This window comes from Chanodichthys erythropterus, chromosome 10 (assembly GCF_024489055.1).
Source record: "Chanodichthys erythropterus isolate Z2021 chromosome 10, ASM2448905v1, whole genome shotgun sequence".
Taxonomy (NCBI): domain Eukaryota; kingdom Metazoa; phylum Chordata; class Actinopteri; order Cypriniformes; family Xenocyprididae; genus Chanodichthys; species Chanodichthys erythropterus.
Genome location: NC_090230.1, coordinates 39964164 through 40221273, shown reverse-complemented (window position 1 = coordinate 40221273; position 257110 = coordinate 39964164). Strand labels below are relative to the sequence as shown.

At 37.4% G+C, this 257110-nt stretch overlaps 5 protein-coding genes and 1 long non-coding RNA gene across 8 annotated transcripts; 2 read left to right on the top strand and 4 right to left on the bottom strand.

The window, feature by feature from the left end:
- The first annotated feature begins 4660 nt into the window (after positions 1 to 4660).
- On the top strand, positions 4661 to 24598 carry zdhhc20a (zinc finger DHHC-type palmitoyltransferase 20a). The gene is made up of 13 exons (XM_067397700.1): positions 4661 to 4794; positions 6557 to 6583; positions 6807 to 6901; positions 15506 to 15626; positions 16304 to 16373; positions 16452 to 16484; positions 16576 to 16696; positions 18266 to 18398; positions 20267 to 20393; positions 20536 to 20619; positions 20918 to 21027; positions 21247 to 21294; positions 22442 to 24598. The coding sequence occupies exons 1-12, from the start codon at positions 4677 to 4679 to the stop codon at positions 21288 to 21290; spliced, it is 1083 nt and encodes a 360-aa protein (XP_067253801.1). The 5' UTR covers positions 4661 to 4676; the 3' UTR covers positions 21291 to 21294; positions 22442 to 24598.
- On the bottom strand, positions 18412 to 20251 carry LOC137028649 (uncharacterized). Its single transcript, XM_067397701.1, has one exon. The coding sequence runs from the start codon at positions 19166 to 19168 to the stop codon at positions 18725 to 18727; it is 444 nt and encodes a 147-aa protein (XP_067253802.1). The 5' UTR covers positions 19169 to 20251; the 3' UTR covers positions 18412 to 18724.
- Positions 24599 to 24767: 169 nt separating the features above from the next.
- smg6 (SMG6 nonsense mediated mRNA decay factor) lies at positions 24768 to 58541 on the bottom strand. 3 transcript variants are annotated; one of them, XM_067397698.1, is made up of 20 exons: positions 52019 to 58541; positions 49810 to 49924; positions 40301 to 42470; positions 39955 to 40147; positions 39100 to 39210; positions 38824 to 38930; positions 37767 to 37845; positions 37366 to 37476; positions 37074 to 37286; positions 36279 to 36340; positions 34976 to 35121; positions 34748 to 34864; positions 34473 to 34647; positions 34175 to 34391; positions 33053 to 33220; positions 32725 to 32892; positions 32452 to 32596; positions 32150 to 32367; positions 30971 to 31052; positions 24769 to 26322 (listed from the first exon to the last, which is right to left on the bottom strand). In XM_067397698.1, the coding sequence occupies exons 3-20, from the start codon at positions 42298 to 42300 to the stop codon at positions 26192 to 26194; spliced, it is 4443 nt and encodes a 1480-aa protein (XP_067253799.1). In that variant the 5' UTR covers positions 42301 to 42470; positions 49810 to 49924; positions 52019 to 58541; the 3' UTR covers positions 24769 to 26191. The 3 variants fall into 3 exon arrangements, with proteins under 3 accessions (XP_067253796.1, XP_067253799.1, XP_067253800.1); XM_067397695.1 differs by lacking the exons at positions 49810 to 49924; positions 52019 to 58541 and adding an exon at positions 44340 to 44520 and having other exon boundaries at positions 24768 to 26322; XM_067397699.1 differs by lacking the exon at positions 52019 to 58541 and having other exon boundaries at positions 49810 to 51124.
- Positions 58542 to 58949: 408 nt separating this feature from the next.
- Positions 58950 to 61165, bottom strand: LOC137028650 (uncharacterized). The gene is made up of 2 exons (XR_010896185.1): positions 60782 to 61165; positions 58950 to 60692 (listed from the first exon to the last, which is right to left on the bottom strand). It is a non-coding gene; the product is annotated as an uncharacterized lncRNA (long non-coding RNA).
- A 7122-nt stretch (positions 61166 to 68287) lies between these two features.
- Positions 68288 to 69859, bottom strand: ovca2 (OVCA2 serine hydrolase domain containing). Its single transcript, XM_067399193.1, has 2 exons — positions 69503 to 69859; positions 68288 to 68961 (listed from the first exon to the last, which is right to left on the bottom strand). The coding sequence occupies exons 1-2, from the start codon at positions 69666 to 69668 to the stop codon at positions 68444 to 68446; spliced, it is 684 nt and encodes a 227-aa protein (XP_067255294.1). The 5' UTR covers positions 69669 to 69859; the 3' UTR covers positions 68288 to 68443.
- Positions 69860 to 96396: 26537 nt separating this feature from the next.
- Positions 96397 to 255997, top strand: LOC137028343 (reticulon-4 receptor-like 1). Its single transcript, XM_067397104.1, has 4 exons — positions 96397 to 96481; positions 247199 to 247650; positions 252833 to 253321; positions 253397 to 255997. The coding sequence occupies exons 1-4, from the start codon at positions 96397 to 96399 to the stop codon at positions 253715 to 253717; spliced, it is 1347 nt and encodes a 448-aa protein (XP_067253205.1). The 3' UTR covers positions 253718 to 255997.
- The last annotated feature ends 1113 nt before the right edge of the window (positions 255998 to 257110 follow it).

The following is a 257110-nucleotide window of genomic DNA, read 5'->3' as shown; positions in this document are numbered from 1 at the left end:
GTATGAGATTACATGCCACACCCATCTCTCTTATTCTTCACATCCATTTTTTTTGTTTATGAGCAAAGTCGATTTTGAATGCACTCCCCTAAAAAAAAAAGTATGATTAGGTTGCATGATTCTAGGCAAAAAAAAAAAAAAAACGAGTAAAATTATGCAGCAGAATATTAGATTTTGCAATTTGATTATGTTTACTGCAGTTTGTAACACTGGACCTAAGATTTATAACTTAAATTATTTCAAATATGAAACTGCATAATCCTAAACTTGGGAAAACATAAACTTCTACAGATTTTAAAATTCATGCATTTGCACTTTTATTTATTTATTTTTGTTTTTAAACTGCAATTCAATTATGTATTTTGATTCTTTTTACAATTAGTTTTAATATATACAGATTTTCACCCCTTGTACTGTCACTAGACTGTTGTGTAATGTGCTTATTTTGTTCATTTCTTTTTACTACACTTTACTGATAAAAAGTTTGGGAAAAATTAACATTTTGTTTTGTGTACGTCGCCAAGTGAGCCAGGACCGCCACTGGCATCCCCTCAGAAGAAGGTGCATGACACCCTGTTCATCCATTCATGTATACATCTACTTTTCTGTCCTTATCTGCCCAGTATTCTCTCTTTTAAAACAGTCCTCTTTTTTCCTTCCTTCACCCCATCGCAACAAAACAATGAATTCATTCATCCCTTAAGTGGTGCTTTCATTGGGGCTCACAAAACAGGGGCGACTCGCCAGACAGAACAACACATTACTCTGTGCTGAGACACAAACACACACATAGTTATGAAAACACATTGACAGGAACAAATGCTGGAGGAGATACACGACCCACGGATGTCATCTAATTGAATATTCTTCTTAAAACAGTTGTAATTTTTCTTCTACCTATTAGAGGAGGCTCAAAAATAAATTAAAGATCTTTTCTTCTGTATTGTGACACAGATTATCAAAAAAAAAAAAAAGAAAGAAAGAAAGAAAGAAAAAAAGTAGGGTGGGGATTTGGTTCAATCCATGGGATGTTGACTGGTTGGAGGCAGATCTGAATGCCAATGTTTAAGCAGACTAAATGATTTGTCTGGCATATATCACAAGAGATCAGTCTGTGAATTTACCACAAGACCGAATTATGGTATTATTTATTAAAAAATATATGAAATTATAGAAAATGTTTTTAAAGTGAAACATGCATGGATGAATAATTCACAATAAGATAAATAACATCCATTTAGAAAATAGGGTGAATTTTCATTTAAAGGTGCTAAAGAGGATGTTTTGTTTTTTTACTTTTACATATTACTTGAAACTGTCTTTACTAACTGATAAAAGACTATTTATTAGGTGCACTGAAAGTAATAATATTAATATACATCATCTGTGCACGAGGTAGGGCCTTAAAGGAACACTCCACTTTTTTTGAAAATAGGCTCATTTTCCAACTCCCCTAGAGTTAAACAGTTGAGTTTTACCATTTTCGAATCCATTCAGCCAATCTCCGGTTCTGGCGGTACCACTTTTAGCATAGCTTAGCATAGTTCATTGAATCTGATTAGACCGTTAGCATCGCACTTAAAAATCACCATAGAGTTTCGATATTTTTCCTATTTAAAACTTGACTCTTCTGTAGTTAAATCGTGTACCGACGGAAAATGAAAAGTTGTGATTTTCTAGGCTGATATGGCTAGGAACTATACTCTCATTCAGGCGTAATAATCAAGGAACTTTGCTGCCGTATCATGGCTGCAGCAGGCGCAATGATATTACGCAGCGTCTCTCACAAACGTCTCCATGGTTACAAGGCACGTTCCCTGTGCAAGCCGGGGCTCACGGGCGCTGCGTAATATCATTGCGCCTGCTGCAGCCATGGAACGGCAGCAAAGTTCCTTGATTATTACGCCTGAATGAGAGTATAGTTCCTAGCCATATCAGCCTAGAAAATCACAACTTTTTATTTTCCGTCGGTCTTAGTACATGATTTAACTACAGAAGAGTCAAGTTTTAAATAGGAAAAATATCTAAACTCTTTGTTCACTTTTAAGCGCGATGCTAACGGTCTAATCAGATTCAATGAATTATGCTAAGCTATGCTAAACGTGGTACTGCCAGACCCAGAGATCGTCTGAATGGATTCGAAAACGGTAAAACTCAACTGTTTAACTCTAGGGGAGCTGGAAAATGAGCCTATTTTCAAAAAAGTGGAGTGTTCCTTTAAAAACATCAGCTAATTGGCCCTCTGGCTTGTCAATCACTGCCGTGACGTTCCTTGTGAGAGACGTGCGCAGCTGCGCGCTCCAGTAACTTTCCACACTCTACAGGCGCCATATGCAGTGTTTTTGTCCAGAGACAGGAATAACAACTGCAGATTATGAGTTACCTGCGGTGAGTCTGACATAATGAATCCAAAAAACACAACACAGCGAATGCCGGTGGTAAACACTCGTGTTCCAATACTCCTGCACGAGTTTTGGGAGGCGTTCCTTTGAAATGAGCTCTGAAGGAGGGGGATGTTCTTATGCATGCGCTCATTTCAAAAACTCACTAACAGTCTTTGGATTCTCAGTCGACGAAAAAATCCTCTCTATCAACTTTAATGCCGACTTTAAAGTAAAGCAAGTTTCTACTGTGCTTTAAATTGTCTTTACAAAATTTACAAAAACAGATCAGTAGGCCACCCAGAGCAAGAGCGCTAATTTAGCGATATATTACCAAATTTACACTGCAAATGTGGCACAAAAGCGCTTCTAAAGTGGCATTTAGGTGTCTTTACACAGACTTTTTAATGCTGCTCAGAGGTGGGATAAATGCTTTACACAGCAATTTCAACTGTATACTGTGACACTAGGAACTGAGGTTGGTCTGATCAGGCATAGTTTGGTCTGGCTTTTATGCAGCATGTCTTTACACAGAATTTGTGAGCAGGCACAGAGCAGCCTCAAGTCTGCTGTGTAAAGAGGCTTTATGAGGGTAAGAAATTGCGGATTTTTCAGTTTAGATTCAAGTATTGTATATTTTAATAGTGCAAGCTAATTTAGTATAATTCATCACTAAAACTACTAATAAACTTGTATCATCCAGGTGTGTAGATATACAAACCACTCAATCACATCAGAGTCATTAGAGTCTCACGGCTGCTTTTAATTTTATCATCTGAAATTAATCTGTACTGAATACGTCACTGTAAGTTAATAGACTTCTAAAGGGGACTCATTTATCCACACTTACAGCACAGAGAGTGTGTGTGTGTGTGTTTGAGTGTGAGAGTATTTGATCAAGAGCAAGAGTTCTAAATCAGGCTCAGCACAAGATCTCTTTATCACACGTAAGTGCAGGAACAGACAATTTGTTCTTTGTATTGTTGGTCCTCTGACGTACTCACTTCTGAAACCTCCTGAAGACAAGAGGAGAGATGGAGAGAGAGGACCAGAGTAGCCTGTTCTCTACAGTGCAGGGAAATGAAACACATCTGGTAACAATATTGCAATTCCCCTGCAGGACAGGGCACAGGGTGGAAAACGAATCTAATAAAATTCACAAATAAACATCCAGCCCACCTAGCCAGCAAGCTGACAATGAATTGAATTATACACAAATGAAAAGTACCACACTGATGAAGGTGACACTTGGGACATCCAGTCTAACTCAGTAACTAGATTAAATTTAGCTGGATGATTCAAATCCTTCCAGACTGTAATATTGATTTTTGCGTCCCACGTTCAAGTCCTCTCACCTCTTCCCTGTCTCAACAACAGTGATGCTTAAACTACTGCTTCCCTCTGCTGACGTGATGGCGAGTTGCAGGTCAATTCTGAAATTAAAGTCCCCATGATATCAAAAATGGATAACTCCTGTTTTTATGGAATATTTCAGTATTTATTATAAATGATTTATACGTTCACATATAATTTTTTTAAAATTCATGTGCCATTCGTCGTGACAATTTTTTATAAAATATTAATTTAAATAGCCTAGTAAGCCTAGCATAGTAGACTAATAGATCATAGATGAATGAAATAACACCAAAGACATGTAAATTAAACAAGTGAAGTGGAAAAAAATAAAGGCATATTAATACATTTTAAATATGGCGTGCACATTAAACAACCATAAGCACGTTGACTTCGGAAGTTTTTTTAATTATTAAAAGTACACATTTAAACATTTATTAAAATATTTCATAAACTAAAAATACATTTATTAAATAAAATAAATATTTAATAAAAAAACATGGCTAAAAAGAGTATTAGTTTTCTGAAAACACCATTGTACATGCATTTTATTGGTATATAATAAGTTATACACACAGCAAAACACGTAAATAGTCTTTTAAGCCCTCACGTCACTGAAACAACAAAATAAATAAATTTTTTAAAAAATTTAAAATTAAATGTGATTAAATGGAAGGCAGAATGGAAGAAAGGTGAAGTGAATCCTGATTTCATTTGGGTTCCTTTAAGGCTCGTCACACCGCTAATAAAACAAAACTATATATGGGAGGAAAATTGAATGTTATTAATTTTAAAATTAATTACTCATCGCATAATTGGACGATAATGGGGAATTAATGTGCTGCTGGTGTGAACAGCTCTTTTGTTTTTCTCCGAGCTCATCGATCGGACGAGCCTCGTGCCGTGACGTCACTGACACCCTTTCCGAGGGTCGGATTAAAGATGGCGCCCTCTCAGGCGGTAAGATGCTGTCAACGGGGCTTATCCTGGATACCTGTGATTTTTATCAACCTGGTCGTGTGCTGGTCCTACTACGCTTACGTGGTGGAGCTCTGTATATGTAAGTGTCGACCTAAGTAGACTTGGTTGAATGTAGCACAGTAGATAAAAGTTGCTGGTTAGTTGTTGCAGTGGTGGTCAGGGCAGGAAGTGACAGTAACTGACTGGTACCAGATATGTATCGAAATTCAGCTCGGTTGCTCTGTATAGTATTCATATATCTGTATAATTCATGTCGAAAGCCATGAATGTGTTTGTAAAGTTTCTGGTTTGATTTCAGTTATTGTATGCAGTGTTAATTCAAGCTCTAGACGCCTTAAGCCCAACTGTTAAACTGATTGAGAGGCTTGGTTCTTGAGGAATAGATTGGACAAACAGACGTACGTTACTGAAAAGAACGCAAATATATTATTAATTTCCAGTAACTTAAAGTTCACTTCAGTCTGACCGCAGATTAGACATCGATGTATGTCTGTCAGGAAGATTTATGACTTGTACAGTTTAGTTTGTCAAACAGTGACCGCAGTATCATTTGCTATAATTAATAATTCATGTCTTGTTCATTATCTTACATTTCTTAAAATCCATTTCTCACACTGCAGGGCTATTTAAATGGATAATTAACCCCCAAAATAAAAATTTTGTCATCATTAACTCGCCCTCAAGTTGTTCCAAACCTGTATGTATTTCTTTCTTTGGCTGAACACAAAATAAGATATTTGGAAATATGGGTAACCAAACAGTTGATAAGCACCAATGACTTCCATAGTATAGAAAAAAATACTATGGAAGTCAATGGGGTCGGTTTGGTTACCGACATTCTTCAAAATATCATCTTTAGTATTCAGCAGAAGAAAGAAATTCATACAGGTTTGGAACAACTTAAGGGTGAGTAAATGATGACAGAATTTTTATTTTTTTGGGTTATTAACCCTTTAAGTGAATACAAATGTGTTTATTTTTTAGATAAAGTAAAGTGTGAAACATGAATGACTGTAAACATATGTGCTGTTAAAGTCTTTAACTACAGCTGTTGTTAACCACTTCACAGTGATCTCTGCACTCACTGTAGTTCCACCCAGTTATTACTTGCCCATCAGCTTCTAAAAATACTCACTTCATTGTGTGTTCCAGTCCATTTATTACCATAATAAAGTGCAGTGATATATTGTTAGCCCTTCCTTATTGATTCCCCTCTCGTTTTTTGCTGTAAAGATTTTAGAAATGTGACAGAATGACTCTATGATGGAGAGTTGAAAGTAATATCTCAAATAAATGTTGCTCTTTTGGTTGCGTTTCTTAATTTATTTCACAAATGAAGGAAGGTTTGTGACATCGGTGACAAATTCACATTAAAGATTAATTGAAGTCGTCATAGATTAATAAAGTAACACCAGTGAGACGTCCTACATACATTCACCTTAGAAAACTGTATTTTTTTACTTATTAAAAATAAATATTTAAATGAAATGTACTTTAAATTAATACATTAAATGTATTTAATGAAAATAAATATTTAATTAATAAAAAATTGACTCTGGCAGTCAGAGATTTCATCACGACATGCATCTGTCAATCACTCGCTGAGTCGTCATGACAACCGGGGTATTCCATCCGTGATGGACACAAGGCTCTCTCTGACAGCATTCTGCCAGATGGCAGTACCAGTCGCCCGACGCTCTGGCCTTACTGGGCTGATCTTGAGGGAACTGGACGATCGGGAGCTGAGAGAGCACTCCCAGCACTCAGCAGATGGCTTTATGAATCAGGCCGGTTGTTCTTGATGGGATTGCTGATTGACCTTTGCTTCTTTCTCTCTGCAGACACAATCACTAACACTGAGGAGCAAGGTAAGAGGAACGCCAGTGAAACCAAGTGCACGATATTGCAAAAGCAGTTAACAAATCCTTCTGTTGGCTAATCTGGCCTCCTACTGTTCATAGTCACATGTTTTGTCACACCAGAATGAACAAAACATCCCATTTTTTGTTATGAAGCTCTTTTTGTGGGTTATAAAGTAAGTATGAATTATAATGCTTTTCTAAAATTCCCCTCATTCTGTTTCTCTCGCAGTTTTTTATCTGATAGTGTTTCACCTCTGTTTCTTCATGTTCGTATGGTCCTACTGGAAGACCATCATATCCAAGCCTGCCACCCCCTCAAAAGAGGTACTCTTTCTGGTTTTTTTCTTTCTCTCTCTCTCTCTCTCTCTCTCTCTGAGCGGATGCTGTGAGTGAGTGGGCGGAGTCAGCGTGTGAGTGAGACTGCTGCGGTACGAGTGAGTGTGCTTTCTTTTTTTCTTCTTTTTTACTGTCGCTGCTGTAAAGTTTTGTTTACACGTTTGTTTGAAAATAAGGCTAGGAAAGTTTAAGGAGGGGGCTTTGGGTTTGTGGAGCGCTGTCAACCAGCGTTTTGCTGGTCGGCAATGGCGGGTCCACGCCAAACAAAGTTTGAGCAGCTTTCTCGAAGGCATGGGATAAAACTCGCGCCTGTGATGAACTGCTCTGTGGAAGACTGTAGCCTGGCTGTTGGTGAAGCTGTTGGTTTTGACAGTATTATGTCGGCTTCACGAATGAACAGTGCTGTTGTCATTTTCCTTGATACTATTGAGAAGGTAAACAGTGTAGTTCAGAGCGGGGTAGTAATTCAGGACACTTTTACTCCAGTAATGCCGCTGGTTCAGCCGGCAAAAAAGATAACGCTGTCGAATGTGCCACCTTTTATTAAAGATGAGCTCTTGGTGAATGAATTGTCTAGACATGGAAAAATTGTGTCCCAAATGAAAAGGATTCCACTGGGGTGTAAGTCGCCCTTGCTTAAACATGTTGTATGTTTCAGACGGCAGTTATATATGATCCCAAAGAGCGATACGGATGAACTGAACGTGACTTTTAAATTCAGGGTTGATGGCTTTGATTATGTCGTATTTGCATCGTCTGATACTATGAAATGTTTTGGCTGTGGGCAAGAGGGGCATGTTAGGCGTGCATGTCCTGAGAGAGAGTATGAATTACTAGACTCTGAGCCGGGCCGAGTAGGGAAACTGTGCGTTATAGTACTAGTGTAATAGCGACTGATGATGATGATGGTAATGTTGTGGGGCGAAACACAGAAAGTGTGAGGAAAGAAGCCGATACAGTGTTTACTGTTGGTGCAGGGGAGAATACAGAGAAAGGAACTAATGTAGTGTTTACTGATGTTGCGGGGGAAAGTTCGGGGAGTGGGGAGAAAGAAACTGTTGTCATTGAGTCTATTATGGAGGAGGAGATGGTGACTGACATTGTTCGGGATGAAACACTGTTCAAAATACCCAATACTAAGAGGAAAAGGGCTAGAAAGAGTACGGAAGTGGCTAAAATGAGCAGATTAACAAAAATACAGTCTGAAAAACACTCTGATATTGAATGCAGTACAGTTGATGATTCTGACAGTGATGTAGTGGATAGTAACACAGTACGAAGTAGACGCAGTGATTACAATTTTGACAAAATAAAGTCTTTTCTGCAAAGGACTAAAAATGTGAAAAATGTCCAGGTTGAAGATTTTTTTGCTGACCGCAGAATGTTTATCAACTCAGTGACAGTGCTAATGAGAGGTGAAGGAGGGGAACAGTTTACAGTGCAGGAGATCTATAGATTGAAGAAACTTGTTTCCAAACTGAAATTAGAATTACAAACTGAGGATGGCTTTGAAACCACATAATCTGTGTTTTTCTATGATGTTGTTTGGTTTGTGTCCTCTCATACTACTTTTTATAATGAGTGTGATGAGGGTGAGCTCTCTCAACTTGAATGGGGCCCGAGACATGCATAAAAGAGCATTGCTGTTTGAACTTATCAAACAAAAGAATATTGATGTGATGTTTGTTCAAGAAACGCACAGTGACTGTATTAATGAAGTAGACTGGAAAAAAGAATGGGAGGGTGATGTGTTGTTTGCTCACTTGAGCTCTACTAGAGGAGGGGTGGCTGTTCTCTTTGCAAAGAATTTTTGCCTATTTCATGTGATGTTAAACATGTGGTTTCTGGCAGATTATTATGCATAAGGGCTCAGTTTGAAAAATTCAAGGCTGTTTTTATTAATGTTTATGCTCCTACAAATGGAAGTGAAAGAGTACTTTTTCTTAAGGATGTTAATACCATCCTGCAGAATTGTAGTTCTGATGATTTTTTGTTTTTGGGTGGTGATTTTAATTGTACCGAGAATTATAGAATAGACAGGAATCACATTGAACCTCATGCTGCTTCAAGCCGAGTTTTAAATGAATTAATTGAGACTCACAGCTTGTGTGATGTATGGAGAGAGCTAAATAATAATGTAAGACAATACACATGGGTACATAACAGAGAAAACTTTATTTCCTTGGCCAGGTTGGACAGGATTTATTGTTTTAGACATCATTTTAATGTTGTGAAAAGTTGTTTTATTACACCAACTGGTTTTTCTGATCATTGTTTAGTATCATGTAATGTTTATATAGCAAATGTGAAGTCAAAGAGTGCATATTGGCATTTTAACACCTCCTGTTAAGTGATGTGAATTTTAGAGATGTGTTTATTTCCTTCTGGAATAATTTTAAATTGAGAAAGTGTTGTTTTAAAAATTTGCGTGAGTGGTGGGATTATGGGAAGATTGAGGTGAAAGTATTTTGTCAACAGTATACTTTCAGTGTTTCTCGGGACATCACTAGATCAATGAAAAAACTTGAATCTGAAATAATAGAAGCGCAGGGGTTAGCAGAGGTTAATGGGGAGGGAAGACATATTGAGACACTTAAAACTAAGACATCTCTTCTTGCAGATTTGCTCGGCATTAAAGCGCAGGGGGCTCTGGTCCGTTCTCGTTTTCAGAATTTAACACAAATGGATGCCCCATCTAAGTTTTTCTTTAGTCTTGAAAAAAAGAATGGTCAGAGTCGTTATATTCACTGTTTACGCTCTGAGAATGGGCAAGAGCTAACACAGACATCTGATATCAGAAAAAGAGCTGTACAGTTCTATGGCAAATTGTACAGTAGTGAATACAGAGAGGACAAGGTGTTATCCGCTAGCTTCTATGAAGGTCTGCCAAGTGTCCTGGAGGACTCAAAAGCAGAGCTGGAGAGGCCTCTTTCTGCGGAGGAACTTCTGAATGCTCTGAAGGGCATGGAGAGCGGAAAAGCTCCTGGGATGGATGGACTCCCTGCTGATTTTTATAAGGAGTTTTGGGCTGTGCTGGGCGAGGACCTGTTGGCAGTCCTAAATGAAAGTTTGTCTGTTGGCTCTTTGCCCTTGAGCTGTAGGAGAGCAGTGATCACATTGATACCAAAAAAAGGTGACTTGCAGGAGATCAAGAACTGGAGACCTGTGAGTCTGCTTTGCTCTGATCTTAAAATTCTTTCTAAGACCTTAGCAAATAGACTGAGAAAGGTGATGGGGCAGGTCATTCATTTTGATCAGACGTACTGCGTGCCGGGCAGATCAATTATTGATAATGTTAGTCTCATACGAGATGTTTTAAGTGTTTCAAGTCTTTTAGGGGTTAATTTGGGTTTTATCTCTATTGACCAACAGAAAGCATTTGATAGAGTGGAGCACCAGTATTTATGGGACACCTTAGAAGCATTTGGTTTTAGTTCTGATTTTATTGGTATGATAAAAGTGTTGTACCAGGACACTGAAAGTTTGCTGAAGATCAATGGTGGTTTGAGTGCCCCTTTTAGAGTTAGTAGGGGGATCAGACAGGGTTGTGCACTGTCCGGTATGCTTTACTCATTAGCTATTGAACCAATGCTGAATAGACTAAGAACTGTGATTAATGGTTTAACATTGCATCATGATATTCAGCATCAAATTTCTGCTTATGCTGATGATGTTATGGTCATGGTAAACGGACAAGAAGACATTAATAAGCTGGTTTCTGTTATTAATGATTTTGGAATAATTTCAGCTGCCAAAGTTAATTGGGAGAAGAGTGAAGCATTGGCTGTTGGGAAATGGGAGGGAGGTCTTCCAAAATTACCTAGTGGGATGATTTGGAAGAGAGAAGGTTTTAAATATCTTGGTGTGTATCTTGGGGATTCAAATACCCAACAAAAGAATTGGGAAGGGGTTTTTGAAAGGATAGAAGGAAAATTGAAAAAGTGGAAATGGCTTCATTCACAATTGTCTTTTAGAGGGAGGGTTTTAATTGTCAATAACTTGATTGCTTCAACATTATGGCATAAATTATCTTGTGTGGATCCACCTGTTGGTTTGTTGTCCCGATTGCAGACAATTTTAGTGAATTTTTCTGGGACAGTTTGCACTGGGTTCCTCAGAGTGTGCTCTTTCTTCCTAAAGAAGAGGGAGGACAAGGGCTAGTCCATTTACCAAGCAGGCTTGCTACCTTTCGTCTGCAGTTCATCCAGAAATTTCTGACTGGGCCTGTGGATCTGGTGTGGCGGAAGGTGGCAAAAATAATCTTACACACAGTGGATGGACTCAGACTGGATGCTGCTCTGTTTTTAATGGATGTGAAACAGTTACGACTGGCTGGACTGTCTCAATTCTACTGTGGACTTTTTAAAGTGTGGGGACTGTTCCGTGTGTGCAGGATGGAAGAGACCAAATCTTTGTACTGGCTATTACAAGAGCCTCTTATTAAAGGAGCTCGTATGGACATTGCGGGTGGGAATGTTCCAGGACTTGTACAGAGACTGTGTGCTACCAAAGCTGTGACATTGAAGTACATAATTGATGTGGCTGGACCCGAGCTGAATGATATAAATGCGGTGGCCTGCTTGTTGGGTCAGAAATCAACTCGTCACACGTCACTAATAATGGAGATGTGGAAAGCAAGGCTAACAAATGAGGAATTGTCTTTGATTAAGGATTTTAAAAATGGAAGAGCAACTTTCGATATAAAAGACCCTTTTCCAAAGCTTGGGTTGACACCAGACCTAAAAGAATTATCTGGTCCTTTATTGGATCTTAATGGGCTACAAAATTTAGTATTGAGTGAAGTTGGAGGGAAAGTGATGTATAAATGCTTTGTTAAGGTTTTAAATAAAGTAACATTAAATGGAAGGACTGATACAGTGTGGAGAGACAAACTTGGGTTGAAGGAAGAAATTAAGCCAGTGTGGAGGGTGCTGTACAAGCCACCATTGATTAAACGATCTGGTGATTTACAATGGAGGATTTTACATGGGGCTGTGGCCGTTAACGCTTTTATTTCAGTTATTAATCCCAATGTTGATGATAAATGTGTGTTTTGTGGATTAAGGGAAACCATTTTTCATTGTTTCTTAGAGTGTAAAAGACTCCATGCACTTTTTAACTTGTTGGATTTATTGTGTGGTAAATGTGGGAAAATTTTACATCAGGGGTTTTTATTTTAGGGGCTGGATATAATCAGAAGCAAAAGATCAAATGGCAATTGATTAATTTTCTGTTTGGACAGGCAAAGATGGCAATTTATAAAACAAGGAAGAACAGAATCGAAAATAGGTGTGGTCAAGAGATTACGTCTTTATTTAAGGCTTTTGTCAAGTCAAGAATTGTTGTAGAGTTTAAGTATTATAAAGCAATGAATGATATAGAAACTTTTAAACTACAGTGGTGTTACAATTCGATCTTTTGTACGGTGACGGAGGAAGACTTAATTTTTGATCTGGTTTGGAGTTGATGTGTGTTTAATATTTATGCTGTTATGATTGAATAAAGTTTGTCATTAAAATCTAAAAATCTCTCTCTCTCTCTCTCTCTCTGTCTCTGTCTCTGTCTCTGTCTCTGTCTCTGTCTCTGTCTCTCTCTCTCTCTCTCTCTCTCTCTCTCTCTCTCTCTCTCTCTCTCTCTCTCTCTCTCTCTCTCTCTCTCTCTCTCTCTCTCTCTCTCTCTCTCTCTCTCTCTCTCTCTCTCTCTCTCTTTGTCTCTCTCTCTCTCTCTCTCTCTTTGTCTCTCTGTTCTTGTTCCTTTATTTACTCTCTAAGTTTTGCCTCATGGCCTAGATCTTGCTTTAGAGATCAAGTGGTAGTCCAACAGGATATCATATTTAATGTTTAGTGTAGTCTGGCCTGTTTTTTTATTTCACTTTGTTTAGTTCTGTTGCTGGGTTTTGAGAGTGAGGGCAAGTCGTACAACCTGTCCATGTTGCCATCTGTCTACTCGTTCATTCTACCAAGCGACAGATTAATTTGTACCAAAGTACTGTATAAATTGGTACTTGGTATTTTAATACTATTTATTTTTCCTTTTTAATGTGGTTAGTTTTATTACTTAGGCATTTTATTATCCCCCCAATGTTTCCAACAATGTTTAAATCTAGAGAAATCAGTCATTTTAACCAGTATAACTGCCCGTGTCATTGTGTCACCTGTTAATGACGTCATATTACCCGCAATTTTACCCCCGGTTTTACTTCTAGAGAATCCATGGAAACACCACAGACGCTTTAATATATTGTTTTATTAGAAACTGTTTGGATACATTCATCTACACAAAACTAATTGTTATATATTAAATATTATTGTTATATATTATGTAATGTTATAACAGATTTAAACATACTCAAATGTATTTTTATTATCGTTGTTTTGACCAATTGGAATGGCACTTGCGTTACCCCACAATTATATTTTGTCAAATAAAGTGACCTGTATGAGTAGTAATTCAGCACTTGGTGCATTAGAATGAAATAAAGTAATGTGAATTTAAGTGATCAAACGCAACTGTAACTAAGTTCAAGTTAAGGGAATATGTAGGCGGGAACCGGCAAATGTTAAAGGCACAATATGTAATTTTTGCCAGTTGAGGTCACTTATTCAAAACAAAGGCGTAGCTTGATGATGCCGTGAATGAGCGTGGAATCATGGGCGTTGTCGTCTTCACCTCCACAGCTGATCGAAAGCAACCTGACGGACTTGGGCAGAAATCGTTTTCATGGATGAGTTAATATATTAAAGTTTTATTAACATTACTGTGGTAAGCAGGGCGGGCTGAAAGCTGCAGGAGTCCAGCGGAGCTTTTATTATGCAGATGCTCCAGTCGGCCGGTCTTTTTGTTGTGTATGTGGGGTAAAACAGCACTGTTTACATGGTTAAACAGTGTATAATACATTTGAGTGTGTTGAAAGTTATGTTATAACATTACTCTGTGCGTTCGCTCGGTGGCTGGTATAAGAGACTTGTTGCACTTTGCAGTAATCTAGAGTGATATTAGAATGTCATATTAATAAAAACTTGTGTTGCTAAATTACATGATGGAAAAAGCTCTCTATGATTATGCTGTTAGCCACTTGACAAAATAGTGTTATCTCTGAGGCATGGTAAAAACATGGTACTCGTGGTAAATCAAGAAAACAAGCAATTCAAAACAATTCAAACAATAAGACTGTGTTGAGCTATATGACAATGATTAGTTTTGTGTTGAGGAACGTATCCAAACAGTTGCTCACCTGTCGAATAAGACCCAATATATTAAAGTGTCTTTGGTGCTTCCATGGTTTCTACGAAAGTAAAACTGGAAATCAAGGGTAACTAGGATATAGCATTTATTGACAGGTGATGAAATGACTCTGCCCATGTCCTGGTTAAAATAGCTGACTTCTCTGGATTTAAACATGGTTGGAAATGTTTGGGATAATTTAAGTACACAAGTTAACAAAATGTATAATATTGTTCTAGTGGTTTTTGGATATTTTAATCTAAAAATATAACATATTGTGCCTTTTAAACGTAACTTTAATCATAAAATAACAAAACAAAAGGAGTGGCAGCGGCCGACTGCGGCATATAAGCATAATGTAAATGTCCTCTCTTGCCCTTCAATGTTGTAATTCCTTCTTGTATCCTTCCGGAGCTCCTCATTCTGCTCCCACGGCTCTCTGCCCCGTCTTGCGCCTTTGTTATTGTTTTGAAAAAGGGACCTCTAATGGTGAAACTGTGCCTTTTTAAAAGAGATGTATGTGTTCCCAAATTTACCCACGGGATACATGAAAAGGGTTATTTTCTGATCTTGGCCAGTACTTTGGATTCCCAAATGATCCAATTTTTATTAGTTGTGTGTGCTATAACATCTATAATGCAAGATCAGGTGAAGTACTTTACTGAGAAGGGAATATCAGCGGCACATGCTGGTAAACAAGACTTAGTCTGGTATAACACAATGGTCTGTTATTGTAGCGACATGTATACGTGCCCCTAAACATGACATTGAACAAAACAAAACTGTGATTGGTCAATTTACATGTCAGCCAGGCGGCCTCTTCCTGGCTAAGTGGGTGGTCCTTGGTCAATTGCAGTAGCTGAGTCTGGAAAAGTCAGCAAAAGTCTGGCTATGTGAGACTGAAATCATGTTGATGCTTCTTCCTTATTGCCAGGCTCTCAGGTTCTCATTTCACCTGGGTCATGGGGGATATTTATCATACTGTACTTTGTATGCGGTTATGTTCCTCACATCTGGAGGAGGCGCAACAGCAACGGGAGCCTTTCAACTCTGGCTGCTCAGTAGTTTTATTACCACAGAATATAATGACAGAGAAGAGAAGAGGAAGAAAGGCAAAAAATTGATGTCTTTGCATTTTTAACTGCCTGTGGGTTGTGAGGCGTGGTTAGCACACATGCTCTAACCAAGTTCATTTGGACACTGCAAGTCAAATCATTTCTTGTCATGTGTCTATCTTGTCAATAAACGTGGCAAAAAGAATATTAAAAATGTAGTAATATTATTAGTAAGTTATTTTAGTGTCTGGTTGATTTTGGTTGCATATGCACACACACACATCTCCATCTTACATCCTGTTGTCTCTTTTAGTTCTGTCTCCCTAAGGCTGAAAAAGAGCTGTATGAGAAAGAGGAGAGACCAGAGGCCCAGCAGGAAATCCTGAAAAGGGTGGCCAGAGATTTGCCCGTATATACACGCACAGGATCTGGGGGTGAGCTTAAAAAATGCAACGCCATTGAAATCCCATAAAATGTTGTGCAGTTAATTCAACTCCAAACACTAATACTTTGTTACTTTTTGTTTTTATAAATGTTTAAAAGTTTGCTTCAACTTTTTACTGAAACTGTTATTCTGATAATACGTGTTAATTAATAAATGCTGGCGATCTCAGACTTTTGTACTCCACTGCATCTATTTGCACACTGAATTGTGATTGGTTGTCTTATACACTTGTTCAAAAGTTTGGGGTCGTGAATTTATTTATTTTTAAGTTTTTGAATGAAGACTCTTATGCTCACATGCGGCATTTATTTCATAAAAAAATGCGCTAAAAGTGTAATATTGTGAAATATTATTACAATTGAAAGTTGTTATCAGCTGAATTATCAGCATTTTGGTGCTCAAGAAACATTTCTTATTATCAATGTTGGAACTGGTTGATGCATTTCCCAGGATTCTTTCATGAATTTACTTAAAATATATATTTTTTGTAACAATGTATATGTTTTTACTGTCACTTTTGTTTAATGCATCATTACTAAATAAAAGCATTTAATAAAAAAAAATCTTACTGACCCCAAACTTTTGAATGGTTGGGTATCTATCCTTCTATAAATTAGTGACATACTGTTCAGAAATATGAATTGATTCAGAATTATGAATCCTCAGCTATCCGTTATTGTGATCGCTGTCAGCTGATCAAACCAGACAGATGTCATCACTGCTCTACCTGCGACAAGTGAGTCCATTCAGAAAACAGTTATCTTGCATGTTTTGGATTTGCACATTTTATTTGAATCCTTTTTGTTTTTCCCAGATGTGTGCTGAAAATGGATCACCACTGTCCATGGTATGTAAAATGGCTGCATAAGTTATGTTTCACACAAGCGGTCACTTTTGTGCTTGAGCTACTGTGTACTACTTTTTGCCATCTTTTTCAGGGTTAATAACTGTGTTGGATTCTCCAACTACAAGTTCTTTGTGCTGTTCCTGGCGTACTCGATGCTGTACTGCGTCTACATCGCCGCCACAGTTTTGCAGTACTTTATCAAGTTCTGGACAGTAAGTCCACACATTCACACGAAGACATCTGATTCCTCTCATTTCTCACACTTCTCGCTTCTCACCTTGTGCTATTTGGAAGCACCAACTTCAGCGTGTCTCTCCATCTGTCTGTTTTTCTGTGTTCATGAAAATGAATTGCAGATAATCTATACAGTTATGTGAAGGATAATGTACAGTCAGGTGGTAATATCACAGAATAAACCCCAACATTAGTTTATTTATTATATTTATTGATTTATTTAGTTCATTATATCCTGCTTAATTACTAGTGGTGTGACAAGATTTCGTGCCATGAGATCTTGCGAGATTAAAATGTGACAAGATTTCTCGTCGAGTTGAAAAGCTGTCTCGCCAAAAATGGCCATGACAGAGTGTGAGTGTGAAATTAGGATAGAATATGCCCCCACTACATTTACATTATGCCTCCACTGTCATGTTGCTTTTTATAGAAATAAAAACCATTTAATTCAGTTGGTCGCTTAAATCTCCATGGTGGAGATTCGTTGCACAACAGAGCCTAAGCATCTGACAAATGCCTTATCTTGTAGAACGTGCACTCAGCACAGTATTAAAAATATTGTAAAAATGACAATATTGTAATTATATTTCAGAATATTGTTGTTTTTACAGTGTTTTTAATCAAATAAATACAGCCTTCTGAGCATGAGACTTCTTTTAAAAACAAAAAATCTTACACACTCCAAGCTTTTGATGTATTTATATTTTTACTTAAACATTTTTAATATTCATAATTCCACGCAAGGGCTTTTGTGTGTGTGCACGTCAGTTTTTGAAACAGAAAGATGGAAGAAAATGTGTCTGCTTCTAATGTTCTGTCTGTGTTTTTAACACTTTGCCTGAAGCTTTGCAGACGGAGGGCTATAGAGCATTGCCCGGAGGTAAACCACTCACGCTTGCTTTGCACTGTTGTGATTGTTGGCGTTCGTTTGGTGTTGCGCTGTTGAATCATTTTGCTTTGCCATTTATTTTCATCAGTGAAAGAATGCAGTCTTGCAATACAGAGAGTGCAGTTTAGCATATTAAATTATACAGACGCTTTAGTTAGTGTTGACGCAGTTAGATGAACAAGTTTTCTTGAGCTCTGAAACTACATGTAATGCCAGTAACAATTTTAGACCTATCAAGATATTAAAGGTGATGTGTTCATTTTTTGTTTTTTTAATGGTAAAATATTTTTTTCCCCTATCCTAGCTTTATATTCAGAGACAGCTATACATTTGATAGCAACATTGGCTCAACCAATGGTGTGAGTTTGGAGCGGGACTATATTTTTCTGCGTCTGTTATTTTGTTTTCTTCGGTTACTGATTCTAGTGGTGCAAAAAATGTCACACTTCACCTTTTAAAAATTAGCTGCCAATTCACTTTATTTGTAAAGCACTTTTTAGAGCAGCTTTACAAAGAATTGCACCTTACAGATGAGCCGTGAGGGAGGGTCTTGCTTGAAAATGCCTTTTGTAGTCTAATGAAAATGTTGATCTACATTGGGATACTTGATGAATGTATTTTTTGTCATTGTCTCACGTTCTGCTTTCTTACTCTACAGAATCATCTGCCAGACACTCATGCAAAGTTCCACGTGTTGTTCCTGTTCTTTGTGGCGGCCATGTTCTTCATCAGTATCCTGTCACTCTTCACCTACCATCTCTGGCTGGTGGGAAAAAACAGAACCACTATAGGTAAGATGTTAGTATTGCCTGCTCCTTTCTCCTCCTCCTTCTTCTTCTTGTTCCACCCCTTCTCTTTTTCCTCCTCCTCCTTGTTGTTCTTCTCTTCCACCTTGTTGTTCTCCTCCTCCTCCCCTCCTCCTCCTTTTTCTTCTTCCTCTTCTTCTACTTCTCTTCTTTCTCCGTCTCCTCTGCGATGCCTCCTTTTTCTCCCTCTCCTTCTTCTCTTCTTTCTCTTCCTCCTTCTTCTCCTTCTTCTCCTGCTTCTCCTCCTCCTTGTTGTTTTTCTCTACCACCTTGTTCTCTTCCTCCTTTTCTTCTTCCTCTTCTTATCCTTCTTATCTTTCTCCTCCTCCTCTGCCACTGCCTCCTTTTTCTCCCTCTCCCTCTCCTTCTCCTCCTGCTCCTTCTTTTTCTCGTTCTCCTCCTTTTGCTGCTTCTTTTCTATCTTCATCTTTCTTCTCATCCTCCTCCTCCTTTTTCTTCATCTCCTCCTCTTTCTTCTTCCTCTCCTTCTCTTCTTTCTCCTCCTCCTTTTTCTTCCTCTCCTCCTTCACCCCCAACACTTTCTCCTTTTTCTCCCCTCTCCTTCTCCTCCTCTTTCTCCTCCTCCTGCTGCTGCTTCTTTTTTCTCCTCTTGCTTCTCCTCCTCCTCCTTGTTGTTCTTCTCTTCTACCTTGTTGTTCTTCTCTTCCCCTCCTCCTTTTTCTTCTTCCTCTTCTTCTCCTTCTCTTCTTTCTCCTACTCCTCTGCGACGCCTCCTTTTTCTCCCTTTCCTTCATCTCTTCTTTCTCCTCCTCCTTCCCTTTCTCCTTCTCCTCCTGCTTCTCCTCATCCTTCTCCTCTTCTTTTCCTTCTTATCTTTCTCCTCCTCCTCTGCCACCGCCTCCTTTTTCTCCCCTTCTTTTTCTCTTTCTCCTTCTCCTGTTTCTCCTCCTTCTCCCACTTCTCCTCTTGCTGCTGCTGCTTCTTCTCCTTCTTTTTCTTTCTTCTCCTCCTGCTTCTCCTCCTTTTGCTGCTGCTTCTCTTTCTTCATCTTTCTTCTCATCCTCCTCCTCTTCCTCCTCTTTCTTCCTCTCCTCCTCCTTTTTAATCCTTTCTTCTTCCTCTCCTTCTCTTCTTTCTCCTCCTCCTTTTTCTTCCTCTCCTCCTTCTCCTCCACCACTTCCTCCTTTTTCTCCCTCTCCTTCTCCTCCTTTTTCTCCTCCTACTGCTGCTGCTTTTCTTCATCTTTCAACTCCTCCTTCTTCTTTCTTTCTCTCCTACTTCTCCTTTTTCTTCTTCCTCTCCTTCTCTTTTCTCCTCCTCCTTCCTGCTCCTTTTTCTCCCTGTCCTCCCCTTCCACTACCGCCTCCTTTTTATCATCTTTAAGTTTAATTCATCTCTAGCCACTGAAATGATCATTATTATTATTATTACTTGCTGCTTCTTTTCATGAGCTGTTTAATATTTGTATATTACAATGTGATTGTTTTTTTTTCTTTTGCTTCACTGCAAACACTAAATACAGTAAATAGTTTTTTTTTTTCAGTTTATATACAGTTGATTACTTCCTCAAAGAATTCCAGTCCAGGTTCATATTTCCCTTTCCCTGTCACTGTTTGATCTGCTAGACCTCCTATCTCTGCAGTCACATGTTCAGACAACAAATAAAACTTTGCTAATAAAAGTCAAACATAAATGAATGTGGGTGATTGGATTGTGGGCATGCTGATGAAGAATTTTTAGGTCAAACTTCAAGACGAAAGAAACAAACAAAACTTTTGTGTGCCCTACAATGAAGTTTCATAGTCCTCCTTAAGTTTGTTGAAAAGCCGAGGATGCCATTTTTGTTGAGAGCAGGAACAGACCTCATTCTAATCTCTCGTCCTTTGGTTTAGAGGCGTTCAGGGCACCGGTGTTCAGAAATGGCCCAGATAAAAATGGCTTCACTCTGGGCTTCCGCAAGAATGTCACCCAGGTGTTCGGGGACCAGAAGCTGTCTTGGTGCTTACCCATTTACAGCAGGTAAAAACTAACAATAATATGCACCAGTGAATCATTCATAATTACATACACAAATGTGTATTAAGAAAGTGAATAAAATGAATGTTAATTTCATGTTAACAACAAGTTATGGTATCAAAGTAGCTGTTTACTTCCTCTCTAGTTTGGGCGACGGCTACACATTCCCTACCCGCCTAGTCAGCGTTGACTCAGAACAAGGAAATGTTGAACACCAGGCCATTAAATGGTAATTACAATCTCATTCGTTTACAATACCACTAGTCACTTGAATGGCAGTATAATTCTGCAGTTCATCATGAGAACAAATTGACAAACAAACCATGATTATTTTCCCTTCAGCTGTTTTAGATCATTTAGTTATGTGCATTCTCTTTTAATCTCAGACATTCTAGAAGTCTGTTTTCCCAGAAATGTCCTCAGAGCATCACTGTTAATAGTAAAATATAATCCAGGGTGAGGTTTATTTTGGGGCAGTGAAAATCTCTGTGTTTGTGACTGACACATAATGGTTGTTATGGTAACAGCACTGTTGATGGACAGACAAACCCCAGACCTCTGAGTGAGTCACAGAATCATCTCCTAGGCAACGATATGCACTCTGAGGAGCAGAAAGACGGCGGTCCTGCAAACATAGGTACGTCACGCTTTTAAACCCATTGTGAATTATGGTGTTTTTTGGGGGGAAGGCATCACTAGATACTGTTAAAAGTCTAATTATTTTCCTGAAGCTTTATGGAGATACACTGCTCCTTAATATACTCCAGCCTGCTCCCTATTATAGTCGACTGATTACATCAAAATGTGAGGAAAATGTATGCATTTATGAAACTGATCATCTGGATTTGTCTTCCAGAGGTATGTCAGCCTGCTTCTGTCACCATGGAGAATGAGTCCTAATCAGGTGAGACTTTACCTTTAATTTTAATGGGGATTTTCTTTGGGGTGGTGTGGTGTAGAGGTTAAGGGTGTGGTTACATGACAACAATGTACTTAAAACGCAAACGTTTTTCCTTTTGATCCCGGTCCACATGGATCCACATTATGTAGTATTCATGCCAGGCCAGTAGATAGTGATGTCACTTTTTTTAAAGAAACACTACGCACTTATATACTGAACCCATAATGCGCATGACTTCACCATTTTCACAAATTTGCATTTGTTGTAGTTTCCATAGAAACAATAATGGTGTTGTTTTCAAAAACTTGCACTTTGAAACCTGTTTTCAAAAGTTTGTGTCCCCAAAACGTGTGAATTGTCGTGTGAATGAATGGCCAAAACAAAAAGTTTTCTGTTTTTAGTTGAAAGCAGTGTCGTGTAAACAGCCCCTAAGATCCGGCCAAAAGTTTATAACTTTGAATCAGTATTTTCTACAGAGGTGTGTTTTGTTTCAACTGGGATGTTTTCTAAATATTTTGTTAATGTTGTTTGTTTCATAAATTATTATATTTTTAGTAATTATAGTTTATATTTAACCAAACATTGTAAATTAGCTGTAGTGATGTAGTGATTTGAGTCTCACAAAACTTGCATATTTAGACGAATCACTGAAAGTCCAGTTCAGTGAGTCAAATGTTGATTCAGTAACCGCTCTGACTGATTCAGTGAGTTCATTCAGTGGAGGATCCATCAGACTGATTCAAAGCAGTAAAGGTCCGTTCGCATACCAAAAATGCTAAATACAAAGTTCTGTCATGAAACTCTAGATGGCGCAGGCTCATAAGTCCAATCTGCTTGCACTGACATAATTCTCTATAGGGCACAGCTGATTGGTTCCTTCCGTATTGGTAGCCAATGAGTTTGCTGCTCAACATTTAAATTCTTGCCTATTGTTTGTTGTAGCGGTTGCAGCATGCTTTCAGAGACCCTCCACCTTCCCCAGCTCCACCTGTATAGAGCACATCTAATCACAGGGTGATTCATGTACGCTTGTACAGCAGCAGCATGTCTTACTTGCTCTTAGCAGCATACTGTTGTGGCAGTGACAAGTTTATGGATCTTTCCAGTGTTTGTTTATTCTTATACAAGTTTGTTTTCTCTCTCCTTGCAGGACTTTGGATTATTTTTCCTCTCTTAAGGATACTCTTGTTCTAAGACCTCATGTGAAAGACCGCATAGCCCTCAGATATAAAGCCTTAAGGTTAGCAGCATTATCTCCTCTCTCTGAAAAAGACCCGCAGTGCGTCGCTGTGGAGGATTTATTTAACCTGCATTCATATCCGCACAGACAGCTCTTCGCACCAAACATCGACTGAACTCAACGACTCTTTCACCAGGTTTTAAGGCATGGTGACTTATACATTTTCTTTCACGCTTTTTTTTTTTTTTCCTCCAAATTTGACCAAAATACCCTATGACGACCTTCAGGTTTTTGTCTGTCCAATATATAATGTATTTATACTGGTTAATCTCTGGGACTACATTTTTGTAGGCCAAAAAAGTTCAGCAGGTGTTTCTACCCAAGATGCACTTTTGTCAACAAGGATTTGTGTGGAGTGGTTTTGCAGATGTTAACGGATCTGAATTAACATGCAAGTGCAATGCAGTATTTGATTAAAATGCGTTCATCCGTTGAGTATAATTCACTACACGGAGGCAGCAACCTCAACTAATGTATCTGGATGACTTTAGGAGTTTTAGTCAAGTATTTTGTGAGATAATTCAGAAGTGCAATACTTTCCTTCTAGAGCTTCACATTAATGTACTCTATTTGTGGAAAACTTTGTAGTATTCAGTGGTATCCAACAAATTTTAAGTCCTCTACCCATTCATTAACACTATTTCTTTCTTTTTTTCCCCCCCTCTGCATAAAATTTAAAGGGATAGTTCACCTAAAAATGAACATTTGTTCCAAGAGTCGTCTGTCTTCTGCTGAACACACAAAAAAAGATATAGTAGTAAAAAAATACAATGGAAGTCAATTTGTGCCGTCAACTGTCATTTGTGTTCAACTAAAGAAACTCATACAGGGTGAGTAAATGATGACAGAATTTTCATTTTTGGGTGAACCATCTCTTTAATTTTTCACTCTTTTTGTTCCTTTAAATTCCTCAAGCCCATCAGCATTATACTATCAGCTTTGTGCCTTTGTTTGAGGGTTAGATTTTGTAGCAGATGGTGTGAATCGTGTCATTAAAGCACACTTAACATTTCTAGGTTGTGTAGCACACACGGCTCAGTCGTTTATTACAGAAGGAGCTCAGGCCAAGACATTAAACTTTTGCCAGCTGCAGCAAATACGGCAAAATGGATTCTAGTAAATTTCGTTCATTTAAGTTTGATGACAGCTGAAGTTTTTACTCCATGTGAATGTGTAATCTTGGTGTACAGTTTTTTGTTTGTATAGTTTTGTTTCTGTTGTTCCGTAAGTGGAAGGAGTTCAGCGAGATCTGTTTACAGATGCACTGTCTCCGTTTATTCCTGGAGAAACGTGACCTCATAAGGAAGCTCTTATGTGACTGAAATACATGCATATCTCTGCTTGAGTGTTAATACTTTGTCCATAAAACTCATTTCAGAGTTGATGTTCATGGAAGTCATTGAATTGGTTTTGTGCTGAACAGGTTGCATATTGTTTTTTTATTATAGTTTTTCAGAATTTTCTATTTATGTTATTGCATGTTAATATGAAAATGACCTGGATAAAGGGGCAATGATTTACCACTATAATTATGACCTCTAGATTGCATTTCTGCAGAACTTGAGCTGACGTAACCATAGCAACATGAAAAATAATTAGGCTGCTACATCTGCTGGAGCTGGAGGTCATGTGGTATTTGTATGAGGACATGGTTGTCTTTATAAACATTTTTATAGGACAGTGATTATGCCAAAAATAATAATTTTAATATCAAAGAACTCACTAATCAATCACTTACTCGCTCATGAACGTAATAGTACTGGAATTTGAAAACCAAACTAGGACCATTTTCATTTTCTGATTTGTATTCTTTCCACAAAAAAACAAAAACAAAAAATACTTGTACAGAATTTTCAGCTTTTTTTTTTGTACTTACCCTGCAGGCCAGTTTGGTTCATGATGTTATATTTGAAGATGTTTCTGAAGTCTGAACAGTTTGCACAGATTTTCCATGTCTAATTCAATTTAATGTTTGTACTTTGCAGATTTACCAAGTATTCAATGTATGCATTATAAAATTAAGAGTTAATAAAAAACATTTTGGCACTCTGTTGGCATGTGATTGATTTTGACAGCAAAAAAAAAAAAAAAAAAAGTATCTACAGGAAAGATATTCTGCTCTAAATCCATAATTGACAACTGTTACATGAATGCTCAACTCCTGTGCTGAAAAAGAAAATATTCCTTAGTGAATTGCTCTTGAAAAATCCTCGTAGAAATTAAGACATTATACCTGTAATGAGTTTGAAATAGTGACAACATAAATGCTCAATTTTTATTATTTTTAATGAAATCCACAACATTAAAATCAAATTAAGAAGACTTGTAATCAGAGGTGAATAATTCAGATGCTGCTTAAAGCCAAACACGGCTTTTTGTTACCACAGAACAGAAAGGTGAGGATGTTATTTGATCGTTAAAACTAACAAGATGACATACCAGATCCCAATAGAACTATAATACGTGAGCTTTGGAAATGAAAAAAAAACAACACTAAAACACAAGCACAGACAAACCACTCAACTTAATACAGGCTTAAATAATTTGCACAGAACATTTTCAAAGGAAAAAATAAAACATTTCTAAAACCCTGAAGAGTGAACAAGATACTTGGTGTTTTTCTTGATGGTTGTGACAGCAATATCTAGATAACCCACTTTTACAGCTCATCCAAGTTGTCCATGCATTTTCAATTTTTGTTTATAAAAAAGGAAACTAAAGTTCTATTTTGCACTACCTCAAAATTGCAGATTTTAATTTCCATTCATTCAGAGACCGATAAACTTTGTTGAATTTTCAGCAATGGGGTGAAAGCCTAATTTCTCAAAAAAGTAGAGTGGGTTAGTTTGTATTAAAACTACGGTGACGACAGATTCATTACATCAGTTTTTACTTGACACAGGAATACAATTTCTGATTTGAATTCACACACTTGATGCACAAAGATGCTTCCATACAGCTACTACAGAAGATCAGACCGTTACAAATGTATTACAACACAACCAGGTGACCTAAATGAAAACAAGAATCTGACACTGTCAAAACTGAAGTCAAAAAGCAATGCAAACTTAAATACGCAAGTAAAAATAAGAGCTTTAAAACAATCATGCACCAAGGCAATGAAAATGCAATCAGGGCCTCTCGGGCCGCGGGAACGTGAGACCTCCTCACGCCGCCCCCTACTGGAGCGCTCACCTCATCACAGGCCCTTTGAGAGCGGCGGAAGCGCTGGAATGAGCTCATCCGCCTGCGTGTGACTCCACACAAACACTACAAGCTGACACTCTAAACAGCAGAACAGCTGACGCTGGTTTCTCTCGCTCACACACGTACACCCCGCCTGCTTCCTCTTCATACGGCATTTCTGCGCTTTAATCAACCCCCCTGAATCAGCTAAGCTGGTTTCAACCCCCTCCAATCGTGTCTATCTCCCCTCCGAAGTAAGCGGTTGTCTATGCACGCTGCGTTTTAAGGGGAAAATCCTCATTTCTTTCTTGTTAAAGTGGCTTTCTGTGTCACTCCGCTCTTTTTTGTCGGTTCGACAAAAACGTGTGGTATCGTTCCCCTTTATATTCATCCTCTCTCTGTGACAATTTCCTCATCTCCAACTGTTGTAGTGGAGGATGATTGGTTTGTACAGCAGTAGGTCAGGTCTGCGGTTCAGCCTACTTTAGCCCAGATCAGGAACGCGGGGATGTCTCGGACCGGAACGTTGCGTGTGAGAGCTTTGACTCGCAGGTTGCGGTCGTCCGTGAGCAAGACCACCTCCCTGCGCAACCGCACCGGCCCATCTGGTGGAGGACACAAAACCGGTCAGTCAGGATAGAGAAGCACAAAGGAAGAAACAGAAGATGACTTAAATTTGAAAGAGCATTTGCACAGGAAGTATTCTTGCTTTTAAAAACAGGATGCTGGAAGTATTTAAAGGATTAGTTCACTCCAGAATTACAATTTCCTGACCCCCATGTCATCCAAGATGTTTATGTCTTTCTTTCTTCAGTCGAAAAAGAAATTAAGGTTTTTGAGGTAGAAATTCCAAGATTTTTCTCAATATAGTGGACTTCAATAGGGACCAACGGGTTGCAGCTTCAAAGGGCTCTACACAATCCCAGCTGAGGAATATCTAGTGAAACGATCTGTCGTTTACTAAAAATAATTTAAAAAATGTATATTTTTTAGTCACAAAGTGCTTGTCTTGCACTGACTCTGCGATGTGCATTCATGACTTCACACATTATGTAGTCACGTTGGAAAGGTCACGCATGATATTAGTACCGACCCACTGTTTAAAAGTAGGGCACAAAACATCATCTCATTTTCTCAAACTTCAAAATATTCCAACATCATTGTTTTATCTTTTTTTTTTGTAAAGGGCGTTTGATTTGCACGTTCATTTTGTTAACACTGGGTTGGTACTTCCGCCCGTGTGACCTTTCCAACGTAATTACATAATGTGTGAAGTCGCAGAGCTAGTGCAAGATGAGCATTTGTGGGTTTTTTTTTTAGAAAATGGCCTATTGTTTCTTTAGATAAGACCCTTATTCCTCGGCTGGGATCATGTATAGCCCTTTGAAGCGGCATTGAAACTGCAATTTGGACCTTCAACCTGTTGGTAACTGTTGAAGTCCCCTATATGGAGAAAAATCCTGGAATGTTTTCCTTAAAAACAAAATTTCTTCAACTGAAGAAAGAAAGATCAACATCTTGGATGACATGGGGGTGAGTAAATCATCAGGACATTTTAATTCTGGAGTGAAGTTATCTTGTTTATTACACGCTCTCTAAAAAGCTTGATTCTGATTGGTTAGTCGTGACGTTCTGAAGACAGTTATTACCAAATTCCTCAAATCTAAGGGTGTTTCCCAAATGAAAGGCTGCATCCTAGTGTCCTGTAAATGCTAGAATGAGACTGTCTAAGTGTGAAACAATCTGTGGTCTCCCGGTGGTTTACATTACGCAGTTCAGCATTAAGTGATTAATTAACAAAACAAAGCCTTTATCTCCAAATCATTTTTTTGTCTTGCATAATGTAGTGAAATTGGACAAGCTCAGTGCAAATTCATTTTCTGCTATTTCTTTTTTTTTGTGTGTACTGGAATATGAGCAAACGATTGTGGGTGTTTGGAGGATGCGAAATGAAGAAGCTTTCAAAGGAATATCCTTTAAATAGAGACGTCCTTTGACGGAGCTTGATGATGTGGCAACCTAGATATGCAGCCTTACTAAGAAGCAGCCTTCCGATTGAGAAGTAGGGTTGGGTATTGTTTGAATTTTAAAGATTCCAATTCTGCTTATCGATTCAGATTTTTTTACTGATTCCCAATTTCGATTCCAATAATGTAAAAAAAACCTTCACATTTATTTGAAGTATTATTGACAAAAATCAACCGGCTAAAGAACATTTACACAAGGAACTTTTGTCTATGGTTTAAAAATATCATAACTAGCCTAACTAATACAAATTTCAAACATTATTAAAGACAAGTAAACACTCAGTGATTAAAAAGAGCAAAATAAACGAATTAGCAATTGCACAAATAAATACAACTGAACAAAGATAAGATTGAAATAGTGTTATAAGATTTTCAGGTATTCAGGTACAGAAACTGTAAATCAAGTGTAAAATAACTGCACTTTATAAATAAAATATACAAATATAGTTACAAAAGTTATTCAGTCAAGAACAGAGAGTGAATTTTCTCTCTTTTGTTGTTTGATTGTCATTATTATAGAGGCGGCAGCAGGAATATTAGGCTGCTGTCATTTTAGGAGTTGCACAGATCAAATATACTGTTACACATGTGCTCTCTTTGTTTGAGTTTACCGAGACATTTTGACTTTTTTGTTAGGGCTGCAACTAACGATTATTTTGATAATTGATTAGTTGGCCGATTATGTTTTCGATTAATCGAATAAAAATCCTAATTTTATTTATTTTTATTTTATTGACAAAAAACACACTATTGCACTGCACATCCTGCCCAATTAACTTCAAACAAATGTGCCAACTGAATGCTATGAAAACATACAGTAATTTATTACACTACCTGTCATCATAAAGAGAGAACACAAATATTTTAGGAATCTATCAAAAACTAAAAATGGTATTGCCATTTATTAGGAAAATAAACTGAAACAACTAAATAGTTTATAAATAATATTTACACATAACATCCCCAAAAAAACTTGGTCTCTGTTCTTATTGACTGTAATTGGGCATCTGAAAAAAACAACTATGAAGTGTTTTACTTTTTCCTGCCTTTCTTGTAAAACGGTAAAATCAAAAATTCATGGATAACAATATAACAATATATTGTAGCTTTAGAAATACTGCTGTAACTAAAGAGCTTACACATACTGGTAGATTAACCATTACAGAAACATGAAAATGATGATTTTAGCACTAATATAGTTTAGGCTGCCCTGACCTGTGGCACAAACCATACATTGGGTGTCAGGGGCCGTATTCACAAAACATCTTAAGGCTAAAAGTAGCTCCTAACTTGCCGATTTAAAAGAAACTCTTAAAAATAATGGGCGTGTCAGTCCTAATTTTAGGAGTCCTAAATTTCTGCTCTAAGAGTATTTCAGAAAGCATTTTAGTGCTAAAACTAGCTCCTAAATCTGTAAACGTTAGTAGTCAAGAGGACTCCTAAATCACGAAGACCAAATCACAAACAGTCCTAATCTACCCAAAGACACTGTACACCATTGAGGCAATAGCGATAGAGCCTTAGTTGCTGATCTTTTTCTTCATAAATGCAATACATTTTGATTTATAGATCTGAATCTACGATGAGACGCCAAAAAAAAAAAAAAAACTTTAACAAATAAATATTGTCTGATTACCTGTGGCAATGTTTTTCATGAGTTCACACTTACAAATGATTGAATAGAGTAATAAAATATATAATAAGCGTATTTGGTGTACTGTCCAAGGGGATCGAGGGCTCCGAGATTGGAATTTAGCCCAAACCCAAAGTTCTCCTCGTATCCCCAGCCGAGAGCGAGGAGCAGGTTGGCGGAGGGATACAGAAACCTGTCGAAGTAACTATAGGCGAGTCGGCTCTCGTCTGTGTATATATTCCTCCTCTCGAGCTGATTAGAAAAACTGTTTGAATGTGTTTCTCCCAAACTTTGTTTATAAAACATAATTTGTCACTTGAAAACACAAACTCAGTGTTAACCAACAGGCAAGATATATGTTCTGCAGGAACAGACTTTCACTCTGGACACCTCTTACTGTCATTTTTTATCCTGTAAATAGGCTATAAGAAACGTCTTACATTTATTTTCAATTAGTTCTCCCTCTATAGTTACTACTACCATAAAATACTTGAATGACATGTTGACTTTTAAATCTATATTTAACTTTTTATTACATGAATATTTTTGCACTGAATATTAATTGTCTCCCTCTCTCCCGCATTCCGTCTGTCTGACGCGGGTGCGCGCGCCGGCGCTCATTCAGTAAAGTTTGAAGTTTAACGCAGACTGTCAGGACGAGCCTTTATGCAAAATGTAAATGCTCGCGTAAATTTGTAACATATACAGATAAGGATCATTTGATGCGACTGGCGGAAGTCTTCCGTGCATGGTGGGTGGAGCCAACTAATAGATAATGAGAATCGTTGTCAAAGATTTTCATTATCGATTTTATAGAACAGTTTTGCAGCCCTAATTTTTGTGTGTATTTGTCCATTCAAATGCAAAAAGACATGGAAGAGCACTATTCATGTAAGGATGAAACTATCATATTAAACATGAGGTCTATGTCAATAAATTTGTAAATATTCAGTATGAGGTGGCTTTCTTTGCACATGCCAGTTTGGAAACGGCATGCAAGTCTTCTTGAGCTTGGATGGTTTAAAATCACATTAAAATCACTTTTTTTGTGCGCGCACTTTGGATGCGTCATGTGTGCGGCACAGAAAACAGTATGCGGGTCTTCTTGAGCTTGAACGGTTTAAAGTCATATTAAAATGTACACAAAGGAATCAATAAGAATGTGCACGTCTTTTCAAAACAGTTCTAAAATGGAACCAGTTCACGATACCATCCCTATTAAGAAGCACCCAATATCTCATGCCCCGGTCATTATTTGTGTGGTGAAAAGCTGTGATACATTATCCCTTAAATATCCATCTTGTAGGATTGACATTTAAGGGATAGGAACTTACTAGGAACTGTTTTTCTTTGCAAAAGCTTTGTGTTTGATGAGCTAATAAAATATTTCAAATCAAATCAATATTTTGTGTCAAATTATTTACTTTTGTGGTAATTAGTCGTGATAATGTACATTCAGCTAATCGTAAAATGAATATGAAGTATGATGCTGTAAATGTCTAAATGGACAATCAATTTAAAGTAAATGCAGATGGACTGCAAAAGCGCATCCTGTGTGAATGGCCCCTAACAAGTTAAAGTAAGTGAACTCACTTTTCTCAGCAGGCATGAAGTCCTTGGCTTTGTCCTGACAGTAGTGTAGACAGCAGGACAGGATGACATCATCGTTGTTGCCCTGGGGAAAGAGAAACACAATGAGCAGGTGGATTTAAAATAGACTTTATAGTCCCATGTGCATTTATGAACTTTAAAATGAACCTCTAAAGGGTTCACACTAGAGTTGCAGGTTGACGTGAAAACATTTTACGAACTTGGCCACGCACCACGGAACCGTGTCTGAGTGTTATGTTCCCTGAAGACCACCGTTAGACTAATTCTGCAGTCTCTCCTTGTCTTGTGACTTATAATAGAGTGTTATAAAGACAGATATTTTTAAGACCATCTCTTAATCAAAATGAAACTTTCTCTAACTGGAAAAATAAAATAAAAAAGAGCTGATTTGAACTTAAAAGTAGCTATAGAGTTCAGTTCCGTGTTTGAATCAGTTTAAACTGTTTGCTTAAATTGATTCAAAACTCTAATTCAATGATTCACTTATGTCACTGCAGGACTAAACAAAAATTTAAAGTAAACATTACTATGTATTGTTATAGTGGTGCATATATACTAAAGTTCAAAAGTTTGGGATCGGTAGAATTTTTTAAATGCTTTTGAAACAAGTCTCTTCTGCTCAACCAGGCTGCATTTATTTCCTTGCTGAATAAAAATATTAATTTCTTTATATAAAAAAAAAACCTTACTGACCCCAAACTTTTGAAAGGTAGCATAAACTAAAAATAATTTAAAAATATTAATTTAGTGAGAAATAATGTGGAAATCAGCACTGAACATTTTGTAAATAGTTAATTTAAATAGCTATTAGTCAAAATGATACATTCCCTGACTATTATAAAATAATATAAATTAAATGCTATTTCAGAGCAAATACATAATCATATCGATTATCATCAAAGGACTAAAAATTGTTGATGTCCAGACCTATTTGCAATTGTTTGAAGGCGGTCTGGCCTAAGTTTGCAGAAGTGAACCACTACTGATGACACCTCACTTCAGCACTCAACTTGATGGCAAACTTACAGTGGTTCAGATGAAAATAAAACAATTGGAAAAGAGAGGAACTGAATGGAACTGAGGTTTGAACCTAGTGTGAAACAGCATAATCCTCTGTAGATTAGTCACCATCCTTTCACAAAGGGGAAGAAACACACAGACCTTTTGTCCAGAAGTGTCCTCACTGCGGAAGGCGATGGACTCCAGTGTGTTTCCTCTGCTGGTGAGCGCTCTGATGCAGGGATCTCTAGACTCGAAGGCTTTCTCCAGAAACATGACCGCTGCTTTGGCTCTCTCCTGCACCTGTCGGGCATGGGCGCCATTACTGATCCCCTCACGACTGTCCTGCCCTTTAGCCAGACCGTCCAACTCTGTGATCACTGTCACAAAGACACAGAGAAACATTAGAGAGAAAGGAAGAGTGAAACATTTGTGTGCATTTTACTTATCAAAGAGGATCTTACCGATGAGAGGCACAACAAGAATGTATGTCCCACAGGCCAGAAGCTTCCTCAGGCCCTCCAGATGATCTATAAAGCCGTTTGTGTCAGGGACCAGATAGAATGGCCTGACCTCAATCTCCAGCTGCCCACCCGTCTGCAGGACAGCCTGGAGGACAAAAACAGACACTTTGTCAACTCTAATTCATTAGTTGTATCTATTCTGGTGCAAGAAACACAGACTAACATTAGAAGAAGACAATGTGTATAGACAAAGATGGCGGCATCTTGAGATACCTGTATCTTGTCTCTGCGTTTCTGCTGCTGTGCTAGCTTGTGTGTAAGAGCGTGGCGCCGTGCCCTTAGCTCTCTGATATCATCCTCACTTCCGGTTCCTTCCATCTCTCCATCGATCTCCCCTTCAGATGCAGAGAGAGAGGATTCCTCTACAATGACATCATCCTCCTGAGAAAACAGTGTAATTAGCAGTGCTCTGCCCAGATAGTTAACCGCACACTCTGTTGGGTGGGTTACTGGAAAAAGACTGTCAACGTTTCGGGGAAAAGCGAATCAAAACAGATGAAAATCTCTTTCATACGTCCAGGAAATGAGAGGTTTGCTGTACCTGTTCTTGTGTTTTCATCTTGTTCTCGGCGCTTGCGCTGGGTGAAAGAGGTGATGCCATGGAAATGTACTTTCCTCCCTTAAAAGCCAGCAGCGGCTCTTCTTGTCCGCACAGAGCTTCCAGGAAGTACTTCAGAACCGTCACTCTCTTACAGTCAGCTGCTATAGCCTACGATACAGAAACAATCATTCAGATGGGAGATAACTACAGCTGCTAAAGTTAATTTATTCAATTAATTACGTTTAATATCATAAAACTAACAATGAATTTGACTAAAGTAATTAATTGAGTTCTGTGTGATTTCTTTGACTGATCAGAATAAGAACGGCAGAACAGGTGTGTCCACTCACATTTTTTAGTAAATTATGAAAAAAACAGTCTTAACAGCTTATTGATTTAATAAAACAAATCTTTTTATAAAAATCTTTGTATAGAATTAAATTACCATTGACCTTTTTTTCTCAAAACAAGAAAGAATACATTAACATGGAAAGGACTAAATAAAAAAATATTATATAAAAAAAGGCTCATTTTAGCAACTTGGAATTTAAAAAGTAAAATAATAATAATAACAGGCAAATTATAAATTAATAAAAATAAATTGCAATTATTTGAATCTACTGAGAGCACTGACTTTGATATTTTATCAACCCAGGAGGCAGTCAATTTTAGTAAATTGGAATTTAAAATAAATAAGTAGATAATTTATGTATTAAAATAATCTAGATTAGATTTTTAACTAAAATATAATAAATGTAATAAAAGTGTGATTCAAAAAAAGTGTGATAAAAATAAACAAAAAATGTAAAAAATAATACAATTAAATGGCAAATTATTGTATTCTTTTGACAGCCCTAAATTTGCTATATTGTACACCCAGCAGGAGATAATGGACTGAATAAATTACATAAAACTATAAAAAAATATAAATAATGAAAAAATGAAAAAGATAATTGTGTTTCAAATAGATAATTAATTTAATAAAGTAAATAAAAAACAAAAACAAAGAAAAAAAATTATTATTGTAATCTACTGAGTCCTAATGTTGATAAAAAATTAGGCATGCTTGGGTATCCAATGTGATGTAACATGTTAGTATGCATACACGTGTACATTACTGACCGCATCTGTTGCTTGGTCTATGTAGCATGCTTCCTGTGGGGCAGCGAGTAGCGGGACAAAACCAGAGAGCATTTTGTCCTCCTCCAACTGCAGGACTCTGAGCTCCTCGTCTCCTTCTCCATCTGCATCAGCTTTATACAGCAGAACCTCACCGTGATACACGCGTGAGAAAGAGTTGCACAGATCTGCAAGACACTGCCACACATCTGGACTCCCCCTATAAAAACACACAACCATATTACTCTAGCTCAGCTTCTAATCAACACAGTCCTGTGAACATAATGAGAGCAAGACTCACTGCATACTGCAGGGAGGAGGGTTCCACTTGTCTGGGTGTCCGAGCATCCAGTCGGACCAGACCTTCATGCTGGGCAGCAGCTCTCTGAGGTCGGGAGGGAAGGCGGACACCCGTACCATCCCCTCCTCATCATCCATCTCATCAAACTCCCCCAGTTCTTCTGCTGGGATAGGTTCTGGGGGAGGCAAATAACCTTTTTAAGCCCCACCAATAATGCCTAATGATGCTGTCTAAGTAGATAGCACACTAGCTTTTGAAAAACATCATCTACTCACCAGCAGGCGTCTCCTTCAGGAGTTCAGTGCAACGTTGGACAAGGAGACCAAACATGGCTAAACCTAGGGATATGGTCTGCTCCTCCAATACGGACCGAGTTTCACCCTGCCGTTCAGCTATGAGAAAGAAAGAGAGCAATTGAGCGGCATAGCAAAGTGAGAAGAAGGAAAGATTATTTTCAATGGACTGGAGAGGCTCTAAGGCCACTGCTAGTGTTGTATTTTTACCTCTTATCTGTGCGTTATGGATGGTGAACATGTTAATTGTGATGATCTGCAGCATGCGTGTGCTGCCAAGGGGGGAGGGGCTGTGCTGGAGGAGAGCCCGGAACTCCTGCAACACTCGACTGGCTACAGCAGGAAAACTCTCCATCCTGAGGACCAATCACAACACATTATGCAAATGAATACACCAGAATATTCAGATTTTACAGAAACAAAAATCAAAATGACTTTCTGTCGTAATTACCAGCATGTCAAACGTTCTATAGATATTTTATTTATTTATTATTTAACACCATATCAGCAGCAAAGGAAAAATGGAATATGGAAATATGGAAAAAATAATGAATAATTATGAAATAAAAATACTGACAATTTTCTTCCTTAAAAGTCTTCTTAAAAATGTCCATTAAAAAAAATTCTGAATAAATCGCCTAATATAATCGCTTAATATAATTTAAAGGGTTAGTTCACCCAAAAATTTAATTTCTGTCATTAATTACTCACCCTCATGCCGTTCCAAAACCGTAAGACCTTTATTCATCTTTGGAACAAAAAATTAAGATATTATTGATGAAATCTAAGAGTTTCTTTTATCTCCTATAGAAAGCAAAGAAATTACCACATTCAACATCCAGAAAGGTAGTAAAAATATAGTTAAAATAGTCAATGTGACTACAGTGTTTCAACATTAATGTTATGAAGCGATGAGAATACTTTTTTGTGCGCAAAAAAACAACAACTTTTCTCAACAATTTCCTCTCTACCCTGTCATTTTCAGTTTACGCTGAAGACACACTGCAGAGCTTCCATGTTCTATGTCAGAACGGCGACTCAGTTTCTTGTTGCTTCATAACATTACATATAACACTACTTCCCTTGAATATGGTCATTTCTATGCTTTCTATGGGAGATAAAAAACCTCTTGGATTTCATCAAAAATATCTCTATTTGTGTTCCGAAGATGAACAAATGTCTTGACTCTTGTGGGTTTGGAAGGACATGATGGTGAGTAATTAGTGACAGAAATTTCATTTTTGGGTGAACTAACCCCTTTAAGGCTGGACATTCTAATCAAATATGCTTTATAGTCAATGCTGTAGATACTGATGAACTTGTTCTGATCTCAAAAAGTTCTCTCAGAAACCGTTATTTATGATACATAATGTAGGTTCTCTTCTAAAATCAGCCCTCTGAACTCTTAATATGACTGGATTGAGATGACCTTCAGTGTCAAAGGTCAATTTAATAGCAAAACAACACTGTAAAAACTGCCATTTAGAATCAATCTGTCGATATTAAGACTTACCCAACTTTAGTGAAGAGCTTTCCATGAGTGTGTAGGAAACTCAAAATAAACCTCTTGTTGAGCTGTAAAGAAAAGGACAGAAATATGAGGAAATAGGTATTTTACCTTCAGCTAAAATGGTTGTAATTATAACAATTGTTCCCCCCCATAGCTCCATAAACCTAAAACGCTCTCATTTAATTAAATAAGTGTACTGGCAAAAGTAAACGGCTCAAAACAACCTGCTAACCCTTACAAAAGACCAATATTGGGGTGGAAAGAGATCAACTTTCTTTGAAAGTAAGTGTGCATTTAATAATGACGTGGGCAAATATCCAAGGTTACCGAAATGATGGCTGCCTCACGGCACAATGACGCCTTTTTCTGCCACTGATGGGTGAGTCAGCTTCTTCCTGTGCAACTCATAAACAACATGACATGACCTCTTTGGCTCTCCTAATGCACAATGGTGTTTGTACGCGTGTGTCTGCCTCTGTTTGTGCCTATTTTTTGAAACATTTGTGTGCCTAAGAGGAGTATTTCTTGCCTAAAGTGCAACAGGCTGCTAGTCTGAATCTTTCTTGATGGACCTTGTTTTCAAATAATATAAAAATTTTAACTATTTGTCAGCACATGTATTAGCAACGGTGGCATTTTATTTGGTCATTTCTCTGAAACGGACAGAGTGAAAGATCTGGGCAAGGACAGCAATCTAAACACTGTGACCCTATTTTAGAGTAAAATAACCTCAGACAGATTTTATTGTGATCAGAGCAACCCAGCACATATAACACTTATGTTTTCATAAGCACTTACATCACTGGCACTCAAAGTTCCCAGTTCTCCATCCTGCTCAGAGTCCTTTCCCGATTCACTGCCTTTTGGACGAGAAGTACCCGGATTCCCACTCTGACGTATCCAGATCTCCACACGGGAGGCGTCCTCGCCACGACGTCCACCTGCATGACTTCTGGAACCATGAGCACCTCCATCTGAATCCTGCTTTCGTCTATGTTCAATCTGGTCCGCCTAGGTTGGGAGAGATAAATATGACACTCAGAAACAAAAAAGTTTGATTCTATTGGAGCAGCGGTGTTAACATGCATACCTTGCGCTTGGCTTCCTCAAACAAACTCATCAGGCTCTCTTTGGCTGTGAGGATCGGGTTACTGGCGGCTAGACTACGCATGTAATAGTATACAGCATCCAGCTTTCGCTTCTAAAAGAGAGAAGGGAGGAGAAAGCACTAGTTTAACTTTCATGTTAACAATACTCATCATTTAAGCCAGTAACATACTACAAGCAAAATTGTTTAAAACTGACAAGCTTACAGCATTGATGTTTTGTCAGTCTGGGACTGATTAAACATGCAAATATTTTTATTTTATTTTTTTTAAATAAAAGTGCGAATACTTTTATATTCATTTATAAATTATATATCTTAATATTTTATATTAAAATGTTAGCATTTTTGTCTAAAAAAAAAAAGTGTTATGCTGGTGGTCTCACCGTGTACACTGCTAGAAGAGCCAGCTGGTTGTAGGGTCGTCCGTTTTTCGGAGCAATCTGCTGAGCTTTTAGATACCAACTGCACATGAGAAAACACAAAATGTCAACATTGAAATGTGAAAACGCAACAACACAACTTAACCGATGACTTCTAATGGGTAAATGAAGGGAAAAAAGAAAGAAATGAATGTCCATTTCTTCTCGTCCCAAACGTCTTCCATTAAAGGATTATGGAGGCCACTGTGCTCTTAGGAACCTTAAGTGCAGCAGAATTATTTTGTAACCTTGGCCAGATCTGTGCCTTGCCACAATTCTGTCTCTGAGCTCTTCAGGCAGTTCCTTTGACCTCATGATTCTCATTTGCTCTGACATGCACTGTGAGCTGTAAGGTCTTATATAGACAGGTGTGTGGCTTTCTTAATCAAGTCCAATCAGTATAATCAAACACAGCTGGACTCAAATGAAGGTGTAGAACCATCTCAAGGATGATCAGAAGAAATGGACAGCACCTGAGTTAAATATATGAGTGTCACAGCAAAGGGTCTGAATACTTAGGACCATGTGATATTTCAGTTTTTCTTTTTTAATAAATCTGCAAAAATGTCAACAATTCTGTGTTTCTCTGTCAATATGGGGTGCTGTGTGTACATTAATGAGGGGAAAAAATTAACTTAAATGATTTTAGCAAATGGCTGCAATATAACAAAGAGTGAAAAATTTAAGGGGGTCTGAATACTTTCCATACCCACTGTATATCAAAATACTAGGGATGCACCGATATGATTTTTTTGGGGGGCCGATACCGATTTTAACAAACAATTATTGGCCGATAACGATATTTGTCACTTCCTCTCTTATTTGAAATTTTGTCATCAAAATCGGTTTGTTATATCGGATTTTTTCCTCCTACAGCCGATAGTTGTAAATTGAGCAAAAATCGGCCGATAAATATCGGCGGCCGATACATCAGTGCATCCCTACAAAATACTGTACTATGAAATAAATACAGCTTTTGTTGTGGGTAACTTCATGTTTAATGTGGCCATGACAGACTTACCTGCGGGCCTTTCCATAGTTAGCAGAGTCACTAGCCTGTTCACGATATCGTGCAATATCACCCTGACAGATCATGCAGCGCTGGGCACTGATCAGAGCATACTTGACCTGCAACAAGGTAAAATAGATTCACAACTGTTGAATGTGTCTATTCAACAATAGTACAACAAACTATAAAGGGCATATAGCCTGTTATAGAAAACCCCTTAAGACAAGGAAACAACTGGGCCTATATTCCTAATTAATTCATAGTATTTGAGAAACACAAGGCGTGTACCGTCTTGCGAAGAGGTCTTGCTCGTATAGCCATGCAGTCCATATAGTCTTCCAGCTTGAACTGAAACACTGTCTGCAACTTCTGTAGAAGTGAATCAAAGAATACTGCCCCCTAGAGCAAAAAAAATAAAATAAACATTGCATCTTCACTTTCTATTACATATGGATTAGTGAATGAGATATAAAACAAAATAAAACTTTTTTCCCCCAACAAAGTAATTCACAATTTTACTACAAAAAGACCAGTGAAGATTTAATCACCCTCATATGTGAAGCTAAAGCACTTTTGTAAGTCGCTCTGGATAAGAACTTCTGCTAAATGCTTTGATATGGTTGATATGATTTTTTTCCAAAAAGTCTCTCATGCTCACCAAGGCTGCATTTATTGTATTTGATCAAAACAGCAATACTGAAATATTATTACAATTTAAAATAACCATTTTCTATTTTAAAATGTAATTTATTTCTGTGATGCAAAGCTGAATTTACAGCATTATTACTCCAGTCTTCAGTGTCACATGATTCTTCAGAAATCATTCTAATATGTTGATTTGCTGCTCAACAAACATTTCTTATTATCATTAATGTGGAAAACATTTGTGCTGCTTAATATTAACAGTGAATTCTTTTTTCAGAATTATTTGATGAATAGAAAGTTTTTAGTAGAAAACATTTAGTTGAACTAGAATTATAATTTTTTAAACATTATAAATGTCTTTACTGTCACTTTCGATCAATTTAATGCATCCTTGCTAAATAAAAGAAAAAAAATTCAAACTTTTCAATGGTAGTGATATCAGGGGGAAAAAATAACAAATTAGACAATGACAAGGACTTTGACTTTGTGCATATCTACCTCTTCCAGAATGTTCATCAGCATGGTTTTGATCTGTGGGGCTGTGTCTGAGGTTTGGTCTTTCAGTAGCTGCCTAAACCTCTCTATCACCTGGTAAAACACATTTTTCCACAGGGCCTGATCTAGGTTTTGAGAGTCGGAGAACTCGATGTCTGTCAAAATCACCCGCTCGTATAACGTCAGGAGTTCAGCCCTGGATAAACATCAGAAAAAATTGAAACTAGTTAAAGGAAAAATTCAACCGGTTGTAATAATGTCCATTATGAGACAATGACATAAAACTTGTAATTGTAGAACAACAAATCCTGTGTTTTTCAATTTAAAATGTACAACTTTCAATACACACCTGAGCTGGGCCATTCTCTCCAGTCCTTCTGGGCTCAGTCGTTCCCGGGACAGCAGGTTACTGAGTTGGAGTTCCTGACTGTCAGCCAGCCGAAGCAACTTTCCCAGCTCTCCTCTGGTCTGCACCTCTGCCTCTTCTGGAGTGAGACTAGATCCTGCTGGAGAGGGATAACCTGGCCCACCTTGCCCATAGGGTCCATAATAAGGTGGCATAGCAGAGGTGGGATAGATCCCATTAGAGCCAGGAATTTGGTAGGGAATGTGATATGGGAAAGGATAGCGTGGCGGGGTGTTCGGTGAATTGGCCGGTAACGGATAACAGTAGGGGTTGTCAGAATTCTGGAATTTGTAGTAAGCCATCGCAGCAGCTTGCTGGTTTGGAGAATACTCCCCCTGGCGGACAGGAGGACTTCCTGCAGTCTCGTCATCAGTATCCAGGAAGTGCAGCGGCCCGCATCCACCCTGCTGCAAGTACAAAGCCTGCTGGAGAGATGCATGCTGGGATTGCTGGCTTGAGACCAGCGCTGGTTTCTTATCCGGGTTATTCGGGTCCCAAAGTCGTCTTGTCCCTCCTCCACGGCCACCTCTTCCTCGGCCCAGACCCATTCCTCCTCTCATTCCTCCATGCTGAGGCCCAGGCTCAGGGGTTAAAGTTAGATCCGTGTGGGCAGGAAGCACTAGGATGCCCCTCCCACGACCTCTAGGATTTTTTCGGCTCGCTTGTTCTTCACTTGAATGCTTGTCCAAAGAAACTCTCAAAATTCCTCCTCGACCACAAGGAGCAGGCGCTCTTTGGCCTCTTCCGCCGACTTCGGGACCCCTGTGGGTGCTCTTGGCTTCATCAGCAACACGGCCTCTTCTATCTTCTCGCTCCCATGCCTCATTTTCCTCCAACGAATCTGTGGAGGACAAGGTCCGGGCTGTCCGTCTCCTCGGGCGGGACTGGCTCCCTCGAACAAACTCCCTCTGTCCGATGGTCCTCTCCGCAGTGCGTGCCGACAACTGCGGACCCTCTCCTCTAAGTCTCTCCGCTTCAGCCAGACCGTCCATACTAGTCCCGCTACTGGCCGAACTCGTGCTGTATGTGCGGTTTCGAGGTCGTCGGATGTCTGATTGAGAGTACCGCTTTGAGGATGAGTTGACTCGGTTTGAATCGGTTCTCTCAAATGGTTTCCCTCTCTCTTTCGGCCTGTTCCCGGGTTGTTTTTCATGGTTCATGTTCTGGTTATGGCTCACTTCCTTTGCGCCAACATTTCTCTGCCTTTTTCCTTCAGGTTGGGCTGCCTCTGAACCTTTCATTCCTCCCTCCCCTTCCTCTTTCTTGACGAAGACCTGGTTGTTACCTTTCTCCCTTCCTGCTTTGGATTTTCCATTACCCCTCTCCTTTTTTTTGTCTTCTCCGATCCCTCCATTCCCTTCGCCTGCTTGGGTTCTTCGTCCTTCCCCACTAGATTTTCTCCGGTTTGTACCGTCCTGCCCACCTCCATCTCTACCTTCCTCAGGCTCTAGTTGGAGTTTACTGATGTTACCAATGATATTCTCGACATTATTCTCATTTTTGTTTGCAGAGGGCGAGTCTGCACTTCCTTTGGACTCTTGCTTTTTCCTGCCATCTTTCCCTCGCCTGTTTCTACGTTTTTCCTCTTTCTCACTCTTATTAAGTGATTCAGCAGATTTACCACCCACTTCTTCCTCTCTTCTGCGATCCCCATCTAATTCTTTGCTCGCCCCAGTCTCTTTGTTTCCTTGAGTCCTTCGCCCCCCTGGCTGATATATCTCACGGTCTGGCTTTCGCATCTTTCGTGACTGCTTCGGGGACCTTGGTGTACCAGTACCTTCAATGTTTTTAACAGCGTTTCCATCCACATGTTGGTGGTTCTTGCTGCCAACATGTCCTTTAGTGTTGTGATTCGTTTCAGGCTGACCGTCATTTGGAAAGTCTCCACTATCTATACCAGGGATGTGAGAGCATCCAGGACTGTTAGGTGAGCCGTCAGGCATTTTGCCGTCATTACCAAAACCACAATCTTCCGGTGGGTGCACAGGGTCTGAGCCGACTTCTTCTGCGCTGTCCTTATGTCTGCGTGGATGGCCAGAACCAGGTTTGTACCACTGCAGGTCTGGACGTTTACTGTCTCGTTGCCGTTGCTTTTTACCCTCTTCTCTCAATTCTGAGAAAAAGATGACAAAAACAGAAATAAAAATATTTTATTGGCTAAAAAGTACATTATAGTTCACCCAAAAATAAAAATTTTGTCAGTAACTACTCACCCTCATGTCGCTCCAAACCTGTAAGACTTACATTCATCTTCAAAACACAAATAAAGTTCTTTTTGATGAAATCTGAGAGATTTCTGTCCTTCCATAGACAGCAACACAACTCACACTTTGACGCTTCAAAAAGTTCATAAAGAGATTGTTAAACTAATCTATATGAATTGAGCGGCTTAGTCCAAATTTTATGAAAAGACTCGATTGCTTTATATGATGAACAGAATTTAGGCTTTTATTCACATCAACTTTGATCAGCGAACATAAACAGAACCTCAACTAAAACTGCTAGGTATGTGAGAACAAACCTCTTGCAGAAGCTGAAACGTGTTGCGTAACACGTCAAGTAAACATGCTTGAGCTTCGGTATACCACAACTGATGTGTGAGCTGATAAATGTTTATATGTGAATAAAAGCCTAAACTGAATGCGTTCACCATATAAAGTGATCGTGTCTCTTCAGAAAATTCAGACTAAACTGCTCAATTCAAACGGATTAGTTTTACGGTCTCTTTATGAAGTGTCAAAGTTTCAGTTGTGTAGCTGTCTATGGAGGGACAGAAATCTCTCAGATTTCGTCAAAAAGACCTTCATTTGTGTTCCAAAGATGAACGAAAGTCTTATGAGTTTGGAACGAGATGAGGGAGAGTAATTAATTTTTTTTGGCAAACTAATACTTCAAAGCAGTGGTTCTCAGCCCTTTTGATTCCAAAGCCACCCATTGTTTATAACAATTTCCGAAGGCCCCGTGACTTTCCAGTTTTTCATGATTTACTGGATAAGAATTAAGGTTACCGTTTTTTAAAATTAAAAATATATATTTTTTCTCAATTTCTAAATTGAGATAAAATATTTTAGAGCTTGGATTAACTAAAAAAAAATAAAAAATCATTAAAAAAACGCTGAAGGTGAAATGAGATTTTATTAATTTGCATTACTTTTCCAGGACTATAAATTCATTCTATAAATTCAACTCATATGGTAGAGATCTTAGTCCTTCAAATAAAAAACAAAACATTAAAAATTATCTTGATACTTAGTTGTTTTGACTCATTTTAAATCATTTTAAGTCATCTCAAGCCCCCTAGTGGGTCGCCTGGTTGAGAACCACTGCATTAGGGATATGTTGTCACAAATTTTAATTATTTAGCCACTATTTAGGAAATGTGTGATTGCTTATACTAATTCATAGGAGATAAAAATAGATAACAACATATAATGCTATTGATGATCAACAAAATCAAGTCCAAATTTCTGTTGCTATGGCATCTGAGGAAAATAACCTGTTGCACATGCACTGTAAAATGCTTACCAATACGTTCACTATACGTTTACTACACATAGCTAGACAGCAATAATCAGATTATAAAGTTAAAGAGTTGGGGTTGGATAGCAGCTTAGTTACGAACTCTCCACTTTAAATAAATATCTAATTTAAGAAGTTGCCGCCTTCAGTAGCCAGTATAATAGTTAGCACAACACTTTATACAAACGAACATGCTTATTACTTATTTGGGTGGTTTATGCTAAGCGACACAGCAGGGTCTGATCTTTATTATTTTGCAGGAAAAACCGGCAAAATATGTTGATTTGTTTTCTTTTTCAAAACAAGCGCCGTTCAACCCACATGAGCGGCGAATGTTGTTGACTGTTATGCTAGCTTGCTATTAGCAAACTGAGCCCTAAGTTTGACGTGCAATGTCAAAATAGGGTTTGTCTTCCACTACTCCCTTTCTTACAGTGTTATAAACATTTAAAGAGCCCCTGACCTTTTATACTGTCGCTGTGTGTTGTGAAATTCGACGCTTCTGCTCGTAGCTCCGCGGCTGAAATGCGTACTCTATCCAGCTCGTCCGCCATTTTCGTCAGAACCAAACACAAACACAAACACACGGCGACTCGGTAAGACCAAAAAGCCATGAAACCAAAACGCGTTTAAAAAAGACCATCCAGTCATAATGCGGACTGGTTTGCTTTGACTACACAAGAATAATAAAAAGACGAATATTAACATAAAATAACGAATGAAAAAAAAAAGCAGCTTATATATCAGGTTTTTCTGATAAATTGAAATCCTCAAATAAACTAAACAATCTCCTTCCACTTTTAATTTTTGTAAAATTTAAAGATTTACAGTAATTGTAGAATTATTTTTTGAAAAACAGAAAACAATAGCTTTCTTTTAAGAAATTTACATTTATGAATATAAAATCTCCCTAAAATAAAACCGTAGTGTGTTCATCAGCTATTATTATGTAATTATAGCTATTATATAATAATATAATAATGAGTAACACTTATCAAATGTTACTTTTAATAATAATTAATATTAATAATCTGTGTTAGGGAAAGTTACTTTTAAAAGTAATGCATTAGGCCTACACTGTTGCGTTCCTCCATAAAAAAGTAATTGCACTACTTACTTTTAATGGAAAGTGCATTAACATTACTTTCACATTAATTTTTCTCATCTGGGCTAGCCTGGGCTTGCTTGTTTGTATTTTTAATAACAAAAAAGTTATTATATTTTTGACAAATGTAAAGGCCCTTTCACACCATAAATGAAATGAATAAGCCTCAGGCTGAAGGAAATGCAAATTCACACCTGTACAGTAGAGGGCGCAACTCGGATAAGAAAGTTCAGCACTCTTCAACAAAAAACAAAACAAAACATAAAAACAAAAATTGACAGGAGAGCTGTCAGTCAATACATGGAAAAAAAATCTAAAAATTTGCGTTACTTATTTGAAAAAGTAACTCATATATTTTGTTGTAAATTTACAAGTAATGCATTACTTTACTAGTTACTTTGAAAAGGTAATCTGATTATGAAACTTGCATTACTTGTAATGCGTTACCCCCAACACTGTTAATAATCAATAACAAACATAACTTGACAAATCGAATAGGCTTACTTAATTATGTGCTATTAATTAATATAGGCCTACATTAAATGAAAATGATAGTAATATTTTCACATTAGAAAAAATATTGTGTATTTATGTGTCTGTGTATATGCATATTAACATTTGGGTCTCAATATCTGAGAGCACTAGTAAAAATTAATAATTTTTTTCTTACAAATTCTAAGATGCATTAACAGCTAAAAATTGCTCTCCACTTGACTTTAATTAGCCTGCTATCTCTCTCTCTCTCTCTCTCTCTCTCTCTCTCTCTCTCTCTCTCTCTCTCTCTCTCTCTCTCTCACACTGAGAGACCTTACAGTATAAGCATTACTTTTGCTCAAGTTAATTACATGATCTGCCAGGATATGGCACATTATTTTGAGTATCTGAGGAAAAATCCAAGTTCAAACTAACGTCACACTCCTCTTTGGATTTTAATTTTTAAGATTTTTTTCCACTTGAAAGAGACTTAAAACAATTATAGCTACATCATAAATCATTTTACAAAAAGTGAGTTTGACACCCATCACAAACAGCAATAATTTGGTTATTACAGCTATCAAGTCCTGATGGCAAATTATTGAAATTAATGAAATCTCTCCCTGTCAGCCATCACCCACTACATCTCTCTCTCTTTCTCTCTCTCAAGGGATGACAGGGTTCAGTGAGAACAGAGAGGTGGGTACTATGAGTCATCCTTGTGAGTCATGTGCTTTGTGGTTGTGTGTTCATATGTGTGTATGTGTGTGCAAATGGAGAAAAGTAAGGAGATTTCATGGCAATTAAAGAGCGAAAGAGAAAAAAAATATCACAGAACAAGAAAAATTCTAAATTAATAGGACATACAGCTCTGTTGCATACGAAATAAGCTGTTTTGTGTGCATCAACGTATGGTATTTTTGGGAAATGTTAAGCGCAGTTCCTCGGAATGGCCACAGGTGTCAGTGTTGTTGCATTTTCAAGAGCAACCTCAAGGACGTTCATTAGAAATTTCTCTGCATAGTTTTTTTTTTTTATTTTATTTCTCTTCGGCTTGACTAGAATCTGCAGATGTTTTATTGCAGATATGAAACCTCTAAATGTTTTTTTTTTTTTTTTTTTTTTTTTTAAGTAAAAAACCTTGCATGGGAGAGGTTCGAAAGTAAAAAAAAAAAAACTTGTTGAGACAGAGAGAGAGAGAGCGAAAGTGGCTGAACAACTTGTTCATGAGGTCAGTTTTTAATCACTTTGGTCATCCTACTCCTTTGTGACAATCACATGACAATTCTGCATTGCCTGCATGCATCACTAATACAAGCATTAATTAGTTTATTGAAAATTAAATTGGACTTTTCTGTGAGTCAAGTTGGAGGGAAAAACAGCATCAAGAGAATGAAAAATGCACAAAGAGAATGGAAGAGAGAGAGAGAGAGAGAGAGAGAGAGAGAGAGAGAGAGAGAGAGAGAGAGAGAGAGAGAGAGAAAGTGAGAAAACGTGGAAGGACACAGGAGAGTCAGCCAGCTCACACTGATGTTGGAGTAAACATCTCCATTTCCCTAGCAACATGGATTCAGCCAGGCATTTAAAGGGACAGGAGCCTATTCACCTTTTGTCTGAATTCCTTATTTATGGAAGCGCTTCCTGTCAACTCCACAGGGTGTATCACACGTACATCACCCAGATTTCAATTAAAGGTGTGTATTTTCATCTGGAAGAAAGGTTTACTCGTGTGCAATATGCCTCTAAAACATTCCAAGTTGGGCATGTGGATTTTTTTTTTTAAATTTTCTAATTAAAGTCAGTAACATTAAAGCTATTGCATAGAATGCTATATTGCACTCAGAATCACATTTGTGTGTGTGTGTAAGTACTGTGATGGTACTTTGTTATATACTTTGGTGCAGAACGATTGCCATATTCATCTACCATTTGCAGATTACTGGAACGAATACCAATTCATTAACATGTGGTTAAAAATTTTTTATTACCATGCTAAAGAAATATTATATTACAATGGTACCATGCCCACTTTTAATATTTTTATTCAATTTATTTTATATAAAAAATATGAATATATCTCAATATATTTTAATTTTATACCATCTTATGCACTAATATAGTGCATATGAACTGAGATGAATTGAAAAGGAACATTGGCAACTGCCACTGATGTTTCATTGCTGCACTATGCTGCAGGTAAAGTAATACTGAGGGACAGAGGCGAGGGAGGAGGGGGGAGACGAGGAGATATCGAGGCGGGAGGAGGGAGAGAGAGCAGAGAAAAGACTCGGAATACAGATGAGCAGAGCGGAGGTGGGAAAGGCAGGGAGTTTTCTGCAGGTGAATTCACAACACCAGGGGGTTTTTCCTGCCCCCACATTTATCCATCCCTCTCTCTCTTTCTCTCTCTCTCTCACACACACTCCTGTTTTCTCCCCCGCTCTCCCTTGGGATGTAAACGGGAGGTGGGTGATCGGCTGAACTTTTTAAAAGTAATGAGAGAAGAGGTGGATGATGGTGAAAGGAGGGATGAAGTGGTCCAGGTGACACATGGAGAAAGAGACAGTGATTAATATGAGAGAATTAAATGAAGAGGTGGAGAAGGTGCAGAAAGAACAATGAGCAATGCAGAGATAATGCAGTGAGAAGAACCAGGAGGGAAGAACAAAATGAGGCATAGGGGTTGGAAAAACACATCGTTTGAGACCGAGAGGGTATAGAACCTGTGACGTGTGTATCCCAATAACCTCAAGCCTCTGAAAGCTTTTTAATGTTTAATTCACATTAACAGCTCTAGGGAGGAAGAAGAACATACGAGGAGAGAGATAGAGAGAGAGAGAGAGAGAGAGAGAGAGAGAAATGCTGGACTTCCCATGAAGCAAAGGACTGAGGAAGTGTGTTTAATTTACAAAGTCCTCAAATATGTACCAAATGAGGAGGAAACATGACGTAAATATGACATAAATGAATTCAGTTCTAGGTTAAGACATCAATTATTCAAATGATATATATAGTGGGGAGATCTAATTTTCACTAATTTAAAATATAATTATATTATTTTACACACACACACACTCTCTTGCGCGCACACACACAGGTTAATTTCCAGGTTTAGATTTTTAAGGTAAACACTGAGTTTTGAAACCCATGCACAGTACTGTTAATATAGCATACTGCCACAATGTTTCACAAAGATATTGTGAAAATAATGTACATAGTGATTATATTATGTGCACTAAAAATCAGGCATACAGAAAACTTTAAAATAGTAGCCTAATAGAGTACCTCAGAGGTTACATGTTTTTCTATGCAAAACCCAGAAGCGAGTGAGCATTTTAGGACTTCCGGTTCCATCGCCCTAAAGTCTATGGGTTTTTTGAATGGGTTTTTGCTAAATTGCTTGAAATAAGGTCTGTGGTTAACAAAGTCTCTAAATATTTTCACGTTTTGATCTATGACATAAAACACACCAGTCATAATCCACTTGTGATTTCTGTATACCTTTATTCTGTCTTAAAATCGGCGGTTGCTAACAAGTTGCTAACAAGCAGGGACTTTAGATGTCATCATGACAAACGGGACATTTGGACAGCATTTCTCATAAAAAAGTGGATAAGTATTCATATGCAGCGCAGATCATAATCAGCGAGCATGTTTTTAAATAAAGTTTGAGGAAGCTTGGTGGTGGTGACGTTGATCCATGACCACAGTGTGCTGTAGTCCATTTACAGCCTATGTTAGCTTTTTATATCTTACGACTTTATTTAGGCTTCAAAATTTATTAATGTTGTGTAAAGATAATCTTGATAGACAAAACGTGTGTCATAACTCTTTGTTAAACAGAGAGCTTATTTTTTGTCTATGGGGAAAATGCAAAGGCTTTCAATCGAGGGAACCCGTGCGCTGCTAACTTTTGCCTCTTTGTCGCCATCTCTGTTTAAATCCTGCAATTGCAGTTATATGCGGAATTATTATCGCTACGTGGGTTGTGCATCAGCCCGACTCCGTGCGGATGAATCTAATGTTTGGTGTCAGTCACCACATTGGTGTGGATACTGTACTTCAGAATCACAGATTCTACGCTTTGAAAGTATGACCACAATAAAACCTTTCAGCGTAAAATATCATATGAACAAGTAACATGTCTGCCACTTTTGTTCTGACCAACTGAGGAGAAAAGCATTAGGCCTACAATAAATCGCGCTGCCAATGATGATTAAATCTAACGATTGCTTAGCTCGGATCACGCCATGCAAACCATGCAAAATTTTATTACTGTTATACTTTGTTATAAATGGTTAATGTTAACAACATCAGCACTGCGTGATGTGTATTTAGTGTGTATATGCATTACCTGTAGATTTAAATTTCTGTATCCACTCCACAGCCCAAAGTCTTTCGCTTTTTGACTACGGCTGAATCTCCAGTTGTCACTGATGATTGTCATTTAGAACTTTCTGGATTACAATCTGCCATCAAAATGATAAGTTTAATTATTTCAGCTGCTGTGAGAAAAGGCTTTAAATGATCCACTACCAGCAACATCCTCACATGATATAGCTACTAGCTGGGACTCCTTCCTTTCTGTTTACAGACGTGACGTAATGATGTAAAGACAAACGGTTGCATGCTCGAATTTCCCGTGGAAACCCATCAGTATAATCTTATTATAAAACATTATTACAAGCTTACTGTTATGAATCGAACTAAAGTAAGAAGATAGTTTTGAACACTAGCTGGTTTTGTACTTGCTCAAAAATTAATTTTGGATCATTTTCAACCAAAAAAAAGTTACGGATTGCAGCTTTAACAAATTATGAAGTAAAATATCTAGCTTCCGTCAGACTGGTTTCCGTATTCAGTTTACGGAAAAAACGGAACCGGTGTCATGCCAGTTAAGCTTTTTCCGTAAGTTTAATAGGGAAGGCGTAGGGCGTAGCGTAAGCGTTTTGAACTCCAAGGGGCAGTTTTCCAGACAGAGATTAAGCTAGTCCTAGAATAAAATGGCCCTTTAAACCAGATTAACAGAAATCTGCTTTCTCTGTCATGGTTTAAAATAGTCCTAGACTTAGTCTAGTCCAGAGTTTAATAAGATGATTTCCTGAAGGAAGACTAGAGCTACTTCAGGACTAAATTGAAGCTTAAATTAAACCTACCAGGAGGCAGGTTTAACTTCAGATTAACGTTGTGTTTCAAAGAAGACTCATGTATTACTTGGAAATATATCGATATACACTATGTATGTATGTATGTATGTATATATATATTATTATTATTATTTTTTTGGTGCTGTTCAATTTATTTTGATTTAACACCATTGTTTCTGGTTCAAATGTGATTGCTTCAAGTTAAATGGACTGATTGATGTTTACTAGAACTCACTTGATGTTTTCATTTTGAAAAAAACATGTTTCAGTCATGTGACCCAATCAAACAGGACTTTCACTTCCCATCATGCTTTACACCAGGCTGAAGTGGGAGACTAAATGTTGAAAAAGTGTTATTATATGCACTTTTTAGAAAGATGAGAATATGGAGAGACTTCTTAATGTTTAATTTTCTATTATGTAAAAGTTTTTGTTATGTTAATGTTTTTTGGAGATTACCATTGTGGTGAATTGTAGAGCTTGTGCTTGGGTTGAGGACCTGCTAACAAAAATCGCCATTTTTTATATAAAGAAGCAATCATGTTGATTGTGCTTTGGATCAAACCAGTATCATTTCTAGACTGCCAACACTGATCATCACATGTGTAAATAGTTATATTTAGTTTGTTGTTATGTAAAGACAAAACAAAAGCATTAATCATATTATTATTTATAAAGAATTAATCTATTTAAAAGAAATTCATTACAAACAGATTTCCAGGCATTTCTCTTTTTTTTCTGGATTGAGGCCTATCCTGGCTTAATTTAAACCCTGTCTGGGAAACCGCCACCAAGAGTTTTACACTTTCTTCGTAACTTGAATGCGGTCTGGCGAAAGCTAGATATTTTACTTCATAACTTGTTAAATATGGATTTTTTTTAAAAACAAATTCATCACTTCGCTTCAGAAGGCCTTTATTAAGCCCCCTGGAGCCATGTAAAATATGTTTATGATGGATGGATGTGGATGGAGACTTTCTTCAGCTCATTGTTGATTCTGCTCACTGCCATTATAAAGCTTGGATGCGTCAGGGTATTTGCTAATATTTCTCAGATTATGTTCATCAGAAATGTGTTTTTACAGAAATCTCTTTTTAAGGACTACAAAAAATGGCTGGTAGGGACTACAATGAGCTTCTTTCCAGGTTGGTGACATCACAAACCCCAACATTTACATAAACCCTGCCCCCAGGAACACGCAACAAAGGGGGTGAGGCCATTTTGGGCTGGTTTATGAGAAGAGGAAGAGTTGTTGTAGAAGAGTGTTGTTACCATGCCGTCATTTTACGCCGGACTGCTTCACAAACAAGTAAATTCAACACTGGATTTGGACAAAAGATTAACATGACAGCACATGCCAATCAATGAGTTGAATCAACTCCACACCACACCAACTAAATAAATTTATCCACTAACCATTCAGAAACGTCCAGATGCATTCCAAAAGTTGTAACTTCTTCCTGAGTCTCTCCATCTGTGTCTGACTCCGAGGCTGAACATTATTACTGACATTCGTCATTTTGGCTGCGTGAGATTCTCCAGCTTTGTTGTTGTTTACCAAACGAAGCACAAGCTGTTAAAGCTCTTCTGAAAAGGGGGCTGGGAACAGCAGCTCATTTGCATTTAAAGGGACACACACATAAATTGCATGTTTTTGCTCACACCCAAATAGGGGCAAATTTGACAAGCTATAATAAATTATCTGTGGGATATTTTGAGCTGACACATTTAACTTCACAGACACATCCTGGGGACACCAGAGACTTATATTACATCTTGTAAAAGGGGCATTATAGGTCCACTTTAAGGTTCAGATCAGAAAGCTAAAGCTAATCAACTGTACATTTTCACTTGAAAACTGAGCAGTGAACAGTTTTTCCTTCACATTTTATACTGTATTGTATTCTGTCACTGACTGCAACGTGGATGACGCACCCAAGATTTCACTCTTGCATATAGTGCAGTGATTTAATGTGTATCTTGTTAAAGAAATATGACTCTGTCGACAGTTATTGGCCACACTGAGGTTTCACAGCGGTCCAGATTGTTCTTTTGATGTATAATGAATGAACTTGTATCAGAGAGAGTGTGTGGATGGGTGTGGTAGGAGGAAAGAAATGTGTGCATTTGGGGGTCTGAAGGTGTGCATGTGTAAATGAAAGTGGGGGTGGAGGGGGTTTTACCAATCAGAACCCTCTTGCTTGTCCTTCTTTTTTCACTCGTTCTCTCCTGCAAACCTCATTATATGCAAGTCAGCCTTGCAATCAGAGAGAGAAAACACAAACTGGGCTCAGGCATGCAGGGATTTCTGCATGAGTCAGAGAAAGAGAGAGAGAGACGTGGTGGGTGGGAGGGGGTGAAAAAAGAAGGGAGGCAGAGGATAAGGGAGGGGGTGGGCTTTTTTTGTATTGATCCGAGTGCATTCTGTGTGGCGAATACAGAGCGAGACACAAAAAAGAAAAGTGAGAGGGGAGACAGAGATAGAGGGAGCAGTTACAGTCTCCAGACATCAAGTCTCGCCTTTTGAATCAATCTTCAGAAAATTCTGATATCATTATCGGCGTCACTAGCAAATTGAGGAACATCTGCAAACGCGGGGAGAGAAACAATACAGTGACAACGTGGAGAGATGCGAGAAGCAGGGAGAAAGAAAAGGGAGAGAGGGAGGGAGGTGACAGTTTCTGTGGGGGCGATTACATTGGAGAGGGAGGAAGAGAGCAGGATGAGAAGGGTGGGCGGAAGTGACAACGAAATAGAGAGCAAGAGAGAGAGAGGAGATAACAAAATTCAGTATCTCTTCTTGTTATTTTTAACGAAAGCTTTAACAAACAGTGCATTGCAAAATATGCCCACACATGTGACCAAAAATCTGTTACATTTCTCTTTGAAATTGAGCATGCATACATTTTCATCCACGTTAATGATCTACGACAATCCTACATCTGTGTTTTAAAAACGAGGACATTTGAAGGTCAGGATGTTCTAGAAACAAATCACATGCTATCGGAGGGAGTCTACGGTGTACAGTCCAAAAAAACTTCTCACAGCTGGAGGAAAGTCATAAACAAATACGAATAAACTAAGCAAAAGACGGAGGGATGCAAAGAGTAGGCAGAGATGACAAAAAAAAAAAGGAGCTCTGATGAGGAGATGGGCCTCTGAAAATAGAAGCGGAAGTAAACGCAGCCTCCCAAAGACTCTTCCCACTCAGCGTCTAAGAGAGTTATTTTCTGTCCTATGCTCTGAAATAAGAGAAATTGAATCCGGCAGTGAGCTTCCTGCAATCGGTGAAGTGTGCGTTTCGCTCTGAATTCAAAAAGGAAGGCATGTGTTCACCCCAAATGCCCTGTTGAATATCAGAAAGGGTTCTGTAAAATAACTAGATTCTTGTTTTATTAAACAGACGGGATCTCCAAAACCACAGAGCTAACAAATGTTTGAGTATTGCACTGCTTAAGTCAAAAGTCCAGTTGAATAAATTTGTCTTTTTGTTTTAGTTGTGGTTTTGCCTGGTTTCTCCTAAGGTTTTTTTTCTCCATTTTAACACCTATTTGCCACTTGTTTGCCACCTGATGTCACCTGTTGGAGTTTGGGTTCCTTGCCTCTGTCGCCTTTGGCTTGCTTAGTTGGGGACACTTGACTTGACATTTGATATTCAGCAGTGCTTTGGTCTGCCTGCATTGACACTATTCTTTAAGAGCTGCTGTGCAGCCAAAATAATATACCAGTTGTCAATGTAAAGCTGCTTTGACACAATCTACATTGTAAAAAGCACTATATAAATAAAGGTGACTTGATTGACTTGACTTTTTTATATTTGTTTATTAAAAAATAGTTCAAATAATTCCTATAATATTTTTGTGAATTATGTCCTCCAAACTAACATTACAATATCATATTTATGATAATTTTGGATAAACAAGTGAACACAATAAAATGGTATTATACATTCAGGCAAGAGTCAACAATATAATGATGGTATACACTCTAAATAATGCTGGGTTAAAAACAACCCGAGTTGGGTTGAAAATGGACAAACCCAGCAATTGCGTTGTTTTAACCCAGTGGTTGGGTTAAATGTTAGTCCAACATGCTGGGCAGTTTTATTTAACTCAACTATTGAATTACTATATGGCTGGTTTAAAATGAACCCAAAATAAAAATCAGGCACACAATTAGAGGTAACAATAATAATCAAAAGGTGAACATTCATTAATAAGCAATTTAATTTCCAATATATTTTTGGGTTAGATTTAAGCAAGCAATACAGTCATTTTAAAACAATAGTTGAGTTAAATAAACTCAGCAGGCTGTGCAAACATTTATCGCTGGGTTTGTCCATTTTCAACCTAACTTGGGTCGTTTTTTACCTTCAAACCGAAAGGTTGAACTGTGTTCTCAAGACAAAGGAATTTTAAGTGAATGTCAGATTTGGGCAAGTTGTCACATTTATGTCAGTGGAGTTTTATACAGTTGATTAATTAAAATATGTGTTGGTTTGTTTGTATGGTTTTCATTGCGACTACTTACCCCATATACTGTACCTGTACTGTACTTACCCCATATACTGTGCCAATATTAAAAGATATATCTTGGTAGCTTCTTGCTAGGAAAAAAATATTTATAAATGGGCCAAATAATGTCTTTATTAAAATCTATCAATGCAAAAAAGGGTCGTTTTAGGGTCGGTGAGTCGCTGTGGCAAGCATAGCAAACGGTCTTATGTGTGAGTTGGCAGTAAGTTGTTAAAACAAGTCATTCTTGTTTAAATCATATCTTCTCAGCTATAATATTCTAAACAAGTTAATATGAGCACAGCGAAAGTTAGAAAAACTGCAAACTTCCTCAGGGACGTACCCTTTGCGGGGGCACGCGGTGTATTCCGCTGTCTTGATCATCCCACGTTCAAGAGGGAGAATACGAGCTACCCGTCTGACACGTGCGTTACGTCTCAGGGTTCCCCAAGTCACTATCCACAATTGGTCATGAGGACGTAGACTACCGGTTGTACGCATTTGCGTGCTCTCGGCGCACTTAGAGACTTCGAATCGAGTTACTCTTGTATTGATTTCAAAAGGCTGATCATTCCACTGCAGCTATGAGTGCTTTCCATTGACGTCTGTCTGAATATCTAAACGCGAAACGCACTCGAGAATGAATCAGCGACGCGATCCGTTGAGGGCTTGTCGACATTCTGCGCGCTATGTGATTGAAATCGGTTTATTACTACAGCCGAATGGCTTTCGACATCTATGCCGCATCAAACATAAGAAATTAGACAGCAAGAATGTTCCGTTCTTGCAGGAAAAAAGGGCGTCTGCACTGAAACGCTATGCTGTGGGGTGAATGGCGCGCGAGGAATCACGACTCACGCGCTTACGCGGGATAATAAATATAAAAATGTACATTTTATTTTCATTAAACTATATTAAATATACAGTATGTATAAATGTAATGAAAATAAAAAGAAAGCTTAACTAACATTACATATATGCTTTTGTTCAATCTGCTCCAAGCGTGGAGGAGACTGAGGGTGGCACTTATATCTGTAACTTATGTATTTTTGTGTCTCAAACTTTAATATTAGGCTATATTTCCATATATATCAAATAAAGTAGTTTACAAACCCACAACTTGTCCCTTTAACCGTGTAAATTCATATCTAATACAAAAAGGGCTTAACAACTAAAACTGTGGGATCAAATGTAGGTGTTCAATATTATTATCATTACATCCCTCCATTCATTTTAAACAATTTAATCCAAAAGAGCAAATAAACATGGACACAAGTACAAATATATAAAACAAAGACTAACAAATCTTAAACAACAGACTTACAATAGTTTTGGTAAATGTGGCCAATACAATGTCACATTTTGTGCAATCTTGGGTCAAGTAGAAGTACATCCGAAAGTGTTACAATATGATATTTCAAGCCACTTTACACATAAGGCTGAAAAGATTGTGTGGATGTTTTATATTGGTTTAAACGAGAACCTGATGATTCAGGTGACAGTTGTCATCTAACATCATTTAATATCTCAAATTATAGTAAAATGTTGTTTGGATGTTATATATTGGTTTAAACGAGAACCTGATGATTCAGGTGATAGTTGTCATCTAACATCATTTAATATCTCAAATTATAGTAAAATGTTGTTTGGATGTTATATATTGGTTTAAACGAGAACCTGATGATTCAGATGATAGTTCTGTCATTTAACAATCATTAACACCTAAATCAGACGGATTTGAAATTATACTTTCTTTACATAATGCACACATCTGTACACAAGTCTTCTGGTTGAGATAAATATTATTATTTCATTATTATTATTATTTTCTTAATCTTACTAAATGTTCTTCTTGTGTTATATATGTATGTATGTATGGATGGATGGATGAATGTAGCTCCTGGACACCACAACAAATTCCTTGTCTGTTTGCACACTTGGCGCATAAAGCTCACTCTATTTTCTATACTTTTTAAACTAATGGTGCAAGCTTTCCTGGCCTCCCTTACATCAAAACTAGCATTGAATAATCATTTGTTGGCCCTGATCGTATTAGCCATATTTTCAGTCTTGAGAGTTTAACAGGCAGGTTAAGAAAAAGGAACAAGCTATATATAATCGTTCTTTGCTCGTTTGACTGAGCATTGTGAGACTCCCAACTCTCCTTGGTCTTTATAAATAGCAGCCCCGTTGACAAAATTCCGTCAATGACGTAGTGCACGCGCGTAGTTGAGTAGGTGATGCTTTTTAGTGAATGAGTCCCCCTCCCTCTCCAGCTTACTAGTACTATCAGATCTCTATAAAAAGCGCACGGTAGATGGAAAAGCGCTTGAGAGCTGCTTGTTTCTACCAGGAAAAAGAAGACGAGTCAGACAGTGGTCCATATGGAGACACTCAGGCGAGAAAGAACTTCTCATTACGCAGTACACCGTGCCATCCTACTGGAGCGCCAACATCTAATAGACGAGGTACTAGAAAACGGACAGCCGCCATAAATTCGACTGCATTTTTGACGAGGACTCCAATATTTCAAGGTAAGTGTGATTTGACACTGTTTGGTTGAAAATGGCACAGTGACAGCCTGGAAGCTCATTTAGAAATGACTTAAAGGTTGCCAAATACAAGTCTTAGAAGTTTTTTCCCCCCCACAGATAATATTTTTATGCGTGTTTATTAAAAGATTTACGGCATATTGCAGACGACCTGAAACTTACTGCAGTGTGACTCACTTTTTTCGCACGTGGGCAGCATGAAGACCCTTTAAAAAGAAAAGTCCAATTGACAATGCTGTTGGTGCTGAAAAAGCATGCTTTCGCAAGTTAAATTAAACAATGTTTGTTTTTGTTAAAGAAACTTCCTATCGTGAAATGAATTTATGAATTTATCATTGAAAAGCCAGTTGCTTCATTGTGTACTGACTATTCGGGAATTACAAACATAGGCTACATATATTTGGAATTAATATGTGTTTGTATTTAGTAGCTGAATGTAGCTGGAAACTCTCTGGTGAATGTGAGACGCCGGGAGATTTCCGGTAGAGATGAATGTCGTCGTCGATTTTGGTAGAAGAAAACAACAACAACATTCAAATATCATGGCAATTATTCCATATAATAGGCTTCGAAATAATAATAATAATAAAAAAACGCACGTTTGTAGTCATATAAACTATTTCTCCCGCCGTTTATCTGAACAGGAGCAGAAACGCTCCCTCAGTGTCCTCGTTTAAAGAGACGGAGACTCACCTCACACTAAGTAACGACGAAGCAGTCAACCTAAAAACGCATATTTGTAAGTGAAAAAACAAGCACAAAGTCGCTTATAATAACTAGACGTGGCAACACTCCCCCTACCCTATCTTTCCGGTTGATGCCCTCGTACCTCCACTAACCATCGTTTTATTTTTGCCCTTCTATTCAACAAAGTCGTTTTTTTTTTTGTTTACACCCACCCCTCCTTCCTCCCCTCTTGACTGTATGCTATGAATTTCCTTCCTACCTAACGTTTCCGTTCACCTTTTTTTTTCCACACTAATTCTGTGACGTGTATTCAGGCGTTGAAGTCAGGTCTGCGTCACTCTTGCGCACTTTGCAGATGATTCGTAGTCACCTACTGTAACCCTTTAAAGAGACAGCGCGCGCTCAGCTACAAACACACACACACACACACACACACACACACACACACACACACACACACACACACACACACACACACACACACACACACACACAAATGACTGCAGCACAAACCTTTTATTTTTCGCGGGGGTGTTAAAGAAGGGAGTGGGCGTTCATTGACGACGACACCTTTATTCATTCTTTGTAAATGAATGACTGTAGCCTAAAAATCAAACGACACTAACGACCAATATTTTGAGTAGATGAAACAAAATGTATTTTAACTCTTAAAGGAACAGTGCACACAAAAATGATTATGATAATTATTTACTTACCCTTATTTGATTTATTTTCATGTGAAACTCAAAAGGAGATGTTTGGCACAATATCAGTCAGCATTCACTGTAATTGTATGTACAAATATGCTATGGAAGTGAATGGTGACTGAGGTTGTCAGTTCTTTATGTTCATTTTAGAGCAAACTATATTATTGTCTTTAATAACTTAATCAGTCATAACCATAATGCTGTGAAAAATACCTAGGACTGCTATATTAAATGGGCTGTTAAAAATGTAAATTAAAGCAGAGTAAAACTGTTTCAGCACCATGGACAGCGGTTGGTGTTTTGTCAAGGCCACTTCCTCCTTTCTTAAAAATTCAACACAGTTAAGCAGTCAAACTTTGGTCTCCCAGTAAGAGCCACTAAAATAAATGAGGGTTAGGTGTAATAAAATATAACTGAAAAAAACGTCTAGTAATGGAACGACTTTCAAAAGCATTCAGCCCAGCATCTACGTCACTGACCCAGCAGCGGTGCTCATGGGAATCAATGTTCCTGAGAACATTCTGCTTGGGCAAACCGTGACCCTTCTAATGAAATATACCGTGTTCTGCATCATTTTTTTTTTTTTAAATCTATACAGTACACCTTATACCTATTCTAGGTGTTTAATAAATCCTGTTTTTGTAACACTTCTCTTCAATTGCAGTAGCTGTTCTATCTCTCCATCAGTGAGCTCAACACTTCCAGGTCTTGCCCAGCATGGCTGAGTCTTTGCCAGTATGCCAGCACTTCATGACCTTGGCTCTAGACTGCTTACTGCTTATGGAGTCCAACAGTACAGTAACAGTCTACAGTCATGGCTACTGAAGTCTGGCTCCAGCATCGCAAATACACATTTAAACACCAGATTTAGCCTATAATCTGAATAACTTGGGTTGGATTTCATAGGAGACGCTGTGAAAATGTGCACGCACACATACATCAGAAATTCTCGGCTGTGACGGCAAACAGTTGTGTCTATCTGAGCCTGTATTGGGGGAGTCCTGTGCTATGGAGGCTTGGCGTTTCATCTAACAAGCCAATAGGATCGCACTATTTCCAGTTACCATGCCAACACCCCCTCATCCCTACCTCTGCTGTCTCCATGGTGACCGTGGCTTTAGATTGTTACTGTAGCGATGGCACGTGGTAACAGTCTACAGCCATGGTCGCCAAGGGGCAGGTGTTATAGCGACAACTGGAAGTGTAATTGTGACTAGCAGGCTTAATTATGTTTCATGTGCGTGACCAAAACTGTAACATGCTGAGGATTTGCTAGGAAGAACTTGCAGAATGATTTGGTTTCGGAAAGTAGGTCAAAGTCTCACTTTATTTATTTATATCTTTCCCTCCTTTTGAAACTCTATTGAAAGAGCAGATGTGAATGTAAACATGTTTTTCTCCATATTTGCCTGTACATGTTTTTGATTTGTGACTAAAAACTTTATTATTAACACAACATACATTAAACACTTCAATACAGATTCTTTTTTCTGCTGTAATTGATTCATGTACTGTACCAGAATATACAATTATTTCACTCTAATGTTTTCCTGATGATTCACCCTGATGGCCAAGTGATTCATTCTAATGCGGAGTGCCAATGATTGCTCCTTTTTTTCCAGACAATTTCCTGTGGAACAGGGAGAAGCAGTTTCAATTAGGATAGAGTGACAGAATATGTTTAATGTGTAATTGATGAAAGCCATGCTTTTTTTTTACCGGTTCCAGTGCCATCTGGGACAGCAGGACAGGTGTTTTTGGTAAATTCAGTGAGTAATTAACATTAAATTAACAGGGATGTCTTGTCTAAATGAGTTTTGATCTGCAGAAATGTTTAGTGGTGTGCAATAGAATATGGACCGAATGCTAAAGGAATAGCAGTCACATGTCGCCCTCTGGAGGAGAGAGATTGTAGTTGCACAAAACAATCTGTGGGCCATTGTTGTGCAAGTATGAGAAAGCAATTCAAAAATTAAATTACATAAGATCTCAGCATTCAAAGACAATGTACCATGTTCTGATTATAATATTTTAAATGATGCCAGATTTATTAATTAAATTGGGCTGGATGCAGATCTTTTTAAGCATTATTGAATAATGTTTGCCCAGGTAAAATAAAAATAAAAATTATATATTATATATATTTATTATATATATATATATATATATATATATATATATATATATATATATATATATATATATATATATATATATATATATATATATGGTCCAAATCTTGTTGATCATTACATTTTCAGAATTTGCCAGATGGCAATAAATAAGATTATTAATAAATAAATTATTTTCTAGCTTCTGTATTATTCAAGCTTTCTTTTTCTAACTTTCTGAATATTGTTGCCTCTTGTATGCTAATCTTGTGACATTCCTCATTTGTTTCTAGATGATTAAATGTAAATGATCTTCCAAAACAAAGTGAATACTTTGAAACAATGTGATGAGATGTCGAAAGAGACTCTTTTCCCTACAAGTAAGAGACCATGTGCTGATATTGGAACCTCAGCACATAAACTCTTACTGTTCAGGGCCAAGGGCATCATACAGGGACGGACACACACACACACACACTGATTCACAGCCTCTCTAAGAATTATTATTTACACATTCAGCCTCTAAAGAAGACAAACCTGGCACTGTCAGACATTTAAGCAGAAAAACAGAGAAAATAATGTAAGAGATCATCAGCAAATTGCACATGCATTGTCCTAATAAAGTGTTATTTACTTTTATTGTATTTTTTTAGATCAATAAATTCTATCCATTTTAAAAAGACAAACACCAATTGACCAGATGCATTAAAGGGTTAGTTCACCCAAAAATGAAAATTCTGTCATTAATTACTCACCCTCATATCGTTCCACACCCGTAAGACCTTCGTTCATCTTCAGAACACAAATGAAGATATTTTTGATAAAATCTGAGAAGTGTCTGACTTGTCCATAGACAGCAATTAAATCAACACTTTCAAGGTCCAGAAAGATACTAAAGACAGTTGTTGAACCTTAATTTTATGAAGCAACAAGAATGTCATTCTCTTAAATTTCTAGGACGAGTCATATACCTCTCGGATTTCATCAAAAATATCTTAATTTGTGTTCCGAAGATGAATGAAGGTCTTACGGGTGTTGAACGATATGAGGGTGAGTAATTAATGACAGAAATTTTCATTTTTGGGTGAACTAACCCTATAAAAGCAATGACTAGAAATGGAAAGTATAGTCGTTAATTCATCTCCACCTCCACTTGACCCAAATGTGCCCCTGTAACAACTAGATTCACAAGAAGGAACAGCCAAACCACAAGAATTTGAAGGTTTGTGTCCAGATCTAAGTATTTCCTCTTTACCAAAACCTTGTACTTCTTACCAACCATAGCCTAGAGAATTCCTGCAGCTCAGAAAGAAAGAAAGAAAGAAAGAAAGAAAGAAAGAAAAAGTCCATAAGAGAACTTTGGCTTATGGTGTGCACTGTCCACAAAAACAGGAAAACCAAGCAGCAGCAGCAGGACTGTGTTTGGATCAGACTGGAAATAAATAATAAGTAACTCAAGCCACACTCTGCTGGATGAATTCCTGGTTATAAGACACTGCCTGACCCTCTCAAAGTAAAAAACTTCAACATAGTCTCAAAACAAACCCACAACAATCCATAAACTCAGAATATTAAGCATTTTCAGCGAAAAAGTCCTTCATTTTACATACCGTCTCACTCTTTGTTTGTAAATATGCACCATGTGCTTCATGGCAGTGACATCATAGTTCTTTAGGTTAAATAATCTACTCCTGGGGAAACTCCCTCCACCCTCTCTGTCACTGCTGAGATCTGATTGGTCAGTCCGGCCACACCAGCAAAGCAGCTTCTTCGCACTGACCTCTTCACCAAAACAAATTTCCTGGAATTAACCTTCATCTGCTCTTCTGGGAAACCTCAGAAGTATTTTTCAGTCTTCTTCAAATATTATACAAGATTACATATAAATCTTTTGATTCATTTCACCTACAGTATGAATAAATAGGCCAACATATACATAGGCATAAACATATACAAATACATATTTATATATATAAAGACATCATATATGTATGTATTCATACTGTAGGCTACATAAACCTAATGATCACATTCATCACCTTCATTTTACCACAAAACATCTTTCAAATAAGACCTCGCGTGACTGTACAGCACAATACATACATGACTCCAACATCTGTGACTACTAGACACCCAAAACCATCACTTTTCCAAACGCACCACTCCTCAAAATCTCCCATAAAGATGTAGATTTCCAGAAAGATAAAAGTAAAAGTCCAGAAACAGTGTGATATAGTCCATATAGTCAGCTTTCAAAATGAGAGAACGCAAAAGATAGTTTAACGGCGCAGGATGAAACTACCGAGTCCTTCTACTCATATAAAAACACTCTGTAGCTCCGCCCACATTCTCAAAACCACGCCCTCCTCATTCCTCAGAGGAAAAAAAATACCTCCTGTTACTTTTAACACAGGTTGCTGGCATCATCCTGCCTTCTGCTATAGTATAGCCCACCAGAGGCAAAATATAGCCTGGTGCACCTCTCACACCCTTCTTTTCCAGACATTTCTTACACAACTCTCCCTCTCACCCCTAGCCACTACCGTTGCGTAAGTCCACGGATTCCTGAGGCCGGGAGTCACGGAGCTGTTGTAAAACTTACTGGCAAGAGGGAGTTTCTGTGTTTCTCCTCTTCTCTTGTCTTCCATTTATCAAAACCATGTGTCTGAGAGGAGAAAGAGACACGTGGCACCGAGAAGGAGAGAACGGGGAAAAAAAGACGAATGATGTGGGAGGGACTGACAGAAAGAGGGGAAAAACAAATGAAGGGGAAAATAAACAAGGCTGTAAAATTTGATCATTGACTTGGTAGTGGTAGTAATACAATAATATTTAAAAATGTATATCTATAGGCTATAATATAACAATTATAAAATAATTATATAAAAATAAATGGAATGAATGTAATTTAAGGGGACAAATGGGACTAAGTGGATCAGATACAGTTTTAGAAGAGCTGTATATAGCTACTGTATATTTCCTTCATAGAAAATAGTTGTCTTGGAGCACTTGTCAAGAACTTTGCTAATGTGCGTCGAAGACACAATGAAACCACAAATGTGTTTACCAGCAGTATGTTGACTTTCATAATTTACATAGGCAATAGTAGATGCAGTGTGAACTTAATAAAACAATAAATCACAACCCAATAGCTGTTTTTTGCCGTTTACAAGAATAAGAGAGGGATGGAGCCAGGGAGAGTGAGAAAAAAATAAAGGAACAGAGAGAGATCAGGTCATTAAAAGGAAAGGGAGGGTGTGGGGGCGATCTGGATACATTGGAAAGAGTGAGTGAGAAAAGAGGAGTGCTTTCCACAAACATCTGGAAATCATCATGAATGCAATCCTGGGCCGCCAAACTTTCTTTAAGCTACATGAGAACACAGAGTTCCCAATCTGACTGTGAACGCGCACAAACACACAGACACTGACAGAGAAATCAAAATGATAAACAGCTGCAGGGGGAAAACACGCTCACTAACGCCCCTACTGGAAACTGGAGGTACTGCATCTGTCAGCACTGTCCCACCCACTCACATGAATTACTTGACCAGGAGAGTTATTCCCACCACCAACAGGACTTTACAGCTCCAATAACACGTTTATTTCTATAGAAAAAATTATATAAGTTTAACAAATAATAAAATAAAATAATGATGAACATATCTGCTTTAACCGTAAAGTCAATAGTGTATCATATTCGGCATGCAAATGTCTAAAGCCTCTAAATTATCAATATGATAAAAACTTTGCTGAAAAACCTGTTGTAAACAAACTACTATTCTTTTTTAGAAAGTTTTATTTATTTATGATGAACCCAAACTGGACTGAAGCAACTTATGACTAGTTAATTATCTATACATCACTTTTTTTCTTTTAAAAAAAAAAGAGAATCAAATATGATACATCAGGATTTTGAGGAATGTTTATTTGTTCATCTCTCAATCATCTTTGTATTGTATTGTATTGCATTATATGTTTTGCCCCCACAATATAATCCACAGAGAATTGATCATAAAATTAAGCATTTAAATATCTTCTTACTAAGAGATATTATTGGGACATATAGAGTGACAACTAATATTTATATGCATTTTATGTAAGTAGTCTGCTATACTATAAAGATCTCATTGATTTACATTACATTGATTAAAAAAATGTTATGTTTAGGCCATATAAATATCAGCAACTGCACAATTGCACATTTTTTTCTAGATAAAATTAAGGTGTTTTTTCCTCTTTAAGTATGAGTTACAAATTTTCCTATATCATACTATATGAGCCATAAAGCCTGATGTATCAATTACGATACTCAACAAATATATATGTATATACATATTGGGAAAAATATCATGTTGGATATCTATATTGATATGGACTGGGTAATGTGTTAGGAACTAAAGGATGCCACATCGTTTGATGGAAATGAAAATTATCAACCTACAGAGGACTGAATTCAAAGACACCTTGAAAATCTAAGTGAAAAAATGATACAACAGGCTAGTCCATTTTGCTGAAATTTCTTTGCAGCAACTCAAAATGGTACTCAGTAGTTTGTATGGCCCCCACGTGCTTGTATCCATGTATCAATGTCCCAGAGGTGTTCTATTGGATTTAGGTCAGGTGAGCGTGGGGGCCAATTCCTTCATCCTCCAGGAACTGCCTGCATACTCTTGCCACATGAGGCCGGGCACTGTCGTGCACTAGGAGGAACCCAGGGCCCACTGCACCAGCGTAGGGTCTGACAATGGGTCCAAGGATTTCATCCCGATACCTAATGGCAGTCAGGGTGCCATTGTCTAACCTGTAGAGGTCTACAGGTTAGACAGGTCTACAGGTCTGTGCATTGCTCCATGGATATGCCTCCCCAGACCATCACTAACCCACCACCAAACTGATCATGCTGAATGATGTTACGGGTAGCATAACGTTCTCCATGGCTTCTCCAGACCCCTTCCCGTCTGTCACATATGCTCAGGGTGAACCTGCTCTCATCTGAAAAGCACAGTGGCTGACCTGCCAATACTGGTGTTCAATGGCAAAAGCCAATCGATCGCCACTGTGCCGGGCAGTGAGCACAGGGCCCACTAGAGGACGTCGGGCCCTCAGGCCACCCTCATGAAGTCTGTTTTACCCCTTTTCCACCAAGGCAGTTTGAGTGCTGGTTCGGAGCCAGAGCCTAGTTTCAAATCAGTTCTTTGTCTTTCGACACACAAAGCACCATCTCCGAACCAGGAAAAGTGGTTCGTAAGTAGCACTGAAACATTGCTGGGCTAGAAGTAAGAACCGGTTGTGTCAGGGCCTGGGGTTACCGTGACCAACAAGAAATTTGTGACCGCCATTTTTTGAAATAGCAGCTAATCGAGCTAATAGCAACTCAATTGTAATTACCGTCTATATACAAATTACGGCAAGCCGTGTTTGGATGCCTATGTAGGTTCGCAAAGCCATGCGCATCAATAGTAGCGAAACGTCCGCCATTGTTGATGGAAGGCTTGTTCGAGATGCATCAGAGCTGAGTGGATTGAGTGCTGCGGGTCCGTGGGAGCGTTTGTAGAGCATACGACTCCTTGAGCTTTTGGATCGTTCTGGGTGTGGCGATCGATCTGCGAGAAGCTGATGCATCTCGACCAAGCTTGGTGTGTTTGTGTTTGGCGCTGCCACATTAGCTTTGTTGTGAAATATGAGACATATACAGTGACATAAGACCTGGCTCTGTGCTTCTCTCTAGCCCGCGGAAAGGCAAACCTGTTCTTAGAAGGCTTGTCAGTTGAACCAACTCCGAACTGGCACTAGCACTAACTTTGAACTAGCACCTGGTTCGTGCTGGTGGAAAAGGGGTATTTCTGATTGTTTGGTCAGAGACATTCACACCAGTAGTCATTTTGTAGGGCTTTGGCAGTGCTCGTCATTTTCCTCCTTGCACAAAGCAGCAGATACCGGTCCTGCTGATGGGTTAAGGACCTTCTACAGCCCTGTCCAGCTCTCCTAGAGTAACTGCCTGTCTCCTGGAATCTCATCCATGTTCTTGAGACTGGGCTGGGAGACAGCAAACCTTCTGGCAATGGCACGTATTGATGTGCCATCCTTTGGGGATTTGGAGTGCCTGTGCAACCTTTGTAGGGTCCAGGTATCACCTCATGCTACCAGTAGTGACAATGCCCCTAGCCAAATGCAAAACTAGCAAAAAAACAGTCAGAAAAGATGATTAGGGAAAAATATGTCCTTGAAAAAAAAAGTGGCCTCCACCTGTAAAACCATTCCTATTTAGGGGTCGTCTCATTAGCCGTGTTTCCACTGCTGGGCCAAAGGCGGGCGTGCTAGTGCGTGCCAGGGCCGGTCGCGTTTCCACTGTCATTTCCGGGGCTTGATCGTGCCTCTTTGGTGCTTCCTCGGTGCCAAAGGCATGGGTTTTTCGGCCCACCGAAAACCTTGGTCCAAAGCGGGCCAGCTGAGGCTTGAGGCGCGGTCGAGGTGAAAGGCGAAGCTAATCGCAGTCAGGTGATGGTCTACATGCTGAAATGGGTTGGGTTGTGTTTGATCAAGGGAGGTGTGTTTAAGGGCGTTTTTTAGATCAGTGCTGCGGACCGACAGTGGAAACGCAACTTGATTTTGGCCTCGGTGCCTAAGGTCTGTGGCCATAGGCCCAGCCCGGCACGCTGTTAGCCCTGACTCGCACTGGCCCGACAGTGGAAAAGCGGCTATTGTTGCCCATCTAGTGCACCTGTTGTTAATTTCATTAACACCAAAGCAGCTGAAACTGATTAACAACCCCCTCTGCTACTTAACTGACCAGATCAATATCCCAGGAGTTTAACTGACTTGATGCTATTCTCTGATTAAAAAGTGTTCCTTTAATTTTTTGAGCAGTGTATATATTTTCTGAATATTACTTCATATGTCAGGCTTTACAGAGTTGCAACATAGACATCCATTATGTGTGCATTTCTGTAAATATTTTATATTTTACAAATTCAAGATAAAAATATTATATTAAATATTATATTTTATTTGTTTAATTTAGCCTAACTTGTTTTGAACCCACAAATATCCTTTAAACAGACACTGTCAACGATCTGGACAACAAATGAAACAGCACTGCATTCTTGTGAAAGTCTTTATTCAAGTAACCATTTCCCTGAGAACAGTGTAAAACATCCTTTTATTGACTTTTCAGTTTCCAAGACTTTTATAATGTAGCTATAATTCACTCAGTACATTTTATGTACACCTGATTTATTACAGAAACCCTCAGATATTATTTTATCCTCTTACTGAAACTTCTTGAGGAAGTCTTGGTATGTCTGCCTATGCGAGGATGCCGCCGGAACAAAGTGTCCACCAGGATGAAAGAGGATTTGAGCTCCATCAAATGCTGGCAGCAGATCTCGGCTCATCTCCTCTGGAATTACACGGTCATCCTGTCCAAACACATGCAGAGAGGGGATTGTTATTGCCGGTCCTTTGTAGAACCGCTGATGCTGGGAACAAGCACTGCGAAATCCGGCGACCAGGATGGCAAAGCGGAAATTGAAATCAGGCTGTAGTTTTTGTTCTTGCAGGGCACACAACATGGCCACAAGCGCAGCACCTTGACTAAAGCCCAGGATGCCATCGAAAGGGCCAAGATCCTTCACTGCAGTTTTCACAGCCTCTATACTCTCTTCCAGACCCAGGCTGCTCTCACACTCCTGTTTAGCATTAAAACTTCGTGCCTGGACATCAGAGAACCACCAGCCCCTCTGATCTTCTTCACCACTTCTGGCTGACTTCTCTGGTTCCTGATTGGCTGATTGCAGTTGTAAGATAAGATAGGAAGATTCAACAATGACACTTATGTTAGGAAATAGATCTAAATATTTATAAGCTTGAATGTATAATACCAGTCAAAGGTTTGGAATAATTAAGACTTTTTAATGTTTTTGAAAGAAGATTATTATGTTCATAAATATTAAGCAGTACAAATGTTTTCAGCATTGATAATAATAAAAAATGTTTCTTGAGCACCAAACCAGCCTATTAGAATGATTTCTGAAGATCATGTGACACTGAAAACTGGAGTAATGATGCTAAAAATTCTGCTTTGCCATCACATGAATAAATTGCATTTTAAAATATATTATAATAGAAAACAATTCTTTTAACTTGCAATAATATTGCACAATATAACTGTTTTTTAATCAAATAAATGTAGCCTTGGTGAGCAAATGACTTCTTTCAAAAGCATAAAAAACTTAATTATTCCAAACTTTTGACCGGTAGTGGACATATGATGCTAGGCAACCAATTAGGTTTTGAGGTACAGCAAATATAATCAGTTTTATACTCACTTTCGTTTTGAATCGCAGGAACTTGGTGTGGTGCACTAATATACACAAGCTCCACTTGTTTCTTTAATAGTTTGCGTAAAGCCCCTGTCTTCTCTCTAAAAGAGTTTCCATTCTGTCGATAACCATGAATACAGAGAATTCGAAGAGGAACCGCAGCTGTAGACATTATTAATAATCAAAGTTTTTGTAATTTTCTAGCTAGGCTACTCTCCAAACTTGAACAAGGCACGAGGCACCCAAACGAAAACGGACAAGCTGACTTAACACTAGCCTACAGAGTTTATTGAGTTATATTGTTTTAATAAATAAAATAACACCCATTTAAAAAGAAACTAAACTTGACATGTTTCCCTATTCTGCGACTGATTCATAACCGTGTGGAAACATAACCAATCAAGAGTTCCGCTTAGGGAAATATTATCCGCAACTTGTTTACCACTCAAGCTAGTACAAGCTAGCGCTAAAGCTATTTTATAAAATGTGTTTTTATGTTTTTGTTCAAGTGCGATTTCCATAAATTGTACATTATTGTTTTCCACAAATAGAAACAGAACTGTAGTTTCGAATTGAAACGCCAGGGGGCAAGCGTTCCCTAAAGAAATGTAAGAGTGTTCTCTCTAAGTTCTTGTCTTATTTTGATTGATTAAATGACTGCAACGAATCTAAATGTTTAACTCATTTAATTTAATTCTCAATAAATACAATATTTTAAGGCTTAAAGGCAATACAGTTCTGAAAGTGCACTGAAAGAGAACACTGAAATGTCTAACAGAAGCCCACTGACAGTACATATACACTCAATATAATAGTGACAAGATAAGTTAATGTTTTTAAATCTAAATGTTTGTCCACAGAGGAAAGTATCACTGTTAAATAGAGAGGAAAGCAAAGAAAAAAAAATCCAATGCTGTAACGAAAGAGACAATACATAATTTCTGTGCATTTTTGCATAATGATTTAGGGATTCTGTGTCTCCCATTCCAAATGTTTGTATAAGAAGAAAGATGAAAACATGCCTCCAAGCTTTCAAAGAATGTAAATAACTGCACAAAAAAAGTTTAACATAAATCTGTATGCATTCAATATTTCATGCAATCCTGGAGGGGAAAGTTCTTAATTTGGGTAGATGATTATTTCTCTCTGTTGATCTTGGTGAGTTTTCTGGATGATTGTGCCTCCTGAGCACTTGACAATTAATCTAAAATGAGCAGGAACCCTGGAGGTCTGATGCCTCTAATACTTACACTCTTACACAACTTAGAGTTTATCTGTATAATAATGCTGATCCGAGACCAGTTCTACCGAGACACACAGACACACACACACACACACACACACACACAGACACACACACACACACACACACACACAGACAGACGATAGATAGATAGACAGACAGAATGAAAGACAGACAGACAGAATGACAGACAGTCACATACAGATGATAGATAGATAGATAGATAGATAGATAGATAGATAGATAGATAGATAGATAGATAGATAGATAGATAGATAGAATGACAGACAGAGAGAATGACAGACAGAGAGAACGACAGACATGTCGGGAAAAAAACCATCAAATGGACGTCAATTTTTTTTACGTCAATTTGACGTCCACACACGGATGTTGAAAAAAACCCATCAAATTCGATCTTGAAAAATGTTTTTTGAACCGTGAATCGTTAATTTCGGTCGATAATCGATGTAAAATGCTAAGAATCGGATTAATCGCGATTCTATAGCGATTCAGTGCTTTCAAATATATACATTAAATTACTACATGCGCGAACTGATGGGAGACGTGCGCCGTAATCCAGGCCATGTCCACACTCAGGGCCGGATTAACATAAGGGCTAGGTGGGGCTGAAGCCCCAGGGCCCGCGGGTAGAGGGGGCCCCTGATTGGCTGTAGGAAATGAGATTGACAAGTCATAGGTGGTTGATTTGTGTCTAATAAAATAACAAGAAAAAATGATTGGAAAATGTGCCTGACTGATAAATCATCGTCCAATCAAAATCACTTTACAATTCGTGCCATGACATCGGGAAACGCCTCTTTGCGTTATGCTATCGCATGTAGACTAGAAAATTGGCCTTTATTGCTTTTTCAGCCTCGCTGGTGTTCAAATGATTAAAAAAGTGGTGCGCAAAAAAGGAAAAATAAGCTTGAAAGGGAGAAAAAGGGATGCAAATCTTACAGCAAAAATACCAAAACTAACTTCTTCGGTTCACATAAAACATCCGAGCCAGTGGAAGACCCCGCGCGCAGCGGCAGCTCACAATTATCTTCACCCACCGACACCGTCGCCGATCTGTGTGCTTTACACGCTGAAGAAGGTGAGATAGCAGCTGCAGCAAGTTATTATTCTTATAACGAGTTAAGCCCTATTCGGATAGTAATTGTTTCTCATGAAAACGTAAGGTGTTTTCAACATTTACAGTTTACGAGTCGATTGATTTTATTGCCGTTTGAATTCACAATGTCAGTGTTTTTCTCTCATCATCATCACCCGTGTAAAAATCCCGAATTAACTTTCCTACTGTTTTTTGACGAACACCAATGTCGAGTGACTTGTCTCCACTATCTGCCCTTGAAGCACATTCTATCAGTTGCAGTTCTGGTGCCGCATCCGTACAACTCGACCTCGACACATTCACATCACATGTTAACACAGCGGTAGAGTTACTCACGGGACACTGCACTTATTCGCAATCACAAAAGTTCTTTATTTGCATGTGCTTTAAAGCCCTGCCAGTTAAACATGTCATTCGTGTGCTGTTCTGAGATGCGCTTTTTCTGACCCCATACACCCGAAGCGTGCACACACACTTAAGCCTGTCAAACAGCACCTGACTACTGGACTTCATGTTTCACGTCTGATTGCGCTATAATACTGTCAAATACACAAAAGGTTTACATAAACAAAGTTGGTTATGTCTGAAGAGAGTTGAGAAAATGGGACGCGTGCACGTCTTAAAGTGACAGCATCCTAATAGTTAGCATGCGGACCCTTGTCCTTAAAGGGATAGTTCACCCCAAAAATTAAAATCCTGTCATCATACTCACTTTCAAGTTGTTTTCAACCTGAATGAGTTTCTTTCTTCTGTTGAACACAAAATAAACTATTTTGAAGAATGTGGGTAACCAAACAGTTGCTGGTCCCCATTCATTTCCATAGTAGGAAAAAAATATATATAAAATGTGGAAATCACTGGGGACCATCAACTGTTTGGTTACCCACGTTCTTCAAAATAGTTTATTTTGTGTTAATAAGAGGAAAGAATTATTGTTTCAGCAATATATGCAATACAATTTCAAAATATGTTAAATATTTTATATGTTAAATATATTTTAAAATATGTAAAATAGCATGGAATATTTAGTGTGCTTGTGCTTATATAAAATGATTTGATAAAATGAAATTTGTAAAAATATAAAAATAATAACAATAAAAAAAAAAATTCTTGTGGTACAAGACACTGTGGCTTGGCAATCATATGAAAGGGGGCCCTTGGTGTTGCTATAGCCTCAGGGCCCAATGTGTTCTTAATCCGGGCCTGTCCACACTAATACGTTTTCGTTTGAAAACGTATATTTTTCTCTCCGTTTCCACACTGAGACTGCGTTTTAAGTCAACGAAAACATAGCTTTTAGAAAACGCACTCCAAAGCAGATAAATTTGAAAACGTCTTCGCGTCATAGTGTAGACTATGAAAACGCAGGCTTTTGAATACGATGATGCAGTTTTAGTCATGATGACCAATTCAGCCAAGACACGTCTCCCAGTCTACAGTCTCGCTTGCTTTGGCCACTTTATACTACTGTGTTACTCGCAGCAACAACTCCACCTCACTGTCGGTCAATTTAAAAAACTCAAAGTTTCAAAGAGCCGGAAAGTAAATAAACGCCTAGCAGGAATGACGCAGGTCGAAGCTTTACTCATGCGCAGTAGGGGGATGTAGGCCTAAGCGTTTTCATACGTTTCAGTGTGGATGAGCAACTTTTGGAAAACGTTTGAAAATGATAGTGTGGACGCGGAGCGTTTTTTCAAATATATCCGGATTAGTGTAGACGTAGCCCCAGTAGCCCCTCACTGCAGAACACTCGAGATCCAAGGGGCGGAGTTGGGTAGGTTTAGGGCTATGGAAAGTGGGAGGAGTTGGATCTAGAAGAACCAGGGGGTGGAGATGGGTAGGTTTAGAGCCAGGGGGCGGAGTCGGGCAGGTTTAGGGCTATGGAAAGTGGGAGGAGTTGGATCTAACCCCAGACCCCGCCCCTTGGATCTTGTGTTCTGCAGTGAGGACCATCTCGTAGCTCACATTGAGAAGCCCACGTTTGAGCTCTCCTCAGGACGTCCACTACTGCTATTCACATGAGCAGATGACAGCTCTCTTTTATAATAGCAATAGTCCTGAGTCACACTGCTCAAGCCATTGATAAAGCTGCCAAGTCATTGCGTGGTCAATACTGTTGAAATGAAACACATTCATTGCGTCACTGTTCTAAACGTCACTGTTATTTTCTATAAGATAAAATAGCCTTCTAAAGTTTTACGGTAGTGGGTCATACATACCATTGACATTACCTGAGCAGTTGAAGTACAACCCCGCTTAATCAAGGGCGCACATTTGTAAATTTCTACAAATGCCAATTTTTAGTTATGTAGCATCATTAAGAGCTAACATGAACTAACATTAACAATGGACAAAAGGTAGTTTTTTTGCCCTTACTCTCTGACCTCCTGAAGGCCGCTGTGTAATTTGCACCCAGACTAAGACACATTGGGGAAAGCATTTTTAATAACCCTATGAATGCATATAAAAATGCAGAATCAAATCGAATTAATCAAATCGCATTGAATTTTAATGTGAATTGTTTCGAATCGAATTGTTCTGAATTTTCAAAAATCATTCTTGAATCGCATCAAACACCTATGAATCATCGAATCGATTCGCTGTCTACCCAGATTCACAGTCCTAGAAAAAAAAAATTTGACGTCCATTTGACATCCTGACACTGATATTCTTTCAACCACCAAAATAATGACACAAAAGCAATGCAATGAAAGAAAAATACAGAGTTCTGTCATGAAACTCTAATGGGCAGGCTAATAGGTCCTTAACTCAAATGCTTGTAATCACATGATTATCTATAGGACACAGATGATTGGTTCCTGCTGTATTAGTAACCAATGAGCTTGCATATTCAGTCTTCAAATGCATGAGTAGCATTTGCCTTAGCAGTGCAGCATGCTTTTAGAAACCCTCCACCTGTAAAGATCTGCTACGGGTAATTCATGTACGCTATATTGTACAGCAGCAGCATGTCTGCTCACAGCAGCGTGTCGTGTATGTATTGGCAGTAGCAAATCCCACTTGCTCTGCAGCAGCAGCAGCAATAAAAGCAGCAGCAGCAGCGTAGCAGATGTATTCCGCCATGACCAAACATATCAACATTGTCATACCCATTACCATGCCAAACTCTCAGAGAGTTGTCATGACAGAACTTTTATTCAGCAAACTTCAAATCAATAATACAAATGTAAATAAAAACAAAAATGCATCTATTTTGATTGAGAACAAAGATCAATGGCTGTCTGTCCTTTCTGGTGTCCCATACCCCCATATCTGTCGGGTGCTGATTGGAGATAGTTCGTATTAGTATGTATTTTATGATGTCAGCCTCAAATTCTGGATTTGATGGCTGTACAGCACCTGTATGAAGATGGAACAACTTTTATCACTCATTTTAAGACATCATAAATTACAGCATTAATTACATGATTTTCAGTCACAATCACTCATACTAACATATTTATACTTCACATTTCCACACACTGATGTCTAATTGATGTAGAAAAAAACCCCATCAAATTGACATCAATTTTTTTTGTCAATTTGATGTCCACACACTGATGTCCAATTGATGTCGAAAAAAAACCCATCAAATTGATGTAAATTTTAAGTCCACACACTGATGTCCAATTGACGTAGAACCCCCCCCCCCATCAAATTGACGTTAATTTTTTATGTCAATTTGAAGTCCACACACTGATGTCCAATTGACGTAAAAAAAAAAAACATCATATTGACATCAATTTTTTGACATCAATTTTGACATCCACACACTGATGTCAAATTGATGTAGAAAAAAACCCCATCAAATTGACGTCAATTTTATGTCAATTTGACATCCACACACTGATGTCCAATTGATGTTGAAAAAAAAAACATGAAAATGACGTCCATTTTTATGTCAATTTGATGTCCACACACTGATGTCAAATTGATGTAGAAAAAAACCCCATCAAATTGACGTCAATTTTTTATGTCAATTTGAAGTCCACACACTGATGTCCAATTGATGTAAAAAAAAAACATCATATTGACATCAATTTTTTTAAATCAATTTCGACATCCACACACTGATGTCCAATCGATGTAGAAAAAATAACATGAAATTGACGTCAATTTTTTTTATGTCAATTTGACATCCACACACTGATGTCAAATTGATGTAGAAAAAAACCCCAATCAAATTGACGTCAATTTTATGTCAATTTGACGTCTACACACTGATGTCCAATTGATGTTGAAAAAAAACATGAAATTGACGTCAATTTTTATGTCAATTTGATGTCCACACACTTATGTCAAATTGATGTCGAAAAAAACCCATCAAATTGATGTCAATTTTTTGACATCAATGTGACGAGCAGGGTGGGCGAGAGCCGTGAGGGAACGGAGGAGCTCCGGAGGCATAAAAGGAGGAGCGACTACAATGAAGGACGAGAGAGGACCAGGCCTGGACTTTATTTTATGTTTTATTATGTTTGTGTGGCCGGCAGACGTCCGCGAGGGTCTGCCGGCATTACTTTCGTTTTGTTCTTTGTTTATTTTTGAATTAAAAGTTACGTTGAATGTTCGCCGGTTCCCGCCTCCTTCTTCCCACAACTACTATCCGTGTTACATTGGTGCCGAAACCCGGGAGGAAGGAGGGACATGCTGTCGGAGAGCCCTCGCTGCTGAGGGGGATCGCGGTGCTGCGGAGTTCGGGCAGCGCAGGAGTAAAGACCGCGAGAGGCTGCCCGAGGCAGTGGTACTGGAGCCTAGTGAAAGGTGGGACGGAGACCCGGATGCCGTGCTCCTGGGACGAGGTGGGGTGGCTGCGTCCTGGAGGGAGCGGAGGAGTTGCCGCCGTCCACCGTGGGCCGGAGCCTGCTGCCGTCCGCCATGAAGGGGAGGAGCAGGGGACGGGGGACTCGCTGCCGGCTGCCCTCAGCCGGAGGAGCCATCGCCGGCCGCCAGGAGGCGGTCGAGGATCGGGCCGTCCACCACGCGTCCAGTGCCATCGCATGTGGCACAGCGAGGAAGAGCCTCTTGGCAGGCTGAGGACCGAGCGGCAGTGTGTTGGGGAACCGGACCAAGAATTTTTTTTTCTCTTTCTTTTTCCTCTCTCCCCTCTCTCGTCCTGTCGCTCCTCTTGCTTCCGTCTCCTTTCTCTCGTCTCATGTGTCCTTACCCCCAGGTGCTGCGCGGACGCCGAGACAGGCCCTGGGGGGGAGTAAGCGCAGTCGCGGGAGTACCCCCCGGCCTGCGAGGGGCATTGGGGGTATGTGACGAGCAGGGCGGGCGAGAGCCGTGAGGGAATGGCGCGAGACCGGTGACGCGAGTGATAATGAGCGTCACCTGCGAGGCGTGCCGGCCTCGAGTCTCTCACGGAGGAGCTCCGGAGGCATAAAAGGAGGAGCGACTACAGTGAAGGACGAGAGAGGACCAGGCCTGGACTTTATTTTATGTTTTATTATGTTTGTGTGGCCGGCAGACGTCCGCGAAGGTCTGCCGGCATTACTTTCGTTTTGTTCTTTGTTTATTTTACATTAAAAGTTACGTTGAATGTTCGCCGGTTCCCGCCTCCTTCTTCCCACAACTACTAACCGTGTTACAATCAATTTTGACATCCACACACTGATGTCCAATCGATGTAGAAAAAAAACATGAAATTGACGTCAATTTTTTATGTCAATTTGAAGTCCACACACTGATGTCCAATCGATGTAGAAAAAAAACATGAAATTGACGTCAATTTTTTATGTCAATTTGACGTCTACAAACTGATGTCCAATTGATGTTGAAAAAAAACATGAAATTGACGTCAATTTTTATGTCAATTTGAAGTCCACACACTGATGTCAAATTGATGTAAAAACCCCCCCATCAAATTGATGTAATTTTTTTTGCTAATTTGACGTCAACACACTGATGTCCAATTGATGTTGAAAAAAAAAACATGAAATTGACGTCAATTTTTTTTGTCAATTTGAAGTCCACACACTGATGTCAAATTGATGTCAATTTTTTTGTCAATTTGACGTCCACACACTGATGTCCAATTGGTGTCGAAAAAACCCCCCATCAAATTGACGTAAATTTTTTGACGTCAATTTGATGTCCACACACAGATGTCCAATTGATGTCGAAAAAAAACATCAAATTGTTTTTGATGTCCACACACAGATGTCCAAACACAGACAGACAGATAGAGAGAATGACAGACACACAGACAGATTGATAGTCAGACAGAGAGAATGACAGACAGATTGATGGATAGAATGACAGACAGATAGAACGACATACTCTTACACAAGAGTTTATCTGTATAATAATGCTGATCTGAGACCAGTTCTACTGAGACAGACAGATAGATAGAACGACAGACAGACAGACAGATGGTTGTATTCACTGTTGCCAAGTACATAAACATAATTTTGCCTATAAATGTTTATTACTTGTTTGTGTGCTTGTGTGTACATCTCATCCTTGATATGAATGAATATTTCTGCCATGTGATGTGCAGAGCGCAGGCAGTAGAAACCGGCACTAAGCATATGCTTAAAGCTATAATTAAGGGAGGTTTTGTGGCAATCCACCATGTTAACTTAAATGAATATCTTTAAAAGAAAAAAGGTTTAATTAATGAGAGTCTCTCTCTCTCTAATTTAATGACTTGTCTGTGCATATTGAGTATATGCTAGCCAAATTCCCAGCATTCCCAACGGACACCCTATACTTCACTTCCTGCATCAACAGATTTACTTAAACACATCCAAAGCTATTTTGCCAGTATGAAGCATTTTATCACACATTAAATGCTTCGGTGTGCCCCTTCAAGGGTCTTTCTACATCAACCAATGTCTCATTTGTACCCGTTCATTACCTCTTCGTTTTCCCTGTCCTCTGTCTGAACTGCTGCTCTCTTTAATATTCACCGTGATCAACCAGAGAGATGAGTCACAAATGAGACCAAATAAATAAAACAGGCCCTAAGGCCAACCTTCCTTTCAGCACTGTTTAAGTGATTTATTCTCAAATGCGGCTTGTTAGCGGCAGGTGAGGGTGCTCCATTCTCACCCTTTGCAGCAGGAAGTAACCCCTGCAGGAACGTCAGCACAGAATACAGATGAGATGAAGGATATATCCACAGAAACACAAATGAAACAGGAGTAGATTCGCGCTCACAATCACCCACAAACAAGCACACACACGGTCATTTAACAAGTGGACCGCTGGTTCAGAATGACATGGATTGCATCAGTATTGGGATGAGTAACCATGTCAGCGGCACATATAAAATCTGGTAAACAAACAACAACAGGCGCTTTACAGAAATAGTGTGCAAAATTGTGGGTGAAATGAGTGTCAGGGAAAAGGTGCCTAATTTTTACAATATATTGTTTGTGCACATCAGGACAAAACTATATGTGCTGTCTTTTATAAGAAGTTTGCAATTTTTGTTAAAAGGTTGGTATATTTTTGTTATTTAATTATTTTCTAAATAAACAAACTCATGAAGTCATAGGTTCTATTTAAAAATAAGTCAGAAAGGGTAAAGCAGAGCTCACACTAGAGGAGTTTTTAAATCCTAACCGAATATGAAATCTGGTTGCAGCACACATATAAGGAGAATCTTCACAGATTTTATTCTCACAAATCTCAAACATGCATTTCAAATTTGTAGCGCAGCACACACTACAGGATATTGTTAAGATTATCATATCCAGAAGAGCCTCACGTGATTTCATTGGGAAACGGATGTAAACATATTCGTCACTGAGATAAAAAGGTATGTTTACATTTGCTAGCAGCTTTCTACACTCACCCAGCATGTTCAAAACCATAGTGATTTCTCCTCAGCTTTTCTCTTTGTCTGTACGGTTGTTTCATGTTTTTTGAAGACGCGTTATTCAAGAAGTTGTGTTGTTGTACTTCAATGAGCCAGGCATTCACACTACAGGAATTTTAGGCCGATTTATGCCCGATTTTCCCCTCCCGAGAATCGGAGAAAAAATCTTGTCGAGGATATTGATCGGCTCCGATGTTCGCCGCAGATTATCTGGTAATGTGAGGCGTTCACAGATCGAATCTTGCACCTCCCGATCTGCTCTCACACAAATCGGGGCCGCCCCGATCATATCAAACATGTTTGATATTTAGGATTTTAAATCGGGAAGATTACGTCAGTTCTTTAACAACAGCCAATGAGAGAAGTGAATGAGAGCACATTTAAAATTGCGACCGCGAAACCAGCTGCTGTATGAATCCGTTGGACAGCGGAGATAGCAGAACGGTGCATTGAAGTACAACAACACAACTTCTTGAATAACGCGTCTTCAAAAAACATGAAACAACCGTACAGACAAAGAGAAAAGCTGAGGAGAAATCACTATGGTTTTGAACATGCTGGGTGAGTGTAGAAAGCTGCTAGCAAATGTAAACATACCTTTTTATCTCAGTGACGAATATGTTTACATCCGTTTCCCAATGAAATCACGTGAGGCTCTTCTGGATATGATAATCTTAACAATATCCTGTAGTGTGTGCTGCGCTACAAATTTGAAATGCATGTTTGAGATTTGTGAGAATAAAATCTGTGAAGATGCTCCTTATATGTGTGCTGCAACCAGATTTCATATTCGGTTAGGATTTAAAAACTCCTCTAGTGTGAGCTCTGCTTAACAGGAAATGTTCTCAGAATGTTCTTTCAAAGTTATGAACAAACATTAGATAGTTACTTTCAGTAACATTAATAGAAGGAATAGTCTTAAAAGAATATCGGTTATCAACATATTGAATTAAAATATGACACTGTATGATTTTAATTGTTGGATAAAATGGAGAAGGACCAGAGTGAGGTGGGCCAAATTGACCAAATTCATATTTAAAACAACAGTTACAAACTAGTGCTGTCAAAATTAGCATGTTAACGTGTGCGATTATTTTTTTTCAGTTTAACTTAACAATGCATCCATTTTTTATGTCATAATTTGGCTAGCGTTACATTATGATCATATATTTATGCAATGCTTTCAAACCATTCAAGAGCCACAAGACAAAAGAGAACTTATGGAAGCTGTTTCCGCCACTAAATGAAAAAAATAAAAACAGTTATTGCGACTTTTTATCTCAAAATTCTGACTTTTTATCTCGCAATTGCGTGTCACAATTCTGAGATATAAACTCACAATTGCTAGTTATAAAGTCAGAATTCTGATATAAGCTCGCAATTGTGAGAAAAAAAGTCAGAGTTGCGAGAAAAAGTCAGAATTGTGACATCACGCAATTGCTAGTTTATGTCTCAGAATTCTGACTTTTTTCTCACAATTGCGAGTTATGAAGTCAGAATTGTGAGAAAAAAGTCAGAATTGTGACTTTAAATCATGCAATTGCAAGTTTATATATCAGAATTCTGACTTTATAACTCGCAATTGTGAGAAAAAAGTCAGAATTGTGACTATATATCGCAATTCTGACTTTTTTCTCACAATTGCGAGTTATAAAGTCAGAATTGTGAAAAAAAAAATCAGAATTGTGACTTTAGATCACGCAATTGCATATTTTATATCTCAGAATTCTGATTTTTTTTCACAATTGTGAGTTATAAAGTCAGAATCGTGAGAAAAAAGTCAGAATTGTGACTAAATCACGCAATTGCAAATTTTATATCTCAGAATTCTGACTTTTTTCTCACAATTGCGAGTTATAAAGTCAGAATTGTGAGAAAAAAGTCAGAATTGTGACTTTAAATCACACAATTGTAAATTTTATATTTCAGAATTCAGACTTTATAACTCTCAATAGTGAGAAAAAAGTCAGAATTGTGACTATATATTGCAATTGCGAGTTTATATCTCAAAATTCTTTTTTTTCTCACAATTGGAGTTATAAAGTCAGAATTGTGAGAAAAAAGTCAGAATTGTGACTCTATATATCGCAATTGCGAGTAAGAATTCTCTGAATTCTGTGCTCTGTGGTCGGGTCTGTGACACATTCACAACTCGAGTACATGTGCTTCAGTATCGAGTTCTCTTTCATGCTTGAACAAACAATAACACAGAATTATGCCAAAATGGCCGTTTTGTTGAGTATCCTCAGCAGTCTTAAATTAGTTAAACAATGTCTTAAATGGACTTAAAGAGTTGTGAGAAAATGAGATGCGCATTAGATCCGCGTCGTTCGGCAGCGGCTGGTCTTAAAGTGACAGCAGCCTAATAAACCAGTTACTGAGATGTCTGTCATTAATGTTAATCAAAGAACAAATGATAACAGAGAAAATAGCTTTAATAAGGATATGTAACTTATAATTTATGCAGTGAAGACTGTAAAGTGTTTGATAGAGGTCTGGCCAGAGGTAAATATGACATTTATTATAATGGGTTTATGTGAAGATTGTTTTAAGTTCACTTTAATTCAGTTATGTTTTTTTTTTTTTTTTTTTTTTTTTTTTAAATGTTATGTTTTTTTTTTTTTTAATGTTAAGATTGATAGCTTTCAGTTATACTGTATGTCTATAATTAATGTTTAATTTTTTTTTTACATAGAGACATCAGTACTAGTATTAGTATCAGCGACACTGGTCTTCATTCATAAAAAGATACCATTAAACAAATATACTGTCTTTAAGTGGTTACATTGATCTGCAGAGTAACTGTGAAATTATTACAATATAAAAATATTAAAAACTCCAATGTTTAAATGTGCAATTAATTAGTTTTTTTTTTTTTTTTTTTTTAAATAGATTGACAGCACTAATACAAATTATTTATTTGTAACAATTAAAATTATGCTATGGTAATTTTTATGTTAGTTAATAGTTATATAACAAAGCCAACTCTCTACAGAACAGGTTATTTGGACCTTTATGGCTTCAAAGTAAAAAAAAAAAAAAAAAAAAAGTAATGACAAATGTATCCCCTATTCACAGAAAAAAACAACAATACATAGAAAATTCTTGGGCAAAAAAATCCAATAGCACACACTGACTGACACACTAGCTTTGAATATCAGGTATCATGACACTCCACACATATCAAGTTAGAACCTCTCCATTCCCTTACAATATTGACACATTAATGCAGTTAAAGTGCATTATAAGGAATGTAGGAGTATCATATATCAGGTAATCTGTCAATAGAGATAAAGGCACTATAGAGAAGGACATTATGGAATTGAATGCAATAAAAGAAAGTATAAAAATAGATTGTATAATGATAATAATATCCCAGTTCCCGTTGAATATAGGCTGTGGAATTGTTATTTTACCATAGCGATATATCATAGATCATAACCAGCGAATTTGTCATTTGTATATTGATGTAACTTCATGAGCGCACTGCAATCACAAAGCTTCTTTATCATAAACCAAAGTCATATCATCTCTGAGCTTTAAACCATGGATGCAATCTCTTTCACACACACACACACACACACACACAGCAGCTACAGTGGAGGTTTAACAGTGTAAGAGAGATATCGCAGCATGCTACCTGTAATACTCTGCTCACAAAAAGCTGGGATTTGCTTCTGCTTCTTGCTTGTTTTCATTGTACCATGTAGCCATCATTGTGGGTGGGATGTGCCTATTCCCATTCCCTGCAGCTATTCTGACAAAATATTTATGCCTCTGCTGAGTGACCTCTGTGTTTGCTTCATACTGGCTCAGTTCAGAAAGCTTTAGTACAGTTTATCAGCAGTTTCACATAATAAAATTCAGACATTTTGTGCCACAGACCATCAATAAACATAATAAAAGCAGTCCGACCACATCAGTGTGGTTTTCTGTCATGTAAGTGCATTACCGTAAATGTGTTTCCAGTTTTATTGTCTGTGATAATCAACAGCATGCCACAAATGCCCATAGACCTTAAAGGAATAATTCACCCCAAAATGAACTAGTTATATTTCTTAATTAGCTAAAAGATTATTGTGGATTATTTTAAACTTAAAGGAACAGTTCACACAAAAATAAAAATTGCACCATCATTTACTCACCCTTGTGTCCTTCCAAACCTGACTTTCTTACTTCTGTGAAAAACACAAAAGGAAAAATACATTATGTAATTGTACTTGTAATTCTTGTAATTGTACTTGTCTTGATTCATTGATTCACAGAACTTTTGGTGCGTCCAAAATCATACTGTCATAGGTACAACATTTGAATTTACTTTGTGACCGTTAAAAAAGTATGTTCTATATCGTATAAAAATGGGTAGTATGAATGAACTTCAGATGTACTATAGACCCCTTTTCAGTTATTAAACAGTGACTTTTTTGAGTGCGGAGCTTTGGTGAAAGCAGAATGATTCCCCTGACCACTTCACTAAAGCTAGCTAGCAAGTTTTGTTAGCTTGTTTTTTTAACAATGACTGGAGAAAATCAGATTTTAGCTGAATATATAAGGTAACTCACTGTCTGGGACCGTGATTGTCATTTGAGAAAGTTAATTTTAATGCAGGGTTGCCAAGTAGGCTACACAGTTTCCCGCAGAATTGGGCTAACGTTACTTTAACTGTTTTCGCGGGTTGTTTTTCATGTCTGCGGGTTGAAGCAACCCCAAATAACATGATGTTTAGCCCTTGGAATGTGAATTTTACCATTAAAAACACTTATTTTACCCCCCCCCCCCCCCCCCCCCGAACGCGATTTTTATCGAGGGACTCCCCCCTGAAACGCGATTGGACTAGTTTTGGGCTAGTTTTGAGTATCAATTAGGCAGGTTTTGTTGTGAAAACTTGGCAACCCTGCTTTAACGGACGGAACCAGATTGGCCGACCTGTAATCGCTCATTCAGTGGATATGACAGGATTACCCAGGTTTCCTTTACTTTTTGTTAGCTAGCAGTTACCCAACTGCTAGTTGTACGACTATCTGGACCTGTCGGCGATTCAAAATCCTGCTGTGTGAAAAGTGTTCTGACTGAAAACTACATCGGCGATGACCGACAGCCAATGAGAGAGCAAGATACAGAGCAGCGGGGAGTTCGGGGAGGAGTTATAGACCACAATATCAGCAAGCATGGCTTCATTCACAAAAACATTACAATTCTATCAAACAGAACCACAGCACAAACATTTGCTTGACCATCCGCAACTGCAGCACATTGAAAAGTTATGTATTTAGCTCTAACTGTCGTTGCAGAACACACAATCCACAGTCTCCCCATCCATTTCCTCCTCCATATTTTTCTTTTTCTTATATTCGCTGCAAATCAGCGCACAGGCAACTCGTATTGTAAGCTTCTGGCTGGCCACCATTTTTAATAATAATAATAATAATAACTCCGGTCTTGCACGCGTGATATCGCGTTGTTTCCTCGCGTGTGTTTGGTTGTGAAAAGTAGTTTGCGTGCCAGACAGAGCTGTCAGCGATTCTTCCAATTGTAAAGTCATGCAGTGTGAAACCTGTCGCCGATCCATCGTGCATTTTGAACACAGCAGCGACTGAATGCTGGCCAAGATAGTCATGCAGTGTGAAAAGAACAGTGACCCGACTACTTTGAAAATCGTGCAGTCTGAACTCGGCTTTAGCATGCCAAATATCTCACGGGTGTCGGCGACTCGTCGGCGATTCTCTCAGATTGCGTCTTTGCTCATTCACACTGCGTGATTGTCACTCGCGTGAACGAGCTCCGATTTGCTTGTGATTTCGGGCATTTGTCGGCGATTTCTCAAAACCTGTTGGCGAGCCAAAATCGGGGCTAAAATCGTGCAGTCTGAACTCGGCTTTATGTGCTAAAAAAATTAGCGTTAGGCGATGTGAGAAATCACTTAACTTGTTTATTAGGTGGGCATACATGGGCAAGTCGGCGAAGCTCAACTTGCAAGTGCTGTTTTTTGGCGTAGACGTGCCAGAGGAGGTTACTGATCGCCTCAAACACACCACTACAAGTCAATTAACCATCGTAAGGACTTAGAAAACTGGGTAACACTTTACAATAACAGTACATGAATAACCATGAACTAATACCTAAATTAATAGTTACTTCAACATGAACTCATGATTAGTTAAGATATGAACTAATGAAGAGTGATCCTTAACTACGACAGGAGTCATAGGGATTCATGCATGAAAACAGCAGCCTTAACTATGCGTTAATACATGTTTGATAATTAATGCATTAATTAACATTTAGGGGTAAACTAAATAAATCAGCCTCCATAAGAGTAAACAAGAAGTACTCTGAATTTGAATTAAACGTGATATACTGTCATAATTTACACTGTAATATCATAATCTGCCATCTGCAGCTTTGTGACAAATAATTGCTAATGATTATTTAGCCATTAATTACATCGGTCTAATCAAATGTGGAAAATAGACTAACTACAACTAATAAATTTAATTTGATCTAAACTGTTATCTGATTTTTATAGTTCATTTACATTTAGTCATAGCTAAATAGTCATAGTTTATTCCCGGAACTAAAGTATGTAAGGTTTGTTTCTGGCGGGACACTCATTAGTGGCGCACGCTAGGTGTTCTCTTGGTGCGTTTGTTGTGTTGCTGGCATTTTAAACTAATAAATGTTGACTGCTTTGGTAAGCCGAATTAATAATTAAAGACATATTCACATGTATGTTTTATTGGGGTTTTCAGGAGGTTATGTGCAGTTATTAACTGTATTCGTATTTTTGTCGTTTAAATGTATATGCTTTGATTAGCATTAGCTTGTGGACACGCGCTATTTTACATGTAAATGTGCCTTATGTGTGTCTTTACAGGTATGTTTATGGCTTGCTTTCAAGTCCATATATGTTTAATTATATAAATAAAAAAAAAAAACAAATACTTTTTATTTTAGTTTTTTTTGTACCGGGGTGTAAAGGAATAAGTATGGCACTCTATAGTGTTTATTCATATATTAGTTAATGATGTGTGATATGTGCATCATGTCATGACTTTACTTGAGGGGGCACAATCATAATTAACTCATTATTAACTAAGCATATACTAACATCAACTAATGGTTTGTTAATGTATACTTATGTCATGACTTTACTTGAGGGGGCACAATCATAATTAATTCACTGTTAACTACTTACCAAATTCAGCTCATGATTATCATTAACTTACTATCAAATACACATGTACTAACACAACTATATAAGTACTCAGCCCAGTTAAGTGATGTTGTGTGACTTTTCATAAAGTCAGAGAATGGAGGTACAGTATGATCACGGCCTGCGTCTGGATGGAGAGTGAACTTCTGAATCTGATCCCAGCAAACGCTCCCTGACCTTAGTTCATGTTTCCTGTTTGGTTATTTTTTTTGGGAACCGATTCCTCGGGAACTGATGTAAGTCACAGTAGTTTAGTTTGATAGGAAAGAATATCACAAAACAGATTAAGACCTTTAACGATAAATAGTGTATTTAGTATTTTATATGTTTGATAAGGAGGATAAGTGAAAATAATTACAAACTAATCCTGTGCCTTTCAGTGATGTTTATAATGAAGCTGCTGATGTCAGTAGTTTAAATTCTGACAATAATAAATTGTTTAAATTTATTTCAAAGTCCAAATATGTATTATTCCTTCTTATAGAGACTGTTTGATTTAGTTTACCCTAAATGTTAATTAATGCATTAATTATCAAACATGTATTAACGTGTAGTTAAGGTTGCTGTTTTCATGCATGAATCCCTATGACTCCTGTCGTAGTTAAGGATCACTCTTCATTAATTCATATCTTAACTAATCATGAGTTCATGTTGAAGTAACTATTAACTCAGGTATTAGTTCATGGTTATTCATGTACTGTTATTGTAAAGTGTTACCGAAAACTGTTTATGAAGGTAAAAAAAGTTACTTAGTTCTGCTTTAATAGACTAAATAGCTAGTTTGAATTTGCCGCCTCCAGTTTATTTTATTTATTTTTTTATTAAGAACTTGTAAACAATACAAAAAAACAAACAAAAAAACACAGGCACTATAACAAAACTCGAAAGATAAATGGAAGAGGGAAAAAAGGACATTCACAAGACGGCAAATACAGACTCATAATATGTAACAGTAGAATTACCTTTTACATTTTTCACAAGTTTAAGAGACTTCATTAAGAGAATGAGTTCGTTACAGGAAACCTTATATAAAGGAAGAGATTTGGACAATCGAGATTTGTGAATAAAGAATTTACCATTCAGGATAATGAAGTTTACCAAATTGTCAATATTTTTGTCTTCATGTTCATAATAACAAATAATATCTCTCAGGTTTAAAGTTATCGTTGATCTAACTTTGGCAGAGAAAGTGAGAAAACAGTCTTTCCAAAATGTCTGTACACTGTGACATTTAAAAAACAAATGGCATAGAGACTCCTCAGTACAATTAACATCCATAAACTTAGAGAGTAAGATATTAGTTGGATATATTTTATGTAGTATCTTAAGGTGAATTTCTCTTACTTTATTTGAGATACAAAATTTGTAAGTTAACAGCCATGCCTTTCTCCAATTAACATCTGGGAATTCCAGTAAAATTGTCCTCTTGGAGTAACTTTCTTTTTTCATGAAAGACTTGTCTAATATCTTTGTTAGTGCATTTTTTATCAAATACATTTTTGCCATTTATAACAAAAAATACAGTCTTTATTATCTACAGTATAATAAGACAGATGGCTGGTCATCAAATTAATAAGTCCAGAAGGCATAGCTTTAACTACTGTGACAAATTCTACTTAAACATAAAAGGTATCCAGGTTTCCCTTTGTTTTGCCTCCAGCTAACGCTGTGACGTAGTTGTGACGTCAGCACTAAAAGGGTCTATATACTATATCTATATACGCAATGTTGTTACTGTCATGTGACCTTCCAGTTGCTTTGCTTCACTGCCATTCATAAATCCCCTCCTACTAGTACATGGAATAGTAAGTTTCCATCAAATGCACACTTCAGAATCTCGATGAAAGCAGGTCATTTAGGTACTTTTCTCCTACAGTTTTTCAAATACTACTCTTTTGGCAAACTGTTCTTTACATGCTATATAGGTAAGTATTTGATATTGGATGCAGCGACTGTTTTTTTAAAATGGATCAACTGATTCATTGAAAAGTTTGATTTAATAGAACATAAAATAACCTATAAGATTGCTGCAGAACTGATGCAGAAATATAATTCATTGCTTGAGCATCTGAATGGTGTGACTGTGCTGTAAAGAATCTTGTCTGAATACATGGTAAGTGTGTTAGAGTGATAATTAGGACCATTTTTAACATCTTCCCGGAGGACACGGCAATTAACGCTAACCATTACATGGCTATTTATAGTGTAATATTGTGTCTGTGTTTAAAGAAGAATGGCAGCAAAACTGGAGGTAAAGAAGAAAGGTGAAAAGGTTAAATGAATGCAATATTTTTTGCTTTTATGATGGTGCAATCCAGAGAGGGCAAAGAAGGGTCAGAATGGATAAATGATCAATTTCACAAGTAATTTTATCTGAGGTTTCTCTTTGTGAGCTTCGGTTATGTTCCAGAATGTTATGCGGCTGTGAAATTGTGATGTGAGAGACAGTAAAGAACAGAATCATTGAGCTGATTGAATGTTCAGACATGTGTGAACAGAAGAACAGAAATGAGTTTGGCTTCATCCAAGATCAATTTGGTCAATTAGGTCGACTAACTAGAAATTGATTCCATGGCTTAAATTTAGTCTTTCATCTCGGCTCGGGTCCCTACCTGAATTTAGTACATGAAAGAACTTGCCAATATGATATTCAGCCAAGACCAATCTTGGAGCATCCTAGAGAATTTGAGGTCAAGCTGATAATTATTTTCATATTCTGGCCGGTAACCAATAAATTAAATTTTGTCTAAATTAGTAAAAAAATAAAACACTAAAGAATAAAAGCAGCTATTTCAAATGCTAGAAGTGAATTTGGGCATCATAGAGAGTACAGTATGAAATATGGACATTCAATTAAGATTTAATAAAGATTACATTTAAGATTATATTGATTTAAAGAGCCTCATATGACAGATAGTTAAAAAAATATATATGTGTCGAAAAGCCAAAACTATATTATGGATAAATTTGCCTATTTTACTCCAACTAGATACAACAAAGTGACCAGTATACACACAGAAATGTATTTGCACAGGAAACAAATTATCACATGCTCTCACATTGATTATTGATTCACATGCACAGGGGACCGAAAACAAGACATGCTGAGATTAGAGCCAATAAAACAGGACAAAAATCACAAATGAGTCAAATCGGACTCGTATCTTCTGAGACATGTGAAGTGCCGCCCATGTCGTTTGGTTGTTTATGGAGGAAGTGAGATCAGCTGCCCACTGCTGAGATGTTTAGTCTGCAGAGAGTGAGCAGGTGTCAGATATCAGGAGGTCAATAGATGTGAAATATTCTGCGATGAGGAGACGTTGAACTCACAGTCCAATTCCGGTTCTTTCCTACTGCTGCCGCGTGAGCATGTGCCCACTTATGCACAGATTTCGCACACATTTTCTCCCTCTCATCAACTTCATCTGCATACATGTATACAGACTATGTGTCACTTCCCATTAGGATCAGTCTCTCTCCCTCTCTGGCCTCTATTTTCATTCACACCTGGCCATAATAAGCACCTCTGGCTAAAACCTCATAACCTTAGTTTCTTTTTTTCTTTTTTTTTTTTTTCCGAAACAGCCTCTTTGACTAGAATTAAGCTATTTCGTTTTTTTTTTTTTTTTTTTTTTTTTTTTTTTATCATTTATGGACACACACAGGACATGTAAGCAATTTCAGTAATTTTTGCTAACTTCTGCTAGACTTGGTTATCGGACAATATTAAATTGTATTTATCTATAATTCAAATAATTAAACAACTAATAATAATTTATTATATATAAACGAATATAAATGATCATACTTTTACATAGTAATACTAAATAATCTCTTAATACTAAATAATTAAATGTAATTTTGGATATACACTACTGTTTAAAAGTTTAGGGACAGTAAGATATATTTTTAAAATAAATTAATTGTTTTATTCAACAATAAATCATTGAATTAATCAAAAGTGAAAGTAAAGACATTTATAATATTACAAAATATTTTGATCTGAAAACCGTGAATCCCGAATTTATGGTTTTCGCAAAAATATTAAGCAGCACAACTGTTTTCAACATTGATAATAATAATAATAAATGTTTCCCGAGCACCAAATTAGCAGATTAGAATGATTTCTGAAGGATCATGTGACGCTGAAGACTGGAGTAATGGCTGCTGAAAATACGGCTTTGTCACCTTTCCAGAAGAGGGCGGAGCTTTAACAGCTTGTGCTTTGGATACTCAACAACAACAAAATTGGAGAATCTCAAGCAGCCAAAATATCAGCCTTACATTGTTCAAAACTAAAGTCAGACACTGATGGAGGGACTCAGGAAGAAGTTACAACTTTTAGAATGCATCTAAACGTTTCTGAGTGGTTATTTATGTAGTTGTTGTGGAGTGTGAACTGACCCTCGTTTGTGAAGCAGTCCGGTGTAAAATGATTTGCACAAATTTACAACACTTTACCGACTTTCTTCAGCACATTTCCTTCATAAATGAAATTCAACCATGGCGTCCTTAGTGGCTCAGATGTCGAGAGTCTATGGAGACTCTTATGTTCGTTGGTACATCCAATAACAAAACATTTGAAATGTTTTTTTGGCACAGACATTGTATATCTCCAGCTGCTACAGCAAGGAAACAGAAATGGCGGTCTGCTGCAGCTCACCAAAAACCCTTTCAAGGAAAGTCTGTTCACTCGGCGGCCATATTTGCAATGCCTCCAGGCAGCTATTTCGGGCATCCAAGACCAAGTCCTATCTATTTGAATGGGGGAATCCTGAAATCTCAAAAACTGCTTGGTGAACTCACATTTAAATAGCATATTGCAAATCAGCAACAAAATCTGGCATGAACTGTTGCATACATGTTGTTTCTTATGCTCAAATAGCGTTAAAAAGGCTTTTCTTTCAGGCTAGACAAGCCAATGCGCATTTGCAGTCCTAAGCGCGAGTCTCAGGTTTCTATGGGAACCTGAGCTTTTAACAGCAGCTGCAGTGATGCAATGACTTTATCAATCAGCGATTGGCTCTTTTACTTAGAAGGCGGGACATATTCCACAATATTGCAGTTTGTCCTATTCATAACTAATAGAAGTGAACTGTCGTTCTATATCTATAGTCTTTGAGCTCACTCAGGGCGGTATCTATGCTAATAGGGCAGATCGTCACCAGTCATGGGCGAGGCTGGAGAGACTGTTTATCATTTATAAGGGGTTATATAAAAAGAAGAGGGTGGATTTTTTCCATTATATGCTGGTTGTTTAAACACACTGTGGATAAATATCTGTTCAAATACCTTTTAAAAGTGAATTTTGTATAATAGGTCCTCTTTAAATTTATTTAAACTAATATAGAACTAATAAATAATATAGAACATTAAATATTCATTAAAATGATATGACAGACCGAAAGAATACATGGATAGATTTATATTTCCAAAGCGCAGCTAAGATCACACATAAGCTCCAATGCATGAGCCTTAAATGAACAGAAATATGCCTAACATATGTCAGAGAGTTTCTAAAATCCCAGACTTCTGAAATATGGACGTTTAAGTGGATGACTAGGGGTGCATAACTAATTCACACGCACTTAGCTGGGCAAAAAAAAAAGTTTGAATCAAGAGAAGGATTACAGCTGGTACTCACTGATCCAAATACTTGAATTATTTAAGGAAGTGGAATCTTCATTAATATATTATTGTATATGCCTTAGTGCGGCAAGCTAAGAGAAGTAAAAGGGAAAGGAAGGAGCAAGAGAGGTTTGATTATTGACAGTGCAGTTGTTAATATACAGAAAAAGAAAGAATGTGAGAAAGCGATTAAAAGAGCAAAGAATACTTTTATCTCGGTTTATTTTCCCTCACAAGACAGAGTCAAATATAAACCTATCCTTACTTGACTCTCTTCCTCTGCAGTGACTGCATTCATCTCATGCCGGACAACACAAAGCTTTTCCAGCAAAAACAGAGAGACGGATTGGAAAAGGGGGAATAATCAGAGGCATGTGAGAATGGCAGAAAGAAAATAAGAGTGAGAGAGAAACAAGCAACTGGGATGTAACAAATGAGAAATTGGCTTACATGTACATAGACAGGGTAACAGACAGACTATGAATAGGCAAAAAATGTGCTGTTCATGTATACCTTGACCTGACCAGCTGTGACCATGACTAGAGTCAAACAAATGATGATCGATAAGCTTCCATATCTTCTACATTTTGCTTGGTAGCCCCACCCACAGTGAAATTCTTATTGGTCAATGATATCTGCATCATCACCTATAAGCACAAGATACAATATTAGCAGACATAGTTAATAATCTCCACTGGCCTGTAATCAATATGCTTGTATGATCGAACTCTCAGTCAATGGTGAGGACATGCTCTTCATTTCACTCTTTTATTTTCTTTGTAGGAAGAAGGAAAGATAAAATTAACAGATTGATCAGTTGTTAAATCCTATTATAGTTTTTCTAAAAAGTATTTTGGTAACACTTTATTTTGATGGTCCCTTTTACATATTCTGTTGACTATAAGTAACTAACTCCCATAAGAGTATTAGTGGACCGACTGTCTGCCTAATATCTGCTAACACTTTATTATGATGGTCCTCCAACAGACATTCTGTACTGACTATAAGTAGTAACTTTGTACATACATTCTACTAACCCTACCCCTAACAGTCTGCTAATACTCAACTAATACTCTAATGAGAGTTAGTTGACATGTAGATTCAGTGTTATTCATAGTCATCAGAATGTCTAAAGGGGACCATCAAAATAAAGTCTAACTACTATGGTAACATGGAACAAAAATTACCCAGTTTTAATTATACAAGAGGCAGATCATGAGATTCCCCAATGACTCTTGTCGATATGTTAAAATCAATATGTACAAGTTCATATTTTATTTAAGAAATTTATTTGCATTTGCATAATCAATCACGCCAACCTCTACAATCTCCATATTGAGTCTCAAAGCAGAATTTTAAAATCTCTTTTTAGAACATGCAAAATTCATCCAGAAGTTTCATTTTGCACACTGAGCTTAAGAACAGAGGAAGTAGAGAATGTAATTTGCTGTACCATCTGCTCTGCTGTATGTTTATGTGGAGTGTAGCTGGAGTGTTAACAAGAACTAAAGGTGTGATAAGACAGATGCTACACTTAGGAATAAACAAGAATAGTAATAAAATCAGCATTAAAAATAGTTGTGTCAAAGTTAACACTTTATCACACAATTCATTAAAAATGTTTAATGCTGTTTTTTACTGTTAATTTGACATCATTTAATTTTGTGTGAACAGCACAAGATATTCAGCACAGGTGCCTCACATGCACACAAGTTGCCCTAGTGAAGCAACAGTTTATCAGTACATGATAGAAAAAGACTCTCGTTATGGATAATTAATTTTAAAATTAAACTCAGACAGGATGTTTAACAAATGTTAAGTATTTTGTTGTAGAGTGATTCTATACAAAGCGATAGTCACCTTCAAAGTGTAACAAGTATGAAATATCTACAATATGAAATCGGATGATGAGATAATTTAATTAAATTTTTTTAAATGAAAATTTATTAAAAAAGGTGCAAAAGCTGGGTTTACACAGATTCTTTATTGACCTTTGTTTTCCTTCTTTTCTTTTCAGGGTGATGACTGCAAAATGCGGAGTCTGAGGGACGAATGAGCCCGATGGAGTTTGAGGGATAATGGGTCACGGTGTAGCTAAGGGAGCATGGAGCCAAAAGGTGGAGTCGGAGGGACGAGGGAGCCCAGCGGAGTTTGAGGGATGATGGGTCACAGTAGAGCTGAGGGAGCATGGGGCCAAAAGGTGGAATCGGAGGGACGAGGGAGCCCAGCGGAGTTTGAGGGATGATGGGTCATGGTGGAGCTGAGGGAGCGTGGAGCCAAAAGATGGAGTCGGAGGGATGAGGGAGCCCAACGGAGTTTGAAGGATAATGGGTCACGGTATATATGAGGGAGCGTGGAGCCAAAAGGTGGAGTCGGAGGGACGAGGGAGCCCAGCAGAGTTTGAGGGATGATGGGTCACGGTGGAGTAGTGTTAATTTCGTCACCTATTTTTAATTTAGTCTTAGTCTTGTGCCAAATGTCCTTGTTAGTTTTAGTCATATTTAGTCATTCACATATCTTTTTTTGTTAGTCAAGTTTTAGTCGAATAAATGTCTCTTCATTTTAGTCTAGTTTTAGTCAAAAGAAAACTCATGGTATCTTAGTCAAGTTTTAGTCGACTAAAAGTCTTTTAATTTTAGTCTAGTTTTAGTCAAAAAATTGTAGTCTTTTTTTTTTTAAAATAACACATTACTGAGATTATTAAACATTTCAGTAAAAAAAGTGTTTCACATATCTCAAACATTGGTTAAATGTCAATTACCTGACAAAATACACTTGTTGAAAGATTTTTGTTGAATGCAAATGTTAAACGTGTCTGGTTTTCAATTTCTGATTTAGGAGACACATTCACAAATGATTAACCTGTTCTGAAGAGTATTTTATTTTAACCAACACAATTCAAAAGCTAGCATGTCGTCGTCGCTCGTCACTCGTGTTTGCTTTGGGTGTTGTGTGTTAAGCAGTTTCGTGTTGCAGCCACAGGCGTATAAAACCTGTAAAGCCTCGTTTACACTGTACGCGTGTGCGGCTTGTTACGGCTGCAACGCGGATACCGGAGCTGATACACGGCCACTCTAGTCAATGCTTGTGTTTACACCAGCCGCGCCGCGGTGCGTTTGAGAAGCGGCTCGACGCGCCGCTTTGCTAAAGATAGGCACCTCACCTCCAAGACGCGCAGCTCAAATACAAAACAAAGTCAAAATAATCAACCTGTGTAAACTCCCGCTCATATTTTACATCACTAGAAACTGACGACAAGAGATTCGAAGTTGAAAAACTTGAAATTTCTTTGAGTTGACATCGCACAGAGGACGGAACAACAACTTGCCGGGAGCCGTGACGAGCCGCACACGCATGCAGTGTAAACAAGGCTTCAACGAGGCTTAACTTGAGCAACAGCGCAAAGCCGCGAACTCGTTCTGAATATTTTGAAGGCGTAACAGCTGTTGAAAAAGCAGAGACGATTGTAGACGAAAATGAAGAGAGATTTTATCTTAGTTTTTATTTTATACAAAATATTTTCGTCTCGTCTTTTTTCGTCAACAATAATGCATGTTAATTTAGTCTTAGTCAGCGTTTTTGGACAGTGGTGCAGTCTTGTCATCGTCTCGTCTGACGAAATTAACACTACGGTGGAGCTGAGGGAGTGTGGAGCCAAAAGGTGGAGTTGGAGGGATGAGGGAGCCCAGCAGAGTTTGAGGGATGATGGGTCACGGTAGAGCTGAGGGAGCGGGGAGCCAAAAGGTGGAGTCGGAGGGACGAGGGAGCCCAGCAGAGTTTGAGGGATGATGGGTCACGTTGGAGCTGAGGGAGCGTGGAGCCAAAAGGTGGAGTTGGAGGGATGAGGGAGCCCAGTGGAGTTTGAAGGATGATGGGTCATGGTGGAGCTGAGGGAGCGGGTCGACAGGCTGAGGTGGAGCCAGGGGATCGACACACCAGGGTAGAGCCAGAGAACTGTAAGCCCAAGGCGGATCCAAGCTGCTAGGTGGAGCCAGCAAAGGAGGAGCCAACGGGCTGTAGGGGGCCAACAGAGATGGGGCTGAAAAACTGGATGCTATTTGGCAGAGAAGGTGGGAGTGGGAGGCTGGGTGGGAGCATCAGCAACAACACAGACTTGGTGAAAAACAGATTTGGTGATGGGCGACGAAACAGACTTATATATATTAGTATATATTATATTATATCACTGTGAAGCTGCTTTGAAATAATATGTATTGAATAAATAAATAAAGATGACTTTATGGTGCCAATAAAACTTTATAAGATGATGTGCTGGGAAAATTGGCAATGAGTGTATTTCAAGTCAATATAAATACATTTTCAAGAACATATAGAATCTGCTGTTTTATTGTGTGGGTGAGATAATAAGGTTTTAGGCGACATGTGAAGGCAGAGTATGGTAACTCATACTCAGGATTTGTCCTCTGCATTTAACCCATCCAAGTTAGTGCACACACATTAGGAGTAGTGAGTAGTGAACACACACACACACACACACTGCAAACTGTGGACACACACAGCTGGAGAATTCGGCTATGACTGCCCACATATTACACACATGCCTATTTAGTCTATTTAGTTTAAAAAAAGCTGAATGTGTTAACGTGTTAAAGAAATTTGATTGTTTTAATCAACTGCAGCCCTAATTATAATAAATGTATTCCAGAGGTGTTGATCACTTTTGTGTGAAGCTAAGCTCAGAGTTGAGTTCTGGAAGATTCACAATGCATAAACAGCTCAAAACATCACCTCTGTCACAAGAACTGAGTTTGCTTGTGTCTCTTGGCATGTGAAAGAACTCTATTTCAGATGACTAATTCAAGCTGAACTTCTTAGCAGAGAATAGACTGGATATGAAAAATCAACAGGACACAGAAGAATACCGAATTCTTTTTAGATCAGACGTCTGAGGAAGTGATGCAAAGAGCTGAACAGAGAAGTTAAGATGGAATCGAAAAGAAACACAGAAGAAGTGAAAAGTGAACATGTATCTGGGCCGCTGCATTCAGGTGTGATGGGAACACTGCTGTCAGTATGATTTATGAAAATGGAAAATGTATATAATATAATGATCTTTCTGTGTGCGTACGAGAGAGAAAGAGAGAGTGCATTTTAAAGAGGATAGAGAGAAAGTTTCACATAACACAGCCTACATAAGTAGACAACAAGTTTGCATCAATATTTAAGACAGTTTCTGACCTCATCCTACATTTTTCCATGACAGATTCCCTTCAGACAAAAATCCTGGAGTTTCGTTTGGTTTCAATCATTATGAAACAGTAAAAACTCTGCAGCACTCTATAGCACTGATCAAAAATAATGTTTTGTGAGTTTCATACTGTATAAAACACTTCATTGTTGAGATTTCATTATCATGTCAAGGCCAAGAGCACATCTGCTCAGTGACTAGCAGTGGCACTTCAGAGTAGTTTAAAAGCTCTAAAAGTAAAGCACTAAAGCAAAGTAAAATAAGAAGGGGATACAAAAATGAAAGTGATAACCTTGACAAGAGACGTGTGATTGTGCTATTTATATCTAGTCTATTTATACTGTTTTATTACTGTTGCAACACCCAAACAAACATAGTGTCACAGTCTGAGACAGCAAGTATAATTACAGTGAATTCAAAAGAGCTCATTGATCTGAAGGCATTTAAAGTCAAGACTTTGTACGGCTACTGCACAAACTGTAATATCTTGTCTTTTTAGCATACTGGAGTGTAAACACCCATCTGAACAGACTCCTGCCAACTCTTTGATTTCATGAAACTGCACAGCTTGTTGATAAGCTATTTCCATTACTTCACTAAATGATTGGACTGACGATTTTTGCCTGGCAGACAATAAAACAGAATACAAAATATAGATTTGCATTGAAAGAGGAATCCATATAGGCCAAAATATCGGAATTATATTTTGGGCTAGTAAGAAACCACCTACAGTAGAACACTATAGCAACTGCATAATAACGTGCTAACAATCACTCATGGTAACATGTTAACAACTGCATAGCAATTCCCTGGTAACTAACATCCTAGGAACATTCAATCAGAACATGTCACAACACAACCATCCAGAACACCCTTGCAACCACACAGCAATGTAACAATCACTCATAACATGTTAGAAACTGTATAGAAATGCCTTGGTAACCACCAAGAACACCCTAGCAAACACAAAGCAATGCACTAACAATCACTCAGAACATTTAACAACTGCATAAAGGAACATCTAGACAACCACCCGAAGCATCTAAGCAACTGCATAGCAATGCCCTGTTAACCAAACAGAACACTCTAGTAATGCTGACAGCTGGACTGCTGCTTTTAAGAACTAGTCTAAAAAAAAAAAAAAGGAGAATGGCATAAAAAAAAAAAAAAAAAAAATACAGAACATAAAGTTACAGCAATAATGGTTGGGGACTTCCATGAGTGCACATTCATTAAAAGTGCTTAAACTTGAGTTTGGAGATTTGGAAAACTTTGGAGGAAAAACAAGCTGCTATATACTTGTCATTTCTCCAAAATACAGATCACCAATGTCACTATTAACAATCCAAACACAGTTACCATTGTGGCAGACAAATGAAATATTAAATTAAAGCACACCAGCACTCTTCTGTAAAAATGCTTGTTAAACTTGGTCTAATTATGCTTATCATTCCATACCTTAAAAAAGCAGTACCTTATTTCATAAATGGATGCTTATACAGATGTGAATACCAACCAACCAAATCAACCAACCAAACCACTCCAAGGAACTCCAATAACTCCAAGGGAATTTACAATTAATACTCATTTATTTAGTTCCAAGATCTAAAATATTTTATTAGGTAGAAATTGTGAACAAAAAATATTTTTTAAATCCTTAACTAGTAAATCATGAACAACTGGAAAGATCATAGGGCCTTTGAATACTGTTAATTGTTTTTACAATGAGGAAGTCTTGGAGTCAAAAAGATTGAGAACTGCAGCTATAACAAAAACTGTTTGAAATGAACATTCTTTGCAGAAGCAAAAGTGCAGCAAAAAAATCAAACTTTCTCTTTAAAAGTGCATATGATCAACATAGCAAGCAGCTGACCTTCTCAGTCAGTCTGTAGTGATTCAAATCTGACTTCAGATACTGAAGTTCCACACTTGTGCTCTGCATCGACGCAGTCCATATGGCGATAAGTGTGTCAACTGGGCTCGTGCCGGTGGAAGGCGACAGAGAAATGGGACATGCGATCCTTCTCAGTCCAGCCCTCAGTGCCTGCTGTTGGGTTTTAGGTCGTGAGCTGGCCGCTGTCCCTGCACACACATGGTGGGCTGTGGGGTGAATCAGAAATTCACACGGTCACAGAGCTTCTAGCAAACAACCCAGCTGACTAAACACTCACACAAGGTCACGGTATCAGTGCAACCGCCTGAGGGCCAGAAATGCCACGGATGGAAAGGCATGACAGGGTCACAGACCAAGAGAGACTTTCTGGCATCTTAAAGGAGATTGACTGAGGGTATGTGAGAGTTTCTGAGAGTTTGTTTGGAATGGCATACTATCATACCACTACTAGTACTAGTCTTCCTATTGCAACACGAATTATAACCTCCACAGCACGTTGATGACTATTGCTAAAATGTATAGTATCAGAACCATCTGCAAGGCATATTGTATACCATAATGCAATGCACCTTCCATTTTATCTGTTCAGAAAAGAAGGAAGCCTCACTATTTACACTATTAAGAAAGGTTCTATATAATTGAAGCTTAAAGGGCTTTGTCAGGTGCTTCAGAACCTTTTAGGGGTTCCCATCATATAGGATCATTTTATGGATTTAGTTTTAATTCATTATTTATTTTGAATAAATAAACTAAATTAACCCATTAAACATTAAAGTATTATGCAATCATGTAAGACATTTAGAACTTTTTTGGCATGAAGCGTTCTTTAAAAGTGAGTTAGGAACCCTAGGATTCTAAATAGAACCCCCTTGAAGTATTTTTGTTTGAAACACATATGGAACTAGCTTTTAAGACACCTGCCTCATATGAATAATTCTTTAAGGTTTCGGACATGTTTTGTTGTGATGGATGAATCAGAAGCAATGTCCATTTGCTTCTTGACTCATAATTTGATTGGATTGCCAAAAAGCTGCAACATTTTTACACAAGACTGAACTAAAACTGCAAAACAACAATTATTTAAGAAAAGATAACTGGATTAGAATTAAACATGAAGTTATCTGACAAAAATGTAGCATACTACTGTTTAAAGGGGACCTATTATGCAAAATTCAATTTTGGACTGTGTTTGGCTATAAATGTGTGTTGGCATTGTGTGCACACAACCACTCTATAATGATAAAAATCCAACCACTCCTTTTTTTAATCCCCATAAATCATAAGCAGTGTCTCAGAACAAGCAGTTTCCAGATCCCTGGCAGTGTGACGTCACATTAGCTACAGGCCCCGCCCACAAATGCTGAAAGATACTGCCGTTTGAACATAGAACTGCCCTGAGCGAGTTCACAGCGAGTTTACACAGTCCGCCATTGCTGCACTGACGAGAATGTCTCCCAAGCATTTTAGGTGTTCTGTAGCTGGATGGATTAATCCACATAGCTCTCTCCATTCACTCCCTAAATCTGAGCCACTGAAGACAAGGTGGATTCATTTTGTTTTAGAAGAAAATGCTCCCTCAACTCTACCGAAATTTGTTTATGTGTGCGCGAATCATTTCACACCGGACTGCTTTGTGAACAAATGTCAATACAAAAGGGACAATACAAAACAGAGGTTGTGCTAAAAATTTGTTACTCAAGGATAGAACAGGAAACTGTTCGTGATCCAGCTTACAGTCTCCAGAGTGATACTGGATACGGAAGTAATGAAGTTACAGTTCATCGGAGTTGATTTATGGATATAAAGTTTACCAGTTTATTAAGCTTCACCCGAAAAGGCATAATGTCTTTATATATTTGTTAATGTTAGTTGAGAGTGTTTCTGTGTACTTCACTGTGTATGTTGATGATAATACAAGGGAGAGAAAGAGAGTTTATGGGTAATATTTTAATGCACACTTGCACTGTGTTTTATTAAGCTCTTACATTGATTTTCTAGAATAAAACAGATGCTTCATCTTTTGTGTGAAGTACAATAAATGTCATAAAACTCATCGGTAAAGTCCATCAGGTCCGGTACAACAGTATAATAATATAGTGCTAATAACAGTACTAATATAGTGCATAAAAACAAGACAATATAAGTTATAACTGTAATTGAACTAAACTATACCTGTTCTATCTCCATGCAGCATATATTGCACAGTGCACAGTTTCTGACATTATAGTGCGTCCTGTCTGACTCCTGACAACAGAGAATGAGCTCTTGAAGCTCTCCTCTTAGGCCAAGTGCAGCATATCATTTGCATTTAAAGGGCTCAACCCCAAAAAGTGGCAATTTTAACACGTTATAAAGAAATATCTGTGTGGTATTTTGAGCTAAAACTTTACATACACACTCTGGGGACATCAGAGACTTATTTTATATCTTGTAAAATGGGGCATAATAGGTCCTCTTTAAGTATAATTGTTGCACACTGTGTTATTTTAGTATTCTTTATGTGGGCCTAAATTTCAGTATTTATTAGTATTTTGAATAAGCTTTTAATTTTTATATTTCATTTTAAATTTAGTTTAAGTTTTTTATCTTTACGAGCATGATTTTATAATTTTTATGTTATTTTAGTACTTCAATTTAGTTAGTTGCCAAGGCAACATTTCTAATTTAAGTATTTAAATTTATCTTGGCATAGTCAAATAACAAGAGTTCAGTACATGGAAATGACATACAGTGGACACCATTGTTTCCTCCTTCTTATATAAATCTCATTTGTTTAAAAGACCTCCGAAGAACAGGCGAATCTCAACATAACACCGACTGTTACATAACAGTCGGGGTGTACGCCCCAGTATTTACATATGCCAGCCCATGTTCAAGGCATTAGACGAGGGCAGAACGTCTGGATCTATGCACAGCTGAATCATCAGACTAGGTAAGCAAGCAAGAACAATAGTGAAAAATGGCAGATGGAGCAATAATAACTGACATGATCCATGATATCATGATATTTTTAGTGATATTTGTAAATTGTCTTTCTAAATGTTTCATTAGCATGTTGCTAATGTACTGTTAAATGTGGTTAAAGTTACCATCGTTTCTTACTGTATTCACAGAGACAAGAGCCGTCACTATTTTCATTATTAAACACTTGCAGTCTGTATAATGCATAAACACAACTTCATTCTTTATAAATCGCTCCAACAGTGTAGCATTAGCCATTAGCCACGGAGCACAGCCTCAAATTCATTCAGAATCAAATGTAAACAATATAACAGTATACAATACTCACATAATCCGACGCCTGCATGCCGCATGCACGACGAACACTTTGTAAAGATCCATTTGAGGGTTATATTAGCTGTGTGAACTTTGTTTATGCACTGTTCAAGGCAAGCGCGATCTCTGTGGGCGTGGAGCATGAGAATTAAAGGGCCACACACCCTGAATCGGCTCATTTATAATGATGCCCCAAAATAGGCAGTTAAAATAATGAATAAAAAAAAATCTATGGGGTATTTTGAGCTGAACCTTCACAGACACATTCAGGGGACACCTTAGACTTATATTACATCTTTTTTTTAAAAGTTCACCTTTAAGTTTTTTCATCTAATGTTTAAATTAAAAAAGTGATTTTCAATAGTTTTAGTTTGAAATAGTTTTAGTACTTTTTAAAAAAAAACAATAGTAGGAAGTATGCAGTATATACTGCAAAGTATGTACTAAGAAGTAGGCCTACCATTGTAAACATAATTAAATGTTAAATATAATTAACATTAAATGTACAGAACACCAAAGCAATAAAATCTCAGATATATAATTAGGCCTATTATTATGACCATGGCTATCTTTCCTAGAGCGAGATTGACACAGCCTAAGTGTGTGTGTGTGTGTGTGTACTTGTATTATGGTGACAGTGTGTCAAGCTGAATGCATAATTCAGGTGGACCATCTTCAGTGCTGATGGGGAAGAAACAGTAAGGTCAACACAGACTGAAACATATGAGGAATGTAATACAGCAGCAAAGCATATTATTCCAGTCTGACAGGCCAAAGTTTGTTTGCGTGTGCTGTGTTACATGTCATGAGATTTTGATGTGCCTGACATGGACTGTTTAAGGTGAAGGTGGACTGGATGACTGGAAGTGGGAGAGGAAATTGGACATTTTGAGTACTTTGGAGGAAAAACAAACTATTAAAATCATGGAATTTTCCGAGATGCAGATCGCAAATGTCACCGTTAGCAATCCAAACACCATGGCAGATGTTGGTTTGATTGTTGTTGTTAGAAACGAAGAAAATTTCACTAATGAGTGAGTAGCATACATCAAACATCCATCTTTCAAACTGTGTTTTTTTGCCTTTCCCTGATACTTTAGAGTTCTCTGGTAGAATTTCTCTGGAAATTACATACTTCCATTGTCTTTGCGTCACCCAACCACTAGAGGGTTACATTGTAGCTTTAACAAAAATAAATTTAATCTAGGTTAATGTTCAATTAAAATATACAGAATATAATTTATGAAAAATAATTAATGTTCATTCATTCATAATACATTATATAAAATAAATATATTCATACAACTTGAAATGTTGATTAATACATTCTATAAAAATAGCAGTAGCTGTTGCTAGTTCATGATACCAAATGCTTTAACTAATGTTTTGAACTCATTTGAACCTTATTGTAAGGAGACTGTTTGTATACAGTGCATGCACTGAAGTGAATCTGTTGTTTATTTGAATATGTAAACAGTCTCGACTGCAGTTGGGTGACACCTTAAAAACAGACCTTTAGTAAATAATTGTATAAAGGAGCCTGGTACAGCACACTTTCTGTATTGTGAAATGACAAACATTTCCCCCTCTCTTTCTCCTGTTCTGATAAGAACTTTAAATTATGACACGAAAGGTTCTACACTGCCAAGCCTTTCATGACAGACAAACATAAACATATATGGCAAGCACTGACTGTAATTTTACCATTCTAGTTGATCTCCAGACTCCCAAATCCTGTTCCCAAACCCCTATAATAACATTCTGCAATCCACCAGGAATACATGCTGTATGACAGAAGAAATACATTTAAATGCATTTGCTAAGCTGCACATCACGCTGACCTTTATTTCAAAACGAGACGCCAAAACAAAAAGCTGGTTAGTGGTTTAGTTATGCAGCGAGATGTGCTTATGACTCAAGTGTTTTCTGTTTTTTTTTCATTCTTAATGATGTGGCATTCCCCTCTGGTAGCATTCAAAGTTCAGTGTAGAGAGAAACTCCACGTCCCGAGAGTCACAAAAACCAGTGTTGTCAGCATTCTGCTCCATCTCTCTGTATATTCATTATCCCTCTTTTCCTGGCAATTAGGCCTGATCTCTCACCTCTTCCTGCTTCACACCATCCTTTCCTCTGAGTGGTGGTGGGAGAGCCCTCACGCTTTCCTCATGTGTCAGGGCTTTTTGCACGGCTGCAGTATGATAGAAAAGAGCTGATGTGATTTTTACAAAGGTGGCCATATGACTGACCCTCTATCTATCTATCTATCTATCTATCTATCTATCTATCTATCTATCTATCTATCTATCTATCTATCTATCTATCTATCTATCTATCTATCTATCTATCTATCTATCTATCTATCTATCTATCTATCTATCTATCTATCCGTCCATCCGTCTGTCTGTCCGTTGTTCAGTCTATCCATTTATGAGTCAGTTAGTCAGTCAATTCTTCTATCTATCAATCATTCTCTCACAGGGATAATCTGTTTATATGGCACATGCATATTGATTGACGTATCGGTTGGGCGGTGTGTCACGGAAGCCTGTAACCTTGGCACAGCTGAGCGAGACTCCCACAGACCGCACAACACATGTACTGTAGCTAAAAGTGCAGCAGTCGTTGAAGTTCACGGAGTGACTCATATTTTTCCTCTGAAAGGAGGGATTGTATAATTTGGCAAGGAGAGTGAAAGCAAGAGCCCATCTGTTGAAAAGGTCGAGATCTGAGCTTCAGACTTGGATGTTAGGAAGTCAGAGTACAAAGCGTTCATTACAAGGCAGAAGTTTGTGGAATGGTCAATGAAAGGTCACCAAAAGGTCAAAAGCCCATCAAGCTGACCATTTCTCAGCCAAAACTGGAAGTCATATACAGAGCACAGAGTGTGATATTAAAAACTGATTTAATGTTCAAAACAACCTTATTATATATTTTCTTGTGTAATTATTTGTAGTAGTTAAAGGGGACATATCATGAAAATCTGACTTTTTCTGTGTTTTAAGTGCTATAATCCCGGTGCATCTATCAACACAAAAAATGTGAAAAAGTACAGCTCAATAACTTTGTTTTTGGTAAGCCTTTCTCTGCAATGTGAATAAACGAGCAGATCAGATTTCGTTCCCCTAGTGACTTATCTTATTATAATATTACCGCCCATTAATCTGCATGTTTCCCCCACCCACGGTGCTGCCATTTTGTTTTCACAAGTGAGGCAAAGCTGCAGATGAAGAAAATTTATTTTTTAAGTAATGCACTGTGTTTCTTCAGTTCAGGCAGCTCCACTATCCTTGTGCTTTCCCTTAGCCTCCTAAATGCTAGCACAAACAGAAGTTGTTCATTTACATTTAAAGGGACACACACAAAAACACAGTGTTTTCGCTCACACCCAAATAGGGGCAAATTTGTCAAGTTATAATAAATGATCTGTGGGGTATTTTGAGCTGAAACTTCACAGACACATTCTGGGGACACTAGAGACTTATATTACATCTTGTGAAAAGGGGCATAATAGGTTCCCTTTAAGCTAGTAATTAATGCTGCCCTCACGTGCAATCAGAAATTTCCCACTTCCCAGCATTTGAACATTGATTAGTGCTCTATTATATGAATGAATGAGCCATTTATATAGCACTTTCTTATGTATTACTGTAAACCCAAAGTGCTTTAAAATCATATCGGGGGTCTATCCTCAACCACCACCAGTGTGCAGCATCCACTTGGATGATGTGATGGCAGCCACCGTACAATGGCGCCAGTGCGCTCACCACACACCAGCTGTAGGTGGAGAGGAGAGAAAGTGATAGAGCCAATTCAATGGATGAGGATTATTAGGAGGCCATGATTGGTAAGGGCCAACAGAGGGAATCTGACCAGGACACTGGGGTTAAACCCCAACTCTTTTTATGAGAAGTGCCATGGGATTTTTAATGACCACAGAGAGTCAGGACCTCGGTTTAACGGTGCTTGTTATAGTGTAGTGTCCCCGTCACCATACTGGGGCATTAAGGACCCACTCAGACCACAGAGTGAGAACCCCCTGCTGGCCTCACTAACACCTCTTCCAGCAGCAACCTAGTCTTCTCAGGAGGTCTCGCATCCAGGTACTAACCAGGCTCAACCCTGCTTAGCTTCAGTGGGCAAACCGTCTTGGGCTGCAGGATGATATGGCTGTGGCTTAATATGTTAATGACATTAATTAGGGGACGTTTACAAGGCAGAGATCTGAAACCATTTAGCTGCGTACAATTTCACATCTGGAAGAGAGGCATATGCATGTTTTTTGTCCATATGTTTGTTCATAACATTTCATAAATGAGGCCCAGGGTTTATTCCTGCTTTCTGGGAAAATCTTATTAAGCCAAAATAACAACCATATAAACATTCTGTAAAACCGAACCGTGAAATTAAATAAATGAGTTTGTTTCACACATATAATATTGAAAGTTCATTGTACTTAATAGAAAAAAGTTGTGTGAACTCAAAATTTAAATTGTAGTAAGCTGAACTTAATATGATTGAGTTGCAGCAGATTTCTAATTCCCAGAATGCTTTGATTAAGACTGTATAAGGAAAAAAAATGTTGACATTATGTGTTATTTTGTGTGTTTTTGCACAAGATTAACATAGGGAGACATAAGTCAGTGTTTAATGTTGTGTTCTGACACACCTGTGCACCACACTGGCCTTGCTCCGCTCCCACGGCTCTCAGCCCCGCCCCACTTGTCACAAAAATGTTCAGTTCTTCTAACTTGAAAAAATTAGTTAGTTTACTTAAATGTTTTGAGGTAATAAGTTTCCTCAAATGTTTCGAGTATTCTGAACTTATTGAGTTTTACAGTGTATCTATCTAGTCAGCTTACTGACAATTCTGGAATTTCAGTCAAATACAAGCTATTTTTGCTATAAAACATACAATACGCTTCAAATGGTTATTCATACATGTAAATATGCACTACTTTAACAACAAGACAAGGCGACTGTTGTGGAAAAAAACTAATAAAGACTACCGGTCACAGAAGCAGTCGTTCTCCCCTCCACCATTTTTAAAGTTTATGGCACACCCAACTCAGGAAATCAAAATTATCCCGAGCTTCTCAGTGGTAAATATGACTTGAGAGGGCGTTCATGTCCAATTTTCAACTAGGAAACTCTAATTAATTACGATAGCATGTAAAGGCAGCATTAGTAACAGTAACAGCCACCGTTTGTGGAGTGCTTCTCCCAAAGCCAACTATGGTCGCAAGTTCCGTCGTTACCAACACAATTCAATGGAACTTGTGACCATAGTTGGCTGTAGTTGGGAAACGCACCCCAGAACACCTAGCACCACTCCCATCTTCTTCAGAAGATATAAAAAGTTTACAAGTAGGCTATAAATCTGTGTTATCAAACATGCACACAAGCCAATGCTTCTTCCAATAATGTTCATGCTGTGCCAAAATCGGTAATGATTCCTCAAAAACTTCAAACATGAAAGTGAGCACATTCCTGGAGTCTGAATCCAAACCTTGCACCTCTAGAGTCCAAATTCTTCTTTATGTATAATGAGGACCAATGAGACTAACTTTTAAGAGTAAATAACATTAGTGGTTTTGTTCCCAATACATTTAGCATGACATGATAAACACAGACTCGAGACTGCGCTCCTCTCAGTGCTCACAAGACACAAATCTTTGAAATGTAATTTGTGGGAAATGGTTCGGTCTGTGCTTCCTTTAAACTGACAGTAAAGAATGAGAGGTTGTGTGAGATTTCATTGAGTTTAAAACCAGCTAGTGGAAGAATGGGAGAAATACTCTACTTTACTTGACATGTTTATTGCCTTATAAAGATATACAACCCTTTTTTTGTCTTTTATATTCTACAGATATAATTTGTTGATTGACAGGAGTGATATTATGTTTTTTTAGCTCGGGTGTTGCTATGTAGTTAATTGTTTGGGCTTTCTGGGTGGTTGCTAGGTGGTTGCAAAGTTCAAACTCTAAACTCCAAGTCTCTTATGATATTCTGGTGACCTAAAAAGTAATTCTTAGGGTTAGGGATTTATTGAAATCCTTAACCCTAAGCATTAGCAATAATAATAGGTCAACCAAGCTAAACAACCAAAGAAATAACAAGTGAAGTGCTTTTAAATTCAGAAGATAAACTCAACAAGGCTCCAAGGTTTTCAAAACAAGCCAAGGTACAGACTGGACTCGGAAAGAAAATCAACATCTGACATCCCTACTGAGTTCACAGTTCTTAGTGCCCTGGTGTGTGACCAGTTTCTAAATGGCTTCATCAGCACTTTAAAACACTAATGGGTGTGTTGCTGCACCTCCCAGAGACAAACAATATTGTATGTCAGTTGACCATGTTCCTCTGGGAGGACAAGCACAGGCTGCATGACTCCTCCTCTCACGCAATGTTGTTTTGTCTTTCTTTTCATGCATGTCTCATGTTTGCTTGCAATTCAGGTGTCTTGTTTCCAAGTAAGTATGATAAATTACCTTGAACAAATGTTCTAAAACAATATTTAACCATCATCATCATTTACTCATGCACATGTTATTCCAAACCACAGTTTCATTGAACACAAAAGGTGAAATTCTCAAAAAAATCCTGCCTGCTTTTTCAGTATTATGAAAGTAAATGGAGACAGGTAATGTCAAGCTCCAAAATGATTAAAAAACTCCATAAAGGCACCCTAAAAATGTTCCATACGACTCATACTCTCAAAGTTTGCACGACAAACACCTTGAAATGTAGCCTCAAGACTCAGTGTAGACTAGTTTAGTGCAATCTTTACCACGTTATAAGTGATCTGCAAATACACATGCACTATATATACTGTAATATATATATTAAATGTATTTCGATTAATTTCAATTAAATGTATTTCGATGTACAATGTGACTAAACTACAGCCTCACTTTTCTGTCCACTGGAGATAAACTCAAACAGAGAAAGGAAGACACCACTGGGGAGGTAGAATAATTTATATTTATCAGTGTCCATCCTATAACGGGTTCCCCGAGGGAGAGGGAGGGTGGAAAGGGGGAACATTATCCTCTTTACTCCGGATTAAAGCGGCCTTGTGATTGACCTTACTACTTTCTGGATTGTGTGATCCTGATGTGACAGGTGCTTGTGTCAGATGATGCTGAATAGGGACATTAACCCCTTTTGCCCTACACAGAGACATACAGGACACAGGGACATTAACACTCTCACCTTACACAGACACAGAGATTTACAGCTTTTTACTGTGACCGCTTGGCTCCGCAAAGAAGTCATGACAGATTTATTGGGCACAGTCAGACAAATATATCCTAAACAAAACATTAAAGTATAGGCTATTAATTATGGTATTAAAGATAATAATTATTGTTTTAAAAAAATAAATATATCTTTCAGCCTGTCTAATAAAAAGCAATGGTTGCCAACAATCTGACTGAACAATCTGACATTATCACGACCAAACACTCAAATATTTTTCATAAATTGCAAGGCTCTTCTAAAGATGAGCCTATCTTATTTTTTAAGCTTATATCCCTCAACACTCTTGATAGTTATTAAATCTTATAAATGGATTCCAAGACTTCATCTTGGAAAACAAGATCCCTAAAATAGGGAAAGATTGCTCCTCCTATCTTTCCGTCGACAGAGGGAAAGTGAGAGCAGACAGGTAGCCTATAGTTTCATCCACAAAACATGAGACAGGCTTTGAGACGAACGGACACACATTAGATTTCCTCATAGCTGCAGATCTGTCTGGGGAAAAGAAAGCAGCATATTTAGAATTAAAGTGAGACGACAGAGGGTCTCACTCCGTCTTTCTTTTGCTCCTCTAGTGATGAGTCAATTCCGCGAATCGGTTCTTTCGAACAGTCCGTTTTGAAGAACGGTTCAAAAGAGAGAATTCCGCGATTCTTTTCATAACGTGGTCCCTCCGTATGTCATATAACAGGCTTTAAAACGTTTTAAAAAATGATATGTGGGCACACACATGCTTTCCGTTTACATTTTATCAATTACAGTGTTTATTGTAATACAGCGTCTCACAGTTCAGTTTCTTCCAGCCGTGATTCAGCTCATAATTAGCTACTAACATCCATATACCTATCAACTCATATGATACAACTGTAAGGAAATTAATTCGCAAACTAATTTTCTAGTAGCCTAGACCTGCGTTTTATTTTAGCCCAATATGCGGCCATTAAAGTCGGCTACTTTTCGCTCTATGCTGTCACTCATCAGTTCTCGACTCATTACGAACCGAGTCAGTTTAATTTGTGAGCCGTTCAGCTGATTCATTGAAAAGATTCGATTCAAAAGAATGATTCTTTCACGAATCGGGCATCGCAAATACCCTCCCCGACACCTCCCTCCAGTAGTGCTCCAGCTTTCAGACTCCTGAAGAGACACGCACCGGCTCCTGACATCCGTTAAGCACCCGAGCATCTCTGGCATCCAAACGCAGTCACTTAAACAGAACAGTAATTTGACTCATCGTTAAAGTGGTATACATTACCGCAACGCTGTTTTCCCGTCACATCGACTGATATTCTAAAACTTTAAATGCTGTTGTTATGGCTAACTGAAAGGTTCTTGAGGCAATTATAAGTGCTAAACTGAAACAATTTTGGCTACGATCTCTCGGAGTCATAAAAAAAAAAAATTCTCGGGGATTGTGAGACTTCCATGTCGGCGATGTTGTTTTCCATCTTAATCGATACCTGAGACCAGGGGTCAAGAGTTAAGAATTTGTATTTGGTGCGGATCGCCTCACGTTTGAAGAGCATTAAAACAGATCAAACTTTTATCACATATGACACGGATTATTAAAGATGAGACGCTTATTTTGACTATCACAGTGGGATAAAGTACAGCGCATCATCACCGCACCTTCAGGATGTTCCGGCGAGGTAAGATCAACATTTAAGATTATATAATTGCGTTTTTGGTGCAGTTCAAGCAAATGCGTGATGCTGAAAGTAGGTTACATTTCTATTCATTGCGCGCGTGACTCTTCCACGCGCATCCGAGTTTATATATCAGAAACTCTTTATGAGGTTTTAACCAGGTTGGTTTCAGGTTTGTCTGGCTCTTTAAGCTTTGGACTGTGCGCTGATGAAATATTAATACACAGCACGTAATATTATTCTTAAAAATAGGCAAGCGATGCCGCACTGCAGCTGACAACTACTAGAGGTTATACTTATTGCACGCGCTTAACTAGTACTATTAAAACACACAGTTAATGATATTTTTAAGACTAGAGAGGCGGTGCATGGCAACAGTCGCCCATGGGACCAGTGTTTGTGAACTCTTATGCTGTCTCAGACACACACCAACAAATTATAGAAGCGTGTATTTGTTGCTGTCTATATCTGTATTCAATATGTGGCATATGAGGATGTGATTTAAAGGGCGGATACAAAACCTACATGTTTACATTGTATTTGAGATAGGCTTGGAACTCTACTGTCTAGATATCAAAACAAATCTTGCACAGAATAATTCAAGAAACATCCAGGTCATGAAAATAAATGGATAAACCCAAGTGTGTCCACAGAGAGGTGCTGTTTTACCTTTAGTACGAAGCCGTGCATGTCACAATACATTTTTTGCTGTGCTTTTAACTTTAAAATCGTTATTGTTGTAATTAGTTGTAGCTAATTACTTTGGAGGATCAAGTTTGAATAATTTAGAGTGTTTTTGGAGTGCTCACACACGAACGCACACAGACTTCTGAAGCTATATTTGAAAGAACCACTCACAAACAAGTGTTTTTTCATAGTAAGTCAATGATATTTACTTTACATTACACCTAAACCCAACCCTTACATGAACCTGCTGCATTATTAGATCTAAAGCACAAACAATTGAGCTGATTTATGGTGTGACGACCACTTAAAATGCCTTCACTATATTTCTGACATGTTACTTTACATACATAGACCTTTGAAGCTACATAAGTGAAGACCTGTGCAATGATTTTCATATTAAGAAAATTATATTAAAGGGATAGTTCACCCAAAAATGAAGATTATCCCATGATTTACTCACCCTCAAGCCATCCTAGGTGTCCTATCTTCTTTCAGACGGACACAATTGGAGATATATGTAAAAATATCCTTAGTCCTCCAAGGTTTATAATGGCAGTGAATGGGGGGACAGTGTTTTGAAGTCAATAATAATGCATCCATCCATAAAAAAAGTAGTCCATACGACCCCACAGAGGCCTTCTGAAGTGAAGCAATGCGTTTTTGAAGGAAAAATATCCATATTTAAAACTTTTTAAATTCAAATAACTAGCTTCCGGCAGACGACCGTACGCAGAATGCACAAGTCGACTTGCGCCAAATGTGTAATCCTCTGAAGCCATGTATGACACAGGATCAGTGTTGCCAAGTCTGCAGTTTTCCCGCTGAATTGGGATACTTTTACACCGTTGCAGCGGGTCATTTTTCATGTCTGCGGGTTGAAGCGACCCCACATAACATGATATTTAGCCTCTGGAATGCAAATTTTACTTAGGGAACCCAGCCAAAAACCTGGATTTTTCCCCCCGGAATGTGATATTTATCAGGGGAGCCCTCCTGAAACGCGATTAGGCTAGTTTTGAGTAGCAATTGGGCGGGTTTTATTGTGAAAACCTGGCAACCCTGCGCAGGATGTAGGAATATTGTAAACTTTGACGCTTCTCACGGTGAAAATAAATAGGGCTGTGCAACAAATTTGTTTGATTTGTTTTCTCTATCCTCTGCGCCTCCACTTTCGTCATTACGTTGAGCGTCAGGTCAAAGGATACTCTTGCGCCGCAAATCGACTTGGTCGAAACGGTCGTTCACCAGAAGCTAGTTATTTGAATTTATGGATATTTTTCTTACAAACACGGATCGCTTTGCTTCAGAAGACCTTTATTAACCCACTGGAGTCATATGGATTACTTTTTTTATGGATGGATGCATTATTATTGACTTCAAAATGCAGTCCCCCATTCACAACCATTATAAACCTTGGAGGAGCAAGGATATTTTTTAAATATATCTCTGATATGTCATACACCTAGTATAGCTTGAGGGTAAGTAAATCATGGGATAATGTTAATTTTTGTGTGAACTACAGTATCCCTTTAACAATGGCATACTTAACCCTCACAGAAACCAGTTGATACACATAAATGGAAATCAAAACATAATTTGGCTTATTTATAAGCCTTTCAAATAAAGAGAACCACTTCAAATGTCCTTGCAAGTCAGTGTTTGACATATTTGTGAACACATTATTTAAAAACTCAAATCCTTGCCAACACACACAAATCAATTTTAATTAAAATATCTTTCAATATCAGCCACTTTCATTTGCATATTTTATTTTTGTCAGCAGCTTTAAAGTTTGCTATTCTGTTATTATGTACCTGCCTAAAAAAAACTGTTATTTTTTTCCTCTGAGGAGTGACAGCAGAGTCATAACACTTTTACTAATGCTCAGCCTGCAGCTTCATACCAGCCTGCTCTGGGAACTGCTTCCTCATTTTCTCCTCATTACAAAAGAATGTGTGGGTTTGAGTTGAGGCAAGAGATGGGATGGAGAAAGAGAGAGGGGGGATTTGTTTGTGTGCTTAAATCATTCTGCATCATCTGTGGCACTGAGCCCCTCCTCAATGCAAACGTACAATAACAGACAATAAAATGATAAGGAGTTATGACTGTTTATTGTTGCCATTCCTAGCAGTAGGGGTCTATGCTTACAGCCCCGGGGTACAGAAAAGGGTGCATAATAATATTGAGCAGCACAGATGTGTTGACATGAAAGCTGTATGTCTTCGTCAAATAGCGTGCGGTTTTACTGCTCCAAGGGTTTCTACTAGACTCTCAGCTGGTGACACACTATAGGACAACAAAATTTAGTCTCAGATGCCATATGTGAATTTAACATATTATATTTTGATATTTATGCATTTGGAAGACACTGTCATCCAAAGAGACTTAATTCGAGGTATACTTGTTACAGGTTTGTGCTTTCCCTGCATGAACCCATGACCTTGTGCTGTGCCAGTTGAGTGAAATACTATGCTTTACTTTTTTGCAGTGAGACTGATAGACAGACAGTAGTACAAGTAGGTAGATAGGGGATTATAAATGTAGTTAGATCGATTGATAGACATAAGGGGCTTTCACACCGGAGGAACCTTTTCATAGTTCTTAAAACTATTGGCTGAAGTAACTGGATTTTGCCACGTTCTCACCACAGGAACTAGGAATGATTTTAGTTCTAGGAACTCCTTTTGGGGGAACTAAATTAGCTACTTTCGTCCACTTCACAGTTCCTGTTCCTGGTGTGAATGCAACCAGGAACATGGCCTGGGGGAGAAATTAGTTCTCTGGGAACTATCCTAGTGGCTAGTTCCTATAACTGAGTTCTTAGAACTATTCAGTGCCAAAGCCCCTATACAGAGACAGACAGACAGACAGACAGACAGACAGATAGATAGATAGATAGATAGATAGATAGATAGATAGATAGATAGACGGACAGGTAGTCAGTGTGCCATATATGGACATTCGGACAGACAGACTGACAGATATCATATATGTACATGTATGGATGGATGAAAAGCCATGAATGTGTAATAATAAAGTAGGTTTAAATTTAATATCATGCTTACTATAAAGGTCAGGAATAGCTCCTTTAGGTAACAAGTGCACATTTTTTTGCTTTTTACAGTGCTGTGCTCAAGTGGCACCATGTACGAAAAGCACAGCTTTTTATAAGTGACAAGAGTCTAAATTCACGCTTTCTTTCCCTAATGCTGCTTGCAGCTTTCATCTCATCCCCACTGAACCATAAGATGGAGATGTTAAGTGTAGACGAGATGATTCTGCGGGCCAAAAGACTCCTGTTTTTTTTTTTTTTGGCAGGTGAGATTGTGGATTTGAAGCAGCAGGAGCCCACTGGCTGCTTGCTGTAATGAGCCTGTTTCTTTTTCTGCCCACTTCTGCGATACCCTCTCTTAACCCCCGATTGCTCCAGGTTCTCTACAATATGGCACCTCTATTTCCATTATCCCTCCACCTGCGTGAGAGCCTCAGCCTCGGAGTAGAAGCAGCGCAGATTAAATAAAGGTTTGAAACACAAAAAAATCTATTGGCTGATGCACAGGCAGGAAACAGGAGGCTACTTACCATACAAAGTGCTACTGGCTGGGCAGTGAGCCGGTGCGGCTCGTTGGCCCATTTTAATAGCTTGTTCAGTTGAAAGCTCGTTTAGTCAGAGATCTCACATGAAGCCAGAAAGAAATGGAGCCACGTCCACCCCCCACCTGTGGCAGAGAAAATCTCTCGTACCCGCCAGATTGCAAACCTACTCTTAATGATGATTCAGTGAAAGTGTGTGAATACTGCCCTCCTCGCTCTATAATTTACAAGCATTTCTATGTTTGTAGGTGTCTGTGGCCAGAGGCATGCATGCTGCATGTGGCCAACCATCAGCATGTGGAAAGCACACTGTGTTCACTAAAATAGCGCTGGAAGTGACTGTTCAATTTGTGCGTGATTAAGAGACTCGAAATGATAGTTCAACAAGTCTTAAAAAAAAGAATATATATATATATATATATATATATATATATATATATATATATATATACAGCCGATGACTGGATCATAGTGTCAGAGACTTGCAGAAATTCCATGTTCCGTTAACTACAGACAGTATACTGGTATAAATTGATATGTTAGCAGCGTTATGAAGCATAAATAAATAATGCTTCGAACATCTCATATGCAGCACATTGAATAATTAACGTGAGAAATCATTATGCTTAAAGGGATATTTCACTCGCCCTCAAGTTGGTCCAAACCCGTATGAGAAAATAAACAAATAAAAAAAACACACTTTTCAAAATTTCTCTTTTTGTCATCCATGGAAGAAAAAATGTATGTATGATACCATTGTTGTCAGATTTGAAATATGCTACAATACCTACATAACAATTATAGTGTTTTTTTGTGATATATATATATGACTATAAAATAATATTAATATTATAACAAATATTAAACAAAATAAGAAATCAAAAAAGGAGTATTTAAGAAAAATAATATAATAATAATTTAATAATTTTACAGTACAACTGTATAATATTTAATAATATTGCTGCTCTTCACTCTAAAACATATAGCACATATATTTATTTAATTAAATCACAGCCTTTAGAATCGTACTAAGCCATATGTCGATTTTATATTTTAATTTACTGTGCAATATATAAAGTGCAGACTTTAGCCAATTATGGGCTAAATACACTGTTTTTCTAACATTATACACATATACTACAAATGTTGTTCAGAAAATGGAACAGCCATGCACTCATTTGTATATATGTCACATCTTCTTAAAAATGTTTTTATTCACTGCCGCTCACTTGGTTGCTGGGTAATCACCATAGTATGCTCATATTTAGCATTTGTAGAATCATAAAAATAAATCCCCGCCAAGTCTGACCCCTTTACTGTGTCATACAGATGATTAACCCAAACTCTCAGCAAACATTTGGCCCTCTTTTTCTTTGGAGTGTTAATTAAATCTGAAGGGTAGGAAGGCGCGGTCATTAGCTGATGATAATTAGGAGTCAACGAAAGAAAAAGCAAACAATAATCTTTCGACAGAGGTCTGCCATGTCACCGCCTATTGAGAGATTAATGATGTATTAACGGGAGAAGAGAGGAACCGTACGGCGAAAGGTCATCAGTGACGCGAGTTCCCTTTGGAAATGGGGAGGCATGATGCCGGGTTCTGTTTGTGCTTGTCAGCTAGCTGTCTCCCTGACCGGTGAATGGTGTTTGTATAGTGGAGTAGAGTACTTCCTGCATATGATTTCCATTTTATTTACTTGGAGTCAAGTGAGCTGGGGGTGAAAGTAGAAAATGATGCACCTCTTTGCCAAATGCTTACATCTTCTGGGACCTTGCTTGACATAAAAGACATAAAGGTCAAAACGAGAAGCTCTATAAGACCTCGAGAAAGCTATCTGTCATCATTCCCATTCACCTCAAGCAGTTGCTCAGCTGGCGCAGGACCCCTGAAATTGATCCCTAAAAACAGATCAGTCACAGGCAAAAAATATACTATAATATAATGACACATTTGTGATTTTATACATCCAGGACTCAACAGTAAGGAAGTTTAATTCATATTATAAAAAAGGGCTGCCAATGGAGAAAGATGATTTCGGCCTCAGGTCAGTTACGACATCTAGCAGCGGGGGTTAATTGGGCCATGTTAACCAGCCAAACTCTTAACTTCTTGGTTGGCATAGTGGTATGATTTATTTCCACTAAGGGATGACAAAGTTCTCGAGTTCATCTCTCTAAGGAATATACTTGTTTTTATCAGACCAAGTGCAATTGCAGCGGTAAATGCTGAATTTTATGTCAGTAGATACCTAATAACACGTTTTATTTTGACCATTTTGGACTGTACATACAAATTTCAGGGTTAAAGTTAATTTAGCCTACTTTCTTTACCTTTGTGCCTTTAAAGGGATAGTTCACCCAAAAATGAAAATGATTCCATAATTTACTCACCTTCAAGCCATCCTAGGTGTATATGTCTTTCTTCTTTCAAATGAACACAATCGGAGTTATATTAAATAATATCCTGGCTCTTCCCAGCTTTGGAATGGCTATGAATAGAGCCCGAGTTTTTTCCATCCATCGTAAAAGTAATCCATAAGACTCCAGTGTGATAATAATGCCATCTGAAGTGAAGCGATGGGTTTTTGTAAGAAAGGGAAGGGTGACCTCGGACCCCACGTATGACGTAGCTCGTCTTCTCTTATATCGAAATCCTACAACATTTTTTAATAAAATTTGTCTTTTTAGACTTCTAATTCATGATCACCATCTTGTTTTGCTCTATTCTCTGTGCTTTTGCATTATTCAATTCTCACCTAAGCTTACACATCTCTTACTTTATACGTTGTACGTCATACATGGGTTGCAGAGGTCACCCTTCTTCCGGAACTTGAATGTTCATACTGCTGTTGCCAGAAGCCTGTGATTATAGTTTATTAAGTTTTAAATATGAATATTTTCTTACAAAAACCCATCGCTTCGCTTCAGAAGGCCTTTATTAACTCACTGGAGCCGTATGGATTACTTTTATGATGGATGGATGCACTTTTTTGGGCTTCAAAATCTAGGGTACCGTTCACTCCCATTACAAGGCTTGGAAGAGCCAGGATATTTTTTAATATAACTCAGATTGTGTTCGGCTGAAAGAACAAAGTCATATACAATATAAATGGATGAGTGAATTATGGGATAATTTACAATTTTGGGTGAAATATTCCTTTAACATTCAGGGTGTTCAGAACAGTGTGCTTATTTTTAACTAAAACTAAAGCTAAAATGATTTTAAAAAAATGTTTCTGTTATTTAAAATGAATCTGAAACAGAATATAAATATTAAATTAAAAGTAATTAAATAACTTTTTGAAATTAAAATGTTGCCTTAGCAGCTAATTGAAATAAAGTATTTTCTGGAATGTAAGTCAAGCTGTTTTATTAACTGAAACAAGGTGTGATTTATAGTCCAAAAGCGTCTTATATAATGCTATTAATGTCAAGCACGCTAAACGTGCAAGACGCACTTGAAACAAAACCTGCTGAATGAGGGAGGTATGTGAGCCCAGGTTTACTTGTATACACTGTAAAAAAGAATTGTTGGTTTAACTTAAAAAATAAGCTTCCTGATTGCCTTAAAATTTTGAGTTCATTGAAATTAAAAATTTGAGTTAATACAATGAAGGCGATTCATTTATTCAACAGAAACTCAAAATATTATGTTACTGAACCGTATTAATTATCTAAGTTGATTTGACAAATGAAAAAATGTTATATAATGTGATAACAAATCATGAAAATAATTTGTTTTACAGTGTAGCACATTTGCCCACATGTCGACAGTTTCAGTTTGGATTTAAATAAATTTGTTTAGGCTTGGCTTTTATAATTTATGTTGAATGCCACTTTAATTTATATTTGATTTATACATATATATATATATATATATATATATATATATATATATATATATATATATATATATATATATATATATATATTATTCCTGTTCTGTTGTGAATACTGTTAATTTGAAAAAAATTTTGTTCAGTGAGGGGTACTAAAATACATGTTTATAAGGGTTCCTGTTTTTGTTTTTTTTAACCAGTATTTTACTTTAATTCTGAATGTAACAGTAAAATGTGACTTATTCAAAGATTCTCTCACCAATGCAATTTTGACCCTGTGCAACTTACAGTCAAGTGTGACTTATTTTCCAGAAAGTACTGTACTAAAATTGCTAAAATTAACATGAAAATAAATGAACGCTAAATAGAAATGTTAAAAAAAAGAAGCACTTAACAAAATTATTAAAACTTAAACTAAAATGAAAATGAAAACTCAAAATATATTAACAAATACTATACAAGGAAAAAAATACTAAAATAACCCTGAAAGTATTTCGGGCGACAGTCCTCTTCAGTTCTGCTCTAGAGATGCCTCTGCATATCTCGCATGATAATAGCCAAAGACTTACATAATGAAAATCGCTGGACCGTTTTGGTCGCTCTGAAGTCTTTCCAGTTGCTTTAATGAAGGTGAGTTAAAATAGAGAATGTGCTCATTTGAACTGCACCATCTAAAGTGAATACTTTGTCCATAAGGCTCTTAAATGATTTACTGCATTCAGAAAAGATGAGAGCTTTGCCTTGATCCCGACAGTTTAAAAATTGAGCGCTCATTATCACAGTCTGTTAAAAGACAGAACAAGGACGTCAGGTCTGGCGCGTGTATTTTCCCCCCTTTTCCTTCTAGACGTTCGTATCTCAACTGAAAGCAGGAGAAAATACACACCTTGAACATCAAGAGCGTTTGACAGGAGCCATCCAGATCTGTGATTCGACATGGCAGCCTTCACTTTCCTTGAGACATGACGTAAAGACGTGTTCAAACACATCTCGGACATCACATAAAATTAGCTTGTGGAAATAATGTGAGAGGACGTTCTTCGCTGCTATATTGGCGGCTAGCATGTCAGCGGTCGCTCTGAGTGTTGGCCATGTTTTATTTTGGGAGACAAGACGAAGAAAGGACTGTCCCTTCCATGGCATGTTTTCCTGTCTCACTTTGCTGATGCGGCCTGACACCGAGCCAACAGAGGTGGCTAACCACGGAAAAGCACACAGAGTTTATAGAACTGCTTCCTTATTTTCAACCTGTATTTGAGGGCATGCGTTACCTTCCCTGCCTTAGGCTGGGCAGCCTGTCAGGTAGTGTTCTGGGCACTTTTCCCCAGTGGAGCCTTAGGCAGGCGCTAGTGCTGGTGCCGGAGCTGGTGCTCAGCCGGAGGATCTGACTTGACAGCAGAATTATGTATCTGACTATGATACTTCTTAACCTGCTAACAAAATAATATAGCGCATTAAGTTTGTTTACCTAGATGTTGGTGTAGGATTTATTTAGAGAGTGCTAGTGATTTTCACAAATAATTTCAAAGAAATGGCAAGTACGTGAAATTTTGAAGTAGAAAGTCTGAAATAGTATTTTCCTGTAAAACATACTCCAATAATCTCCAATGTTTTATTTACAGTCTATCTGAGAATATTGCCTTTTTGCCACCACAGGTGCTTTTAATGCAAAAATTACGAAATATTTGTTTTTCTTATACTTTCTTATACTTATACTGTATATTCACCCTCATGTCATTCCACACCTGTAAGACCTTTGTTCATCTTCAGAACACAATATATAAGATATTTTTAATAAAATACGATGGCTCAATTAACACTTTCAGATGCCCAGAAAGCTACTAAAAACATATTTAAAACAGTTCATATGAGTACAGTGGTTCAAACTTAATATTATAAAGTGACGAGAATAATTTTTGTGCACCAAAAAAAACTAAATAATGACTTTTCAACAATATCTAGTGATGGGCGATTTCAAAACACTGCTTCATGAAGCTTTGAAGCTTTACGAATCTTTTGTTTCAAATCAGTGGTTCGGAGCTTGTATCAAACTGCCAGAGTCACAGAGAACTAATTAAATTTCAAAAACACTTACGTCATGAAGCCTCGTTTACTGAAATCACGTGACTTTGGCGCTCCGAACCACTGATTGTAAACAAAAGAGTCATAAAGCTTAAGGGTGTGGAACGACATGAGGGTGAGTAATTAAGGACAGAATTTTCATTTTTGGGTGAACTAACCCTTTAATGCAATAGTTGAATATATACTGTTCAGTTTTTTGGCGTCAGTATGATTTTTTTTAAAAGAAATGAATATTTATATTCAGCAAGGAAGACTTTTATAATGTTACAAAAGATTTCTAATAAAATTAAATGCTGTTTTCTTTCTATTTATCAAAGAATCCTGAAAAAATGTCACAAATCCCACAAAAATGTTAATCAGCACAGCAGTTTTCAACATTGATAATGTTTCTTGATAAATGATTCTTTCTTGCTTCTGAAAGACACTGTGACACTGCAGACTGGAGAAATGATGCTGAAAATTCAGCTTTCCATCACAGGAATAAATTACATTTTTTATTTACACTTTTGATTTGTAATATTTTACAAATATTACTGTATTTTTATGAAAAGAAAAATGCAGCCTTGGCATTGGAGACTTTTTCAAAAACATTAAAAAATTGTAATGTTTCAAACATTTCAGAACACATTGAATGAGCAACACACAGATAAGTTGCTCATTCAGTGCTCTCTGTACCTATACCTTTTATTGTATGTCTTACGTGCATTTTATGTCTTTAAGCATTGGTAGGACTTGATGTGCAGGATGCATATGTGTGCACCATTTTAAAACTTCCTGCCTCTAATCCTCAAAATGATTTGCTGTTATATCATAGTTTTGAAAAACAGGTCTTACTTTCCAGATAAAAACAGTGAAAAATATTTGGAGTTTTCATTTTGTGTGAAATTTCATGCTGTTTTATGTTTTCTTCCCTGTTGAGGTAGTCTGTCAGAGAGAAGCTCACAGACTAAAGCCGCTGCAGAAAAGGAAGGCTAGAGGAATGTAAGTGTTAGGTAAACAGGTATCAGCCATTTCAGGCTTTGCTCTGTTGAGCTTGGAGAGCATCCTTGTAGAGGGATATAGCAGCCAGGACAGAGAGAGAGAAGGTGAAAGAGAAAGAAAGAAAGCAATAGAATATTCCACACCAATAAACTGCACCTTTTAGACCAATACATAGACATAGAACATTTACTCAGGTAATGAAACCTGAGAATGGCCTTTTCTTCTGGTATATTATTATTTGTTTGGTGTCACTGACTTCAAACGTTATGCAATGTGTCTTGATAAACAAACTTTTAGTTTGCACTGGTGTCATAGTTTTACATAATAAATAGAATATACCGTAGCACATGAGTCATATGGACTTCTTTTATGCAGCATTATTTTTGTATTATTTACTCTTATGGTTTTTATTACTATTGAGCTAATAATTACCTTTTATTTTCATATTTTCATTAATCATTAAGTTTTAGTAATTTTGTTTTGTGCTTTTGTCATTTTTTTCAATTTAATTAAAAAAAAATACTATTTAAGTTTATTTTTTAATTTCAGTTTTAGTTATACACTCTAAAAAAATCTGTAAAAATAGGGCACAATGTACTGTATCAATTTGAGGTAATTTTTTATATTTATTTTTACAGGTGTTTTATACAGAAGAGGATTAGGGCCAAGCAATAATAATAATAAAAAAAACATCTTGAGATTAAAGTTGTTAAATTTCAAGAAAAAAGTCGAGATAAAATGTTGAAAATAAACTCGTTAAATTGCGAGAAAAAAACTCGTAAAATTTCGAGAAAAAAGTCGAGATAAAATGTTGAGAATAAAGTCATTAAATTACGAGAAAAAAGTCATTAAATTACGAGAACAAATTCGTTAAATTATGAGAAAAATGTTAAATTTCGAGAAAAAAGTCGAGATAAAATGTTGAAAATAAACTTATTAAATTATGAGAAAAAAGTTAAATTACAAGAACAAATTTGTTAAATTATGAGAAAAATGTCATAATTTAATTTCTCATAATTTAACGACTTTTTTCTTGTAATTTAATGACTTTCTTCCCAACATTTTATCTCGACTTTTTTTTCTCATAATTTAACAAATTTGTTCTCATAATCTAACAAATTTTTTCTCGCAATTTAATGACTTTATTCTCAACATTTTATCTCGACTTTTTTCTCGAAATGTAATGAGTTTTTTCTCGTAATTTAACAAGTTTATTCTCAACATTTTATTTCGACTTTTTTCTCGAAATTTAATGAGTTTTTTTTTTGAAATTTCTCAATGGTTTTATTTTTTTATTATTGCTTGGCCCTAATCCTCTTCCGTAGTCGTACCTGTATTTTGAATTTTGAACTTTATTGCGTTGTGTTTTAGGGTTAGTGGAAATGTCCGTAAAATTGCTGGATAATGTCATAGTTTCAGTTTTAATTATTTACAGTTAGTAAGTTTAGTGCTTCAACTTAAATTTCAGTTTTTCTAATTTTCATTTATTTCATTTCAATTTCTAATTTTCATTTATAGTTTCTTTTTTTCATCTATTTATATTGTATTTTAATCCAGATTCACTTCATGTAACGAAATATATATATTTTAATAGTTTTAGTTAATGATAATAACCCTATTTTTATGGTGCTTTTTGTCTTCCAAAACAGAAAGTAATGAAACCTGTTAACCCCTCAGAGTAAAAAAATAAAGAAATTATGAGACAAAGCATACTGAGAGATATATAGTTGAAATTGTGAGATTTAACATAAAGTCACAATTGGGAGATATAACATCCTAAATTACGCTTTTTTTTTACTCCAAGGTAGAAACAGGCTTCCATACAATTTTTTATATATATTTATATATATATATATATATATATATATATATATATATATAATTTTTAAGAAACTCATAAAGTCTGAACCTGGTGGCCTTGAGCACAGCTAAAGCTTTTGACACTGCTGGGTTGCACACTATCTCTTAAGAAATTCAAATACCAGTAACAAAACATCTTAAGGTTTGACAAGCTTCCATTGAATATTCATAGACTTGAGCAGGTTACTGTGTTTGCAGCAAACTGATATGATCATTGTACTAGTGAGCACATGATGTGAGCACTGCTGTGTTGCCAGAGAGGCTGGTGGAGATTGATACTGCAGCCCCTAGATTAATCCATCTGAAGGAGTTTTCACTAACAGATAGGATCTACCAAGAGCTGATGTTTATAAATGGGATACAGAGATAGAGCGAGAGTGGAGAGCAGTGCCTTCCCTGTAGATAAAGATGTGAGGCTTTGTCTTAGATAGTAAGAACAATGAGGTGGTGGATGTGTACATTTACACAAGTGTGTGTATGACTTATTGCATGTCACTGTTACTGCACTCCTTAGGGGAAAGTGAGGTAGAGGCTACTGGGAAGGCCTTGGGGATGGCTGGTGCAAATGTCAAACCAGAAACATGCAATTCTGAACTAGATGGATGTAACATAAATAACAGCAATGATGAGAAATGTTGTCGATGTGCAACAATTCTTAGTATGGTAGACACTAGTGGTGGGGGTTTTGAATCTTTTGAATCAGTTCACCAAATTGAGTCATTTATTGATCCATTTAGTGAATCATTTTGCTTTTGTTACGAATGAATCACTCAATTGATTCAGTTGATCCAATCAATAAAAAGCAGCTTCACATCCCACACTAAAACATTACTTTCTTGGTGTGGTCACACTTACTATTGATCAGCAAAATTTTGCGGGTGATATCTAGTAATTTATATCAAAGTCTGTGTGTTTGTGAGGGCAAAAAATTCCTGACACAGTTTTCAAGTGGTCATGTAAATTTGCCAAATGGAAAACCGGTTGGTTTGAAAGTGACTTCTTTGTGTAGGCCTACTGCCTGTGGTTCAAGCATTGGTACACTATTCAGACAACTTTTTGCCATTAAAATTTCACTGAAATGTCTCTAATGTGTGCACCTAACAAAAATGATTCACTGTCAGTGTCCTGATAGCACACTTGGTGCACTTTTTTTGTCATTTTCCCCATTACATATTTAATTCATCATAAATTCGGTATTTGCCTCATTCTTTAATGTTAGCACCTATTAGAGCTGTTAGCATAGCATGGTTCTGTTTTACATTTTGTTTCTTAATAAATGGCATTAGCCATAGGCTATTAATCATCAGAAATTAGGTTTCATTCGAATGCTTAAAAGTAGGGCTTCATAACAATTAATCACGATTAATCGTTTGCAAAATAAAAGTCTGTGTTTACGTATTATATGTGTGTGTTCTGTGTATAATAATTATGTATATATAAATACATGCATATATACATATTTATATATATTTTAGATTACATATAAATATAAATATTTTATATATAAATATAATTTTTTTCTTAAATATATACATGTATGTGCATGTATTTATATATACATAATTAATATACACAGAACACACACATATATTACGTAACACAGACTTTTATTTTGCAAACGATTAAGCCCTACTTAAAAGCTAAAAAAATCCTGTGAAAATCATTTTGAAAGTACAGTATATTAAAATACAGTGCACTACCATGGAAATGGTACTTTGAAACCTTTTAGCTGGCTCCTCCTCCTAGTGGGAGGTCTCATGTTTCATATTTTACAAAATTTACTGCTCTATTTTATAATCAGTTTTTTTCCTAATCTTGAAACAACATATCATTGGAAAGGTCTGAGACTCAAGTTTCCATATTTGGCCACTGTTTTGTGATACTATGACAGAAGTGTATTAATTTCTGACAGGAGAATGTGTCAACTGATTTGTTCATGTACAATCCATCACTAAGGAACACAGAAATAGCAACCTGACCTCATGAGAAAACATTACAACTTTACATGGTGGAGATTTTGTAAGAATTTCTATGAAGTAATTCAAACAGAAATGTACGATTTTTAGGAACAAAAGCAGATTGTACAAAAATGTATGAATGAGATTGTAAATGTATTTATATAAATCAGCCACAAATTTGCCAAGACGTAAAATATTTATAAATTGCATTGAGAGTGTGTTGAAAATAGAGAGGAAAAACAGAGACAGGGTCATACCCCGAACAGAGACATATGGAAAAAAGAGGAGGGAGAGGGATTGTTCAGTAGATCTCTGCTTTTCCCTTACTCCCTCTGAGACCTGGGGATTCAGTGGAGCCTGGACCCTGAAGATGCTAGAAAGAGAAAAACAACTGTTAACTAAACTCATGGATCCAGGCTGTACTGTAGGAACATATACACTGTGTGTCTGGAGGAAAGAGAAAACACAACTTTAAGCTTATAAAACTTAGCCATGTTAAAGCCTATAGTAGTTAGTTCAACTGGTGTGGTTTAGCTTGTCAGGAACACCTCTAAAACCATAAACCAAACTGGCTAAGCTTGTCATACTGGCCTGTATGCTGGTTTTAGATATTTTTCAGCTGCGGCAGAGGAGAACACCTGGTAAACTAGCTAAAGACTAGGCTAGGAGTCTAGCTAGCTAGATGATTTTAAAGCAGCTAAGGCCATCAAACCACAACAGGCTAGTTTAAACTGTTTCTAGCAGCAGGCTTCCTCCCTTTTACCATCTTTTCCTCTCTCTACTCTTCTTTAAAGCTTTGAAACTGCCAGAAACAAAATGTAAAACAGAACCATGCTATGCTAACAGCGCTAATAGGTGCTAACATTACAAAATGAGGCAACAAAACCACAGTTAGTGTACAGAAAAAAGTGAGATTTTGAGACTTAATTCCCAATGTAATAAAAGAATTGCGAATTTTCACTAGCTATAGTGAAAAAAGCATTACAGAAGCAAATAAAAGGTTCCTCAGGCTATGTATGAGTGCTAACACTCTTTCAAAACATGGCTGTTACTTTGTTTTTATATAGAGGTAACTGATGGGCACAGCAGCACAATATGACCTTGTTAAGCTCTCTACGGATAAAATAAACCTTTAATTTTTTAGTAATAAAATTTATGAGAAAGAAAAAACAATACAAAAAAAAAATAATACCAGCTGAGTACAGGCTTGTGTTGCCTGTGCTGCTGTGGAAATGAAAGATGGTAAAGGGACCCAGGAGACCATGTGTCCTCTCGAACACTCTCTGACCTTGGCTATCGATTCCTGTGGCTTTGCCTGCCCTTCCTTAGCTGTCAGCGTAACTTTATAGCCCTTTAATGACCACCCCACCATCATCACTATGGTTAGCCGACATACCAAACACAAAAAATATGGGATTGAGTATGCTTCAGACAATATTCATGCACCAGGTGCGACACTGGTGTTTGCAGTGGCACTAATACACAGTGCAGTATTTCATTGCTCGGGGTAGGACAAGAACAAGCATTGGAAAACACAGAACTTAATTGATTTTATGCTTTTGTAGTATCTAAATGCGATTATTGACATTATTGTGCTGCTTTGTTATTAATGCATTGGGTGCGTTTTATTCAGTGTTTTTTTAATGAGGACTTGTTTATTGATTGAGACGTTTGTGCTATTGATCAGGTTTGACTTGTTTGTAGTGCTTTACTCTGCGAGCTTCAGCTTTCTCCACTTTCCTGAGGTTTTGTCTTAGTCTTGTCTGCAGCCTCTGCATGTCTCTCACCCTCTTTCTCTCACTTTCTCTCACACTCTCTGTTCCTGTTGAATTATTAAAGCATGTTTTGATTGCCAAAATGATTGGAAATCTAAAGCTGAAACATTCAACAGTGAGATCTTCATGCTTGCCTCTTCCTTCTTCTCCACGTTCTCCCTTATTTTTTCGACTGTTTAAAAATGAAACATGAAATTAGCATCAACCATATTTGGTTTCTTAATAAATTTCCCTCATCTTACATGGTCAATATGATGATATATTAAACTCATCATATGTCCAGGTCATATTTCACCCTAAAATCAAAATAAAGAAATATATATATATATATATATATATATATATATATATATATATATATATATATATATATATAAAAAATCTCCAAACTGAACTGAAGCTTTTAGTAAGTCTGTTATTCCATAGATTCAGTTTTACAAGACTAAAGATAGATCTTCCATGGAAATACTCCCCCGTGTCTGGAACTCAAGCGCTGTGTGTATTTTAACAACATAAAGCAATACACGGTTGGCATCAGAGCCATTGCTTACATAATGGACTGCATTAACTCTACATCTGCTTCTTCAGCTGTGCTTGAAGCTTATTGTTCAGCTGAAAATGAGTTCAAAACTTTTATTTCTGTAAAGGTGTTTGTGTGTTTTCTTGAACTCATGCTAACATTGGTTATGTTTGGAATAACACTACTAAACACTCTATATATGGTTCTGCAATATGCATAGTGTGCACGGTAAGCTATATGGATTTTTTTTTTCTGTATGAATGGAATACAGACAATCACCTACATTTGCTAAAATGTGCAGTTTACAGCAGATACTCTTTCCCATGTGTGGGATGTAATTCACTTGACTTGACCTTCAGTGTGACAAATAAACTATAAGCATTTTAACAATAATTTTGAACATGCCAAACAACAGATAATAAACTTTTTTTTTTTTCATTTCAAAGATAATAACATTTATGAATTTAGCATGCAAGGTAGTGAGGTCATGTGACAATGTAGCATAACTAAATAAATACATTTCTTTATCTAAAAAGTATTTCATGAAACTCTAGATAGCACAGGCTGATTTGTTTGTGCTGTATCAATAGTTAATGAGCTCGCTGCTCAACTTTCAAATGCAACCCGAATTTCGGAAATGTTGGGAGGTTTTTTTTTTTTTTTTTAATTTGAATAAAATGAAAACTAAAAGACTTTCAAATCACATGAGCCAATATTTTATTTACAATAGAACATAGATAACATAACAAATGTTTAAAGGTGCTGCAGAACCCTGAATGTGTCTGTGAAGTTTCAGCTCAAAATACCCCATAGATTTTTTTTTTTTATTCATTTTTTTAACTGCCTATTTTGGGGCATCATTAAATATGAGCCGATTTAGGCTGCGGCCCCTTTAATTCTCGTGCTCCCCAACCCCCGGAGCTCGCGCTTGCCTTAAACAGCATAAACAAAGTTCACACAGCTAATATAACCCTCAAAATGGATCTTTACAAAGTGTTCATCATTCAGCATGTCTAATCTCGCAATTATGGTATTTATTTGGATGTTTACATTTGATTCTGAATGAGTTTGATGGTGCTCCGTGGCTAAAGCTAACATTACACACTGTTGGAGAGATTTATAAAGAATGAAGTTGTGTTTATGAATTATACAGACTTGTCTTAAACACTTGACAAGTGTTTAAAAAATGAAAATACAGTAAGAAACGATGGTAACCACATTTAACAGTACATTAGCAGCATGCTAATGAAACATTTAGAAAGACAATTTACAAATATCACTAAAAATATCATGATATCATGGATCATGTCAGTTATTATTGCTTATTATCTGCCATTTTTCACTATTGTCCTTGCTTGCTTACCTAGTCTGATGATTCAGCTGTGCACAGATCCAGACGTTAATACTGGCTGCCCTTGTGTAATGCCTTGAACATGGGCTGGCATATGCAAATATTGGGGGCGTACATATTAATGATCCCGACTGTTATGTACCAGCTGGTATTATGTTGAGATTCGCCTGTTCTTCTGAGGTCTTTTAAACAAATCAAATTTACACAAGAAGGAGGAAACAACAGTGTTTGAGACTCACTGTATGTCATTTCCATGTACTGAACTCTTGTTATCCAACTATGCCAGGGTAAATTCAATTTTTTATTCTAGGGCACCTTTAAACTGAGAAATACAGAATTTGCTGTAGCAGTTGCAGTGTGCTTTCAGAAACCCTCCACTTTCCCCAGCTCCACCTGTATAGATCTGTTTCGGGTAATTCAGCTATGCAATATTGTACAGCAGCAGCATGTCTTACTAGCTCACAGCAGTATGTATGTTTTGGCAGTAGCAAGTCCCCTACTTGCTTTGCAGCAGTATTAGCAATATCCAAAAGCACCAGTAGCAATAACAGCAGCAGCAGCGTAACAGATCTATTCCGCCACGACCAACATATCGACATTGTCATATCCATATATATTAGGGATGAAATATGGTCTTGGACATTTCTTTGTGAGACCCAGTGTTCTGCTACTCACAGCCATTGTGTTCATTAATGAAGTAAGTTAGAGCTAATGACTGATGACCTCTGTTAATGTTGATTCAAGGTCAACAAGCAAGAGGGAGTGAAAGAGAAAGAAAGAGGAAGACTGCAAGAAAGAAAGAAGACAGAAAAATCAGCAGAGAGAGCACATCGCCTATTCTTTTTCAAGTGAAGGCATTTGTTTTCTATAGCATGTGTTTGTGAGAGATATAAAAAGAGAGAGAGAAAATAGGTCAGGAAAATAGTTTGAATAGGTCAGTAAGAGTAAAGCACAAGATGCTTCTAGAAACAGATCAAACAGCCCGCATTAGACTGTGACAGTGCAGGGACATCTGTGTGCTGACAGTAGATTTACATGCTATATACTTACTCTCTACTTACTGACCACAGGGATTTCTTCCAGTAATCTGTGATGTGTTTGTGTGTGTGATACTGCATTTCAATGCGTTCACAGAGGTCAATCAACTTACAAATGCATCATGACTAAGCTGCTGCTATTAAAGTCTTGAACTCACTAAACGAACGAATAAAGAAAAAAAAAAACGGAAAGCACTAGTCATTCCTTTAAAATGACCATGACTTCTGCTCAGATCATGACTGATATGATTATATCATTTCCTTGATGGAGTCAGTAGGCAGATCTTTCCTTTACAAGTTCCTCCTCCGAATCTAATTCTGGCTTTGCAAAACATTCTGTAGTGTCTTGGCAGTAGTCGTTACTATTAAAAACGATCGATCAGCCAATGACGCATATCTTTCTGCCAGTGGGAGGAATGAATATGGCTAGCAAACAGATATTGGCTTACAGTGCTAAATGGAGGTATAACAGTCAGTCTTTGAGAATGTTTTTTAATAAATGAAAGGAGGTTTTCTATTTTTTAATCCTTTTATGCTTTTTAAAGTCCTTTGAAAATGGCCCAGTCTTCTGAATAGTACTTATGATGTAAATTTATTTCAAGATTTCAGAAGCGTGCGCTTCCTCCGTGTTTGTTTACTCTGTGTTCCCTTATAATTGGTTTATCTCAGGATTGGGAGCGACTATAAAACGTTATTGTTTCAAGGAGACCATTTTGAGAGATTAGTGCAGGCAGCCCTCATTTAACCCCCCACTCCATCCTTCTCATTGTTTTGTCTAAGATTGAGACATTTCTATACAGTTTTAATCCTACACTGAAAACCAGCCAAATAAGATGAAACACAAATGCTTCATATTACTGTCGACTGAATTATTGACTAAAAGAGGTAAAAAAAAACAATGTGCATAATGTTTAGGACATGTTAAAATTTCAGATATAGAGAACCTTTTTAAGTTCTGTTTCTAGTGATATATGAACTTAGATTTGGCCATTCAGAAAAAAAAAAAAAAGGCTAATAATGCTTGGTCAATTAACAGATTCCAAATCTGCAAACAATTTCCAATTTTTGTTGTGAGTTTTTAGTAAGTACTGAAATATTGTGTCTCTTTTGCCTTTATAATGTGCAAATTAAAAATCCATACTGGTTGACAACTAATTAGTCTGTTAGATCAGTGGTTATCAGCTGGTGATGAAAAGTGAAAAAATAATGAAATAAAAAATAAAAATAATTATTAGTAAAAAAATAACATGCCACTTACCATATCTTTGCTGTCGGGCAGAAACCTTGTATTTCCATATTTTGTCAGTTTTATTTTTTCCTCCTAAATCATTACTATTGGTCACACTTAGGGCCCTATTTTAACGATCTAAACGCAAAGTGTAAAGCGCACGGCGCAGGTGCACTCAGGGCGTGCCGTGTCCAAATCCACTTTTGCTATTTTATTGACAGAAAAACGGTCGGGGGCGCATTTTTTAAATGGGTTGTCCCTATTCTCTTAAAGAGTAATGAGCGTAACGTTCAATAAACCAATCAGAGTGTCATCTCCCATTCCCTTTAAGAGCGATATGCGCTTGCGCCATGGCGGATTGCTATTTACATGGCGGAATTTGTTGGCGGAAAAGCTGAACGCTTTTCAATCGAAGAAACCGATCTGCTCGTGCGAGTAGTTAAAGCGGGCTTGCAAATGCAGGCTTTCAAATAGCTCCGCATGATAAATCAGTTAATATATATGTGTGTGTATTGGCACGATTGTTCAATTAATTAGCCAATTTCGTTCATCATTATAAGTAGTAATAGGCTGAACTGAAAATAGGTAGCCTAATTCTAATACACGCAATCACTATTCATCATTACATTTTTATATTTATGTAGCCTACACAATAATATTCTTTTACACTGTAATCCTTTTGTTTTTAATATTTGGCATGTTTGTGTGATGCGCATCCCTGTGTGTAATAAGCGAAGTCAGTGCGCACTGTGGACCCGCCCAGAGGCGCAGTTTCTACCAACGCGCTCTAACAAAAAAATATTGCGCCACTGACTTTAGACTTTAGACCAGGTTTGAGTTGGTCTATGGCGCAGTCTACTTTCAGCTCCTTAAAATAGCAATGTGCCGGCAATGCGCCTGAACACACCTCTTTTTTAGACCAGCACGCCCATGGGCGCACTAACTGGCGCAAATGCATTTACTAATTTAAGGATGTGGGCTGAACGGGAAAACGTGAACGGCGCCGGACACAAACTAGCAAACACACTTGCGCTGTGCCTTGCGTCGCATTGCTCTGGGTGTATTATAGGGCCCTCAATGTCTGTCTGTGAGTTTTGACTAGATTTAATATGAGATAAACATGGTTTAGGTTAACAGTTTGCTGAATTACTGGATGCAGAGAGCTGGATGCAGTTTTGCTACACTTAACATTTTGAAGAGATTGTAGAGTTCTGAACAAAAACCGCTGAGAACCACTGATTTTGAAAACCACTGTGGTTTGAAGAACCTTAAAAACCAATAAAGTGATCTGAAGATGTCTATAATGAAATCTCTTTTCTTCAAAAACCATATTGCCAACTCAACTGATGATTCTACAGTGCTGCAAAGAACCTTTATTTTTAGCAGTCATACATTTGAAAGCAGAGTAATTCATGCTTCAGTAATAAATCGATGTTCATGTGAATTCGTCGTGGCACTTTGCTTAAAAGAGCATTTATATTGAGCTGATGAGCTGACTGAGCGTCTGATAATGTCTGCTGTATGTGGCCTTTCCATCTAGGAAGCATAGACGCTATATATGACATTTTGGTGTGATCTTAAGCAAGATATATAGCATAATTTATTTCCAGATACGGACAGGTGATTTGGCAGTTGTCAGGGCCAGTTGTGTGCCAGCCAGGACACCTTTCTCACAGACAGATGGTCATGTGAGCTGCCAAATCATCAGGTTAATGCATATTTATTTACAGTACGTGCTGGTCCAGTATCTTCTTGGCAACGTTCTGAGGTGTTCTTACCCAATTTGAAGTGATTTAGTATACTAATTTTGTCTTATGTCAGACCTCTCTTCTTAGGGGCTTTCGCAGCGGGTAGTTAAAGGTGCCATCGAACGTTTTTTTACAAGATGTAATATAAGTCTAAGGTTTCCCCTGAATGTGTTGGTGAAGGTTCAGCTCAAAATACCCCATAGATTTTTTTAAATTAATTTTTTTAACTGCCTATTTTGGGGCATCATTAACTATGCACCGATTCAGGGCTGCTGGCCCTTTAAATGCTCACGCTCCCCGCCCACAGAGCTTGCGCTTGCCTTGAACAGCATAAACAAAGTTCACACAGCTAATATAACCCTCAAAATGAATCTTTACAAAGTGTTTGTCATGCAGCATGTCTAATCGCATAAGTACAGTGTTTATTTGTATGTTTACATTTGGTTCTGAATAGGGCTGGACGATATGGCCAAAATTTATATCACGATATAATTCTTAATTTCGGTCGATACGATATAATTCCGATATCGATATGAACTATATAATGGCCTCAGAAAAACTGCCAAGAACGGCCACAACGTCTGAAAAATGAATTTGCCAAATCTATGAAATCTCTTCCTATAAAACTATATAATATTTAAGAAATAAAAACAGTACAAATAAATTTATGTTCAGCTTTTATTTGTATTTAGCCTTCATACAAACAAAAAATAAACATAAGACTCATTCACTTTTGTAATATTAATATCTTTAACATTAAACAATAACGTAGGCTGATTTTATTATCCTTAATATAGATTAAAACAAAAGTGCTTCAGCCAAGATAAAAATTGTGAACAGTAAAAACAGAAAAAAACAGTGAGAAACAACAAAAACACATTGCTGGGGCAGGAACATTGTTGAGTGTTGATGACACTAGGGGTGCAATGGTTCAAATTGCTCATGGTTCGGTTCGTATCACGGTTTTAGGGTCACAGTTTTGGTACAGTTCGGTATGTGCTATTAGCACGTACCGAAACCGTGACCCTAAAAATAAGACAACTGTCAAATAAAAATAAAGAAAATAAGAACAAACGATCAAACTACAAGCAAATAAGTACATCACAAATAAGTACAATAAAGCAAATATTCAAATAAAATAAACAGTGCTTTTCAGGTTTTCAGGTATCTAACAGCAGTTTTCAGGTACAGAATGGATAAAGTAATCAAATATAAAATAACACTGCATATTATCTTTACTGTATAAAATAAATAATATTTATCATTATTGAAGTTACAAAAACTATTCAGTCAAGAGCAGTGAGTGATTTCTTTGTTATTTGTTGTTTGATTTAACATTAAAAACAGGCAGCAGGAATATTTTTTTCCATTTAAGACATGCACGATCCAGTAGCTACATAATATACTGTTACACATGCGATGTCTTTCTCGACTGTTATACGTTCACTTAAGACATAACCGACTATATTTGCTAGGATACTCGCCAAGACGGGCATGTTGACTTATTTTTTGTATGAATTTGTCCGCCGAAGCACAAGACTTGAAAGAGAAGTCAGTATTTGCGCGCTGACTGAAATAAGCGTGTGCGCGCGTCGCATGAGCGCACACAAATCTTCTCACAGCGCGTGCGAGTTCTCTTTCGCGTCTTGTTCTTGAAGGTTTAAATCAGCAAAGCTTAAATGAGTTTAGTTTAAACAGATAGCATCGTGTGCTGTTCAGGTCTCACCTGCGCTCGTGCGCTATCAACACCCGTATGATAACGGCGTAAATGACTGGACATTAGAGCATACGGCACTAGCTGTTAACAGTTTACAAAGAGTGACTGTTTTGTCCACGCTTTTTGATTATCGTTGTTGTGACGTTTTGCGCATCCATCGACTGAAACATACATTATCTGAACTCTGTCTGTTTTCCATGTTGCTATTTTAAACAAACCATATTAACCACTTACAGTCTATAATTCTGTGCCGTTAGCCACAGAGCACAGCCCCAAACTCATTCAGAACTAGGGCTGGACATTAATTCATATCGCGATATAATTTTTCTCGATAACGGTGATATGATTTTTAATCATCACATTTCCGGTATTTCGATATATACATTACAACATTTCTCACTTACTTGAGGCGCAGCCGTTAGAAAGAGCAGAACGCGATTGGCCATTGGCGTGATGACGTACACCACAGAGACACGCAGCCATCAGCCAGTGCTCAGCATTAAAAAATGAAAATAACGACGGCTCTTGTCTCAGTGAATACAGTAAGAAACGATAGTTACTTTAACCACATTTAACAGTACATTAGCAACATGCTAACAAAACATTTAGAAAGACAATTTACAAATATCACTAAAAATATCATGATATCATGGATCATGTCAGTTATTATTGCTCCATCTGCCATTTTTCGCTATTGCCCTTGCTTGCTTACCTAGTCTGATGATTCAGCTGTGCACATCCAGACGTTAATACTGGCTGCCCTTGTGTAATGCCTTGAACATGAGCTGGCATATGCAAATATTGGGGCGTACACCCCGACTGTTGCGTAACAGTCGGTGTTATGTTGAGATTTGCCTGTTCTTCGGAGGTCTTTTAAACAAATGAGATTTATATAAGAAGGAGGAAACAATGGAGTTTGAGACTCACTGTATGTCATTTCCATGTACTGAACTCTTGGTATTTAACTATGCCGAGGAAAATTCAATTTTTAATTCTAGGGCACCTTTAACTAGCCACCAGGGTGGTTCCCTGAAATAGTTCCCCTAGGGTTGTTTTCCTGGTTGCATTCGCATCACAAGTAGGAACTCTGAAGTGACATAAGCCGTGCTTGTTGTTGTTGTGACTTTTATTTTGACGGCGCTGAAAACGCCAGAGCCTGAACACACAGCGTTCCTATTCTCCATTAGTTTATGATCTGTTTAACAGTCCTGTCTAATAAGTTATTAGATATAACTGTTATACAAAGAACGTAGACAGTATATGAAAAATTATTAGCGTTTGCAGTGTGGTTGATGCCCAATGTCACTTGCTGAGCAAAAGTACATAATTATGTTTTGTTTGGCCCAAAGTTGTGTTGGATTTTCTCCTTAGCGTAAAGCATTGCATTTGCATTTTTGCATTTTTTGGTCACCTTTAAGCTAATATAAGCTATATACATTATATATGCAATTGTAAGCTTAGTAAGTCAGTTCACTTATTAAATTTTAAAACAGGCAAGAAACCTTCACAAGGCAAGCATGCCTTCAAACCCAATCTTAGAGTTAAAACACTTTCTTGAAGGATAGTCAAAGGTGTGTGTCAAGAGAGACCACACGTGTGTGTGTGTGTGTGTGTGTTTGCTATGTGTATCAGTGACTATGAGAGGCCATCATTTCCCATAGTGCCGCAGCTTGGCTCTCGCGTTTACTCTGGTGCGGTGAGAGTGAGAGGTGAGTCTCATATCAACAGCTGTTCTCAACCTTGATAACAACACATTTAAAGCACTGAAATGTCAACATAAATTCATCAGAGAGACTACACTATTATACTATACAAATATTCAAAATCACACATACATATACATAAGTGTATATATATATATATATGTGTATATATATATATATATATATATATATATATATATATATATATATATATATATATATATAAATTAAGTTTTATATGTTTTAGAGCAAGATTAATGTTATGTGGGCGGTTTAGTAGTGTTTAATGTTTTGCTATGCTAATTTTGAAGAGTGTCTGTCATGTTGGTTTTTTTGGTGGGTTACCATCATGGTGATGAGTGGAGCATGAGCTTAGTTTGAGAACAGGTTTGTTAAATGTTCTATATTGGCGTACTCATTCATCAATTACTATGATGCTATCAAAGTATTCTGTTACCAATTAGTGAGTTAGCATTTATTAAAGTAACTAAACACAAATTAAGATATTTTTGATGAAATCCGAGGGTATCTGGATTGATGTATCATGGATGCCTGTGCTGAGTTCACAAGGTATGACAACAGTTCAAAAAGTATTCGCATCACTTCATAACATTAAGGTTGAACCACTGAAGTCACGTTGTTTACTATTTTAACCATGTTTTTAACTACCTTTCTGGACATCAAAAGGTGCAATGATGTTTCTGTCTATGTGTGGATCAGAAACCCTTGATTTTTATCAAAAATATCTTTATTTGTGTTCAGAAGATGAACAAAGGTCTTACGGGTGTGGAACGACATGAGGGTGAGTAATAAATGACAGAATTTTCATTTTTGGGTGAACTAACCCTTTAAAGATAGCCAAGTTTCCACTGTTAAAAATATTTAAGTTGAGATTACATGATAATTTTAAGTTAAATGTATGAATTAGCGTACTAAAATATTTCAAGTTAAGAGCAATTCAAATGTATGTGTACAAAATAAAAATCTGAATTTTCTGCTTACTTAAACTTTGCATTTTTTAACTAAAAAATTTTGATGTAACTGATTGCCTCAATTTTTTGGAGTTTTGCCAACTTATTCAGGTTTACGTTGAAGTGGTCTTTGACTTCTGAAACCCACAAGAGCTGCAAGATAAATGGAGAAAACATGCATAGTGCCAGACCTTTGCTCATCCTTCTGTTCTTCTGTTTCAGGCTCTTTTCTTGTTTGCGCGAGTAAACATTTCTGGCAATGGCTGCTCCAGATTACTGAGTCCCTCTAAAGATTAAGTGAAAATCACCAGAGAGGATCTCAGTGCCACTGAAACACACACACACACACACACACACACTGAGGATACAGTGGAGTTAATTACTTGCCATGGATAAAGGCAAAAGCAAGATAAAACGAATGAGAAAGTGATGGAGAGTTGGTGAGGGAGGGAGAGAAGAAGTGATGATGCTCCCAGACAATCGTTCCATCATTTTGCTAACAGCCTGATCGATAGCATGTCAATGTGTCTTGTAACAGCATAACCTTAGACGTGTCCTTATTCATTTACGTGGCAGAGCAATCAGCTACAACATGGTACCGGGCACACAAACACACACGTTTGTACATGTTCAGTATCTGATATAATAAACGTTGAAATAATCAGGTTCTGTTATCCACCAAGGTAATACCACTGTTTTCACTACAACCTAACAAAAAACACAGCATGTCTCTGCAATGCTGCTTGGTCTCCTTGCTGGAAAAACCAGGTCAGAGCTGTCTAACTGTGTCCTAACCAGACACTAAAGTCGTGCAGTATAACAGTACTAAAAAAGTACTGCAGTACCATTGTCATTTTGCAAATTTCAGTATCTGACCCAGGCAATGTGCTGTTCTTCAGCATGGTTTGTTTTTGGGGTGTACTGGAATACTTGAACAATCAAAAAACATTGTTCAAATTTTTGCAGCACCTCTCTTTCCAGTCTGTCATTGACACTGTTTAGTTCCTGTCTCTATGAAGCCCCTCCTTCTGAAGAGCAATGTGCTCTGATTGGTTGGCTGGATTAGTGCGTTGTCATTGGTCAGCCGCATTTGCATGTTTCGGAAATGTCTCGCCCAGTACCATAACTGTGAGTTTCACTACTAAAGCAACTCAACCAGGCCTTGCCGCCTATATTTTGCAAATGCTTTGAGCGGGAATTATTTAAATGAGTAAATATTGTGACGTGTACGTTCCCGGAAGAAAACTCACAATTACAGTTAAGGCGTTTCAGGAGAGTTCAGAAACAGTGAAGTGGACTTTGTACTTTGTAATTTTGCAGAAATTTTTCAAGCTCAAACAACATTAAAGAAAGAACAAACAAACACAAAAACAGCTTGCATGTGCTGAAATGCATTTAACTCCATTCTGGTTTTCAGTGAAGTGCTCAGCTGTGAGCTAAGAGCCATCGGTGGTTTAGTACCGTTGACTGAAAACACAGCACATGTTCCCCTTAGAGAGCCATGAAACCATCAACCCACGAGAGAGAGTCTTCCTCAGATCCTCAATGGACAGCCCATAAACGTATTGATTGGAAGTTAGCTGTTAACATTGATATGTTTGTAATGATGTCCTCTGTGACTCCATCACCTCTTCAGCTCATTGGCTTAGATGCTAATGCTTACCCATGCAGAACTGCTAGTGGATAAGTGGTGGCTAACACACTTATTTATACATGTAGATAAAACTAGCGAAGCAGTTAAAGAATCAAAATAGTTAAGCAACTAATTTTTTCTGGCACAGGTCGTTATCATGGAGGCTTGTTTTTGCAATGGTAATTGGGCTGATTTTTTTTTTTTCTCAGAACTACGAGTTTATATCTCACAATTCAGACTTTTTTCTCACAATAATTTATGTCTTGCAATTTTAATCTTTTCTTCCCAGAATTCAAGTTTACATCTCACATATTTGACTTTTTTTTATGTCACAGTTCTGTTTATTTGTTTCTGCCACAAACTATTCTTTTCCTCAGAATTCTGAGTTTACGTCTCATAATTTTAACCTTTTTTCCCTCAGAATTCTGAATTTACATCTCATAATTTTGACTTTTTCCCCCCTTAGAATTATGAGTTTATATCTTGCCATTTTTAACCCTTTTTCTCGGAATGACGAGTTTACTTTTTGCAATTTTTAACCTTTTTTCTCGGAATGATGAGTTTACATCTCACAATTTTGACTTTTTTTTCCCTCAGAATTCTGTTTACATCTCACAATTTTAACCTTTTTTCTCAGAATGATGAGTTTACATCTCACAATTTTGACTTTTTTTCTCAGAATTTTAAGTTTACATCTCACAATTTTAACCTTTTTTCTTGGAATTCTAAGTTTACATCTCACAATTTTATCCTTTTTTCTTGGAATTCAAAGTTTACATCTCACAATTTTAACCTTTTTTCTCAGAATTCTGAGTTTACATCTCACAGTTCTGTTTAATTGTTTCTGCCACAAAGTAAAAAATAAAAAAAATAAAAAAAAAATCCTTAGAATTGCTAGAAAAAAATCTGAATTTTAAGGAAAAAATAAGTCAGAATTGTGAATAAAAAGTTCCAATTCCAATTTTAATTTTTCATTTAATGGCAGAAACAAGCTTCCATATGAAGAGTTCAGATGCAAATTATTTGTTTCTGCTACAAAGTAAGAAATTTAAAAGGCAATTGCTAATTTTATCTCACAATTATGATTTTTCTTCTCAGATTGTGAGTTTATATCTTACAATTCTGAGTTTTTTTCCTCAGAATTGCTAGAAAAAAAAATTGAATTGTGAGATATAAACTCATAATTGTGAGAATTGTGAATAAAAAGTTCCAATTACCATTTTAATTTTTCATTCAGTGGCGGAAACAAGTGTCCATATGAAGAGTTTAGATGCAAAAGCCGCTATATAAATGCCACCTCCTTCAGAAATGAGATAATGATATTGAGCGACTGCTCTCCGCACATTTATTCATCAAATACTTTTGCTTCAAACCCGCTAAATCCCAGCGTCAGCCCATTCAGAAATACTGGTTCACTGGAAGAACCCACTAAACGCCACTTCCCTTTGTCAGCAAAACCTTCCCAAAGTCCACAAAAGAACCAATCAGAAGATGCTAATCGAATCATATGATTTCAAGATGAATGACAGTGTGCATATGAGCCGGCATTCAATTGCTGAGCTGCAAGTTTTTATCATGTTGTATCCATCGTTACAGTGGAAATGACAAATGAAATTTTGCGAGTAGCATCTTACAACAAGACATTTTACTATATGTCTTGTTGTCCAAATAGATAGTCGAGGTTTTTGCAAAAAAAAGTACCCAAGACAGTCAAATTTGTTAAAGGTCCCGTTCTTCGTTATCCCATGTTTCAAACTTTAGTTAGTGTGTAATGTTGTTGTTAGAGTATAAATAAAATCTGTAAAATTTTAAAGCTCAAAGTTCAATGCCAAGCGAGATATTTTATTTAACAGAAGTCGCCTACTTCGAACGGCCAGTTTGGACTACATCCCTCTACTTCCTTCTTTAATGACGTCACTAAAACAGTTTTTTGACTAACCTCCGCCCACAGGAATACACAAGAGTTGCGTTTGTAGAGTGTGTTTGTCGCCATGTCGTCGAAACGCTGTTATTTTCATCCCGCAGTCCAATCACCGGGTCTGATTCCGGCTCAAATTGATAGGGTAAAATTTAAGACATGTTTACAATAACACTGAGCTCATGCATCTCCACGTTATGATAAGAGGCGTGACTTTTCCGGGCAAGATGCGCTCTCTCTATGGCTCTGGGTGCGCTCAGAGCTGTCGAATCACAACACAGGAACGAACCGCTGGCACAATCAGAACTCGTTACGTATTTCTGAAGGAGGGACTTCATAGAACAAGGAAGTCATCAGCCCGTTTTTATGACAGTGGAAACAGCGGTATACAGATAAGTAAATTATGTGAAACATACAGTGTTTTTTTACACGCGAAACATGAACACATGTTATATTGCACACTATAAACACAATCAAAGCTTCAAAAAAACACGAAAAACGGGACCTTTAAATAACAATTAACTGACTAAAGTGACATTTTTGAAAATAAGGCATTTCAATAACTGACTAATAACCTTTTCATTGCCATTAAAGTGAAACTACTGAACCTAAACATAGGAGCCTGATAAAAAAATGCTCATTTAAAAGAAAAGATGTCAGATGGACTTTTGCAGTGGAACTCTTCATACTGTCAGTTATCAATGAAAAATCTGATTAGTATAATCGCTCATAGTTTTATAACAGCAAATATAGCTTGAATAGCTGATCCCAGCTTAGCATTTTTCCACAGAATATAGCCCAATCACTCTTTCCTCTAGATGAATAAATGCAGTTCACGTTCAGCACACAGGCTCCATATACGCAGGTGTCTGAATATGTCCCTCAGTTCCAGAAAAAGAGTCCAGAGGTGAGACAGAGAGGGGACGTTTTATGTAAAGCTGCTTTGTTTTATGCAGGATGAGGGTAGTGCTCTGTGGGTCCTTCTGAATAATGCAGAGACAGGCTGAGCCCTCTGGTCTGTCATGGAAAGGCATGGGGGGATGTGATTAAAGATTTATACACTCTGGGCCACTGGAGAAAGTCCACCCTGAGGTCTAACTCGGCTGAGGTCCTTTGTACCCCTGTCAGTAGGGTCATATATGTCCTATGAAGAAGACAAAGAGGACAGGGGCCCTGAATAATACAGATGTGAGGCACTGAAGTGACCAATCGCATCAGAGCTTTCCCCCAAGAGTCTGGGTCAAGAATGGTTCTAGTGTGGGTTTAGTTTAAAAGTGCACCAAGTCATTTTTTCTTCTAGTGTTTCCCATAAATATATGAGAAGTTTTTCGACGAATTTGGTAAATATGATAGAAGACGTTTGTTTTAGCGTAATGAGGCATCCACATCCATTGGTGTCAATAAAAGTGTAAGACTTTTATATTTAGGGCAATCGCTATAGTGAGCAAAAGGTGGTGACGATTCTAGCGGGCCCCACGATTTCAAGGGGGCCCAAAGCAACGACCTGCACTGTGGCCCTGGATACCACAGCTACGACCCTGTGTGTGTGTGTGTGTGTGTGTGTGTATATATATATATATATATATATATATATATATATATATATATATATATATATATATATATATATATATATATATATGAGAGAGATTTCAGGAGGGGATTGGTCTGGGGATTTGTTTTTAATGATCCTACAAGTTCGATTAAACCATCAAAATATGAGGAAAATATTTTATATTTTTAAATATTTTAAATATGAGGGAAGAACGAAAAAAACAGCTTGGTTAAGGTATTTATCTTACAAAATCATTTGGCAAAAAATACAAGAAAAATACAAGAAATCATTAATAGAAATGTATAGAAAAACAAAAAGCTCTCAGGAAAAAGCATGTATTGACTACAACATAATCAGTTATTAATATTTTGTTTGTTCTCTGTTGTTTTTGCATGTGTTCATAACTTCTATGTATGACAGCCTGGCCAAAAGTTATATCCCCATAATTTGGCATGTTTCAATGTGGTTGTTTTCAAAATGGTTAGTTAAACAACTGATATATATATATATATATATATATATATATATATATATATATATATATATATATATATTGTGTATTTGTGCTTGGATCCATTTTTTTTTAAATTTGTGAAAAAAAGAAAAGAAAAAAAAGCACAAATACACAATATATATATCAGTTGTTTAACTAACCATTTTTTGTAGCTTTCCTTTTCTATCTGTCATATATTTCTTTATCTCTTCCTTTTCTTGCTGTTTTTCTTAGGGATGTACCAAAGATTTTGGGCTGAAAATGGCATTTTATGACATTTATATTTAAAAAACTAAATGCTTAAAATCATGGCTGAAAATGTGCCCAGAAACTAACAAAAATGACAAAAGCACATAGCAAAATGACTAATGACTAAAACTTTTTTTTTTTTTTACAGTGCAGTGGATGGGGCAACAAAGAGTAAAGCTTAACTAGAACGCTATAGGATGAGTAAAGAAGTATTTTTGACTGAAGCTGGTGTACCAAGCAAGTATTGCTAATAAAACAGTAGCAAATGAAGCAAAACTCAACAGTGGGAGCCTCATCCTCTCAATCTCCAGCCATCCTCCAACTCCTCAGCCTCTAGCCCTTACGCAGCATATGCTGATGGATCTCTTAAAGTAACAATTTTTCACCTGTCGGTTGTGATTCTGGTCCAAGGCCGAGGACGCGTGACAGCCCTGCACTCTGTTCCTCTCCTTCAGCCTCACATCCATCCAACGGACAGATTTAGGGCTGGGAACCAGCCTGCACATCCTCTCAAAATAACACTCTGCCCTTTTCACACAAAGTCCTCTCCTCCCTGACCATTACTGAAGGCCCACCTTTGAAAACACACACACTTGTAATGGAAACAATGGCTACAAGCTACCTCTAGCCGAGAGAGATAACGAGAGAGAGCGTGGTTTGGGAAGGTTAGATGTGGTATCGATCAGTTCTCTTGGTCTGAGACTTTTTACCACGCTCGAGTAATTGAGGATGAAGCAGGCAGAGCATGGTGCTTTCACCGTCCACATCACCAGCTGTAGTGCGCTAATGGAAAGGCAGCTGCTCTTGTCAGGGCTTTCCTCCAAGTGTCCTTAGCACAGAATACTGAACAGTAGAGAACGTTTCACACACACATTGTATTTTCCCTTGAACCAAATCCAATTTTTCATCAAGCTAGGATTAGTTTCCCCTTAAAAATGAAAATTCATCTTTTACTCGTCCTTATGTTATTTCAAACCTCTACGAATTTCTTCCTTCAGTTGAACACAAAAAGAGATGTTCGGTAGGGCTGTGATGGTATGCATGACAACTGCGCCACGCGGCCCTGGAGTGTCACAGGCGTTAGTGTGACGTGTGTGTGTATGTATATGTATGTATATTTATAAACAAAGTTTGGGAGAAACACATTCAAACAGTTTTTCTAATCAGCTCGAGAGGAGGAATATATACACAGATGAGAGCCGACTCGCCTATAGTTACTTCGACAGGTTTCTGTATCCCTCCGCCAACCCGCTCCTCGCTCTCAAACTTTGAGTTTGGGCTAAATCCAATCTCTGAGCCCTCGATCCCCTTGGACAGTACACCAAATACACTTATTATATATATTTATTACTCTATTCAATCATTTGTAAGTGTGAACTCATGATTGCCACAGGTAATCAGACAATATTTATTTATTTAAGTTTTTTTTTTTTGGCGTCTTATCGTAGATTCAGATCTATAAATCCAAATGTATTGCATTTATGAAGAAAAAGATCAGCAACTAAGGCTCTATCGCTATTGCCTCAATGGTGTACAGTGTCTTTGGGTAGATTAGGACTGTTTGTGATTTGGTCTTCGTGATTTAGGAGTCCTCTTGACTACTCCTAACGTTTCTCAGATTTAGGAGCTAGTTTTAGCACTAAAATGCTTTCTGAAATAGCAAAAATTTAGGACTCCTAAAATTAGGACTGACACACCCATTATTTTTAAGAGTTTCTTTTAAGAGTGTCGTGACAAGAGTAAATAATGACAAATTTTCTTTTTCGGCCGAACTGTTCCCTCAGGACCAGATATGCAGAGCAACATGCCTATTTGATCAAAGAAAATGGTTCTTTTCAGATTCACCATGAGCAATTAATGGCCATGTGTGAGCACAAGATTGAACTGACACCGAATTAACGAGGGATGTGAAACAGACATAGAGGAGGCGACTGTGTCAAATCATCAAAGTAGGAAAAAGACATACAGTATCTAGTGACATTCTGCAGTTTGTATACAATCTCGTCTCTGTGATTGAATATTTGATTGTGAAAGGTTAGGAAAAATGCATCCATCATTCAGTAATTTAGACTGCTCTTATCAATAGTCAGATACAAATAATCCAAGCCCTCGCCATGACTGTCCCGTCTGGCATCTTCAACACTCAAAACTGGCATACTTAATCACAGACACGACAGACAATCCATTGTGGATGGCGATGGTGTTGTGTGTCCTTGCAGTCTCGATAGGTTCAGATAATACTGCCATATAATAGCTGTGCTCTTTTCACAGGGCCATTCAATTAGCCAGTTAAATGCTCTGGCAGCTCTCATTGCCACCCAACATGCACACACACAGAAATGAGAACAAACTTTTTTTTTATTCAATGCATCAAATATTGCCCAAGGGCCTTATGAGCTTGTGAACAATTTCAGAGTGGGTCTGCTGTTATAGCTGAAAGGAATAGTTTACTGACTGTCATCTGTTATTATTGCCTTGGTGGAGCACAAATAGATAGATAGATAGACAGACAGACAGACAGACAGACAGACAGACAGACAGACAGACAGACAGACAGACAGACAGACAGACAGACAATTAACTTTTTTAGGCCAGTACAGTTAATTTACCAAAATGCATTACCTGTGTTAAATTTCTTTGAATTGCAATCCATCCAGATGTAATAAGCACTGAATTCACACTGTTCCAAAGTTGCTGAAGGTGCAGAGAAGGCAATAAAGTGCTGGTTTCTATCTGATGAGTCACACAGAGGTAAAGGATCATGGGAAAAGGGCAGAGGACACTTGGCAGGAGATAGGAGAGCACGGAGGTAGATTTCTACTGCAATTTTACTCAAATGAGAAGAGAAGTAAGGAAATTGTGAACTGAAGAGGGGGTATTGCTGCACAGAAACTGCAGCTGGTGTATGAATGATATATACCAAACCCGCTCATTCATAGGCACCAACCCTGCCGCCCGCTGTGAGATATGAAACATCCTGATCACGGATGCAGAGCTCCTATAGGTCCTTTGTTCTTGAGAGCGAGCTCCCTCACAATGAGAAAGAGGGAGAAACCCGCAAGTTTTCCTCTATTACCCCCTACTCCCGCAGCAATCATCCTAGCATTCAGCCGTGAGCTGGGGCAGAGAGGTCGTCTGCTCCAGCAGCGCGGGTCAGGAGGGTAAAAACTGTGGAGCAGAGGTGCACAAAATGAGCCTCACAGAAAATGCACTTGTGTGTACAGTTACATGCCCAAACCCTCCCGGAAGAGGCACAATAAGCCAAGAGCATTTCTCATGTGATGTCACAGAATGGTGAATGCAGAGCTCATGTATATTACTCAGATATGCACACATAATTTAACATGGTCTTTCACTGTTTTTTGATAAATAGTTTGGTCTGTAGTAGTGCTTGCTTTTTTGCATGAAACAAAATGGAGATTAAAACAAAAACAATAGCAATAGTATATAATATTATAAAAAAGTAAAGTGGAAAATTACAGAGCCCCTAAGAGGACATAATGATAAAAAAAAAAAATAGATGGGAGGAAACTTTGTTCTCTCGCAAAAGTATTTTGTTCTTTTGCAAAACATTTGAGATTTCTCACAAAAGTATTGCGTTCCCCCAAGAACCTTTGCATTTTCTTGCATAATATTTGCGATCTCTTGCAAAATATTTGCGATCTCTTGCAAAAGTATTGCGGTCCCCTGAGAAACTTTGTGTTCTCTCGCAAAACATTTGCGTTCCCCTGAGAAACCATTGCATTCTCTCGCAGAAGATTTGCGATCTCTTACAAAAGTATTGCGTTCCCCTGAGAAACATTTGCGTGCTCTCGCAAAACATTTGCGTTCCCGCAAAACATTTGCGATCTCTCGCAAAAGCATTGTGTTCCCCTGAGAAACATTTGCTCAGGACTCTCGCAGAACATTTGTGATCTCTCGCAAAACATTTGCGTTCCCTCGCAAAACATTTGTGTTCCCCTCAGAAACATTTGCATTCTCTTGCAGAACATTTGTGATCGCTCGCAGAAATATTGCGTTCTCTCGCAGAACATTTGCGTTCCCCTCAGAAACATTTGCGTTCTCTCGCAGAACATTTGCGTTCTCTCGCAAAACATTTGCGTTCCCCTCAGAAACATTTGTGTTCTCTCGCAGAACATTTGCGTTCTCTCGCAAAACATTTGCGTTCCCCTCAGAAACATTTGCGTTCTCTCGCAGAACATTTGCGTTCTCTCGCAAAACATTTGCGTTCCCCTCAGAAACATTTGTGTTCTCTCGCAAAACATTTGCGTTCCCCTCAGAAACATTTGCGTTCTCTCGCAGAACATTTGTGATCGCTCGCAAAACATTTATATTCCCCTGAGAAACATTTACGTTCTCTCACAGAACATTTGCGATCTCTCGCAGAAATATTGCGTTCTCTCGCAAAACATTTGTGTTCCCGCAAAACATTTGTGTTCTCTCGCAAAACATTTGTGTTCCCGCAAAACATTTGCGTTCTCTTGCAAAAAATTTGTGTTCCCGCAAAACATTTGCGATCTCTTGCAAAACATTTGCATTCCCCTCAGAAACATTTGCAATCTCTCGCAAAACATTTGCGTTCCCCTCAGAAACATTTGCGTTCTCTCGCAAAACATTTGCGTTCCCCTCAGAAATGTTGTGTTCTCTCGCAAAAAATGTGCGTTCTCTCGCAAAAGTATTGCATTCCTTTTGAACATTTGCGTTCCTTTGGAACATTTGCCTTGTCTCGCAAAATTATTGCAGTCCCCCGAGAAACTTTTTTTTCTCTCGCAAAACATTTGCGTTCCCCTGAGAAACATTTGTGTTCTCTCGTAGAACATCTGCAAACTCTCTCTGTTTTCTTGCAAAACCTTTGCATTCTCTTACAAAAGTATTCCATTCCTCCGTGAAACTCTGTGTTCTCTCACAAAACATTTGTGTTTCTCACAAAAGTATTGCATTCTTTTACAAAACATTTGCAATCTCTTGCAAATGCATTGTGTTTCCCCAAGAGACTTTGTGGTTTTTCATCCCACCCATATATATTTATATATATATATATATATATATATTTAATCATTATATCCCTTTAGGGGCTCCATAGAAAATGGTCATGAAAATCAAAATTTTGACAGTTTTTGCCATTAAAACATTTATTAACATGAGTGGGCTTCAGGGGAAAATGAATAAAATTATAGAAAATATATTGTATGCACCTTTTAAGAGGCTGTCTATAGTCAGAATATAGGTACTGCTGTTCACATTTATCTCATTCTGCATTAAGTATTAAGTGTTTAAGAGAGAGAGTATAAATTACAGCTGAGCTTTGTGATATTAGCAGTTTCGCCCTGTGATAACCCTCTTTAGGTGCAGACAAGACAGGAGTTTAAGCAGCGGGGTGAGCTAATTACAGGTTTGCATTAAACGAACCCCGCTGAGACTACAGCTCCCCCTCTCACTCTATCCTTTCTCTTTTTTTACAATCATTCCCCACTCTTTCTCATTCTATTTTTTTCTGCTTATGTCATTTACCTTCCTTTTTGCTTCCATCGTTACACTCTGGTTCCTCCTCTCAACTCCTTCCTTCTCTTCCAACTCCAACTGCAAAATCATCAGCGGTCTCTCCCAGAATAGAAAAGCCATTACTTACATTTAAAGCTCAAGTAATACATTGTGAAAATCGCAGGCAGGCAGATTTGGATTAACCTCGGCTTTCCGTACATCAAAAGAAAAATGCTGTCTCCCAGCGGTCGCGTTCAAGTTATGTGCCAGAAAGAAGGGGAAAAAACATATTTCAGAGGCATTTTTTTTTTTGCATTAAATTGCTTTTCCGGTTGATTCTCGAGAGTCAAGCTGCTTTTCATGGCTCTACCAAAGATGTGCAGTCACAGGCCAAAAGTTCAGCAACCTCATCAAAAGCATGAGTTGTTTTCTGAAACAGCACATTCACTCTGAGTCACGCTCAGACTGTGTGTGTGTGTGTGTAGATGAGTTTGAGTCAGACTGGAACAATATGAGAGAGGGAGAGAGAGAAGACAGATATATCAAAAATAGAGACATCTATCTGTCTACCTGCAGGGTACAAAAATCTGCCTTGTTCACTTTGTTTTTACTTGAGGTTTAGCATATATAATATATATATATATATATATATATATATATATATATATATATATGAAATATAATAACACACACACACACACACACATATATATATATATATATATATATATATATATATATATATATATATATATATATATATATATATATATATATATATATATATATATATATACACACTATATTGCCAAAAGTATTGGGACACTCCTCCAAATCATTGAATTCAGGTGTTCCAATCACATCCATGTCCACAGGTGTATAAAATCAAGCACCTAGGCATGCTGACTGCTTCTACAAACACATGGGTCGCTCTCAGGATCACAGTGAATTCAAGCGTGGTAGGTTGCCACCTGTGCAATAAGTCCATTTGTGAAATGTCCTCACTACTAAATATCCCACGGTCAACTGTTAGTGGTATCATAACAAATTGGAAGCAATTGGGAACAACAGCAACTCAGCCACGAAATGGTAGGCCACGTAAAATCACAGAGCGGGGTCAGCGCATGCTGAGCCGCACAGTTCACAGAAGTTGGCAACTTTCTGCAGAGTCAATAGCTACTGACCTTCAAACTTCGTGTTGCCTTCAGATTAGCTCAAGAACAGTGCGTAGAGAACTTCATGGAATGGGTTTCCATGGCTGAGCAGTCGGATGCAGTGGTGTAAAGCACGCCGCCACTGCTCTAGAGCAGTGGAGATGTGTTCTCTAGAGTGACGAATCACGCTTCTCTGTCTGGCAATCTGATGGCCGACTCAGGTTTGTTAGGGTTTGTTAGTTGGCTGGAAAAGGTACTTGGCCTGACTGCATTGTGTCAAGTGTTGGTGGAGGGGGATAATGGTGTGGGGTTGTTTTTCAGGGGTTGGGCTCGGCCCCTTAGTTCCAGTGAAACGAACTCTTAATGCTTCAGCATACCAAGACATTTTGGGCAATTTCATGCTCCCAACTTTGTGGGAACAGTTTGGGAATGGCCCCTTCCTGTTCCAACATGACTGCACACCAGTGCACAAAGCAAGGTCCATAAAGACCCTCCTCTTCTTTGCCCTCCTCCCCTCCCTCCCACATCAGTTCTTACAGCTGATGACTTTGCCACTTTCTTCACACATAAAATAACAACCATCAGCGGCCAATTCTCCACACCACACACTGACAAGAACATCTTAATTGAAAACACACAAATTCTCCCCTCCTTCTCCATGCTTTCTGAGGCAGATGTTTCCAAACTCATTCTTTCCAATCACCCTACTACCTGTCCGCTAGACCCTATCCCCACTCCTCTTCTTCAGGCCATCTCCTCCTCAATTCTACCTGCACTCACTCACATTATCAATTCCTCCCTTCACACTGGAACATTTCCCACAGCTTTTAAGCAGGCTAGGATTACCCCACTGCTTAAGAAACCCACTCTGAATCCAGCTCTTTTAGAAAACTACAGACCAGTATCCCTTCTTCCTTTCATTGCTAAGACACTTGAGAGAGTTGTATTCAACCAACTGTCTACTTATCTCTCACAGAACAACCTCCTTGACAACCACCAGTCTGGTTTCAAGAGTGGCCACTCTACTGAGACTGCCCTGCTCTCAGTCACTGAAGCCCTGAGACTGGCACGAGCATCTTCAAAATCATCAGTACTCATCTTGCTGGACCTGTCTGCTGCCTTTGACACAGTGAACCACCAGATCCTCCTGTCTACACTCATGTCGAAGGGCATCACGGGAACCGCGCTCCAGTGGTTCGAGTCTTACCTCTCAGGTAGGTCCTTCAGGGTATCTTGGAGAGGTGAGGTGTCCAAGTCACATCATCTTGCTACTGGGGTACCTCAGGGCTCTGTGCTTGGTCCACTTCTCTTCTCCATCTACACGTCATCACTAGGATCGGTCATTCAGGATCATGGTTTCTCCCATCACTGTTATGCTGATGACACACAACTCTACCTCTCATTCCAACCAGATGATCCGACGGTTGCTGGTCGCATCACAGCCTGCCTGACAGCCATTTCTGCCTGGATGAAGGACCACCACCTCCAACTCAACCTTGCAAAAACGGAACTGCTTGTGATCGGTGCAAACCCAACACTTCATCACAACCTTTCAGTTCAACTTGGGTCTTCAACCATCACTCCTTCCAGGACAGCCAGAAACCTTGGAGTGGTGATGGATGCTGGTCTAACCTTCACAGATCATGTTGCAGCAACGACCCGGTCCTGCAGATTTGCCTTGTACAACATCAGGAAGATTAGACCCTTCCTATCTGAACATTCCACACAAATTCTTGTCCAAGCTCTTGTTCTATCCAGACTGGACTACTGTAATGCTCTCTTGGCTGGCCTTCCAGCATGCACTATCAAGCCTCTACAACTGATCCAAAATGCTGCAGCAAGACTGGTCTTCAACGAACCGAAGAGAGCGCACGTCACTCCTCTCTTCATCAGTCTGCACTGGCTGCCAGTAGCTGCTCGCATCCAATTCAAGGCTCTGATGTTTGCTTACAGAACGACAGCTGGCTCTGCACCGCTATACCTTAACTCACTACTTCAGACTTACGCGCCCTCCAGAAACCTGCGTTCTGCAAGTGAACGGCGCCTTGTGGTGCCATCACATAGGGGCACAAAATCACTCTCACGGACCTTCTCCGGGACTGTTCCTGGCTGGTGGAATGACCTACCACGCTCTATCCGAGCAGCCGAGTCTCTAGCCATTTTCAAAAAAATGCTAAAGACGTATCTTTTTCGTCAGCACTTGACCCAGTAGTAGTAGCACTTACCTTGACTAATATTCTTCTCCTATCTGTGTATTTATTTATTTAAAAAAAAAAAAAAAAAAAAAAAAAAAAAAATTCGCTATGAGCACTTTACTGACATAACTGTGACTTCACTCAGCACTTATACACTGTTGTTCTCATGTTGATTTAATTGATTCTACTACTCTCATTTGTAATTCGCTTTGGATAAAAGCGTCTGCTAAATGACTAAATGTAAATGTGTAATGTAAAGACATGGATGAGTGAGTTTGGTGTGGAGGAACATGACTGGCCTGCACAGAGTCCTGACCTCAACCCCACAGAACACCTTTGGGATGAATTAGAGCAGAGACTGTGAGCCAGGCCTTCTCGTCCAACATCACTGCCTGACCTCACAAATGCGCTTCTAGAAGAATGGTCAAATATTCCCATAAACACACTCCTAAACCTTATGGCAAGCTGGAAGAGTTGAAGCTGTTATAGCTGCAAAGGGTGGGCCAACTCCATATTAAACCCTACGGATTAAGAATGGGATGCCATTAAAGTTTATGTGCATGTAAAGGCAGGCGCCCCTGTTACATGGGTAACAGGGTGGAAAGATTGGGTTTGACAAACAACAAAAAAGTAGTGCAAATGAAGCTTCTTTTTTTTTTAAATGAAAATCATTATATAATATGCTAATATATTTTATATTAATATTATATATTAAATCAATTAATAAAACATATGTATTTAGAACATAATGTAATGAATTTATAAAACTAATAATATAATAAAATATATTTTTTTCAAATGCATAAGATAAGCATCTTCACTAGTGGTCTCACAATGTAAAAAATTATTTTCATGATTAGTTATCACAACATTTTTTCTTTTGTCAAATCAACTTAGATAATTAATGTGGTACAGATAACATAATATTTTGAGTTTCTGTTAAATCAAAGCTAATAAATCAAGCTATTAAATTAAGGGTATTAAATCAATAGCCTTCATTGTATGTACTCAAATTTTTAATTTCAGTTAACTCAAAATTTTAAGGCAACCAGGTAACTTACTTTAAGTTAAACCAACAGTTCTGTTTACAGTGCAGACATTTGGGACCCCATTGTAGATACACTCTAAAATGGAATTCAGGGGACCTTTAGTTATTACTTAAATATATATATATATATATATATATATATATATATATATATATATATATATATATATATATATATATATATATATATATATATATATATATATAAATATACTGTTGTGAAATAAAAAATCAAGTTCTGAAATGCTGTTAGACTTTTTACTTGTAATTGTTATTTTATTGAGTTTGGATGACACAAATTATGCCTATTGATTCGATATACTATCATGACTTGTCATAGTTTAACATTTTCAGTTAATCAAAAATGTATTTAATTTTACGTTCTGTTAATGTAAAATACATTCTGATGACGTGTAAATGTGTTTCATTGTTTTGAGTTGTATGAACACTTCTTTTAACTGGGCTGGGATTTATATTTCCCATCATGCTTTGCCCATGGCACTTGAAAGGGAGAGTAAATGCTAAAATTAAGTGTTATATAATTTTTTTTTTTTTTTTTTTGCACAAGATTAATGGTAAGGGAGATTTAGCAGTAATTAGGGTTTTGTTATGGTAATTTAGAAGAGTTAATGTGTTAATGTGGGTTTTTGGAGAGTTACCATCATGGTGACAAGCGGTGCTTGGTAAGATCATGTTACTTAGAAATGCAGTTTTATTATATCCAAAAAGCATCTTCACCTTACTTAAAACATTATGTTGGATCAACTTAAATAGTTGCATTCATGTTGACAGTTATTAAGTTCATGTTACTTATAAATGTGTTTTTATTGTGGCAAAAAAACATCTTCACCCTACTTAAAACATTATGTTGGATCAACTCAAAATATTGCTTTGAATTAATGTAATTCTCCCAATTGGCTTAAGTTAAAAATTCTAGTGGAAAACGTTAACATATTTTTTTTTGTTGAACCAATGTTTTATTTTTTAGAGTGTAATAAGCCATAATTACATTTTCTAATTTGCAAGATATCTGTAAAGACATTGATTACCCCAGAAGGACTCTCCAAGATTTGAGGGTTGGACCTTTCGCCTGGAGAAACAAAGCAAGACAAAGTTGTAAAACGCTGCATGAAAAGCCCAGGGTTTGCTGATGAGACGGGATGGTTTCACGCTGACTGCAGAGAAAGAGGGAGGGAAAACACAGTGTGGGAGTAGCTGTATTATTTGCAACATTAGAAATGTGCATATCCTCAACTTCATTACAAAGTACGTGGGCGTTAAGTGTGCAATCTTATCTGACCCGGACAGCTATAACAGACTCCCACTACCATTGAACGTGTGCAGTGTGTGTGTGTATGTGTGCGGTGAGGGTTGAGGTGTGCGTGAGAAAGACAGAGCAGTTTCTTTTGTAAATATTAGGCTCAAATACTCTAAATCTCCTGCCTTTATTCTCAACTGCACAACATGAAGATGATTTGCTTCCTATCTGACGGATCTGGTTGATATATTTAATCTAATTTTGATGACTTAGATATGTTGATTTTTAAAAGAAAATCATTTGTTTTCAATCCCTTTCTATCTGCTTAAACCCTTATGATATTTTCTATTTGCACACATGAGATATCAAACCATCCTATTATTAATTCCCATCTCTGAGGGAGCGTCCGTAATCTACATGATCTTCTTAGCTACCTTCGTTCTGCAGAAGCAATATAAAGGATGCAGAGCAGATCTGACGGCTCAAATGAGCATCCTCATGGGCTGCGAATCCCACAGCTGTCCGCCATCCTGAAATCCTGTATTAATCAGGACCAGAAATTCAGCAAATCCTGTTGAAGCAGTATATTAGCCCATCCTGGAGCTGTCCTTGGTGCTGATGTTTAGCCATTGCATTCGCTGATCGGTATGAAGGACTATCATAATGAGAAGTGCTATATTTTACAGTTCCTTCTGCTGAAATAGAAGAGACCTGTAGTCACTAGAAGTTTAAGTTGTTTTTTTTAGGTTGTTATTGATATTTCCTTTTTCATTTTATTCTCCACAAATTTAGCAATTACTTCAGCTTGGAATGCTTAGTGTACAAACTCTATTTAAACCCTTTTTTTTTTTTTTTTTTTTGAAGTATTAGAGCAGTACTCCACTAAAAAAACTATAAAAATAAAAAAAAATTCTGTAAGCACTTGCACACCCTCATGTTGTTGCAAACCTGTATGACTGACTTTCTTCCGCAGAACATAAAAGAAGATATTTTGCAGAATATTGGGAACCAAACAACATTGGAACCCATTGATTTCACAAGAAAAAAAATCACAACATCATCTTTTATGATCCACAGAGACAAAAAAATGTGATATATATATATATATATATATATATATATATATATATCAGAACAGAATTTTTATCTAATTAAAAAATAAGATTCAGGATTTTTATTATTATTTTAAATTTTTTGAATGTTTGAAAAATAACTGTCATGTTATGATGATGATGTCATTGTAATGTTTGCCTGAATTGCGCATTGTGATTGGTCTTCTTTCCTACATTCATTTGCATGCTGATTTGCGATTGGTCTTTACATTATGTCTTATGTATTTTCATGCTGACAGAAAACAAAATCTTATATTTGAAGCATATAACTTCATCACATCACCAACAAGAACAAAAATAATTAGGGATGCACCAAAATTCAAATCTGGCCATTACTGATAATTATTTTTATGTAAAATGGCTGATATTAAATGTGCATACTATTTTGTCTGAATAAATAAAAATGAAACACTAAAAAGTTAAAATTAATCATTTTAAATGCTACAAATGATTTTAGGTACCACAACATTTTAATGTACAGTATGAAAAATGGGTATTTATTTTTTTATTTGATCAATTTATTTTGTAAAAGATTACATTTAACGGTGTTATTAAATCATCACTATTTCTAAAAATGAGCTTTTGAGCTTTAGATGAAGTTAAAAATAATCTAAATGTAATTGTAAAATTAGAATAAAGTAGCATGCATAATTGCTAAAATAATCGCTAAAATATTCTGTAAAATATTCGCCAATACCTGATATGGTATTGATATGATAATATATTGTGCATCCCTAAAAATAATAGATACTTTCAAAACTATTTCCAATTCCTGGACATCTTCCACCAGTTGGACAAACACAACAGTCAATAAGCAAACTATTATCTTAAAAGTTGGTGAGTAAATGCATTAATTAAGGTCAATAAATTGTTCTGCAGTAATGGTTATAATATTAAAAAGTATACGGCATAGTATGTGAAAGAGTGGCTGAGTTTGATTGACAGTCACAAACATCTTCCTCCTGACTCTAACCCTGCATGAGCCGCTAGTACACTGCGACCTGTAAATCCTGTACCCACAAATGAGTCTGTTAGGGAGAGACAACACGCTAGTTAGGCTGTGTATTGAGTGGGTCCCTCAGGGAGGAGGAGGGGGGAGATTTCTTCCATGTGACAGGCACGCTGAGCCAGGGCCGACCGGGGTCAGCAATGCTGCTATCGACAGACACATTACGGATTGGAAACAAACGGAAAGAATCCATTACTGAAAACGGGGTGCAGCAAAAGTAAAATCGCAGGAACTATCTCTGTAATAATAGGGTGGAGGAAGAAAACACAGAAAATAACCACAGAGAAAAAGGGAGATAACAAAACCACAAAAATGTTAACATTTGGGATAATGTATTGACTTTTATACATTATCCCAAATGCTTCCAAGAAAGTTTAAATGTCCCTATGCATCACCTATCAATGACATCATTCCTGCGTTACCCTTGATTTCTGATTTTATTTTATAGAAACCATGGAAACACCAAAGATGCTTTAATATATCATGTGTTTTTATTAGATGGGTGAGCAACTGTTTGGATACATTCATCCATAAACATACTGTACATTACTATAGTAAGTACATGTAGTAATGTGTAACTACGTCACCTTAAAATAAAGTGCTGTTGAGTTCCATAGTATTTTTTTCTACAATGGAAGTCAATAGTTACTGTCAACTGTTTGGTTACCAACATTCTTCAAAATATCTTCTTTTGTATTCAACAGAAGAAAGAAACACATACAGGTTTGTAACACCATAAGGGTGAGTAAATGATGACTGAATTTTAATTTTTGGGTGAACTATCCCTTTAAAATGAACTAACAATGAACAATACATTCTACAGTATTTATTATATTGGTTAAAGGGTTCGTTCACCCAAAAATGAAATTTCGGTCATTTATTACTCACCCTCATGTTGTTCCAAACCAGCAAGACCTTCGTTAATCTTCAGAACACAAATTAAGATATTTTTTGATGCAATCCGAGGGTTTCTGAACCACACATAGGCAGCAACGTCATTGCACCTTTTGAGGTCCAGAAAGGTAGTAAAGACATGGTTAAAATAGTGAAAGCGTGACTACAGTGGTTCAACCTTAATGTTATGAAGCGACAAGAATACTTTTTGTGCGGAAAAATGAACACACATGCATCGTGGTGCTCACATGTACAGCGTTGGCCAATAATAAGCCAGCGTTCTGACATAAGTGCTGTACTGCGTTCACTACGTCAACAGCATAGAAGATTATGCAACAAAAATTATTGAATAAAGTCATTATTTTTGTTTGTTTTTTGCGCACAAAAAGTATTCTCGTCGCTTCATAACATTAAGGTTGAGCCACTGCAGTCATGTGGACTATTTTAATGTCTTTACAACCTTTCTGGACCTCAGAAGGTGCAATGACATTGCTGCCTATGTGTGGTTCAGAAACCCTTGGGTTTCATCAAAAATATCTTAATTTGTGTTCTGAAGATGAACGAAGGTCTTAAAAGTTTGGGACGGCATGAGTTTGTTTACTTAATGACAGAAATTTCATTTTTGGGTGAACTAACCCTTTAATGTTAATTTCAATGTTTACAAATACATTTTTAGAATCGAAAGTTCTGTTAAAATTAATTAAAGGTGTTTAAGGTGTAGAACGTCTTTTTAAAAGATGTAATATAAGTCTAAGTTGTCCCCTGAATGTCTCTGTGAAGTTTCAGCTCAAAAAAGTTTTTTTTATAAATTTTTTTAACTGCATATTTTGGGGCATCATTAAATATGAGCCGATTTAGGCTGCGGCCCCTTTAAATGCTCACGCTCCCCGCCCACGGAGCTCGTGCTTGCCTTTAACAGCTAAACAAAGTTCACACAGCTAATATAACCCTCAAAATGGATCTTTACAAAGTGTTCGTCATGCAGCATGTCTAATCGTGTAAGTATGGTATTTACTTGGATGTTTACATTTGATTCTGAATGAGTTTGAGGCTGTGCTTCGTGGCTAAAGCTAACATTACACACTGTTGGAGAGATTTATAAAGAATGAAGTTGTGTTTATGAATTATACAGACTGCAAGTGTTTAAAAAATGAAAATAACATCAGTCTTGTCTTCGTGAATACATTAAGAAACGATGGTAACTTTAACCACATTTAACAGTACATTAGCAACATGCTAACGAAACATTTAGAAAGACAATTCACAAATATCACTAAAAATATCATGTTATCATGGATCATGTCAGTTATTATTGCTCCATCTGCCATTTTTCACTATTGTTCTTGCTTGCTTACCTAGTCTGATGATTCAGCTGTGCACATCCAGACGTCCTGCCCTTGTCTAATGCTTGAACAGGAGCTGGCACATGCAAATATTGGGGGCGTACACCCCGACTGTTACGTAACAGTCTGTGTTATGTTGAAATTCGCCTGTTCTTTGGAGGTCTTTTAAACAAATGAGATTTATATAAGAAGGAGGAAACAACAGTGTTTGAGACTCACTGTATGTCATTTCCATGTACTGAACTCTTGTTATTTAACTATGCCAATATAAATTCATTTTTTAATTCTAGGGCACCTTTAATGTACTAACATGAACATTTTTATTAATCAACATTAACAAAGGTTAATAAGTTCTGTAATCGTATATTGCTCATTATTAGCTTATGCTAGTAAATGCATTAACTAATGTTAACAAATGACACCTTAATATGAAGTGTTACTGACCTATTTTGTTCAGTAGTCCTGAAATCACCTTTCCATAAAAATGTGTGTCTAGAGATTCTGACCCTTTTAAAATGTTTCTGCTATGTGCCATTTTATTTCCCGAGCACCTTTGTGCGGGTTGTGTTGAGATAATTAAGGTTAGCCTGACTTTCTGTCTTTAATTCGGACATGAAATGCAATTATAACTTGCCTTTAGCTCCGCTGCAGCGTCTGCTGGCATTTAAACAGCTGTTGTAAGAGACAGGTGATGTTGTGGGGTGAAGGCCTGGACAGGTGCATTTAGCTTGCAGCTGAGGTCTGCTAAAGCTAGCTTCCTCTGCTCACGGCTTGACCTACTTCTGTCCATTTCTGAGAAAAACAGTCTCTGGAAAAAAGGAGAAAAGTGTTCAGAGATGTGTAAAGGAAATATTAAAGGAGAACTTTTTTTTTTTTAAACTTTAAAGCCATCAGGACACATTCTGTGTGTGTGTGTGTGTGTTTGTGCTGCATCATCTACATATTTTTGAAGCCCAGTGCTGGGATTATGGGAGTCGCTAGCGCTCATATGAAAGGACGTCACATGCCGCTCACTGAGCGCGCAAGAGTGTGTCTCTCTTGAACAGATGTTTGTTTAATAAGGGCTTAGCATCTGTAAACACGTCCTCCGGTCGCAGAGTCTGTCTATTGAGTCGTTTGCATTCGGACTGATGTGCGGACCGCTGTGTGTTTATCTCATCCTAATGTGGGTTTTGCAATAAGAACAGCAAAAAAGAGAAAGCTATGCACTCAGAGAGGAAGATAAGAGAGGAACTGGACAACAGAGGGCTAAATCAGCTGCATAATATGGGCGGTATCTCATTCTGCAAAGCTTGTATAACAAGCCAAAGCCTCCAAACGAGTTCTTGACATAATTGAAGCTTGTTTCAATTTTTGGGACTTGGTGAGTGTGCTGTGGAAAACACATTAAAATGAAAAATGCCTCTCAAGCTAACTCAACAATTGATGAAGTCGCATTATTATGAGAGGAATAAACAAAGGCTCTTAAAGGGATAGTTCACTCAGAAGTGAATGATTTACTCTCATTTTGTTCCAAATCCAACACAAGAAGCATTATTGCAGTTCACTATTGTCACTTTTATGGTGTTTTTTTTTTAATAATAAATATACAAAATAACCTCAGAAGAAACATAATAAATAATAATAATAATAATAAAACAATATGAGGGTGAGAGTAACTGATGAAAGAATTATGTCAAAATATAAAGCAGTCAAAAATGTGTTTTATTGTACTGACAGCAGTTCTTTAGGGCTTCACTAAATTTGTGTTTCTGAGCATGGAAGGGCCAAGAAATGGACAGAAAAATTATGAATTTCTGATCTCCATCCCATCTATCATTTCTTGTCCACTTCCTGGCCAAAAATAAAGAGTTTTTGACTGCATACTTCGTCTACTATAAAACTTACACTGTTTAAAGTACAGTAGGCATGAATAGTTGGTTTTCTTTCCTATTGTGATGTATATCCAGGTAAAACAGCTTCTTGAACAAGAAAATATGTAGGGTGGGGACTTGATTTTGTCCATCTGGAATTGGTTGGATTGTTGGATGTAGAGTTGTCAAAAGTACCGAATTCGGGGCCAAGTTGGTATTGAAATTTTAAAAAATGTGAAGCACTATTTAGAGGATTCGTAAACACCTCTGATTGGCCTTTATGTTGACACGCTCATCAGATATGTCTGTGATTGGCTTGAATGATCAATGCTTCAAAAATGTTGTAAATAGTCATCAATGACCCTCTTCGCAGAACGCTTATACGGATACACACGGGAGCGTTTCAAATGCTCCAGCTTTCAAAACGCTTTCAAATTCAAATGCTCCCATGCGTTGATCACTGATGAGCACATGAACACAATGGCCAATCAGAGGTGTTTAGGAATCCGCTCAACAGCACTCAAAGCGTCACATTTTTAAAGTTTCAGTACCGACTTGATACCGAAGCCTGTATTTTTGACAACTTTAGTTGGATGTTGGATTTTAGTTGGAAACTCAAAATTAACTTTTTTTTTCTTTTGTTTTGTGGCTTCAACAGCCATCAGGTAGGTTCCACCCACAAAAGAAAGCTTTGCTTAAATTATGACAATTCTCATTTTTGGGTGAACCAGGCAGGGCTTAGCAAAAGCTCAGCATCCTTGAACCCCAGAAACTCTGAAATGTTTTGACCCCCACACAAAAGCAGACATCTCAGAGGTGACTGCAGACATGCATCCCTACGTTTATCCTCCAAAGGGAGCTCATTATGCGGCTGTTGAGCATCATCTCCTGTTCCATGTCTAATCTGGGCCACTGCAGCGTCTCATATTCCACCTTCTTCAGCGGAAGAGTCTTTGCACGCTCCCAACGAAGGATGGCTGCTATCCAAGGGCTCTGACAGGAACAGAAATTAGTAGATTAAATACTGCATGAGTTAGACAGAACCTGCTGCACTGTGTTTTATCCCACTTCCACATGCAATAAACAAGCTGTACTTTTGAATTTGCTCTTGAGAATGGCAATAAATAAATGAATAAATTAAATAATTCTCATCCAAGTTAATACATTTGGAAATGCATGAAATTACTCCTGGGCTTTGCTGCAGAGGATATGACAACACAGCTCCCTCTGTTCACCACAGTGTGGATAGAGACAGGCAGTGACCCACTTAAAGTACATTGAAAACCATGCATCACACATATTTGCATACAGAGTCCCAAAATTAACACTCACCAAGTGCAAAATGTAAAAGGTTTATTAGGAACTGCAACATAATGATTTTAATTAGCGCTGGGTAAAAAACATTGATTTCTTGATGATGATTCTCATTTTTCCGAAACGATTTAGTTTCTTTTATCCCAAGAATCAATGAATCCTGTTTTCAGTTGGTGAATGAACAGAACATTGTAGTGCGACTCTCATCAAACAAGTCGCAATAAGCTTTGTGCTTTGTTACTTTTAATGTGTAACAAAGTCTCAGATTTCAAATTCTTATTATGAAATTTAAAAAAAATGACTGTTTTGATGTTGTTTAATGTGGCGTGACAGATCACTGTAGCGCCTCAGTTCAAGAGAAGCGGCCGGCATATGAACTGATCATCTCCGCTTTAATACAAGTTACAGTGTGAAATATATATGAATGAACATCTGAAGGTATGTTAAAAGATAGAGTACAACTTACCGAAATCCGTAGCTCAATCAGTGTTTCAACCGCGGAAAGGCGTCAGTTAACAATGTCACATACTGTATTGTCACATTTACCTCAGTATAAACATATTCAGTGACCATAAACTCGTTAGTCAAAAAGGAAACTGAACTTTAGAGAGTAGTATTTTGCTAAAAATGTGCACCATATTCGTTATAATTTTTAATGTGCTGCAATATTTAATGCATGTTTGAATAAATCCGTCAAGTTTTTTATGAATTTGCCATGTACTGTACCTGATATATATCCAAAATAATCTAAATCGAATTTAATTGCAAGCTTGTGAATCGAAATCGAATTTGAATTTGTGTCAATACCCAGCCCTAATTTTAATCAATTGTAAGAAAATCTATTGATTTTAGTATGAATCTTGCTTATGTTCACATTTTTACCACTATCACAAAATTCTGAGGTCTAAAATCACTATGTACATACACAAACACTGAGGACGCCATGACAGATGTGCAGACTGTCATGGAGTTTGCTTGTCGAGTGTGTACTAGTTCCAGGAACAGAGTGAGTGCGTTTATGTGTGTTACAGATAAAGGTACGGTGTGTGACGAATGTGTTTGGACGGTGTTCTGGCCTGGCCGTGACACATAAGCGCTGAGATCAGCATATAAGTACATCCGCTAATCCCAACATGTTTGATCTTCTCCTCCAACCAGTTTGACTCAAGGACACAATACTGTTCACACACACACACGCACAGTAGAGGGCATTTTGATTTATTCGGTTAAATCTGCTCACCAAAAAGTTTCATTCAGATTTGTTCAGTGGCCCTTTCTGCATGCTGTATGACCAGTTGGTGATGACAAATGAGAGTCTTTTTGGTTATGAGCAATTTACTGAATCATTCACTCAAATGATTAGTTAAAAGTTAAATGACACTCAACTGCTATTTTTTCATAGTATATCCAATCTTTCTCTTGAAAAACAGTGAGGAACTTATTCACCATGATTTATCTGAGCACAACAATATATATATATATATATATGTATATATATATATATATATATATATATATATATATATATATATATATATATGTATATATATATATATATATATATATATATATATATATATATATGTATGTATATATATATGTATATATATATGTATATATATATATATATATATATATATATATATATATATATATATATATATATATATATATATATATATATATATATATATATATATATATATATATATATATATATATATATATATGTGTATATATATATATATATATATATATATATATATATATATATATATATATATATTATAATTTTTTTACAAAATTCACGTGCCCTCATAATCTTTAATCAAAATAACTTCCCCTCTTTGCAGCAACATCTCTTCTCTGATGATGTGTTTACTGGTGCGAAGGCGGGACAACCTGTCACTCACATGACATCACAGCCATAACAAACCACAACCATCCAATCAACTCCCCATTGACAAAATCATGTCCCACCCTACAATTTTTTCTTGTTCGAGAAGCCGTTTCACTCAGATATACATCACAACAGGGAAAAAAGACAATCACAGCTTCCATTTTATGCCGGCTTTAAAAAACAAAACAAAAAAAAACATTTATTCCAAGGAATGGAATAAATCACTTTTAAAAGATTCATTCAAAAATAAACACTACTAAAACATTCCTCCTCACATAAACACACACGCTACTACAAGTCTCTCTCTCTCTTTAAAAATTGTGTTCTGATTGACAGCAATGATAAGTAAAACACAAGGATAGCTTTTTATAGCATGTGCTTTATTTGACCTCAATCTCAGCGGGATGGTTCGCTTGTCAGCTTGATGCGCGTGAGTGAATGTGTGTTTACGGTCTATTCCGTATGTGCATTTGTGTTGTGGTTTTGTGGGCTTTGCTTGCAAAGAACATGATATGTGTTTCCAGGATGCAGCAGTAACCAGAAACAAGACACTCATTTGTATAAATGACACATGTAAAAGAAAGAAATTCATATGGGTTTGGAACGACATGCTTAAATATATATTTTATCATAGACTGTTCCTTTAAGCCACCACAGGAAAAAATACAGCACATCGATATACCGGTACACTGTTCTCCACCATCGCAATGATGAATACGATGACAGATCGATATCTGTCCGCTACTCTGAATCCAGCAAATTGAGCTTGTGTTTCATGCACAAGTGCTTTGATTATAATTCTAATTAAAGTAAGCTAATCAGCGTATAGGGACACAACGACCTAGAGCGCGTGTAATTCAGTAACACAAGTTTCACTGGACGGGTATCACTAGCAATTAAATCAATGTCATCTTTACTTTGTGTCGCTTCATCCGGATGGGCTATCACGTTCATCAGCGCACGAAAATATAAATGCAAACAGGCAGAAACTCACGTCGGCAGCCAGATAAAAAGAAGTGACAGCATAATAGCGAAGTGAAAGACAAGGAAGTTATGAAAAAGACTGGTGGTACAAGTTGGCATTTGTTATGTCTGAATTACACCAAGATTGCAAAGAGAGATTGAGCGCAGACATATTCACAGAGCCGAGAAAGTGGGAGGGAGGCAGGAAAAATTCTTTTGTGCTCACTTTAACAAGACAAGGGAAGAATAAAACAGAGGAAAGGGTGAATGAAATGGTCTAAAATTTGCCAACCCACTGCCACATCTTTAGTCAGGCATGGTGTTTATCGCTTTTCCCTTTGTGTGACTCATCGTACCGATCAAAGCGTGATTTGACAAAAGCTATTGAAGTCATTTCAAGTCATGCTTTCTTTCCCAGTTTGGCACTTTTTTGGGGGGGACGAGCTCTGATGACAGTCAATCAATTGAGAAACACTAGCCGAAGTGACGTTTTTCTGTTGTTACATGACCCCCCTAGGATATGACTCGTTCTTTGTTTCGTTTTTCACTATCATTTATCATTCAGCTCAATCTGCGTGAGCGTTGCGTTCATTTGGATGTGTTCACTCCCTTTATACACCATTTAGAACGGAACACTCGCAATTTCATGTAATTGTAATCTAATAAAGAGATGGATCTCTCTATCTTTGTATTTCTTTCTCTCTCCGCTGTGAGTCAGAAGTGTTTCATAAAATCCACTCACGTCTTTTACACCTTCCAATCTGTTAATGTGCTCGCAGGAAGTGACAAAACTGTTGTGTTTGGATCATGACACTGAATTGTCCAAATCATGGGTTGTGAAAGGGCTTTAGTGCCCACGCTACATGGTGAGAACGTCTTATATAAACTTGAGTGAAATTTTGATAATAAATATGATAGAAAGTCTTTTGTTTCCCACACACAACTGCACCGTTCACTTAACATTGTGTTGGTGGTCTTGCTGAAACTCCAACTTCACATTAAAGGGATAGTTAACCTAAAAATGAAAATTGTTCCATGATTTAGTCACTCTCAAGCCATCCTAGGTGTATATGACTATCTTCCTTTAGACGAACACAATCGGAGATATATTTTAAAATATCCTTGCTCTCCAATGATTTATAATGGTAGTTAATTCATTTTGAATTGCTAACATTGAAGACACCTGATGAAAACAAACAGAATCACTGAAGGAAAGAGAAACACAAGAATTAACAGAGGTTTAGATGTTGATTTTATTGAACATGTTTGGTCACCACTATGGTGATTAGTGTTTTATTTAGTTGGGCAGTTTGACTCTTTGCTTTTTATCTCTGTTTGTGTTTTTTGTAATGGTGTTTGCTAATTTTACACATTTTCAATGGTTGACATTTAAGGAACTAATTTGATTAATTCTAACTCAATTCTTGTATGTTGAATTTAATTAATAATTTTGCTTGTAATCTGTTGCCGCTATTTTATTGAGTTGATAGAGCATATTAATTTTTACAGTGTAAGTTCACAAGACAACAAAATATATAGCATTGTTCTAGTGGTTTTTGGATATTTTAATCCAAAAATCTTACATATTGTGCCTTGAAGTGAAGTGAAATATCAAGATTTTCTTTAGAGGTAATAGAGAAAAACAGAGTGAGTGTGAAGTATACACAATTTTTGTGATTTCAGAGGTACGTTCTTTATAAGAACAGACAGCTCCCTAATCTCTCATACACACATATTCAAACACACACTTGGCAGCACCTTCCTAAAAATGGCACCATAGCTCCGAATTACATAAGTGATGCCAAGAAGAGAAAGAAAGACAGAAAGAGGAAGAACTGTAAGAGCATTTTCACATCTGCATTCCACATCTGGCTAAGCTTTAACTAAATTATCCAAATAAGCTCAGCCAAAAATCCAATCTCTTAATCTTTCCTTTTCCTCCAGTCCATTATGCTCCTTTCCAACCTGCCCAATTCACTTAGACTTCATTTATTGCTACGATTTGTCGGCTTTTTCAAAATCAATTTTCCATTTACCCTGCACACTCATTGGAATAAAGTCTTGTTAGATGCAGTTCCCATCACTGCCATTGGTACTGGAAATGGAGCTAATGAATGCTAATGCATGCTAATAAATGCTAAATGGGCCGATCTATTAGAGACCAGGCGGCACTGGCTAGTGACACCATCCTCACACAAAATAAGACACACATGCTCAGAGGCCACGCATATTATCTTTGCCCACAAACACATGCTATTAGTTTTACCATAAAGACCAGAACTCCTGAATGAACACAAGAATGGGTGGTATTACTGTATGTAGTGGTTAAGGACAACAAATTGGAAAACAGAATTGTGTATTGTAAGTCACTTTAGTTAAAAGCTTAAACTAAATGACTAATTAGTTATCTGTAAGCAGTTCATCAGTTATCAGTAAAGAGCTCAACATTATGTGTCACCATTAACACCATACTGCTAAAATCCATCCACATCCACATCATAGTAGGGAAGTTCAAAGTTGCTCTAAAACAAAGTAGTTAAACTAAAAACATGATTGCAAAGTACACTGCCCGACCAAAAAAAAGTCGTTGTTTGGATTTAAATAGGCAAATGCTTAAGAGTCTGTGATTGGATAACGATTGCAGTGATTATTATTTTTCTAGTATGTTATTTGTTTGGCAAAACCCTCATTGATGGAGCTTTTAATTTCTTAAACAACCATGTAGGAAGACACATCACGGCCATATTCCAGGATGACAATGTCAAGATTGATCAGGCTCAAAGTGTGAAAGAATGGTTGGGAGGGAGCATGAAGAATCATTTTCACACATGAATTGGCACCTCTGAGTCCAGACCTTAAATTCATTGAAAGTTTTTGGGATGTGCTGGAGTAGATTTACAGAGTGATGGACTCTTGCATTGTCAATACAAGATCTTGACCAAAAATTGATGCACCTCTTGATGAAAATAAATGTTGTGATGTGGTGCCAATTCATGTGTGAATTGCAGATGGTTCTTCAATGCTCTCTTTCCAACCATTCTTTCACAATTTGAGCCTGATCAATCTTGACATTGTCGTCCTGGAATATGGCCATGATGTGTCTTCCTACATGGTTGTTTAATGGCTCGAGAGATACAGTACAGTACAGTATGATATGCAATTTTTTCTGTTTCCATTGTCAAAAGTTGTGAATGGTGTCAATCCTTTCTGTTGGGGACCTGGCACAATAGTACCAATAGTACCAGTACCAAAAGGGTGGAGCTACACTCACTGTAGAACATTGATTTGTTGATTGGTCACTTATGCGTGCTACAAGGGGAATGAAAACACAATACTTTGCAACACAATGTGTATTTTTCAACTGTTTTTCCTTGCAGCCTTCAGCCTTTGCTCAAACAAAGCTGCTGTATATCCTCCATTGTTGTTTACTGTCACTTTCTTCTTTACGCAAGAATGACGTTGATCGCTCAAGTAAAGGGTACTGTTGGCAGTGGAAACACAAGCCGGATCAGTGTTTACCATCTCAAATTGTACTGTACTGTACTGAACTGAACCGTACCGCTTGGTGGAAATGAGCCATTAGAAATGAAAATATAAAAAGCTTCCCTCTGTAGTAAGATTTTATCAATATCACCACCCCTTCTAGGTACTTTAATTTGTTCAATGCCTAAGTAACGAAGAGTCGATAAATTATGTTTAAAAGAATCAAAATGAACAGCAATGGGATTTTTTTGGTCCTTCAATCGTATATTACTTCTGTGTTCAGCTATACGTGTTTTTAAGCACCGTTTTGTTTTGCCTATATAGGCCATACCACAGGGACATTTGATCATATAAATTACATTTTTAGTATTGCACGAAATTATTCCCTTAATCTTCAACTGTTTACCTGAGTGTGGATGACTAAAAGTGTGACATTTCGTAGTAAAATTGCATTGTGCACATTGTCCACATCTATAATTGGCATATTTTAAGCTCAGACCCTGCATTGAGTCAGTTTTATAAAGATCCTCCACGAATTGTCTATAAACGAGCCCCTAATATACGGCAAATGTTGGTCAGAGCTGACCAAGGATCGGAACGATCTACGAATCCCTTTTCAGTCCCTGATGGCAATTATAGATGTGGACAATGTGCACAATGCAATTTTACTACGAAATGTCACACTTTTAGTCATCCACACTCAGGTAAACAGTTGAAGATTAAGGGAATAATTTCGTGCAATACTAAAAATGTAATTTATATGATCAAATGTCCCTGTGGTATGGCCTATATAGGCAAAACAAAACGGTGCTTAAAAACACGTATAGCTGAACACAGAAGTAATATACGATTGAAGGACCAAAAAAATCCCATTGCTGTTCATTTTGATTCTTTTAAACATAATTTATCGACTCTTCGTTACTTAGGCATTGAACAAATTAAAGTACCTAGAAGGGGTGGTGATATTGATAAAATCTTACTACAGAGGGAAGCTTTTTATATTTATACATTGAATACTCTTTCTCCAAAAGGTTTAAATTTGGATTTTGATTTGAAACCTTTTTTGTGAATTTGGGTATAATGTTTGTTATTAGTGTTGATTTAATCATTGGGTGATGAATATGATGATTTGAAACAGGTGTGATTGATCATGTTGATGAAATGAATTGTATCTGGTGTCATTGACTATGTTGAGAAAATGCAAAGTAATTGCCATTTTGTCACTATCTACTGTTTGCCTGACCTGACGAAGACCTCTTTGGTCGAAACGTTGTCTTTTTATTAAATTCTGAGAGCAGCAATGGCAGTGTGCAGTTCTTTTTTGGTTTATTTTGGAGTTACTTTATGATCGAGCACCTGCCCTGAGTTTAGTTGGGATGTGCGCATTTTTTCTTTTTCCATTAGAAATGAAAAGCATCACAACATCAATTATTGTTGCCAAACATATAACATGATGGAAAAATAAAAAATCACTGCAATAATGATTCAATCATAGACTCTTAAGCATTTGCCTATTTAAATCTAAACAACGCCTTTTTTTGGGCTGGGCGGTGTATTTAGTGCATTGTTTTTTGAACAAGTTAATTTACATGAAACTCCTAAATGAATCAATTCACTAAAATGAATCAGAATTCCCAAAGTAACAAACAGTATAGGAGAGCGTGTGTGATTACAGTCTCAGTTCGATTGGCTGTAATGCTGTATGCTCAAACCAGCATATGAAAATCAGACTGAATTTTCATGCTGTGAAATGTGGCTAAGTTAGCGTGGCATCTGTGTAACCCCTCTACCCAGGTCCTACTCACCCTGCTCTGCGCGGGCCTCGAACCTGGGTCTCCGGTGTGGGAGATGGACGCTCTAACAAGGAGGCTAAAGGCTGCAACCTCTCACGTCAGTTGTTAGAGCATCTCTTGAGATCAGATGAGTGAGGTTTACTTGCACAGCAACCACTAGCTGGCCTCCGTTACACTCACCCCCATCTGTGGATTGGCACCAATGTAACCCCTCACCCAGGTCCTACTTGCTCTGCTCGGGCCTCAAACCTGGGTCTCCGGTGTGGGAGTCGGACGCTCTAACAAGGAGGCTAAAGGCTGCAACCTCTAATGTCAGTTGTTAGAGCATCTCTTGAGATCAGAGGAGTGAGGTTTACTTGCACAGCAACCACTAGCTGGCCTCGGTTACACTCACCCCCGTCTGGGGATATGCCTCCAATGTAACCCCTCACCCAGGGCCTACTTGCTCTGCTCGGGCCTCAAACCTGGGTCTCCGGCGTGGGAGTCGGACGCTCTAACAAGGAGGCTAAAGGCTACAACCTCTAGCGTCAGTTGTTAGAGCATCTCTTGAGATCAGAGGAGTGAGGTTTACTTGCACAGCAGCCACTAGCTGGCCTCCGTTACACTCACCCCCATCTGTGGATTGGCACCAATGTAACCCCTCACCCAGGTCCTACTTGCTCTGCTCGGGCCTCGAACCTGGGTCTCCGGTGTGAGAGTCGGACGCTCTAACAAGGAGGCTAAAGACTACAACCTCTAGCGTCAGTTGTTAGAGCATCTCTTGAGATCAGAGGAGTGAGGTTTACTTGCACAGCAACTACTAGCTGGCCTCTGTCACACCTGCACTTTTGGTGAGCTGAGCAGGTGATATTCACAGTCAGTTCAAAAAGCATATATCCACCCACACAGACAAACAAAACAAACAAGTACAACTGTTTGCTAACTGTTATGTCAATGTACGCCGAGGGTCTGTTGTTGCAGAGTAAACCCTGCACTCTCTAAGCGTGTAGGCAACATAGATCAGCCTCGTGCGGTGTCTTAAAAAGCTGTAGTGAAATATGAGGGAATCTTCTGCCTGAGCTGATGAATGAGCTCGCCGCTATTATTGAGGTCCTGCTCCGCTGTTCCCCTCCACAGAACGCAGGCTTGTGTACCCAGCACAGCGGATCATTGGCAAATTTAATTACCTTTCTGAGAGCTCTTCAATCACATGGATTAGTGTGTGTGTATGTGTGTGTCTGTGGGGGAACAGAGGGAGAGAATGACAGAAGTGAACTTGCAAGTGTATATTTTTAGAAGGTGTGTGTGTATCACTGTGGAGGCAACTATTCCTGTGGATGCAATGAAAAACTCCTCACTGCTCTAATAAACATTCCCAGAGGCTCTCTGACTGATACATTCCTTGTGATGGTGATTCACTCTAAATCCATAAGTTTTTAACTACTGAGTATTAATATAGCCTGAGGTCACTGGTGCCGTGCAACCAAGCCCACGTGAAATCCGCACGCAGAACACCACAGAAAGCGCCTCATCCCTCCTGTGTTTTGTTTATTAAATATTTCGGCTGATTTAATTATGCTTTTGTGGAAGATTTATATGAACATGAATATGAATTAAACAAGTAAAATCAATTTGAATGTAGCTATTTACTTTACCAAGTTATTCAATTACTATAGTCAACTGTGTATGTGCTCACATATGATGAGTAGCCATAAAGAGAAGACACGCAATGATCTTGTGCTCAGCTATATAATAATTTGTCATGCGATGATCTTATGCTCATATATGGAGAACTGAAGACTCTTTGTGCTACTGTAATGGAAGTAGGCCTGTAAGAGCTGTGCTGTAAACCTCACTCCCCTGATCTCAAGTGGAGCTCTAGCGACTGACACTAGAGACTGCGGTCTTTAGCCTCCTTGTTAGAGAGCCCAACTCTCATGCCGGCGGACCCCGGTTCGAGTCCCAATTAGAGCAGGCTGTTCGAGCAGGAAGGGTTACACTACTATCATATGAAAAAGCATGTGATAAACTCAGATCCCTTGTTTTATTTAACATAGTTTGGGATATACAATAGTGGCATACAGGGCTTGACATTAAGTGCAATGTAGTGTTGTCCAAAATATCGATACTGAAATGTTTCAATACTCATTTTCCGCAGAATAGATACATGTTACCAGCTGCGCTTTCTCACTCATCTCTCCGACAGCGAGTTGACACACAAACCCGCCTCCCCTCACTCACTAGTTTCATTTGCTCCTGATGAATATTGTTGGTTGAATTTCGCCATGGGATTGTGCATATTGCAAATAATTTGACTCATTCCTACAGATTTTGTGCTCACACCCAAAGCGTGTGAACATAAAGCTGCCCTTCATTACTAAATTAAGTTATTTTTCACTGCTTATTGAACATAAACAGTCAAATACTCACAAAACGGTCTTGGTATGTATGTATGTATATATATATATATATATATATATATATATATATATATATATATATATATATATATATATCTATATATCTCTATATTTCTCTCTATATTTTAGAGAGAGCGAGGGAGGGAGTATATACAAATATAAAGAGAGAGAAGTTGATGGTATCAGAGTTTTTCAAGTACAGATTTAGTGACGTAGTGACGATTCTCGTTAATTTGTGCCTGTTCAGATAATCAGGAGTCTATGCATGAGGATGTGTGTGTTTGTGTATGTGTGTGTGGTTAATATATTCCAGGATTCTGAAGGGCATCTTCCTCTTTAAGCATGAGAGTGAAAAGTGTTTCTCCTTGACGTGTGTCCTTGCTTTAGTGAGACATGGTCCTCTGTCTAAAGACCTTTACAAGCTGGCTTACTAGCGAATTTGTCATGTCTCTCAAATATTCCCTTTAGTTCTTTCTCTCTCTCACACACACACACACACCTTTCTTGTACCTTGACTTTTTTTACTCTTTAAACTATTCCGGTGTCCACCTGTGTTCTGTTTCTGCCTTTGTTCTTCTTCTTTTTTCTTTTCATGTGCTGTTTTTTCTCTCTCTGTCCTCTGATCCTCGGTTCAGAGTGCCGGTCACATTGGCTTTTCTAATTACAGTTCTGACAGAGGAAGAAAAGCCATCGGTTTATGTCACCTCATTTTCTTTTGCTTCTTTATTCTTTGTCTCCAGAGGATCAAGATCCCTGGTGGGGAGAAAAAAAAGTTTTTGGAACATCATTTGTTCATTTGTTGCAATGGCTATTGTGGTCTAACAACCCTAAACGGTTGGACCAAGATGGTCTGTCAGGTGAAATCCACCTGTTAGTCCAGCTAATCAACGTCTACAACATCTATTTTCCAGCATTAATTTGATCTTTTAATTTATTTGAGTTTTTCAACATGTAAATGGATAATTCAGTCACAAATAAAATAGCCAACTTTACTTATACCTTCATGTCATTTTATCCTTGCATTTTCATTATTATGTGAAACACAAAGAGATGTTAGCCATGTTTGCCGTTCATTAATGATTCTATTAACGATTCTTTTGAGGAAAGACCAAATAATCAATAACATAGGTGTGTCTTGACTCGTGAAGCAGGTTTGCCGTCACTGACACTAAACACCATTAACATGTCTGATCGCAACATGCTAATTGTCTCAGCGTGCATTGTCAACCTCTGGATCAGTGCTACTGTAACTATACTGATCTGACAGCTTTATGATTAAGATGTTGTTGTAGTGCATCAGGATGCATCCAGCACAACAAACGCAAACCCCATTCGTTTTTGCTAATGCATGCTCCTCTGTGTGAGCTGCTTGTACTCTTTCTCAACTGTGCTTTTTTCCCCATGTCTCCGAGCTTTGCTGTGAAAGCATTCTGGTGTGAAATGGCCAACAGGAGAGAGATATTAATCCAGCAGCTCTCTTCTCAGGTACTAAAGAGAGAAGCTTTCCTGCACTGTGCACATCTTCAGGATCCATCTTTTTCCGCTGGTTTATGACCTTTAATCTAATATTGCAACAGGATCTCTTAAGTATTGTTGCTAAATGCATTGGCAAACATCTCTATTATTTTTGTAGAAGCCATGATAAACTACCATTTAAAAGTTTGGTGCAAGTAAGATTTTTAAAAAGAAGAAATTAATACTTTTATTTTAATCACATAGAGACTGTGTCTGTACCTCGAACTAGTAAATACAAAAAACTTCCAAAACCTTTTAAGGGTAAAAATTTAATTGATGTTCAAAAAATGAAAATCACAGATAAATCAGATAAACAAATGATAAAGCTTGGGTTACTGAATATTAGATCTATTTCTTCAAAAGCACTTATTGTAAATGAAATTATCACAGACAATAAACTAGACTTGCTGTGTTTGACAGAAACCTGGCTAAAACCAGACGATTACATTACTTTAAATGAATCTAGTCCTCAAGGTTATGATTATCGACACAATCCTCGACAGAAAGGCAAAGGGGGAGGTGTTGCTGTAATTTATAGTAATATATTCAGAATCATTCAAAAGAATTTCAAATATAATTCCTTTGAAGTGATGGTGCTTTATGTAACATTATGTAAATTGACATTTGTGCTGGCTACTGTATACAGGCCACCAGGGCACCATACTGACTTTATCAAAGAATTTGCTGAGTTTCTATCAGAGTTAGTACTGGCTGCGGATAAAGTCCTTGTTGTTGGTGATTTTAATATCCATGTAGATAATAATAAAGACGCATTTGGATTGGCATTTGCAGATATTTTAAACTCTATTGGAGTTAAACAACACGTGTCAGGACCCACTCATTGTCGTAATCATACCCTAGATCTAATACTGTCGCATGGAATAGATATTGATGCTGTTGAAATTCTACAGCAGAGCGATGATATATCAGATCATTATTTAGTCTCGTGTATAATACAATTAGCCAAGGCTACAAAACCACCACCCAGCCATAAATATTGTAGAAAAATCACGTCTGCCACTAAAGATTGCTTTATAAATAATCTCCCCGAGCAGTTTCATCGCCTTAGTATACCTGACAACATAGAAGAACTCGATGCTGCAACAGAAACTATTGGCTCTCTCTTTTCCAGCACATTAGATGCGGTCGCTCCTTTACGTCTAAAGAAGATTAAGGAAACTAATCCAACGCCGTGGTATGATGAGCACACTCGGGCTCTAAAACGAGCTGTTAGAAAAGCTGAACGTAGTTGGAAGAAAACAAAACTAGAAGTTTTTCGCCTTTCGTGGAAAGAAAAAATGATTGAGTACAGAACAGCCATAAGAAATGCTAGATCTACTTATTTTTCAAATCTCTTAATAGAAAACAAACATAATCCTAGGTATTTATTTGACACAGTGGCTAAATTAACTAGAAACAGAGATTCAACTGCTGACGTTTCCATAGAGCACAGCAGTAATGACTTTATGAACTTCTTTACTTGCAAGATTGATAATATTAGAGAGAAAATTATAAACATGCAACCGTCTACAGTTTCTCTTCAGACAGTGCACTGTAGTGTCCCTGAGGTAAAACTAGAATCATTCGCCGCTATAGAAGAGGAAGAATTATCTAAACTTATCAAATCATCAAAATCAACGACATGTATGTTAGACCCAATGCCGACTAAACTACTGAAAGAAATGCTTCCAGAGGTCGTAGGTCCACTTCTTGATATAATTAATTCATCTTTAACACTAGGACACGTGCCAAAAACCTTTAAGCAGGCTATTATCAAACCTCTTATTAAAAAACCTCAACTAGATCCGAGAGATTTAGTAAATTACAGGCCAATCTCGAATCTACCTTTTCTGTCAAAGATACTAGAAAAGGCAGTTTCAACACAACTGTGTTCCTTTTTAGAAAGAAATGGAATCTGTGAGGATTTCCAGTCAGGATTTAGACCATACCATAGTACTGAGACTGCTCTCGTTAGAGTTACAAACGATCTACTCCTATCATCCGATCGTGGCTGTATTTCTCTATTAGTGTTATTAGATCTCAGTGCTGCTTTTGACACTATCGATCATAACATTCTTTTAAAAAGACTTGAAAACTATATTGGCATTAGTGGAATTGCTTTGGCATGGTTCAAATCATACTTATCTGACCGTTATCAGTCTGTGGTAGTTAATGAAGAGATGTCGTATCGATCACAGGTTAAATATGGGGTACCACAAGGCTCAGTATTAGGACCGTTGCTTTTCACTCTGTACATGCTGCCCTTAGGAGAGATAATTAGGAAGCATGGTGTTAGTTTTCACTGCTACGCTGACGATACTCAGCTCTATATTTCCTCGCGCCCTGCCAATGAAACCTACAAATTCACAAAACTAACAGAATGCATAGCTGACATTAAAAACTGGATGACAAGAAATTTCTTATTATTAAATTCAGAAAAAACTGATTTCCTAATCTTTGGACCAAAAACTTCCTCACGAAAAAACCTTGAATACTCTCTAACACTTGACGGGTGCTCCATTAAACCTTCGTCCTCAGTTAGGAACCTGGGTGTGCTCTTTGATACCAATCTTTCATTTGAAAGTCATGTTTCTAGTATCTGTAAAACCGCCTTCTTCCATCTAAAAAATATATCTAAATTACGACATATGCTCTCAATGACAAATGCGGAACAGTTGGTTCATGCATTCATGACCTCAAGACTAGATTATTGTAACGCTCTACTGGGTGGTTGTTCTGCTCGGCTTTTAAACAAACTACAGTTGGTTCAAAATGCGGCAGCTAGAGTTCTTACTAGAACCAGAAAGTATGACCATATTAGCCCAGTTCTGTCAACATTACATTGGCTCCCTATTAAACATCGTATAGATTTTAAAATCTTGCTACTTACTTATAAAGCTCTAAATGGTTTAGCTCCCCAGTACCTAAGTGAGCTCTTAATGCATTATAGTCCTTCACGTTTATTGCGATCTCAGAATTTAGGCCAGTTGATAATACCCAGAATATCAAAATCAACTGAAGGCGGCAGATCATTTTCCTATTTAGCACCTAAACTCTGGAACAATCTTCCTAGCATTGTTCGGGAAGCAGACACACTCTGTCAGTTTAAATCTAGACTAAAAACACATCTCTTTGCTCTTGCATACACATAACACATTATCAATACATTAACATTTTTCAAATCCGTTAAAGGATTGTTACGCTGCAATAATTAGGTCGGCCGGAACCGAGAACATTTCCTATAACACTAGATATACCTGTACATCAGAACAAGAATGGCATCTAGGCTAATATCTGTCTCTCTGCTTATCCTGAGGTTTGCCGGGTGCTGGATCCAGGCCGTATCCAGGTCAGATGGAGAACCTGCGTCTGGACCTGACTACAACGTAGCCCAGGATCCCCGTATCCGCTTACATATATTTATATATAATCGATTTTTAATCTCTATAATAAAAATGTACAATTCAGATTTTGATCTCCATATACATTTACATATATATATCTTCCAAGGGGTTTTTTCCCTCCTAGGACTTTTTTCCCAGTGCTAGCACGCTGGGTTTTTCTCCTAGGGGGTTTTTTCAACCCCTGGAAGTCAGCCGACATTGGCTTAATGTAGCACCATCTTGTATATGTTACATATTACCACGCTTGTTTGTACAATTTTAACCACTTCCCTTTTTTTCTGTGCTTCTAATATGTAAAGCTGCGTTGAAACAATTACCAATTGTAAAAGCGCTATATAAATAAATTTGACTTGACTTGACTTGACAATAAGGAAGCATTAAATTGATCAAAAGTGACAATAGAGACAATTATAATGTTACAAAAGATCTCTAATTCAATTGTTGAGGAAATAAATCTGTTTGAACTTTATATTCATCAAAGTATCCTGAAAAATAAAATGTATCATGGTTTCCACAAAAACATTAAGCAACACAACTGTTTTCAACATTGAAAATGAGAAGAAATATTTCTTAAGCACAAAATCAGCATTTTAGAATGATTTCTGAAGGATCGTGTGACACTGGAGACTGGAGTAAGGATGCTGAAAATCCAGCTTTGGCCTCAGTAATAAATTAAATTTATTAATAAATATATTAATATACTAAAATAGTTAAATATTACTGTTTTACTGTGTTTTTAATCGAATAAATGCAGCCTTGGTGATCATAAGAGACTTTTCCAAACTAATGTATGTTACACACAAATACCTACAAATACTACTATAATTATGCTTGTTTTTGCTGTGATCTTACAGTCAAAATGTAGTAACTTATTTTCAAATTCTATTTTTCCTGTGGCATGATACCTATTACCTTGTGTGATATCATCCCCCCACAGCAATTCATATACATATTTATATAGTCAGTCACGTTAAAACAGTTCATTACTTTGGAAGAATATTCATGCTTGATATAAATATTTATAATGTTCAAACTAGAGTAGGACGACAGTTAGCAGGTGCAGACAGAAGTACATCACCGTAATATCATATGACATTTTACGCCAACGAGTCATTGAATTCAAGTTGTTATAATTTTCATAGTGCTAGCGAGCACATCAAATTCTTTGCTCCTGTTTTCCCTCTTGTTCTTTCTCTCGTCTCATGCACACACACATTGATAACCTATAACCAATGTCAAGCTTCATTAGAAAGCCATTTGTATGCCCTCGGGAGCGACTTTCCGTCTCGTGGGGCGTTCGTCTCGTCAGCCATTAATTCCGACCTCTGCTGTCGCTCATAAAAACATTATTCTCTGGCATTAGCCCCCTGCTCTCATTACAGCCCAACTGACCAATAGGTGAAGAGAAGCAGGTAGAGTGTGTGAGGAGAGATTACAGTAATCTAGCGTGTAGGACAGGCCAAGGAGACTCTATACTGGTTACTTTTAATAGAGTATTATAATATCATTTCACTGGATTATTGCTTTAAAAAAAATTCTTCTATCCATTTATGGTGGCTGACCTGCCAGTCAGCTGATATTAATTTAGTGATTATGTATAATTAGAATTATTACGCAAGAATAATTATGCAATACATGTACACCTCCCCCCCCCCACCCCCTGGTTTGATGGATGAAATAAAGTTAAGCTAGTAAAACATCTGAAATCATGATAAAAATGTTTTGACTTTTATTAAAAGCAGCAACAACTACATGATAATAATAATAATAACAGAAAAGAAATATAAGAAAATTTTAGGGCTGTCAAATGATTAATCACATCCAAAATAAAAGTTTGTGTTTACATAATATATGTGTGTGTACTGCATATATTTAATATGTATATTTAAATAATGTACACATTTTCATGTATATATTTAACAAAAAATAATATAGTTATATATAAAATATTTATATTTATATATAATATAAATTATATATAAATATACATGTAAATATTTCTCAAATAAATATTTTATATATAAATATATATGTTTGTTAAATATATATGCATGTATGTGTATTTATGTAAGCAATAAGGTTCTCGAGGCTGTGCTGTATCATGAATAAGTCACAACTGAAGGGCGCTGTTAGGCATGACGCTTACGCTTACAACACAATACCAATATTAAAGCCAAAAATATGTATCAATGCAACTTTTATGAAGTAAACTTTCACTAAAACCTTCCTTCCGCCAGAAAAAATAGTCCCTGGACTGTGAACAGCTACAGAAGTTACATTATTACGCCATTAGATGGCGGCAAAGATTGTTGTTATGAGTGTATCAGTCAGTAGGGAAGACTTTTACAATGAAAAGACTGAATTGTTGTGAACACGGAACAAGACGCAACTGACATATGCTTTGACTAGCGCTGTCAGTCACGGAAAAACCCCTTAACTGTTAAAAGGACAAGATAATACATCAGATATTTGAACTGATTATGAACATAGGACTGATCTGAAGGAAAATGCTAAATCTGAATGCAGGTAATAAACTCGCTCACTCGATCTTTTTCTCACAATACTCTTCTAATACATAAGCTTCAATGAACAATATCAACTGAGAACATACAGTTTACGTTGCTAAGAGTGGTTGCTAATGGTAGTGTAGTGATACATAGTACCATTGGGTGAAGTGGTGATAGCCATATATTATCGTGAATAAAACACAGCTATTGACCAATCAGAATCTAGGACAGGAACTAACCGTTTTATAAATATATATATATTAGTCATGTCAAATGATTAATAGTGATTAATAATCACCAAAATAAAAGTTTGTGTTTACATAATATGTGTGTGTACTGTGTATATTTATTATGTATATATAAATGCACACATATGCGTGTATATATGTAACGAAAATATATTATATTTATAAATAAAATAAATATACACAGTACACACGTGTAAATGATCTAAACAAACATTTTTATTTTGGATGCGATTAATCATTTGACAGCTATTATTTATTTATTTTTTTCAATTTTATATTATTTAATAAAATATTATAATTAAGTTGTAAACAAACAAATATCATTGGAGTATGTTTTACAAGAAAATACTATTTCAGTCTTTTATTTCTACTTTTATTTTCAATGTGTTGCTGTGAATACAATATCAGTGTATTCCTGATATTTCTTTATGTCTCAAGTAAAAAAAACTTCACATTTATAGAGTGAATATTCAATAAAAATCACCCAGCCCTACTATGTAGTACAATTATTGTACATTTGCTTCCTCTCTTCATCCTTCATTCACACATTATAGTCCTACCTGGACTTTTTATAGGAGAAACACACATTTTTGTCCTTTATCAGACACGTACTCATAATTACTGTCTCTTTTTCACACCAAGACATGCTGCCACAAATCACCCAGTTCTCCTGAGGATGGCCAATTTAGTCTTTAACCTCTGGTCCTCATGGAGAGAAATAAAGCGGGAGAAAGAAAGAGAGTGGGAGATATGCATGAGAGGTAGAGAGAGAGAGTGCATGTGTGATAGAGAGTGAAAGAAGAAGAGATAGAGGGAGGCCATCTGGGAGGAGGAGGCGTAGAGGAACATGTTGTTGAGAGGGGTTTATAGCCCGCTGTCTGCGCTCAGCCTGTGCCTGCAAAAACACATCAATTATACAGTGGTGCTTTTAGACAGCTGGCCTGTGAGAAAAAAAAAACAGCAAGCATGAATATAACATAAAAGAGTGGTGTCTTTTAAAGGCTCACTGATCTCTCCTCATTGAACACAACTGAGAGTTATTGCCACACTTCGTGGAATGATAGCTTCTGCCGCAGCCCCGACACTGTATTAAAGATCACATCCACCGTCTATGGGATAAAAAAAACTTTTTAGAGCCTCAGTAGATTACATTCACTGAAATGAAGAGAGGTGTTTAGAGGTACAGTGGGCTGAGACCACTAGTTTCATTGTGCATTCTTTTCTGAAATAATATATACACAGTACAGTTCAAAAGTTTGGAACGACTAAGATTTTTAATGTTTTTAAAAGAAGTTTCGTCTGCTCACCAAGGCTACATTTATTTAATTAAAAATACAGTAAAAACAGTAATATTGTGAAATATTATTAAAATCTAAAATAACTGTTTTCTATTTGAACATATTTCACAAAATAATTTATTCCTGTGATGGCAAAGCTGAATTTTCAGCATCATTACTCCAGTCTTCAGTGTCACATGATCCTTCAGAAATCATTCTAATATGCTGATCTGCTGCTCAAGAAACATTTAATGTGTACAATTGTACAAAATATTTGTGTACAATATTTTTTTTCAGGATTATTTGATGAATAGAAAGTTCAAAAGAACAGTGTTTATCTGAAATCTAATCTTTTGTAACATTATAAATGTCTTTACTGCCACTTTTGATTGATTTAATGCATCCTTGTTGAATAAAAGTATTAATTTCTTTAATTTCTTTTCAAAAAAAATAAAAATAAAAATTCTTACTGTATAATGCTACAGAAGCTTTGTATTTCAGACAAATGCTGTTCTTTTGAACATTTTCTATTCATCAAGGAATCCTGAAAAAAAAGTACACAACTGTTTTCAACATTGAAAATAATCATAAATGTTTATTGAGCAGCAAATCAGCATATTAGAATGATTTCTGAAGGATCATGTGACACTGAAGACTGGAGTAATGATGCTGAAAATTCAGTTTTGCATCACAGGAATAAATTACTTTGTCAAACATATTTAAATAGTACACAGTTATTTTAAATTGTAATAATATTTGACAATATTACTGTTTTTACTGTATTTTTAATTAAATAAATGTAGCCTTGGTGAGAAGACGAAACTTCTTTTAAAAACATTAAAAATATCTTACTGGTTCCAAACTTTTGGACTGTACTGTATATATATATATATATATATAAGATAGATGAATAAAAAATATATATATATATATATATATATATATATATATATATATATATATATATATATATATATATATATATATATATATATATATATATATATATTCATTCTGTTCACATTTTAATGTAAATTATAATTATGAATTACAAAAATCTATTTAATATAATTATATTTATATTTTAAAGTAAATAAAATTATTTATAATTATATTTTTATAATATATTTTTATATATTAATCTTCTAGTTATTTGATCTAATCACAATTATTTGAGATAACCACAATAATCGTGCAGTTAATGTATTATCACATTTTTTCCAAAGAATAATAAAAAAAAAAACTAAAGTACATTAAGATAAGTTAAAAGTCTTTGTTCATACAAAATGAAGGTTTGTGGGTTTATTATATTAATTTTCACAGCATTAAAGTAAATCATATGGGCCTATTTTATTATAATTATATTATTTATGATTCCATATAAAAAAATATAATGTATTAAGCTTACACTATAAGTGACATAAACAAATCAAAACTGAATCATTAATTGCAATTATTTGTATAATCAGCACAAAATTAATGATTTTAACAGGCCTAATAGATATTTAAAGGTGCAATGTGTAAAATTTGAGAGGATCTATTGACAGAAATGCAATATAATATACAAAACTATGTTTTCAGTGGTACATATAGACCTCACATAATGAACCGTTATGTTTTTATTACCGTAGAATGAGCCATTTATATCTTTAGCCATTTTTGGGTGTCCATGTCAAGTCGCCATTATGCGCCAACATGTTTCTACAGCAGCCCTAAAAGGACAAACTGCTCTACAGAGTGCGTTTAGTCACTACGTTGTTCTTCTTCTAAATTGTTTGTGTTTGTAGAGGCAGCTTGCATCGTCAATATGTTGAATACGCACAAAGTAGTAGTAGTCGTCTGGTTTATTCTAAGCAGAGACCGTTCTTTGTTAGAAGCAAGAAAAAACCTCATGGAAAGAAAAGGCTACTCTCTGCTGTCTCAGATGATGACATCTTTGTCTTGTGTCAGCCAGACGGCCACCATAGCTTCTCCGAAAGGGAGGGGCGCGAGGGGTGTGCGCCGTCAGTTGCAGTTCGCAACCTCACCGCTAAAAGATGCCGCTAAAATTTACACACTGCACCTTTAAAAGGTTAGTTCACACTAAAATGAAAACTCTTTCATTAATTACTCACCCTCATGTCGTTCCAAACCGACATAACGAAAATACATTTTGTGCGCAAAAACAAACAAAAATAACAGTGTTTACAATGTGAAATGCATAGGAGACTGACATGGAAGAGAGGAAAATGTATTCTCATCGCTACATACTGTAACATTAGGGTTGAACCACTGTAGTCACATGGACTATTTTAATGATGTTTTTACTACCTTGGAAGTGGTAATAACATTGCAGTCTATCGGAGGGCAAAAAGCTCACGGATTTCATCAAAAATATCTTAATTTGTGTTCCAAAGAACAAAGTTCATTTCTTATTATTTATGTTTAAATGGCAGGGACGTGCACAGACATTTTGGGGGGCAGGGGCTCAAGTGGAAAAAAGGGCACTTCTCATAATTATTTATTTAAAAAAAAAAAAAAAAAACCCTTAAATATAATGACTTCCCTCACACTCACGCAATTGTTTTTATACTCCACAGATTTCTACAAAATAATCAGTTCACACAGAGACCATGGTCTTTATTATTCACTAGGTTTATCACAAGAGAAGTCAACACCAACTATTTTCAAGTAGCTATACATTTAGAATAAATGACTACACCAAGGAAAGGGACATAGTTTCACTAATAATTTGTTAATTCTGCACAAATCAATAAATCGTTTTAAATTTTTTTTGTGTTATTGGAATATATATTTCATGAAGTGGACAATTTTAAGATTTTGGTCTATTTTTTTCTGCCATGTCTTTTACTCTAATGGAAAGAAATTTTAACCCTAACCCTACACATTTAGATTGTGTTTGTTTTAAGCCTACTGCTGTAGATTTCTTCTAAATGAACCAAAACAAGCTAATCTGCATATTTAAACACATCAAGAATTTTTTTTTCCTGAACTGTTAATACATTATATATTATAACAAATGCCTGCAGAGGGTGCCAAAAGCCTGCTGATTTTTGTTGTTAGACAGCACAGCACGATCAAATCCACGATCAAAGCCACCATGATTAAAAATATATTATTAGTTAAATAATAATATTCGGCCACTTCTTTGTGATAAAAATGCTACAGCCACTGTAATTTCTTAAACAAGAATATGTGGACATCAAACATGCAAAAACAGAGCGAGGGTTTACATTTTTATTTAAGTATTATCCTGTGTAAGCATAGATTTAAGAATAGCATTATGTAATGCTGTTGTTGGAAATCTCAGAAGCATAGACCAGGAGACTTTGGGATCTCTTGAAGTAGAAGTTACTCTTTATTGAGAAACACGCTGTGCGTCGCTGTGGTCATCCATAATCTAAACTAAAGCAGTGACTTGGTAGTTCATATACATTCAAGGGGGAGGGATACATAGAGTAGAGGTGTGGACAATCTAAACAAAGGATGCAAATGCAGTACAGGAATCAGATCATTGCTTACATTTCCCAGCCATGATCTAATCAGCATAACTGTGTCATTCAAATGCATAGGTGCTAATCCAATCAGTCTGACAGTATCACCTATACCTTTACATTATCATAGAGACAAAAGCACTGCTGTATCTTGAAATTGTCCTGCCAAATGGTCAGGATGTAAGATCCGCAGATCTTAAACGGATTCTTAAATTTGTAATTCCACACTGTGTTATGATTTTTAAATAGTTTTAACAAACCATGCATCCTTAGAAAATTGTCATGGAATGCTCCTCTTCTGGTATTGACAGCCCAACCGATATCTTTACCATGGTTCAAAACGCAATGCATAGCACAATAAAATAATTGAAATTATAATATGACATAAATTTCATTAGTATCAAATCAGGCAGAAGTGTTGATGCTGGACAAACTATTAATGCAGCGTTAAATGTATAAATAACCCTTAAATAGCCCAAACTTTCAGGTTTGTGAAAATAGGCTAGCCTACCTGAATGAAATGCACGGGATGGATCCATCTAGGGCTTTTTTCTTTTTCGATTCTCATTGGCCAGACAGCAGTTGCATTTTCGTGGGAATAGTTATCACAAGTTTTCAGCCATCAGCAAACTCGAGGTTAGGTGGGGCGGGCGGGCATGAATGGCGTGTCGCGGAGTGAGGGCATCTGAACTCGACAAAGCCGACCTGATATAGTATTTTTTATTTGTTTTATTCAGTAAATATATTTGTTTGACAGGGAAGCTGAGCGCAAACAGGAATATATATTCATTTGCTCAAGCCCCTTTTTTGTCTATGTGTGCACGTGCCTGAAGACTGGTGTCAGTCTGTTGGCATTCACTGCGGTAGGGTGATGCTAAATGTTCTCCTTTGTTCCATTAGAGAGGGGTGGGCTGGTAATAGCGTGTGGAGAGTTGGCAGTTGTTTCATTGTTGTTTCAGCTCAGAGCTGACATTGCAATTCAGCTGTCTTGAGAGTTTGTACCAGCATAATGGAAAGTCCAGTCGCTTGTCGCTCACTTATGTAAGACTGGGCCATTTGAACTGACAGGAACCACTAATGTGTACTTAAAAGCGCGGCGTGAACCAAAAGTATTAAAATGCAAATCAACGATCAGCACCGGCTTGTTCAGAGATAAATATGTTGCGACACTGCAAAAGTAAGTAGAAAGTGGTTCGATATTACTCACAAATTTCATCTGTGAACTTTACGAAATGTGCATCTGTGTGTGCAAACCCACGCAAATGCAGATCTCCCTGGAGAATAAAAGAATGAAATTGAATTAGATAAAATACTGAAGCACCAAGAAACTGATTAGATGTTAGTATATATTTGTTTCGTTCAAATAATAGTAAAAAAGTTGTATGTCCAAGTGGTCTGTCCCATAATCCAGGCCTGCACCAGACCATCTTACCCCCTCTCTCGCTCTGTGTCTCTCTATTTGTTTCATTCTCTCTATTTGTCTCTCTCATTCACTTTCTCTGTGTGGGAGATAGACAGGAAGAGTCTGTGAGCTTTGTGATTACTGAACCGGCCAGCCGTGATGTACAACTCCTTCTGCTCTGCCAACACACCCGTACTGCCTGAATGAACCAGGAAGATTCCTTTTGTCGAGATGAAAAGGAAAACTCTGTAACATTTGATTTGGTTGCCTTACATGCTTGTCGAATGCAAATTGGATGAAATTGGTGCATGCTGTCAGATTTCTGCTGATGATTCATGCCTCCCTATATAAATGCTGCCTTCCACTCTCATTTTTACCCATTCCTGATCGTTAAATCAAGATGAACCCACATAAATCAAACGCTAAACCTACAATAGGATCAGAAGCACCTGCAGATGGCGCTTTTCGGGCTGGACTAGACAAAATAAGTCTTGGCTGAATCCCTTGGAAATGTCAAGCCGAAACTGTTCACCTTTTTCCATCAACTTTCGTCAGAGGAAGAGTGAAAGAGAGAGAGAGAAAATTACATAAATAAAACGAGGCAGGTTACAATCAAGGGTGGGAATTGATTTCAGAAGCCCATTCAAGCAGAACACCACAGAGAGCTAGCACATCAAAACAGAGCAGTTTTGATTAGCTTGACATGCACAGAAGCACGTGCACACACACACACACACACACACACACACACACACACACACACACACACACACACACACACACACACACACACACACACACACACACACACACACACACACACACACACACACATGTTTGTTTTTGTGAATTGTGGGGACTTTCCATAGACTTCAATGCATTTTACACTGAACAAACTGTACATTCTATCCCCCTACCCTGCCCCTACCCCTAAACCTAACCCTCACAGGAAACTGTGCAAACTTTTACTTTTTCACAAAAACTCATTCTATATGATTTATAAACCCATTTACATTGTGGGGACCGCTGGCTGGTCCCCACGATGTAGGTGAACTCAGGTTTATATTACATCATGGGGACATTTGGTCCCCACAATGTAATATAAACAAAAGCACACACACACACACACACACACACACACACACACACACACACACACACACACACACACACACGTATTCATGTACAAACTAAGACTGCAAAGCTTTTGTCCAGGAAAGTCTTTGTTTAAAGGTGCAATTGAACGTTTTTTTAAAAGATGTAATATAAGTCTAAGGTGTCCCCTGAATGTGTCTGTGAAGTTTCAGCTCAAAATACCCCATAGATTTTTTTAAATATATATATTTTTTAACTGCCTATTTTGGGGCATAATTAGAAATGCGGCGATTCAGGCTGCGGACCCTTTAATTGCTCGCGCACTCCTCCTCCTCCCGAGCTCTCGACTCTATCATTGCATAAACAAAGTTCACACAGCTAATATAACCCTCAAAATGGATCTTTACAAAGTGTTCGTCATGCATGCTGCATGCATACATCGGATTATGTGATTATTGTATTTATTTGGATGTTTACATTTGATTCTGAATGAGTTTGAGGCTGTGATCCGTGGCTAACGGCTAATGCTACACTGTTGGACAGATTTATAAAGAATGTAGTTGTGTTTATGAATTATACAGACTGCAAGTGTTTAATAATGAAAATAACGATGGCTCTTGTCTCTGTGAATACAGTTTACATTTACATTTAACAGTACATTAGCAACATGCTAACAAAACATTTAGAAAGACAGTTTACAAATATCACTAAAAATATCATGTTATCATGGATCATGTCAGTTATTATTGCTCCATCTGCCATTTTTCGCTATTGTTCCTGCTTGCTTACCTAGTCTGATGATTCAGCTGTGCAGATCCAGACGTTAATACTGGCTGCCCTTGTGTAATGCCCTGAACATGAGCTGGCATATGCAAATATTAGGGCGTACATATTTATGATTCCGACTGTTACGTAACAGTCGGTGTTATGTTGAGATTTGCCTGTTCTTCAGAGGTCTTTTAAACAAATGAGATTTATATAAGAAGTAGGAAACAATGGAGTTTGAGACTCACTGTATGTCATTTCCATGTACTAAACTCTTGTTATTTAACTATGCCAAGATAAATTCAATTTTTAATTCTAGGGCACCTTTCATTTACACTCTAAAATGAGATAACTCCTTTTCAACATTTTCCACTAAAGCTCATTTTACATGGATAAAGTGCCTTTGGAATTACAAAAAAGCCAAATATCTTGTCTATTACATAGTTGCTTTATTTTTTTTTATTTTTTTTTTTTTTTTTACTGCTATCTGATGCTGTCATAGAAAAATGAATCCCTGATTTTATACTTCTTCATTCATTAGATTATAGTCATAAGAAACTGATGCTTTATCCATGACTCTTATCAAAAATAACAACATTAAAATGACTAATGTAGAATCTTTTTAAAAGGACAAATTAAATGATAGAAAAAAAATATTAATCCATTGGCTTCTGAGACACATCCAAAAATGAAAATGACCTTTAAATGAAAATTTATGACTTTCTTCTTTCAGCCAAACACATTAAATATTATATATTAAAAATATCCTGGCTCTTCCAAGCTTTATAATGGAAAAAAAAGTGCATACGTTGATCATAAAACGCACACCACACGGCTCAGCGTACAGTTAATTTTTGTAACTGTACAATGTTTCAAAAATTCAAATAATTGTAATTGAAACAAATATTTGAAAAACTAATTAGAAATGTTGCCTTGGCAAAAAACTGAAATAAAAATAATTTAAAGCTTCTTAGAAATATTAAAAAGCTAAAAAAAAGAGACAAAAATCTTTAACTAAAAATAAAATCAAAACTTAAAATAAAATAAAAATAATTTGAAGAAATTTCAATATAATTTAATATAAAAATAATTTAATAATATTAAAATAATTTGGTCTTATTTGACAATTCATGTTAGCTACCCTACTTCATTTTAAATATAGGATTCAGACAACGTTGCTTTAGCTCTTGTAATGGTTGCGTTATAGATTGTAACGTGAGAGAACACAGAAAGGCAGATTATTGAAATTGAAAAATCACATGGGCATTCAGAGCAAAGGCAGCAGGGACTTTGGCAGGCGAAGAAAGAAGGGATCACAGCACAAAGGTGAGGCTCTTAGAAAGAACAGAAGAGACCCTTTTCCCATGATGAATGAGGTATTTGCAGGGCTGAAACCTCAAACGACTGTTTAACGAGTCACATTTTCATTTTTCATGAAGGTGACTGACTTATTCATGGCATTTAGTGTCTTTGCGATAATATTGTAAGATCTGGTTTGACAAGGTCTCTCTTGACTTTATTGATCTGCAGCTCTTAAACTTAATGTTCAAGCCTTATATAGCTTTGGTGAGCGATACCTGCTGATTGGTTGCTGACTGCATCTGATTGGCTGAGCCCAACAGGCCAAGAAACTACGATTGGCTGAGTTCGCAAAACAAGTCACCAGGCTGTTTTCTGCCAGAGCTCACTGCTGTTTCTCAAGCTGAACATCTATATAGATGGAGATATAAAGAGAGACAGAAAGAGCGAGGGAGAGAGGAGGGGTTAACAGTCATTTTCAGTCTACAGCAGTTTATAGAGTGAGGTATTACATAACCAGTACCTAAGGAGATTCTTCAGCAGTGCTTGTGGGAAAGAGTGCCTCCTGCTTTGTAAGACATGATGACTGAAGCCAAACAGCTAAATAACGGCAAACTATTGAATAATAGAGAAACACAGTCCTTGGCCCTCTTTCCCACATGTAAAATGCTTTTCTGTGACTGAACAAGCAGATAAGGATATAGAGGTGATTTATTCAATTTTACTAAGTTTGTACATCATTTATTCTTTGGACGAAAGCTTCCTTTGCTTCACTGTATTTTCAGATTACTAATAATGTTAGTTACAGATAATTGAACTGAAAAATTAAAAATTAATTAAAAATGGTCCATAATTCAACTATGACTTATATCATAAAGAGCCCCTAAAGCTCAGCATTTCATAAATTTCATAAATAGTATTTTCAAAAATTTAGCTAAGCAATCTATCTATCTATCTATCTATCTATCTATCTATCTATCTATCTATCTATCTATCTATCTATCTATCTATCTATCTATCTATCTATCTATCTATCTATCTATCTATCTATCTATCTATCTATCTATCTATCTATCTATCTATCTATCACTGTAAACCCCATCGCTCAAAATAATTAATTTGTTTGAGTAGGACAAACTTAAACTAATTTGTTCAGTCAAATGAACTTTTATGAGCTAAATAAGCATTTCTTTCTAGTTCACAGAACTGACATTTTAAGTAAACTTAACTGTTTTATTGTTTTGAGTTTTATGAACTAATTTCTTTTAATTTAGACAAAGTTTAACTGAAAACTGGACTGGGATTTCTATTTACCAGCATGTGGGATCATTTTAAGTTAAATATAAATTGGTTTACTCAAATACTTCAACTTAAAAACAATTAAAAAATTTGCTCACTTAAACTTGGAATTTCTTAACTTAAAAATTTTGATGTAACATAGATTTTGATCTGTCTGTCTGTACGTATGGAAATATCCTTATATCCAGTCTTATTTTTCAATAGCATGTTTGTCATTAAAATTGTTTCATTATCGTCATGATGCATCTTTTTTATCATGTCTATTGATGAAATCTAAAAAAACATACTATGAACATTGTCAATAATTTCATTGACATGATTAATTCTGGATGCAAAGTAGGTCAAAGGTTGCATGCAATATCTGCTGTTAGATTATGAGCCAGTAGGATTTAAATTAAGATGACTGGGATTTTGTGGATGCAAATAAGGGAGAATTATTGAGCATCTGTTCCGTGGCCCAGCTTAACATCACCGCCATGTTCTTTCTCACTCTGTGCTGATTCAACCAGTTCATCTATGTATGGATATATATAGATCTATCACGTATGCTATGGGTGGATCCATCATCTATTCTCCATTCTACGGAGACCAACAGAAACATGATAGAAAAATCACTCAAAGATCTATTTTCAGAGGAAAAATTCAGGAGAGAGAAAGAGGGAAGGACAGAATGCTTACATAAAGAGTGAAGCGATGAATGCCTATAGCCAGAGTGAAAATGTGTTTATTAAATTTTCATTAAATCCAAAAGTGCCTTTATCTGACAGGGAATGCACTAGAGCTGCTATATGAGAGCTCTTGGCATGCCTCAATCACCCCTCTTTCTCTCTCTCTGTCCCGGTTTCAAAGGCTCTGGTGTGTGAGGTCATGCAGGGGTCAAGGGACAAGTGATAAAATAACCCTTAGCAACATATGAAACTATATATCAGGTTTAACCTGATTTATCTGGTCTTGAAGTCTGACTAATCTGGTATTCAGCTGGTTGGTAAGCTGTCCAAGTGACACTTTAGAACCTTAGAATCGTATTGGTTAGCAAAGACCAGCAAACCACCTTAGGCTGGTTTAAGCAGTTTTGTTTTTTAGTATGCATCACTTGCGCAATATCAGTAAATCAGCCTTGTGGTGCAACACTGACATCAATATAAATAATGAACATGCCTGATGGCGAAAAAACCAATGCAATGTTTTGCCATCATGTAGTCATGCCTCTCCGATTAAACGCTTGTCTTGGGGTTCACTCATTGGCATGTTACTGTGAAATATTCTGTTTAGAACAAGCTCCCCAATTAAGCCATAATTAGTTAGATTGATCAAGCATTCAGTCTTTGTGGCTCAGCTGACCCTGTTGGAAACAGGAAAGCAGCAAAGCCCAGCTAAAACTGTCTGCAGAGGACAGCGTATACCCCCCCGGGAACACATTAAAGTCAGGAATGAGATGACATTATGTCCTGTGGTCAGCAGGAAGCCTTCAGCAAAGGCTTTAATCCTTTGGGTGCAATTCTCAAATGTGGCATTGAAAGAAAATGGGAGGATATTAGATGCCGTGCATGGCATCGACCAGGGCAGAGCAAAGATGTGGCGATCTATAACAGCTGGCCATCAAATGTGCATACACAAAGACACAGCTTTCTTTGGCCTCCTTGGAGGTCTTTCTTCTGTACAGCTTTTGATTTATTTGTTTCTTTGTTCTCTCGTTGATCATTTCATTAACTGCCTGATGCAAATATCAACAAAACCCCCCTGCAGGGACTCAAATCCTGAGGCTGATTGCAGCTTGTCAACCACTGCTGAGATAACACACACACACACACACACACACAAACTAGATTTTTTTCATTTTATGAAGAAAATGAAAGTAGTATGTGCATGCATAACTTGTCGGTATCAAGAAAGAATGTTGTGGACGATTGCCAGGGCTTTGCTAAGTGTTCTGAATGATTTTTAGCATGTTGCTAAAGTTGCTAAGGGTGTTCTGGGTGGTTGATTACTGGTCCAATCAAAAGAACCATCATCCACCAAAACTCCTCCTTTAGTTTAAAACGGTGTCTTAACCAGGAGAACCATGGCTTAATGCAAATATCAACGCACAACGCGCAATTCGGCAACGCACCATGCGCCAGCCATCTTCCCAAACTTGTAACAAGAAGTGCCTATAAAATAGCTGTTGTCAACAAAAGAGAAACGCTTTACAGAGGTCATGACATGAGAAATCAAATTTTACTTGGTCTTTTGGCATTAAAGAGGTCTTTGTATCATTATTACATCCTGTAAGTTACATTACTTAAAATGTTCTCGTCATCAATAAAAAAGCATTTATATAATCAAGCTGTAAAAAAAAAAGCTTTCTTTGGAACAGAGGTGGCATGTGACGTCACAGGGGCACAATAATTTGCATACGACTGCCTCTGGAGCAAGAAAACAACACCTGCTTTTACATCATCGCATCGTTGTTCCCGCCCACTGATGTTCAGTCGATGAGCAGTGAGTGGATCTAGGCCTAATTGTTTACGATAAGATTGTGATAATAACAAGATTGAGATGCCATGCAGACATTGTGCTGTTCCTGGCTGTGGAAAAACAACATCTTAAACCTTGTTTACACGTTGCGGCTGCGACGCGGCTACCTGAGCTGATCCGCGACCACTCTGGTCAATGCTTGCGTTTACACCAGACACGCCACATTTCAGAAGCGGCTCGCCGCGCCGTTTCGCTAAAGATAGGCGACTCACCTGTTTTTGACAGACGCCGCATCGAAGCCACGCAGTAAATACAACATGAAAGTCCAAAATCCTGTCAATTTCAAAATAAACACCCTGTGCAGACTCGTGTGGGATAACAAAAACAATAAACAGAATTAACCGGGACAAAACACACATTTAACTTACCCATGTTAGAACACAAAAAAAAATCGAGAAAAACAACGTAGGACAGTCAAATCACGGGGTCTCGCCAATCCTGTCACTTCACTCCTAAAATGCTCCTAAAATGGTGTGAGTTGGCACCGCCTAGAGGACGGAACAAAACCTCGCCAGAGCAGTGACGCACCGCAGAAGTGTGCAGTGTAAACAAGGCTTTAGCATAAGCTGCCTGAAAGATCTAGACTGGGTAAACCCAGCCTGATATGCCAGCGATTTGATTTCGCCTGGCAACTCAGTCTGGAAACCCGTACATTCATTTCTGCTGACATTTTAAAGTACTGGTATTAGTTTTTAAGTCGCTAAATGGGTTAGCACCACCTTACCTTTCAAATCTTTTGACAATCCATCAGCCTACTCGCGCTCTCAGGTCTGCCAACCTGAGGCTCTTAGTGGCTCCTAGATCGAGGCTCAAGACCAGGGGAGATCGAGCCTTTTTGATAGCGGCACCGAAACTCTGGAATAGTTTGCCCACTGACATTAGAACTGTTTCTACTCTGTCCATTTTTAAATCTAAGTTAAAAACTTTTTTATTTGATTTGTCTTATACTATATGACAGGTGATGATGTTGTCCTGTTTCGATGTTGTGTCATTTATGCTGCGACTTTGTCGTTTTTACATTGTACAGCACATTGGTCAACGGCAGTTGTGTTTAATTGTGCTCTATAAATAAATTGAAATTGAAAATTGAAAAAAATTGAAATCTGTTACACTTTTGCGGGAATCAATCACAGACTGGCTTTATCCACCTTGCTCGCTATTGGTGGGTATAACATGATGACGATAAAGAAGTACGACCGTCAATCCAATTCCTTTTAACCTCTCGACGATGCTGAATGACTTCTTTAGTTTAGCAAACAAATTGCTCGAGTGGGTGTAAATACCACTCACTTTCATGTTTTTTTGCACAAAAAAAATTGCTCGATGCCATTGCTGCTTCTGCAAACCGCTGATCAATGCTACAAACCAATACAAACTAAACCTGTCTGGAGTTTTCTCACCGCTCTGCAAAAGTACGTCACCCGGATCGTTGATCTGATTGGTTGAAGGACTATCCAAATGCGTGAATGATGCTCGTTGATCACGCCTCTTGTGCAGTAGAAAATACATAGCAAACTCCCCAGAACAAATGTTCAATTTTAAATTGAGTTTGGTCTGGTGATAGCCAGACAATGAAAGATCCGGATGTCAGAGAAAAACTGATTCAGTTTATTTTTAATGAACGTCCTAGTCACATCAGTGCTAACTTGCGTTTAAATTGCAAAGATGTTAGCCAATCACAGCAGTGGGCGTTTACACTGAAGTCTCACAGCAGATATGCCTCTTCAAACAGAGCATTCAAATCAGATGCCTAAAATCAGGGTAGAAGATATACCACAATAGGACCAATAGGATTTCACTGTGGGAGGGGCTAACTAGCACAGAAACCAAGCATGAAGAAAATTGTCTTGATGCTTGTTGCAGCCTCATCTGGTCTTGACAGAAACTAATTATTAAAAGCCTGGCTAAAACATGGTGTTAGTCTACAGGTTTGGACAAACTTGACGGTATTTTTTGGTGATCTTTAACTACCAATATTCTTGTATATCATTAGTATACAACATGAATACACAAAAACGAGAACAAATATGGATGTTTGTAAAGATGATCAATGTTTAGGCAAGGGAAAGAACTTTCAACAAGGGAGTTTAAGGTTGACAAATATGATTGAAAATTTACCAAGAGGAGAGAGAGAATGACAGTTGGTGCTTATCCAGTAATACGCCACAATGTTAGCAATGTTTGAACAAAAACCCTGCCGAGAGGGCTTCAAATAGAGGGATATTATAAATGTTAACACAGAGCAAATGTCAGCCTCAGTGCTCCCGACGGACAAGGGCTCAGACACAATATACCACACAGACGGATCCCGTCTCCGTTCTCCGTTATGATTACACTTTATTTCCCCGCCATCGATCAACATGAAGTCACATGCTTATCTTGTGCGCAGCTCTATCAGCGCTGTCATCTTTAAGGGCTATTTTAAGACCTCTATATATCTCAATCACGCCCGACCCTCACGGTACGGCTGGATCCACTGATAAGGATGTACGACAGTATGCGACAGACCGTTTGGCTTTATTTATGTGCACTCAGGGTCAAGAATTTATCGATATCTACGTGCATCATGGCGTCCTGTCACATTTCAGCTCATCAGCGGATCAATCGGATGTTTAATGCTGTAGTAATTAGCAGCTGACATGACAGTGACCTTTCACATGCTTATAAACTCGATGGTGAAAGTGTTTGACTAATAAGACACTGACAGGCTGCCATGAGCACGCATGAACGAGCAGGAAGAAGGAAGATGGGACAATGTACACATCCCCAGAGGGGATAGAGCAAGAGTAAAACAAACAAGATGGAGACTAGGACACTTCCTCAGAGAAGGAACTTGTATGTACTGAGCATTGTGGGTATAAATCTATAAAGTGCACACTGATAACAAGAGTCAAAACACCTGAGTCATTCTCACAGTTCGGAACCAATGACGTCAACTGATCTTAACTTAATACAGGATGAATCACTATGGATGGGAAATGCTACTTATTTTCCTTTCAATCCAACCGATACCAAGTATTTAGGAGGCTAATATCACAGATATTGATATCATTATCAATATCTAAATGGAAAGTTTATTCTGGGAATTAAATGGGTAATTATACCCACGGGGAAATATTCTGAATAAATGGGGTATGGTGGTGAAAAATAATAGCATTGGCGACAGATCAACCAAAGCCCTTTGGAAAGAAAAAGTTTTGCTTTTGGGAATAAAAGTGATCTTGACTACAGCGAACAACAGCTGAGAGTTTGTGACATTACCGGGCTTGGAATAAATAAATAAATAATATATGAGATAAAGTGAATGTCAAAATCACTTTGTTTCAGCTTCAGAACTCTGCGCCATATCTGTTTCACCAGGTATCGCGTGCATGTCCTCTAGTGTTGTATTATCAGCAGGATTCTTTTGGAAGAATCTGTGGAATAGAAAACAATCCCCCCCAGACCGAATTAACATATTTTACCTGCAAAGTTATGGAGTGCAAAATAAATGAAAAATTATACAACAGCTTGCCATGTTTTCCTTTCTAAAAATACTCAAATCTTTTAGAAAGGTCTTTTCACTTTCCCCCCAGGGCAAAAAACTACAAAAATTATGTCTTTATCCTAGGGTTTGTACAGACTAGTCGACTTTAATGCTCTGCGATGATGCTTTAAGCTTGACGTCGACTATTATGGCCTATAGAGGGCGCAACAGAATAAGAAATCCACATTTACGCTCTGTATCCAACTACTCCGAGAGCGTTCCACAAGATATATTTAATTACACCATCTGGATGCTCAGTATTGATCATGTGAATGCACGCTTTAAACAGCTTATTAAGTTAATCGCTGTTCTAAAACTAATGTTCTGCTACATTGTAAAACATACACAGACAGAAGCGCACATCACATGCAAATCGCGTGCACACAGAAACATTCAGTAGTGCAGAAATGTGTTTTCAACACTGCTCTGTAATTTATCAATAAAATAGCTTAAAAACTAAAACATTCTAGCATAAATTTCTTATTAACTAAAACCCACAGCTTCATTATTAGTAGAGAGACACTGCCAGGTAGAATTAAAGGCTTAGTTCACACAAAAATAAAAATTCTCCCATAATTTATTCACCCTCAAGCCGTCCTGTGTGTATATGACTTTTATTTCAGCCAAACACAATCGGAGTTATATTAAAAAATATCCTGGCTCTTCCCAGATTTATAATGGCAGTGGATGATGCCATTTTTTTTTAAGCCCAAAAACGCACATCCATCCATCATAAAAGTTATCCATATGGCTCCAGGGGGTTAATAAAGGCCTTCTGAAGCGAAGCAATGCAATTTTTGTAAGAAAAATATACATTTTTAAAACTTTATAAACTATAATAACTGGTTTCCGGTAACAGCCGTCCACATGTTCATGAGAGTGTTGAGTTCCGGCGTATGATGTAGGCGTAGCGTAATATCAAGACTTTATTTATTTTGAAGCATCCTGGATAAAACTCCATTTTAAGGGATAGTTCACCCAAAAATTTAAATTTGATGTTTATCTGCTTACCCCCAAGATGTAGGTGACTTTGTTTCTTCAGTAGAACACAAATGATGATTTTTAGCTCGAACCGTTGCCGTCTGTCAGTCTTATAATGCAAGTCAATGGTAACACAATTTCTAACAGTCAAAAAACATGCATAGACAAATCCAAATTAAACCCTGCGGCTCGTGACAACACATTGATGTCCTAAGACATGAAACGATCGGTTTGTGCGAGAAAACGAACAGTATTTGCAGTATATCATTTTTTTACCTCTAATACACCACTATGTCCAACTGCGTTCAGCACTCGCTTAGTGAGGTCTGATCGCACTCTGACAGCGGAAGTGATGTCTAGCACTCATTGAAGTATATGGCTGTTTCTCAATATGCGGTCTTCAGCGATCTTGCGTCCTTGTGTTCTTGCTTTACGTCCTCATCAACCGTCGAAGTTCATTCCAATACTCAAGAACGCAAGAACAGAGGACGCATGAAAGTACCCGGATGTGTTCTTGAAATCGAGGATGCATCGAATGCAAACTTGAGGGAATCGAACCGTTAAAAATCCCAGAAGACGCTGCGGTGGTCGACGTACGGAAGCCTGTAAGCTTTGAAGTTCTCGTGAGATTCCAGCTACAAGCTCGCAAATACGTGACGGCTCGTGAAAGTAAACCGTTTGTTTTGCTTAATTTTAATAAAATGATAACCTGAAGTAAGCCTGCAGTATTTTTATTGACATATAAAAATAATCTTAACATTGACAAAGCATAACAGCCAAAGGCTACTCATTTTCATAAAAACACGCGGTGAAATAAAAAGATAATTATATGAAAACAATGTCTATAATTATATGAAATATTTTTTTTGAACAGGTTATGACATTTGTTTGTGATGTTATGTTGTATTTACTGTGCATTAGCCACTTATAATATGCTGGGGCGGTCAGTTGGTCAGTTGAGCAACAAGATCGCAGCACATCTCAATTCTCAAATGATGCGTTCTCTGTCCTCGTGTCCTTCCGAGATCGTTCTTTCAAGGTCGCCTGGCAAGACCGGACTCCACGAGAATGCAAGTCCGTTCTCTGCGTTCTTGGAATTGAGAAACAGCCTATGCGTGAGACATCACTGCTGTTGTCTGAACGCGATCAGACCTCACTAAGCGAGTGCTGAATGCATTTGGACATAGTGGTGTATTAGAGGTAAAAAATTACGGTTGCAGTTAAAAATTGCAGTTTAAAATCATAATTTGTGTTCTACTGAAGAAACAAAGTCACCTACATCTTGGATGCCCTGGGGGTAAGCAGATAAACATCAAATTTTCATTTTTGGATGAACTATCCCTTTAAGACTAATACAAATCTACAGTATAGCTAAAACAACTCACTTCTTTTCGCCATTTTCCATTGCTGGAAACAAAGCCTGCTTTCTGGTTTGTCACTTCTCACCGGAGCTTACACTATGCCTACGTCATATGCTGGAACTCAACTCTTTCATGAATGTGTGAATAGCCATTTCTGGAAGCCAGTTATTATAGTTTATAGTTATATTATATTATAGTTTAAAGTTATAAATATGGATATTTTTCTTACAAAAATTCATCATTTTGAGAGTCCAAAGCAAGCAATTGTGGGACAGCGCTGTCCTGTGTTTAGATTGACACTACAGTCATTTATTATATTCAGCAACAACATCAGCTCGTTCTGTCCATGCGTCATTCATCATAATGCCATTTCTATGTCATTGCACATGCGCAAACATTTCCAGTTTCGGTTTTCAATCCGATCAAATGTTTACATGTCCTATCGAATGGATTAGAAAAGGTGTATCCCACCCCTTTCAAACCAATTGAAAGCAATTGCCAAAGACCAATGATAGTTCACAGGATGTTTACCAGCAGGAGCGAACTTTTCTGGAAAGTTCGCTTTGGCAAGCTGTTTCGAACTCCCAAAACAAGCACCAAACGAACCTGATTTTGTTCAAAATGACGTCACACCAGTTCATTCTTCAATTTCACTTTAAGTATATCGGGGCCTTAAAGGTAAAAGGTAAAATACCTTACCCACAACCACCAATTCTGAGCACAGAACAAATCGATAAAGTGTTTTAGTAAAAGTCTTGATCCGTAACACACAATCACATATACACTAGGGAGGCAAGGGGCAGAAATCTCTTGGGCTGGCATATGGACTCTGGAAACAATCCTATCAGGCTGCTGCCCATCCCTGTTCCCTATGTGCTTGAATACTGAAAGGGGGGCGTGGGGGCTGTGACAATGTGGATAATGGTAGCAGACATACCTCCCACAGCGCTTCCAGAACAAGCCTTCAGAGGAATATATGGAACGCTGAACCTTTACAACAGAGAAAAGAATAAGTGAGATGGAGACAAAGAACAAGTAAGCAGGAGAGACAGCTAGAGAAGGAGATAGAGAGGTCACACATTTGAGACATTGCCATATACTTAAAAAAATTCAAAGACTGTTGCATGATCTCCTTTGCCTTCTGTTACTGTATATGTTCATTATTACACTCGCTGGTATAATAACTATGTTTATCGAAATATTTTTCATTTTAAGGTTAGGGTTGTTACATTCTATGCATTGAATTGCATTGCATTCCTGAGCGCCCTGATGTACATGGGGTCAAGGTTCGCATGCACCGTCTTAAGGAGAGCTGAACTATGTGTGTCGATGGCAGAATAGTTGTATAGTTGTAATGAGTGACCCTCAGGGGAAGTGACACATCATGCATGTGGACAGGCGGTGACATGGCAATGAATCCTCACTTCTAGCCTCTTCGTGTCTGACTCAAAAGTGCAACAAAAGACCTGAGCACAGCACCAACAAGCAGATGTGTCAAATCGGTGTGAAAGGCCTGTTTGTGATTGTTAGTGTTTGTTTCGGGCTTGTGTTCTTAAGGCTAGTTCACACCTCGTCCGATACAACAAAACAACATGAACGAATGACATATTCACAAACAATATTTCACACCAAAATATTGAAACCTAACAACAAATCTGAAACCTAACTAAGAACCTCATTAAGTCTTCTGAGTTATAAAGAGCAACCTCTGAACAATAACATTTTTCTTTTGGGAAATTAAAAAAAAAGAAAAAAAGAAATTGGCCTATCATCTGCAGACGTGGTGTGAAGTTTACAGAGAACCATTGTTTCCTTTAAGTGAACATTCTTTGTGCCAAATTTCAGAGCTTATGTGGCTAATTTCTAGTCTTTGTTTGAGACAATGGTGTGAAACCTGATGCCAGTCTTGCTAAGTGAGAGGAGTATTAAATGAGAATACTTCCATTTTCATCTATTTAACTTTCAAACACACAACATCCATGAACAATTGAACAATTGATAATGTACAGTCAACTATGGTCATCTTCATCATCATAACCTTTTTAAATTAAAATAATTTTATTTCAGTTGTTGTTTATTTTTATTAAGTTTAATGAGTTGAAGTAATTTTATTATGTGAGAAGAAAGACCATGCATTCCAACACATTATACACACACACACACTCACACACACACACACACACACACACACACATACTCAGTTTTCTCAACTCCCTCCTGCAGTTGTTAAATTGAGACCCCTAGGGTTCTCCATATGTTTAGCATTTATACCTGTAGGACATCAAACACACACACACACACACACACACACACACACACACACACACACACACACACACACACACACACACACACACACACACACACACACACACACACACACACACACACACACAGTGATATTTAAAAATATCTTGCCTGTGCCATCCATCTTCATTAGGTGGTGGGACCGAGAGACGACGCAGACACTCTCAACAGTTAATAACATAAAAAGCACATCGCAGGCCTAAGGGAGAGTGAACACAAGGAGGAGAAAGCTATTAATATCCAAACACACACACACACACATATTTAATATGTACACCCATGCTTGTATGAACACTTCTGCACATTTACATGCACTAACCAACCATAAACCCTTAAGAACACACAACAACCTTCAGCATTAAGAGGCAGTGTGACCTTCATTCACGCGCACAAACTCTAACATCACATTACGTCTGTCTGTTTTTACAAATATACAGATTTTAAACAAGACACTAGATTGCTCTTAGCACAGTTAGAAGACAGTTACAGAAGTATGTTTAATTAAATTTCATGAATTCTGATTAGCAAGTATATTGCTAAAAGCAAGGCATTAGATGTCTTGTGCACAGAGCATTAGAAGCTTTATATAGACCTCTTGACTCTTTAATTATTTTTGTCAATATACTGAGAAATGTATATATATATATATACACACTAATTAAAAAACTAATTGTGTTACTTAGTTCCTTTTTATGCAAAGTAGTGCGTTAAGTTACTTTTGAGTAACTTTTTCTCACCTGGGCATTTTTGGTAAATGTAAAGGCCCTTTCGCACCAGAAGTGATATGAACTAGCCTCAGATTGAAGGAAATGCAAATTCACGCCTGTAAAGTAGAGGGCGCAGCTCAAACAAACCTTTCAGCTGTGTATCTCAGTAAATCCAATATTTTGTTTGAAGATTAAAAGCAATGCGTTACTTTGCTAGTTACTTGTCAAAAGTAATCTGATTACACAATTGTGTTACTTGTAATGTTTTCCCCTCAACACTGTATATATATATATATATATATATATATATATAATATGTGTGTGTGTGTGTGTGTGTGTGTGTGTGTGTGTTTAAATAAATTTAAAGGGTAATTATTCAGTACTATGGTATATTTAATCAAAAAGTGGTGAAGATTTTGATTCATCATAGTGCATATTTTGAGTCTGTTCATTATAAATGTTTTTTTTTGTGTGTGTGTGTTATGAGTCACTGAATCATTCACTGAGATGATTCCTTCAAAAACACATACTGTAGATGCAGTTCTTCCACCCCCTTTCTCCCATTGTTGTGCACAAGATTGACTCACATGCTAAAGTGACTGATTGACAAGCCACCTTTGGTTCAGCAGATCCTCATTCACAAAGATTTCTCAGCAAGTTGTTCACTGAAGGCAGGAAAACAGACACGCTGCAAAAGAGATACTTAATTGAACGACTATTAATCAATGCATAGTACTTCACAAGAATGATTCGTTCACGTAAAGCTGATTCATTCACAAAATAGCAGCCATTTCAAAGTGTCATATATGCAGAGACCCACGTTAAAGAGTGTGTAAAGAGTGAAGAATCCTTCAGGGTTACAAAGCAAACATGAAAATGCAGCTTTCATGGTATTTAATCTACATGCACCTCTCAGCATGGAATGCTTCTGCAGGATTGCACATTACGGTTGGTGTCTTCTGGGTGTTGTGGATGCATTAGCCCTTAATAATTACAGATTTCTTTTGTTCTGCTCTTTCTTTTTTTAAAACCATGAGCTGCCGAGTAATTAAAAAGGAGAAATCTGAAAGGCTAGTGTCCCACTGAGAACATGCATCAAAGGGGGCCTGTTTTTTTTAATCGTTTCTTATTCATCCTGTTGTCCATTGCCACTCTGTCTCTCTCCTCTCTATCTCCCCGCTTTTTTCATTCTATTTCCCTTTTATATCTCAGTGGGAAGTCAAGTGAGTTTGCTCTGTCCACCAGTGTGGGCTGGTATGGATAGTGGCTGCATTTCTCCACTGCTGGTTCATTATGTATGAGCACGGCAGATCCGTAGATCTGCGGCAGAACGTTCCGAGATGCTATCTTACCTCCATCTCCCCAGATACAGTTCAGGCCTGATTATATCACAAGCCAGAACACGTTCTAGAACAAAAGCCTTATCCAGCAGCGCTTATGATGTCAGCACACCTACAGCAGTGACGCCCGTCCTGCTTCAGTGGCAAGAAAACAAGATGATTATTTGAAAATAACACACAAATGGGTTTTGAAAATTAGCCAAAGATCTGCTTTCCTTTCAGATTCATCACGGCACGATTTCCGAATGCAAGAATATAATCAAGACGAGTTTGCTCAGTTAATGTACTTAATGTGACAATTAAGCTGTAGTTTAATAAGTGCAAAACGAATGCACAAATCTCTGCAAAACACTCTGAGTTCACTCAGTGACACTCTAAACTAACTTATAGTTTAAAATAAATAAATCTAAAGAAAACGATTAATAGTGTAGTAAAATTACCATAAAAAAGTAAGTCCAATTGCTTAAAAAATATATAATATATATAAAAAAATAGCTAATACATGCATATATATATTGCAGCTTTTTGTCAGCACTTGAATGTGGGAAAGTTTCATAAAAAAGCAACATTTTGAACTAAAGCTAAGAAAATCATGTATTTGTGAAAGACTATGTCCAGATTGGATTCAGAACGATGATCAAAAGATTGAGTAAATTGTAGGGCTGGGACAATACTATTGATGCATCGTGATTCGTGGATAATTTCTGATATTTTCCAAATGCATTGCATATCGATTCTGAGCTTAGTGTTTAACAGCAGATGGCGCTCTAGGCTATTTTTTAACCGCATGCTCAACTGCTCACGAAGAAGAGCGCTCGTGCGTTCGGCTGAGTCTGACAAGTATTTGCACCTCAGAATGCTTTTATGACTTTTATGATAATGTAAACAGCCCACTGCAAACACCCTTGTAATTTTCTTCAACCTTTTCGAACTTTATACATGATTATTTTATGTGTGTACGGATTTGGAAGGAAAAGAGTACGGCTGTTGCTAAAGCACACAGTGCCATCTGCTGGTAAAAACTAAGCTCAGAATCAGAGAGAGAATCGCAATACATACGGAAAATATCAGAATCGATCCAGAATCATTTCTCGATTTGCGATTAATCGATGTATTGATCCAGCCCTAGTAGATCGAGTCCATCAACACCCCCAAAGCACAGTCCTATAGTTACTTCTTCCTAGGTCGACAGTTCATTCGGTGACATTAGGTAATCATAACCTTTATCTCCATACCAAAATTCCAGATGGCCAGACAGTGATTCATCTTTTATAAATCGTTGATATATTAATGTCTGTGACGCCGTGAGCACGGAGACTGTTGTGAAGACTGTAAATATGTAAAATGTTTAACTTTTTAAAATGTTTGATGTTTAATATGAATAAATAGCGCTCATAAACGGCCTTCGATGGCATTTGCAAGTGAAACGAGTTGAGGCTTGGACCCAGAAACGTCGTTCCTTACGTCACGACTTTAGCGGATAGCTGATGGGTAGGCAAATAAATATTCTTTGGCTCTGGACACTGTTGTAGAACAGTTAAAAACTAAAGGAAAACATTAAATTGGTCTACTTTTGGGAGATAGTCTTTAATTACTGAAATTAGAATGTCAAACAGTGTAACAGACATCTTGGGGTTTGTCTTGAGTAAATAGCATCATCATCTCAGAGGAGTTTCCCCAAACACACAAAAGGAATAGTGAATATCAAAGTTATTCTCCATACTTTACAGATACGCTGTTAAAGAACCCCAGAACAGCATAAATTGAATTGAATTGAATGAACTACTAAGTTCCATAAGGCTGTCAGTCAGTTAATTAGAATTAATTACTTGGAATACTGGAGTAATCAATCAAATGAAACGCATATATCCTATCAGTATGTGCAGGGATTAAAGTTCTCCATAACTACTGTATGAAGGATTTCTGTCAATTAGATTGCATTGCAATTGGATTGTATTTATTGGTGCTATTATTTGTAATTTGTTTATTTGATTTGATATAAGTCCATTAGTGGTGAGGCCTGCAGTTTCATTTCATGCATTTTTTAAATCAGGCATTAGAAGCTGATCTAAAACATCTTCCCTTAAAATGCTATTGGTTTCGAGTAATTAAATAAAGTGACGGTTGAAGAAATATGACATAGCCTGAAAAAAAAAAAAAAAGATAATTTTTTGGTTTAAGTCCCTAAGAAAGGCCATCAAATGAAGATTGTTTAAAAGATATTACTGTACACTGTGCGCATTACAAAAAGTCAGTATATTGTTTGTTTTATTCAATCAAGTTTGGTAGACTTAGGTTGCCTTTTCCATCTGTGCTAGTTTTTAATTGTTTGTCTGTAAGCGTGCAGTAGATGAACGTGCAGTTTTTTTCAGAAAAAAAAAATGAAAAAGTAGATAGCATCTGCTAAGAACATGAATGTAAAATGCAGCAGTCCTAAGAGAGTTTGTGCAACTTTCTTGCAGCTCCAGCAAACATGAACTTTCACTAGATTTGGTTAAAGTGCAACACTTCAAACACTGCATGTAGGGCCACGGGCCCTGTTGCGTACTGTGTAGACTAAAGTGATAGAGAGGAGAAATGGAGAAGAAAAATGAAAACTCTGGAGTGAGAGACCAAGACAGACAGAAAAAGAGCTTGCACATTTATTTACCTTTCTGTTAAGAAAGAGATTACTGTCTTTTTGTACAGGCCTCTAGCTAAACACAATCAGTGCAGAAGTCTCCATGATGTCTGAGAGAGACACATCACTCAGTGTATACATTCTTTTCTTCCCATTTCCTCACTTTTCTTTTTTTCTGTTCTTAAGCTGTTAAGCCAGCAGTAAAAATGCCACCTTGAAATGCCCATTACAGCTTCTGTCAGTGTGTGCCTGGCAGCAGCTGCCAACCCGGGTGTAAATGTCACCTGCCCTGCCCCTCTGTCCTCAAGAGATGGTCAATGTGAGATCAAAAAGAGACAGAGAGAAACAGACATTGAGGTGTAATACAAACCAAGGGTAAATATTCTTCTGTCATTATTAACCACTGCAATATCATGATGAAAAAGGAAATTGTTCAATAGTCAGTAAAATACTGTCAGTACTACAGTAAAATGAAGTACTGCTTTTTCATGCATGTACCAGTGCAATACCAGGGTACACTGCAAAAATGCCTTGTTTTATTTATAAATTATAAATTATATATATATATATATATATACAAGACACATAAGTGATCAAGAAAATATTTCTGGAGCAGATTCCTACTATATTTCTAAATGCTATGGTATGGTACAGTATATGAATATGATACCATTGTATATATCAAGTACATGTACTATATACATCACAATACCACACTGACAACATGACAGTTTTTTGTAGAGATGTACAAAACACATAAAATACTTGCTGACACCTACAGCACTCTGTCGCACTTTCACAGAGGATGTTATAAATCTTTCTCCTCTTTCTAAACCTCTGAGCTTTATTATCTTATATCTGAAGGTCCCCTTGAAGCACTGATGGATGACCACATGTTCCATATCTAGACACTTTAGAAAGAAAAGCTGGAAGACTTTTAGAGGGGATGAAGAACCAGAATGTACACTCTTGAAAAAAAAGCAACAACAACAACTAGCTGTTAGCATGTCGTGCTACAGACATGAATGATACCTTAAATTGTGTGGCTTGTTGGGGAGAGATGCTGTTATTTTTCTAACTGACAGGACCTATTATTTTCACCTGGTGGATGATAAAATGATGAAAGGAAAAAAAAAGAAGGAGAATCTAAGCCAGAAGTAGGAACCAAACTTGAACTTACTAACAAGAAACACTCAACCTAGCAACCAGCTAACAACATGCTAAAAAAATACTCAAAACACCTTAACTTATAACCTAACCCTAGAAACCACCTAACAACATGCAAATAGCCAGAGCCAGCAAACAACAAACAATGTAAAAAAATATCTCAAAACACTCTAGCAACCATACAGCATCACCTTAGCAACCACCCAGAACTAAGTTAATATCTATCCAAGTTACGGTACCACCTAACAACATGGAAAAACACACACAAAGAACGCTTTAACAAACATATAGCAACACTCTAGCAACCATCCAGAATATCTTAGCAACCACCTAACATGCCCAAAACAATCAGAACACTTTAGCAAGACATAGTAACACCTTAGCAAACACAGAGAACATCTCAGCAATCACCTAACAACATTCTAAAACACTTAGAACACTTTAAGAAATATATAGCAACACCCTAGCAATCACCCATGGCATCTTAGGAACCACCTAACATGGCAAAAAAACATTTAGAACAATTTAACAAACATATAGCAACATCCTAGCAACCACCTAACATGGCAAAAACACTCAGAAGACTTTAGCAAACATCGCAACACCCTAGCAAACACAGGGAACATCTTAGTAATCACCTAACAACATTCTAAAACACTTAGAAAACTTTAAGAAATATATAGCAACACCCTAGCAATCACCCATGGCATCTTAGCAACCACCTACAGTAACATGACAAAAACATTTAGAACACTTTAGCAAACATCGCAACACCCTAGCAAACACAGAGAACATCTTAGTAATCACCTAACAACATTCTAAAACACTTAGAAAACTTTAAGAAATATATAGCAACACCTTAGCAAACACCCATGGCATCTTAGCAACCACCTACAGTAACATGGCAAAAACATTTAGAACACTTTAGCAAACATCGCAACACCCTAGCAAACACAGAGAACATATTAGCAATCACCTAACATGGTAAAAACATTTATAACTCTTTAGCAAACATATAGCAACACCCTAGCAAACACAAAAGAACGTCTAAGCAATTACCTAAAAACATTCTTAAAAATACTTAGAATACTTTAACAAACACATATCAACATCCTAGCAACCACCCAGAACACTTTAGCATCCACCTAACAGCATGCTAAAAAAATGACTCAGAACACTTTAGCAACCATATATCAACACCCTAGCAACCACCCAGACTATCTTAGCAACCACCTAACATGCAAAAAAACAACAACAAAAAAATCCACTCGGAACACTTTAGCAAACATATAGCCAGACCCTTGTAACAGCATGTTAAAACCTCTCATGTTAGCAACCATATAGCAACACCCACCCAGACAACCACCCAGAACATCTTAGCAACAACCTAACAACATGTAAAAACACTCAAAACACTTTAGCAGCCAAATAGCCAGACCCTAGCAACCACGTAAAAGCATACTAAAACATACTGTATACATCTAGAACAAACACCTTAGCAACCACCTAACTGCATGTTAAAAAATTCCCTCAGAACACTTTTTACCAACCGTATACTGTAGCAACACAAATCAATATTCAACAAACACGTGAAACATTGCTTTCTGTGATTGTGACTTTTATGCATTTAGGTCAGAATTGAAATATCTGTGTAAACACATTATGTTTGTCTCTTGATATGGCATCTCTGCAGAATAAAATCCCTCTAAATAGGCCCATTTGGTTTGTAACACCATGCAGAGACCCCTGTCCCGTGTGGCTTTGGAGTGTCTTTGGTGTGTTGAAATTGCATTGGCAACAGCAGGTGCCTGAGAGACTCAGAGAGAGGTGGAACAAGGGTAAACCGTGCATCAGTAGTTTGATATCGTCCTCCCACACAAACAGCAACATTTGCCTTCCTCGTGTCGCCAAGCACTTATCGAGAAAGCCTGCAGCCTCCGGGGGATCGGCAAGAGCGATTTAGCCTCTGAAAAGTGGAGCCGGTTCCTTATCCTGCCATGCTAATCTGATCTCAGGTCTGAGGGCCTCTGTGTGCGTCGGCTTGCTCTCAAAGTCTCTCACCTGTCTGTCTACAGCAGAGAGGTTTTGTTTGATCGCTCAGGTCTGAGATGGTGACCTGGATGAGAGCTCAACTCAGCTGTAATCTGTCTTTGACAACTGAATTCTTATTACAAAGGATTTTTAGGGTCTAATAGAGGCAGGCTCACCATAATATGGGCCGGTTTTTACCTCACCTATTGAGAGAGTGTGTGTGTGCGAGAGTAAGTTGAGAGCAGAGATGAAAGAGGGTGAGAAGAAAAGTGGAAAAAGATAGCATAGAAGCCAATGAGAAGGTGTAAGAAGAGAGAAAGGATAAGAAGATAAAAATAGGCCGTGTGAGGAAGTGAGACAACCAGAGAAAGAGACATCAAGTCAATGAGAAACGGCAATGACAAATGGTTTGATAATGAAGGCAAAAGCTTTAGGAAGGAAATTAAAAATTTATCAGGAACATAGACAGATTGAAATTGAGTGCATCTTTCATTACTATCACAAGAGCTTTATCTGTAAAGATACTCTAAGAAATAATATACATCTGAAGAGTTTATAGATTATATCTGGCATAAATGAAACATAAACAAATCTCGTGAACAACTAGCTGTCTACAATAGAGATCTTTTAACATCAAAAACATAGTGTATTTACATTCCAAAAAAGACTAGGTTGTTTCCATCATGTTTGGGTCACATATGGAATTATGAATAAAATTATGTTACTGTATGATCATGCAGGCCACCATTTTTGTTTCCAAAATGTATCAACATGCATCGTGCTGAGCTAATTATAAAGCTTGATAAAGTGATACTGCCGTTTAACTCTCATGTTTCATTATTTCATTCATTACAACTCCTCCCCTGAGTGAACTGTACACTGTCCGCCATGTTTATCTCCTCGCCAGAGCATTTAACAGAAGCATTCAAGTAAGAAATGTATTCTTATTAAAGCTACTAAAGTCATTTAATCAAGAGCAGTGAGTGATTTTCTGTTTTTCTTTTGTTGTTTGATTCATACTAACAGCATAACAGTAGGTACTGTATATTGCGCTGCTGTCAATTTAATACACAGATCTAATACTCTAATATACGCATGCAGTTTCTTTCACTGCTATTTATGTTACAGACATAACCTTGTGTGTATTTGACAGTTTAAAGGGTTAGTTCACCCAAAAATGAAAATTCTGTCATGTTTTCATACCCTCATGTTGTTCCACACCCGTAAGACCTTTTTTCATCTTAAGTTAAGATATTTTTGATAAAATCCGTTAGCTCAGTGAGGCCTGCATCGCCAGCAATAACACTCCCTTTTTCAATGCCCAGAAAGCTATTAAAAACATATTTAAAACAGTTCATGTGACTACAGTGGTTCAACCTTAATATTATAAAGCGACGAGAATACTTTTTATGCACCTAAACTAACAAAAATAGTGACTTTATTCCACAATATCTAGTGATGGGTGATTTCAAAACACTGCTTCAAAAAGCTTCGAATCTCTATGAATCATTTGTTTCGAATCAGTGGTGTGGAATGACATGAGGGTAAGTATTTAATGATATAATTTTCATTTTTGGGTTAACTAACCCTTTAAGTGCAATCAAACATGTAAGAGAAATCAGTTTAATACTCACAGGATGCACCGTCTGACAGCCAGCTTTCTGTGCCTGTGCTTCGGATGTGTGCGCTCAGAAAACCATATATCAGAAGTTTAAACTGCTTTAAAGGTGCCCTAGAACCAGTTTTTACAAGATGTAATATAAGTCTAAGGTGTCCCCTGAATGTGTCTGTGAAGTTTCAGCTCAAAATACCCCATAGATTTTTTTTAATTAATTTTTTTAACTGCCTATTTAACTATGCACCAATTCAGGCTACAGCACCTTTAAATCGTGCTCCCTGCCCCCGAGCTCTCGGCTATAATATGTGATCAGTCACGGAAAGTAGGGACACAAGTCGGTTCTGGGGCATTTTGAGTTATTTTGAGTTGAGAAGTTGTGGCCATTTGAAGGTAGGCACTCAAAAAAGCTCAAAGGGCAGAAAATGACCTAAAGATTTTGCAGTTCTCGCCTGTTCTCACCTGCTGGGAGTGACAATAGGACTCATTTACATCTCATTTAGATAAGCCATACCCCCTGTAAGAAAATCGGACCGCATACTATTAATAATAAAGGATAATGTGCATTGTAAATGTCAGTAATTTATCTTTTTTGACATTAGAACTTTTTGAAGAGGATTCTGTGATAACCGTATAGTCCTGGTTTAGACCTCAGTTAGTGGTTAGACCTGGTTTGAGTCAAAGGATTAAAAAAATCCTGTACATTAAACTCTTCAATACTTTTACTTTTGACTTATAACGCACATTTTACGGCTACGGATACTTTATACTTTTACTTACGTAGGAATTTAATCTGATACATTTACAATTACATTAGTAAATCCTTGTTAAGAAGTAGTAACTGGCTAAAATTATTAGCGTCACATTCAATTCAAGAATAGTAAGGTTTACATGAGCTAAGTCATTCACACCAGTCAAGCGTTATTCAAATTAACATGCTAACATTACCATCTAAAAGCCCATTATAGTAATGGGGGTTTTTGGCAAGTGATACGATGCTAACGATTACAATTAAAACGACAGTCCTGAGCTAGCTAATAACAATAGACACATGAGATAACGTGTAGCCTTCTTAGAATGAACACAAAACGACAAACTTTGATGTTTAATGGAAACTCACCCAATAAGAAACAGAAAAGATCTTGTTGCCTCCAATGAAATAATTTGTTCGGGCACACTTTCTCTTTGTTGGGGTCTTCTTTGTGGATGTAACCATCTCCGAAGTTTGCACTATGCCTCTGTTTGCCTCTAAATGTCCAATAATTTGAATGTCCTGCCACTCTTTTTCCGCAGCTAAAGAATCCAGCCATATGTTGCACTTCAAAACATTTTCGGTGTAACGGCCACGGTTCAGCTCGTCTGCGATATTCTTTGCGGCATCCATCTTCATTAAATTTTGATATCAGCTAGAGCCGGCCAGAGCGCTGCATAAATAAGTAGCCACGCTTCCCTTGGAGGGCGGCGGCAATAACAAAAGAAACAAAAGCCGGCGTATCCGATTCCTGTATGGAAATACAAACAGACAATGACACGCCCCTACTGCGAGATAGAATCTCTGAAAAACAAGCCGATTCAACCTCAAAATGTACGCTTTTAAATAAACCAATACTGCCATCTAAAACACGGAGATGCTTCTTCATGATCTCAACTAACAGATTCTGCAAAAAAACGAAAATCACCCATTTTGAAAAAAAAAAAAAAACGCTTCTTTCTCAGTTTGCTCAATAGTTGTGCTGCCGACTTGTGTCCCTGGTTTCCGTGATGGGTCACATATAGTGCATTTACAAAGTTCACACAGCTAATATAACCCTCAAATGGATCTTTACAAGATGTTCGTCATGCATACTGCATGCATGCGTCGGATCATGTGAGTATAGTATTTATTTGGATGTTTACATTTGATTCTGAATGAGTTTGAGGCTATGCTCCGTGGCTAACGGGCTAATGCTGCAATTTTTCACTATTGTTCTTGCTTGCTTACCTAGTCTGATGATTCAGCTGTGCACAGATCCAGACGTTAATACTGCCTGCTCTTGTCTAATGCCTTGAACATGGGCTGGCATATGCAAATATTGGGGTTGTACATATTAATGATCCCGACTGTTATGTAATAGTCGGTGTTATGTTGAGATTCGCCTGTTTTTCGGAGGTCTTTTAAACAAATGAGATTTACATAAGAAGGAGGAAACAATGGAGTTTGAAACTCAGTGTATTTCTTTTCCATGTACTGAACTCTTGTTATTCAACTATGCCAAGGTAAATTACATTTTTGATTCTAGGGCACCTTTAAAATGCTTGCAAATAATTCACTTTGAAGATAAAGCAGAACTGCAATGTCACGTGAGCGTGACCGCGATAGAGATGATAATCAAAACCAAACAGATGTTTTGTTAGTTTTTGGCAGAGTACTTAATGTGATGAGGCACGAGTTGTACAGGCTCCGCCCTCTTCTGGAAAGTGGGATGGGAAGCAGCAGCTCATTTGCATTTATAGATACATTCACAAAAACGGCATACATTTCCTTCCACTCAAAAATGGGCATTCACAACATGATATAATTGGGCTATTTTGAGCTAAAACTTCACAGAGACATTCTGGGGACACCTGAAACTTATATTACATATTGTAAAAAGGGGCATAATAATCACCTTTAAAAGGTTATATATTATTTTTATATGTTGTTAGGTAAAATATACATTATATACATCCAGCTTTTCCATTTATTATTGCAACAATGACCTGCACTGTCACTAATATGTAATGAAAAAAAAAAAAAAAAAAAATTCTCTCTGGGAAAAAAAATACAGTTTCATTGCAAGTAAGAAATGGCTATGCCTGTAAATCATCTCAACTCACAGCAAAAAGTTAATTTTGTACCTTGGATATGGCTGTTCAGAGAGTATGAACTTAACCAAGCGTCTTCCAGAGGCCATAATTTGCGTGATAACATTGCTTTAGTTATTTTATTCATCGAGGTCCTCTCTCAGGGCCTGCCTCTGCACCGTGCCACGCTACATCACAGGAGATTAATGTCAAACCCTCAAACACTACTCTGTGTAACTAAAACACACTCCTCCCATCCTGAAAACTTCAATTCGTTCAATTAAAAAAGACAGTCACACGCATAGACACGTATAAAGTGTATACGGATGGACAGACAAGGCTGTCAGTCATAGGGGCTTGAAAGCCCCGCCACCCAAACATCTGCCATCTTGTCCTTTTTGAAACTGTGAAAAACTGACGTCTGAATGCTCCAACCCTAACATCAGTCCATCATTCATCTCTATCTTCCTCCTTCCTGATTCCCTGCTGGTGCTGCGAGGAGAGAGAGAGTGTGTGAATGTGTTGTGATGGTGTGTAAGCTGATAAATGACAGATTCAGGACAGCCTATTTCGGATAGTTTGTAATTGGACTGTGTGCACAATGTAAAATATGATTCATGGTGGGAGAGGGACATTTATGTTTAAAAGCTACTTGTAAAAGTTTTCTCAGAGCTAATGGTTTGGGAGGATCAGAGCCTTGCAGATTGCAGAAGAGGTGTAAAATGATTTTATCAAAGAGAATGATATCTAGAAAGACTCACCAGGACATCATGGGACATGTAGTACTGCTTCTTTAATTTTACACATTCCTAACCCATTTAATTTGTACAAATGGAATGATAAGCTTTGTTACATATTCATATTTTATAGCCAATCATAATAGAGCTCATTAACATTTTAGGTGGAACATCATTACATCATAGCATGAGACATGATTAAGGGGCAAGACATTCTCATTTTAAGAAGCATCTGATTGGACAAAAATCTGTGCAGTGCAGGATGAGTCATCAGCAATTTTTGGATATTTCCTGGAAGAGAGACAAAATGTTAAATGCGTATAATGGCCAAAAATGATTTTAATCAATATTTTACGTTTTGCTTAATTGGTGGCTTATTTGTACTATTTGATTATGGTATGTACAATCTCACTTATACGTTTTTATAAGATCTGTTTAAACCCCAGTGATGCGTAAGTTTAGGGGTGGGGTCAGGGGTCATCTTTCATAATGAGTTTATTTTAAAATACATACATTTTTGTACAATTCAGAATTCATACGAAATTGTCTACCTAGAAAAATAGTTACGTTTTCCCGTGAGATCCCTGCAGAATCGAACCCATGACCCATCGAACCTATTTTTGTGTAAAATAAGTGGTGTAACATTATGGCATAAAAACAAAAAATGAAAAAGTAGCATACTGCAATGATCATATTCTGTTCTATGCAATATACTGCTGAATGTCACGTCACGCCAGTATGAAACTGTAGGCTTTTAAAAGCCAATGTTTTTCCAAGTATCTGTTAAGTAACAGCACTTTTCAATTTCTGACAATACTGATTTATAATAGAAGTGGTTCTTTTTCCCTGTGTTTTTCTGAGTTAACATCATATTCTGAAACTTGGGACTATAACCGTAGACCGTCTACAATGTCACACTGACTTAGCAAAAACTGTTGTAGTGGCAATCTTGCAACTTTCTCATCACTCGTTCCATAGAATGCTCTAACCCAAACCGTCTGTCCTGTCTGTCTCTGTCCTCATTAGTGAGCGAATTCACATTTCTGGCATGTTTTTCCATCTCTCCAAAGTCATTTCGGTATGTTGGATGCTGTGAAATCTTCAGACAGTTAATTCAATAATGTCATTCGGAACGCATCAGTGTCATGTTGGTGCAGTCGAGCATGATTTTGGAGGAGCTGCTGCAGCGCTGTAATATTCTTAATTAGCACAGAGGGTTGAGAAAGTTGGGAATACAGTGGAGCTGTTTGGATCCACATCCTGCGGAACCAGCGTTGGATGTGGTACAAACTCAAGCTCAAGTGGATTCTGTGGTGTACTTGAACTTGTTCTGGCCTTGTTTAATTATGCAATCTGTAGCCATAAATATGAATGAAATAACTTATGCATCTTTCTCTGAAAATTCATCCCTGTTTTCTACTTTTTGACTCTCTGTTTTCATTTTTATCAATTGCTAATGTTAGCCTGACGTGGTCATACTCAATTCTATGTCGAATATGAGTCTGATACTGCTCCATTGGGCTTTGATTATGGGGGCGTATTTCAACCGATCCAGGAAAGACCTCAATTGGATAGACCTACAACCAATCAGAGCTACAGAGTAAGTGACGTATGTTGAGCGATGCATAGTTGTCAACAGAACTCTTCTTAGCGACCATCGGGGCCAGCTGATAAATCAAACTTTTGCCGAATCCCGTAGGAAGGACGGCAAAGACATCTTTCCCATCGACAAATGCCTTGATCGCGGTCCTCTGTTCCTCTTTTAAAATTAATGCGCTGTCGATATCTTCTATAACGGATATGATGGCGGAATCTATACATCTCAGTTCTTCAACAACAGCCATCATCGTTGTAAACTAATTGACCTTTCGCAAAGAAGCTACTGTTAGTTACTGTTGCTTTGTCCGACAAGCCGTGGCGCTGTCACGCCACACAGAGTGGAAAATACATCGCAGAGCAAAGAGGAAACTGACAACACATCGACAGACGAGACAGAGCAGGTTACTGATGATATTAAACAAAGTCCCAGCTTTCAAACTGTGTAGTTATTAAAAAAATTCAAACAATAAAAACCGTTTTGTGGCTCTTTAATGTGTCGTGACAGATTGCTGTAGCGTCTCAGCTCAAGAGGCTCGTAAACCGATCATCTCTTCCTACTAGTCCATTTATAGCATCAAATAAACATGAATGAACACGAGAATGAATGTTGTTTCAAACGCGGAAAGACGTCAATATGCACAATTTTTCAAGTTTAACTCCACCGATGTTAATCTTCTAACTCCTGACTGCTTTGTCAGACAAAATAGCAATGCGGCGTTCTGATTGGTTAGATCGCTTGTCAATCAAACTCCCCAAGCGCTCTTTGATGACGTGGCTGATTACGTTCTGGTGATAATCTGTCAATCATCGCCCTGACAATGTGATTGGTCTGAACAGTTTCTGTTCAGGCATAATTACTCCTCTAAGGATCGAGTCCAGACCAAACTCCCCGACCTCAAAATGTTGTGGGCGGGGCTAAGTTCGGCTGGCATCCAGGCTATGCTAATGTAGCCCCTCCTGTCCGAACCATCCGCTCTAAGCAGGACTCGAACCCGGGTCTGCCAGCATGCGAGTCGGGCGCTCTAACAAGGACGCTAAAGACTGCAGTCTCTATCATGCCTCTTGAGTTCAGGGGAGTGAGGTTTTCATGCACAGCTCTTCCTAGCCTACGTCTGTTACACTCACCCCCCTAAACCTCACTCCCATCCAGGTCATAGCACCAATGTAACCCCTCCTGTTATAGCCGCCCGCTCTAAGCGGGACTCAAACCCGGGCTCGCCAGCATGGGATTTTGGTGCTTTAACAAGGACGCTAAAGACCACAGTCTCTAGCATTAGTTGCTAGAGCACCTCTTTAGTTCAGGGGAGTGAGGTTTACTATGTCTGTTACACTCAGTTTGTCTTAAAGAAAAATAGTTCACTCACAAATGAAAACTGTCATTTGCTCATGTTGTTTCAAACATGACATGACATGACATGACTGTCATCTGTCATGGAACAGAAAAGGGACATTTTGAGTAATATACTGGCTACTCTATTTGATATCATATATAATAAGATCCAAAATAGGGGGATCTATATATACTTTTATAGATATTACTTTTATAGATATTAAATATCTACTTTTATAGATATTAAATATCTATAAAAGTAGATATTTAAGTCTTAAAATCAGAGAAAATTGTCCTTAAATATGGCAGGATTGATGTCAATGAACTAATCGTTTTCCATCAATTCCAGACGTTTTGTACTATGTAAAACATTATTTTGATCATAATGCTTTGAAAGTTTTGAAATATTGTGCACATATGGACCACCTTGATGATATATTTATGGTGCTTATTTTGCAATTTTGAAGCTTGACAGCCCTAGTCATCATTCACTTTCATTACACTGAAAAGAGCGGCCAGGAAAAATTCACTTTTGTGTTTCACAGAAGAGACTGTCACATGGGTTTGAAAGAAAATGGTGAGAAAATGATGACAGAATTTTTATTTTTAGGTAAGCCGTTTCTTCAGCACATGCACTGATACAAGTACAAAACCACACTCTTACAGATGCATTAATGACTTTTCAGCCTGATAGATGATTATCCTTTTCCCCCCATCACTGTCTTTTTCTCCCATAATCTTCTACGTTTCTTTCCCTCTCTCTCTTCGCCCATCTCTCCCACTCTCCTGCTTTTTTCTTGTTTTCCTTCATTCTTTCTCTCTTCTGTCCTTTGGCTCTGTCATCGGTATAATCTTCAGTCAGACAGCGCGCAGGCCATTAAAATCAGCTCAAGCTCTGTCATTGCTTTGCTCACTTCCTGTCTTGTTTCCTTGTCAACTACCATGACAGCAGCTGAAAATATGTTCATGCAAACACACACTTACACACGCTTATGTTTTATGTATATGCGCACACATTCTGAGGGCCCATGGATGGAGCCCCCCCCCACACACACACTTACTGTCAAATAGCTAAACCAGCATTGAAATACAACCAATTACTGTCTTTCTGAAAAGGTGGTGGGAACGGAGTTTGTGGATGTGCTAACAGTTCATTTATTTTAAATGAAAACCAACTCATCAACATCAACATCCACACACTCACACAAACACACAAACACTTATCTTATGGGCTCAGAAACATGCAATTACTGCTAATTGAGGAGAAAAGTCTCACTGAGGCAAAATTGATCAATTTCACACTGAGTGGATACAGAGAAACAGATGCAGCGAGAGAGAACGAGAGAGATAGGATAATAAAAGGAAGGGCTGGGGTAAAGGAAATATATACAAAGTGAATGAATGAATAAACAAGATACAGACAAGTAGACTTTTTCCAGTCAAAAGTTTTGAATGAATCTGTTTCTCATAAAGTTTGAACTAAATGCTTATGCCTACATTTTTATTTAGCTTTGCAAGCAAAAATAAATTTTGCTTATGTATTATTTTCAATTATAACAATAATAATGTTATTTATTTCAATCATTTTTTTTTAAAGGTGAGTTAACTTTTTATTCACTATCCACCACAACACATTTGTTAATAATAATAATAATAATAAAAATAATAATACACACAGTCCAAAAAGGAAACAATAGTACAGTATATACAAATATTCAGAAATATGTAAAAACATAATGTGAAAAGTTAAAAATAAATATCTCTGAAATTAACAAATTATTAAAAGTTAATAGTGAATGAATGAATGACATTTTTAAATAAATAACATTATAATTAATAATTTATTAATTAAAAATGTGTTAATAATAATAATAATTATTATTATTAAATTAATTATTTTTTAAAAGATAAGTTGGAGTGGATAGTTAAAACAATTCATCCATTTAAAAAATAAATACATATTTTAATTATTAAATATTAATAATTATTATTATTGCATCTTTATATTAAATATTTACATATTTATATACGATTTTCATTTACCTCTGCTGTTAAAAAAGCTTTAAGCAATGCCATTTGAAATAAATGTCACAAAATATAAGAAAATTAAATATTAATACTTAGCTTCAGTGTATTGAGTCATGATTAAATACTATCAAATGTAATTTTATTCTAGATTGTTTCTATTCATTTTCATAGAGGTGCCATTTCTGTAATAAGTGAATGACCTGCATTAAAATAGCATGAGCTCAAATTAAATAGCCTCCATGAGATTATAGAGACTCTTCATAATCATAACGCACAGAGAGCAGTTATTGGGCAGCACAGTTTCAACCAGATTCTACAGTGACACTACATGGGCCTAATAAAATAAGAGCAGCAATTAAAAATGAATTAAAACATTTGGCATTCAACAGCATCTAAAATCATATTATTGTGAGCTATAATAGTGATGTTCGCTTGATCATTTGTGCAGGCTACTTTCGAAATCAAATCATGACTACACGTCTAATGTAATGACGAGGAGATTGCTTTTAATTTAATATTGCCTTTTCTGCTCATGCTTTGGCCTTTAAAGCGAGAACATGGAACTGAAAATACACATGGAGACAAAAATAAAAATAAGACTTTTTATGTCTTATGTAAAAGAACGGTAACTCTGGGACTTAAATAAAAGCCCCACAGCGTAACTAGGACAGCAAGGTTGACCATCTTCCCTTCAACACGCACCTGACATATGGAGACATGAATGTGCTATCCTGTGAATCTGAGCACACTCTCGCTCCCCGCTGCTAATTAGGAGACTTAATTAGTGTCTAGATGGAATTTGCAATCATCCAAATGACCCAATTACGTGGTATAAAGAGCATGTTTTATTTTTGCTCAGTGTGAGCCCAGAGTTCTCCAACTAACGGAAACTGAATGAGAAGGATTCACCAGCTATTACAACTCTATGAGGAGAGAGAGAGAGATAGAGAGAGGCAGAGAAATGGAATTTATCAATAATACAGACCCTTTTCAAACTCTTATATACATTCAAAAATGTTTTTTTTTTTTAATATTTGTTTTTATATATAAATTCATACTTTTATTCAGCAAGGATGCATTAAAGTAAACACTTTCACATTGTCACAAAATAAATTCTATTTTAAATAAAAGCTGTTCTTTTGAATTTGTCTTATATTTCTGAAAACAATGTACACAGTTTCCACAAAAATATTAAGCAACACAACTGTTTTTGACATTAATAAAAATAAGAATCAAATCAGCATATTAGAATGATTTCTGAAGGATCATGTGACACTGAAGACTGGAGTAATGATGCTGAATGTCATTTATTTACAGCATGTACATTTTGAAATGTATTACAATAGAAAACAGTTATTTTAATAATTCACAATATTACTGTTTTACTGTATTTTGATCAAATAAATGCATCCTTGCATGGTGTGCTTTACAGGCCTCTTTCAAAAACATGGTCAGTCTCTCTATTCCCAAAAACATTCATGGGAAAAGTTTAACTTAAATTAAAAAGGGTTGTTAACATGAAAATATTGAGGTAAAATATCACAAAACTCCTCCCCCCACCCCCACCTTTCCTTTAAGTACACAAAGGTTGCTTTTACACTGGCACAAAAAAATCAGATTTTTTACTCATATCGGAATTTGTTGCACGTGTAAACACAAAAATCTGCACAAGAGCTGAATTTTCTGCATCCATTCTAAACCACTTCCAAATGTGGTTTTAAAACAGATGTACATCTGATATCTGGGCATCTGACCTACAAGGGGTCGAACAATGAAACTGAAACACCTGGTTTTAGACCACAATAATTTATTAGTATGGTGTAGGGCTTTCTTTTGCAGCCAATACAGCATTAATTCATCTGGGGAATGACAGATACAATTCCTGCACAGTGGCCAGAGAGATTTTGAGCCATTCCTCTTCCAGAACATTGTCCAGGTCACTATGTGATGCTGGTGGAGGAAAACGTTTTCTGACTCACTTCTTCAAAATACCCCGAATGTGGCTCAATAATATTCAGATCTGGTGACTTCGCAGACCATGGGAGATGTTCAACTTCACTTTCATGTTCATCAATCCACTCTGTCACCAGTCTTACTGTGTGTATTGGTGCATTATCATGCTGGTACAGCATTACACACTAACTAAAGTTAAAAAAGTGAAATCATAATCAACCACCCCTTTAAGACTTGCAGTGTAAACACGGCCAAAATTATCAATAGCCGCAGGAAAAAGTTGGAAAGACTAAAAAAGTTGGAGAGAGAGAGAAAGCAAGAGGTACTATAAACAGACAGCAATTCGAGTGAGAGAAGACCACTGGGAATCGGAGTGGTGGGACACATACGGAAGTGCCAGTCAGAGCGATTTCACAGCTGGATGCCTCGATATTCACATACACCTACACATCTGTCTGCACTCCATGCTTCAGAAAAGAGATAGGTGTGTGCGGTCAGAGTATATGCACAAACACACACAGCTTTCATTGACAAATCTCACTGGTATGCATGCCTGTGTATCAGTGCACTAGTGTATTCCTGGAAAACTAGCGTGTTTGTTAGTTATTTATTTGATTGGTTATTACGTTCATGGTTATCTCGGAGGGTGCGTTTGTCCTGTGGTATCAAAGAATAATGCCGCTGTTCGTATTGATATTCTTTATGTATCAGATTAACGTCGAGCACAGATTGATATAAACCGGTTCAAACTACAACTGAGTGTTTTGAAAATCCATTAGATGTAAAGCCTCTGGATCTGCAAAGGAACATTTATTAAGAGCTTCATATCACAATAGATTATAAAAAGATTATGTACATATTACAGAGCAAATCAGATAACGTTTTTAAGCTTTGCTGGTGGGCAGACTTTTTATTTCGAGGCATCTTCCTTTCATTGTCTAAAAGAGAGGCAGTAAATTAAGTCCATCGAGCATTTTTGGTCAGATAAACAGAATGACTGCATTATGAATGGTGTGAGTGAACTGACATGACCATAACATAAGCTGGTTTAGAATTAGATTATGATGACAGAACATTTAAAGATATTAAATTCCACCGATGCTATAGACGAGAGAGACATTAGCCAAGTTTACAGGGTTGCATGGAGCGGCATACGTGATTATTTGAAGAAAAAAAAAAAAAAGTTATTTTAAAACTCTATTTGACTAAAACACTGAGGCAAATTCACTAAACAGTGCCACTTTTGCATGCTGTATTTATATTTCTGTTATTATCAGTGTTGAAAACAGTTGCTGTGTAATATTTTTGTGGAAACTGATACTTTTATTCAGAATTCTTTAATGAGTAGAAAATTTAAATCTTATGTAACAATTTAAATTTCAAATCTTCACTGTCACTTTTGATCAATTTAATGCATTCTTGCTAAATAAAAATATCAATTTCTTTAAAAAAAAATATTTTTTAACTTTTTAAAAATCCGTCATTTTGTTCTGAAACAGTATGGCTTTAAGTCTTGTGTAGAACTGAAAATAAGATATTTCAAAGAATGTTTCAGCTGTTTTTGGCCATATAACGAAAGTCAGTTGGGTCAAGAACGGCACTGGACCCCATTGACTTTAATGATACAGACAAAGAAAAAAAGAGAGCTTTATCAAAATATCTTACTTTGTGTTCCACAGAATTAACATAACCATTTTTTTTGACTGCACTATCCCTTTAAATATTGTAAAATATAGTATGGTTAATATGTGCCTAATACTGCATTTGGTACTAAATGTTTATGGAGCTACTTCATTTAATCTGAAGTGAATCGGGTGCTAAAATGACAAGCTATTAGTGGCACAGCTCATTTTGAGTAAATTCCCCCTCAGAGTTCTTGAACAAGGCCAATGTCTCCACAACACACACACTCACACACACACATACGCACACACATCAGTCATCTGGCACACATACAGTAAGGGAGAAGCGCCGCCACATTCAGGAGATTACAGAACGCTGAACCATTAACCTTGAGACAGACTGCACTCCATCTCCGTCCATTAACACACTTTGTCTCATGCAGAGAAGTTTTCTATCTTTCCCGTTCACATACAGACATTAAATGGACGGGGATCAGTCACAAGGCAGTTATGATGAAGGCCAAAGAAAGAGAGCAAAAAGCAGAAATGGAGAAGCCAATCTAAGAATCACTCATTACCCAGAGAGTCTTGACATAGTCTCTGAAAGAGCCCCAATAGGTGCCATTGTGGTCACTCCATGTGGCCATAAAGTACTCCAATTACACAAGCCTGAAAGCTTGATGGTCCGTTTGGTTGGCGGACATCAGTATGATTGACCACTCGCTGTGTTTTGAAAGCTTCTCTGGGTGAGAGCAAACATCACTAACAGAGACTTCCAAAAGAGTGCCTGTGGCCTTTTATTGAATACTGGACAGATGTTGACTATTAGTGATCTTTGCTAAGACAGGCATTACTATTGCTAAAGCTACAGTACTTAGTGATATGAACAAATCTGTAACCTTAAGCTATAACCCCTTTGATACAGTCACACAGCTTATTGAGGAGAAGTGTGTTATTACTCATTTAAATGGGTCACAACAGAAAATAAATTACATTTTAAAATATATAGCCAAGAAAAGTTCTTTTAAATTGTAATAATGTTTCACAATATTAATGTTTTACTGTATTTTTGATCAAATAAATGCAGCCTTGGTGAGCATAAGAGACTTCTTTCAAAAAGGAGCAGAGTATCTTTGAAACAAGCCATTCAGATTTCGTTCCCCTTGTGACATAGGAAGGGGAACTTATTATAATATTACCTCCCCTTAATCTGTATGTTTCCACCCACGGTGCCGCCATTTTGTTTTCGCAAGCGACAATGGTGTACCAGTACCACTTAGTCCTGGAGTGCAGCTGTCCTGCACAGTTTAGATACAACCCTGATCAAACACACCAGAATGTCTTCTGAATTACTAAAGCTATGTGAAGGAAGGCGAGTTGGGTCAGAGCAAAACTCTGCAGGACAACAGCACTCAAGGACGACCGTCACTGAGCTTGTGATAGGTCTCAGCTATGTAAAGTAAACATATGAGTCTCCATACACTCCTGGCATCTGAGCCGCTAAGGATGCAGTGGTGCAATTTTATGTATTTAAAGGTGCTCTAAGCGATCCTGGGTGGAGTAACTTTCTGTTGATGTTCGAAGTGTTGTCAAACAAAACAGAGGCTAGCTAAACCCTCCCTCCTCCTCCCCCTCCCCTCCGTGCTTCCTGAAACAGTCATGAACACGCATTTAAAATCATTCTGGTCGGTTATTGGCTGGAGCATGTTTATTATGTTTTGTGGTCCAGGCTGCACCAGGTAGTTTTTTGTTGCCGTTTTTGGAGCTTGTGGCGACTACAGAGACCGCATTTTTTTACAGTGTGTTCAGGGGACAGGCAGCTAGCGGATAGTGAGGAGATGTTTGCTGTATGTGACAAAAAATGTTTTGGCCTAAAAACGCGTGACATCGCTTAGAGCACCTTTAAAGTGTCCAAATAAATTCATATACCAGTATGTGTAGATCATTTACATCAGACTGCTTTGCACACGAGGGTCAGTAAAACACAGGATTTGCACAGATTGTTAATTCTCAAAAATGGATTGATACCAACTTTTCATGATCCAATTTCATATATATTTCGTGATGTTTGCAAATTTTCTTTCTGAATGTGTTTCATTAGCATGTTGCTAATGTACTGTTATATGTGGCTAAAGTTACCATTGTTTCTTACTGTATTCACAGAGACCAGAACCATAAGGATACTTTTATTTTTAAACCAAAAAAACTGCAGTCTGTATAAACGCATCTTCATTCTTATTGAGTCTCTCCAACAGTGTGTAGCTTTAGCCACGTTAGCCGTGCAGCACTATCAAACTCATTCAGAATCGTATATTAGCAAACATTCACATACATGCCATACCGACGTGATCTGATATGCTGCATCACAGACAGTTTGTAATTAACTATTTTGAGAGTTATATTTGCTGTGTGAGCTTCTCCTGTATTATTCATGCCTCAGTGTATTAGAATCGTGAGCTTGGGGGCGGGGAGCACAAGCTCATTTGCATTTAAAGTTACACACAATCAAATCAGCACATTTTATCCCGCCCAAAAATAGGCAGTTAATACATGGTATAATAAAAATCCATGGAGTATTTTGAGATGAAACTTCACAGACACTAATACCACTCAAAGACCTTAACACAGTTCTGCTGGTCAGATCTTTCTGTGAGTCAAATTTTGCTTTGTTCTGTGAAGCAGTTTGCAAGAAGAAAGTATTTCAGTGAAGAAAATTTCCATCGATAGGCTCTTCACAATATAATTGTAGCAATTGTCAAAAACACAAGAAAATAATTCCCACAGATGGCATCATTTTGATGCCTTGTCTTTGAGCATTTCTCATATGTCTCACAGAGAAATGCAGCGCTGATGGTTTATGACACGCGTTTCACTGATGTGGAATAGTATAATATCTCTTTTGGACTCAAGTGACAAGGATTTGAATTTGAAAGACATAGTCACCCTTATCCAATGTCATTATTCTGGTGAAAATGGTGGGATAGAATGCAAAGCATTTTAAAGCCAGCTGCTTGTCAGCTGATTCGACAAAAAATGTAAACACTGTCGCTGTGGCACTTTCAAAACATAGCTGTTTGTTTGAGCATCCCGATCCACCTGACAACAGCAACATTGGCTCAACCAATGAAAGTAATTTGGGGTGGGAATATTTGACCGTTCGACCATTAGTAGAAGAGTGGAGTATTTGGGAAACATGATTGGGGAAAAACATGTTTTTGCGATTCCATTTGGTGCTGCTAGTGGCCTAGACACACTTCTCCTTAAAATAACTTATTATCAGTCATTTTAAAGTTGTAATTTTTTTAAGTTAAAGGTGCAATATGTAATATTTTCTGTCCGCTAGAGGTTGCTAGAGGCCTATTCAAAACAAAGTCGTAGCTTGACGATGCCAAGTTTGAGCGCGGAATCTTGGGACATGTGGTTTTCACCTCAACGGCCGGTGGAAAAGAATAGGGATAGGACTCAGTAAGAAATCATGTCATGGATGTGATTATTAACGATACTGTAGTATGAAGCAGAGCAGGACCGAGTGTTATGGGAGCTGAATGAGGCCGCTGGAGCGATTGCGCAACACACGCTGCGAGCAGCGGAACTATTATAATGCCACAGTCGCCGGCGCTGCTTCCGCTTTTCTGGTCATGAGTATGAGGTAACGCAGCTCTGTTTATCATATTAGATACATTTGACTGTGTTAAAAAATGATGTTATAATGTTACTCTGTGCGTTCACTTGGCGGCTGCTGTGAGATACTGTTGCACACTACAATAAGCTAGATCGATTTTAGAATATATTATGTAGCAAATTAGCTCAAAATAAATATGAATAATTAATCATAACTAGTTATAATTAATTATTAATATTTTAATCAGTCAATAAAATTAACTTAATGTAATAAAATTAATATTACAATCAATTAACCTGTTGTTCAATGAACACACAGTGTTAATTGTTTATTAACTAAGAAATGTTCATTTCCAGGTTATGGGAAATAACAATCTTATTCTACTAAAAGCCTGTAGTCAGGACCGACATGAATAGGGACTCCCGTACATGAGCGCAAAACACGGACAACCTTACGTGTGACATGAACAAGACTTTATTAACTAGACTAAACACTTAAACTACTCTAACATTCACACACATACATGCATACAGTTTACCAAGAGAGAGAGAGAAAGCAGAGTACAGGAAGCAAGAAGTTACAGCATTGTTGGACATTCAGCAGATCAACAGCCTTGAGCAAACCATCAGTTTAGTTTTAACAGGCCCTTCTTTAAAAGGGGTAAGGATACTCAATGTATCCGATAATGAGACTAAGTTTGATACTTGCATGTCTCTCCAAGTTGAATTAAAACTGTCCTGATGCAATTTGTGGAGGCTCCTGTTGAATCTTTGCTGATATTTTCTTGACGAAAGAGAACCGGCTGGATTCAGAGGATCTTTGGTGAATGGAAGGTCTAGGCCGAGGCCTGGCACAAGCTTGGGGTTCCTTAGAAGCTTCTAGCTTCTTAAAGCATCATCTTGACGTCAGCATTCATCAGTAAAAGAGAAGAAGAGGAGGAAGAACAGGAAGAGAGGGGGTTCCTTGTGATCAGTGAATATAAGGGGTGAAGATGTCACACCCTCTTGAGGTGTCTGAGCCAATAAGGAGTTCCCCTTTCAGAGGGAAGTTTTACGAGTCTTTGTTCTGTAGCAAGATATTAGCATAAGACACTGGATTGGATGAATGAGAGAATAACCTTCTAGATTCTTATAATACTAATGTGTCACAGAGTTAGTAACATGTGACATAAATTACCAAATAGGAAATGAAAGTTGGAGTCCGTAGATACCAAGCATGCTGCCAATGTGATCTCAGTTAACTATACATTTGCAACTATGGAACATTAATACCAAAATAGTTCAAAAGAGAGAATTAATACATAGAATAAAGCCTATAAAAGGAAAGTCATGAGATGGGAAACTTGGATACATGTTTATACATTTCCCAAGTGGTTATATAGAGAATACATAGGATTAAGAGAGTTTATTTGTCCTTCTCAGGAAGAATGAGTCACTAGTCTCTCCAGAATTCTTCTGGATCATAAAAGTACCATATAACTGTAACAGGACACCTAGGTTGGCCTGTGTGCTAGCAACATTGGGATGCTGGTTACAGTTTTAGGGGGATGAGTTCAGAGAACTTTGATAGGGAGAGTGAGTTTATGGGTAATTCATTAAATACAATGAATAATTGTGTGGCTGATTGGTCCAGACGTTACAATTAAATGGATGGCTTGTGTTGATAAATGCGATGCAATTAATTTTAAAAGGAATTGTATGATGGAGAAAATGCTGTATTACTGTTACTAAAAATAAAGCTGCATCTGATTATGCTATGTTAGCTACTTCACAAAATAATGTTTTTCTCTGAGGCATGGTAAAGCATGGTTCTCGCAAAAAATCAAGAAAATTAGATTTAAACTATAAGACTACGTGTTGAGCTATATAATAATAATTAGTTTTGTCTATAAATATATCAAAACAGTTGTTCCCTTGTCTATTAAAACTAAAACATGTACTATATTAAAGCATCTGGTGTTTTTTTTTCACAAAAAAAAAAACATAAACCAAGGTTAACGCGGGTATGACGCAATTGATAGGCAACTCCTCACACGTCCTTGGTTAAAATTGCAATTTTCTCAAGATTTACAAATAGTTGCAAACATTTGGGATATTGTAAGTACTCAAGTGAACAAAATATATAACACTGGCCTAGTGGTTTTTGGATATTTTACTGCAAAATTCTTACATATTGCACCTTTAAAATATTTAATGCCAGGTTTATATGCAAAGAAAATCTAAATGTCAACACAATGTCTCTTTGGTGCTTTCAAAACATTGTTTTGTTTGAGTATCCCAACCTGCCTGACAACAGCAATATTGACTCAACCAGTGGTGTGAATTTAGGGCGGGGCTATCTGACTGTCTGACCAATGGCAGAAGAGCGGAGTGTTTGGGAAATCTGTTGGTAAAAAAAATAATTATTTTTGCAGTTCTATATGACTCAGAAATTACACACTTTGACTTTAAAACAAGAGGATAATTTATTATCAATCACTTTAAGGTTTGAAAATATACCTGTCTGCCTCCCTGTCATCTTACTTTCCCACATTCTCTCTTTACTCAAGACACTTTTGTCACTGTCCTCTGTTGATGTACTACAGTGACATTTACCTTCTCATTCCCTGCTTCATTTTTCAAACTTACACGATTCCCCCTGGCATATCTGCTTTTTCAGCCCGCTGAATGGACAGACATTCATTCCTCGCTTGGAGCAGCAGCATAAAATTCCTCCTTCTAAAGGCCACATTCCCCAACTCAGACAAGCAAAACAATCAGTGTGAGACAAAGAAGACCATCAGGTTTAGTCCAGAATACTCTGTGGCCTTTAAAAAGGGGTACATAAAGGTGAAGTGCATGGTATTTTTTCAAATGTTTATCCTACCCAAGGGTCAACCTACAAAGTAATGTATGTATGAGCACAATTGAGCTTCAAGCTGCACATCCATGCAGCAGGCAGAATTTTTGGACTGTATTCAGGGCGTCTTTTTCCCAAGAGCCCTAACTCTCCTGTACTTCCCTACAGCTATTAGAAAAAACAACGGATCGTCATCTACTCCGTCCAAATTTTTTAGAAAACAGAGATGGGTAGACCAACCGATATGGGGGCCGTATTTGGCATGATGCAGTGGCGTGCGAGGCTTTGATGTTGCCGTGTAGCGTGGGGTGGGATTGCCCTGAGACGCAGAGGATTCGGCGGGGGATAAGTGGCTATCTCAAAGGTCCAGATACCTCCAGCTAAAACAAGAGTTGGGCAATGGTCTGAACCAGCCCACCATGGCACCAGATAAAAAAAAAAGAAGAAGAAAAAAACAATAGAAAAAGCATTTGTGCTTGTGTGTGCAGTTTGTGTTTTGAATCAATTGTCAGCAAATCAATGTCCTTGCTTTTTTCAAATTGGCTCAAAAACAGAAAAAAAAAAGCTGTTCGATATAGCTGAAAAAAATATTTTCAGGTCACCCTTCCCCAATGACATACTGGTGAAAATGGTGGGATGGAATACAAAGCATTTTAAAGCCACTTGTCAGGTGATTCGACACAAAAATGTAAACACTGTCGCTGTGGCACTTTCAAAACATATTAAAGGTGCCCTAGAATCAAAAATTGAATTTATCTTGGCATAGTTAAATAACAAGAGTTCAGTACATGGAAAAGACATACAAGTTTCAAACCCCATTGCTTCCTCCTTCTTATATAAATCTCATTTGTTTAAAAGACTTCCGGAAAACACACGGATCTCAACATAACACCGACTGTTACGTAACAGTCAGGATCATTAATATGTATGACCCCAATATTTGCATATGCCAGCCCATATTCAAATGTAAACATCAAAATAAATACTTTACTCACATAATTCGAAGCATGCATACAGCATTCATGACAAACATCTTGTAAAGATCCATTTGAGGGTTATCTGTGTGAACTTTGTAAATGCACTGTAGTATAGTCGAGAGCTCGTGTGGCAGGGAGCACGCGATTTAAAGGGGCGGCGCGCTGCCAAAATCAGTGTATAGTTAATGATGCACCAAAATAGGCAGTTAAAAAAAATTTATTAAAAAAAATCTATGGTGTATTTTGAGCTGAAACTTCACAGACACATTCAGGAGACACCTTAGACTTATATTTAATCTTGTGAAAAAGCATTCTTGGACACCTTTAAGAAGTTAATTTGGGACTGTCTGACTGCTCGACCAATAGTAGAAGAGCGGAGTGTTTGGGAAACATGTTTGGTATTTTCACTAAATCAGCACAAAGGAAGACTACTTAATTGATATTTATTTATTTATTTATTTATTATTTTCTATAATAAATAAATAAATAATTTAAATAAATACATTATAAATTATTATTTATAATAATAAATATAAATAATTGAACTGATTAAATTACTTAAAAGAATAAAACTGATTAATTTCAAAAAGATTTTGTGGAAATGAATTAAACATCCCAACTCTATTAAGACACATGAACTAATAGACTGTTATAAACGACTGTTTTTCACTAAATAAACACAGAGAAAGAATATTTTCTAATAATAAATAAATGATTATAATTATAATTAATTTAATATATATATATATATATATATATATATATATATATATATATATATATATATATATATATATATATATATATTTAATTAATTTTAATAATCATTATAAAATAATATATCACTACAATAAATCCACTGCAATACAATGAAAATAATAAATTATACATTATATAAAAATATAATAATAAAAATAAATAATTGTATTTTATAGTTTATATGAAAATAAAACCTGAAAGAACTTGTGGAAATGAATTAAACAGTTCTATTTATCTGGTGAAGTTTAAATGGAGAAGCTATTAAAATGTGTTTTAATGCTCTCGTAGTCATGACACAAGGAGGGGGTATGAAACTTGCTCACGGCGCAGTCTTTAGAAAACTTAATGGGCAAATAAAAAGCACATTAAGATCGTTACGATATTCACAATGCTGCTCAGTTTTATATCCCCAAACTCATGTCAAATATATCATAAATATTCAGTATATATCACCCAACCCTAACAGAATTGTGTTTCCGATTTATAGTTTGACCCTGTTTTTGGCTATTTTTTCTTGACAAACATCAATTCACACTGTTCTATTTGTGTGCATGAGCTTCTATGTGTGTGTGCAAACACTGAGTGATAGATGAAGGCTACACACAGAGCTCTGTCCTGATTAGCAGTGTTCAGTTCTGTGAAGTTAATGAATAGACATTACAGCAGGATCAATGGCGCCTCTCTCCCAGTCTCCATATGAATAGGCCTAATGAAAAGGAATTACACTCGTCAAACCAAGGCCTCTGTCTTCCTCCTGTCCCTTGCGCTCTGACTCTGCCTCTTCTGCCCCCTCCTGCTTAACTGTTGTCTTTTATCTCACTTCTCTCTAAGAAAGAAAGAACAAAAACTAAAGCAGCAAACTCTTAGATCAGCTAGAATAACATAGACATGCTAATCTTTGTCTCTTTTTCTCATGATATACTGCATAACGAAGTCTAATGCTCCGTTCACACTGACAGCGATTTTTATCACCAAAGGTCAGTCACTAGCTGAAAATCTTATCACAAATTGGATGTATTGCCAGTAAAATAAGATGTCATTCAAATTTGACAAGGAATCAGTTTTCTTGCTGCTAAAAATGAACATTCTGCGGGGGAATTTTTTGTGCAGATGTGCATAATACATCATATCAAGAACAAGATGAGCGATTATCAATTCATGAATCAAACTCAGTGTCGGCAATTTTTTTCCACACTTTTTTTTTTTTATTATAATCGCTCTATGTGGGCAGAGATAAATCATATAGAACTGTGAAATCGCTTGCAATAACATGAACATCCATCATGGCTATAGTATCTTACAAGAAGAGTTTATGTGCCACTGTGTTCACTTCCACTGGTAAACATTATAGTAGAGTATGGAAATTGGTTACTCCAATTAAAAATGAAAACTACTGGCCACATTGTTGCTGCAAAATGGGCACATTGAGAAAAGTTTAAGGAGGACCTATTATGCTTTTATACATTTCTTTAGTATTTAATGTTGCTGTTTAGCATGGAAAATGTCTCAAAAGTTACAAAACATGAAGTCCACTCCAAAGGGAGTTATTCTCTATATCAGTAAGCACTGTTTCTGAACTCCTTGAAATGCCTCGATTGTAGTCTTGAGTTTTCTTCTGGGAACATACATGTCACAGTATTCCTCATTTAAAGAATTCCTGCCGAAGGCAAACGCAAAATAAAGTGGATGAAGCTGGTTGAGTTGCGTTAGTAGCGTTGTGCTGCCATGTCCAAGAGATGCTGTTTTTTCCACCCCAGATCTAACAGTTGTGATAAGGGGCGTGGCATTTATGAAACATGCTTGAAGCAGTTGACCAATCACACACTGATCCAGCCGACCAATCAGAGCACAGTGTGCTTTTCAGAAGGAGGGGCTTAATAGAGACAGGAACTAAACAGAGCGTTACTGACAGACTGGGAAGAGAGGTGCTGCAACAATGTAAAATATGTGAAAAAAAAGTAAACATTCAAGCATGAAAACCTATTCTAGTAGGCCTCAAAAACAAAATCAAGACTTTGTAAACGGTCTCTTTAACGTTATGCAAATTAACAGTGACTTTAGGTTACAGCTATCAGTGGAAGTAAAGGCACTGGAGGACATATGATCCATCTCTTGTGAGATACTATAGCGGTGTGTGGGCAAGATTGAGAAGTTAATAGTAACAGTGAGCAATGACCCACAGGGATAATGTTTTAAAAAAAATGATGCATGGAAAACCATGTTAGAAATATTCAGCATTAATAATAAATCATCATGTGCATGATATGATGCATCTTGCACAGCACACTTTCTCCTCCAGAATGTCCTGTTTTATTCATTGTCAAAATGGAACAACATTCTCATTTTACACCCCATTTGTGATCAGATTGTCAAAAGTTATGGACATTTGTGCAGCCCACGAATAACATCAGAGCATCTTGCACTAGAAAAACGGACAGAGACCAGCCAGACTGCAACAATACTGTGTAAATGTGGATTAAACATCCATTTGTTTTTTTACGATGTACATAACACAGAAAATGAGCTAATATTTCTTGTGTGTTAGCATGGTGAAAGTTGCTCATAATTGGCTTTTGATTCTATTATGTGTACTCTGAATCAATTTTCCTGTGTTAAATGAGGCATAGATGAGAACGTGAGGGCTGGTATGTACTGTGTCTCTGGTCTGAACGATGCTTGTATAAAGACTTAAGCATAAGCCAGTCAGTGCTAAAAGGGTTCAGAAGGGTTTTCTCCTCAATCCATGGCAATTTATAACCGGAAGTGTGCACATAATCCAGCTCTGTACAAACACCAGTGGCCTGTAGTCACTGTCGGTCCATCTTTATGTGGGGCTTGAAATCATGTGTTAAGAACGTCGGCTTTAAAAGGTATGTTAGATTCGCCTCGGTATTATTACTCAGCTTTAGCTCTAAATATGCGAGGCATCACTTCTTAAAATGATCCTTGCAAAAGTGCAATTTCTACAAGCTCAAAAACAAGTTTTAATCCTTTTAGTTTTGGTGTTTTTCCTTAGAATTTTTTTGGGGGGGGCATATACAGATTTTTATTTATCTGTGCTGATTCCTCCATCACCTTTTTAAATAAATATAAAAATATAAATATGAAAAACTACCACTGATATCAAGAGGCGACTGACATGAGAGGCTGCAGCTCTGTAGCCTACTTGTTAGAGCGTCCAACTCCCACTTCGGAGACTACTGTTCAAGTCCCGCCTGGAGCGGTCAGTACAACTGGTTACATTTGGTGCCGTTGACCTGGATGGGAGTGAGGTTTAAGGGGGTGAGTGTAGAGCTGTGCATGTAAACCTCCCTCCCATGATCTCCAGAGGCACTCTAGGGACTGACACTAGCGCCCGACTCCCCATGGAGTCCGGAGACCATGGTTCGAATCACGCATGGAACAGGTCAACTAGAACCGGTTACAATAGCAGTTGATTTTACAGCAATGATCTGGCAAAATATAACTACAATTTGTGGGCATATTTGCTATAAGTATTAATTGTATAAATTCAGCATTAGTCTAACAGGTGTCCAAAAATACATGCAAAAGCTATTTAAACTCTATGTGTATCTTGTTTTCTGACTAATTTCGAATGGTGGCATTAGATAATAAATCTTGATTTCTCGACGGTGTTTCCTATGCACAAACAGTGAACACAGCGGGCACCGTTAAACAGACAAACGATTCTTAAAAACAGATTCTTTTTAATGAGTCAGTCAAAAGAGTTGTGTCCCACTCCCAAGTGATGTATATACTATACACCTATAATCCACTGTACTCAACCGTGTAGTGTATGAATTCTATAAGGTTATTTTGTCATCCAACATTGGCGTCTGCTAGTCCCTCCTGTTTTACATAAGGAAATGAAGTGCCTGACATTCCACACCTTGTTTTTCTCCCGGTTAATTAAGTGCATCATTTGGGTATTTAAACTTATTTAAACCGGGTATGATTGGTTATTAGTATATTGTCATTATACACTAGCCTATGTAGCCTACTAAAATATTCTTTCAACACAGCACGAAACGTTTCTAAAGGTTCCCCAGATTATGTTTTTAAAAGATGTAATATAAGTCTAAGGTGTCCCCTGAATGTGTCTGTGAAGTTTCAGATCAAAATACCCCATAGATTTTTTTTTATTAATTTTTTTAACTGCCTATTTTGGGGCATCATTATAAATGCGCCGATTTTATGCTGCGGCCCCTTTAAATCCCGTGGTCCACGCCCACAGAGCTTGCGCTTGCCTTAAACAGTGCCTAAACAACATTTACACAGCTAATATAACCCTCAAAATGGATCTTTACAAAGTTTTCGTCATGCATGCGGCATGCATGCTTCGGATTATGTGAGTATTGTATATTTTTTATATTGTTTACTTCTGATTTTGAATGAGTTTGATGGTGCTCCGTGGCTAACGGCTAATGCTACTCTGTTGGAGAGATTTATAAAGAATGAAGTTGTGTTTATGAATTATACAGACTGCAAGTGTTTAAAAATGACAATAGCGACGGCTCTTGTCTCCGTGAATACAGTAAGAAACGATGGTACTATAACCACATTTAACAGTACACTTGCAACATGCTAACGAAACTTTTAGAAAGACAATTTACAAATATCACTAAAAATATCATGTTATCATGGATCATGTCAGTTATTATTGCTCCATCTGCCATGTTTCGCTGTTGTTCTTGCTTGCTTACCTAGTCTGATGATTCAGCTCTGCACATCCAGATGTTAATACTGGCTGCCCTTTTCTAATGCCATTCATAATGATAATGTTGGGAACATGGGCTGGCATATGCAAATATTTGGAGCGTACACCCTGACTGTTATGTAACAGTCGGTGTTATGTTGAGATTCACCTGTTCTTCAGAGGTCTTTTAAACAAATGAGATTTATATAAACAGGAGGAAACAATGGAGTTTGAGACTCACTGTATGTCATTTCCATGTACTGAACTCTTGTTATTTACAAAGCCAAGATAAATTACATTTTTCATTCGAGGGCACCTTTTCTAACCAACTTTTTTCATCCAATGATTGTCCAATTTGTTAACTAAAAAAATACATTTAAGAGTCACTGTCTTCCTAGGTATGCATTTTTAGTCTGTTGATTGCCTTTGAATCAGTTGTGTCATTCAACGCAACTCCTAATTTGTTTTCAATATGCAGTAGAGAAAACAACGCAATGATACTAAAACACTTGCCATAAGCATATAACACAACACACTGATAAAGAAACAGACAGCGTCCCACTTCCTGCTGACAGGGGCAGGAAATTGAGTTTGTCCAGAACAAAAGGAGAGAGTGAGCGCGCCAGAGAGAAACAGCGAGGTTCAGTATTGCCTCTCATTAAGACAGACAGTCAGCGCTCATAAGCGCTGTCATTGATATGCATGCGATCGCCTCAGCCCGTCCATCTGCAGCGGCACACGGCTGCTCCTCTATTCACTCAGACATGAGAAAAAAATTAAAGGAGCCTTTATGTTTTATCTGTCTCACTGCTGAAAGGACGGAAAGACACGTACTGACAGACGAGCGCAGAGGGTCAGTAACACGTCGCTGGCACTGGCCTTTCAATTAGTCTCTCTGCAACAAGACATCAGCTGTGTTGTATGGGAAGGAAGCAGACCCAAAATGCAACCCATAATAATAAAATCTCACTTATACTAAAAAAATAAGGTTCCAAAATGGAGTTTTCACAGAGATGCCATAGAAGAACAATGAACAATATAAATATAAAGAACATTTTAATAATCTAAAGTACCTTGTACTATATAGAATAGGGGTGTCCAAATCTGCTCCTGGAGGGCCACTGTCCTGAAGAGTTTAGCTCCAACTTGCCTCAACACACCTGATTGGAAGCTTCTAGTACACCTAGTAAGATCTTGTTTAGCTGGTTCAGGTGTGTTTAATTGGGGTTGGAGCTGAACTCTGCAGGACAGTGGCCCTCCAGGAGCAGAATTGGAGACCCCTGATATAGAACCTTTTGTGCAATGGAAGGATTCCATGGGCACATGATAGACAATTTGTTCACTAAATACAAGATATCTGACCAACTCGTTTACCTCACTACAGTGATAGCATGATTTTGGAATATTCCATATAACAATAACAATCAAGCTGTATTGTTACTGTAGAAATAAAATTACTAGTGCTAGATATAGTAGATGTACATTTATAGAGATGTCTATACACACACATTCACATTTGTTTAGAAACTGCTGCTTATATCACTTCTTTTGCTCCCCTTCAACAGTACAGTATATCTGGAACCCAAAAATGAAAATTATCCCATGATTTACTCACCCTCAAGCCATCATAGGTGTATATGACTATCTTCTTAGTCGAAAAAATATCCTTGCTCTTCCAAGCTTGATAATGGTAAATGGTGCTCCTGATTTTGAAGTCAAAAAAGCGCATTATAAAATTAATCCATACGACTCCAGGGTGTTAATAAATGCCTTCTGAAGTGATGTTTTTTTTGTAAGAAAAATATACACATTTAAAACTTTATAAACTAAAATAACTAGCTTCTGGCGGACGGCCTACGCAAATCGACTTGCGCCAAAAAAGTAGCTTCTGAAGCGATGTATGACTTAGATATAGGAGCAGGGTAAGCTTTGACGCCTTTTGCGGTTTAAACAAAAAGAGCTGAGCAACAAACTCAAGTTCCTCTTCTCTTATATCCAAATCCTCCGATATCTATCTCTCTTTAAAAATTCTCATTTTAGACTTCAAATTCGTGACCGGTGTTTTGTTTTGCTCTATCCTCTGCGCTTCCACGTTCATCAATGCATCATGTCAGAGGTTACCCTTTTGGCATAAATCGATTTGCTTAGGCCGTCTGTCGGAAGCTAGTTATTTTAGTTTGTAAAGATTTAAATATGGATATTTTTCTTACAAAAAGAAGATAGTCATATACACCAAGGATGGCTTGAGGGTGAGTAAATCATGGGAAAACTTTCATTTTTGGGGTGAACTATCCTTTAATTTCAAACTGACCTGGTTATTTCTATCTGTAAAACGTTCCATATGAGCTTTCTCAAGAATCTATACTGTAATGTGGAAGAAAAGTGTCTGTCTGCCACACTACAAGCATCTGTGCATCACAACGTGACGAAACTCAATCGCTCCCATTATAATCAACAAAGCTGTCAGTCATCAAAAATCAATCGTGCACTTTTGCACAGTTTTGCTGATTGTAATGGGAGCGATCTTGTTTTATTGTGTTGTTCACAGACAGTGTATGGGAGATAGAGCAAGACAGAAATAGAGTGGGTTTTAAAATGGAGGGACATGGACATTTTGATAGACAACAATACTCGCTGGCACACGGACAGAAACCCATTCTCATTTTTTGGCCAATTCGACAGGTCTGCCAGAGTCCAGAGATGTTTACTCAATCCATTACTGAGAAGGTGTGCATCCACACCAAGAGGACATTGTTTGACTGGTTAGAATGACCCAGTTAACCCCTGCTGGCTAGAAGCTGTAACTACAACATTCACATGACATTTACAACTCAGGTGATTGGTTGAAACCTTTCTGCTAAGTTCCCACGAGCAAATATTTCAATTTCAAATTACATTTCAAATGACATGCACCACCTTGCCTTGCCTATTATAGACCTCCTTGTGCCGTACATCCCTCAGTCACAGACAGATCCTCCCTTTTGTGATATTTCAATATTCCTGCCCTCTATCTGCCAGTCTGTAGTCCTTCATTGCAGTGTGGATCTTTTCTCTGTCATTCTGCACAACATTACCCCAGCTTGTGTGTGTCCACTCTCCCCATGCTGTTCATTCAGACTGTCACCGCTGCCTACACCCACTCTCTGTTCTTTTATTCCAGCCTCCTGCGGGGTAAAAAAAAACACAATGTAGTTTGATGTATAACATCCATAATGACAGACGCACTTGAGAGGAGGAATACAAACTAAGCTCAGTTACTGAGTTAATTATGTGTTTAACTTATATAGCAGCCATTTTCTATGCTAATTTTAGCCCAAAATCTGCAGAATGCTTTAAAACATTGGTAAAATGTGTTAAGCAAAACTAAGAATATTGGGGACTCTAACTAAAAGCCCAGCATTTGCATTTTATTTTGCTATTTCGTTGAAGTAACTTGATGTGAGGTGCGGTCAACATTTAGCCTATTGTTGCTCTGTGAAATTTCACAGACAGAAATTTGCAGTTTTGCATGAGGGCAAAAAAGTTCCCTACACAGATTTCACACATTTTCAAGTTGGTCCTATGAATTTTCTGTGCTGACTGACCAAAAGCTGCTTGGTTTTAAAATGACCTCTGTGTGATCCGTGCTTCATACATCGATACACTATTGACAAAAGACAATTGAAAATGAAATGGCGATGTGAATCGTATGAAAACTAACAAATATTAGAAGAAGCAAGCATGAAGGTCCACCCCTAACTAGTGTTGTCAAAAGTACCGACTTCGGTACCTAGTCGGTACTGAAATTTTAAAAACGTGACGCTTTGAGCACTGTTGAGTGGATTCGTAAACACCTCTGATTGGCCGTTGTTTTCACGGCTCATCGGATATGTCTGTGATAGGCTTCAATGATCAACGCTGTAAAAACGTTGTAAATAGTCATCAATTAATCTCTTCACCAAGCGCTTACACAGATACACACGGGAGCGTTTAAAAGCAGGCGTCTATCGCGGATCGGTCCACTGTTAGACGCCTGCTTTCAATCGCTCGCGCTCCCACTTTCAAAACGCTTTCAAATTCAAACACTTCCGTGTGCTTTCAAATGCTCCCACGCGTTGATCATTGTAGCCAATCACAGGCATATCCGATGAGCGTGGCAACACAATGGCCAATCAGAGATGTTTATGAATCCGCTCAACAGCGCTCAAAGCATCACGTTTTTAAAATTTCAGTACCGATAGGTACCGAAGTCGGTACTTTTGACAACACTACCCCTAACCCCACCCCAAAACATAACCGCCACTGGGACATAAACAGATTGTATGAAAACGTACAAATGAGGTCGTGCGAATTCGCACCAATTCGCCGAAATGTGAAATAGTTACAAATTGCCATGAGATTGTGTTGGTACACTACATACTTATTGTTAGCTAAATGCATAAGCAAATGAATCAAAGAATTTATTAAACGAACATGCAAGGGACATGGAAAATGCAGGTTAAATTACAACTTAAATGACAAGTATTTGAATTCTGTTGAGCTTTTTACACAAGCCTTCTTTCAGTTTATAATAACACAATATTTCCGCTGTGACAGGAAATAATCCTCAGTGGAAATAAAAGAAAATTTTCTCAGTGACTTTGATGGCTAGGGCCCAACCGGTAGAGGCCCCGGTGGCTGGATCTTGCTAATGAGAAGAGACATCATAATATATTTAATGCACTTATTATCTACCAGAGTTATAATCCAAATGTATGAGACAGAGGGGGAAAAATGAGAATAGGAACAGAGCGAGAGGTGACCGGAAGGTTTTTCTCTGCCTCCCAGAATGTGGAGGGATTTCTGCCGCGTCTGTTATGTGATAAGAGAGAAAATCAAAGAGGGTCATTATAGAAGAGCGAATGAAAAATGAGAACAAAGGACAATGGATACAAAAAAAATGAGGGGGTGGGGGGGGGGATTGGGGGGTGGGTGGGGGCTAAAGATTTGTGTGTGGGTTGTCATGTGTGCATATTCAAGTCTACGGACAATAAACAAGTACACAATTACACACAGCCACATACATAAAGAGTCACTATGCTGACAGATAAAACAACCCAATTAGATCTGAAACTAATTGAAATCCAGCCAAAAAGACATAAGCGAGAGAGAGAGACAGGGAGTTACATGATCATTAAAGAAGAAGGGATAAATGAAGCCATGGAGTTATTAAATGAAAAGAAGAGGATTAGTTATGATCAGTGTGAAAAGATGCATTTAACATGCTTGGCAACACTGACATATGACTTTGTGACATAATTAAACGTTGGCGTAGAATATAGCTAGCAGGCCAATGCTACGCTAGTAGATTGAACAGTTCACTTTATAAACCTAAACTAACTAAAACACACAGTCACACAAAACAAGTCATTTGTTTAACAATATATAGTTTCCGTTTTATATACACTGTTCAAACGCACTGTAAACCTGAATAAGTTGGCAAAACTCAAATTTGAGAAATTCAAAGTTTAAGTGAGCAGAACTGGCAGATTTTTATTTTGTAATCATACATTTTAATTGTTCTTAACTTGAAATGTTTGAGTACATTTAACTTCAAACTTTCATGTAACCTCAATGTGAACATTTTTATTTTATAAACTTAGCTAGCTATAACAAGCTAATTCAGAAAATGCTAACTTGCTTATTTCCTAACATGTTAACAATAACATGGTATAGCACTTGCTGAGTAAGTGTAGCAATATAAAGCATTTAACATACTTGGTCTTAAACCAAGCCACCACTTGTCACCATGATGCTAACTCAAACTCACATTATCAGAATCTCTTCTGAATTAGCATAACAAAACATTAATCACTACTAAATCTCCCACTTAACATTAATCTTGCATAAAAAAAAACATTATATGACACTTAAATTTAGCATTTACTCTCCCTTTTGAGTGCCATAGGCAAAGCATGCTGGGAATGCATAATGCGTGCGGTAGAGGGTTGATATTTTTGTCAACATTTTTTTTTTTTAGGTTTTTCTTTGATTAATAGAAAGAACAGCATTTATTTGAAATGGAAATCTTTTGAAACATTATAAATGTCTTAAATATCACTTTGACCAATTCAGCAAAGTCTTTGCTGAAAAAAAGTATTAAAATTGACTTGCACAAACCCATCAAAAAATGTGCCTTTCAATTACAATATTACCTTCAGAACAATTTCAACTATGAATTCATCACGAATCGCACTTAACTACCAGCTTTCAGGAAATCAAACCAATCTTGAGCTTTCATTACTAGAAAAATAATGATCTTTGCCCAGAGGGTTAAATTAAAATTGTTTGAAATTCTTCCGGACAGTTAACAGATGCTAGTTCTCGCCAGTAGGTGCTATGATGTCAGGCGGTCCTTAATCAGGGCTGTTTAACCTTTCTGTAACCTGCAGAGCTAATACGCAAATAAATTTTCATTTGCTTCAGGGGAAAAGAAGACGTGCTTTGACCTTTTATTTAAGTGTTAGTAATCTAACGCTTCTAAACGACCGTATTCATGCTCGCCGGCCCTTCCTGTGCATTACGTGGAGTATGTATGTGTGTGCACGAATTGAGGCCGAGAAACCAATAGAATGAGATAAAGAGACACACTGTCTAGAAGAGTTATTCAGGTGCAATACAGCATGGTAATACCCGCTGGTTTGACCTGAGTCCATTTTCATAATCAAATAAAGAGAATCCTATCAGACAAATTCAATTCATACAGCCAGCAATAGAGCTGTGTATTCAGCATTCATTTTCAGAAGAATACACTTCATTTCATCGGTCAAAGAGTATAATTTTGTTGACGTTGTTGGACTGCTGTAGGAAAGATAAAGCAAAGTGAACATTCGAGAGAGGAAAAAGTCATGGAAAAAGCCTGGTGTCAAACAGAAAAGCAAACATTTAAATGCGAAGGATTACACGCGTCATCCGAGGCTGTGTGAGATTTCACGCTGTATTAGGCTTCGGGTGCTATTTGAAACAAAGCTTGCTTGGAAAAGGTCATCTGTCAAGTTTGTGTAGACCGAGGAGATCAGTGTAATCTTAAATAAACACAATCATGGATGTCAAAGCATGTACAAACACAAGCATTTGGAACATAACAACCCGACAACGCTCCTCAACTATTTTACTCACCCTCGTGTCGTTCCAGAGTTGTATGACTTTCTTCAAACAAAAAGAAGAATGACTTCTGAAGAATTAAGATGGACGCTCTTTCCATGCAGTTACAATAAAGGGTGACTGAGGCCTTCAAGCTATAAAAAGGACAATAAAACACCATAAATGCATTCTAAAAGCGGTCTTTCTGAATTATGTGTCTTCAGAAGACTTGGAAAAGTTGTAAAATTAATTGCTAATAAACAAAATTGTGTCATTATTCACTTAAAATCACTTAAAAGTTCTCCTTGGCGCATTCATGAAAGAACAGTCACGGATCATTCTTTTTATTCTTTGTAATAAATGGATCAATCCACTTTGCAGAACTGGTCTGAATGATTTGTTTCATGAATCACACTGATCTGATTTTTGAGTTCTCATTCTAAGTCTGGTTAACGGCCCACTGGGGGGACGATTAAGATTCAATTACTTTGCTTGGCTTCAGAAGACCTGAATTATAGCGCGCAAAGTATTAACCATTTTTATGATGTTTTTATGGTGTTTTTTAAGCTTGAAAGCCTCAGTGTTCCTTCATTTTATTGACTAGAATAATTCTACCAAACTTCTCCTTTTGTGTTTCACGGAAGAACGTAAGTCACCGATTTGGAACAACATAAGGATGAGTAAATAATGATGACAGAATTTTCATTTTTGGGTGAACGGTCTTTTTAACACTACATGTGGTTATCCTGTCACGCTTCCTGCTGCTGAGAATGTGTGAGAGAATAGTAATGTTTCATATCAGTGTCAGAACACCCTGTGTTATGCCACATCACTCAGCTCTCTGCACGAGTTTACCGTCTCTGTCAATATCAATCTCTCTCTGTCTCTCTTAGAGAACTGATCCTTTTAGTTCTTGTGCATCCGAAATGACTCACACATTCCATCTCTTCCTCAAAACTCTTCCCACTGCGGTGCACCTCGAAACCTCTCTCTCTCTCTCATTCCCATTTCAATTCGACATCAAAAAGGCGAATCAATGCTGAGCCACTAACGTTCACTTATACATGCCCTTCATCGCAACCTCATCCTCATGGCTTTATCGTGTATTCTTCTTATTCCTTCCTTTTCTCTCTCTCACTTTCTCCCTCTGACAAGCGTGTTTTTTCTTTCAGGTAGGTATTTGTTCTGATCTGTTGCATGCACACACCAAAAATGCTCATGTGTGCCTGCATTTAATTCCTTTGAAACCTTTAACATTGATTTTCTGCTGTTAAAGTTCAGGTCGGATATATATTCAGAGATGGCTATAGATAGAGGTGGAAATTGTACCTATATACTGTAAATATCACATGCTCTTTCTGATTATTTTTCCATTTGTACTCCTGCTATTTACTGTGTACGGTCCAGTCACATGTAAGGTTGGACCAGGGGTTGACATAATGTATATTTATATATGTCTATAAGTGTGTATATAATATACTGCAACACACATACACCCACCCTGACCGTACCGTTCCTGTGATGACAAAGCTGAAAATAATTTTTTTTTTTTAAATAACAGTTTGACTGGTATTGTTTATATTTATTATTTTATGCAATAAGTATGCTTTATATTTTTAATACACTATATATTATATTTTATATAATAATATACTATATATATAGATAAATAGGCCTACTTTAATATTCTAGAGAAGTAGCAATGTCTGATTAATAAAAAAAAAAAAGTCATTCTTTTGAGTCTGATCTTTTCAGATCAGTTGAACCAGTCTGAATGATTTGCAGATATTCATAATATACTACATAGAATTAATAGCCTGTAATTTCAGATGATCTATCATATTATTTAAATTTAATTATGTAAAGCTTCTTTTTTAAACTAACATTTGTCTCATGTCTGGTTAGTTAATACTGGACCTTGACTTCTCTAATTACTTCTAAATTGGACAATTAAATAAAATTATAATCATATGTAGTAGAATTTCTCCATGGGAAACCATTGGATGAATAGGTATATTTTTATAAGATACAATTTTTATAATTTTTATAAGATAACCTTACTGAAAATAGGCATATGTTGTGTTTTGGGATGTAGGTCTTTATCTTGGCTATCAAAGTCAACCAGCTGAGGTTTTTTTTTTCCTTCTCCATTCTGTCACCTGATGGAGTTTGGGTTCCTTGCCACTGCAGAACGGCTTTAGAGATATGATGTACTAATTTAATAATTGATCCTTACAACGGAACTGAATCAACACTGAACTGACTTTTGACACTTTTTTTTTTTTTTTTAGAGCTGCTATACAGCCAAAATGTTTTTTGTTTATGATTTAACATCATGCGAGCTACCTCGGCTATATTCATGGTGAGAAAGAGATTTTTTTTTTTTGTTTTAAAGGGAAAAAAAAATAAATGAGGTTTTTATATGTGATCTTAGATAGATATTCTAAAACTAATACTTTATTAAAAATCTTTTCATAAAAGTCAACAGAAAAAAAAAGAGCTCTAACAGATTTCAAACTGTCACAATCCATCAAAATGTGCTTCAGTGATAAAGGATTGTGTACAGTTGAAATGAACTGTATTGTATAAAGCACTATATAAATAAAGTTGACTTGACTTGGTATTTGCTGAAGGTCCATTAGCTAGAACAACACTAATCTGCACTAAACTAGTTTGGAAATTCATACTTTTCCAAGGTTTTTAACCTGATTTTTTTTCTATCTTTCTGTAGGCTGTGGTCTGGAGTTTCTCCTGGTGCTGTGTGGTTTAGAGTTGACCCAGGCGTGTCCACGTCACTGCATCTGCTACGACTCTCCCAGCACGGTGAGTTGCCAGGCTCACAACTTCCTGGTGGTTCCAGAGGGAATCCCGGCCCAGAGCGAGCGCGTCTTTCTGCAAAACAACAAGATCCAGCGACTGCTGCAGGGCCATTTCAGCCCAACCACCGTCATGCTTTGGCTCTACTCCAACAATATCTCATACATCCAGCCTTCCACATTCATGGGCTTCACCCGCCTGGAGGAGCTCGATCTGGGGGACAACAAACACCTCCACTCTTTGGCTTCGGACACTTTTCAGGGCCTGACCCGACTCCATGCTCTGCACCTCTACCACTGTGGCCTAATCACTCTGCCTGCTGGTTTATTTGAAGGGCTGCACAACCTGCAGTACCTCTATTTACAGGTAGGTGTCACTCTCAATGTCTTACTAACATTTGTAAAAATAGATCTGGGTCATTTTAAAAACAGGTGCCATTTATGTCCCTCTTACACAGTAGATATGTAAAGCTATAACTAGCTGGAATAGCTGATTCCAACATTAACTATGTGCAAGTATTTTTCTTCATGAGGATGCCTTTTTTGACAACACCCGTTTCTCCTCACCATACTTGCAATGTAAACTTTAATATAAATTTTTATAAATTCTGACACTTAAAATCAAGCCATGTAACATTTCAAAAGGAATTGCTTCCCACAGGTTTGAAATATACTTGCGGTGGTAGCCGGGCGAAAAATCCTCCTATTACCCACGGCACAAAAATAGTCTACTACATGTGACAAACAAATAATCTGCGATTTTTAACAGTATTTTTATTTATTGAAATAAATTTTAATTACATAGTATATTACATTTAATTACATACTAATATTATGCATTATTATGCATTGTAAATTATGCTAAATTACAACATTTAAATGGTTCACCTTTTCCTATGTTCTCCTTGCTGTCATATAGGGTCTCTCTCAGTGAATGGGACACAGATTTTACTAGTAAAATTTATAAAATGAATAATATATGTGACTACAATAATTTACTATGAATTAAATGAAAATGAAATTAAATACAATTTATTGTGTAACCAAAATACCAATAATGCCCAAAAGAAAAAAACTTAGTGTGTGACTTTTAATTATAAACAAGCCCGAAATACACCGGGACTCTTATTTTGAAATGTCTGTACTATTGCAGGCTGATCCTTCAGATTCTTACAATCGTCTAAAACATTTTATATAAAGGCCATGAAGTAGACTTTGTAATAATTCATCAACTTGAGTTCATTAGCAATCGCTTGGCATAAATCTGCGCTTTTCATTGATTGAGAATCACTTTGAAGCAGTCTGAAGCGCTGTTGTGCGAGCTTGTAGAACGCACAACAGCGCCCGTGGGAACGTTAGCGGGAGTAAACAATTCTGACGCAGACATAACGAGTACGAAACGACTAGTTAATTGATCGCGGATGGTTTCCTTATCTTGCGCGGATATAAATGTATAAGAGGATAAAAGTAATAAAAGCAAAAATGTGTCTCCATATACTTGGGCGCCGTTATTTTACGTGGGCGGCCCGCCCAAGTAAAGTCTATGTGTGAGAAGCACTGATAATTATATTTTGACAGTAAGATAGTTGTTGTAGTGCATGCAACGTAAACTGGCGGCCCGCGGGCCAAATCTGGCCCACCAGAGATTTCCATCCGGCCCCCAGAATAATACTGAATTCAGGAATAGCCTTGTAAGAGGAAAAAGTTTAGGGCTGGTCCGAATACCATTTTTTTGATGAACATCGACTATTCGAAGCTTCGGAGAGAGGGGCTGAACATATTTATCTCTCTAATAAAGGCAGGAATCTGTGTCTGTATGTCCGTTTGCATTTTTATTATTTCGAGAACCGTTCATCCAATCGACTTCACAAGGGAGTGCAGTGTCGCATTTGGTGCAATATAGATGGACACGCGAGACGCGAGGAACTATACTCTCATTCCGGCGTAATAATCAAGGAACTTTGCTGCCGTATCATGGCTGCAGCAGTGCAATGATATTACGCAGCGTCTCTAACATACGTACATACATACGTCTCCATGGTTGCAGGGCACGTTCCCTGTGCAAGCAGGGGCTCACGGGCGCAAAGTTCCTTGATTATTACGCCTGAATGAGAGTATAGTTCCTAGCCATATCAGCCTAGAAAATCGCAACTTTTCATTTTCTGTCGGTCTTAGTACATGATTTAACTACAGAAGAGTCAAGTTTTAAATAGGAAAAATATCAAAACTCTTTGGTCATTTTTAAGCGCGATACTAACGGTCTAATCAGATTCAATGAACTATGCTAAGCTATGCTAAAAGTGGTACCGCCAGAACCGGAGATCGGCTGAATGGATTCAAAAACGGTAAAACTCAACTGTTTAACTCTAGGGGAGTTGGAAAATGAGCCTATTTTCAAAAAAAGTGGAGTGTTCCTTTAAGGTAGTCTAATATTTTTCTAACAAATTGGCAAAGTAAGGGTAGATTTAAATAAAGAAAAAACGAAATTTAAATAAAGAAAAAACGAAATTTAAATAAAGAAAAACGTTATTTAAATAAAGAAAAAACGTTATTTAAATAAAGAAAAAACGAAATTTAAATAAAGAAAAACGAAATTAAGTTAAATTAAAAACGCGATTAATTTAAATTGATAATAACGGGTAAAAATGCTAATACATGTTGTTTCTATTATTCTATTTTCCACAACGTCAAAACAACAAAACACAAGCTCAGACATGCACTTCGGTCCATACAAACTCCGGTGTTCTGCGCTCTACCATAGGGCTGGAAGAACACGCGTCGGTTCTATTTCTAGCGTGCACGCGTTTTCTGCGTGGCTCGAGCGCGCCTGAGACGCGTGTCTCAGTGTGCAAACTCCAACCTGTTAAATATGGGAGCCGAAATAAAAACGGACACGCCACGCAGCTGAGACGCTCACGCAGCCAGTGTGTCGTCGGACTTATTCAAGGGGGAATGAGAACTGTTTTTTATTTTTAAATCTAACGAAACAAAAAGCCTTCTGAAAAGTAGATTATGCCATAGCCTGCCTTCAGTCAAGAATGACGATGAACGCGTTCTCTCATTGAACATCTTTTATTGTTTCACGTGCTCATTTTTTCACAAATGTCAAAATTTTCCTTGCGTGACAGTGATGGACAGCTTGACAGCCTCACAAATATGAAGCCTAAAATATCGCTATCGCCCCCTGGTGGCTTGCTGCAGTACAGGTAATATGTAAAAAATAACATAAATTTGGAATTAGAATTAGTATATCAAATAATAACATATTAGGATACAATTCGAATTTTATTTTATATTACGAGTATCTGGCCCTTACAGTGTCTGCAGTGAAAAATTCTGGCCCTTGGACAAATATAGTTGATGACCCCTGTTGTAGTGGTTTAGTTTGGGTACGGGATAGGATTAAACAGATAATTCACCCAAAAATTTAAATTCTGTCATCGTTTACTCACCCTCAATTTGTTCCAAACCTGTATGAATTTCTTTATTCTGTTCAGCAGAAGAAAAAAAAATTCATACAGGTTTAGAACAACTTGAGGGTGAGTAGATTTTCCTTCTTGGGTGAACTATCCCTAAAGGGATGTAGAATATGGTCATGCAGAATAAGGCATTAATATGTGCTTTATAGGTACTAATAAATAGCCAATATGCTAGTAATATGCAAAGCAGCTAGTTAATATTGAATATGCATTCCCTAATCTAAAGTGGACTAAGATGGCACATAGCAATTTATTAACACTTAAACACATTTGTCCTATAGAATATTTAAAATAAGACAAATGTCCATGTAAAACTGAAAATGGCACCATGTCATAGAATGACTCGTCTATAGAGAACACTCAAGAATCAATGGAACTGAAAGTTACCACTTAAGATTCCCGAGTTTCCTGTGATATTAATGTGTCTGTTCCACTAGGTCTGACATTCTGTGTAAATATATCATATTTAGGTCCTCCTCAGCCAAATTGAGTGTGAATTTATAAGACGCTTGGCTTGGCACATTTGTGCTGACACTTTAAGAAATCTGACTGGATACAATACCGTATTTAAGAAAGTAAAAATGCCCTCTTGAATGGATATACTTTTTTTTTTTTTTTTTTTTTTTTTAGACTGGAAGTGCTCCTGGTTTGAACTGTTGCTTAGGAATCATCTGACTTTCCAAATAAATCTAGATAAGATCTGGTCAAAATGTTCAATATCAGCCTTGGCAGCAAAAAGTGCTGCACTAAAACGATGACCAGAGACAATATTTCGTTCTAATGAAAATGTCAAAAAGGTAACATACTCTTCAGGGGCAAAGAACATTACAGACACACAGCTCTTGGAATTTGATTTGTGTTTAAGGTTGAGCGTTTCTGACCTTTCATGAGGTTTCATAAGGATATTCATATGCATAATGTTATGGGTATTTCAGTTAATCTACCTATCTGAAAAAAGTTTACGTAGTACAAAAACAGTATCAAATAATAAAGATATAATCCAAAATGTTTGACCTGAAAGTGCCATACATATATTTTAGAATGCATTTCACATCTATTATTTAACTGGCTGAGGTGTAAAAAAAATGTGACCTAATTTTTAATTAATATAGAAAAAAAATCTACTCCGGAAGCAAAATGTGTCAAGAAAAGCAGATAAAACGGTACAGTACCTTCCACCTGAACGTACAGTGCTTTCCGCTTGTTTCGTCCCAATTTCACAGTGTTTAACTTCTCATATTGTTCAAAACCTGTTGATAAAGAGGCATACTGATGAGGAAGGATTACTGTGAGGGGTTGTTTGGCATACATATGCGAATAAACAATTAGATAAAATAAATTCACAATATTCATCACTTTCATTCTTATCGCTCGTGTGTCAATCCATTAAAATATTGTACCATCATGCATGTCTAAATTTGCTGACCCCTTGAGATCATTAATACAAATGCAAAGGTAAGGAATTCACACATACTCTTTAAATATACTTAACCTTAATACACTATGTCCTGAGAACACAATGAATTGAAGGCACTTTGGATTGTCAGAAAGATTCTTATAACAGAAATATAAATGAGAAGGGAAAATCTAATATATCTAATAAATAGTCATCTTTGAACTGCCTTTATGAAGAGGAAGCATTCGCATGATTTGATTTGGTGTTTTTCTCAAGATGTTTTGCAGTTTTAATCTTATCAACATCATCTAATCTCATCAACAACAAAAACTTTTTTTTTTTTTTTACATTTCACAGACAATAACAAAAAAGACAATAAATATGATAATTGACCCATTTTAAACGAAATTATAATGTTAAAATATGATGAGAAACTAATAATGCTGTGAGATATTAACAATGCACTAAGTGTTTTCTCATTTAAACAATCCAATTATAATTTGAGCTGTTTTTGTAAACAGGCTAAAGACAAGATGAAAGATTGACTAAATTGAACAGGACATTTCATCAAAAGACAAAAACAGAAATAACACTGTTGCTTTGTATATTCATATCTGTGACTTGTTTTTTTTGCTACTGCTACTGACTGTTGGTGTTTATCTGGCATTCTGCAGAACAACCAGCTGGAGTTTCTTGAGGATGACATGTTCATTGATCTGCTGAATCTCAGCCATCTATTTCTGCATGGAAATCGGCTGTGGAGCCTCCACCAGAACACTTTCCGTGGCCTAGGGGCCCTCGATCGCTTGCTGTTGCATCAAAACCGGCTCCAGTGGGTTCACAAACAGGCTTTCCACGACCTGCGGCGCCTGACGACGCTTTACCTGTTCAACAACTCCTTACCTGAGCTGCCAGCCGAGAGCTTGGTTCAGCTTCCGGCGCTGGAGTATCTCCGTCTCAATGACAACCCTTGGGAGTGCGACTGCAAAGCCGTGCCGCTCTGGGATTGGCTGCGGCGCTTCCGTGGCTCCACCTCCTCGTTAATATGCTTGGCTCCACCGGAGCTGGTGGGAAAGGATCTGAAACGGCTGACAAAAGAAGAGCTACCTTCCTGTACGGGCTCGGAGTCGCTCCACCAGAGCAAATCCAGCAGCCAGGGGGACGTGGGGGTGTCGCTGAAGAAAGATCATCATCACCGATCACATAATCGTCATCATCAACCTCACCTGCCACATCAGGATCAATACTACCCCACCTCCCCGTCGCCACTCCCTCGACCGCCCAAGTCGGGACGCAACAGGAACTGCACGAGGCATCGCAGCCGCAAGGGCAACGGTCAGAACGAGGTGTATAACCAAAAGGAGTTAGCCAACAAGGAATCGGAAGACAAATATGACCGGTCAAAACCGAGACGAAAGAACAAGTGCAACCCACAGACTTCGGTGGGGCCCCCTAGTGGTGTGCTAAGCTCGAACAGCAGGGCGGTGTCCCTCTTGGCACCTTGTTTCATCATCCCTCTTTACTTATTGGTGTGTCTCACTGCCCTTATTTTCCGCTGAGCCTGTGGAAGCCTCTACAAATGGTTTTACCGGAAAAAAACTCAGCCCTCTGTCTACTCTGGCTCCTACACTTCTGTGTGCGAATGTGTGTGTGTGTGTGTTCATGTGTACATGTGTACGTTGGCGAGCCCCTTTTGAGGGACAGAGGACTTGTGCAAAGTTACGGGCCTGGAATTAAACCGGAGATGCGAAGACACTCTGGGGTTTGTGGGCAAGAGACGGGACACTAAATGGACTACTCCTCGATCATCACCATTTTTACACCATTTCTTGTTGCTGCTGATAGATCAGGGCATACTCAGCAAAAAAAAAATAAAAAAGTACATTTGTTAACTACATTCGGTTGTACATCACAACTCTACAGAATAATTAGCAGCTCTTTGTGGTCAAGGTTACCACCATTAAAACCTCCGAATCCTTGTCCTGACCTTCGACCTGAACACTGGCTGCAGCCCAGAGGGGGGGAAAGTGTGAGAGAAATACATAAACAGACTACTTACACAAATGCACATGGAACTGCTGCGCTAATGCATTAGAATCTCAGCGGTTTCTGTGGGAGGGTTGTTAACACCTTTAGCACCTGACAAGATAAAAATTAAAGCTAAGCACACAGGAGAGGGATTGTGTTACTTATGAGGTTGTTTTTAATATATTTATATATATATATATATATATAAGAAAAATGGTTGCATGTGCAATATTCGCACAGTTCATTCACAAAGGCCCAACAAATGCTAACAGTGTTAGCACGCTAATCCCCAAAAAAAACAAAAATTGTTGTTTGTTGTCGCAATGTGAATTAGCACTCACATTCTACTGTTCTGAAGCTGCTATGCTGGCGTTCTTCAAGGTCAGTGAGAGGAAAAAGTAGAGTTTATGAAGGATTATGGGATGGCTCTGGGTTTGTGTGTGTTGTTATTCGTTGATTGTACCCTTAAGATAGTATTTTGCATAAAAACTGGAAGGAAAAAGTTAAGACATGGAAAGGTCAAGTGGAGCTCATGCAAAAAGCATTATGTGTTATCTCTTACTCAGCTGCAATAATGTGCTAAACTAGAAAGAAAACAACAACACTACATTAATATCTGCATATGACACAGTTTGGGAAAATGAAATGGTGGAAATAGAGCTGTGCAGATTTATGACGTTGGGGCTTACCTGGAAGACTAATTCGCCATAGGTTCCCTCAGGAAGTTCCTAGGGGTTTCTGGAATAGCAGTTTTTGATTTACAAATCAAACATTTAGACCTCTTGATGATATACTATGTAAACAGCACTAATAAGGAAAAGAGCAGACGCTGTGCTACCATCTATCACTGTAAATAATTATTTTAATGATTTTAACATTTTTTTCTTTGGTCAAATCAACTTAATTGATGTGGTTCAGATAACATAATATTTTGAGTTTCTGTTGATTAAACCAATCACCTTCATTGTATTAACTCACATTTTTAATTTCAATGAACTCAAAATTTTAAGGCAACCAGGTAACTTACTTTTTTTTTTTTAAGTTAAACCAACATTTCTTTTTTTACAGTGTATATAAACCTTTTCAAACAAAGTATATGTTTATACATATATACGCACACACACACACACTAATTATATATATATATATAAAAAATAAAATGTGACAAATATAATGGTATACCCACAGGGTTTATTTTACTCATAAATCACAAACCACCTTCTGAAAACCCATTAGAAACTCCAGAGGGAAACCATAACCCAAAAATGTCAATTCCCATCCAGGTTTTAGGAGTACACACTGAACAGCCTCATATAGAAAGCCAACGCAAATTCTGAGGTAATAATCCTTGCAATCCAGATTTATCCTTGCAAGCCATAGAAAAACATGTCTGTCACTCACCATCTCTGACCTCTGCTGCTGTTAAGCCATTGAACACATGTTTGAATTGGCATCCTAATTCTGAGAGATAAATTGCCAATGAAAAGTTAGATAGCCCCTTCTGGACAGGTGAGGTAATAGCACTTTCCCAACCTCGAACTTGTCTCCCATTAAAGACTCTACCTTTATACAAAAGTGAACTGAGAATATTATGACATGTCCATTGTGAACATTTATTTGTTTGAGAATATGTCACTTAGTAACAAAAGACTGTGTGTATAACATTGTCAGGGGAAGGATGAAGTTATTTTGTATTCATGTATTTTTTCTTTGTACATTGTCGTCAAACTGCAATTTTAAACATACAAGTGCACCATGTTAACACCTTTCCCGTCCCGTCCTCAGTCTGTCCTTCATAATTCTTCCTCCCTTTTCCATGACTCAAACTTTCTGTCTGTTATGAAACACCACCAGACTCAAAAAGCTGTTTCTAAAGAACATTAAAGAGAAATGTGGTCTCACAGCTGATGGTTTTGGATGCCTCTGTTTGGATTCTGTTATAAATCAGGTGATGTTTAACCTGGGAAATGATCACACAAGAAAGCTTTCATTTCTGGACCAAATGATGCTACTGCAGAATAATAATTCACATTAAATCAATTGGTTGATTTTTAAATTCTGAATATAAAAGGCAGACAAGATATAGTGCTTTCTAAATTGCATATATTTTACGTACTCTCACACACGCAGTGGACATAATTGAACAGATATAGATTTCAAGCATAATTTCTTCAGGGACTTCAGGACATCTTTCAATAGACAGACATATTTTATTGAAACCTGAGGGGGAATTCTGTTACAGAGACAGATAGTAAAGCCTATTCAAACTGTTGCTACGCTATGACAGTACTGGATCTGAAACAGAAAACTTACTTTGGAAAATTATGAGTTTATGCTAGCACCTGCTATAGCGCCCCCTATGGTTGGGGCCTATCGCTAAAACACTTCCACTGCATTCTGTTACTCTCTCACACACAAAACAGAAAAAGAAAAATATCACATATATAGTATACTATATATAAAAAGATACTATATATCACAAAAACATTATAGAACAACGTGACACTGTCTCAGGACAGAAAATGGCTGACACGGAAGGACAGGATGAGTGAGAGGAAAAATAGATGATCCATGAGTTGGGATAAAATGGAGTTTTTATCATTTTCAAAAGGAAGGACTTTTATGCAAGATTACAGTACAGACCGGCCCTAAACTACATGAAATATCAGCAGTCTAGAGCCTTTAATACAGTCTCAATCTCTTTTCAAAGCACATACAACTGACCTTCTCTCTCTGTTATGCTCATTCTCATGTTAAATATTAGTGAAACTTCAAATATTTTGATGAGAAAAAGAGACATCTGAAAGTCCGAAAACAGTATTGACTGGAACAGCAATCCATGCTTGTATCTCTGCAGTATATACACACTGCACAGTTAGCAAAGTTTCTGTATGCTTGGAATATCTGGATGACCTTCTACATTT

Excerpts from the sequence above, each read along its gene's own strand:
- LOC137028343 (XM_067397104.1), top strand. The coding sequence starts at position 96,397 with ATGGGTCATGGTGGAGCTGAGGGAGCGGGTCGACAGGCTGAGGTGGAG. Across the intron at positions 96,482-247,198 it reads CAGGGTAGAGCCAGAGAACT|GCTGTGGTCTGGAGTTTCTC; the intron begins GTAAGCCCAAGG and ends ATCTTTCTGTAG. Across the intron at positions 253,322-253,396 it reads AATCCAGCAGCCAGGGGGAC|GATCAATACTACCCCACCTC; the intron begins GTGGGGGTGTCG and ends CTGCCACATCAG.
- zdhhc20a (XM_067397700.1), top strand. The coding sequence starts at position 4,677 with ATGGCGCCCTCTCAGGCGGTAAGATGCTGTCAACGGGGCTTATCCTGG. Across the intron at positions 16,485-16,575 it reads ATGGATCACCACTGTCCATG|GGTTAATAACTGTGTTGGAT; the intron begins GTATGTAAAATG and ends CATCTTTTTCAG. Across the intron at positions 18,399-20,266 it reads AAAAAACAGAACCACTATAG|AGGCGTTCAGGGCACCGGTG; the intron begins GTAAGATGTTAG and ends CCTTTGGTTTAG.
- ovca2 (XM_067399193.1), bottom strand. The coding sequence starts at position 69,668 with ATGTCTACAGCTGCGGTTCCTCTTCGAATTCTCTGTATTCATGGTTAT. Across the intron at positions 68,962-69,502 it reads TCCTGCGATTCAAAACGAAA|CCAATCAGGAACCAGAGAAG; the intron begins GTGAGTATAAAA and ends AACTGCAATCAG.
- smg6 (XM_067397695.1), bottom strand. The coding sequence starts at position 44,490 with ATGGCTTTTTGGTCTTACCGAGTCGCCGTGTGTTTGTGTTTGTGTTTG. Across the intron at positions 36,341-37,073 it reads GAACTTTGAGTGCCAGTGAT|CTCAACAAGAGGTTTATTTT; the intron begins GTAAGTGCTTAT and ends TTTTCTTTACAG. Across the intron at positions 34,648-34,747 it reads CCTGAAGGAGACGCCTGCTG|AACCTATCCCAGCAGAAGAA; the intron begins GTGAGTAGATGA and ends TGCCTCCCCCAG.
- LOC137028649 (XM_067397701.1), bottom strand. The coding sequence starts at position 19,168 with ATGAAGGAAAGGGAGAAAAAGGAGGCGTCGCAGAGGAGTAGGAGAAAG.